General features: G+C 40.8%; 1 protein-coding gene and 1 long non-coding RNA gene across 6 annotated transcripts; one reads left to right on the plus strand and one right to left on the minus strand.

The window, feature by feature from the left end:
* Positions 1–25,428: 25,428 nt before the first annotated feature.
* EGFR (epidermal growth factor receptor) lies at positions 25,429–182,365 on the minus strand. Of its 4 annotated transcripts, none has more exons than XM_068202461.1 (28): positions 181,867–182,365; positions 74,514–74,665; positions 72,846–73,032; positions 72,055–72,189; positions 70,224–70,292; positions 67,885–68,003; positions 66,317–66,458; positions 65,478–65,594; positions 64,797–64,923; positions 64,629–64,702; positions 63,352–63,442; positions 62,413–62,612; positions 61,243–61,375; positions 59,790–59,889; positions 57,747–57,904; positions 52,306–52,341; positions 50,822–50,963; positions 48,956–49,078; positions 47,614–47,712; positions 43,024–43,209; positions 39,594–39,749; positions 38,715–38,790; positions 37,381–37,527; positions 34,891–34,988; positions 34,196–34,363; positions 34,055–34,102; positions 33,849–33,951; positions 25,429–32,848 (listed from the first exon to the last, which is right to left on the minus strand). In XM_068202461.1, exons 1-28 carry the CDS (start codon positions 181,970–181,972, stop codon positions 32,472–32,474), a joined length of 3,669 nt encoding a protein of 1,222 aa, XP_068058562.1. In that variant the 5' UTR covers positions 181,973–182,365; the 3' UTR covers positions 25,429–32,471. The 4 variants fall into 4 exon arrangements, with proteins under 4 accessions (XP_068058562.1, XP_068058553.1, XP_068058577.1 ...); XM_068202452.1 differs by having other exon boundaries at positions 33,849–33,954; positions 181,867–182,364; XM_068202476.1 differs by lacking the exon at positions 181,867–182,365 and adding an exon at positions 110,748–110,771 and having other exon boundaries at positions 33,849–33,954.
* On the plus strand, positions 121,129–138,250 carry LOC137481002 (uncharacterized). 2 transcript variants are annotated; one of them, XR_011003252.1, is made up of 2 exons: positions 121,129–121,367; positions 136,481–138,250. It is a non-coding gene; the product is annotated as an uncharacterized lncRNA (long non-coding RNA). The 2 variants fall into 2 exon arrangements; XR_011003254.1 differs by lacking the exon at positions 121,129–121,367 and adding an exon at positions 135,346–136,185.
* Positions 182,366–288,358: the final 105,993 nt, after the last annotated feature.

The raw sequence follows: 288,358 nt of genomic DNA on the forward strand, positions 1-288,358 counted from the left end.
CTGTTACATTTTCAGTCAGGACTAAAAAACAGAATCCATACATAAATCATTCGTGACGCTGTGCTTTCCTATGCATTTTGCTGGTTGATTCCCAGCAAGTGTTGTAAATTAACCTGACCAACAAGGTGTGAAAGAGCATTGTATACCACAGAGCCAACCTTCTGATGACTAGCACGCAGCTGCCCTTCCCACTACACTCTGTGGGAGCAACACCATGATGCAATGTTATGTGGCTTGTGGAACGAGTGTGAGCAACCATCAGGAATCTCCATAGCTCTACCTGTGACATGTTCAATGGTTCTTTCAGCATCCGCAATCATTCTTATTACAGTATAATAGTGCTCATTTATTTTCATGCACAAGGACTGCACGTATGTGCAAGCAACAGCTCCATCCATGCTTTACTCTGTGGAGACAGGATGAGGAGTATATGACTTCAGCACCCATGCTAAAGTGCTTTCTAAATTCTGGGAAACCATTGTAGCAGCTGGCATTAATCTAATTTTATTTCTGATTGTAGAGATCCAGCTGAAATTAACTGAGAGAAGCAAGAGCTTCAGGAATGAACCCTGATGTGATACATAATGGAGAACAGGGCTGTGCATTGCTTTATTTAAAAGCAGTGTGTGGAAAAACAAGATACAGCAATTTTTCAGCTAGTGTCAAGTAGGACAGCAGACCAGTGGAGATGGAGTAGTTTATACCTGCTGCAAATCACGGGTCATACTTTTATTGAACATGAATATAGTCTTTCATACTTTCATACAAAGTTTTTGCTTTTTCTCTGATCATATCTTCAGGCCGCACTCTGTCTATGGTGTATCCTTTGTGCTCTGCAGCAAACCTTTTACTCCTTGATCACTGCCATAGTCCTATAGTAGCCTATAAGAAAGGATTTCCTAATTCCCTCTTAACCTCCCTTTACCTGCACTTCCTAGTTCCTTTCTACCTCCACCACTGTATAAGAATATATTCTGCTTCTAAATTATTTAAAGCTGTTAAGGTCTAATAAGATATGGGGGGGTTGCTGCTTGTAAAAAACATGATATTATAAAATAAAATCTGCATGATTAGGTTTTGCATTTTAATTGCAAATGACTTGCAGGCTTTGGATCAAGTTCAGTTCTGTGTTCAGTAATGCAACGTAAGAGTCAACTAGTCTGTGTGACATTTTATTATGTTGTTATCAGTAGCGACAAATTTCTCTGGCTGCTGTAAATAACTGATAATTATTATTGTATAATTATAAATGATCTCTATTATTGTATAATTTTGCTGTTTAAGATCTCAGAGATTCCTGCGAATCTGAGAAGACACTTTGCTATTAAACCACAAAAAATGTTTCTCTAATATAGTTTTCTTCTTTTCTTGTCATTTGTTTTGTAGCAGAAAAAACAGTGTCATGAAGTCTGCTGCACTTCCATTCTGATGACTGCCTGCTCATAAATTATAAGCCTGAGCAGTAGTTCTTGTACTTCAGCTTGTTTTTAAAGAATAGATTTTGTTACAATCAAATGTTTATGTTCCTTATCTCCTTATTGCCAGTGGTTTTTGATTTGCATATCCTGAGCAATGCAACTATTGCTGAAATCATGCAAAGATGTCTGTAAATGTTCTTAGAGTCCTTACCATCTGTGATGGAAATGGAGTTTGCTGCTATTAAAATGTACCCTTTATAATCATTTGCCTAATGTTCAATTATAAAAGGAGTTATTTGCAAACCTGACAAGTTAGTAGAAAACAAATATAATCCTCCTGAAGCATGAGGAACAGAGGTGAAAGAAGTTAGAATGGCCTGTATCAATAAAAAGGAGCAAAAAAACAAGTGTTGGACAAGAGGATTCTTTTGCCTGAGGAAGCTGTTGCAAGCTGGACACCTTATTTCTTCTGATACTCTTTGAATGCCTCAATGTCAGGGGCTTAAAAAGCAGCCCTAGTCACTACCTTGAGGTTAGGACAGGTGAAAGACTCAGGCCTAGGATTCACCAGAAATTATGGACATGTTGCTGTGATGCACAGAGTGATCTCAGTCCTGTTTCTTCAGGGTTGATTTATGGAGGCTTGTGATCTTCAGAGTGTATTCACAAGTCCATAGGTTTGGGTTCCATCTTCAGTGGCTTTTGCTGAATCAGGACAGAGTGGGGAACAAGCACCTTCAGGCAAAGCAGCTTTACAACTTTTGCAGGATAAGAACGAACTACAGCAGTACAAGAAGGGAGAAGAAGAGAAACAATGGGAAACAAGGGAATGTGAGAAAAACTAGACAAAAAACCATCAAGGACTCTACTGCTCCTACCTAGTGAAAGATCTTACTGACTTTAAGTGAGGCACATAGCTTATCTCTGCCCTGACACTGAAAGTACAAATACAGCGAGTAGTGCTCAAGATAGTACAACCTTGATAATTATAGTAGTGAAATGGCAAGATAGTCTCTAGCACAGGATGTGCCATCCACTGCATGTCACTGTGGGTAGTCACCAGCCTTCAGAATCACCAATACAGCACCATCCTAGAGGACAAACAAGTTTCTCACCCATGTTTCAGCTGCAAGAGGTCAGGGCTATTCCTGACATGTTTGCTTGAGCAGGTTTTAAAAAATACTACCAAGAAGGGTTTCCTTCACAGGCAGCCATCTCTGCTGTTGTTCCCTTGATCAAATTATTTCCTGTGTCAAACTTGAAAGTCCTCTGCTGCAGTTTCAGACTATGTAGAGAAGTGTTTACACTGTTATTCACGCCTCTGTTGCCTTGCTAAGGAATCAAAACTAGCACAAGTACAGCTGCCCTCAGCACAGTGTTGGTATGTGGATCATAGTGCAAGGTGTGTGAAATGGGCTCCATGTCTGAACAACACTCTTCTCTTTCCCCCTGCTTCCTGCCCCCCTTCTCCTTTTTGGTATAGCAGATCCCTTTTTTATCCTTGTGGAAACAGCATGGGGAGCTGGTGTGTTTTTACTGAAGAGCAGTGGTGACCAAGGGAGTCATGGCCCCTTATTACCATTGCCTAATGCAATCTTGCTCACATATTGTACGATGGAGTCATGGGTACAAGGCTGTGCAGCACATCCATCCCAGCTCCTACCAGTCAGTGCAGGGCTTCATCTGCCCCTGCAAGGTGTACATTAGCACCATTAGCATTGCTCTTCCCATAATTTCTACATTTTGAGGCTAGGAGGAAGGAGAGACAGAAAGAGGAACAGATTCACTTTTTCCATTAGTCACTGAAATGGTCTGTGTTAACCAAAAGCCTGTGCCTGGATGATCTTATCTTTTGAATTCTTCTTGGCTGTCAAGTCCTGATTTGCATCTTTAAAAAAAAACAAACATGTTTTTTCAGAAAGCATGAGGAAAAATGTCAGATTTCCAAAAATGTAGGTGACTAGGATCTTACAAAAGAAACCAACTACTGCTTAACAATGGTAAAACCCCTTTAGCTATGTAAGTAACAAAGAGCAAAGAAAGAGGTGTGAGGTTTTGTTTTATTTAAGGGAAGGATAAGGTTAAAAACCACCAATGATAGTAAAGGTAATTTAAATCTAGTGAAAAGCAAAATTAGTATTTTTGCTCAGTATTTAGTAGCACAGAGATTACACAACGTGGCTATGAAACAGGGTAATGGCAATAAGTGGAGAACAAATTACCACATTCTGGGTTTGGGTGAAAATTAAACTTAGATCATTTATTATCAGTTTAACTGGGATTATAAAAGTTGGCAAATGAAACTGCAATTCCCCTAGTGATGTTTATCCATACAGTGAGCAAATTAGCAAGTACTGTGTTGTTGGAGAACAGCACATATAGGACCTGTCTAACCAACAGAGGAATCATGAAGCCATCCATTACCAACCATTAGTTGACCTTGGCAGGATGCAAAGATTTAGTACAGATGTTGAAGAAAAGATTAATAGGAAAGATGGAGATAAATGGAAGAAAATATTATGTGGGTTTGTAATATATCATTCACAGTGGAGAAACTCACTACTGTTCTTTGGCAAGAAAAGCAATTTGGTAGCTGTCACTCTTTGTACAGTTGCAGTAACATAACTGGTAATTTCCCATGTAGCCCAGTAGCAGGTTAATACAATTATCTTACAGTAAGTGAGGATCTAGAAGAAAGGGGAGCAACAATGTACTATTGTCAAAGGGAATGCATGGGGCTAGAGGAAAGGTGGTAGGGTTGGTAGTAAGGTAATAAAGGAGTGGATTTGGGAGTACTTTTAACAGACATTTGTATTAATAATATTTGTACAGCAAATAAGGAAAAAACCCAGTGAATTTTGCAGAGGATGATTAGAATACTGTAGTATAAGACCTCAGTGAAATGGCCAGTTGTGAATGAAGGGTTGGTAGCTTTAATAGGGGTAATGGTGTATTGACCAGAATCCAAGGTCACAGCAGCCTTCCTGCAGAGGAGCTGGTCAGTTGTACTCCAAAAAAAAAAATCCATTAAAATTGGAGCAGATGCCAAAAATGGGAATTGAGAGTCTGTTTAATGAGGAAAGTTGAAAGCGTTTTGGCTTGTTTAGCAGAATGAAGGCTGGAATGGTATATAGTTGCTGTTCATAAAAAAAGAGAGAGATATAAATATACAGATGTATTTACACTAGGGAGGTGAACAATGATTAAGGGACGTACTTACAATGGAAAAAAATATTATATGTTGCCCATTATGAAATTCAAGCTAAAAAACAAAACAAAAAAAGGAGTAATTAACTATCAGAAGAGGAAGATTTTGGAGCAACCTATCTGAGAGGCATTTTGGAAATACTTCAATAAACTTCTTGGTTTAAAAGTGCTATAATGTGGTAATTATGAGCCAGTAAACCAAGATTCTCATATTTCTGTGACTCGGGGAAATACAGTAGTCTCAAGGGACACAAAAGACCTCCTTATTAATCAACAGTGATAGCTTCTAGGAGCTAATGAATATGCAAACAAAGTTCTTTTTTTTTTTTTTTCATAAATTCCTGCTGAGGGAGGGATATTGGCAAGTGAGAAGGTTGTAATATTCACTAAGCTTCAGTGTGAGATTTCCCACAGCAGGCTTTTAAAGTCTAATTGTCATTAACAGTTCTGCACATGTTGTGTTTATGTGAGGATGGAGAGCAGGCACCTAAACCTGTTTCAAATCCTGCCAAGGGAATGACAAGCCAAATTACTGGTCTGACAGATAAGAGAAAGTTGGAAAAGGATGGATCTAGGCAGTCTTGCATTTTATGGCTTGAAGGGAGATTTTTGTCTGAAGTGAACTCCCCATTCAGTCAGTTTCCTCACGTGTGTTTATTTCCTCAGCTCTCTCCTGATGTTTAACTGTACAAATATTTCCATCATCTAGTACTGAGCTTCCAGGTCTAACAATAATGAGAAAACAGCTGAAATATGAAAGTAGTGCCCTCCTGGAAGCCATTTAAAATCTATCAGTCTGACATAAAAGAGTCTACTAATAGTGCTGTATTTAGATTTTTCCTAACCTGAACAGATAAGGAACTTATGTGGGATTTCTCCCCTTTTTTCCTCAGATATTCAGCTTTGAAGACCATTTTGGGTTACAGAATAGAGGAATGACTTGGTTGTTGTTTAGTCCCTCCATCACTGTCATGCTACATGCAGTTCACCATAAGGCTGAGTATCCCTCTGCAGTTATGAAAATAATAAGTTGCAGCATACAGAAGTTTGTGTGCTTGAACAATGAGAGAGGTGATTGCTAACACCACAGAAAATCTAAATTCTTCTGAGGTAACTGCACTGACTGGTTTGGAATTCCTTAAGTAGTTAAATAAATTAACATTACTTCTTCATATATGTGTTGCAACTCAGTTGTCATATCGCATCAGAATTAAACAAATAACCTTTGCACTATTCTGGAGTAATGTTGGCCATTATCAAGTAGTACAAATATTGTTGCATCCAGGCTCAAGCAGGTAATGCTTTTCACATCTTTTTTTTTTTTTTTACTATGAACTACAGCATCTTTCTGGCCCAGGGGCTCCTTAACACAGTGGGCCAACTTCTGTAAAAATTATAGATTCCAGGGACTAAGGGGGAGGAAATGATTGCATAGTTGACTACTTTAATAGTCATAGTTGACTATTTTAAGAAAAGGACTGCATGAAAGAAGCAAAATAGAGATAATGGGCTTCAGTAAAGCAGATGTTGGTAAAATTTGTGAGAGGATTCTTTTGGAGGGATAATTTAAGGACAAAGAAGTGCAGGAGAGGTAGCAATTACTGAAAGAAGCTGTGTTTATGACACAACAGCAAATCTTTGGGCTGCAAAGGAGAAAGGAACCAGCATAAGAAGGAATAGCTGGAGCAGAAGCTCTTTAAAGTCTTGAATGTTTAAAAGGGATTTATTTACAAATTAAGAACAAAGACATCTGGCTATAGCCGGGTAGAAAAAAAATAGACCCAAAGTGTATGGTTGAGCCCAGATGGATAAGCTACATAATGGCTTACTACTATTGAAGGTGATAACAAATTAATGTGAAAAGATTGTATGAGCACTAAAAGAGCAGAAAAAGGCAAGGTAAAATTCTGGCCCATTCCTTAATAGGCAAGGAATACAACTAATAGGCCATTATGAGAAAGCCAAGATATTTAATGACATCTTTGCTTCAGGCATGACATAAATTGTTAGCAAATGCCTAAGGCATTTAGGTTGTTTACAAGAGCACAGAGTAGGGAAAGAAGAGGTTAGAAAATATTTAATGTGTTACATATATTAAAGTTAGAGTGGCCTGATAAAACTGACCCTGGAATATCTAAGAAACGGAAGCAGTATCTGAACCAGTAACACCTATTGGTAACAAAAGAAGAGAAGGCTCTCTAGGAATTAGAAGAAAACCCACAGAACCCATTCTTCAAAAGACGAAAAGCAAGATTCAGGGAGAGAACAAGTCTATCTGTGTTATCCTGAAAGATACATGTGATCTGTACGTAGAGAACAATAAGCTAATAAAACAGTCAGAGTAGATTTGTCAAGAATGAATCGTGTCTAAGTAATGGGTTCCCTCTCTGATAGAAAAATTCTTCTCATGGATAAGGGAGAAGCCATAGATATGTCTTGACTGCTGAGGCTTTTGGTGTGGTCCCATCTAACATGTTCTAAAGGAAAGAAAAGAAACATATACTTACCCAGGGTCACAGTACAGTGAGCACACACTCTCATGCTTTGAGGTTAAACTGGGAAGGCTTTACATGCAGGGATCTGTAGTAATCATCTCAGCATTTTCATCAACAACATGAATCATGAAACACACAAGTGTCCAAACAACAGGAAGCCGGGAGGGATTATAAGTTCTTTGAGACACAGGATCAAAATTCAGAGCCATATTGAAAAACAGCATAAAAGGCCCAAAATCAGCAAGGGAAAATTCAGTATTTGAATACAAACACTTAACCTTGGGAAAGGGAAATTAAAATAAAAATTATAAAATAGGGAACTAAGGTGCATGGTTGCTCTTATGGAGATGTCTAATGGTGCCATGACAAATGATACTGCCTTAATATGATACTGTTACAAAACTAGGCAAATCTCATGCTGCGAGGCACTGATAGAAGTGTTGTGAATAACATATGCAAGGTAATAATCCTTTCCTGCTTGACCCTGGGATGCTGACATTGGCATGGAACACTTTCTCAAGTGTTGCCAAACTGGGAGGAGTCCAGAAGAGGGAAATGAAAAAGGTAGGAGGTAGAGAAATCATGGCCAGAAAACAAAAGCCAAAGTCATGATTTCTGAGAAAAGATTGAAGGAAATTGCTTTGTTTGGTATAGGAAAGAGAAGACTAGAAATAAGATGTAATAATAATCCTGTATTCAAGGCCTGTTAAAGAGAAGGATGGTAATTTGTCTTCAAAGAGACCCTTGCAAAACAGAACATGATGAACTCAATGAATTTGCATCACAGATATTTTATGGTGTGGTATTAGGAACTTATCTGTGGTGCAGCGCCTAAATGCGCTACACAGGAAAGTGTTTATGGAAGGATTTTATAATCAGGCTGGACAAATTATTAGACATGGTCTAGGTATAATAGCCCAATCCTTCAGAGAAGAAAAAGGACTGTTAGATCCCAGGATGTCCTTACCAGGCTTGCATTGCCATTATTCTACTAAATTAAGACCAGGAACACAGAAGGATTTGACTTCATTATCTTTGCAGAAAATTTTCAGTTCCATACTTCAAATATACAAGGCTATTTTAAGGCATCTTTTGTTTTATAAGGATGTTAGACAAACACAAATAAGAAAGGAATGCGATTTTTTTTTTTATTGTCATTAATTTTGGGCCAGTTAAGGAATAATGTATTGAACTCCTCTTTTGTGGTAGCACTCCTCTAAGGACAGGGATCTTGGGATCTCTGCATCTGAGTCCTGGGGCTGAATCTGGGCTACATGCCTCCTTTCATGTGGGGAAGGCAGGTGGACTACCTCAGCAAAAGAAGTGGGTATAGGATGCAAATGAAGCTGCCCCATGGTCTGGGGCAGAAAATTTTCCCTTTCCTACTCAGTGACCAGCATACTTTCCCCACTGCACCCTGAACCTTGATGCCTCGCAGCCAGAGATCCATTACAATGAGGTTTCCACTCTTCAGCAGAAAGCCTGGAATCTGCTATGGTATGCTGTTTAGAAAAGGCAGAGAGTAGGAGGGAAGGAAGAAGCTGTTCTGAGGGAAGTATGTTTTCTGAGAAAGCTTGTGAAGCAAAGGGAATTAAGTTTGAATGAGTTCTAGCTTTATTCCACATACATCTCCTGACCGTTAATCTGGAGTAATTATCCTTAAACACCAGTGACTGCATATGCCCTTCTTAGCCTTTTGAGCAGAGGCAGGGAAATACACACAGGTTAACATGCCCCTGGGGGGAGAAGCAGACAGTGGGCAGTAAGAGTTTGGGAGGGAGGTAACAGGCCTTAGCAGGTAGGACTTGTTAAATCTTTGTTCTTAAGCAGACTCCTGCTCTTACTGAGAAAGGAAAAAAAAATTCTTGATATTTCTGCACGTAGCTGAGGCAAGCAGAATGTCTGAAATATCTGATGTATGTCTAGTCTAGTTTACAGGGACTCAAGAATCCCATGTGTTGTATGCTTGTGGATGAAATAGAGCTAGACCCTAAGGCACAGTGACCTGTAAGTCTTAAATGTGTCCACTTGATTTTTGAAAAGAGATAGAAGCAGCCATAAGGTCACCATTTTTGCCTTATAAAGCCTGAGGCTTTGAAGAGTTATTCTAGGCAATAATTTATCTTGTACCTATGAGGAGTTAAACAGAAGGGTTTTTTGTTTAGAGGAAATAACAGCAAAACTTTGCTCCTGTCAAGAAAGAAGACATGGTATCTTAATTAGCTGAAGAACATAGTTAGCTCTTCTGCTAATGATGCCTCAGATGATCTCCCTGACCATCAACAATAAAATAGACAAAGGCTTAACATATATAGGATATATTATTTCTCTACAAAGGGGAGAATTTATGCATAGTGCTTAGTTTAATTTTGGATATTCTTCTTACTGTATTGCAAACAAATCCTCCCCCATGAATGAGTAAGACTAAAATTTAAGATAAAGCCTTTTAGTCTGTAATTTCAAGCACCTCAACAGATAAAATGTAATATGCAATGACATGATTTTTGTTTTCTATATCTGCAGTGCTCATTATTGTGTCTCCAGACAATGAAGTTGCCTGCTCTACAGACAGCTAAACTCACATTTTCTTGAAGATAGGTGGAGATTTGGCTAACACCCAGTAGTGCATTTTCTGTAGAACATGATCTTCTGCTTGTCTTCCTCATATCAGGAGTTACTGAAGAAACATCTACTCCAAGAATGTGCTGTGAAACAGTGCAAGCATCTCTATTTATCTCACAGTAAATTGAGCATGTTTTGTAACAGGAGTGCTACAAAGAAGGGAGGAAAGACTTCATACAATAGAACACTGATAATTTGCAAATACTGAAAAACTCAATAGGGTATGGGAACATGATTTCCCCTCCACCCCAGCTTAATCATCATCAGTGATTTACACTTGCTTATAACATGTAGAATCTTTTATCTGCGATTTCATTAAGCCATTCTCTCAATGAAAGGCAAAGCAAGTTAAAATTTGGTTTGGGTTTTCCTAAATGTACAGCATTTTTGTAGCTCAAATAACTAAGATTCAAAAAACAGTATTTTTATCTTGAAATCAACTCAAAAGATTCTTAATAAATGTCTGTATAAGATCAGCTGAAAAATAAAGAAACACTTTAAAAATGGCTACTTTCCTGATTTTAGTGACAGTAAAAGTATTGTGAAAAATAATTGGGAAGACTCAGTTTTAATGTATTTTGATGTAGTAAGAATTTCTTTCGCTACTTCTTTCTTTGCCTCTAAGTTTATCAATTCATCTCTAGCATTCAGATTTCTATGTTTAAAATAGACTGCTGAGTATCTGTCTTTGTAAGCAATACAAACCAAAGAGCATCACACAGCAATTTCTGCAGCTAGCAAAGAACTTTGAATTGTAGAGTGTTTCAAAAAGACACCTTGGCTTTTCTCTTTTTTATAAATTCTATTTGATTGCCTCCATCCTTATCAGTAGGTATTTTCAATTTTATTAGTGCTTCAACATACCAACAAAGTATCTTTACTTGAAAAGCATGTATGTGACTCCTCTTCTAAATAATAGCTGCATCAACGTTACATTAGTTAAGATGTTCATTTTACATATAGTATTGTGACAATATCAATTAATTCCACACTGGGTAGCAACATCAAGAAAGAGTTAAATGGGCACACAGAGATCCTTGTGATGCTTCCATCTTATCCAGGGTGAAACTGAGGGGTGTTGATGTAACAAGAAAAGCATCTTGTTTAGCTCTGGTCTGGCCTCTCGTTAGACAAATTGATTTTAAAAAAGGGTGTATGTTTGTGACAACTTCAGAATTTGCAGTATTAGGTAAAATGTGGTGCATTTATTTAGAAAGTTTATTCTTCAATAGATCTGCCTTCTAGTGGAAGAAATTGACCTTAGTTGTGTTTCCTCCCCCATCAAAGATAACACATCGCCTTTGAAGGAACCATTATTAACAATATCAAACAGCTACTGGTGATGACTGTGAAGAGCTCGCTAATTGCTAAAGCTGGTTACAATCTAGACCATCTCTAGATTTTACTTAGTGTTCAGTGGAAATTCATTCCTGTGCTATTTTGGCTCTACTAACAACATTAGTGATGTGATATTTTCTGCCTGCTGCCTCCTGGTTTGTCAGTGTTGTGGGTTTTTTTATTCTTGGTATCTGAGTTGAGTTTGCATTGCTTAAATGACCTCTCAGTTCTTTTTTCTCTCCCTTAAAAAATAAATACTTCCCTGTCTTCTAGCTGATCAAGGCTTAGAAACCCACTGCCTCGGGTGTTTTCAGTCTCTTTTGAGTTTAACCTTGTTTGTCAGGATTCTTGTCAAGTGCCTCAGGATGCAAAAGAATCACAGACACATCATCTGGGAAAAGATTTTGTGTTCAAGTCAAGACTGAATTGACTTACTGGCTATATAGGGTACTAGGGAATACACATTCACTACATCTGTCTTCAAGCCAGGACTTCAATTAAGCTCAAGAGAAGCAAAACCTAAGATTTACATTTTAACAGAATTGTCAGGTATGTTCTGTTTGCCAATTTTTAAATTTCTTTTTCATATGCTCAGTATTTAAGTGGATGTTTTGATGTTTTCTGATGCCTAATGTTTTCTAACAAAATGAATGGCAGTATCACATTCAAACTAATAAAACATAATAAAATGTCTGATCACAGCACAATTTATACTTCAGTCTTCTTTAGTTCTGACTATTTTCTAACTTCAAGATGAGCTTAAAGATGCTAAAGCTAATCTATCTAACCTGAAGATTGAGTTTGGATCTGCATCTTGCCAAATTGCAACTGTATCACTTCTATATTCTCTATAATAGTGTTGCATCAAAACCAATGCAATTTCACAGGCATCCTTTGTGACATGGAAGGAAAATGCCCTTTTTGGTGACATTACTATGAAGATAACGTGCTGGACAGACAACATAGGCTGACATTGTGCATTTTGCAAGATGCCAATACACTCATGTAGTAATTATCACTTTTCCTAAATTTCATGTGCTCATGTCCCTGCACTGCCATTTGCTGTAGTATTTGAAGTTTTCAGCTGTACTAACTTTCTTACAATGAATACTACAAAATCCTTGCTTTAAAAAATATGAAGGTCAGTGTTAGAACACAGAGTCATTGGAGTAGCTGGAGCCAAGGACAACTAGGGGCTATTAATATTTTCTTTGGTACTTGACAGAACAGAGGATGTGAGATTTTGGGATACTAAGTCTCCCACATACAAGAATCAAGGTTGAGGGGGGGCTATAGAGCCACAGGTTAGGAGAGGATCTGGAAATGGGGTTTTTTTGAGACTTAGAAATATATGAAATAGGGCTTTGCAACAAAATCAGTTAATTCCAGCACTGATGTACTTACTCGATCACAAAGCAGTGAGGCTCCTACGGTGTAGTTGCTTCTTCAGGGAGTGATGTCCGATCCCTGGCAGTGTTCAAGCTCGGGCTGGATGGGGCTCTGAGGAACCTGGTCTAGAGAAAATTGTCCCTGCCCATGGCAGGAGGTTTGAAACTAGATGATCTTTAAGATGCCTTCCAACCCAAACCATTCTATGAGTCTATGATTCTTCAAGGCACAGTTTGAAAAGCTGAGAAAATTTCCCTTTTATCCTTCTTTCCTTCTCTGAAGTATGTATTTGAAGACCAAGTGCAATCTGGCAATATAGTAAAAACGTATATAAAGCACCTTGAATTCCTCACAGCATTATCCAAATGAAAAGCATTCAATGATTGTCAGATGTTGCATGTTGACCCACACTGCTACTTCCTATATTAGATATCTATGAGATACAGGACTTGTATCATCTCAATCTTCAACTATTTGAGCATGAACATTATTAGGGCTTCACTTTTGTGAAACAACAAAATCTGAACAAAACCAGTTTTCTGATAGTCCAGTTCATCTCACTTACCCTGGATTCAGCCTATCAGAAAGCACCCTGAGATGCTCTAATGGACAGTGATATGTCACTTGACTTGGTTTGAGGGAGAAGCTTGTGCTCAGAGACCTCTCAGCAGCAATGTGTGATGGAAAGCCTATTTTAGATTTTGCACAGTGATGTTCATAGGGGCCATTGCCAAATCAGCACCCATCTTGAGGAAATGCTGTGAAGATTGAGATGGAGATTTCCCAGGAGCCCTTCATGTTCTGACAGCGTCTGGCCAGACTTCACAGCCCAATGAGTGCTGCATCCAGTCTGGTGCAGTGAGCGGTATCTGACGTGCACATATTGTGAGCGGTATCTGACTAGCACTGCAGAAGTATCTGCTCACTCAGAATCAGTTTCTCCTGTGATACCTAAAATTTTGCCCAGTTGCCATTGAAAGCAATGTGGCTAACTGAAATGTTCAGTTGCTAACTGCTTTTTTTTTCAGCACTGTTAAGAGCATGAGATTATTTTACTCATGCCTTCCATCCTTCTCTTTACCTCTGACAACAACATTCCTGTTCCAAACCACTGAGGTTTTTTGCTGAGAATTTCAACAAAAGTCTCAGTCAGGCACTGAGAAAAAGAATTTAGCCAGAAAAGAGAAAACCTGTAGTAGACTGAAGACCATGGGGAATTCTTGCTTCATTTGATCTAAAGCAGCCTCTGTGACTTCCATTCCAATTATTGTTCCTTTTTGACAAATCAAGGATAACCAATGCAGAATTAAACCACTTGGGAAAAAGAATAAATCACAGTCATCAGGCTGCAGAGTGCTTCATTAAGTAAGATAATCTATCAGCTTTACATGGAAAAAAAAATAGAAAAAAATGTTTTTGAACCAAAGCAGTTCTGAGGGGAGAGGGCAACATAAGTGTATAGTATTCAGTGACTGACAAGATGGAGGTACAAGCTTTGGTTATGAGATCTTCCTCCTCAGCAGGGTGCCTGATTCTTGTGGCTCTGTCAGACCTGGCCTCCCAGAGTACATATGACTCTAGTCAGGGCTTTATCATGATGCAAAAGAGCACAGGACTGAGGTCAGAGACCAAGAATGGATGAGAAACTGAAGAGTCAAGCAGGTGGTCCGAGGATGTGAAGGAAAGGTGGGAAGAGGGTAAAGGATCCCTTAAGATGAAAAAGATGATGGCCTAAACAACAGGTAGAATGAAGATATGAAGGATTAAAAAGAGAAAAAGAAAAAGCAAACCAACAGTGCAACCTTCTACTACTACTTTGATCAGGAAAAGCTCCTTGATCTTGGCCAAGAGTTCTTTGGTCTTTTAATACAAGTAGGTGGTGAGAGTGGAGTGAGAGAAGATGAAAAGCTGGGTGACGTTCTCAGAGAGGCATACCTTGCTTAAGAACTATGATAGTGGAGGCAGAAGTTGTTTTTTAGTGTTATATTAAGCTGTGTGAGATGTGATGGGGCAGGGGAGATGTCAAGTGGAACAAGAGGACGAGACATGTTGCTGGTATGAGTGGTACAGATTTAGCATGCCAATCCTAGTGAGCTGGGATGGGGAAGAGGGGTGTGTTCTTCTCACCAGGAGTGTTTCCTTGCACCATTTCAGTTATCGCTGAGCCAAATGATGCTGCAGGATGGGAAAAAGGAGTGAGTGGATTGATGCTTCCATTCCCACTCTAGATGTGGGCAAAATGGGTATGCTTTTTTTGATTATTTATTGGTCTTGATGCTGAAGGAAAGTTATATTCTGGTAGCTGAAGAGGCTGAAATCTTTCATATGAAGTACAATCAGACATTTTAAGCTTCTGTGGTACTGAGGTCTCCTAGGGCTAGTTCTGAAGATAAACAAGCAGGCCTCTCTTCATGATTAGACTCAATATGTTGGTGATGTCACAATTTTATTTCAATCTTGAAACCAAATCCATCTATCTACATCACATATTTGAAACAGTCATCAGAAGAAGATTTAACTTTCATCAAACACGAATTCTAAGTAGCTGTGTACCACTTTTGAAATTCATCCCAGTCCCCTACCAATTCCATTGGTATTCCACATCTATGAATATTTCTCTTTCCTTCCATCTCTGGTTTTAAATATAAACAGATGGAGAGCTTAGAAAAAACAAAAAGGAAATGTATGGTTTCTAGCTATTGGTAAATACCCAGATAAAGTGTCTCAATAGATTAAAGAAGTAAGCTCTTAAGAAGCTTATCTAGCCTCACCTCCTGCTATTTGACCTTTATTTTTTTTCAGAATTAGCACTGATTTGATTTTTTTCCTGAAATCATTTGCTTCCAGAGTGGTCTGTCTTTAAAATGTGTGGCTTTGCCCAATGTGTGTTTTGGTGTTGGCTGCTGATGGATAAATAGGTGGCAGTTCAGAGGACAGCAAGTGTTCAACCACCACTTCAAATACTGGAAGAAGGGGCAAAACAGGGAACAAATTATAATGTAGCTAATGTGAGATGCTAAAAGCTGATGAGGCAATAGGAAACACACAGATCTTGTGCTAGCATATGTCTGATAGCAAAATGCTTCATCATTTAAAAGAAAGAGTGAACACGAGGCTCTGAACTTTGCTGTACTTTGGTTTTTGTTGCACAGGGAAAAATACAAAAACTTTGGTATACTACCAAACTGTCTGAAAAGGTAACTGCAGAATTGAAACAGTGGGTCAAAATTTGCATGAACTCATTCAGGGCCTGAAAGTTTTAAAAAGAATTCATTTGGAGCAGGAACTCAAATATCCCAAGACGCCCAACCGGCATGTAACACCACTGCTAATTTCCAGAATAAACCTCTAAGCTGGGAAAGACAGATCCACTGGGGAAAATGATTGTCCTGGTAGTCCAGAAGCTTCTATAGTCCCACAGAGCTTGGCATAAGGAAGAAATGGTGTAGGCTTATAACAGGCAAGAAGATGCCCTCCCGCCATGCAGCGTGAACTCAAGTCCTCTTTGAACTTTCTGGTGCTGAAAGTTTCCCTGAAATATGAGAAAACCTTTTGTATGGCAGAAACAAATGTTAGCTACATGGCTCAAAGAAGTAAAAAATGTGAAGGTTACCTTGTGTGGAGCTGAGATAAAAGCTTCAATGAAAACATTTCAGAAAGTCAATATAACAAACACTGACATCTGTGTATGGAGGCCTGCTTAAAAGTTTTCACCTGTATCAACAGATGTACTCTTCTTCCCTCAGGAAAGTTTAAGAGAAAATTCCCATTAGTAGTAGCCCATTTGGTGCTTTAGTATATGTGTTTGCAACCATTTGTGCACCACAAAACAAAGAACTTCTTACCCCATTTGGACAACTCTGCCTTGTTTCCAACTGTGTTAGCAAATCATGCTTGATGAAAAGTTTCTGATATATCCAGTTACTCATTAGCAACTTTACAGATCTAGTTTTTCACTTGCATAATTTCCCTTAACTGACAAACTGCTGAAACTGGTGAAAGTTGCAGCTGGACCAGTAAATAGCAAATCTTGCTGGTCTTGTTTAATTTTCAGTGATGACAGCTTATCATTATTTTGTCACTCTGTCATGGTGGTCACTGCAGAAACCCAAAAACTGAAGAACTGGAGTATTCATAAAATATAAGAATGGCATGTGACAAAGCCTTTAAACATTTGCATTTGAAATTAACTATGCAATATGGTCTTCAGCAAAGTTGATTCTAAAGCAGTCACAACAGTATCAGCCTACAAAGTATATGAGAAAGTCATAGATTAATTCAGTGCAGGAAGAAACACATTCTTTGAAGACATTACTCAGTATTGAATGGGAAACTAAACTTTATGACCATTTTTCTAAAACAGCTAAAAAGGTTTATGAGAAAAGAGTAAAGCAAAGTTTCTGTGAATGAATCGGAACTGCATTTTGAAAACAGTGGGAGTCAGATGGTAATCCAACTGCTAGAAGACTGTCTAAATGTCTAAGTGTATGTGTGCATTGAAGATTTGGGTCAAAAGTGATCTGGTTATTCAAAATCTCATTGTAAAACACAGACAGCTACTTAGAAGTCTATTTCTCTGAGCCTTCATTGAGGGATAAACATTATGCCATACAGTATTTTTGACGTCATATAAGAGGCAATATGTACAGAACCGTGTAGGTTAAAATACAGATTAAAAATGCAGTTTAAAACACAGTTTTACCTTTTGGATAAAAATCATAAGCTAGTGAGTTGAACTCAGGTTTTATATCATGCACAAATGATTGATGCTCTTATTGGTGGCATGGCAGCAAACCCTGCTGTGGCAAGGCTTCTTGGGGCAGTCTCTGGCTTGGGCCTTCAAGGGAGCCCCCAAGGTGCCTCCTTAGAGTGTAAGGATGACCAGAAAAAACTAAAGTCAGAGTAGTAACCTCTGCAGGGCTGAAGGACATACCAGTGCGTGCCAACAAGAGAAATGGTCCCAAAAGCCAGTTTACACTCATCATGGCTTTGCTCATGCTAAGATTACATTCCTGTATTACCCCAGGAACGACTTCTCTGAGCTTCTGTGGGACTACTTAACAGAGCTGATCTTGTATGCAAGTCTTCAAAGACCAGCCTAGAGAAGTTCACTCCAGCAGAAAGGGTGATGTGCCATTGGTCATGCTTCAAAGACTTAACAGGGGCATAGATGATGCATAACTTTTTACACAGGTTGTACACACACATATGCATTTCAATAGCATGCTTAGTGCTATTTGAAGTATTTACAGAAGTGTTTTACATTCAGTGGTGAGCAAAAAAAAAAAAAAAAAACAAAAACAGTGGTTCAGCTGATACCTCAAAGGGATATTTAGAAGCTTTACTACCATTTCCCCTAAGGCCCTTCCCATGATAGCTGCAGTACTGAGACATAGTAGGTTAATTAGTGAAAGATTGTAAAGGACTTTGAAGATGAAAAGCTTGTTTTCTTTCTTTTTTTTTCCGCTTTTTTACTTTTTTTTTTGAGCTAAATATGCTGATTATAAAGGCAAGATTTTTATCAGCCTCTTTGTTTTGCATGCTGCACTGAAGTGGTTTGCCATGAATTCATTTTGCTGCCAGATTTTCAGTAATTAGTTTATCTGCTTTACCTGCTGCTGCCTTTTGCCATGCTGCCCTCTTCCCCCTGGACCAGCACTGCTGAGGATGCTGGCTGATATCCCTGCACACCACCAGGAACCCCACAGTAAGCCAAGTGAAAGAAACTCATTCTCTCTAACTCCATCAGTTACTCCTTGACTTCAACAAGCAACAGAAACATAACCTTGCAACCCAGAAAATGAATGGTACTTATTGAACAAGTTCTGTGGGGCCAGCTCTTCTCATCTACAAAGGCAACCCACAATGGCATTCTGCCTAGGAGAATACATCTTAACCACGCAAAATTGAAAAAATGACAGCCGCTCTCTGGCAAATTTGATAAGACCTTCTTTCCAGGAAATCCAGTAAAAAATACCAATATTTAAGGAGTCAAGTACTAAACAGTCTGCACTAGTGCATCTTATTCCTTTAAGCAAAAGTGCTCAGCAACAACAACAGGCTTTGAGTTTAATTCTCCGAGCTTCCTGTTGTTTCAATAAAAAAACTTCCCCTTCTCTTCATTGAACACATTAGGTTGCTCTTTATCTATTACCTATGCTTCCTCAGGAACTGAAGCCTGGAACAAGGCAAACAGCAGTTACTTTCATCACAACTTAATATACTTTCATATTCAGTAAAATTAGCTAATGCTATTCTACCAGCAATCTTGATGGGCCAAATTTATTAAGTTTTCATTAATCAAACCACTGCAGTGTTGGAAAATTTTATACTTGTACAAGTGGGTTTTTGAAACAGCTCATAGTGCTGAAAATATGTTTTGGTAAATTTTCATATTTGAATGTTTTTCTAGCTCAGACATGAGGATACCTTGAGAAGATGCAAACAGCAATCACTGGACTTCATCTTAGCCACTGCTATTTGCTTTGGTTGCACTGCATGTTGCTTTGTTTGCCTGCATTGCTTCTGCATAGGGTGAAATGCACCTTCCCTGTAAGAAAAAGCATCCAGAGAACTATGACAAAAAGCCACTGCTAGAGCAAACCAGTGGTGCTACTGAGTTTGTACTGGTTCAGAGTAATGTGCAGACTGAAAATTCTCTAAAATGAAAAAAAAAAGTAAACGTAAAATTTCATTTTACAAAATGAAAAAACAAGGCATTTCCTCAGCAAAGAGCTAAGAATCCTCTTTAGCCCAATCTGTATTAAAATATTTATTGTAGAGCAATATGATGTTGGAGGGAAAGCATCTATACTACATAAATATTTCTCCTTCTTTTTCTTGAAATTATATTATAAATTATAACTATTAGTTTATTGATCAGAAATTTCCCAGCACATATGGGTAAGCAGTCTCTCTACATTTATGTTTGCAATATAAAGAATGTCCCCATTAGATATTTCAAGGCAAAAATCATGGTCAATATAACAGAAGACAAGCAATAAATTCGTAAACTGATATAAAGCTCTGCTGGCTCAGTGGCTGTAAACCAGCAGGGTTCCAATCAGACCCTTTTGTGTTATACTCACTGGAGAGCTGAAGCAGCCCTAGCACCAGGAACTAACTCTTCTGCTTGGTGAACAGGAGGGACCTGCCAAAAATATTTCAAGAGTAGTTGCAACCAGGGTTTCCCCTCAAATTTCCATCAGTATTATTAAAATTAATCAGACCAAAGTACCATTGTTGGGGAAGATAAAATAGGAAAACCTTATAAATATGATTGCCTGGCAAAAGATTTGGAAAATACAGACATTGAGATGAGAACTAGATTTGAAATAACAAACTTTGACTACTGAATAACTAGAAAACAATAGTATAGCCAGGCTGAAAGCAATCCCCCTTTCTGATTAAACAATGCCCTTTACCTGCAGATAGGTCCAAAGGTCAAATGGAATGCTCTGTCTCACTCCCCAATGTATGGTTCATTCCACACCTGTAACCCTCCCCTGAAGTATCAGATATCTGTGACCCCATTGGCCCAAGTCCTGTTCCAGCCCACCTTGAAGCCCCCTGATAAGGTGTGACCAAGGGACTGGACACTCTCTTGGACCTTCCCCTGGGACCCTCACCTGGAACCCTCGCTCCCTCTCTCTCCTCCTCCCTCTCTCCCTGGGCCTGCCATGAGTTGCGCCTGGCAACTCCAAGCAGGGCCTTTCCCCCTTTTAATAAACCACATTTTCTAAGACCTGACTTCAGAGATCTCTCATCCATTAAAACCGTCCTGGAGACCTGCGTTCGTTATATACCATATAGCAAAATATCTTTCCCAGTGGCTAAAAAGTAGGTGTTCAATGAAAGCATGTAGAAGAGAAGGCATCCATGGTCTTGGGATAATTCAGTTTATGATGAACCTATTTATTAATTTCCTGATATAGCCTCTAGGTAATTTTTTGTTATTTCTTGGTGTGAGAAAGCATAAGTTTGAGTCATGATCATTAATTGAGTTTGAAATAGATTTTAATAGAAAAGCAGTCTTTCATCCAAGAAAGTTTTCTGAGCAAAAATTTTGAATTATAACTTCAATACATAGTAACCAAACATTGAGGACAAAATATAATCTCTGAGCCCATTAAAGAATCCTCGAGGCAATACCTTCTCTATGTAAGCGGGTGATAGGCTTCCAAAATAGGAAATTGCACCATGCAAGAGGATATATCCATGTTTGTTCTACCTGCTGTGCAAACGTTTTTGCATGGAAATGTGAGACCAGAAGACTGCACAGCCAGCATCTCTCTTCAGAAGGCACACTTGGGATCTTTTCTTCCACACAAAATCTAAGGGTCTGATTTCAGAGGGACCTCACTGTGCTAAGTACCGAGAAAACCTTGCTAAGAAAGACACAGAGCACAAAACAGCCTGCAGCCTGTATGTGGTTCAGCTACAGAGCTAATACTTATGCAATTGCACTGACCCTTTGATACAGAAACTGTATAAAAGGCTGCCATCGCCTCAGCTAAAGTCATAAGCATGAGCTCAAAAATTGGCTTCTGTAGGTACTTCCTCCAAACTGTCTCCTGCTACAGCCCACGCTTCTTCTTCTCAGTTCCAGGCAGGACCTACATTCACTGTTCTTTCTGCAGCACTGCCCCATGTGCGCCTTGCTACATTGTCGGCCACAAAGTAACACAAGTCCAAAAGACCATCCAAGAAGCAAATCGATCCAATCCTGTCCCAAACATCTCCAGAGGGCTCAAACATTTGCCACAAAACAAAATAACCACATGTATAAAGGGATCTAGTTAATGATTTAGGAAATAAAATGCTCTTTGTTTGCATGTGCCTTTGGTCACTCAACCACAACCAAATTCTGGTGCAGATTTATTTTAAAGAAAATACCTGTTTTCCCAAATCAGTCAACCAGTTTCTCACACACCTCTTCTTAGCTCAACCCTCCACCACGTTTTCTTCCCATCCTTGGAAAAATATGCATTTCTTCTACCCTGACAGCCCTTTATAGTCCTGCCAACACCTATTTCCTCTTAGGCCATCCCACACTAGGCCAGGCTGTGTTTCTTTCTCTCATTCTTTTTAAAGTTAAGAAAAAAAAAATTATTTTTATTACCTGTGTGTAACAAGCTTTCTTACCTCCCAGGGTCCTTGTAAGACTAAATATGAGTCACATACTGTGAAGCAGACAGGGTCACCTCCCTCCAAGGTCTCTTCAGGATTTCTTTGGCTAGTCTGAATGCCCCACCTACACCCTCTTGTCTCTTTCCTCTGGCTTCCCCCTTGTAAACCAGCCTAGTGAAAATCCTCTGATGGAGCTGGCCCAGCCTCCAGTATTTCAATGGGCTTATCTCTGGATAAATAATTATTTTAAGCTTTCCAGTGAGCATTGTCCCTCTGGGAGAAGTGACCTATTCATCTGCACCAGTTTCCATTGAAAGGAAACATTAGAAAACCTGTGCAATTAGCATGCTGACAAGGCTGCTTACAAAGATGAATTTGTAGCTAGTGTTACCTCTAATAACTATTGCCTAATCACATTTGGTTTAATTATATATAGATCACTGATTCTCCCAGGAATTGCCTGGTGCCTGCCTGCCTTTCTGTGTTGGTTTCAAGTGCCCATTGGAGGCAGCCTGACCATCAAGTCACTATGAAGGTGTCCCTTGCTGCTGCCTCCCCTGTGGTGGGGGAAGGCCCTGTAGGTATACAAAGTCTTCCTCATCAGGCATTGATATGAGACAGGGGAGAAAGCAGCCTGGCTTTTGGGAGGAGGGCAGCTGTGTGTATGCTCTTGAATTGTTACCTATTGCTTATAGACACATGCCTCAGGGGCATGCCCATTGCTCTCTGCTTCTAACGTTCCCAGGTTTTGGCACACGACTTTTTGCTACTTTCCACTATTGGTACAACTTATGTCTGATGGAAGCTGGGTTTGTTAGCTTAGCACTCAAAACCCAAGAATAATTGAAAGTCTCGCTTGTTTACTATTCTGTTCCAGCATTATTATTCACGGCAGCAAAACATAAAGTGGCCAGATTTTTCAGGCAGATCCCCACTGGATACTAAACCAACAAAACAAGTACTAGAAATAATCTTGCTTTAGCAAGCCCCAGGGGCCAATACACTAATTTTTAAAAATATATGGAGGCAGTGTTTGCATTAGGCAAAACCATGGCTTTTCTAAACATGGCATTCACTGAAATTAGCCTTTTTTGTTTCTGCATTGTGTCAAACTCATGCTGCAGCATTCCCATAAATTACAAAAGGGCTGGATGAAGAATTCTCCCTACCAGCAGTATAATGATCACAAACCAAACATGAACCTAGATCTCTTTGATCTGACACCGCCTATTTGCATTACTTTAAGATTCTTCACAGCCTCATCTGCACAATATCGCTTTTCTTGCAAGACACAAAGAAACCCAGTAACTGAGAATTGGGGAAATAGAATTATTTGCAGTAATATGCACAAGACCTTTTGTGGGCAGGAAGACGTCACACTTGTTATCATGCTGTCACTTTTGCCATGTCAGGAGTCAGCTCTGTAGTGCATACATTTATCTTGCAAGTCTGCTAAAACTAAGCTGCCAAAAAGACAGATTAATTTTCCATTGGATCAGTGCAGCAACCCTTTCTAGCAGCATCTCATATGGAGGTTGGATTAAATGTACCATGAACCTCTACTCCAAATGGACTGGAAAATAAATTACCTACGCAAGCTCATTTTTTGAGCTTGGTTTGCTGGGAGATCTATTTTAAAGCTATGTGTGCTCTGGACAGAGTTTATTCCTTCCTTCCAAGAGAGGGCACCATTAGCTTTCCTTCTGCTGCTCTTTGAGGCAGGGGTAATAGGAATAGTCCCATGAAGGCTTTGCAAGCTTGGGTTCCTTTTGGAAATCTCAAATAGCTGCAGATGTGTTCTACGAGTGCCCCATAGGATGTCTGGCCATAGGGGCAAAGGCTGTGCCTGAAGGATCCCACCATTGTGCTGTGCCAGAACTGCATTTCCATTACATTTATGCCTAGCCAGGTTTGGTTTAACCTAGCATGGTCTGGTCTCCATGGGCAGCAGTAGAGGTTACACATTGCTTTACTTCTTACCCACATCCAACAAATTCTCACAGAGATCGTCAGCTTTTGATGATTTAAGAGGCTCCAAGAACTAGATGGAAATCTATACAACCAGATGTGACCCTTACTAGCTGTACTTTGGCTTGCTAAATCATTGCCAGGACAAACACTGCTAAATAAAAGTTGTCTGTGAGACAAGGATATGCATCTCTTGTATCACTGCTCCTATCTGAGAGGGACAGTGTCCAGCAAAGTCTAGAGCAATCCATAAGTCTGTGTGCTTTCAAAAAAGAAAAGGATAAAAAGGTGCAAACACACAATACATACATACAGGATAAAGATGAACAACACTTACAATGCTATTTCTGAGCTATTTTGATTTCAGGGCTGCAACTCACTGAAGAAAGCAGTCTCTGAGGTTAACACACACATGAAATAACATTCCTTCTGCTCTCTTTAGAAAGAAAACAGGTTTTCAAGTAAAAGGATTTCTGCAACAGGAGCTCTGGTGTTGAACTTCACACAGATGGTGCTTATTAGAGAGATTTCAATTCCCAACAAACAATTTAAAGCACCACCTGATCTGCAATTCCAGCTCCTCTCTCAAAGAAACAGCAATAGTTTGCATTGTGGGACTGGGGCCTTACTTCCTCCATTTATATTTCCAGATGGGCTCTGAGCAGGCCACCTTATGGTGTGGGGAGCAAGATCAGCCACCCCACTGAGCACCCTGAGCAGGACACGTCCCTTTGTGCCTGCCATGCCAGTGGCACCCCTCCTGGCAGACCATCAGCCATGGGTCTGATGCAGGTGGTGCTGACAAAAGAACTGAGCCCATCTCGGACAGCAAACATAATGCCACTTTAGGAAGCAGGGTCACCTTCTCTGCTGTTTCCACCCCCCACCTTTGGCAATTGCATGGCCCCTCTTTCTTGCCAGACCAATGCCTGGTACAAACATCTCTTATCAAATGCTGCTGCAGAAGCATTGCCCCAGTCAGCAGCCTTAGGACAAGAATTAACAAGGCCATTTGTGATGAGTTACTGCTGAAATGTGACTGTCTCAAAGAGTGATGATGAAGCCCTTCCATGTTCAGCACTGTAGGAGGTATGTGGGTTTGTCCCAGGTGCCATGGTAGGTGGCTGTGAGCCTCCCCAGGGCACGTTATCTTTAAATGGCTCTCTCGTACATTTCTGATGTGCCCTGATGTAATTATTGGGCATTTATTCCCCAAAGGCTGGCTTTGTTGTTTTCCTGGGTTGAGGTCAGGAGTGCCAAAGGGTAAGGCTTGCTTAGGGCTGCTGTTAATAATGATGGAGCCTGTGGAAGAGACGTGTATTCCTCTCCTATCTTTTAATAGCAATTTTCTATATCTTATCTTAATCTGCCATATCCTGTGCAGGCAGATAGGGAGGTTAAACTGCAGCTGTGTTTCTTTGGCTGTCTTCTATTCTTGCACCCTCTGTCAATTTTCTGTTTATTTGAAGTTGACTGCACTGAACTCAGTGGAATTTCTGAATGCTCATCCTTCCCAAACACCCACACTTTTCTATACTTATTCTTCATTTTAAGTTCCTCTCCTTTGGTGCTTTGAAAGTGGGATTTAGCAAGTACGGGTCCTCACCCCTCTGGGGTAAATACAGAGGTATTGCTCTGCCTCTGTCAGATACAAACAGCAGTTTCCTGTCTGATAAGGACTTTTATATCTACAAGTTGCTTTCTGATCTTCAGAGGAGGTGCACAGATGTACTATGTATATTTCAATTTCCTTCTTGATACTAATTATTCTTCTTCAGAGCAATACTAACTTATCTAGAATCTTCTCAAGCCAGCTGAGTGCAAAGAGGGGGGAAGGAAATCATGCGCCAAAAGAGCAAATATTTATTTAATTACTTTTATTAAAATAAAAATATCATGCATTAATACGCATTAGACATTTCTGAGAACCAGTAATATGAAGATTAAGACTACATATTTTCTGCATAAAATAGGTTGAGCTGGTAAAACATGCAGCCTATGTACTGGAAGGGTCTGGATAGAAAGATGAAAATGAGAAAGGTGCTATTGTGGTTTTTTTTTTTTTTCTGTGTACAAAATTAATCTATAAAGACAAAAATTATTTCATTTAGTAACTGTGATACCAGGGACCTATCCAGGCTGAATGCATACTAACAGTTCCAGCTCCTCTCTTCTTTACTGTCTTGCCAAGTAAAGCTCATTGCTCTATTATGTTGAAGACCCTGCAAATCCTTTAATCTTTATCAGCCACATGTTCCACCAGTTGGATATTAAACTCGGGGTACACTGGGGCTTCATTTGGCTGCCTTTGCTAACACAATTTCTCTTCCTGCCTAGTACAGTACAACAGTTTAAGTCATCATTGTGACTCTGGTTGAGACTTCTTTACTTTGCCTTAGCTATGCACTTTGGAAATGGCCAACACTATGGCTTCATATGCCACATGGATCAGCTTTTGAGCGACTGCTTTTGTTCTGCTTCTGTTCTTGTCATGGAAGTGAAGTGGGAACCTGACACATAAAAGAGCAGCTTTTTTTAGGGCCCTGATAAGCAGCACCTGGGCTTTCATATTGCACTTCCATTGGTCACAAGGGTTGCCTGTATTATTGCTCACATTATGAAACTCCAGCACTGTGCATGCAGAGAGCCAAAGAGTCTTGAAGAGAGGAAAGAGTGCTATTACTAGCTTCACTAAGCTCTGGATAAATCCCCAAGGTGACAAATTTTACCAGAAAAAAAAAATCTAAGTCCATCAATAAAGAACCCTTACTGTGAGTTCTCCTCTGGCTACAAGCTACAAGCTAGCCACTGCTTTTTGTTCCCCCAAATTCAACAGTATATTACAATAAAAGTTCTCCAAAAATTAAAAACAATTAAAAAGAATAATATACAACTCATTTTTCATTGCTCATATACAAACAATCTTTGATCAACAGTATAAACCATTAAACCATATAAAAGTCAAGACTTTCTTATTTTACAAATAGTGCTTTCATAGTTGAGTAACTTTACAATGCTCTGAAGGTACCATCTGTATCTGTGGATATATTGCTTGACAGTCTATTGAAAACAAGTCATCATACCTTATATTCAGTTGATTGTATCAATACAAAGCAGCCTAAAATGGGCAATGGATCCATAGGATCTCTGATTATTGTGAGGGATTTTCAAAAAATCACTCAACATTAGCCTTGTTTTATACTCTCAGTGTAATCAATTTAAACATCCCATTAATTTCACGGAGAACACTATTAGGAATGTAGGATTAAAAAGAGAACGTAGGTATGTGAGCCAAGCCTCCTACCATTGTAGACAACTACTTTGATTATTCCCTTTAATAAAATATGAGGATAACATTGATGGTGGTTGCAAATGCACACTCTCCAGCTAGCTTATGGGAGGTAAGGAGAAGTCTCTGGATAAATTCCAGCCTGACTGGAAATGATGTACTGTATTGGCTGTGTAGGAACAACACCTTCTACCAGTCCAGTTGTTAGAGGCATTTTTGATTTCTGGTGTTCTTTCTTTTGATTTCTGGTTTTCACCTTATTAATCAGAAAAATCCATTACTTCAAAGTGAGAGATAGAAAGAGACCATAGGACCTGTGCTGCTGCACATACAGAGAGCCCCATCTGCACCATGTTAGAAGATGACAGCAAAGTTGATGAAGCTCCAGCCCCAAATCTTGGCTAAAGGTGTTCAGCATTCTGACTGCTGACTTCATCAGCGCAACAAGTGCTGTGTCTTTTGCCAGGTACGTCTTCAGTTACCAATTTTTTCCCTCGGGAAACCCTTTTTTGGATGCTGTCGAGGGCTTAGCTTGACCACTAACTGCAGTACAGCCAACTGTGGCTGCACTTTTCTCTCCCTGCATAAAAAGAAGGGCTTGCACCAACCCACAATTCTCAGTCCACACCGCCATGGTGATAGAGGTGGTGATCTGCCTAACACCAGACATTAAAGGCAGGCAGGAGACATGGCAGAAAGCAAAGCATATTATGGAAGCTCTGTGATTTCAACTCCCCTGCATAATTAAATACATAACCAAAAGTGTTACTGTTTTAAAGTCTGCCTGCCTACACGCTTCCTCACACAAAGAAGCTATTTTATCATGCCTCATCTTCACATCATCGTATTTTTTCCTGATACTGAGCCAAAATATCATGTATTTGCTTTTTTATTCCTTAGCTGTGTCTCTGTTTAGATAATGCATCAGGTGCAATACAGAATAGAGGTTGTAGGTTTGGCCCTGAATTAATACATGATCCTGATATTCAGTTTGCTTCTATGGACAGGCCTCACCCTCCTGCCAAGCTCTTTTTGCTCAGTGGAGGTCTCACCCTGCCCAAATGAAGGGTGGAGCACTGTAGCTCTTCTCTATAAAAAGAGGCTGTGGAAGTGGTGATCAATATCTTATTCCTTTAAAGCAAGAAAACAAGATGTTACATCTTTGGTCCCAATGCAGCCCATTTGACAAGCTACTTGAAGGTGTCAAGTTTTACTTTTGTATAAACTTTTTTTTTCTATTTTTTTTATTATTTAAAAAAGGCTTCTTGAAAGTTGTATGTCAGAACAAAGAGGGAACACTTATAAGAAAGCTAGAAAATGGGATCCCAATATAAAAAATTGAACCAGTGGTGATAAAACATTACAAAGCACTCTTGCTAAGTGTTGTACACAGAGTCTGCTATTTCATGAGTATACAGTTTCCACCAAGAAGGAGGACACAGATACATTTTCATACTTTGTCCTGATTCAAGTGTTTTCTCATAGAGAAACTTTGGGGGAAACAATGGCCAGAGTACCGTAACTGTTCATTTGACAAGCAGTGGTCATACTAACAGAAAATGTTGAACCCTGAATGTGAAAAATTAACACTTGTCTGGAAATGCAAAGTTTCACCTTGACACCCTGGAGCACCCATAGACAGACCAAGAACACCCCAGGCACCTTGTGATGGGATTTCTTCAAGCTGTTTGGGGTCCTGTGACATTGTTGTAACTCTAACTATGTCCCCCAGGGAAGAGATACCTCCCGTAGTACAAATGCCATGTACATTGATTTTCACACAAGCAATCTCTGCAACCCCCTTCACATCAAGCTGGGTTCAAGGACAGGAGCACCTGTACCTGCAGGAACAGTCAGTGGCCTTAGTGATGTCCCTGTGCAAACTCAGCAGCTGTCTCAGGTATGGACTGGTCAGCTGCAGCCCTTCCCTGGCATTAATCTCCCTATACAAGCCCCTTCCTTTCAAACAAACTGCAGGATCACATTTTCTAATGCTAGGGCAGACTTCAAGTCATGCCGAGGTTGGTGGGATGGGGCATCACCCTGAAGCATTCCAGAAAGTACCATCTCGTTTGTTCCAACCACTTTCTAAAAAAGCTTACTTCAGTGTTGACTGTCAGCTGAGAACAATAGCAAGCCCCTGGCGTCTGGATGAATTTACGCGACAAAATCAATAGCAACGTGAAGAAAATTTCCCAAGATCAACTCCCTTCGCATAGAAGAAAACCACCCAAGGCCCACAATGACATCAAGTGTGCTGACACTGCACACAGTCACTGGAAAACATCCAAGTAAGATAAAGACTCTTAACTTACATTTTCATACACTTAGAAGTTATTAAAAGTCCTAAACTATTATTGCAAAAGGAGTTCTCTAATAACTACTACTTTATTATAGACGCTAAGGACTAACATTTGAGTGTTTTGTCTTCCAAGAGAAATGCAGTAAAAAGTGAAATTTTACCTTTCTCAAGTTGTAAGACTGTCAGCTTTTAGAAGAGGCTTTGGAATGCTACATTTCCCTATTTAGCTGTGTCTTTAAAATCAGCCTTTTCTACCCACACCTCCAGCTGACCTTTCAAGTTATTTCTGGAAGTTGATTTATGCTGCTTAACCATGGCCACCTGTATGGGCACACACAATCTGCTAGGGTCTCCTTCCTGTTTAATGTTCAGTGAGCTGCAATGGGAAAACCAGGGCATTTCAGCTGTTTACTTGTGTTTTGGTTTTTTTTTTTTAATCCTGGTGGAAATGATTTGGTATATTGCTATTGTCTTTTACCTGTGAGCATCACATTGCATGGCACCTGTGCTTCCAGCCACAGCCATTTGCTGCACAGTCCCATCTGCTCCTAGTGCCACTGTATCTGCCCCTGCAGGCACTACCTAGTTTTTATTTTTTGCTAGCTTTTGAATAATTACTGAGCTGCCAACCTATAAATCATGGCTTACAGGATGCCATTTACCAGAAATACTTCACAATATATAGTTGATCCCACCAATCTGGAATACATTTGTATCAAGAGTTTGTGGTCCTACATCCTCTTTCCTACTTTTTTCATCAAAAACATCACATTCAAAGAGAAATGTTCTTTCAGTCTTAGATTGCTTAATTTTTAGATGAATCTCCTTGTGTCTAGCAATGAATTGCTACTGAATCCCTCCTGAATTGTTTTAAAAGGGCAAGTGTTAACCTCTATTCATGCTACATAATGCTGGTGATACACAATGCTATTTCTCCGTGGCTTTCTTATTTTAGTTAACAGATTAAACAGATTAAAACCAGTAAATTCCTTTGTGCAGTAGTGTTTGAAAGATTCTGTGGGAGAATATGCACTATGTGATTTTCTAGTGTTCTGCTTGGAGACATAACATCCTTCAGCAAATTGAAAAATTATCTGTGAATTCTGTTAAGATCTTTTTTTAGTTTTATGTACATTTCTGCCAGGGCGGTGGGTGGGGAAAAGCAGTGCTGCCTGTGTGCACATGTTGCACACTTGTGAGAGCAACACAACAAATCTGCTCCCAGGAATGCAAGGAGAAATCTGCTGCTAACTGGACGTGGGAACTGAATTTTGGTTAGTGTTTTAAATACAAGACACTGATAATCCAAGTCAAACATTGCATCTTTCACACTGCTGTTTCTGGGACTTGGTCATGGACATCTACCAAACAGAACAATCTGGATTCTGACCCAGCATGCCACTTCACCCTGTACTGGGACCCATGAGCTGTACACATGCAAACTGCTAATGCATGTTACTTAAAAAAGGGTTCACTTCACATGACTGAAGGTCTCCTTTCCTCAGTAACAGAAAAAACAGTGCTCTAAGGATTTGCTGCTTGATCTTGGACTTCAGATGCAATACCTAAACTGAAACACATAATGATGTATTGTAAACACAACAGCGGTATAAATTTGACTGTTTCTTGCTACTTAATATAGACTACAGATCCTCTCCAAGTCAGCTGCTTATGCTACCCTCAAGCGAGTTGCCAACATTCAACTAGCTAAGGGCCTTTGTCCCCAAATGAGAATTTGCTTTCTGATCTAGTGGTTTGATTAAAATAGCACTGCCAAGCTGCTGGTGGGATGCATTTAAAGGACTGACTAAATTCACACTTTAGTCACTTTATTCCTCCTACATTCATAAGAAATGTTAGTGATGGAATAATTTTATGGGTCACTGGAAAGAGTAGCTGCTTTTGCTGCTGTGACTGATTTATACCATCAAGCCAAAATCTTAGCCTTGCCTTGCCTGCCTATACCACACTAATAAACAGAAGATGATGCTGCATATTTCAAAGAAGCAGTAGGTAACCCTGTGCTTCAGAAGAGGGAGATAGTATTTTCCATCACTCTAGATTATTCTTTCTTTTCTTAATTTATTCTCACTGCTCCTCCTGCATTGCCAGAATAGTAACCCCATAGGGACATGTAACCAGCCCCAGCCTCTGCCCCAGTGTGGGACAACTGGTAGTATTTTGCCTTGAAGTGAGTGAAGTGTACTACTTAGATAGTAACCCTTTTTTTTGCCAAATGTATAAAGAAAAATTATTTCTGTTGTGAGTCCCTTTAAAATGGGAAATAAAGCTGCTCGGCCAGAGCTACCTGTGTTTCTTGCCTTAGTCAAGTTTAATTTAGTACAATTTTTCCAGTCTGTCTCGTGAGTGCTCCAATTTGTCACTATTTGCATTTCCTTGACATTTAATTGAAGTCTGTTAAACATTATCTGACACTTCATTTTTCAGTTACGGCAACATCTTTAACAGTTTTGTTGAAGAAAAAAGGCATTTTGACAATTGACAGCTGCATAAGGGATCAGAATAAAAAAAAAGTCTTGGGTTTGACCATCAGAAAACAGACTGGTGCGCACTTTATAATCACGTATAGGTGACTTGGAGGCGTGTTCCTCTTGTCAGTTTGTAGCAGTAGTGGTCAGCAGGTGATGCATTGTGCCATTTTGCTCCTTGTGCTAGTTTTCCCCAGACCAATCCACTCCATACTGCCCTGGGCAGAATCACCCATACGTCCCTCAGATGCACTTCTCACCTTTGGGCCAAAAGGCAGTATATGGGGCCAATTTGTAAAAATCTGGTGGTTTGGAATAGCAGTTTCAGTTCCAGGAGATTTGGAACATAATTCTTTTCCCTGCTGGTGATCTGAGCAACACTTAGCAGACGAGCAATACAAGCATCTGATCTTGTAAAAGATCCAAAACTTCTGTTAGAAACATTTATAAAAATACAGAATGTAGAAAGGAATTTGACTGTACAATGTGTACAGTTCTCTAGTTCATCCCAGAGTGGCTTTGTACCATGCTACCATTTGAAAATGAAAGGAATGCATCCATATTTCTTCAGTCCAGGAAGATCCTGCTCCATCCCAACATGCATCTGAGCGTAGGCTATGTGCCTCAGTTATTCCATGGAAATGGGCAAGGAAAGACCCAAACTACCACCAGACTGGCTTTGCAGTTTCAAAGCCCCATGCTGAAAAGCAGAGGTGCTTTTTGATGCATTGTGGTTGCCATTTCCTCTGAGCCAGAGTCCACTCTTGCAGCAGTCAACAGTTCACTTATCCAGCTTGCCTTGCTGCAAGAAGAAATTCTCTATGGTCATGCTGAGGCTTCAATGTATTCACTTTTTGGTGCTGCTACCCTCAAGTACTCTGGGTTTTCTGCTGCGGGAACTTTCAAGAGACCATTAGATTTAGTTTCCTTAGGTAAGAAGTCCTGCTGGTAGTCAGGATTGTCCAGGTTTATTTGGTGGTTGCCCGCCTGGATCCAGTAGGGAGAGCTCTCAAAGACTGTCTTGGTCAGAGGAGACTGGTTGGTGTTGAGATACTCAGGGTTGTCCACAGCTGTGCTGTGTGAATTCTGGTAGCTGGAGTCTGTGGAGAACTTTGAGTTTGCTGTGAGAGAGAAGTTGTTGTAGATTGGATTCTGGACTGCTGAGGCAGATGCTTTCTTGGGCACCAATTGGTTTACATACTCTAGAATAAAAAGAAAATTAAAATGAGAAGGAATGAAAAGGAAGATATAAAATTAATGCAGACATTTGTGTCACTTGACATTTAGTTTCAACCCAGCTGCCACTTGGTCTTTGCACATGGCATGTCTCTGAATTTCCCAGAGTGGAAAAGAGCCAAAGGCAGGGACTGCGACTCTGGGGCATCAAACATGCTGCCCTGAGGTTCACCTTCAAGAATTTTGTTTGCCAACCATCAGAAAGATGGCTTGGACCATGAGACAGTGAGATAGCTACTGCTGATTTTAGTGGCGCGTGGGTGGCTGTGTTCCAGAGAGTGTTCTGAAATGGCAGTTTAGGAGGTTAGCTGCCAGAAGCTGTTTCCCTGGAAAAAAATGTTTAGAGATGAGGAAAATGCCTAGAAAATACAGGACTGGCAGTAACAGTGACTCCACATTCCTCGCAGGGCCTTTCACCCTTTTTAGCTATGGCATATTTTTGGAATGATTGGTTGGGATTTTTTAAGGACACAAAGCATCACCACTGCATTATCCAGCCCCATCTCCCTTAGTGCTCACTGGCTCTCTCTCTTGGCCGCCTACACTGTAAGTCCATGTGAAACCGTGAACTGCCTTCTGTGGATTAAATTCTGAAAGCAATGAAACAGCCATAAATCTCTTTATATTGTTGAAATGGTAAAAAAAAATGAACCCAAATTTTTAGAGGCTATTTTCTCGAGTAGAAAGCTTTAAACATATAACCACACACACAAACTCCCTGCCTAGATAGCACACATAAGGAATCTGGCTCATGAGGGAACTGAAACAAGAAATGGTTAGAAGCAGACAGATAAAGGCTAGGAAAATGGTATGTGAACAATTTCCCCCTCCCATTTACTGAGCCAAAAGGGTAGAAAGCATTTGAATTGCTTCATTTCTACAGAAAAGGAAGGAAAATTACTATATTTGCAAGCAAAGGGCTTGTGAATGAGTGGACATGGGATGGAAAAACAAGAGAGGCCCTACCTGGGGCTGGTAGGAAGCTGTCATCTAAGCTGTCCTCCAAGAAAGCACCTGTTGGGTCCGAGCTATACCTCTGGACAAAGCTGTCTTCCCGAACAGGGTGCCCCTGCTAGGATGAAAGTAGAGAAAAACAATATTAAAGGGACTGATTTGTAGAAGCTGAGCCACATAGGAGGAGTTGCTCCTTTATTAAAGGTCATTCTACTTACCCCGTTCCTGTCAATGCAGGTTGTAGCAGAGTTGTTGCTGGTAGCACTCTTAAAAGACAGAGAAAGAAAATACAGACATTATGAGAAGCAGTTCACTCTTAAAATGTCATGCCATGTTTCTACAGTGGAAAATTTTCATACCAATGAACTCAAGAGAGGAGTGCGAGATGTTGAAGGGCTGTTGAAAAAGCCCTGGTGTGGAACGAGGTACTCATCTGCATCCACTATATCCTCCATGTCCTCCTCCTCCATCAGAGTACGATAGAACTTGGAGTCCGTAGGGCTGGGCAGGTGCATTCTATCATCTCCCTGTTGAAAAAGTCAGCATGAGACAAGACTTGCAGACTCGTTTCAAACCCTCATTCTTCCCTTCTCTCTGAGACAAAGTAATTTAACAAGAGGCACAAGATGCAAAATCTTGATTCATAGATTCACAGACTATTCTGAGTTGGAAGGGACCCACAAGGCAAGACTAATGTTTAAGTAAATGGCCCATTCAGAGATCTGTGTGTTTAACCAAATTTACTAGAGTTTAGGGGAACTTAGGCCTGTAATCTCAGTCCATGCTGCTGTAAAATAACTGCACTTTGAAGAGGATCAAACTCTGTTCTCCTCTCATGGACCATTTCTGGTCCTAGACTGAGACCTGTACAAAGAAAATAGTAACCAGTCTTGGCATTTTGTTTGTGGCTCTAGCTGAATGAGTTAAAACCTGGAAAGCAACAATGTATCTGGCCTTCAGTTATCCATATCAAATGTTCTCATATGCATTACTAGTTACTTTGGTCCTCAGATGAAATTCCCATCAGAGGTCTTCCCACCACTGTGGTTAGTACCTGTATAACAAGATAGCGTGAAGGGTCACGAGCCATTTTTGAGAATTCAGCTATCAGCTCACGAAACTTGGGACGACTGTCTGCATCGATCATCCAGCCTGCAGGAAAAGCAATGCACCAACAAAATTATCTTGGTGATCAAACACAGAGTTTAAAATAAAATATAACAGCAAAAATGCAGTGCCATGTGTAGAGCAAATAAAGGAGCTACCCCTAAGGCACCACCATAAAAAGTGAATTCACCAGCCACAGGTGTGAATTTCAGCATTTAAAATGCAGATCTTGGCAGTTTTGGGAAGATGGAAATAAAACTCCACGCTGGGAAAGCTTCAGGCTGAGTCTGTCTCCTGTCCTGCTGGCCTATCTCCACGTGGCCAGGCAGGTCCCACCTGAGGGATAATACCAATTAGTTTGCTTTGAAAAAAACTCTTGAAGGAGAGGAAGCAAACTAACACCAGTGGGTGCCTACAGAGGTACCAGGATTTGACTGTCTGACAGTCACTGGATTACTTCATGAAGTCCTGGGAAGCCTACAGCAGAAGCCTCCCTCTGTACCAGATGTTTTCTAAAATTCAAAACATCCTCACTGGAGACATATTGAAAGATTACTGCAACTAAGCTGTATTTAATTAGTAAACTGACTTCAACAAAAGTAAGTCCTTACAGCTTAGTTTGGATCAATGCTAGAAGAGATTTCAAATATAGATACTGGAGGTTTTACATGTGATATTAGTTAGAAAACCCACATTTTCTGTAATCAGCTAACAGATGAGCTATCTAGAGACTCATGTGTTTAAAATTAAAAATAATAAAGGTCGAGCTTGGTATATCTAGAGGAACTCAGAAGAAACAGCCTATCTATATGAATGGGAAAATGAAGTGGTAATATGCCTTCTGAAATCTGCATTAGACAAAGACATCCACGTTAGACAAATTCTCATAATTTCCAGTGACTTTTTACCATGCTAGAAATATCATTTCCCACTAATTCAAAAGAAATGTTTCATGCTATTAGACAAAATGGAGTGTTTGGGAGTTCGCTGTTCTTGCAGGAGTAGAATCTATTGTTTCTGACTTTATCTCTAAGTTGCCTATATTTAAATGCTAGTTTTTAAATTTAAAAATTAGTAATTATTTTGCAATAACTTTGAACATTTCAGATTATACTTTTTGACTATAAAAGAGGTGACTGGGGATCATGAATTCCTTCAGTTAAAATGGCACAGCTTCAATAGGGTCTGCACTGTAGCCTGCAAACATGAGGTGACCAGAGCAGCAAAAGATGTGCAACCGAATCCTGTGCCAGGAGGAAGGCTCAACCCCCAGATCCTCATGCTCTTGCAATTAAATTCAGTGTAAGGGCATGCAAAGGATGGGGACACTCCATTGGCTGTGTTTTACAAGCAACAGGTACCAGATTAGGTGCCTGGCAAAATGCTTCCTTTCTACATCTGGACTGACCCTAAGGAAAGAAAGGGGCTGAGGTGTCAGTAGGCTTCAGAATCTCTGAGGAGGAGTTTCTAGGACATTGCTTTGGGGTCTGGGCACCTCCCAGGCTAGGTGCACACTTCTGGATGCAGTTCCTGTTGCCCTGCTGAGCACAAGATCAGGCTCACCTTGTGTGATGCTTGTACCACCACAGCAATATGTGGGTGCTCTAGGATTCCCCAAAAGTGCTGCACTATGGAGTGTTCATGGTAGCGTGGCTCCTGTTTCAAGAACAGGTACATGTTGCTCCAGTGAGAAGGTCTTAAATGCCACCTAGTGGGCTGCTTATCACATCCTCACAGCAGTGAGCAGGGATGTGGCAGTCATAGCCTAGAGATGTGCAGGAAGCCAGGTAGTAATCTGACATTTAGTAGATGATATAGATGGAAAGGGGGTTTGAGGTTCAGAAGCCCTTTGGCGTGCCCTAAACCAGCCAAAAAGTGCTTCAGAAACCCTCTGCTCTTGAGCTACTATACTGTAACAGCTGCATGCCTAAAAGGGACCAGCCAAAAATGAAGAAGAAATTTGAAAAGGAACTCTGAATCCTCATATATATCTAACATCATGTTTATGTCTGCAATCCCGACAGTCCTTTAGTAATAATCCACCTGTGTGCTTGCAGTGGGAAGCACATTACTGAACTGAGGGGGAGCTCGGAGGAGAAGGCAGTGTTGATTTTATTTCCTAAAAATACAAAACCAGAGTATCAGGCAAAGTGGTTGGTGTCATGCTAATTTATAGTGCCTGACCATATAGGTTTAAAATAACTGACAATATCAGTCAGTGATGTGAATGGTGAAAAAAGCATTAGTTGGTTGAATGAGCGACTCATGAAGCCACCTCCTGTGCTCCTAGGTAAAGCTCAAGGTGTGGGAACACACTCTGGTGTCACCAGTCTTTTCACACAACCCTGTTTCTGTGCCATTACCAGGAACACAGCATAAAATGCAACTGAGTTACTTAAACTTAGATGAGCAGCCACAACCCCAGGTGTGAACTCACATTTGACCATGATCATGTACACATCGATGGTACAGATGGGGGGCTGCGGCAAACGCTCGCCCTTCTCCAGGACAGAGGAGATCTCACTGGCAGGTATCCCTTCATACGGCTTGGAGCCAAATGTCATCAGCTCCCAAACTGTCACACCTGCAAGGTGGGAAGAGAAGATCATGAAAGAGACTGCCTGGAGCTGGACTGCTTGGCCTGGGTGTGGAGAGTTGGCGAGCAGAGAGGGGTCCCCTGGAAGCACTGTTTTGCCAGAACCGCAACCACAGAAACCATTTTCTGCCATGATTTTATGGAGAGATTAATGTAACACTTTGAAATCATCCTGCTTCCAGTTAGATTTTGCTTTCTTCCTGTTTTTTTTTTTTTTTTTAAATCTCAGCTAATATGTTAGTGTTGAACATTCTACAAACTTCCTGCCCCACAGAAAGGAAATGCAGGTTACTGTCTCTCAACTCCAACACAGCAAGTGGTTTTAAAAATGGAAGTTCTCTTTTGTTTGAAAACAATCTCTCTGGAGACGAGCAAAAGCAGTTTTTGAAAGATGCGTAAACCAGCTGCCTAAGCGTCATTTGCTGACATACCATGGACTCTTGTGATGTAGCTATTGTAATTGTCCAGTAGCTTAGGATACAAAACATGATTTTGGATGCCAAGATACATGAATAGATTAAGAAGACCAGAGGCTGTACTGTTTCAAAAAGGACATAGGATCTGACCATCTGCATGACATATTTTCCAGGAACATAAGAACCCGGGGGGGGAAATTTTGCAATAGGTTGCTTTGAAAGGTTTTCTTTCTGCTCCTTTATTTCAAGCTGGATTTATGAACTATACCAAATACAAAATAAATTCTCCAAGGAGGTTATCACACTGCTTCCCTTCTAGCATTGCCCTCTCAGTACCAGGACAGCATAAGCATTTTTGGCCTCAGCAGAGTTACTGACTGACACCAACTGATAGTGTGGCCAGTGATTTTAAGTCCTCCTAGTTATCCGTCTCTATTGCAAGCTCCATTATATTTTATGTGAAGCTGCTGAAGAAAACTTTAACAGAACTTCAGCAAACACACCAGAGTCTCCTACCTGTGGCCCCTTTCAGGGGAGGGCTCATTACCCAAAGCACATTCTGTGAAACACCCTACACCTCACTCACATGCAGTTTCATGGGGATTTTACTTTGCTGAATAGGTGATTTGGGCACTGTGTTTATATAGTTGATCTCTTGTTCTTCTCACAATACAAAGTAAAAAGGCCAGTATAGAGTCACCAGCAAATTGTGAAATTTTCCAACCCATCTGCAATAATTGTAACTGCTTTTAAACTCACCATAACTCCAGACATCACTTTGATGAGTGTAAATCCGGTGTAAAATTGACTCCAACGCCATCCATTTAATAGGGACCTAGGAAAATTCACAAAGAATCCTTAAGAAGCTGACCCAAAATTTATCAGGGATATTTACCACGAGGTGGTGTGTAAATCAATAGTTTGGTTGCAGAAGGAAAAAAACCAAAAACAGCCAACAGAACTATCTGAATGGTAGAACAGGCAACTTTTGAGTTCCCCTTTATTATTTTCATATATTATGAAGAATCTGGAAACATGTGGAATACTAGGTGTATCAGAAATATCTCTTACTAAACAGTTTTACAATATTTTTAACAGTCAAATAACTACTTTTTAGTCTTCTATCAGAACAAGACACAAATCCAGTCTTAGGCTACACGACTGGTCTACACTCATATGGTTTCTATTTATAGCCTCTGCAATATTTGCAAGCAGCTTCTCTTTAATTTCTCAGCAGGACACATTCTCTCCATCAGCACGCAGTACAATACAAAAGCATGTTGAACCAAGTCTGACAGGTCTTTCTTCTGCTATAAATATACAACATTCCCTTTCTCTTTATAAACTGCACAGTCTTATTGGTGTTGGCTACACTGATTAATTTTCCCAGACATTCTGGGTGGGAATTTCAAAAGCATTTGCTGCTCTGCTACCTCTGCTCCCACTGCAGTCCCAGCAGCAGGCCTGATGCTGCTTTGGCTGATTTCAGAGGACTTCCACAGGCTTCAAAGACAGCACACTGAGATGGCAGCTGAGAGCTTGGAGAAACACTCTCTTTTTCCCTCCTTTTGTTTGAGGCTTGTGTGTGAGCACAAACACTGGCAAATGTGCACTAGTTCATTCCGCAGTGTGCTTTACCTTGCCTCCCTCAGCATGGTATTCCTTCTCGTCTGCACCAAGCAGCTTTGCCAGCCCGAAGTCCGTGATTTTCACGTGTTGAGGAGTCTTAACAAGGACGTTCCTGGCAGCAAGGTCACGGTGCACCAGGCGCCGTTCCTCCAGATAGTTCATTCCCTGCAATATAACACACTGTTGGTCAGGTCTTGTGCACTCGGAGCTCGGACAGAAAAGGCACCAAACCTAACCTGCTTTGTGGTAACTACAGACACCACCATAAACACGTGGTAAGTTATCCCACCTGCACTCTCCATTTACACGATGTTTACTGCAGGGTGAGGATGAGTGTGTTACTATTGTAATATTATTGACTGTTACTATTACCCTCCAGGTACCTTCTTGTGGGTCCAGGCACTGGTGGAGTGATGAAGGAAAAAGATGCAGTAGTGGGTAGAGTAGATAGTAGCAGGGGATCTGGTTCTTTTGGGACTCAGTTCAGGAACTACAAAATCAGGATGGAACTTACAAATAAAGGCATGAAACCTTCTTTTGGCTGCACTTGTGCAAACCCAATGAGTTCAGGAGAGTACAGTACAGAGTTTAACTATCCCCTGCCATTATGTACACACACCAACCCTACAGAGAGTATTTAGACAATTACTCAAAGTTGCTCAAACTGTGTTTTATTACAGGCAGCGTACTCTGCCTTCTCCCTGCTAACAATGAAGCAGTCCATTGCAAAGATAAAAATGGGGGGAAAACAAAAAAAAAAAAACTCATTCTAAGTCTGAACTCAGAGTTGCATCCATTTTCCAGTCCTCTTTGAAAAAGGCAAGCTCTTCCAATTTCACTGCCTCCCATGATTAGGCTGGATTTGCCATAGCATACGTGCTTTTTTGGTACGACTGCCTCTCAAGGAAGAATATAACTAATTGTGCTGGTTTGACTTCTCAAGCATAAATTTAACAGCTGTGTTTCTGACCACAGAGATTACTCCTGTTTCCCTTAACACCAGTCTCTTGGTATATGGAATCAAAAAGCCCACGATTTCCACGTTTCCTGCAATATCTTTTCCAAAACCCACTATTATTCCCAGTCCATGAATTTCTGCTGGTGGTAGCTTATGCACTTGTCTTTTTATGAAGAGAATTGATAAAAAATTACTTTTAACCTACAAAGCACCAAAATGATCATGTTGATGTGATAGCAGAGGACTGGAGGGAATAATTGCCTTCCATCCTCCACCCGCTTCCTAAGCCCACTTCTAAGCTGGACCACCATCGAATCCTCCTTCCAAGTCCCTCAGCAGAACTTCACCCATGCACTGCTAATGTTGCCAAAACAAACCACCCAAACAAACTGGCACAGTGCCACTACAGGCGTGCACTGAACCACACAAATAGATCTTTAGCAAGCAGAGCTCTTGGAACAAAAACTTCTGAGCTGCTGACAGAAAACAGATTATCTTTAAAAAAAAAATCATAATCTAGCCCCAGTAGGACAAAAAATGTCCTGCTAAAATTGACTTGCTGCAGAGGCTAATAAGACTCAGAGCTGCTGAAAGGCAGAACATCAGTGTCACACTAAGCTGTTTAAGGCACTGATGGCTGAAGACTCATGCACGTGCATAACCATACACTGAAAATGTTGAACTGCCAGTTTAGAAAGTTCAGCAGATCTTTAATTGTGTGCAGGCCTGGAGTTTAATCCATTTTTCATCACTAAGCATGAGACCATTGTGTTCAAAGAGTTCCTTCACGATGTTTCTGCACATGGAGCGTTTATGCTGTCTTAACATCTTGCCTGGAAGAAAGGACTCCATACCTCAGAATAAGATAATGTTTGTAAAAGATACAAAGAAAACCTATTTCAAAGCTGTGAAAACAGTAACAAAAATAAGCTTCCCAGGAAAATTGCCTCCTGCTGGTTAGTTATCAGACATGTATTTGTTTCAATTTTTTTCCACTCATAAGTAAATTTTTAAAGAGTCAGAGAATGTTCAAAAATCTGGCATAACTTTATCAGAGTAGGAACACCAGACACATTGGTGGGAAAAAGCTGTACATAAGATTTATGAGTGCTTTGAGGAAAACTTCAATGTGGAGCAGCACAAAAGAATATGTTGAAGGTCAGGCATCACTGGCGAGGGTAGAAGTTGCTATGGGCAGATGTTGAACTGCCATGAAAAAAATAAAACGAAAGCAAACAATTGTGAATGGCAACCTTTCAGGCAAGTAATGCCCCAACAACCCATTTGGGGATACATTTTGCCACCTTAAAAATTAACAAGGAGAAGAAGGAGGAGAAGGGAAATACAGCCTCCAGTTCATCCTCCAAAGAGACTGAAACAAGGACAGAGCAGTAATTGATTTTAAACAAGAAAGCAAAAGAGTCATAAAAAGTCACAAAAAAAAGCAACTCACATCCCAGGTGGACACATAAATTAGATTCACTTGTTGTGGAGCACAATGTAAAAAAAGTACACTGAGATGAAAAATGTGCTCTATAGACATTTGGTGGATACATTTCTGTGGTCCTCAGCATGTTTCCTGAAAGCAAACCACATCTGGGCAAGCCTGGCATGTACACAAGGCCGCAAGGGACCGATAAGTTTTTAAGTGTGTGGTTTTCCTGCAGACCAACATTCCTGAAATAAAAAGTATTAAAGCAACCATGCTGTGTGGACACTGCCATCTCATATGACGAATCTCCAACAAATTGCACTTGTTTTTCTGCCAGTTTTGCATTGCTCTTCCTAGCCTGCAAATGGCTAACCACCATCCAAACACAGCATATTGCTGCTAAGGGCTAGAGGCTGTATTGCAGTTCCTTTGCTGATCTTTGGCAAACAGTACCAGGTGTGATAATGAGTCTTTTATGGCCACTGCAGTTAGATTACAGATCCCAGCTCAGCACCTGTGAATTACAGAATACCCCTGGGGTGCTTGAATGCCTTTTGGTGAAAGCCAGCCTGAGCAAGGACAGAGCTGGTATTCAGTAGTCAGCAGTTCTGACCCCTGGCCTTGGAGATTTCAGCATGAAACTCTTCAAGGCACACAAGAAGATGTATTCAACGTCACTGTCCTGTGACATAGCCCGAAGAAATCCACTGATGGAAGCAGCATTTTGCTATGGAAATTGTCAAATTCTTCTATTGCCTTCCCTGCTGCCTGTGCTGCATCACATTTGCATTGCATTATCCTTTCAGTACCAGGTGCTTGGTTTGGACATAAATGTCTAGGTTTTTTAAACTGCCTAGAAGCATTCTGAAGAATAGCTAATGCTTGCTCATCAGCATGAAAATAGAAAATTGTTCAAGAAAAAGTAACCACTTACTGCCATGTATAAGATACCTAGGAGCCAGGTGGTGAAACAGAAAGATTCAGAGACAGGTCATTACATGCTGTCAGATTTCTGAGTTTTAGATGATCTGGTGTTCTGGTCTGCTTACCTTTGCAATCTGCACACACCAGTTGAGGAGGTACTGAGAGCCGATGTTGTCCTTGTGCTCTCGGATGTAATCCAAGAGGCAGCCGAACGGCATCAGCTGTGTGATGAGCTGAACAGTTGAAGTGAGGCAGATTCCCAACAAGCGACACACATGAGGATTGTCAACACTAGCCATCACATAAGCTTCCTGAGAAGAAAGGCAAAAAAAGAAATGTGAAACGCTCCCTTTGGCATGACATGAATATTTGGAGGCAGTTTAAAAGAAGTTGCTAAAATACTATATGCAAACACTGTGTCTCATATTACATACAAAATACATATATTTCCCACTCTGTGGATTGACTATTTTCCATTCAGTGGAATGTCCAGATTTTGAACACCAAATCAGCACTGAGAAGCCACAGAAGAGCCAGTCTTTCACTACTGTACACCAAGTAAATACTGGTGTACAAAATCCTGGGAGATTAAAACTTACAGACCAAGAAGGAATTAATAAATTGAACATCAACTGGAAGCTGATGGAATTCCATAATTTTGAGCACCTAATTGCAAGGGCAACACAATTTATGAATGTGTCATATGGCTTTTTTCCCCACAGACCTTTTAATGAAAGTGACTGGAAATCAGTATTTTTGAGAATTCTGCTGCCCTGTCAAGGTTGATACTAACCCAGAAAGTCAAAGTTGTCATCTAGAATGTGACTCACAGTCTCATTCTTTAAGAGACCATGTTCTTCTTGACCATGTTGTTCTTCATTCAATGTCAAACCAAATAGATTAATGATCAGTTCACTGCTTTAGAAGCCTGAATGCTTGTCGTTACGTAACAATGGTGAAAATACTGCCCTCAATTGGAAAAGCTGTTTTAGACTCATACAGCAATGTAAATTATACTAGGAAGGTACTTGGAATGTGGGAACCCAAGCATCACAGACCCTTTGGTCAACTGGAATTTTGAGGTTTAGTTTTATAAAAATGTGAAAAACTATTTTTTTCAAATATGAGTACACCCCGTGTAGCTTTAGGTATCTATCTACAAAACCCAAGATACCTCCTCTTCTTTTGTTCTTCTGTGGGAATGGAAAGACCCCCTCAGAGGCTGGTTCAAATACATGGCCATGGTGTAAAAAATCCTGATCTCATGGTTTTGTGTGCAAAAACTACTTATAGATTGAAATTTGAGATCTGTATTTATACTCAAATCCATGGTCAAGTACCAGCTCAAAGAATGGATTCCAGGAGAAAAAAATTAGAGCTGCAGTTGTTTGGTTTCTTTAATTAACTTTGCATCTGATTTTCAGTATGTCACTTTTAGATATTTTAAAAGTTATTTGATTGAAAAGCAACACAAGGGGAAATGAATGGAAATTTTTCCATTCAGTGAGCAGGTCAGCATCTTGATTCAGCATCTGGAGTAACACCTACTAACCACCTCTTGGCAATTCAGGCTAGCAGTCCCCCAAAGCCTAAAATCATAGTGAAGATACAAATAGCGCACGGGAAAGAGCAAATCTGCTCTTTGTAAAAGCTTAAGAAAATAAATAGCACTTTATTCATCATCTAGCAAACATTCCACAGGTGTCACATAGCTCCATAGCTGGTGAGAACTATTATACACAAAGTTATTAAGGCAATGACGTTCAAGAAATAAGCAACCTCAATTCTTAAGCAATACTTTCTGGCCTCTATGTTGTTGCTTAATGGGCCAGCCTAAGCAAAACATGATGTAATGCAGCCTTTTTTGAGGTACTAGTTCTGCATTTGGTATCCTTGTTTTGGAGCCCTCAGAATAAAAATGGCCTCCAGGCAGACAGGTTAAATAGGATCTCCACCAGAATTGGTAAGAGCTCATCAACCTACTGCATGATGTGGGCACACCATTGAAAAACAGCCCTTGTCCATGGATAGCACTGATTGTGTGGGCTAGCTCAAGGAAAAATAAAGCAGGATCACAATCTGCTATTCAATTTGTATATATTTGCGGCATCATTTCTTAGAGATTCTTGGAAATTTGTTATCCAATACTCAGACATAAGCAGAGACCGAAACAACTTCATTTCCCTATGCTTCCAAACTGACCCACTGTAATGATGAAGGATGCCTTGCTTCCTGCTGGGATTCAGATCCATACTGTATTCAGTTTGGCAGGGCAGGGTGGGGGGAAGACTGCAGAGTAGGAGCTGCTCTCACTGCCCATCTGCCACGCAGCCCATGCAGGGCTGACCCGGGGGCTGAGCACCGGGACGCTGCAGGAGCAGGGTGGACGTTTGGGCCACACAGCCTCTGGAGAGCATCCAAGTGTTGACACCGCCTCTTCCATTTGATACTGCAAGGGAAAACAGGCCACCACCTCCTCCTTGCAGAAAGCAGAACGGAGCTATTGTGTGCTTGTGGGTCCCTCTAAGTAGCCCAAGACATTAAAGTGGGTCTTTGTTTCAACTGTTTATCTTGGAAATCTCTTCGGGTGCGCTCTGACCTGCTCCAAGTATGCTTGGTATTTAACAACAACCTTCTGAATTAACCCTACCCTAATAAAGTCAGCCAGAGCTTGCCTGGATTATAAGAGCTAAAGCTGCTGTGCTTGTTCTATACCTAGTGTGATTCTGTAAGACAAATAATCTTTAATTAGACATCATTATCTTTGAGGTTCCAGTGACCTTGGAAAATTGGTTGTGTACCAAAAATCTGTTTTGAGAAGTGCTTTTGGAGTCATCCCTCTGGCTTCTTTCACTAGTTTTTTATTTTTTGAAATTTAGTTCTGAAATACAGAGTTCCACCAACCAAATTATCTAAAAATGAACAGGTTTGGAAAAACAAGAGGTTTTTGTTAAGTATCCTAATTCAAAGGAAAAGATAATGTGGATATTTGCTTCAGAAATTTCTTTTAGAAGAGAAAGCACTTTGATGCCACTGAAGAACACAGAGTCCCTGCATCTACTGCCCTGTCCCATGATCTTGATCTGCTGAAGGAAGGATGAAGTATTGTAGGCTTGTTGACTAACCCTTCCTCCAGGATACATGCCTTCAGGAATTTAATGCAGTTAAGTCCAAAGCATCCTTTGTGAATACTATGTTATGCTCCTCATCACTGTGAAGAGCAAACTGTGGGGCAGAGCTCACAGCAGGCAGCTGAGCAGCATCTCTGCCAGCTCCTCAATGCAGGGAATGCCAGTGAAGGGAAGGATCACAGGCAGGTGAGGGGCAGGAATGAAGGCCACATAAGTAGGGACCTGGGGAAGGGCTGAGACTTGTCTGGAGTCTAACTAAACTAAAACCAAAATGAATATTGCTTCCTGTATGGATTTGGAGATGGCCCACCAATTCTTCTGCACTGCTGCAATATGCCTATGAAATCATATGGTGCATAACACACAATCTGTTGAAGCAGAGCAATGTATTGGACTAACACTGTTTATTCAGGGTGACTTGAAAAATCCAGTGAGCTTTATTATCGTCAGTAGCACAAGTGGTGGTTTGTTCACAGACATTTATCCTGAGACTTCTCACTACAAGGATGGGCTTTTTGTTAAGATCCTCAGCCATCCAAGATGAACCTTCCTACCTGAGGTGTCATTTGCTGGCCAAAACTGGATTTAAAAAAAACCCAAAAACTTCTAAATTCAGTCCCTATCAAAATAAAAAAAAAAAAAAATCCAAAATTTTCCCCATGGCTGAAGGGAGAATCAAGCACTTGTGTGCTTGATTAACAATACCAGCAATTCCAGACAAACAGGACAATTTGGGACACACCAGGGGTAGGACAGAAAGACAAACAGAAATACTCTTCTTGTTGCTTAAGACTGAACCACAGCACGGGAAATCTGAAGTTACACTGAACTTCTGAGTACACTTCTCCTCACTCAGCAGTCTCCTTTCCTTGTACACAAATTTATATATCCTTGGTGCTGCATGTTCCATGACTTTGGATCTAGTTAACATTTTCATAAACTCCAGGTTGAGGAAATTTTGTATTTAGGACTGTGGCTCACTCATTGTAAACTCAAACATTTATGAACTCCTAAATCAGTGTCCCATAGCCTTTTCTCCTGTTTTCTGAAGCTACGAGCTATATCCAAACAATAATATAAAAATCCCAATTTTCTGTCATAAGGTGAGATAATTTCTTGCATTCTTTGGCAGAGAAATCAAACAGCTGGAATTTTTAAATTTTATTTGGAATTTATAGTTAATTTAATTCTATTTAATCAAGCAACTAGTTTATGACAATCTGCAGGATTCATAAATCATTAGGTCTGCTGTTATTTGGCTTAGCTGTACCACCATAATGACAATGAAAGCTACAGCTTAAGGCCTGAAATACCAGAATAAAAAAAATAATTAGTTGTAAATATTTTTTCCTAACTACTCCTTAGGTACTACCCCACGAGTATAAAATCTGTATTTCGATTGGGTCATGAGAGACACTAAAGCACTTCACACACTGGGCTGCAAAAAGCAGAACTTCTAAATGGACAATTGAGTTTAGGATGCAAAATATTTCTTCCCACACAAATTCCTGAAACCCCTCTAGTTGTTAGAGAAGAAAATCCACAGACCACTGGCAACTTGAGAAAATAAACATGAAAACTCACATCAAGTATTTCCTTGTTGGCTTTTGGGGATGTAGCCTCTCTCAACTCTTTAATAGCAACAGGAATTTTAACCTTCTCTCCTTCTGGGATCCAAAGTCCCTACCAAAAAGAAGTACAAAGAGTTATTCAGTCTCATACCTAATAGGTTAATTCTTACAGTTACATATATGTTTTACATCTTCTGAGTAGGCTTAAATATTCTGAGCAATGGAAAGACATGGCAGACAACAAAAATATGCAACAAATGTGTCTTGTGGGTATTACCAAATTCCTGTTAATGGGGTGGTACTTCTTTTTCAGTCACTTCTACCATACTCTCTTGAAAAAACATGTTCATTACTATTCCTGTGTAAATAGCCCAAGAGATAAAAAGTTGCATAAAGAGCAACTTTTCGTGGATGGAAATCTAACTAATTAGAGCATCACAGCAACTGCATATGCAAAACCTTGCCACTTCCAATCTATAAATCATGGGACAAAAATAATTAAGCATTTTCTCATTAAAACCAGATGGCACCTATACTGTACAAATAATCCGGTCATACAGATGCAGTGGTAGGGAAGTCTATGGCCCACTGGTGCAGTGCTCTATATCTAAAGTATCAGGAGGCCATTTAGGTGGCAGGTCAGCAGTGTGACACTGTGACACTGTGCACATATCCATGCTGCCGAAATCCCCAGCAGTGCAGGTGCACATCTTGTTGTGCCCCTGAAGTTCCTAATCATAGCTGGAAGCCTGATTCAGAATATAGAGCTTTATATAGAAATATAGGAATATACAGTTAATGGAAAAGCCTGAAACACATATCCTGAATGAAAGGAGGAGCACAGAAAAGTGGAACTTGATGAAGAAGCACAGAGGATAAACAAATACCAAGAGAAAAATAACTTGTGAACCTACACAACTGAAGGTGTGCAGACACTTTCACACATACGAATCAGTTCTAATGAAAGAATGATTGAAAATAATCAAAAGAAAATCCCAGATGATACAGAAAAATGTCTTTGCACTGAGCTAACCACAGTGCATTTCTTTTTCTTCTTAATATTTACAGTGGGGTGTATTTGACTGTGATAGTTTTTAAGTCAAGATCTTTGTTCTCCGGGTTCATCAGTATGACTTTGGCAACATTTTATGTAAACCTTCTCCTGTTAGCCAATTTCTAACAAAACTAATGACAATTGAGTAATCTCTCTGCCCTTCAATAGATAGATACATGCTATAAAATCTAGTTAAAAAGAAATCTACACAATGATCGAAGCTCTGAGTTCTTGCTTTGTTTGGGTGGCTTCTGCTGGAGGGAGCAGGAAGAAAAGGGGAATAGAAAAACTATGACCTTACCTTATAAACAGTGCCAAAAGCTCCAGAGCCTAAAACTTTGACCTTTTTAAATTCTGTTTCCTTTAAAATTCTCAGATGAGCCTGGTTTGGTGCCTCCCCACTGGGTGTCAGTGGTTCAACAAGCTGGTGCAGAGAGAAGATGATGTTAGATGGTTACACAGTTGGGAAGGTTGAGCACTTTGGGGAAGCAAATAAATCCTTCCTTTAAAATAATCAACATTTGGTTCCACGTGAAGTTTTCAGGAGGATAGCTCTGCTCTGACTTGCAGGAATAAATACCTGCTCCAATAAACACCTGCACCTGTATTTTTAGGTCCCTCATCCAGTAATCTCTTCAAAGTGGTGCTTTCTGCTCCAAAAATCAAGGACAGAGTGGCAACTGCCATTTTGAAGGAGAATGAAGGAATACCTCTTCTCAAATGGAGGCTATGACTTCAAAGCCTTGAAACACATGGCATGAAAAATCATGTAATTACCACAGATGCTAAAGGAGATTATTTTTGTTTTGAACTTGTGAATAAATTATTAAAATGTTTAAAATAATAGGCAAGAATCACCTGCAACCTTTCATGTCTGCTCTTGTTTAACTGGATAAAATTCTCATGGTACCAGTGGTTCCCTCAGATCATGTGGTGTACAAGCAGTAATTGAAACTCTGACAGTGATTCTTTCCTCAAAAAAAAAAGGATGTTGAATTGCCTATTGATTTTTTCCAAATTTTTTCTCAGCCTTATTGCAAACAGCAGTAGTGCCCTCCAAAGATATTTAATGCTTTTATGATGCGTAAATCAGCTTTTTGCTTAGTGTTTTTCCTTTTGCTTTTTCTTTGAATAAAACCGTGTTTAGCTAGATTCAATCTGATTTTAGAGGACCAGCAGCCTCTCTTTTGTGATGAAATATCCTCATTTTGAGGAGTCCAGAGGGCATAATATGAGCTGAGCACAAACTGAACTCTACAATCACAACTGCAGAATACGGCAGTATGTAAAATATAGTTTCATAGTGCAACAAATATCAAGCCAGCTTATCATTTTCTTTTCTTTTTTTTTTTAAGGATATTAGCAGCTGACTTTGCAAAGCTGGCAAGTACAGAAAGAAGCTGCAATTGGGATTTTAGCAGAATGTTAAAAACATTTGGCTAACTTACTAGAACCAGATTAGAAAGAGAAGGGGGCTAACCACATAGGAGCAGCTTCCACCCAGGATTAGGAATTGTACTGTATATGAGGTATCCAGAGGGTGATGCTGTAATGCACACAAAGCCATGCAAAAAACAAAAAGCAGTGCAGAAAACTTGTTCATGCCCAACAGGGTGAACCATTCACTTCAATGGCTTTGTGGGCTTTTTGTGCTAAAAACAAACCCAAGACAAGACATAAATACTTCCTCAATTCCTTTCCCTCCTCTCCTGTTTTTCCACAGGATCAGGCACGCACCTGATCAAGCGGGTAAAATTTTCAAAAGCACCCCAAGCTGCCAAGCCTCAAGGCTTGTCTGGAGGGACACACGTTTGAGGCTGAAGGTCTACACTGGAAGGCAGTAAGGATCAGCAAACACATTGCACCTCTACCTGAAGGTGTTGTTTTTCCTGCATAGACAATCTCAATGATTTTCCTTGGGATTGAGACATCCAAATCCCTTAAATACTTTGTAAATTACATGCAGAGGGATCAGATTTGAGATTGAGAAGGTGTTAGGTGCATGCCGCTCCTTTCCTGAGTAGTGTGACAACCGCCTCGTTTCTCATCCCAAGGGATTGCTGAGTTACAAGGATGCAGGATACAGATGCAGGGTGCTTTAATCCTCTGGCACAAGGAAGAGGACACCCACTGGCCCAGACGAAGCAGGGGTGCTGGCAGTGCTCACCTCCCTCTCCTGCAGCAGCCGGCGCAGGGTGCGCTTTCTGACGATGTGGCGTCTCCGCAGGTACAGGCCGATGCCCAGGCCCACCACCACCAGGCACAGGAGCCCTCCAACAACACCAGCTGCGATAGAGGGGATCTTGGAGCTGCAACACAGGAGGGGATGCAGAAAGAGAAGAAGGTTCTTAGGTGTTAGATTTTAAAGAAGCCCTACAGGGGTTGCAGGAAGCCTTATGTTTTGATCAAACACAGACTCTGGACGGCCACATAAGCCTATTTGACATTTCAGATTTCTTGGGCACCTGTATTTTTAAAGTCTCTCATCCAGTAATCTGTTCAAAGTGGCGCTTAATTTCCATCTGGGCATAAACTATAAGTCTTCATTCTTCCCTCAAACTCACAATTGGAACTGATCTTCATAGCTTAAGTGAGGGGATTTCTCCTCCTTCCAACAAACCTGCCAAGCACACGAGCATCAGATCTGTGATGTATATGTGTGCCAGCTGTGGGCAGCCCACGTGTGATCAGAGACATGAAGCATGTGGAGAGAAGGCCTCTCAGAAAGGCATACACAGTTGTGATACCAGCAATGCAGTTGAATGTGTACAGTGGGAATGTACATTGTGGAGGGGGGGCATGCTGTAAGGGTCACAGTGGACATCAGATCATCTGCCTTCCTTACAAGCACAAATGTCTGAAACCAGGTATTGGTACCATTCCCACTGTACACACAGATTGCTGCCTCTTTATTAGAACCTGGGTAATTGCAAATTTAAGTTGAGAAGAAAAACCTGTTTTCCAAGGTTGCTTTTTGGTCTGTACTTAGAGATTCTTCCCAGCATTTTTCTAAGTTGCCCCAGGGATTACTATTAAATGCAGCCACTTTTTAACAATACTTATAGACTGAATTTATCTTGCCATAGCATGACTTTGTGGCCAGAAACTAAATCCCTCTCTTCTCAGTCAGAGAAGACTGTTTGTTTGTTGCATGACCTCGAGCACATCATGAAGCCAAACAGTGTGATATAAGATCTAGTCTGAGTGTGACAAATGAGACTCCATCTGGGCACACAGTATTTGGAGATGTACAGATCACAGGGCTGGAAAAGACCATCTGCATCTCTGAGTCTCCTGTAACACAAGTAACTATATCAGTCCTAAACATATTTCTCTCTGCCCTTAATCCTTTCTTTTTCTATCCCCTCCTTTTATTCTTCAGTAACAGATCCCTGGTGTCACCTTGACAAAAATTATAGGCAGAACACGATTTTGAAGAATTGTGCCAGTAGCAATATTTCTCAGTTCTTTAAACCATTTTTATAGCTCTGAGCCTGCTCTAATCTGTCACTTCCCTGTAAACAGCTGAAGACTTTAGTCCCAGCCTTGCAGTGTCCAGTGTGGAAATGTAAACACTCACAAACACACACACACACACACACACACATTCTTTCCAGCTCTGCCATTAATTGTAGCAGATGAAATACTCACCCATTTGGACAGCCTTCAAGACCTGGCCCTTTGCACCTGTAAAAACAAATGAACGTTATGAACATAGTAGCTCTGGCCTACATATTTCTGTAATTCCAGCTAAGAAGAGTGCTACTGATTTGAAAGTTTGTGTTTCAGAGCAGTCCAAGTGTTAACATAGGAATTTATAATAGTCATACACTCCATTAAATATCAGTCAACAACCTTGCTCCAAAATCTTTTATCTAGAGAAATAGCTACACTGCATACTTAGTTTAAAGAATGTTCTAAAATAATTTTAGCATGTGGTAGAAGTGGGGGAGGACACAATACACAAAATTCATGAATTTCCTATCTCTGTGCAGAGCCCAGGGCTGACTGTGGAGGAGGACAGAAGTAGCCTCCTCCTCCTATACAGACAGAAATACATGTGGAAATGTGTCACTGCAGACCCTCCTGCATAATCCGTGTTTCCTGATAAGGTAAAGATTTCAATTTCCAGACTTTCTATTTCAATGGAAAACTCGGGTAGCAGATACATGGACTTCCGTCAAAAAATGGGACTTGACAGCACTCTCTCGGGTTAAAGTTTGTTGGCATGTGTCCATGGTATTTTTCCTTTAGAATCCAAAGTCTTATGTTACTGGTAATGTAAACAGGTACAATCATTATCCAGAGAGCCAGGAACTCTACTAGCAAGTCATTCGCCCTCCATTTGAGTTTAAAATGCTAAAATTTTGGCAGTGCAGTGCAAAAAAAAAAAAAAAAAAACCACAGATGAAAACACAGTGACTGCGTTCACTTGATGGTCTAATGAGTGTGAGAGGCACAGTGCATTCCCCATGTGCTGCTGGGCTGTAAGATGTATGCTCTTCATGGGAATTGTGGTCTTTGTGGTGTCTACTGAGGAAGGAGAGCATTACTGAGAGGGTGACATCACCTCTAGAAAACAGAGCACAGGAAAGGAGTAAAGTCCAGTTTGTGGTATCCGCTCCCTGCGCTGACTTAAAGAAAATGGATCATCCCAAAACAATTCCAAAGGAGGTCAAGTAGGGGGTAAGGAGTGAGCCCATGCCAGGAAAACTGCTCTGGAATCCCTCTCACTGACAGGAGGAACCAAAAAAATTTCAAAATGCCAGGTAGAGTTGCAGAGCTTCTCTTGTAAATTGGACTGGGCCTGGGGGAGGAAGAGGTGAAGCAACTACTCATTTTATTGGGTTTTAGTTTGTTTGTTTGTTTTCATTACTTGGATCTTGCCCTGTGTATTTGTCCTGTTTCTGGGCCAGCACAGTGCTCCAAGACCCAGCATCTGGAAGGTCTTGTAAGTTCACTGGGCTCCCATGCAAGAACGTGCATCCTGGTGTCCTGGACATGCTGGAAGTGCTGTGCATACCAATTCCCGGATTCCGAGTCCTCAGCCTTGTTAGCTTTCCTACCAGCATACAGCTTGTTTTGTTTGCTCAGTTGTGTAACTAAGCACAGAGAGGCTGTACGTGCAGAGCAGAGCCACCAGCTTCCTTATCATCATGGGAGGCAGATCTTGCCTTGGGCTTCTCTCTTCAGGTGCTCAGTGGAAAACTGATCTAGGACTCCAGACTTCATCCAGTCATGGTCTACCTCCTAGATATGAATTTCTAATGCAACAAAACATGTGCAGCTGCTCTTGATAAGAATGTGAAATTAGAAGATCTGACCTAATTTCAGAATACGACTACTGTCCTTCAAAGTATCTCTTCCTCAAAATTCTGGTTTGCCATGCCACTTTAAGATGGCAAGTTCTCTATGTGCTTCCTAACAGCAAACAAAGCTGGCTGAGGGGACTGTAGCTAGAGTCTGAGGAATGACTGACCAGTTCTTCTCTTACACATCAAAGTAGAGGCAGGAGAACTGTAGATTTTTATCAGTTCCCTTCCTTTTCCCACACAAATCCATCAATATCCAGTCTTGTAGGATAAAGTAAAAAGGTGTTTGGGAAGAAATAGAGAGATCAGCTTGTGCTTTTCAAATCCCACTTGGTTTGCTGATTGATTTCACAAGTCAGAGAAGAAACAAAGCCCATAAAAATTATCCCTCCAGGACTATATATACTAATGTGGAATTTTATGATGACACCCTACATAAGTAACCCAGATTTTATGGAATCTAAGCAATCATGTTTTCCATTCCTGAGTAATTTTTCTTCTTACAGAAACCAAAATGACAAATGTGACCTTATGTTATGGAGCAACTCAAGATCTTATGGATATATGAGATGAATATAACAGCAGTTGTAGTCTTTGATATATTTCTCTATTTATTGGAAAATTAGTTCTGTGTACAGCTCCTGAAAACTACTTCATCCTGAGCTACACATTTTACCTGTCTGTGTAAATATTACTTGTCCCAGTGCAGACACAGCTATTTATTTTCTAAATCCACCAAAATTTTAACAACTTTCTCCTCCACCTATAGTTCCTAATTTGATGTAATACAGCCAGGTTGTTATGATTGATGGCCTTTCAGAGGGGACTCACACTGTAACAGCTTAAGTTACTTCACAATCATAAAAGAAGTGGAAAATAATTTTTTAATATTTTTAAACTTTACAAAAAATTTACTGTGTCCTTTCTTTCTAAGTAAGCTTCCAAGAGTGACAAAGGCATAAAATTTGTGCTGTGCTTCTGCAGCCTTCCCTCTCAGATCCCCTGGCCACTTCCCAGTCTCCTCCAAAAATCCCTTAGCATTTAAAATGAAGACTGGTGAGACACTGAGTGTTGATAGCAACTGTGGATGGAGGCAGGATGTGCCAGCCAGTGGTATTGGCTACAGTGGTGGCTTCTTCTCCTCCTTGATTATCCACTCCAGTGGCTATGTCTGAGTTTATTTCCTGTACTCTGTAAGACTGGCAAGGGAAAATCAAATCCTTCAACACTGACCAGATTAATTAAGATGGTGAGTGTCTTTAATTGATGAACATATGGGGTAGTTCCAGGGCTTTTGAGATGTTGCTTTCTTTATCATAGCTTGTAATTCTCAGCTGTACCTAGAGGCAGGGCAAAAGGGAGCTTGTGTACAAAATCCCCAATAAAATACAGGGAAATCGGGAGAGAAAGGGGTCTTTTGGGCTAAGCAGGAGAAAACATCCTTCATTCTATTTCCTAATTAAGGCTGAAAAATGGACTCAGCAAAGAAAATGAGACTCAAAGGGATTCTTCATGGCATTGCAGAAGAAGCAATGTATGACCAGTATGCATACCTAAAGCAAAAAAATGAAATTTGTGACAAAACTCAGCTGGGAAAAGAAGTCTTTTACTTGAAGCTTCTTCAAATAAGGAAAACAGAGAGAGATCCTGGGAACCCTTGCTTGCATGACTACTGAAGTCAGCACACTAAATCATGCTGATAAGATTTTGTGGGCTCTAACTGTGAAATTGGACAGGGACAGAAATGAAGTTGTTGTCTCTTGTCATGCAGGAATCGCTGAGACTGTGGTTTCTAAGGATGCAAAAACTTTGTGAGACAGATGTTTTCCACCCACTGCTGAACATTCCCATTCCCACAGCAAAATGAGAGAAAGGCGTGAAGAGAAGTGGCATTGCTGATGGATTGCCTTCAAAGGGAGAATGCTGTGCCTGACTGCATGTTCCCATATTATAACCCTGACACTGGCTCCCTACTCATCCATGGCCACAGATGTCTCATCTGTATAGCAAATATTGCAACACCACCTCCTTCTAGCTCTCCTGAGCCCTTCAGGGATACAGCCTATTTCATCTGCCACATTTGGGCATCAATTTGAATTGGGCTATTGAGCATGTTCACAGTCTAACTGATGCAAACTCAGCCCAGCTCTTTCATGTGAAAGATGAAATTGAGTCTACTTTTTATGTTCTGCCTTAATAACACAGGGCCAAATACACTGAGGCATATGTTGGGTAAGCCTCATTTTAAAAAAGTCACCTTACTGTAACCTCATCTCCTGCCTGACTCTTGTGGTTCCCCCATCCACTGCTAAAGCAAGGCAGGAATTGACTTCTCCAATCATTTCTGCTTGAGGAACTTGCTTGTGCACTAAGAGTTGCACTGTGTGGCTTGTTTTACATCCCTGCCTGGCAAATTATGTTCTCCAAATCTGCAATGGAGTCTCGTGTTTGATCTCACTACTGAGGCAGTGAAAAAAAAAGCCTTGTTCAGATGTGGTTATTCATTACACTATTCCACTAATCAGCTGCATTTCCATGTGGCCATGGAGGATAGAAGGAGGATATTGGACTACTGTGGCCAGTTCATATCAGTAGGGACTACTGAAGTAATTAATAAAGAGCAACCTTATTATGATCCCTTTTCAACTGAGAAAATTTCTTCCTGGGCTTGCAGTGGGAAGCCCTGATAAGCCTTTTCTTTGACTATAGAAAAAAGCAGAGGGCATCACTGTAAATCCTGGCAAATCTAGCAGGCTGGTATAACTACTGTCTGAAATCCATTGCACTGAATTTCACTATGAGCACTAGAAAGTGCAGTTACTAGCTGATTCCACCCTTCATTTCCTTTTTCCCCGTGAAGGTGGGAAACTGGCAGTTGGATTAGCTAATAGACAATGTGATGATTGGTCTGAGTATGTTACAACTCCTCTCTTGCAACACCTATTACAGGCATATTATAGAAAGATTTTGGATCAGACAGACTTGCAGGGTAAAAAGCAGAGGCCTGTGAAGGAAAATACACCAAACATGGGCTGGTTTTTGCTCTGAAAGCATCACAGTCCAATAACCAGCTCTCAAACCCTAAAACCTTTTCCTGTGCATCCCATGTCTTTTGTAGGTTGGAAATCAGGAGAGGAGACCATTATTACTTGTGATGTAGGTTAAACAGATCAATTCACACCTTGTTACAGGTTGCAGTTTAAGCCTGTCCCCAAATGAGGAAAAAATGGCTCACATAGAATGGATGTACTGTGATGCCTGTTAAAAAAGCCACACTCACAAGGCTTTAAAGTCAGACCAAGTGCTAGTGTATGGAATGAAGGAAAAACAGAAAATCACTGTGTTACCCCACTGGGATTTCCCTCCTGAAAATTAAAAGGTGTACAGAAAAATGGGCCCTGGGAACCCAGCATCCACCAGATGTCACTGATGTTCCTCTCAAAACCAGAGGACACAGCAACAAGCCAGATGGGAAAAAAGGGTGCATCACTGGTGGGTGAGTCCTGTAAAATTCTTTCAAGTTATCAAACAAGCCTGTTTCAAATCCCTTAAACTATTTTTTTCTTTCCTTCTGCATAAAGGCAAAGTACCACTGACCTTTTCCTACCTACAAAGTTTGCCACACTCTGCTTACATTAACTATGCCCTCCTGACCTCTCTAGCTCCCTGCTAGTTCTTAGTGGTTTGACATGGGACCGTCAGGAGGAGAAAGAGCTCAAGACAAGCTGTTTCTCTGTTTCTTTTCTTCCCTGTCACCATTCAGTCCCAGGTTTTACTCACCCCCGGGTGCAGTTTGGATGACAGAGCTGGCAAACATTATTCCCATCAGCATATTTCCAGACGAGGGTGTCATTCTCACCCAGAACCCCGGCTGGGCAGGATTTCACACAGTGTGGGCCATCTATAAAATGGGCACACTTCATGCAATTGTCAGGGCCCTGCAGAGAGAAACAACTTGTTTATAATGCCCTTACATCAGACTATTCAGGAGGAAATTCAGAAGATAAATCTAAATGCCTTTTACTGCTGGAAGTTTTCAGCATTGTCTGCTTTTATTACCTTGCTACCTGATATTCTTGCAAGCAATTGCTCTTGCAGGATGGACCATACAAAAGACAATTCCTGCTGCTTGAAGCTAATATTTTCTTGCATTACAGTGTTGCTTCATTTTCTCCTTTGCCTTCTGTCTGGTTGGAAAACTTGTGCTTTGCATTTTAAATGGGAAAGAATTTAATGATACCTTGATAAGGGGTTATCTGAAAAGCAGACAGCTTGGTTGCTACCTGGTGCAATCTACTGTCACATAATTTAAAATAGTGGATATAGACGTCCTGATACCTCCCTGAAATACTGGAATCAAATTATTATTTTTCTCGTTTCTCAGCACAGGTTCTTTCCTCTATTAGGAAGAAGCATAGGATGATGAAGACAACCCAAGGAGTCCATGCATTTTTCTTCCCACTTCGACAAGCACTTAGTTTGTATTTAAAGGCATTGCCTTTGGCTATTTTTGGCAGAACTGTTTTTATTAAGACTGTAACAGCATCATGAATGACCTAAATATTTTAAAGCAGGGGAACCAGCAATTGTGGGTCAAATTTTACTGTGGAGAAAAAACAGACCAGATCCACAGTGCTGGTTGCAGTGGCACAAAAGTAAGACACGCTATAGGAAGATTATTTTAATCACTGAAATGTCTAAGGGCCACTATAATAGACTGATTACTAGATGCTAGGCAAATATGGAACAGGGGGTCACTGCCTGAAGGAGTTTATAATGTAAAAACATCCTTGAGGCCATGGTGCTAGGAGGGAGGATGGAAATGCTTCACATTACTGAGCAGTGACTCTTCAAACTGATGATGGGTGTCCTCATTCTTGACAGGACAGGGTTAATTTTTGCAGTAGCCAAGAGGGGCATGGCTAGGACATGGGGGTTATTCTATACCTCCTCATGTATACCTCCTTCCCCAAGGGGCAAGGGGAAGGAGTTTCTTCTGGGGAGAAGGGGTTCCTTCTTGTTGAGCAAACATGGTAGAGGGAACAGTGGAGTAATGCTGGTTCCGAGCAATTACGTGAGAATCCTTCACCTTTCTTGTACACTGTTACTAATGTTGTTGCTGTTACTGCTCCCTTTCTTATCTCATTGCTGTTTCCAGTAAATTGTTCTTATCTCAACCCATGATTTTCCCCTCTTATACCTCCAATTCTCCTCTCCAGCCTGCCACAGGAGAAGTGGGGGAGGGACTGATGGAATAGCTTGTCGCTTGGAGAGTCTCAGTGGGACTGCTAAATTGGGGAGTACCATTCCTAAACCACAACAATGAGTAAGGGTCAAAGACTCAGAGGCTGTGGGCGGTGGCAAAGGTGTTTCTAGAGCTGGGTTAAATAACACAGAGGTGGACCTGTGATGGAAGCAAGAGATTTGATCTCAAAAAAAAAAAAAAAAAAAAAAAAAAGACTTTTGCAATTAAGTTCTGAATTTGATCTAATGTGTTCATACCAACTTGGAAGTTGAGTGGTTATATGTTACTCAAATTTTTGCCATATTTGCCACCAAAGTAAGTATTTTTTAAAATACAACATTTAATATTTAAAAAAATATTAAAGACTCTACAATGTCTGTGACTGTGGATTACATGTCAGAAAATAAAACTAACACCCTGAGGTTTTCTATCCTGCTCCATTGCCCCATGATCTTGGCTTCTAACCACCCCCATTCTCTGCTTCACCTCAAATAGGGTTTAAATGACACCTGAACATGGGAAATACATATTGATACACGATCTGAGGCTCAGGTTTGCTAAGATGAATCTGCTCTTACAGGTCCAGTGCAGGTTGCATTGTACATGGTGGAGTTTTGCACCAGGCACTCAGGGTGGCAGGGGAGGCACTTGGAGTCCTTTTCAAACTCTCTTGGCTCCCTGGAAAACAACAACAACAACAACAACAAAAAGAAATCATTAAACCTCAGAAATAATAGCAAGTGATAAATTGTGGTCTTGTATCCTTTTCCAGACTTTTCCACAGTCGACTGAGATGATGATGGCACTGAGACAGGAGGAGGGACCCTCTTGGCTACACCAGTAGCACTTGCTCAGTACAAACATGAGGACATTAGAGTAAGGGAAATTTGGTTGACAGTGAAACACATGACACTCCAGATTGCACACTACAAATTAGTTTACTTTCCCTTTTAAGCTAATGTCACAGAATACTCACAACCATTTCTAGAGGCTTTTAAATGGTACTGATGCAAAGAGATCAGCAAAAACAGTTCAAGTGATTCCAAGGCTACAAATAATAATTAGGAAAGTTAAACAGCAAGGCACTGATAATTAAATTCATGTCCTTTCTACAACACACAATGAATCATTAAAATATGAAAGTTGGGAACAGATGGTTTTAATAGCAATAAAGCTGTTCCACTTCAAGTAATGGTGTTATTAATTAAACTAAATCTACCCATCATTTGACACAAAATAATGCCCTGATCTGCCCTTCAGGTTATAATAGCTGCTAGAGCTTTAAAAAAAAGACAGCTGATAAACTGCAAGCCACTAGAGAAACACAAACATCAGAGGCATTAGCACCCTGACAAGTACTTGCTTAATACTCAGGAGCTTTAAAAATCAGACTTTGTAATTTTGGTGCTAGACATGCCTTTTCCACCTCCATCACCTGTTGAATTGACACACAAGGCAGCAATATTTTTCCATGTCCTGAGTGAGGCTGAGGCAAGAATTTTGTCTGAAATTGCTGCTCTCAGTCATTTTCAAATGAAATTTCATTCTCCCTTGACTGCAACTTTTCAAACTGCAAGGGTGAGCTGCTCATCTGAGCAAATATAGGAGGAAGGAAGTCTACCAAGCAGTGAAGCCCTGACTCTGGGAATGACTGAGCTTCCAGAGACTCAAAATGGCTCTGGCTCTCACCCAGTGTACTTGACATAACAGTCACAGATTGGGCTTTAAGCTCCTTTCTTTCTTATGGGAAGGAAGCCCAAGGTCTCCTTGGGCCTCCAGATAGTCTCCTTGTGGGCTTAAGGGGATGTTTTCTTAGCAGTCACCATGTCAGAAACAAACTCCAAAGGCACGCTGAATGGGGAAGGAGAGGTACCTTAGCTAGGTACTGTGTTCACACCACATCTCTGCAAGCTGGGCTAATCCCATGCAACCAGAGATCCTGCTTTTTGCTTTCTTCTAGCTACAACTCATTTTAAAAACCAAAGCCCCCATACCATCATCAAAACCTAAAGCATCCCTGAGACACCTTACCCTTGCAGGATGTTGCACTGTTTCACACATTCCTTCTGACGATCAAAAAACCTGCAGGAGAAGCAGTGGAAGGGCCCTGGGCCCCAGCAGCCTATGTCTGAGCACAAGGGGTCACAAACATGCTTGGCAGCAGCTGAAAGAGAAAGAGGGACAAGAAAAGACATGAATGTCAAAGAGAGAGCTCAAACTCTCTTCTCACTCCATCTGACAAACTGGTTTCCCCAGCCTGTTTCAAAACAGATATTAATGGTTCTGGTAGAGTGGAAGAGGAATAATCATGCTTCTTTAAATCCCAAAGCCTGAAATTGAGTGACATCTGACCATTCAAAATAAGAATGATCTCCTCTGTAACAGCTTAAAATATGTATGATAAAGTTAAGTCAGGCTGAGGGAGCTGGGGATGTCCACCGTGGGGAAGAGACAGCTCTGGAGAAACATTATTGGGGCTTTTTTGTACTTGATGGACACTTATAACAACTTTTAAACAAGGCATGTAGTGACAGGACATGGGAAAATGCTTTTAAACTGAAAGAGTAGATAGATTTATGGATACAATGAAGACATAGTTACAATGGGTGGTGAGACACTGGCATGAGTTGCATAGGGAATTGGTGGATGCCTAATCCCTCAGAGTTCAGGGTCATATTGGATGGGGCCCTGATCAACCTGGTCTAGTGAAAGACATTGCTTCCCACAGCAGGGGAGGTTGGCCTACATGACCTTTAAAGGTCTCTTCTCACCCAAACCATTCTGTATTTCTATGACAAATTTCTAAAATACAACAAATTCATATTCTGCAAAAAGAAATAATTAGATTTTGGCCCAGGGACCACTGCAGTCAACAGCAGAATGGCTGAACAACAGCTTCAACCTTGTTAAAAAAGGCCAAGTTTAGGAGTTAGCTTTTGTGTCCTTCAAGTGCCATGGCTTCACTATGTTCATAGTTGTGAAGAAGCTCCTGATTTACTGGACACCACAAAGTCCTCATTTTGGTAGGAAAAAAATAATCCCACTCTTCCCTCACCACTTTCATTAAAGCAGTATCACTGATGAATTTTGTAGCCAGAGGAACGTGGAGAAAAAAGCCTTGCTTGAATCATGAAAATGCAAGCTTACTCTTGAATTTCAGCATGAGCTTTGATGGTGAGCAGGAACGCAGCACTCACTTACCACACTCATTTTTATCTCTATTCTGTAAAATCTTTGTTTTCTGGCTGTCAGTTGCAAACAGGCTGTGCCAGTCCATGGTGTCAGCATAGCAGAGGTTCTTGTTCCTCATAATGGCAACATCTCCATCACTTATTTCCTTGAGGGAGCGCAGCCCTAGGGACTGTATTTTCAAGTTAACAACAGCAAGGGAATACTGGCCACTAAAATGGAGAAGGAAAAATAGAAAAAAAAAACATGCAAGAAAGGTAATTAGCAAGCAGGATTTACTCAGCATGTTTTTATTTTAGTTGTCAAATGCATCCTGCTGTGAACTACATTTTCTTCAAGTAAGGTTCTGCTCAGCCTTCTAAACTTAATGCCATGTACATGCCATGCCTATTACGTAACAACTGCAATACTCACATCAGGTTTTTCAAGGGTTTTTTAAGCCAAAACTGTCAGGACACACGTGTTCTGACAAGTAAATGATGTGGAACAATGGTTGTAGGTAGAGCAGCTAATTATTCTGTGCTTGTCCACCTGGGGCAAGCTTAGGAGGGCACTTGGAAGCATTGCTGATGTCTGCACTGCTTGGCAGCCTCCATCCACGAATGCCCAGCTACCTCAAATCCCACAGTGCTTCTGACCACATTATGACTTACCCCAGACTGTAAAGAGCGCTTTCTGTCCTGCTTGTGCTTCCAGGATGGTGGGGGAAACCCTGGTCCTGAAAGCAGGCTCAGGGCAGCCCTACATACATGGCACAGAGATGAGGGTCTTTACTCCCAGGGCACATTATCTACGCTACAGAGATGGTGCTCTTCTCCTTGCAGGGCTTGCCCCATTTTGCATCAGTTTTGGGACACCTGAGTCTCACACTGCTTGCAACTTTGGTGTGCTCAGACAAGAGCAGCTCAAAACACGGTTTCTCAGAGTGGCTGTGGCACATGATTTACTTACTGTTGCTTTGTTCTGCCTCGTATAATCTCCAGATTTTCGAAAGCATAGAGATCAGTAGCATTCTCAGGCCAGGCTTGAATCAACAAAAATCCTGCAAAAGGAAAAGAAGATTAAAAAATAATCATCACGGAAATAAACTCACCGCTAGTACTGGCAGCAGAACCTTCTCCTATAGCAAATCCTGCACCAGGAGAAGGCACTTGTACTTTCCCTATGCTTATCTGAAGGATCTCAAGTCTAACATGACATTTTAGGGAGCAAGGAGATATTTTTAAACCCTGTTTTATAAACAGTTTACTTCTCAGCCCACTGTGAGGCCTTAGGAGTGCAACAGAGCATGTTGGTGAGCTGCACATCCTGCCACACCGAGTCACCAGCAACGATGGCTCTTGGCAGTAGATACCCTGGCTGAGAGGCTGCAGACTCTGGATCTGTGGGAGAAAGGCAGCATTCCATCCTGTTTTTCAGCCAATCTCAGGGAAGAGGAAAACTGAAAAGCAGGAAAAGAGCAGAATAGCTACTTGTAGTGGATTTTCTGAGGCAAGCAGAAGTCCCTACTGAGCTGAGGTGTTTGGGAGGAAGGGGAGAACTTGGAAAATTGCAGGCTGCTGTATGAAGCTCTGCAGTTAGTCATTGCTACCCTGAAGGGAACCACACAGGTGAGAGAGAAAGAAGAGGAGAACTGGAGTCGTGTCTGTAGACCCAGCCCCGATGTTACATTCATTTCATAATGGGCTGAACGCAATTACTTTTAATTGATACTTGGCACGAGACGGTGGCTGAGTGCTCCACTGGCTGCTATGTGCTCATGGAGACACATTCACCCCAAGGAAGAGCTCATCAGGCTGGAGAGGGTGTCTCCATAAGGATGATGCAAGCCACTGAGCACGCTTCTCTAAGGAGCTGCTGAAAGGTTTTCCACAAATAGAAACACACTTGGCTTTTTTTAGCTGGAGTGGCACGCCTTTGCATCACCACATGCTTCTTGGGTGGCTGAGGATCTCCACTGCTTTTACTCTTCTCTAGGGCTGACAGTTCAGCAGAAGGGATGTTCTGGCCAAACCACACACCTTGGATGGAAGACCAGTATGTGTTATGTGGGCGTAATGCTGGCAATGTGCTGCTGACCACCTTGGTTAAGAGTGACCCTTGTTAGCTCACAGACAAGAAATACTTTGCATTCACTTCTTTTCATGTGCTTAAAAATTTCTCTCCTCCCCATTTGTGTTTTTGGCAGTATAAGTCAAAAAACACCTCAGCTTAAATTCATTGCTAACCTGATATTTCTTTGACTGTTTTGAAGACATCCAATTTCTTGGGATCCAAAGGTAGGGTCTTCGTGAAGGCATCACTGAAACAAACAGAGAAATTGTGAAAAGAACAGCTTAGCCTGGATTTTCCCTAGTCTTTTTCTTTCAGTGCTTGACGGCCAACAGGTAACTCACCCTAGAAATGCAACTGGGAGAATGCTGACGTCCCCATTGATCTTGGTACAGTTTTTGAAGGAGTCGATATTTGTGGCATTTATGGAGAGGATCCCTTTAAGTTCACCTATTCCGATGCCATTGCACACTGTTAAAGGAGAGATATAAAAGTTAGGGGAGACAAAAGTGAAGCCCAGTCACATGCCAGGGTAGAAACATGGAGGTGCCACAAGTTCAGAAAGAATTCCTGTATGGTCAAACCTACCACTCTAAGATGAGTTTCATATATCTTTTGCCTATTTTTGCTTTTCAGAAAGTCCCACAGGAAAACTACTTCCTGCTTGCCCAGCTGTGCAGCTCTGGTCTGAGCATCTCTGCACACAGGCTCTGGCACATCCCCTTCTCTCTTTGTCCCATTTCCATTCCTCTTGATTAGACACTGGGAAGGACAAATGGAGGAGAAGGCTGACGTGCAAGATATACATGCACACAGTTTATCCACTGCACTTGTGGTGTATCCCGCCCGGAGAGCATGCTCCACAGTCATGCTTCCTGATCAAGCCACTTGTCAGATCTCCAAACTATTGCTGGATCTGATTTATATTGAATTTGCACTTAACCAAGATTAGAACTCCCTCCACTTTTCCTAGTAAGTTCTCTATCATCCCAAAGCCTCACTGTTTAATTCCATACTTTTTATACCTTTGCTGCATAGCCCATCACACTTTTTACACTTCCGAACACCATTTTCTTCCACTTCATAAGTATCAGCATTGCATGAGCGAACGCAGGAGCCATGGTCTGTCACCACGTAGTTGTCTGGGAAAGAAAAAGGAAACTGACTTAGGTGACTGAAAATACAAGAGGGATGACTGAAAGGTGACTGAAATACAAGAGGGATGCTTTGAGGTCCAGACAAGCACCTCAAGACTTGTAAGAAAAAAGGGCTTTGAGTTTTTGGTACACTCAGGAAAGTACAGGCATTAACTATGAACATCATAAAGATCATTTGAAGGTAGATAAACATACAATGCTATCACCATTTTACAGGGAGGGGAATGGTCACAGAAGGATAAAACAACATCCATGTCTTGGTGGATTAAAAAAATACAGAAATGGAACAGCAAGAAAGGAAAAGCAAGCATCTGTAGAGAAAACAATGATCACAGGCCTTGAGACAGTGTTAAAATCAATTACTTTTTAACTGTCCTAATTAAGAACCAGTTAAGATTTGATAATGCTTTGGTAATCCATAGCATTGATCCTATATAGCCATTGTTTAATGTTTTTTAGAAGATGCCTTTCTCTTCACCAAGAGAAAAATTTTCAGGAGTCAAAATGCAAAGATTAAAAACCAGGCAAGGTGATGGATGCAGACTGTTTCAAGAGGCTCATTTTGTCACCTGTTCTCAGTTCCCACAGAAACTGAAGAGAACAAGTGGTCTTTCACCTGACCACAACACAGAGGGATGACATAGGACCCTTCCCTCTTTTCTCCAACTCCTCACCTCCTCTGGGGCTGCAACCTGAAATGAACTTACGTGGACACTCCTTCACACAAGTGGCTCCGAAGCTGTATTTTCCATCAGGGTTCACATCCATCTGGTAAGTGGTGGGGTTATACAGGACCAATGGGGGACATGTATCCTTGCACGTAGCATCATCCCGAAACTTGCGGCATGCCTGGCATTGAACAACAGCACCCATTAAACTGCCTTTTCCTTAAAAAGTGACAGTGATTTTACATCAGGTCTTCAAAACACTCTGATGGCCTCATCTGCTTCCTGCTTAGCTCTAATGGAAACCCCAAGCAGCTACACGGATGGTCCCTCAGGCTTTGAAGTTGAAAGGTTGCTTCAGGAGGCTGGGCAATGGAGTTCAGTATTTTTTTAAAAAAGAAACCATAACTTTTCTTTTTCTGAACAAGAAACCTTGGCACTCTGGTGGAGAGCTGCTGAGATTCACGTGGGAACAGGAGCAAATCTGCATGCCTTAGACAGAAAAATTTTCCCTTACAAGCAGCAACCAGATCAAGACAAACTGTACTTTTCTTGGCCAGTTTTTAATAACCTAAATCAAATCAAGTTCTTTCCTGCCAATTACTGACTTTTCTGGCTAAATGTTAAACTCAAGCCATTATATTTGGCTGCAGGTAATGAACAATTTAGCAGGCATTTATGAAGGGCAAGTTGGTTCTTCCAATCTAAATCTGCATTAAATTAATAATGACTCTCTTTTCCCTTTCTTCTCCCCTGGCTTTCCAGATGAGAGAGAGTAACTGTCTTCTCTGTGAGCCAGTAAGGGGATCATAGCCATCTTAAAAGGAAACCAGGAATAGAGGTAACAACAATAAAATCCAGGCCGGAGAATTTCTATGGTGATTACTGAGATGTCACTTAATTTTGAATGAAGTGTAGTGAAAACATGGGGAAAAGTTAAAACCACAGCATACACCAAACCCCTGAAACTCTTGTGGAAAAGCAATGGGACCTTTATTCCCTACAGAATCTCCATCTGTTTCTTCTCTCTTCACTGCCCCAGGGCTCCCCAAATACAGTGCTTTTGTGTCAAGTCAAAAGCAGAAAGGGAAACAGATTTCATGCGTGAAGTTTGGTAAAATGAAAAAAAAAAATGAAGATCTATCACTTCTTTACTTCCCTTGCAAGTTCTTGCTTTAGTAAACCAAGATTACTACTGACTAGTGCTAAGGAGTACAAGGCAAAGCTGTGCTGGCCTGGATAACTGCTGCACCGTGGGGGCAGCTGTGGGCCTGTGGACCTGTTCATGTGGGGAAGTTGCCTATGGCAAACACTTAGATGCTCTGCAACAACGCTGAGCTCACTGGGCAGTCAAAGGCACTAACACTAGTTTGGAACACACTAGGAAGGTCCATGGGCAGAGTCAGTAAAGATCAGTAAAGGGTGCTGTGAAGTTCACGTCATCTTCCCTCCCAACAACCACCAATGCCGGGAAGCCCTGGAGCACCCTCCAGGTCAGCATCTCTCAGGAGGCCTTCTGGGGCTGAAGAAAGCTAGAGGACATGCAGCTGAAAGCCCTGCTCGCCATGTCAGGGACTGAAGCCATTATGGTGGTGGTGGAGCATCATTACCAGGCAGTCACTCTCCCGAGGCCCGGTGCACCCCGCAGCACACTGGTTGTGGCAGCAGTCGCTGGGCACCTTTCCTCTGCACCGACCAGAGCACTGCTGAGCACAGATGACTTTTGTTACTGGAAGATACAAGAAAAAATGAAAAACATCAGCTGTACTTGCTGCAGTGAGATCAAGAAATATGGACAAAAGGTCTGGTGCAGGTTCTGTGCTAGATTTTCCTCCTGGGATGTTCTGTCCTCATTTAAGGCCAAAGTTTGGGAGGGGTGAGAGCGAGTGTGGGTGGTGGTAAGAAGGGGTCATGTTCAGCCTGTAATTATCTGAGCTCTTATGAGGTGCTAAGAACTCTGATCCCAGCCAGGAAATATGTCCTGCTTAGAAAGAACAACCCTGTTGCACCAATGCCTAGACCAAGCAAAATTCTGTGACAGAGCCATTGCATCTTATAGCTGGGCAACAGGGTAGAATCTGTCTCCACTTTATTGAGAAAATTTACTACTATTGGTGCTAACTTTGGGAAAAACAATGTGACAGAATTGACAGGACTCTGTACTATAACTGGAAACTGTACATTGTAGGTGTGGTGCTGTAAAATGTCCCTTTAATGCACTAAAATATTTCAAAATTTGCAGAGACAGGGGAGACTCACTCAGCGAGCAGATTTCATATGCACATTGAATTATTTTTCTTTGATGTTCAAATCCTTGGCCAAATTTTATCTTCATTACATAACTCCCTTAGGGTTTGCACCAGTGCAACAACCTGAAGGGAAGAACTGGCACATGTCCAGCTTTTTGCAGGGAAGCAAAAACTGCCTGCAACATTTTGTTGAGAATTGGGAAAGCTTCTCCATTTGAATATCAAAGCAGAGAAAAGGATAATCAGAACAATTAAAAAAAAAACCCACAAATGAATGGCTACCATATTTTTGTATCAGAGACCCAAAATGGGATTGTTTGTTCTCTAAAAAAAAAAAAAAAATTACTGATCCATGAAGCCTGGCATAAGGTGCCAGAAGAACCTGATGGCTACTCTGCTTCATACAGCATCCTGAACATTTCAGCTGTGCACTGTGCTAGCTGTTATCAACTTCACACTTGGCACAAATGAATTACAATATTATCAGAAATTCCTGTAAGTCTGAAAACCATGGTTGTTAATGAACAGAAAATTATTTCAAAAATAGCCAGCTACAGGGTATATAACAGTGATTTTTTAAAAATCATATATTCTTTTTCCATTACACAGTTCTGTATCCAAACTGTATTATTTTATTTTTTCTTGTAGACCTGTAAGCAAGGTAATATATTTTCAAGGAAACAGATTATTTCCACAGTATGCATTAGCTTCTCTGATGGCAACTCCTCCATTCAACTAGAAACAGGGGTAATAAAAGGCACATTGTGCTACATGAACAGCATTTTGATACAATTTTTTTCATAAGAATTAGCAGGGGAATAAAGCACCTCGTCACTTTGATAACTGTTGACTAGAGTTTCCTGCTGGAAACATATATTACATCAAACATTTTTACTTCACATAGAGTATCCCACGTTCATTTCCAGAAGAGACGTATCCCCCAAACTTTCCCACATATGGAAATGTGGGATACATTTTCAGTTGGCCAGATTCTCAAATGCCTGGAGAGGCAAGCAAGAGCCCACAAAAGATTTTGTTTCATGCACTCGTCAGCCTTCTGATTCCAGCAAGGGTTTGTAAATGCTGGAAGCTTGCAGGGCTGAGACCGGAGGTTTTGCAAGATCCTGGGACAGCTGTGCAGCCTCAGCTGCAGGAACCAACCCAGGAAGGCTTTGGATGCACAGCCACTGTCCACCTGGAGAGCCAAACTGCAGAGCCAACTGACAAAAACTGAAGCTTACACTATATGAAGACAGCAAAGGCATATGCTCCTCTTTCCTCAAGCTCTATGCCATTCAAATTTGGCTTGATATTTGCAGACAAAAAACTTAGGTTCAGGTGACTATTTGCAATGGAAAACTGAATGTAGGATGTTGCTTCCATTTGCATTAAGTCTAGATCAGCAGTTTTTCCACTGAGCTTTTCACAAAACAAAACTCAGTGTTTTTCCCCACTTTTTAGAGGGGAAAAAAAAAAAAAAACCAGTGAGACAAATTGTCATGGTGTTCCTCCTCAACCTTTACTTTATGAAAAATATACTGTTTCAAAACCTCAGGCCCCTGTAAATAGATGTTTCTGCTGCTCTCTTAATATCAAGCAAGCATCCTACCTGCATAATTACTGTTAGTTTTTCAGTAGACAGAAATGTAGTATGTATGTTAGAGCACACAAGCTATTTCTTAATTAATCTGCAGGCTTACATGTCTGGCAGTTTTGTTCACCAGGGCCCCAGCAGTGGTCTTCTGTGCAGTTCTGATGGCACTTGGGACCTAAAACACAAGAGAGAGAATAATATTCTGTAAACGAAGAAAATAACAAGGTACTATGAACAACAGAAAACAATGGCTTGAGATTTCCTTCCTGATAAACCAGGGTAAGAAGCACCTATATAACAGTGCTCAAAAAATTTGAGAGCTGAATTCGTTATCCTTTGTTCACCTCTGCTTTCCTACGTGCAGTTCTCCACCTCCACACCTTTGAGCAAGGGAACACAATACCCAGCCAGTCTAGCTTACGAAAGAGGCATATTTTTCCCAGGAACAGGAATCTCAGCTACTGCCCGGCTGGCCCTTCTGCTGGGGTTTTCATGCTATGGCAAGTCACCACTGGCTTGAAGTCAGGCATGTGCCAGCTGCTCACTACAGGCCACATGTAAATCAGTGTTTCTGAACCAGGCAGTTCTAAAAAGAAAACAAATCCAACTGGATTCACAGGAAACTGCCAGCTACTCTGACCACAAAGTAATTTGACTTGTCTGCTTTGTGCCCTCCTCCCATCCTCTGCCAAAAATACTCCTTGTGCAGGACTATGCTGCAGATGGACAATTAATGGAGAGGTGGGCAGGATGGACAGACACTTTGCCTGACCTCGAGGATTCACTACTGGGTTTTTTCCCATTCTTCCCTCCTTGCTCTGTTCTTTCTTCTTCTTTCTCTTAATGACAAGCAAAGTCCCAGAGAAACAACTTATTTTAGAGTATGGGATCATTATTAAAGCCATAAAAGGCTGTCTTAGCAGATTAATGGGGAATTCACTACATTTTAAAGACATTTCCTACTAGAGTGTTTCTTCCCACTAATAGCATGTGATTCTCCTTCCCCCCGTCAGCCATCAAATAGCTGAACAAATGCCAATACTTGTCTAAGAGTGGATTGATTTGTGTAGGACCAAAGAACTTTTTTTTTTAAAGTTGAAAAGCTAAAGGTTAACATTTCTGTGGTCTTCAGAGCCAAACTCCTGTGCTGACATGTATAGCTTGCAACTCCTTGATTACGCCAGGGCTCCACAGAAAAATAAGTCAACACAGAAGTTGGCTATTAGCTCTCAGGCAATTATGCAACTGGAAGAAGATAAAGAAAATATCTTTTCCTGCCAATTTATAGTGCCAGAAATGAAATGCTCAGAAATGAAAATAAACCCTCCTTTCTGTGAAATGACTGGAGATTTTACGAGGGACTCATAAGGCTGAAGGATTAGCTTGAGCCTGCTCTAAGCATATGCTGTACAAACTTCTAAATATCCCCTCATATCCCTGTTGATCTGAAGTGTCATATTTATCTATCTGTTTATTATTACTTTTGCCAGGGTAATCTGTGCAGTCCAAAACAGGAGAAGTTTATGGCATTACTTATGCCTTAGCTCAAAAAAGGCTTCAAGTAACTCCATGAAGCTACCCATTTGGTTTTTCTAGACCAGAGCCTCACACTGTAAACAGAAGATTGCTGGAAAGCAAATGAATGCACGGTTTTCTGAGCTGTCTTTCTGAGCTGAACACATATGCAGGGTACGGTCTTAAATCAAGAGGAACATTCCCAAGAACTTTGCTGAGCTATGAGCTAAGGACCTAACCATCATGAAAAATTCTATCTTAGGCCAGTGGTGCAGAAATGAAAGTACTTCTCTTGGAACAGAGCTTGGTAGCCTTCATTAGAAATTGTTGGACTAGGAACACACTGCATGAAAGATGGGACGTTCATTTTACTCTCTAAAATGGAGAGGGACACATAGCACTTTTGCTAAGTTAATACTCACAAGAAGACAGGTTGCTTGCAAATTCAAGCACTGTGGGAGGCTTCTTGCTTGTGTCAATGATGTCATTCCAAAGAACAGTGTCCATGTTGCACAGTTTGGGGTTGTTGCTGATTTTAACACCTCCATTGAGAATTTCTGTTACAGAAAAAAAAAAAAAGCTAAGTGAAGCAAATGCCTAATATGCCCCAGAGACATCCTCAAAATGTCTCTGATCTAAAGAAAGAGAAATAAATTACATCTTTCTCCACCTCAGTCAGTTGATACTGACAGAAAGGAACCATCTGCAGGGCATCAGCACTCCTGATGGTGTAACTAACACCAAAAACAGACCAATTGGTTCTGGAGATCAGCTTTTCTCAGATGCCACCAAGATGGCACTATGTGTAGTGTTCTGCCTGGTGCCTCCTCTAGGGCCCACAGCACTCAGCAGAGTGGGCACTGCTGGTGTGCCCAGCCAGAGGCCACGTGAGACACACATATTACCAGTTCCCACAGGGATCTAATCGGAAAATATCAATATCTATGCACTGGAATCAAATAATACAAAATAACAAATGGATGTTTTTTTGCCAGTTTCGGGAGCAAAGATGAATCTTGATGAATTTTCTTTATCTTTTGCAGAAGACTGGCTAGCAGGAAAGCAATTAGAAAACTACACTCAGATCCTTGCTTTTAAAGCGAGTTTTGATGACCTATGACTTTGAGACGCAATCTCCAATAGATCTTGACACCAATAAGCTGACTGTTGAAGTTGGCTTTAGTGGTGCCTCCGCTTCTTAGCCGTGTCTCACCTGAAAGTCGCTTCATTGGTAGCTGTTGGAGTCCCTGAGTTTTATTCATGTGATAGTTGGATAAAACAGCCAGGGCGTAAGAGTTGTCATACAGCACATTGCCTCGGATGATCTGGAGGTTTTCGAGGGGAATGACATCCACCATGTTAAGGGCGATGAGCACGTAGCCTGCAACCTCCTGTATTGTCTGAGAAAACAACAGAAGAAACAAGGTGCTTAATCCATAGTACTCTTCAATAACTGCTTTCCTCCTCCCACTCCTCCAATCCACCATCTTTCAATTTCAAGGAATGACAGACCACTTAATCTCATTATAAATAAATAAATCTAAGAAGAGAAAGGGACTATGTGAAAAACCTTGGTGGTTAAGCATTTATAAACTCACCCTTTCAGCAGCTACCAGGTCATTCCAAAGGTCCAGCATACCCCTGTTCTGTCCCCAAGTAAGGGTAAGTGGGGCTGACTAGGGGTTGCAGGAGAAAAGGGCAAGCATGCATGCAACACATGCATGCACACAACTAAGTGTGTACAAACACTTGCCTAACCTTCAACAACTGGCAGCACACAGATGCCACCTGATTCAGGCTTTTACATGGTCTCTTCTGTTCCCCTTCCATGCCCATCAAAGGGGAAGACTAGGCAACCTTCTCCTTTTTAAACAATATATATTTTACAGGACAAAAAGATAAGTGAGGTAATGTTCCTGAATGTGGGTTTATTCCTGTCTTGCACTGTGAAATGTATGCATTTCTATCCCCTACAAAAATCACTGCAAGTGAAAATCCTTCAGGCTACTAAGGATATTTTCCTTTTCTATGAAGACTACCAGTAAATTTTCAAGAGACTTGTTACCTTCCTCGGAACCCTGAGCTCTGTGAGCAGGTTGTGTTTAGGAAAGAAGAATGGCAATACCATCATATTTGTAACCCATATGCCCAAACCATAGGTTTTTTGACATTGCTTGTTACTTGCTGGTGGAGAACCTGGAGGTCCCCATGTCAGCCATGGCTCCTCCCCATGCTGTGGCTGTGTTTTAACATCCATCCTCTGTTCACTCCCTCTTCAGCTTGCCTTAATTTGTCCATGAACTTGTGCACAAAACAAATGTTGAGATGGGAGTAGCTCATGTGTCAATCACAGGGGATTATCTTGAAGATCACTTCAAGAATCCATGTGGGAAGTTATTGCACAGGACTTGCCTGCCTGCTGAGGGTGTGAGCCCTTCAGGCTGGAGAGGCACTCACCACCATGGCAGAGAAAGGGATCACAGTTTGGAGGGCAGGGAAAAGGCCTCCACACATCACAATCTGCCACTCTCTTTGTGCTTTGCCTTGCCCTGTCAGCACCACAAAGCCTTTTGCCCTCTGAGAAGTGAGGTAATAGGTAAGGATGTTATTCTAATTATAAATGAGAAGAAACCCATCTGCATGGCAGCCAGCACAGGCTGGCAAGTGCTTGAAAAGCTATTTCTCACAGTACCTGATTTGTGTAGTAAGGTTGAGCGCATCCTGCAGCCTACAGGTATGCTTAGACTCTAGGCTGCGACTCCTCTGACCTTAACAAGCTATGTTTTTGGATCACCACAGAATTTTATCAGCAGCTGATCCTTTGCACTTAAAAAATGGATTTGTTGTAGCAGAGAAGGCCCCATTGGCCGTGAACACTAACCTTCAGGAAAGAGAGGTCACGATTGTGCTCCACATATGTAATCTCCAGGTTGCTGAGTACCACCTCACAATTGTTGTACATCCTCTGCAGGCTGGTGAAATGGTCTTCCACATGTCCCAGTTGGGTCAGCTTGTTATTTGTTCCTTGACAAACTGTGGAGGAAAGGGGAAAGCTCCATGAAGGAAAGGAAGAATAACTACAAGGCAAAGACTTGTTGCTCACTTATCTCTAAAACACTACAGTAAATTAAACATCAGCTTCATAAGAAACGAGAACGTGATGTGTCCAATGGCAATAGTGTAGAAAGTGTGCAGTGTTTCCCAGGGATAGAGATGTACCACAGTTTAGAGTTGGAATAACCCTCCATCGCTTTCTGTTATAGAAAAGCTTCAATACAAGGCTTTTGTACATAGGTAGCACTAAGTTTTCTACATCACAGGCATAACTCAGTTCCCGAAGAGAGGACATCGATACAATTCCACTGAACACTACTGAAACTGGCATGCTGCCAGGTATCACCAAGGATGATTTTCCCAAGGACCTATTTTACACTATTTTCAGGGGCATTGGGTCTCCTTGTAAGTTCAGAGGGAGGAAGAGGGTCATCCTGAAGGACCTCTTAAGCTACAAATTTGGGTTTTAAGGTCTAACTGAACCTCCAGGGCTTACACATCTCTTGCAACTCTGATATTTTGGGAGTATGACAGATTCATGAGATTTTCTTGCATATTCATCTTTGGCACTGAAATCCATTTCTGCCTGGTGGGGAAGGAAGAGGTGTCACACAGAGCACTACTGAGATTCCAAATATTTATAACAGCACGATGGAAAAATTAATCCCCTCTTGAAATTATATTACTCTGCTTTATTAAATCTAGAGGAACTGAAAAAAGTTACCACCATTGTATTTGATTGCAATGAATGAGCAAAATGCAAACTTGCTCTGAAGAAAAACACCAGATACAATCCTGAAAAATTCTGTACTCATACAGTCATTCCATGTGCTGTCCCAACAGGGGTCAAAAGAACACATCTCTCAGTTATGCTAATATAGAGCAAAGGAGAATTATATAGAAGACAATGTGGTAAAAAACTTCACAGCCCCTTCCTGGGGCTCCTTCAGCTCCACTTTGCTTTCCAGTGGGAGCAAAAGGAGGCTGTTATCTCATTGTTTGTACAATGCAAGTCCAGCCTGACTGCACAGCTTTCCATACTGAAAGAATTATATACTTTTAACTTGGAGAAATGAATACGTGAAATGATACTTTTGTAGAGCCATAATTCATAGAAGCACCAATCACAAACTGGGGTGCTGCAAAGCAAATAACAAAGACTCTTGACAAAGCTGGAAATATGTTTCAGTTCTAGTTACAAAAGACAACACCTGTTGAAGATTTACTGAACAACTGATGCTTTATTAGTAGGAAAAACAACGTAATGACAGTGATAAAAACACACCAATCATTAAAACTATTCACTGAACATGTGGTACTTCTCAGTACAATCATCAACATTAGGAGTTACAGTGATAACAGATTAATTACTCTGGATCATGTTAAAAGCAAGGCTGTTAATTCACATTCCTCAGTTATTTCTCTTTATACACCTAGATAAACATTATAGTGTTTGGAATCAGTGGCAACTGCTGGTAAATGGGAACACTGTGATAGGCTGTGGGTACATTATCTAAGCTGCTTGACCCTTTTTATATATTTTGAATTTCTGAATTTCTTAACATTTGCTTTAGAAATTCTAAGTGGGATTTTCTGTTTTAGTTTATGTTCCAGTTTCAAACTTAACTGTTGCATTGTGTTCATACTTCAAATCTGTATTTGCTGTCTGCTTCGAGTACAAGGGCCACAAATTATCAGAGTCACAGGTAGGTTTTTATTCTGTGGAGCAGTCACATTTTGAAAGCTAAAAATACTGTCATATGGCTAGTTTGCTCTGGAAAATGTGTTGCTGCTGGGGACAGGGATGAAGAGTCTTTGAACTGACTAGAAAAGTCAAGGAGTCATCCCAGAAGGCATCTTGAATTTTAAGCAATGTTATGCTACAACCAAGGAAAAACCAGTAATTACAGTTTCTCAGACTGTTCAAAACCTCAGCTTGGATGCTCAGTTTAGGCATCTCATATCAGATCTTTAGAACAGTGTGATTTTGGAAAGCACTCCAACACACTACAGGAGCAGGTGCAGTTTAGCCTGCTCGCAGAAATAAAAAAATATGTCATCCTGCTGTGGTCTTCAGGGTCCACAAATGTACCTGATGAACTTGTTGTATCTCTGAGGTTACCACCAAAGATCTGCCCCAATACTCAAGACAGGCCCAATGCAAAAGCTGCAGTGTTTAAGCTGCATCTGAACCAAAGGATGGCTGGAAGGAGGAGCTTTCTCTGATGGCATCCTCCTGGCCACCTGTGCCCTTGACCAACTCTATGTAGCTTGGTACTGGTCAGATCATACAACAAAACAGCCCAGGTTGCTGAAACAACCCTTAAGAAAAACTGCACTCATTTGAATGTGCTTCTCTTGGGAACAGACAAGTGTTGGAGCTCTGAACTTGGGTCAGCTGTCTTGAGAAAGACTTTTTCACTGCTTACTAGATCAAGGCTGAGGCAGCAGTCAGAGGGCATTGTTACTCTTGCACTTCTCCCTCTCTTTCTCCCATGGAACCTCTCAGGGAACCATGCCAAAGAGTTGATCCAAGCTACAAATAATATAGGACAATAAACAAATAATTGGACAGAGGGTATTTTTAGCTCAGGAAAGCATGTTGATTTGGTTCACCATAGTGCTCTATGCCTTGAAAACAGCTCAGAGGACAGCAAGAAGGCAGAAACAAATAGTCAAGAGAAAGAGCTTCCCTGCTTGTGAAGCTGCAGAGGGAAACCCAGACATAACAAGCTCTGAAAGGGCTTCAGCTTGGTCCCCCAGGACCTGCTTTTTTCCCCTGTACTGTGAGCAGAGAGCACTTTGGTGGTTCTCTACCAAAAATGTCTTAAGCTACATGCAAAACCACTGGTCCCCTTATCACATCCTCCATTCAGTAAAGAGTAGCTGTAGATGAGATGTTAGTTACGATCTGGAGAGCGGAATAAAGAGGGCTGTTTCTGTTAAGAAATCAACAGTATGTGGCTGTCAGAGTATCAGTCTGAACACCTCAGTGGAGCTTTCTCCCTCATGCACAAATGTTTGTTTGCGCTAAGAGATATAAGGGATCTAAGTACATCCACAAAGTGAACTTCATCATACCAGTATTTACCAAGTGAGAACTTGGGTCATAAGCAGTATATGCTTAACAAATAAAACCCAAATCAAACAAAACAAGGTAAATCCCTGCAGCAGTATTACTGAGATCAGGCAAAGGCGCAGAATAATTTTCCAACTAGAACATTTGAAAAGAAAATAAAATGACCTGCTTGTATTTGATGAATAACACCATTTCTGCAATTTCTTTGCTTATGGAAACTCTTCTAAAAAGATACATGCTATAATTATCTGTATATAATATCCCAGTGTGAATGCCACTCTGGCCAGAGGCTAAAGCACAGACAATGAGGTACTCCCTTTGCTCCGCAGAGTTGTAAGTGGGATGTGCATGCTTGAGTGGGTGGAATTTATTATGATTTAACCTCTATTGAACTCAACCTACTTGTCCTCTAAAGGACAGATTCTGATGCCACATGCAATACATTCATCATGTAATTTTGTTTCAATGTGTAGCAAAGCCAGCACTATCCAGGCTTAGGAGTCAGTGGTGGGCATGGATACTTTCATGGTACTGCTGGAAGTTATGGTAGCATGTACCATATAATATATGTTCTGTGTGGACACACACATTTTAGCTAAAAGGGAGAGTAAAACATTCAGGGTGAGAACATCCCTGACCAGTAGAAAAGCCAAGATCCAGAACTGAACTTCAGGGCATGAGCTGACCCCTGAAAGAGGAAAGCTTTGCTTTTATCTGTGATGTTAATATAATACAAACACAACCGGTCTGGAAAGTTTTGACACAGAGGGCATGTCCCAAGAGGCTGCTGTCTGTGGCAGTGCTGAGAGCAGGGCTGCATGCTGGGAGTGCAGATCCTACCCCAGACAGGGTGATCTCCTGGACCCTTAGTGCCCCAGCCACCACTCCTGTGACATGAGGGCAATCCCAAATCCTGCAGGGCAGCATCATGGGATTATCACCATGAAGCATTTAAATTCGATGTGATATAGATTTTAGCCCATATGCCACAATTCCTAAATGCCAAAGTGATGTTGATCTTGAATCAGTTGCAGCATTACCTCAACAGACAGCTTAACAAAAATTTAGATATTGCTGAAATGACCCATATGTCAGGTGCTGTATAATGCAGTAGCAATCAAAGGGCTCAGGAAAGAGGCACACTATACTGACAAATGCAAACTCATTGAATTTAGTGCTTATGAAAAGTGCAGGGTTGGCTGTCCTGGCTACTAAAACCTTCTGTGAGTCCACAGACATGCTTGCTCTTCCCCTTCTCTGCCTCAAACTTGGACTTACAGGAGTATTTCTTGGTGATGCAAACGGGTTCACCCTCTGCAACCCTTTGCTCCTTGGCCACTTTTTTCTTGTGCAGCTTGAAGTAGTAGCATGAAACCGAAGCATTTCCTAAATGGCATTTTCCCCAAGTGATGGTAGGGAGACAGACGGCGTCCATACAGCTGTAATGCTAAGCGACAATATTTTCCCAAATCCAAACAAACTCAGAGTAACAAAAAGGGTCCCTGCAGCAATTGCACAGATACAAGTAAAATCTGTTTTCATCTTTTCCCGAGAAAATCTCTGATTACTTAAGTCCCAAGCCTGTCATGCATATTTGCTCCAGACTTGAGAAAAACCTGAGAAAATACTTTGAAACCAAATTATCACCAATCCCCAAATCACCCTCTGTTTCTATCCATGCTTAGCCTGTGTTAGTCTCCCTTCATCTCTGATAGACACATCAGAATAGTAACTCACAAAGACAATTTCAGAGATATGCACATCCATTTCCATGCTTCATATGTCACTTATAACTATATATGCCCTAATATGATAAATTTATATACTTTTGCATGTTTTCTAGCCATTACTGACAATAACACAAAACTTGTAGAAAAGGGATATTTCTTTAATCTGACAGTGCATTTATAAATGTTCCTCTCTCCTCACTCCTTAGCAGTAAGTGATTGTTTTTATGTACTCAATGGAAGAGCAGTACCTTGTTGGGTGCTTGGTTGGGATACAAAGCTGACACTGAATGCCTGGAGAGATAATGCTGCTACTGGGTGTGCTACCATCAGTGCTGCCCACACCCAATACACCTTCATCGGAGTGTGGGGGAAAATACCTTCCAAGTGAACTGGAATAACTTTATAGGAAACATTGCTCAATTTGGGTCCATATGAGCAAGCACACCATCTCAGCCTTTGTCCATTGTATGTACTGGGTAACTCCTGCACAACACAGAGGGGATCCTGGCCATACTCTGCATCTCCATGATCTTTCCTGGGGGAAAAACTGTTTCCTCTTTATGAGGACCTTAATCTAATAGGCCTTCTGAAATTAAATGAAGATGCTTGTCATTTAAGCATAAATATGCATATCAGCTCTAAGGGCAGGTCCTCTACATCAGGTATTTTTTAAATCACCTTCAAAGCATACACTTACACCATACACTTCCATACACAAAGCATACACTTCCATACACAATGGATCCATATAACCTGCAGTAGAAACCAGCAAAGTGCAGCTTACTAGCTGTCAAATGATCAAAATAATGATATTTAAGCTTATAACAAAGTACTAGAACAGACAGGGCATTTGTGATCATGACTAACCTATTAGAAAGAGAAAGAACCATGCAATGCTTTCCCTAAAGAAAACAGGGTATGAAATATCAGAGGTTGGAATAAGAATGTGACATTATGTTTTTTGTAATCAATCACTCAAACAGAAATATTTCTTATATTCACAAGTTCCTCAGCTCTGTAGAGACAAGAGATGGGGAAACTACGCAGTATTTCTGGGCTGAGTATGTTTAACACACTGAGTAAGAATTTCAAGAGGGAGGAAAGTTCACGTGACACAAAAGGAAAACCAAATCTGCTGCAATGTGCCATGGGAAGTTATGAAAAGGAAAGCTAGGAAATAGGTAAGGAGTAGAAATAGTTCTCACATGCTGGCACACATATTCCCTTGAGAATAGTGTTTGCAAACCCACACAATGCCTAAAAAGTCCAGTTTCAGCTTAATGACAGTAACATTCGGGCACTGGAAATTCTTCTGCAGAAGATAATGATTTTGCACATATACAAATACTTTAATTTAAAACATTGTGAAAAACAACCTTGTGGCTTTACTAAGTTCTTGCTCAAACAGTGTGGTTTAGAATAATGCAGTTGCTGAGATTAATTCCAGCTTTTAGACACTTTGGGACCAAAACAATGACAGAGCTTTTAAAAATACTTAGATGGAAACTGTAATTGCAAAAATTACCAAAACTAACACCCTAGTGGAGAAAAAAAATATGCCTTGAGGGAAAGCTTTCCCAGATGGTTTCTTATTTCTATTTACTTGACAAAACAAATTTTTCCAGATAAATGTAATTTAAGGTTTCCTTTCCTGACTCCAATTAGGTGTGGAGACCCGCCCTTCAATGTCAAAAGTCACATCCTAAATTGCAAAGGATGGAGGCCTCATGACAGATAGTCTGATTGCCGGTGAGTGCATTTGCCTGAAAGAACAAATAAGCACATACAAATCAACTTGCTTCTGGATGACGACCTCACCAAAGTCACAGTATTTCTGACAACAAGGGATTCAACCTTATAAATTCCCCCTGGTGCTTTTTTTTCCTCCCCAATATAATTTACTAATATTTCTATTTTTCTTCTTTGTTGCCATTATTTAATACTGCATGTATATTTATTAATCCTCCAGAGATTAAGGCCAGACCAGGATGTGCTGAAATCAGTCTTTCCACTGGCTTCAACGTGAACTGGATGGGGGATTAAATTCTTCTCTTGCTGATGCTGGTATAAATTCGGAGCAAGTACATGGACGGGATGGACTAACCCCAATTTAAGCTTTACCCTCTGAATGTCTTAGGATAAAACTGTTGTTGATACAGATATTTTCTGTAAATACAAGCCAAATTTCAAAGAAACAGGAATTGTCACCTTGCAATTTTCTACAGTTTGGGGAAAAGGTGATTTCACAGTTAATTTACAGATTTACACAAAGGTGATTTACAGTTTGATTTCCAAAGGTGAATAATAGATGGGAATTTTGAAAGAGGGTATTTCCACTGAGGTACTGAAAGATAACCTGAGTTTAGCTCAATTTTCTTCACATGTTTTTGTCAGTGATCTCTAAAAAGACTTCAAATCACTGCTGAGAATTCCTGCAGACGACACAAGCATTGCTGGAGTTCTAAATAACAAAGAGGGACAGATGACCTGCACAGGCTGGTTTGTATAATTTAGGAAAATAAGCTCCTTGAACAACATTACATGAACTATAGCCAAAGGCAAGGTGTTACATCAAAGACTGCAGAACACATAGTAGGCAGAAAATGGGGTTCTGGGATGCAATTGCTCTGAAAAAGACTTGGGAATAATATGAGGTGACCAGAGAAAGAAACCAGGATCTACTGTGTCCATCAGTGGCAAAATGCTGAAGGAAGGGAGGCAGGCAATGGCATTAATTCCTGGTGGTGCCCCAGCATGCCCTGAGGGCTCTTCTTTCCCTGCACAGCAGGTGCCACCTGGAGCAGCTCCCACTCCCAGTGGTACCAGGATGCTCCCCTCAGGCTTCAGCCCTTCTCCAAGCTACATTTCAGCCCACATCCCTGACACATGGCCAGTGATTAGTGCACTAGGATTTTGCCTTGACTTTTGCAGGCTATTTATTGAGAATGATGGCTGGAAAGTCAAGCTCCCCAAGACGTCCTCCTCAGCAGTTGGGGTGCTGCTGTTGGGTTGCTCTTCCCACTCACACCCTCTGGAGAGGCTGCTACAAAGGTAACTAAGAGCTTGCATGGGGCTTTCTCTTTTGAGCTATTTCTTAAGATTAAAAGGCCAAGTCTATTGCAAGTCCAATAACCAATGAACTTAAATAATGAGTAGTTTATAAATGAATAGTTTATAAATATTAGACACAACACTTAACAAATTTTGTGCATAAAACCACAGAGGCACCTTCCTCCCCTTTTTAACCACATTTAGAGAAACTCAAGCCATACTGACTGTGCTCTGTGAAGTCAGCAAGGACTCTGAGATCCCCCATGAAGTTTTCCTGTGGGGGCCCACCAGAGCAGGGCAATGAACATGGCTCTACAAATATATCAATATCAGGATGGGCAAAGTGATGAGTTCATGCCCTAGCTTGCCATTTTTGGACTTGCGGTTCCCTACATACAACAGAGCAACTGAAGGTGGATGCTATAGTGTGCAAAATGGGGCTCTTCAAGACAAAATGCCAACTGCAGCCTAGACATTCAAGTGGTGTACAGCACAGGGAAACACCACTGAGTGCTATGGAAAGGAACGAGACTTTGAGAACCACTGAGGAGGAAATTAAGGAGGGGGTGAAAGGCAGAGTGGTGGTATATTGGTTATGCTGGATGGAAGTTCTGCCATCCTACTTATTCTGGGTCCCCCAAGAGAAAGCGTTGCCCATGCCTGTGTTTTAGAACAGTGATCTTCATGCTGTGTGAAATCCACATACAGACCAAAGCAAGTTTGTCTTGCACTGTACTGTGTGTACCCAAAGAAGACCATGCAAGGGGCCATAGACTCTGGTGTCAGTCCAAGCAGCTCTGTGCACTTCAGTGGCTTGTTTTTCCCAGGAATGGGTCTGACTATCAGGTAGCACAGGCCCCAGCTAAAAGTCCATGGCTGCAGTCCTCCCACCCTCCAGCTTCATAATACCAGCATATCTACTATGTTCATTGCAAAAAAAACTGTGTGCATCTACTGGGCAGAGCTCTGGAGTGTGAGAAGGACCGTCACACAGCTCCATTCATGGGAGGTTCAGGCCCTGGGAAATGCTCATAGAAATGGAATGGTTCTCCTGGCATCCATGGTGAAGTTTGTATTATTGTGTTGCTACAAGGGGTGTAAACAGTCTGCATAGAGCACAACAGAAAGCAGCCAACAGACCTCCAACAATGGGCATGGCTCACCAAGCCTTGAATCTGGTGGCACATGTCTGGTAGGGCTGTGGCACCTTAAGATCTAGACCAAGATATTTGGGAAAACAAGTAGATGACAATGGATAAATAAGTCTGTGTTCCATGGTCTAAAAACCCCTACATTCTTCACTGTTGTTTGTTCTGGCAACATCTCTGAAGCAGCAGGATTTAATAGCACAATAAAAAGAAACTGAAGATGTGTGGCCGTGAAAATATGAGATCAGTTGCTAGTTACATCAGGACTGAATTGTTTAAAATCATTTCAAAATCAGTTAACTTGAAAAATGAGAGTTAAAGGCATTAAACTGTGCTGTGAACATTTTAGCATGTGGGATTTCTTGAGACACTGCAATTGCGTATTTCAATTTGTGCCTTCCAATGAAAAAAGTCATATGTTTTTCTTTATTTATATTAAATCAAGTCATATGTTGAAGTAAGCTGTGGTTCTCATGCACATATTTCTGAATCCCCTGAGGTGTAAATTCTGTGTGAGCACTCACACACTGGCCTAAAATGGACAAGAGAAATGACTTACAGCTGATTCCAAGTAGAACACTAAATGCTTGCTATTACAAATACAACACATCCTTATTCTTTTCACCAATAAATATATGATTACACACACACACACACACACACACACACACACACACACACATGTATATGTATATGTATATGTATATGTATATGTATATGTATATGTACATGTACATGTATATGTATATGTATATGTATATATGTAGCTCTCCCAGATAAGCAGACAAACATCTCTAGAGATGCAACATATGTGGAGTACTGCTGAAAGACAGCAGTAATCACACAAGCTTCATTTGCTGCCTTGCCCACCTCCATGATAACCTCATCTAGTTCTGTGTGTGGTTCTGCCCACTGAGGACATGGGAAGTGCTGCCAGCACCCACTGTGAATGCTGCACCGAGCCTCTGGAACTGCACAGCTGCATCAGTCCCAACGTTTCCTCCCAGTCTGGTCTACAGTAAGTTCCAGCCTCCTATGGAGTCAAACTGGAAAGTTACGGAAAGATCTATGCCTCAAAGTGCCCTATGGGACATCTTGTCCCTTAAGAATGAGGTCACCTTCTTGAGCAGGACTAAAACAAGACAAAAACTGCAGACAGGACCAAGATTAACAGTATTTACTGCTTCAAACAATAAAAGGTACTGTTAAGTTACTACTGTAGCAAATGTCCTATCAACTGAATACAAAGAACAAATGAAAGCTTATAAAAAGCTTTAAAAGTTTGTTTTCAACAACTGTGTATTCATGGGAATAAATGCTAACACTTACTCTAGGGCTTCCAGATGAAATTTGGATATTTATGCATGTTGACAAGCAAGCAAGTTAATACACGCTGCTGAGTTTGAAGAGCCTCCAGTAATATTTAAGTTTAAAAGGCATAGCAGAAGAGCATATTAGATGTAAATGAGGATCATCTTCTGATCTTCATTTAAATCTTGACTAAAACTCAGTGGAAAGACTGCTATTGAAATGAATGGGATCTGAATCAAGCACTTATTTCACTTAATTTAACTGTGTTAAATTTAATAAATGAGGTAAATAGACTTTATACCACCCTTTATTCTGGAAGGAGGAGAACTACAATTACATTTTGAAAGCCCAGCTAAAAAGCCACAAAATATTTTAACAGCACCTGGGTAAGTTTTGAAGATGAAGAACAATTTATCTTCAAAAGTCTGGGAAAAAAACCATTGAATTTAGTCATTGTTACTATAAATGTTGCAAGTTATAGCAAGTGGACTGCTTTTAGAGCTGATCTTATTCAGCAATAGGGAATCTCAGTTACATTTAATGCCAGCGTTCAGTTCTGTGAAGACATGTAAACACGTCTGAACACTATAAAAGTTATTTGAAATGGATGATTAGAATATGTTTCATGCTGTTCAAACTCTGAAGAAGTTCTCTCTCCATCTCATGATTTGCATGGTTTCTTCCTCATGTCCTTTTACCCTTTTCAGCAAAGCAAAAGCTCCATGGCTTAGTATGGAGCCCAGAAAATCTGCAATCTGAACACCAGAAATATAATATAATATTGGATAAAGCTCTCTTAGACTTCTATGATCATAATGTCCATTCATGCAGTTCACAGGGAAAAAACTTCAGACTTGTTTGTTTGTGGGTTTTTAAAAAAAGTTTTGTCTTTGAAAATACTAATGAAGCAAATATTGAAAATGGGTAAGTGAAACTTTTTTCCTCTGAAAAGAAAAAAAACCTCATGTTTATCAAAAGGCTATGCCTTGTATTGACCTGTGTGTCTTTTTAGGTCAAATTATTACTTCACATAGAATTAGTGACTGTTTAATTGTGATCAGTTTCAAATCATAATAAAGATGACTGCAGCTGCTAAATTTGGTTCTGTAACTCCTTTGTCCCCAGTGGGACGGGATGGTCTTTCTGAAGGACCTTTTCCAAGCAACAAGGCAGGAAAAACAACGCACAGCTTTATCAAACACGTCACCCCCACTACGTACAAATATGAAAATCTAGAAGATTACATGCAGATAAGGATTAAAAGAAAATCCGCCCTTACATAAACGACACAAACCTGCTTTAGCACATTCCACCCCCTGCAGAAAAATTTGCCAGAAAGAAACTGCCCCATCAGTTCAGTGAACATGGGGAATAAACGTCTTCCTGTATACAAAAAGCTGGTAAATCAGCTACAACATAAGCTCCAGCACAGAATGTGAAAATGTTATCGGTAGCAGACGGTTGGACTGTGTTTATCTTTGCCAAAAGTGTCTTGAGGGCGGAAAAAATGCCAGAAACTTTTTACTAGTGTGGTGAAATGCATGAAGAGACATGAAATCCAGAGAAGACTGACTGCAGATTTGCTCCTGTTCCCATCTGCTCCTCTGTTCCTGCAATGTTTCTTTTGCAAAAGATTGCACTCAAGTTTTGATGAATGGAGGAATTTTTGTTATCCATTGAGTTTGTTGGGTTTTTTTCCCACTCTGACTAGAAATAATCAGCTTTTACCTTTTAATATATTACAATTTGGAAACTTGCTGCTGTACATGGGACTCCAGCTTTTTTTGTTTCCTAGAAGAAAACAAAGGGAAAGAGAGCTGGGAACATCCCAGTGCAAGCTCCAGCACCAGCATCACTGCTGTGGGGCATCTTGGCAGTGTTGCAGGAGGATTGGCCCTGCTCATCTGCCAAGCACATACACCATGTACGTTTGTTACTCCAGTGCTGCTAGGATGCCTTACACCTTCCAGAATACCTTCTTAGGCACCTGCCTAAGAAACCCACTTCCTTGACTTCAGCTTTTTGTGGGAAGAAGTTTCTTGAACAGCAAGATAATTTAAATCACATTCTAATATATTTCTGGTACATTGCTTAGAGATGCCACATTTTTCTCTAGCCCATAACTTTGGTGGAAATTCAACAAAAGGAATGGCTGGGAGAGTAACAACCTCAGAAGATATTAAAAGCAAGCAATGTTAAGATTTGAGATCCATCACTCCAAGAATTTGCATGCTTGAATCTTCCAAGGATTTTTATGGAGTACTAAAACTATGAGTGGAAAAAATTATGTGAGGCAGGCATTTATGTACCTCAACTGACAAAAAAACCCAAAAAACCCAATCACACTTAATTTTCCAGAAAATGACATTAACTTCAGAAAGATCTGGCCTTGGTCACCTCACACAGCCAACTCTCCCATTCCACTGCAAAGCTGCTCCCTGCCTTATGTAATATCTTCTGATAAACCTTACTAAAACCAGAGCCACCTTATCTGGGAAAAATGACACCTACCAAGTTTTTAAAGCCATAGGTCTGTTTGGCTGCCTTTGATGCATTTGCCAGTCTTCAATCACTATCTATCTATCACTTCATGGAGGAGCTGCAGCAGCTCTTGTGAGCCCAGTAAACTGCCTCCTGCAAGTGATGAAATGCTACCAGCCCCAGAGAACAGAGCAGCTTTGTGTGTTTGCAGCTTCATGTTTTAGCGGCTCTGTGTTGCCGTCGTCCTCACATCCCAAAATGTGGAAACAAATATTCATAATGAACAGATAAAATTATTTCTTCCATGGGCTAGGAAATGAACTTTGCAGTGTTGAATACGAGACTGTGTAGTACTACATTGGATTGTATGGCCAGTCTTGGAAAAATAAAGTAGAACAATCCTGTTCTCAATACTAGAACTAAAGGTCTGCATTACAAAACTTCAAAAGATTGAGACAGATTTTCCAAAGTAGGAATAGAAGCTTGGCACGTAAATCATACAGCATGCCAGTGGGAGGTGGCCGTCAGCACTAGCTATTGAAAATCCTCTCTTTAAGATGGATCAGCACTACTGAAACAAAGATGGAAGTTTTGCCACGAAGAAGTTAAGTTTTCAAGACCTACTATGCCTCCATGAAGGAACATTCTGAAGGAACAAGAGCCTCCATTTTGCCCCAAGTGCAACATCACTGTGTTGATATCAGTGTTGCATGAGGGCATTGACTTCACTTAGTTGCACCAGGTTGCAATACCTTGGAGCAGTATCATCATATTTAAGCAGAATGCAAAATAGCGTTAAAAATAATGGTAAAATTTAAAAAAAAGAAAAAAAAGATGGGCTCAGAAGAGACAGAAAACAGCTGCTGGTAGATGCATTACAGCTGCATTCAGTTTACAAGCTCCCCAAAGGTTCTGGTAGAGGAGTTAAGCAACCCTTTGGGAAAATTGAGCTTCTGATCTGGCTATGTTATACAGCTACAGGATGTCTCTGCTGTCACCAGGTTTGCTTTTACGAGACGGTGCCCGATAGAAGGGGTTTGTGTTTTTTAGCTCTTGCATCTCATAAATGAAATTACTGAGTTCTTTCAGAGCTTTGCCAAAATAAGTTTCCATTAAAAGTCACAAAACTGTCTGTGGAAAGTTTCTGCTATGCTTTACTGAACTTTCCCAAAAAATGGCAATGCAGTTTATACTTGTGGGAAAAAGCTCTGGCAGTGTGCATCTATTCCAGATAACGTGCTATAACACAACTTAGGAAAGAAAATGTAGGCCTCAGAGTAACTCAAATGTGGTCGTTTAGGGTGTTGCTTTTTCCTCTGCATGTTGGAGCCCATTGTTCCAAGGAGGAGTCTCACAGCCCTTGCAACTGCATCTCACAGGATGTGACTGATACTCTCTACCAGATGCTGGGACACGGCAAAATACTGGCCTTCTGAAACCTCCTGATTAAGGTTGCATTTTGTGAGGAATTAATCCTACCCAAAAATGTGGGGATGCTCATGAGCACCAAACATATTCTTACCTGTTCCTAATAACGTATGTCTTCAAGCATGCAAAACTGTCTGTCCTTCTTTTTCCATTTAAGAGCATTTATTTAAAAATTTGGCTTTCCATCAGGAAGGGAAAGTAAGTTTTACGCTTCTGGAATACAAAACTCATCAAATGGAAAATCTGTATTGGCCTAGGTCAGCGACCATGTAAAGATGAAGCTGCTGAAACCCTGATGGTGATACTGCTGCTTTTGAAAATTCTGTATCCCATTCTTTTTGGTTTCAAGCAATTATTTTAGATTCAAACTTGAACGTAAGTAATCAAAATCTATACTACAGAACTGGAAGGCTGTCTCTTGTTGGAAAGCATTTCACTGTATCCATTATGTGAAAACTTATGGAGAAGCAACAGGATTTCAGAAGCAATGACAAAATGTGCACATCTCACAGACAGGGCACTGGAAACTTATTTTTTGCCTGCTTTTAGTAGAGATGCTATTAGATCAGTGGTTATTACGGCAAAAGTGGATTATCTCATTCATTCTAAGGCATAATTTTATGTGCTTCCTCAACCAGAGATTTTCAATTTGTGCTCAACACCACCCTGGGAGACCCTGAATTTTTTTCACGCCCATGAAAGCTAAATAATGAAAAACAGGCTTACACTTGCTAGAGAAATCTGTACCCCACTTCCCTTAAAACTACTGTGGGTGCTTGCATACTGAGCAATGCTGGAAACAAGTGGTATGCATAAACTGTGAACTCCTTTAAAGCACCCCCTACCACTGCCTTACTCCCTGCACCCCTCAGCACTGTACAGTCACACACACATAAATATATGACAGATATATATATATGTGTGTGTGTGTGTGTGTGTGTGTGTGTGTGTGTATGTATTACCTGGCCTCTTGATGCCACCATAAGTCTACCTGAAGTACTTAAAGGTGAAACTGAACTGCGGGAGAGGGGTGGTAGAGTATTACACACCAATATTCAATCTCTCCCTGAACATGAACAGTGCCTACCACTGTCTCCCATAAAGTCTTGTGTACTTATGCACAGACCCTTTAACAAGAAAACACTTCCAATCATGCAAATGCTTATAAATCATGCAAATCTCTCTATGGAGGCACTGCCATTTCTTCCTCACTTATTTTCAAGGAATATATGTCATCAGCCTTAATTTAAGCAGAGCAAATAAGTTTTTTGATCAGATGAATAAATACCCCTCTAATTGTAAGACACAGTGAGCTAGAAGTGCTCTTGAGTGCCTCAGAAAACAGAGACTCGGTACATTTTATAGATATGTATGATACTAACACAGAGTTGACTGAGTGAAAACCAATCCTATCTCAATTTCCACAGGAGTTTATCATGACATAACCCAGATATTGTAACTATTTCCTTGCTATAATGTGAAAAATTTCTTTCCTTGGTCACCGATTAGCTGGAGAAAAAGGGTGGGTGGGGGAGTTTCGTGGGGATGTAGAGCATTATGTTCTGCAATGACAACTGCCCAAGTTAGTGCATTAATTATTTCTCAGCACTATCATGTAACAGTGTGTCCCTAAATAAAAGTAGTCAGCATATTTATCAGTGACTTAAAAATGTACTTTATCCTCTGTGGCACAATACCATGACTCAAAACAAAGTCTTGAATTCTTCAGCCAGAGATTTTTCATCTAGGGTCATGCTCCTGTCTTGATTAAGAAAATAGAAAAGGTTTTTGTTTGCTTTTTTGGTTTTTTTTTCCTTTTTTTTTTTTTTTTTTTTTTAGGAAAGCACAATTTTTTATTTAGTTCTGTTATGAGATAAGATATTTACTACTGAACACGTGCTACAAATATATGACAGAGCAATAAAGACGATTTAATAGCCTGGGAATCTCTTGCTCAAGAGGGCTAAGAGGTCAAAAGTTATAGCTCTGACATATAACATATGCTTTCTGAATGCCTTCTAATTGCAGGAAATGTTTTGATTTCGCAATCTTACAAATATTCCTGAAAACTCTGAGGTATTTCTCAAAGTGATTCACTCGTGGGATTTAAAAAATGGACGCTTCCTCTGACCACGTTACCTTAGCACCAAGTGCCTTCATGAATGAGTACTTTAGGAGGTTATGGACATCTCCTGAGGTATTTCCCCTCCTGGAAGTGGACTGTAATAATTACATTATATGCAGAGCACTGCTAACACGGGGAGAGATCAGCACTGGTATGCCAGCCACCAGACAAACAAGCACAGAGCCCAGCTGCGCTGCACACACACACAAACCCTACCAGTTGCCTGCCAGATGGGCTCAAACCCTACCTCTGCAAGGGCAGACAACTCATGTCACACCATTCCTAACAACTGGGTGCTGCTGAGTCACTCATGCCCAGGAAGGGGAAGCATCAGACACAGCGGCTTTCCAAGGACTCACTGGTGTGAGCTGTCGCTAGACCCTCTGCAGTCAGTGGGCACAGATAAGCAAGCCAACAGAATTATTCACCCCTGCTGCACAGGATACAATGTCCCTTTATTTGCACACAGCTTAAGATTTCAATAGAGACACAGCATAAATCAAATTTCTCTACAAACATCTGGGTTATTACAAGACCTAACTTGCTTATGATTTATTCATTTACAAACAGCTAGGAGAGTAATAGGAATGAATGACACCAGTGATAGCTATAAGCAGATTTCTTATCCATTAGAACCTATAGAACCATGTGATGTTTCTACAGATTCCCTGTTCAATGCTCATGTTCAATTCAATGTGTGCCATGCCATAGCCCACTGGAGACATGTGGAGCCCCAGGGAGGCAACAGGGCCCTTTGTGCCTCTTGGAGGTTGCTCCAGACCTTCATCCCTCTTATATTTATGAAATTTGCTTCTAAATGTTCAGCCTAAACTCAGGATTCACCATTCAGACTATTTGTATAAGTTGTGCTAGCATTGTTCTTTCCATTAAGGTAGCTTCTTCCCAGTCTGATACTAACTTTTGCTATGCATATACCATGTTACAGTTTATTTTGATTCATTCAACTCTCTTAGCCCTGTCTCATAAACCAGCATATGTCCCTGATTTTCCTTTTATTATATCTATCCAGTTAATATCCATATTCCATTAAACTGGGGACCAGAACTATACACAGTGTTCCTGCCAAGGACTTACCAGTGTATTGTTAATGATATTAATGCTTCATCACTGCTGGGACTTTGTGCACAGTTTATCCTTATCTTCTGGATATACACAAGGGCTCCCTCATTGTTCCAGATTTAAACAGAGCAAGTATGTACTTCTGCATTCTGCACAATTTTAACTTTTATTTCATTTCTTAGCATCCTGCAATTCTACTCAAATGCCATCCAAACCTTCTTCTTCCTTCTCACTCTCTCTCAGCTCTCCATTGTGAAACATCTCTGTGAGAAACACCTACACAAAGATCTTTAATAAAAGTAGTCAGAACATCCCAAGAACAATTCTTAAGGATACCCAGTAGATACCTGTCTCCAGAGCTTGTCTGATACAATCTGTTGTGTCCTCTTTAATCAGCTCTTTATCCAAGCTTAAACTCTGCTACTAAACTTCACCTCCTTCAAGTTATGTAGTAACTTAATTTCATTACTTGGGTTACTGAAGTTTAGGCTAGTAATTATCTCCACAAAATGAAACAAAAGCAAAACCCTAACCATCTCACCAAGAAAGACAACCTGGTAGAACTGATCTTTGCTAACACAACTAAAGCTTCAGACTATTTTCCATTTACTTTATTTACCTTAAGTTTTCTTTCCTTCAAAGCACTTTCTGAAGCTAAGCATGATCTGAAAGGCAGAATAGCCATGTGGCTTAATTTCTTGAAAACATGGGGGACTCATTTTATTGCACAGACATGTAGAATCACTATTTCTTGATGACAGATTATATTGCTTACTTTTAAAATAAAGTATTCATCACTCTTTTTAAACTATACATAATAGGAGCTTGACCTGCATGTGCTGTGACTGGAAAGTGATTGGAAAAGTGGAGATGATAAGTTTCTCTCAGTGAAGATTTAAGATTGTGAAATTCCATTAAGAATTACTTTCTTGCAGATCTCCCATGACCACATACCTCTTATATGTATATGTAAACATCCTGTCTGTCTTCAGTACCATATAATGCTTTCATGGTAGCAAAAGTCAACCTGATGTAACTTGGAGCTAACCTCTGATTCATTTTCTTCTTCATTAATGTAAGTTTCTAGCATTCTTACCCTTTGCAGAGAAATAAGGAAGGTTGGTCTTTTAAATCTAAGTTAATTTTTAAGGGAAATATAACTGAAAAAAACAAACCCAGACACAGACATATCTGTGTCGCTGAAGCTGTGTGAGCTGTACCTGATAAATTATCTGTCTGTGATGCCTCAGAAAACACTCTGCTACTTCCTGTACACCTTGTTTGTAAAGCTCTGTTTACTTACCTGTTACTTTTTGGCTAACTATTAACCACAATTAACCTGATGGACTTTTTTTCCAAACAGAACAAATATTTATCAGAAAAGCAAAACTTATTCAGTAAGCCAAATGTAAATGTTGTCTCAGGCAAGGTCAGAGAGGTCATGGGGAGCAGTAAGGTTCTATTTCCACATGCACTAGTTTGTTCATTATTGCTGATTGAAAATTAGAGGGAGATAAGTAGAAGACCAGAACTGTAACTTTCTGTTTATTATGGATTTTTTAAAAGGCATTATTTACAGAGTGGTTTGAGAACTAGTTCCAGATTGGAGGGACAAAAAAAAAAAGCTGTTTTTTAGGCTTGCTGACAAAAACATTTTGAAATTCACTGCAATGTTACTGACAAATGTTGGGGTTTTCTTTCCTACTGTCTGTTTCTGAGCAGCAAGCAACAAATTATTTCAGGAGAGCAATGGATATTGCATCCTACCAAGTACTCCTGCATCCTTTGCTGACCACTCGCTGGCATCTCCTCTTGCTCTAACATCTGGGCTGATGGCTTCTGTCCCCTTCACTGTGTCCCTGTGGGACAGACCCACAGGGTTTATACCTGTAACACAGTCTTATTGATTTGAGGCACCACTCTCACATGTGGTTAAGTTTTGTCTCCCCAAGTTTAAAAAAAATCACTAGAAGTTAAAGCAGGTAAACCCAAATTTTGTATTAATGGTGCCAAAATTAGCCCAGGCTATGGCTGAAATAAAAAATGCAAAAGAGACCATCAGATGATACCACAAGTGTTGGCAGATCAGTCTAACTCCCATCTTTCTTGGCTGGGGGAGGAAGTTTTTCAGCAGATACTGCAGACATCTAAGTCTGAGGGCTCGAACTGTAATAAAGCATTTCACTTTTCCCAGACGGTGTTCTCCTATTCAAGGATGTTTGCGAAACCATGCTGCCAAATCTGTGATTTCACAAACTTTTCCACTGTGATAACATAAACAGTGAGTAGTGATTTATCTGAGGGATCAAGTTGCACTAGAAGGGGAATGTCAAAAACTGTTCATTTGAAGGCATTCTCTCCCTGAGGAAGGATGAAAGCTCATATACATGTATAAAATGAACCACAAACCCCAGATCTGACAAGCTTCTTTTGGTGTACTTTCTGAAAATCCATATCAAATTCAATGAACTGAAAAATATTGCAAAAATAGAAAGTCTTTTTTTTAAACTGAATCAGCTCTGTCTTTCCTCTTAATAAAGCAAACTTGTGAGATTTATACAGCAGAGCATTAAGAATATTCTCCATAACTCACTGAGCTTTCGCTCTCCCTTTTAAATTGGTTGATGATGGCTTTCTCAGAGAAGATCTCATTTTGCTCTCAGTTACATCTACATCAAAACAGAAGTAATGACACTGACTGGGGCAAAATTATTCCAGATCTACATCCTTCTCACAGACAGCACCAAGAAAGAACAGTTTAAAGGAAATCTAGTTAATTAAATCCAAATTCATCACACTTTTTAAAGTTATGAGCAAGAAGAAAAACTAGACTTAGCATGTTTATCTTATTGCCAAGGAGCATGCACTATAAAACCCCCTTGAATTCAAAACTGAATGAGCACATATATTGTAGCAGGGAAGTTATGGCAGAAAGGAGAATAACTTTAAGAACTTTGGTAATTGCCTGATCTGGAGTTTTGATTAAATAGTCCTTCCAGTATGAAATTATCTTCTAAGAGGGCCACACTCTTGAATTCTCTCTCATATTTCCTTAATGGTTTTCACATTTTATTTTCTCTACTGCAGTCAAAACAACTTCTTTGGCAGTCCTATCTTCCTGCAGTACACAGCCTGTGTGACCACTCTTAACCCCTCAGAAGGCATCTGGGACTACATCCTCTCCTGGATGAAAGATTTCCCCATTGAAATTAAACATTTCTCCTTTTTGCAGAGCTCTTAGGGCCTTGGTTTAAGTGCTGGGAGAAAGGGAGGATATCACATAGGGCTGCTCATGCAATTATCAGGTTATGTATTCGCAGTACACAAGAGGGTCAGAGGATGGAGAGATGTGTGGCCAGTCACCTGTCTCAGCAGGCACATCTTGTCCTGGTGCCTCTCCCTCCACACTCCAGAAAAACCACACACGCAGGTTTACAGCACCCAGTGCTGTTTGGAAGAACCACATAATCTGGAAGTGCTTTTTAAGCTTTGTTTTCCCCTCAAAAGAGATGCTCAAGTGAGTTAAAAAATTGTGATAAAGCTGCCTATAATGTAACCTATCCCATAGTTTATCATGTACTTGAGTACTGCTTATAGTTGGGCTGAATCATGCAGGGCAACAAATGCACCAGAAAGGATAAACTCTGTCTTAATACACTATTCAGAAGGTCAAATGAGAATCAGCATCTCAAAAGCAAGAGGAAGAAATTATGATCTTGCATATATTGGTAATTTTTTTTTGGTGTGCACCATCACCACCACTCCCTCTCTAAATGAGGACATAGTACTGAAGAGCCAGAAGCCTGGAAAGACAAATATTCCCATTATCAATAGGAAGGCTGTACTCCTTGTGATCAGTCACTCTCAGTTGCTAATCAAGATTTTCTCTGTATATATCCTCAACCTTGGCTCCTTGTGGTTTTATTTTTTCACTTGGCACTTTTCCATTGAGAGTCAACTTTTTCTTTAAAGATCTAACCTCTGCAACCTGCCTTCTTCCAAACAAGCAGCCAGAATGCAGTGAACCAGAAGGCTGCTCTCCCCCAGCCTCTCTCAAAATAGTTAAGAGAAAAAGGCAAAGAGGAGAAAGGTCTTGTTTTAGGAAAGCAAAGCTCAGGAGTGAAGAAGGCATGAGCTTACTGTGCAGTGAGGAGTGCACCTGTGAGCTGTAGCTTGGGTGGGTTGGCACGGGCCAGGGGACGTTGCTCCCACACCCTTGTGCCCATCCCAGAGCCAACACTGCTTCCTTCCCCACTGCCTGACATCATCAGCCAGAAACTCCCAAAAGCGAAATCCTTTTGCCTTCTTATCCACATCATCCAAAACCATTTGCAAGCTGAAAATCAGGGCTATGACGCACTCAGAGTTCATTTACCCAGAGTAAACGAGATAACCAACAGCAGCTATTGTCTGTTAATATATGGAGCCTTGTGTCCTATCGCTTTATTAAAATGTCTACATGTATTTATCCACATTCAGGAGGTGTTTAATCTTCTCTGTGACCACTAATAAAAAATCCCTGCCAATATTTGATATTAAAGTACTGTAGTGAAGTCCCTTACTGAAGTCCCAATTTCCAGGAGCCACGAGTAAAAACTCCATTGTGAATCACAAAAAAAATTTAAAATACTAGGTTATCTGAGTTGGATGAAAAACTATTTAAATAAACTCCACCACAAACAACACCAGAAAATATATGCAAAAATCAAGACAGTCACATTTTAAGGATGTGTTTTACTTTTAGGGGTTGATGTTTCTGTTAATGGCAGCTAAAAGGAAAAAAATTACTGGGGTTGTCTGCGATGGCAAGGAGGTAAGAAGTAGCACCCCAGCCTCCCAACACAGACACCAAGTGAATTGCAGAGGGGAGACCTGACACTGTGGGGCTGCTCCCAGCTCAGCTCCTAGTGCTGGCTGGGCATTAGTAAGGGCATTTCCCAGTAAGGGTGGAATCACTGCTTTCTGAAGAATACCCCGGTCATACTGAGTGGGTACTGTTGAAAAAAAAAATGTAAGTACTTTTCCAATTACTAAAACACATAAGTCTTATCCTTGGTACACCCTTGGCTTTCTTATAATAACTCATATTTATCTGGGGCAACTGAAGACCCTTTGCAGCAAGCCAAGTGAACCCAGCTCACTCTGCACAACTGGATTTCTATTTCCAGCCTCAAAGAGCCACACATTGAGAGGTTTCTCATCTGCCACAGGGTGCTGAGAATGATCCTGCCCAATATCTGCTGGTACATGGTGTAGTCATGCTCCTGAAAGGCAGGGCAGGTCCATGACAAAAGGCCAGGTAAGCATCATGGAGCAAGACAAAACTTGCCCGAGCATGACAAGTGGCTGAAGCCAAGGTTACTGTGGGCTGCAAGAGCTTTTGCCCTGCCATCCCAAGCCACAGCTGAACAGAGAAGTTAGTATTCTGCTGCAATACAGCATGCCTCCCCACCTGAATTAAATCAGAAATAATTTTTAAAAAATTAAATTCACATGCTGACTTAACATACAGAGGATTTGGGAAGAGGGCGATGAAGAGACAGAGTAGGTGCAGTCAGCTGCTCACCACTAACTCAGGCCAGGGTTTGCACGGCCACTGAGTCAGCTTCTGGGCTGTGAACAGAAAAATCCAAACATCAACCAGCAAAACTTGACATGTGCGAGAAACATCCGGGCACTCACCTGGGGCACAGACTCTTCACTGGATCTGTCACCCACTCAAGTCTGCTTTTCACTTTTTAGCGGATGAGAGAAAAACAGGGTAGCAAAATCCCTGAGACACAGGATGGCGTCAGCTCTCCCACCCACAGGTACACTCCTCCTCCTCTGCCCTTGCTGGCTGCTACCCAGCAAGGCACTAAGAATTTGATAGGACAAACCTGTCCTCAATAAACATGTTGCATATCATTTAGGAATAGAATTATGCCCAGCAAGGGATAAGGTAATAACATATCAGGTATTACCCAAGATTTTATTGCTGCTGGTACCATTCATGTACCACTCACAGGCAAACGATGCGAGGCCAAATGGGAATTACTCACAGTATTTGGCATGACACAATGCTTTACTGTGAAGAAACAAAGGTCACTTTGGTCCACTTGATGCCGGCGACTGAGTAGTCTAAAGCCAGTGCAAGTTATTGCTTCTTCAGGCCTCTCTGAAATACATGCTAGAGCCATTTAGGTACCCCTGGGGACACCAACATCTCTGCCACCTCCATCTCTACCACCTTCTAGGGTGATGTCTGCTAGGATGTGGAGGCACCAAGCAGGGCAAGAAGAGAATAATGACAAATTAATCTAACAGAGTTCTTGCACAAAATCACCGCACATCTCTGTTCTTCTTGAGAAACAAACAAATTATAGCATTAGGGGATGATCCTCACAGCTGATCAAGGCTGCTAATTGTCAAAGAGGCTCCAATGTACACACATATCTGATATTACCCAGAGCAGAATATGAATTTTCCTGTAGACTATGATACAGTTTCCTTCTTAATTTCCATAGCTACAACAACAAAATTTGAAATGGTCTGTATAAAATAATTCCCTTAATACTTCCTCTGACTGACAGCATAAGGGGACTACCACAGGCCACATGCTTAGGATTACTATATGAAATTCTGCCTTCTTTTAACAGTATCCTCTGACTTGCAGAGATAAAGCCATGAAGGAGAACACAGTCCACAGCACACAGCAAGTAGCAGGAACAATAACTGCAGTTACCTGTGCCCTGAAGCAGATACATGCCCCTGATCTGCTGCCATGGGAAAATACCCTGTGGAAACTACTAGCGATTCAGCCCAGAACTTCACATCATGTTTGTGCCTGCAGCACTGGCAAGAATACCGGAGGGGTTTTCCCTATGGATGCTCAAGTGTTCCTGGTGACTAGATGGGTCTCTGGCCATAGCCTAAAACATGCAAGGCTGATCCATGTTTTATGGCTCAATTCCAGGACTGCCTTAAATAATTAGGCAACATTAGCCAAACTGCAGTCAGGAACATGAACAAGGGCAGTGTGAAGCTGGTTTCAAAGAATGGTTAATCCCCATGTGAATTTGAGAGTATTTATTTAAATAGCCACTCTTTTTTTTATCATCTGCCTAAATGACAAAGTTAATACCCCCAGGAAGACTGACTCATTTGGGAAAAATGAAGAGCTCCCAATTATTTCTCTTGTACCTGTCCCTTCTTGCTTTATTTGTAAAGAAGAGAACAACTATTAACCAATAGACAATGTGTTCATATTACCCCAGCTTCCTTTTTAAAGCTATCAGAGATCACATCCTATTCTTCCCCCCAAAGATACACAGCTGAGCCTGCCTCTGCACACAGAAGGGACTTTGCATGAGCAGTGGCAAAACTGATTTTTTTCCCCTTCTCAGCATTAGCATAACCCTGTCAGCTTCCCCATCCTTTCTTCCATTGAAATCTATTTTTTTGGATGAAAAATTATTGAACCCAAGATCTGAGAAGTCTAGTGGAATTTGAGAGAGGGAACAGGAGAGATACGACTGCTCCTAAAAATTTATAAATGTTTTGCAACCTTTCTTTTCTTTTTAGCAAATTATCAGAGCTCATTGTCGATACTAGCACATGAATACATTTGCAATGACACGTGTCATATTAATGAAAATACCTTTAAAAATGCAAATTATTCATGCCCCATTAACTGTGAAGGGCACACCTGTGCGCTGCTCTCTGCAGAAGGAATTGCCCCTGACCGGACAGAGCCTGGCCTTTCAGCTTAAATCCAACACAGCTGCCCACAGGGACATGTAACAGGAATTTGTTGGCACTCAAAACTCTGACAGTGACTTAGTGAGAGCATATTAATTCCTCAGGGAAGGTTTTGCAGGGGAGGGGATAGAAGATCTCTCTACCTTTCTTTTATTTTTTTTTCTTGTTACAAGCAGATGCTTCATTTTCAGTGTTTTGTGGTGAGAGCAGAAAGTCAGTATCTAGTTACTGCTCTGTATATTTACATAGCCTTTAAATATTTTTATTAGCTCCTAAGCAGTTCATTCTGTCTGCTAGTGACTTGCCTCAGGGCCTCACAGAACTGTCTGGTGGGAATAATGGTGAATAAAGGTGACTTAATTTTAAACTTTTTTACTAATAAAATCACCCATGTTAGGTCTTCTCAAATAAAAGCAGAATTTCACTAGGGAAGGTTTGAGTAGAAGGGGTGGTTATTCCCATTCTGCTCTCTGCCCTGTGTTTACCAGGAGTGGCAGAATTACACAGAAACTAAGCAGTTTACATGACCACCTGAAATAACAGGATTTGTACTGTTTTAACTCCATAGGAGTTGGTGACTCACCAGCAATGATACTACACTTCAAATAAAGACATTCAGCTCCATTTTTTTAGTTCAGCAATCGAGCCTAGCAGGAGAGGGAAAGAGGGGGTCCAAGCTGTCATTCCTCTAGTAATATTCCTTCAATAATTAGCTGCTTCTCAGAGTTTTCACCTTTTTATTCCATGCCAGAAAGCAACCCTTTCCATGAACAACATACCAAAAGAAAGTGCTACTATTTTAAAACGTCAGCGTTCGCAATATGAACTGCTCTGTGTAAACAATGAGATCTTCTCTTGCCTTGAGAGAACCAGATGTTTCAGAAAAAAAACAACCCAAAACCTTCCCAGCAGAGAAGAGATTCATCCACCAGATTGACTGATGTAGTTTTTTATTGCTGGTGGAACAGGTCTGCTTTTCACCTTTCTATTTCTTCTGCCTAATATGCACTTTTCAGGCAGAGAGGCATAAATCAGTTTTTCACAGTCATGTCTTAATAGAGAAATCTTTAAATGCAAGGCTATGTCTTCTACTATGCCTGTCCCCTCTTTCCTACAGAAATTGTCCTTGCTTTATTAAGATGCTGGATATGATTGATCGTAGTTTCTTGGTTTTTTTCTAATTCCTAGCCAAGGTTCATGGACACTGCTGGGCAGCACATTCAACAATACTGTCTTCTCAAGGGGAAAACAGAGAGAAGAGAACTAAGCCATGAACATGCTTCTGCGCCTCCTGACAAAGCCTGCTCACATCCCACCTCTGAGCATGTGTTAAAGTGAGCAAGGTTTTGGCTGTGGCTTGCTCAGAAGGGCTAACAGAGCAGGGATCAGCCCAACAGGACCTTAATTAGTATTTGCAGGGCTAATTTCCAGTGGCAACATGCTAGACTTAGAGATAACTGAGAGGTCGTCTTACAGTGTTTCAGTCACCTCATTAGAGTGAAATCGGTGTTCAGTGCGTTACTGAAAGATTGCATTTAATTAGGCAACAGAAAGATAACCAACACAACCCTGTACGATGTTCAAAGAAGTAAATATCTGCATTATTTTCTTCCTCTTATTATCATGAATCAAAGTTCAATTTCCTGCTAAGGTGATATAAACTTCTTTTCTTGAGGTAAAAAATCCTGTACTTTCCCCCTGGCTTCTTTTATTGTTGAAAGAAAACCTCAGAATTACACTAGTGAGAAATGAACTTGCCCTCTCTTTTGTCTTAATGAGAAAAATTGACAGTGGGTAATTGTGTTGTCTATCTTTGTAAAAGGCAGTATAGATGTAAAATGTTCATGGCTGAGCTCAAATTATCTAGAACATGATGAATGAGTATACAGGAATTGGGTTTCAATACTGAAGTCAAGCACGTGATTTTATTCTCTGCCTAGAAAAACACAGAGCTGAATACTGGCTACTGCTAAAGAAATTAAAATAATAATGAAATGAATTGACTATGGTTGGGTACCAGAAAACCATGGAGGCTTTGCACTGTAGGCTCTATGTCTTCTTGTAAATTGTCAAGAAAAGATATTTTAAATCCTGTTTTCTAACAGGTTCACTCAAGAACCCCTAAAGAATCCCATTTTCACATGTGTTTATACTTATATCTTTTCATCCTGGTGTCTTCAGAATAGCACAAATTAAAACCAGAGCCCCTATAAAAAGGTACCTAAAAAAAAAAAAAATACAAACATGGTCTGCATCAAAAGAACCTGGGCTACAGGATCTCAAATTTCTTTAAAATACAGATGCTGGAGCTACCATCCACACAGCTATCTACAAAAATCTGTTGAATTGCTCAATCAGAAAGGATAAGGTCTGGTTTAGTATATAAAAGAAAAATATCGTAAAATTAGAAAATTAGGAACGAGCTGAATTGCTCAAATCCCTTTGCCAGCTATGACACTCAAGTCTTTTCATAGAATCTGCTCTGCTACTCGGCAGGCTCAAACCAAAGCCTGAAATCCAACAGGCTGCAGTGTCTGCTAGACCAGGAAGAGAAGCCTTTTCCAGACTTGCCAGCTGAACACTCTCTCCCATGTTCTGCAGGTTTGACCTGTCTGAACCAGGGTCCTGGAAGATCTCTGCTTCTGGAAAGGGGCACAGCAGCCACCTGGCCACATCTGCCTAGTGCTCAACTGAGATGACCAAACCATAACTTCCTGCAAAATCTGCTTGGAATTCCAGATTTTGGGCAGAGCAGCAAAGTTGCTGAAATGTGTGTTCCCAGTCACAGTATTTCTAGGAGGGTTGCAATGATTACCTTCAAAACCAGAAACACACATTTTGCCATCACTTGTATTACTATACAAGAAAGTACATTTCTGGCACCATTACAAATGTGTATTATAAAAGAATTTCCCTTCCTATTGTTATGCAAAAATTGCTTGTAGGCAGTAGACTACACAGCCTATTAAAAAGCTTACAAAATGACCCTAGAATTGATGAACAGACAATTTAGTTTTCCAAAACATTTCGAAGTTGGTAAACATGACCTTTCATTTGCAAGAAAAAAGAAAAGTTGCCTCTACCACTCTCTTGCCTTTCAAATCACTCAGCAGTATGCCCAGAGGACCTTAAAATATTTTCCACATCTTGTATATTAAAAATTCAGCTGAAATCTTTCCTGCCTAAACTTAATGAAAATTACAGAGCGACAAAACTCCTTTCTATCTTTTTTGTCACCACTCAATATCAAATAACTTTTTGGAAGGCTGTGAAAGTGGTAATGCATAGACCAGGCTTTCTAATATGTTTGGTTTCCTAGACTGGGTAAGTCTTTTATGTTAATACTCTTCATATGAAACCCAGATGGATTTAATATAACTAAAAGAGACAATAAAAAGTGCATAGGATTAGGGATAGCAAAAAGGTAAGATGCTGTATTATGGGGAAAAAAACACTTAGTAGTTTGGGACCACAGAATTTAAAAAGAACCTAGAGCATGCTTCCAGCAGCTGCACATTTTTACTCTTAGAGGTTTAACAATCTCTAATATTATATATATATATATATATATATATATATACACACATATATATATATTATAATACAGGCTCTTGAAGATTCTATTAAAATTCTGCTGTTATCAACACAATTATCCTAAATAGCAATGTCTGTTCAGACATACACCTTTTTTACATCCCAGACAGACTGGTGACTATTTGGGAGTTGAAGATCGGCTTATATTTCAGTTGTAGGCAGTTACCCTCAGAAAACTGCTTTTCCAAAAAATTATGAACACCTTATTTCTTCAAAAACAATATAATCAAAAGAGAGATAAAAGGATTTAATAGCAAAATATTTTGAAAATGTTCATACACAAAATAATCTTCAAAGCTTGTTTCTGTCCTTTCTCAAAATTTGAATTATAGGTATGTCATCTGGAAAAGGCCTCCTTTTTTACAAAAGCCACCGTGAGAACTACAATTCTAATAATGACTATTGCAAATAAATACAATTAGTTTTTCTCCTATCAAAGAATAAAGTTATTTCTGGCCCTGGTAGTGTTATTTGCAGACTAGTATATGCTACATAGTAATTTTAGTTTGTCATGACATAGCACCCTGCAAAAAAAACCAGTAAATGTGAGGTCCTGTAAGGGTAGGGCTCTAGGGATAGTGGCGTGTCATTTTGACTCCTTTATTGGATGTTTGAATTATGATACTGAGCATAACCAGTTCCCTCATGCCAAATAACAAGGGCAGAATTAAGTCCTAAAAGTCTCATCAGAAACATATTTAAATATATACACAACAGCTTCATAGCTGCACTTAATCTTACATGCAGCCAAGATCCCAGTGACTCCAGGAGAGCAGAATCAGGTGCTTAATATTTGCTGAGCAACAAAGTTACGCAATATAACAAAAGCTAAGTATCTCTCCTGAGCTCCACATACTATTAATATCGGAAAATGCATTCATAGAGTCCAATTATTCCACTTATAAAGTAGTTGGTTGTAAGAAGGACATCTAGTATGTACCTCTGCCATGAGTTTCAGCTTCATATTGTGTTTCTAAGTTACCTTCTTCACAACAGCTTAGCACAAAACTCATTTATTTACATATATGTTCTGATAACAGTCATGTAAGAACAAATTACAAACAGAAAGTAAATTTAAAACAGCCATTTAAAAATTGAGGAAATCTGCACACACAGTTGATTCCCCCCCTAATTTTCTACTTGAATATGTCTATGACTGCAGCAAACCCTTTATACTCTTCCAAGATACTTCATACTTCACTCAGTAGTACTGATAAGCATTAGAGTAACAAAATGTTAACTATAAACAAAAGTGTCCTGTTCTTCTTCACCTCTTCACCAGAAGAGCCAAAAACCTTAATTCTATGACACAGGTGTTATCCTTTTTTTTTTTTTTTTCCAATGCAAAGAACTGGATCAAAGTTCAGAGACTGAGAATGCTGAAGAAAAACAGGCTGCAGATCAGTCAGCTGCTGTTAACCCAATTCATTTTCTCCCTCATACTGGTCTGGAGAAAATAACAAACAATTGGTTTGGGACCAACATTCCTTTCATGCATCAAATCAGCTCTTCTTTTATCTTGCTAGGAAGCAAAAAAAAAAAAAAAACCAAAAAAACCCACCAAAAACCAAAAACCTTAACACCCAGACAGACAAATTGTAACAAATGTTCGTACAAGATATCTCTGATATAACAGTATGCTGAAAACATCTGTACAACCAGATATAGTTCCTGTATGCAAAACCCAGCTGAGATTGCACAGTCTCATGACCATGATGTCATGATCCACAAAAGGAAATGTACATCTATACAAAGCCCTTGAAGTTATCAAAATTCAGTTTCAAACTAAAGGAGACATAAAAGAAAAATTTTCTGGCCAGATCCATCTCCATGATTTATTAGACAAGAAGGCTTCTTTGCTGCTTGGGACCTTCATCTTGGGAGAACTTCTGATTAACTGCACCGCAGATAGCGTATCACAGGGCTCTGCAAGTAAATCACCACCAGCACTGTAAGATGTGAGATGTCTGACACTTCCCAAAAAATGGAGAAGAACATCAGTACACACAGTCCTCAACCAGGTGGGATATAGTTGGGAAGATACTATATTCATGCATTAGGTGTCAATAACAGCAGTGATAATGTGCCTGTTGCTTTAAAAATGGGCTGAAATGTCTGCAGTGCTTTAAGCAAAAGGTGCAGTATCTTCAGGACTGGTAACATTACTGGAAAAATGAGACTTTGTACTTAAGTCAGTGTAGATCTCAGTGTGGAAGTCTCTTGACCAGTCCCTCCTTATTTTAACGTCATGCCATTAAACCTAACGCATGTACAGTGGCTTTTCATAAAGCCTGACCTTTAATAACAAGCCAGTGGTATTACACAACAAACACCAACAAAATACCCATTGCTATGGAAGGATAAAGAGAAAATCCCGTTCTCAAAGGAAAATCAGGATTCAGGACTGGAAGGCAGTGCCACATCCTCAGCCTACATCAAGGGTCACCAGCATGGCCCCAGTCAACTTAAGAGGGTTTATAAAATTGCCTTTTCAATAGAAAAGCCACAGATCACATTCTGTGGCCTTGGGATCCTCCAAGACATCTACAAATCTCCACAGCAGACAGGGTGTCCCTCTGAGGAGTATGTCCATGTTAGTGCCTCAGGTCAGGCAAAGGATGTACTGGTAGAGGAAGAAGTCTCTTCGGTTCATGGATACCCAGACAGCTTCCCCAGTGCTCCTTTGGGCTTTTTAAGTGCACTTTGAATGACTCATTCTGGCACTGACTCCACTGGGTGCGCACTGCCTCAGGCAGAAGCCCTAGTCTCATTGTATTTCCCGCCAACCAGCAGAAATTAGGCAAATACCAATACCTTGATAATTTTGCAGCTTGGTACCATGTTGGAACAAGGGGAGACCATGCCCTAAGACTTCCCTCCATAACAGTTCTGGGACAAGAAAGGCTCCAGGCTTTTCCCTGTTGCAACAGCCAGTAATGCAGCTGCTGAACACCCACTGCATCAGCAGCACAAGGACAATCCAAAGGCATCTGGTCAATTCAAGTGGCAGGGGCTGAGCCTGCGTGTGGTAGGAGAGGCCAAAGAAAAAGGCAACACAAACAAAACCTAACCCCACGCCCCCTGATTTCCTCCTTCTAAACAGTACCAGAAAAAGCCAGATGTGCGTGTTGCCGCTTTTGTCCGGAAAAACTCCTACATTGCAGATTTTCTCCTTCTTCCTTGTAACGCAAGTCCAAAAAAAAAGTGGTAAAGAGAAACATTACGAGCAGTTCCCTCAAGAGGGAAGGAGAGAGATGCCTAGATATCTAATACATACTGACTACAGAGACTGCTAGATTCCAGAAAATAAAAATATATATAGCAAGCAAACCAAAGAAGCATCACCTCTGATGGCTCAGTCTCCACTGATCAGCCTCCAGATGGGGAGGAATTAATTTTTCTTGCTGTTATTCTACCTCTATGAGAAAAGACAGATAGGGCTCTGACTACAAAAAAGTGAGATAATATAATTAGCTAAATATTTGTACAGGAAAATGATGGAAAGATGACGGTAGGATGCATATTGATTGCAAATGAATAACAAAGAGGCTGGCAAAAGGACTCCAAGGTAGCATCTCCTCACCACCCAGAGGGAAGAGGATCATTTAAGGGGAAGAATGAACACACATGCAATCTACCCTAAAATCTTACTCAACTCCTACTCTGTTTGTAGGATAAGCTACAAGCCAGTCTTGTACAAGGCATGCCAGAATCCTAATCCGAGGGTTTCAATGTGTGAAAGTGAAAGAAAGCACCTGCTGTGCTCTAACAGAGGAAGTGCCCAATGTGTTGTCATAACTTGGTTTAGCCATAGCTCTAACATATTGGAGACATAGTGCAATGGCAACATTGGAGGGCTCATTGAGAAAGACTTTTGATGATACTTGCCTTCTTGCCACCTCTCAGGAGCCAGCTGAGCCCTCTTCTTTCTCTCCATCTCTCTGGGGTTTTGAATCCACTGCAAAACTCCTCTTTGAGAGTGGGTGTATTCATTAACCTTTAGGGAAATGTCTCACCAGACTAATTAAGTCAGGTGACATTTTATAGGCAATGAGTGCTTTTCCAGGAATGTTTCTGTATTCAGCAGTAACATATTTGGATAAAATTTCAGTGTTGTTCCTAAGGCTTAGAGCTGGAAGGAGACATGAGGACATTTGTGTGATGAGAAATGGGAAATGTGGCCCCAGTCTTCCCCTCTGTGACATGTTTCCTCTGAAGGACCACAGATGAGAAGCGATGGCATACGTTAGGAAATACATATTGTTTTGCTTTTCTAACAGCCCTAGACTATTACTTGCTAAAAGTTTGAGGCCAAACCCTTTAAATCATTAAGTTTTCTTTCAGAATTTCAGCATAAAGAGACCAAACCAATAGTGCAAAGTATTTCCATTTCTCTCCTTCCCCGGGGCATTTTCCCTCTATACCACAGGCTTCCCTCCTGAAAACAGTCATCCCCAACTCCCCAGACAGCCTTTCTGCATCAGTCTCTTTTGAGAAGCTACTGATTTTAACCCCACAGCAACTCTTTGCCTTGACTAACCTGCACGTGGGCAAAAGCCTGCACAACTGATTCCCTTGACTATACACCCTCTCCAGATAGGAGCCATAGCTGGCAAAGAAACTCTGGTCTTAATTTTATTTAAATGCAATTTACTTTAAATGTAGGCATGTGTTGGCCGGCAGATTTAAAATCTCAAACATTTCAGTGAAAGGATGTAGCCATGCCTCTGTGCTGACTCTGAGGACATTCATCATTTTGTAGGGTAGTGCTGAAACATCAAGAGCACATGGATGTCTCCAAAACCATTCATAAGGAGGATGGAAACTGAGAGTAGACTGGATCTGAGCGGTGGAAGAGTTCAAGACCAGGTTGGATGGGGCCCTGAGCAACATTAGCTAATGGGTGGAGCTGCTTTCCATGGCAGGAGAGTTGGAACTAGATGATCTTTAAGGTCTCTTCCAACTCAAATAATTCTATGCCATCTGGATGGCCCTTGTCTGTGAGATGAGGTGAAATATGAACTCTGTTAACAGCATCTAGTAGTCCTGTAGAGTTTTATTAAAAACAAAACATCTCCCCACACAACCCATGCTAGAACTTAAGGTTTACACTTATCAAGAGGGTAATAAAGAGGGCAGACAAAAGGTGGGGCCACAAGAATGCTTGTTGACTCTCATGAGAAAACGAGATATCATTCTGGGTATCATGATTTTATTATCTGCTGCAGATACTCAAAAAACCTTCAAAAATATCACGGGAGCATTTCAATGACATATTTACAAATAGGTGCTTATCAATTGGAGTGGTCCAGAACCATTTTTTAATAGCAGGCTTATGTTTCCTTCTTCCAAATGCAGAGCTACTTAGAAGCTGAGCAATATACCACAAATAGAAATATTAACCAGAGTGGTCTGTACTAAAAAGCCACAGATTTATTTTTCCAATGTATGGACCATAAGTATTGTTAGAGAAGAGAAACACTAAACATACTATCTGACACACATCTTTAACTTACAAACCAAAGTTGTTAGCAGCCTTATTCCAACCATGGATCTATTCTACTGAGGACATTCCAGCTTTTAACGGTGTATGATATTGTTGCAACTCACAGCTGAAAAGCTTCCACTATAAACAATTTTTCTGCTTTTTTAGAGCCCTGTTTGGCTTTCTAATGGTCTACAAAGGTCTGACTGGAAGCTCAGCTGGTTGAAATCAAAGCAGCTTCAAGGCATGAGACTATTCAGATAGTTCTCTAGCAGATCATACTGTACTGGCCTCTTGGTGATAACAGGAAGGGGGTGGAAGAGATTGTGGCAGTAGCAAGGGAGCTGTTAAAGCTTGGTTGAAAGAGCATCAGCTACTTAAATAGAAAAGCTCCACTTATATTTCCCAAACTTCCTTTTATAAAGGGTCTATATACTAAGTAAAAATACGAAATATGCCACCTTTTCTGCTCACATGACTGCACAGAGAATAAGCCATACAAAACAGAGGGGGTACCTATTAGGATGAAGAATTTAAAAGTTAGGATGCTAATTATGTGCCCAGTCCTTGAAAAGTAGAGCAGTTTATAAACAATGAATCCTTTCTGACGAGTGCAAGTGCTGGGGTTGAAGTTTATTTGCAAATCTCTGATCCCTTCCCAGTGTTTCTGCAATTGCTAACTCTCTCCCCATGCGGTATGCACCCAACTCCTACATTCAGAGTTCTTGCTATGTTTAGGGTTTTTATTACAGATTCCTGCAGAAACCTGGTGAGCAATAAACCCACAGACGTCAGTAATGACCATGACAAGGGTATTCTTACTAAGGTTCTCTGAATCACCCAGTTATTTATCAGTTAACTAGAATAAATATTGACTTGTTCTTTGCACTGTCCTCTACAAATACAAACCCACCAGAGGGCTCAAAAGGCTAAAAAAAAAAAAAAAATCAAAGTTGCTAGATAAATATGAAAAAGAGCTGGTTATTTGCCCTGGGATTTTCCTGGTGTTTCAGATTTCCAGTTTATCAGATGTTGGCATTTAGAGAATAATCTTAAAGAAAGAAGACCTGATATTAATACAAAAACCTGAGGAGCTGAAGTTTTACTTGGTTTGTTGGCTTATAAAGAAACCATCCAGAAGAAAAACAAAACTAAGAGACCATTTTTTCATCTCTGGCTAAGTTTTCTTTCCAGAAACAGATAAACACACATACTCTGATTTGCATGGGTTTGAAAAAAATCAATGACAATTAATCCTGGAGCAATTTCCTACAACTTTATCTACAAATTTTCTGCTTCTCTTTCTCCTCTATGGCATAAATTCTTATCTAAGTGATTTCATTTTTGGCACCCAAATTGAGGCCTCTTTCTATTTTCCAACAGAATCAAAATATCAGCAGAAATACCAGTCACAGCCTGAGGGATGCAAAAGAGCACCTGAAAGCAGAAGCCCTCAGCATCTTCATCTGAGCACTTGGCTAATAAGACACTCAAAACCACAGGGCACTTGACAGTGTGATGCTTTTGTTTACTTGCTTTTGTCTCACCCATAAGAAGTAAAAAAGTAGTGAAGACAATAGAGAAATCAGTCTCCACTCTAAGTCACCCATGCAGATCAAACAGGAGTGCAGGCCTGGCTGCATGTGACCTCATATATAACTTCTTCTGTTACTTTAATAACAAAACATATAAATGATATGGGCTCTAAAAAAAGCACAGGTTCACATGACAATCTATCGATTCTCCCCTGGCTCCTTAATTAGCAAACAAAGGCTCTAGGGAGCCAAAACAGAAAAAATTTCCATTGACCTTGGTGCTGTTTCAGTTAAAATTTTGACTCCTCTCTCCCTGGGCACCAGCACAAAGCTGGCTCTTTTATTCCTCCACCACTGGGCAAGCTGAACACAACAACTCCTACCCAGCTGTGAGGTCATGGAAGGGTAGGCCAGAAATGGTGGAAAAGGAGATCATGACATACCAACAAGGAGGGCAACTGGGGTTACCGTGAAGAGGCACCATACCCAGGAGACACAGGAAAATTCAACAGAGAAAAATCTCCTTTAATTCTACTACTCACAGAGTACTTGGTGCCCAAAAGTTACACTGAGAAGGGAAAGATAAAGCCCAGGAAGTAACACTTTCACAAGTAACTGGCTATGGTTAAATGGTTTATATTATCCTGGATGATAGGGGACGCTTGTTGCCTGAAAGAGCCTATGATTTATGCATTGATGTTCTGCTGCTGGCTTACAGGTAAAAAACCCAAACCACACTAACAACAACTTCCTCTAAGAAATTTGTATAAGAAATAAATATAGTAGCAGAAATACCTGTTCAAGGCTGTTAAAAGGAAAAATCTTTCAATTTTTATGAAAAGAAAAACCTAAACACTATTTGAATGGCTGTCAGACTAACACTTTCTGTAAGTTCCCCCCTACAGCTATGATTTGTGAGCCTTACCTAAAAGGGTACCATTCTAGAAAGTGAAGGTACTCTTTCCCTGATGCTTTTCTTTCTGCATGAACATGGAAATGGAAATTCTGGAGGCAAATTAATTTAGCTCCCCAAATGAAAAGCATATATTTAATTCCAAGATACTGAACACACTAATTTTTTTAATAAAACATGGGCTTGAACAAAGTGTTTTTAATAAAGATCAGACACCAAAAGCTTCTTTTAATGTTTTCAAAACCAGTTTTAATCTCACACTTAATGAGATGCATTTCACTTTTCTAGAATTTCAGCCCTCTTACAGATAGACCTACTTAAAAGAAAAGAAACTCAACTGGCTTCAAAATCACTCCAGCTGCATGGCCCAGCTGGAGGGAGACAGAAGGCTTTGTTCCCTGTTGACTCCTTCAGGGGCTGGAAGGGCCCAGTGTTGTTCTTGACAGTTTGATACTTTAGGCCAGTGCCAGGGGGAGGAGAAGAGGCACATTCTCCCTGGGTTACCCTCAAATGTGCTTTGTGTGTGCTGAGATGTATGTGTGCCATTGGACACTCTCCTTCTGCTGCCTCTGCTGACAGGCTCCAGCAGACCCTGGGGCATTAGGCAGGAGCCCATCCATTCACTTGAGCAGCACTTCAGTACCATATCCCCAAGTAAGTAGGTGGAATTTTAATTAAAGAAAGAGAAAACATGTTAATCTCATTAATAACCGTGAAGGGGAAACCCCACTAAGATGAAAGCCTTGTTTCATAGGAGCATGAGAAGAATATCCCTATGACTGAAATGTGCAGTGCATTTTGCTGGTCTGTCCATCCATTCTTCTCCTCAGAACCTTTTGGTCGGCAGGGGGTTTATTTTGTGAGAGGGGATAACAACATGCTCTTAGTCACTACTCTTGCACTAGGTACCAGAAAAGCTAAGGTAAGAATGTGTTGAATAATAAATAACACATTAGGTCAGTAAAATCATCCAAAATGGAGCATTCTAGTGACGGTCTCTGCAGTGTTGCACATACAGTGGGACTTCAATGAAGAGGTATTTTTGTGAGATACGTGGCAAAGTGCATTGCAGTGTGTAATGTAATTGCAATGAGGCATGTGACAGTAGTTTAAAAAAAGAAATGCAACTATGGCAAATGATGACAATTGAGTGAATCTAAGAGCACCACTGGTATTATAAAATACTACTCTTCAGATAATTGCATAATCATAAGGGTTGCAGTTTGTGTTATGCTCGCTGTTTGCACATACAATCAAAGTAGACTCAGAACCAATAACAATACCTGATCTGAGGTCTTATTTAAAAATATAAGTCTGTCCTTTTGTTAAAGGAGTAAAGAAAAATTCCTTGACATCCAAATAATTTGGTGAAACTTGTAATTGGCTGATGGATGAGAAAGAGATGCAAGTTACAGAAAGAAAAGATAATTTGGCTGAACAAATTTTCAGGGACTATTTTAGCAATTTATGTTCTACTTTCCAGCAGTGAAAGCTCTTATTCATTTGACTTGGAAGTTTAAATAGTCCCCTGCCCATAAGTAGGTAAATGAAGTATATATGATAATGCTTGTAAGCTCTGGCCTTAGAACTCCCTTTGAAATTGAAGAAAGTAAAGACTGTTTATCACCTAAGAAACTTTTAAGTGTCCATTTGTATCCTTACTTCGCAGGTTTATCGCCTGTTGACTTAAATCAAGGACAATATTAGACTCAACAATTAAATTCCCATCAGTTTGTTTCAGCGCAGGAATGTTTTCTGCTCTGTATTTCACAAATCTTGGATTCTTAGACTGTGGCTTAGATGCAACTGCTGTAAAAAGAGATTCCAACGACCATGAAATGAAAATAAAACACTTGTCTGTCAAGTGGAATAACACCGAGTTCATTAGAAGGGGTTCTCTGCTGGTGAAAGTCATCCAAGTCAGCCTGTAAATAAAGTGGCTTTATTTGTATAAGGCAAACAATAGATAATCTAGATTTTCTATCTGGTGAGTTAAATCCACATAGCATATCCATGACAATTTTAGTTTTAGGGGATTTGTAAATGCTCTGAGCAGATAAACAAAATAAATAATTTTTCGATGCTCTTGTAACTATATTGGCTATGAAACAAATGCAAAGGACAACCACTCAAAGCACAGCAGCACATGTTTTATCTAACACACCTCGTCAATATTGTGCTGGATGTCTTTCTTTAGCAGTTTGATACAGCATACAGCACTGAACTAGTTGTGCCACAGGGTTTTTACCTGGCAATAGAACTTCTTGCATGCAGCTACTTAAACTGGAAACCTTTATTAATTTCAAAAATTTAATTATGTTCTCTAAACAATGAGCTGAGAATTCATGCTTGGGAGATGGCTGTCATTAATATAACCTGACTACAATGAAAAGAACATGTGAATTTTATATAATTTTGTCATTGCATCTGGTTTAGCAAAATTAATCCAAACCTTCCCAGAATTCAAAAGCCTGCCATTTCCAGAAGACATCTGAAACTTAACAATATTCTTGTGTAATACATGGGATGAGTTATGTCCTAAGTGGGTGTGTAGTTTGACACCATACCAATATATTTTTTCCATCAATGGCAGCTGCCATCTGCACAGAAAGAGAGGTCCCAGCGAATGAATGTTATCACCAGACATTAACTCCTGGGACTCAGCCTCAGCAATTACGTTTTTCTCTTGCAGTGTGGAAAGCTGTTCAGTGTGCTGCATTTCTGCAGAGCACTGTGGACAGCATGTTCTCTCCTTAACTTGAGAAACATAATAAATGACAGGGTTTGCATTTGATGACTAAAATATGCCTCTCGCCTTGTTCTCCTCGGGTACACATAGAAGGCACCTATTAAGAGTCCTAAGGCATGACTTGTGAACACAAGACTATTCACCACAGCAACTGGATGCACTTAAGAAAAGCCAAGACCAGCTCTAAGAGTAATATACTGGCAACTGTGATTGTAGTGGTTCTATTACTGGTGCTTCAGATGGTTTTGGAGCTATAAAGGAGAAGAAGAGGTTCAAGGACCCTGTTTTTCACATCCAGCAAATCCAAGCAGGCTTTTTTTGCATGCCCTCATATTCATCCTAGTCTCCAAAGCACTTAGAGACTAAGAGTTTAATTAACAGATGGCTTACACATATTTTTTTAGGACTATTAAAACTGTCTTAAGATGGATGAAGTCTCCTCTCAGCAACTCACTCAAGTTTTGGCCACAGCAATGCAGTGAGGGACAGGCAGGCCACCCTGGGAGTGATGCTGCCCAGCCCCTCTCCTCCTTCATGCCCACAGCTCAGAAGATCCCCACATGATGCAGCACAAGCATCTTCCTGACCCTAAGCACACTCCACACTCACCTGCAACACACACTCACCCTTTGTTTGTCTGTCTCCCACAAAGCCCCTTCAAAACATTCTAAGGAAATATCTAATCTAAATGTCTAATCTAATCTAATTCCTATTGAACTACAGCAGCAGTTAATAGCTTTATTTGGGTGTTCTAAGATTAAACAAACAAAACACAAGAAATAAATGCTATTTGTCTAGCAGAGTTTTGCAGACTTGTGTGGTTGACGCAGGAGGATGTGTACACCAAGTGCTGGTGCATGTGTGCACTCATGCAATTGCAAAGGCTTTACAGGCCAAAATGTCCAGCTGCTCACCCTGCACCCAATTTTGAAGAACACAAACTTGTGGTACAATACAAAGGTAAATCTGGGGTTCAAAGATCACATAATTATTTTCTCCTGCCCATTTGCCCTAACACGAATGACTTACAGTCTTTCCCTTCCTATTCTGTAATTATCAGCATAAAATTCCTGACAAAAACGAGATCCTGTGATTTGTGTCACGCACAACAGTTTTTCTAGTGGCTCACCTACAGGCTGTCAGGATTACCTACTCTATATCTGAATGCCAACCAGCCACAAGTTATCCCAAAGAGATGCTAAGGATTTGCATCCCCCCAGTCACTGTGCTTCATAATCTCCAGATCTGCTTTAGAATTCCCAGCATGGTTTTGTTAATAGCTTTCATGCTCTCCCATTAGCACATTAAAGACCTACTGCAACTGCACCCACAGAAGGGGATAATTAGGCTAAACTGGCAAACTTCTGAAACAGCTTTTCTATAAATAAATAAGGCCCTATAATATAAATAATAACCCATTGATATATGCTAAATAATAGATAAAGGAGAGGAGGAGTTTTTCCATTTCCCTTGAACGAACTATAATATCCAGCTCTCATGCCCCCAGTTTGCTGCTGGAATGGAACGGGAACATGGGGCTCCTCGCTGCAGCCCTGGGAGCAAGAGCAATGCAAACCCCATGGGGACGGCTGGACCATGAACTGAGGGCAGCTGATGGCAGTGCCTTGGGGGTCAGGAATGTGAGCTGCAGGTCCCACCTGGAATTAAGTGTGCGGAGTGCAGGTGGGGCAGTCACATCAAATGCCACTTCTGCTTGCAGCTATCAACTGCAGATGCACAAGTTCACAAAGGGCTTTGAGATCCTTAGGGAGATGAGTGCTTGGAGCGTAGAATATGCATTATCAACACAGCCTGGACCAAATACATACATTTACCTTTAGAGAGCATACGATTCATGATCCAAACCCAGTCAGGGCAAATGGAACAGCCCACGAGGTCCTGCCAGTACACACATGCCAGTCCAGCCAGCACCACTGGGATGAAGCTAAGCCTAGCACACATCAGTGGAAGCCAGTAAGAGTGTAAGTGCACAAGCTGGTAGCTGGCAGCACAGCTGGCTGTCCTTAGGACAGCCTTCAGCAGCCTTGCACCAGCACTGCCCCTAGCTGGGAGCATGTTCACCATGAGATCTCCACCAGCCTGCATGCTTGAACACAGCAGTCCCATTTTGGTGTCAGGACACAGTAAACCAGGAGAAAAACCCTTGGTGAAACTTTGCAGCTGATTATCTTGACTCCAACAATATTCAACATAAACTGTGGAGGAACAAACATATAAAGGATAAATCTGTGCATATTGGATTTTTTTTAGTACACAACTAGTTCTTTGGCTTGAGTTATGTCACAGGGTGATTACTGCTTGCATTAGAAATACTGCAAAACAAATGCTGCAATCCCGTGTTTTTTGGTTTTTTTTGAGAGCTCAGAAGTGCAATTTAAGCTTCCAAACACTTCAGTGGCTCTACAAAAGGAGAAAGAAAAGGATATTTTACTTGCTAAATAGTCCTTTCACAGGATAAACCAAATACAGCAATAAACTTCAGCACTTCAGAAGGGGAGTTGAAACTGCAGCTCTGCAAAGACGCACATTTAGTATAAAGAAGTGGACTGGATCTTTTCTTTCACGTATGTCACATAAAGGAACACTTCTTTCAAGTGCCAAATGATGTGGTAATTACAGGGGTAACTCACGCTATAACGCACTTACTTGACTTTACTGTAAATGTCACATGCTCATAGGTGTCCCACTGTACTATAATTTGCTCTATAATGTAGCATTACCTTAACAAAATAACACCCTCGGATTTTATTTTTAAAGTTAAAAAGACCTCACAATTCGCTTAGAAATTGCACTGAAATTCTCTGCATTTGATGTGATTGACCATACATGTGTTTTAGAAGCTCACTGCCTGAAAACAAGGAAATAACTTTGGTCTGAGAGCTGCCCACTGGCAGCTGATCATCATCTGCTGGCCAAGGCCCAAATTCTCCTTGTGTTACAATTTTGAAAATCTGATGATCATAAAAAGATCAAAATCAGATTAGGGATGTCAGATTCTAAGTCCCGCTCCTAATAAAGAAACATAGAGAATCATAGAGTATTGAGTCGGAAGGGGCCCACAAGGATCATCAAGTCCAACTCCTAAGTGAACGGCCTGGCCTGTTCAGGAGCTGAACCCCGACCCTGGCATTGTTAACACCATGCCTCAACCACCTGAGGTGTAGAACACCTTCTTAGTGTTCTACATGACACTGCACACTATATCCTTGGGAAAAGGAAGGGCTGCAGCTAACCAGCTTGGAATTACTTCTGATCTGGTCTTTGCTGTCTCAGATCCATGCATCTTCTGTCAGTTCAGTAAGCAGAGTCAGAAGAGAAGTTGCCAGAATAGCTGACTGTTTGCTTTTTCCTTTCACGGCAGTGTTACTGCATACATTACTCTATGGCACAGTTCACACCAGCTATTTTCCCAATGTACTATTCCTTCTGAGCATCAGAAACATTTGAATGACAACTTCTAAGCAAACACACCAACTGAAACACTCTTTGGGGTTTATCATCCACTGACTAATCTAAACTTATCACAGTATTTCCAGCATGCTTCAAAGCAGAGGAAAGGAAGGAAAAGATAAGGGGTTTTGCAATGATTAATAACGGAATGCTCTTATCTGATTCTCCTGCTCATGAAATATACAGAAGTACAATAAGCATTTAATATCTATAACTTCTGGGCAGCCCTAATAGTGAAGACTTCTTTTTCAATCAGTGTTGTTTCAACTGATCAGTGCTGCTTGATTAAAGCAGGCATGTAACGCTTTGGGGGTCTCATGATGGTGAGTCCCCAAAGCACTGATGGGAAGATAAACAGGATGTTTTATTGCCATAGGTTTTTTCCTTCCCCCGTTGTTATTGTTGACTAGGGAAAAAAAAAGTTTCCAGATGAAAATATGCGTGAGTGTAATGGAAATGACATGCGGGCAGCAGCTTCCCTCCCCCACTTGGCTGTCAAATTGAGCTCAGTCTAGAGCAGCCCAGCAAACTGCATGGGGGGGAGGAGGACTTGGGGGGGTGAGAGGGAGGGCTTAAGTGGGCAGGGGAAGCAGTGAAAGCCTAAATAAACTTTGACTATTAGATAACTGGGCTATTATTGCTCTGTAACACTTCCTGAATGGCCTAGAAAAAACACAGAGACAGTTCTTGTTCCTGCCTGAAGGAAACAAAACACGAGGATGAGTGCTCAGTATGTCAACTAAAAACTCTGGTTGTTTCCTTCCTTCCTTCTTTTTCTCTTTTCATTAGCTTTAATTTGGATTTATTTTTTTTCCCCTTGTTCTTCTTTAAAACTATGCTGTATACTTAGCTAAAGCCATGAAGACCCTCTTTCCATGCAAAAAAAACGCTATTTAAATTTCCATTGCAGGACCTAAGCCCCACATGTTTAATGCAATGCACAGACTGCAGCCACTGGGGCTGCAAGGCAAGGCATCCCATAGCCCTGCCAGCAGCACTCCGGCATCTGCAGCTCCCCGACAGCACCTCTGCAGAGACATCTCACTCCTTCACAACTTGGAAAAGTTTTTTTCTCACTTAAGTCACTTCAATCAAGGATATTTCCTATTGTTAACTTTATTACTTGCATGTACGAGTACTACTGGTGTGCTAAAGATGTTAGACTCATTAGGGAAGCACCTACACCAGTCATGTATAATTACAATTCCTCAGACTCAAACCAGATGCTCCAGACTGCCACAAAAACAGTAACGTGTGCTGTTTATATTCACTGATCTCTTTGAAGGTGAAAGCAGTGAGAAATAGATTGCTCAACACCACATTTAGAAGATGGTGTGACCCGAAATGACAGCTGATCTTCCTCTCCAGAACTGTTACAAACTTCTCCATTCCTCTCCACCTCCTCCTGGTCCATCAAGCACTCCCCCCATCTGCTCTGAGCTCCTGCTCCGGCTGCTTATCTTGCTGCACCCACAGAAATGTTGCCATAAAATGTGGAAACTAAGATCATGTCAGTGCACTGCCTCCCAGGCGATGACACACACCTCCCCTAAAATGCTCACCGACCTCTGTACCAAACAGCAGCTTTCTATCAGCATGCTTTGCTAATGCCCTCAGACAACGCCTGAATTTTCCACTTCTTTACACATTCTTTGTGTTCCTGCTCTTGTCTAAATCGCCCCACCTTTATAGCAGTTTTCACTTCTTCCCCAGCTCCCTACTGCTCTGTACTTTCTTCACAGGCATTTCCCATTCCTTCCCCACTTAACCACTTTAAAGCCTTTCTTTTTGCAACATTCAGTATTAAGCCCCCATAGGCAACTGCCTCTGTGGTGGAGGAAGGGTGGATCTGTGCAGGACTCCTCACCCCTGCTCCTCTTTTGAGCAGCACCAGGTTGGCCACCGGGATGACTGGTCTGCAACTGGAGATAATGGGACAGCCTGACTGGACAGATACCTCCAACCTCCGTGTGCTCAGAACTGAACAGGAACTATGTCACTGACACAGACACACACAATGAAAAAAAAAAAAAAAAAAAGGTCCAAACAAAAAGAAAAGAAAAGGCCAAACCCTTAAATACCCCATTTTTGGTCTAGTAGCCTCAATATGTTGCTTCTCACCCAAGCAGGGAATATATTTGAAAACCAGAAAGAAGCTCCAAACCTAGGAGACCACCTGAAGGCACTGGGAAGGACAAATAGAGGTGAAATGGGGAAGGGCAGTTTTCTGTGGAGTGTAAAATTGAGCTGGCGGCAAATAAGAGGTAAAAAAATGCTTAAATGGATTTCTGGTGCAAATAACTGCAATAGAATTTTTCCTAACTCCTTGTTGATATTCTCCCAAATTGTTCCTCGTAACAACCGTCCCTGGAAAATGGAAATACTGTGGGGGGGTGGGGGGGGGGAAGAAGTAAATTTGAGTGAAAGCAAATTCTGCATTTGTATTTTCGTAAGCCGCCAACATAAAGCATTTACCAGCTGTGAGCTCATCCAAAATGTTGATGGGTAGAAAAGTCATTTTGCAGGACTGGAAAAAGTGATGTTTTAAGTGACTTAAAACTCTAAGCTTTTTTCCTCTAGTTTCAGCATCTTAGGAATATTGAAGAGTCAATTCAGGAGCCCTTGTAATCATAAACAATTCTTTTTCTGATTAGTGGGCGTTTAATTTTTTTGTTCCAAGAAAGGTTGTCATGAAACAAACAACAGGGATCACGTATGAAAAGAGAGACATCTTTGAAGCCTGAACAAAGAGTAAGCCGTTCCAAAAACTCCTAAAATGAACAAGAGAGAAGGATGGCATAGGATATGACTCAAGGAATGACACACTCCTCCAAGCCCTGATGACTGACCTCAGTGGGGTGTTCCACTGGGGAAATAAACCTCTCCAGAGAAAACAAAGCTGTTACACACAAAATAGGTGAAGAAAGAAAGGAAGCCCTGACTTGATGTTAAGCAGCCCTGTCACTGCATCCTGTAGGTTTGAATCAAGCCTCAGTGTGGGCTGTGGCTTGGAAAGACCTTGTAGATACCGATGATGAAGCAGTTGGCTTTTACGTCACAGACGTATGGTAGGGGTAAAATAGAGGAGCCAGGAGCACTTGTGTGAGCTGCAGGACACCAGTTAGCATCTAGCACTTGGCTAGCAGGTGTTGTAGTGTTAAAATGTTGCAATAGTTTTCACATGGCTCCTCCTGTTCCACCTCAGTGGTACAGGTGGTACCAGGCCCTGCAATCACATTCGTGGGGCTCCCAGGAGCTGTGAGACCCATCCCTGTGATGGTGGATAGCCCTAAGCCAATACAGCGCATTGGCTTTAGTCTTTGTCCTGTGATGAGGTTTCCCCCTAAAGAGCTGGCAGGTAAAGTCCTCTCAGAAACAAGATTGTTCTACCAGCTCCTGTGTGTGTCTGACACTGGCAAAGCCTCACCTAGGGACTCAGCAGCATACTAAAAAGCAATAGCCTGTGCTGCTGTTGAAACCTTCAGGGAGGCTCACAGTTCTTCAGGGATGCTCTGAGAAAGAAACTGCCCTAAAAATTATGGGTCCGGACCAGTTAACACACTAGAAATCAGTTGTCAATGTCTTGGCTGAGAAATTGCAATTAAATATCAAATCTGTATAAGTGCTAACTTTTACTTTTTCCTGTGCCATTATCAAGTTCCTGTCTTCTCAGAAGAAGCACCTATTGAAAATTGTCCATAAAGGTGAGATCACTTGCCATGGCTGAGTGCAGTGCAAGGGCTGGCATCTGTTATCACATGGTAAATGATTATCAGAAAGGGTTACCTTGATCATGCAGTCCATTTATTCAAGCCTGGAAGGAACATTCCCACCATGACTGAAGTAGGGGTTTTGAATTGAAAATATCACCACAAAGAGAAGGCATAAGCACATTTGGGACAAATGGCCTCAAAAAGAGACATTCTTTGCAGCAAAACTCTTAGGTCCCTGATGCAAGCATTTCAATGCAAGACAAATAAAAGGAAACAGACACTTCCCATGTTCTACTTTTATTACACATCCCCAAGCAAGGGACACTCACTCGAGTCTTAAGAGAGCAGCTCACCAGTAAGGTGGGAAGGTTTTGAGCAGCTTTGCATTCATATGAATGAAATTTAAGTGTACAGAGTACTCTTGACAATATACTGTTAAAGTGAAGTAACTTTGAAAGGGAGAAAAGTACAAAAACAGGTTGTTTAACTGGCTAACACTAAAATTTTTCTGGTTCAATGCATTTACCTCTATTCTCATTTAAATGAAAATAATGTACTCCATTGAGTCCTATTAGTCTGGGTAACTAAGGAAATTGACCAAAAAATCAATGAATGAAAGAACTTAAGTTTCACTCTAGTTTCTTGTATAAAGCTATCTGATCAGCACACTTTCTTTCCTTGTCTTCAGCCCCCAGAAGCAGTGGCAAGGTATCCAATTTCATAGGGATCGTCACTGCTTTATCTGAATAATTGTATTAAATGAAGCTGAATCCCAATCCCAGTTTTTTACGAAGTGATACTATTACCAGAATGATGAAAATGGAAATCTAAGAAACGGGACAGAAATGTAAAATGTGAAATGAGTTTCTGAATATGAAACCAGAAGGGGAAGACATGCAGAAGGTCACTGTAGTCCTTTCATTCAGTCTGTACTAAGGTTTCCTGTGAGTGCAGAGTAATGGCTATAAATTGGGAACACAAGTCTGAAATGTTTCCGCTTCTTAGCATCAAGCTGAGATAGCTGCTAAGAAAAGCTTTAACAATTGTGCCTTGCACATCTACCTCTAGGAAAAATAATATTTTTAAAATTCAAACAAAGAAAACTCCAACAAAGCTATAAGTAAAGCAGATGCAGTCAGTTATCAACAAATAAAGTACACAAATATATCTGAAAGTTTCAATGAGAGGCATAAGTGCCCGGAATCCCCTGGGAAACAGTTCATACCATGTAAAGCTGATTAAACTACATTTTCCAGATTATTGAGGGCAAAAGATAAGGATGCCTGATGAAATAGCAAGGTAGGAACAATTTGCAGGACTGCCTTTCTTTTGATGTTTGCCCATGTCAAAAACCCCTCATAATTTGCATTACTGTCAGTACCAAGGGAAGCCTCAGCCTGTCTCTTCTCTACAACAAGAAGGCAGCTCTGGGGCACAGTGGGCTCCCAACACCCTCAAACATTTTGGGGAGATTTAATGGTACAAAACTCCTCTGTCTGTTCTTTCCAAAACAGAAGACTTCTTTCACAGACCATTTTGAACATCAGAGTTTTTCAGCTATAACAACACGAGACCAACAGCCTGGGCAAAGACACAGTTTACAAATCCACCAACTGCTCATTCATTCCGATGGCAATGTGGCACTTTGAATGCCTGCTGTCTTGAAGGCCTGATGTGTTGTTCATCAGACATCAGTTCTCTTGCTCTTCCACTGTTTTATCGCTACGAGCCAATGAAGACTCTGGTCTTGGTAGTTAAAGATTATGGGGTTTATTTATTTCCCCACTGCAAGTGCTTTCCCACTGAAGCCACTTGGTGTCAACCAGAATGTTGAACAACACACTTGAGTCTAAAACATGGAAAAGCCATAGCTTCATCCAGCATTTCCAATTCTGCAATGGAAGTATGTTGCATGATATAAAAAACAGGATTTTATTTTTCATTTAGCTTGCCAGACCATGGGTACCTCCAGCCATTTGAGGACCCTTGTCCTTTCTTCTTCTTTCTCCAAGACTGTGCCTATCTCTAGCCCAATTCAAAGCATTGCTCATTTCATGCCCAACACTTTAATCTCATCAAACACCACTTTCATCTTGTGCCAATGTTCTTACAGCTCTCACTGTTCTCACAGCTAAGAAACACATCTTTCTAAGCAACCCTAGGAGAAAAGTAGCTAAAATGCTGCAGTTAATGATCTAGATGAGGAAACATTACCTCTGTGCACCAGACTGGGCCCCATCATGCACCTCCTGCACAGTGCTGGTTAAATAATTCACTTTCCCTCTATCTTTGCAGAGCCAGGCACAGAAGAGCTGAATCAAAACTGGATTTGCTAATATTTGCAAAGCACTCATTGATCATAGCTAGGAAGTGTTATTACTATTTTATTACAGAGATGACCAGGTTTGCTGCAGAGACATAGCTCTTCTCCTCCACAGCTGAGCATTTGTGAAATAACCAGCTGACTTAGAAACCTCATCAACCTCCTGTGAGACCTGCTGTAGCACAGGGAGGGGACTCTGGGGCAGAAATCTCATTTCACCTTGTTAAACAGGCTCAGCTACAGAAAGTTAACAAATTGCTAGAGAACCATGCAAACCCCTGTCAGTGCATGACTGCAACAGAGCACACAGACTGTGAGCCATGTGAAAGACCGGTGAGATCATGAAGCAAAAAAACAAACTACAGACTAGTAAATTAAGAAGAGCTTGTGTGGGCAAGTCTGCCTCATTCCCTCCGGTTTTTGTAGTAGGAAAGGTGCCATTATGAAGTGGCTGGAGCGAGTTAAACACCTTTCAAGTGTGTTCTAACAATTAGTGGTATTATGAAAAAAAACCCCTTGGCATTTGTTTAAAAAGAAAAGTTGTCTTATTTAACTACAACTCCAGTGTTTAAAGTATTAATAGCTGCCTATGCCACTCGTTCCTACATGCTTGCATGCTTTTTATATTGCATTTGGTAAAGCTCAGTCCATCTGTTTTCCCACACTCCATCAACACATGCAAAAAAGTGAGCAGAGGCTACCTACAGTAGGGTTGTGTTTTGTTCAGAACTTACTGCTTGCATACCAGAAATTCAGTGCTAATTCAACATGCTTTGGGCACATTCAAGCTCCTAAAGGAGGGGGGTCGGGAAGGGGAGGGGAGAAAGGTTTTTCCTCATTACCATACACACAGTTCCAGACAAAAAAGTGCCCGGGAAGGATCTGCGCATTGTGGAAGCCTGGTTGCATACCAGTGCCTCTCAACTCCAGGACAAACCTGTTGCAACACGACAGTATTATGCAGCAGAAACTGGACAAGCAGCCGCTAATTCACTGCACTAACTTCAAAACCCATAAATTTTCTTTTCAAACCCATCCAACAGGACAAAGAGAAGTCTGTTTGAGATTCATCACAAGTTCCAGGCTGGTGGCTAATTTGTATGAAAATAGATATGGTGGTTCCTGTAAATAGCTCTCCTCAGATACTCTGTAGGTAAGTGGCCTGGGGATCATTTGAAAAGGGATCACCCCCTACCTAATATCAGCCTTCATCAAGCTTAGAAAGAGACAAATGCTTGGATGTGCAGCCTAAAAGAGATGGTGAGGTAAGGGGGTCTTCATAAAGAGATTCAAGGAGGAGAAGGAGCAGAGGCAGAAAATGAGGATATGCTAAGGCTGTTTGTGGCTTTTCAGGTGGATTCTTCACCAGTCATACATTCTGGTCCTCTGCTGCTGTTCCTCCATCCCTTCCTGTCCCTGCCACACTGTCTGTCTGTCTGCCACCCCCTCCATTGCGCCAGCACAACTGTTTTAGCAGCCGCATTCTGTGAACCGGATTAACAGGTCTGGCTCCAAAAGAAGCAAAAAAAACCAACCCAACCTAAACCATTTTAATTGCCAGGCTATTTTTAAATTCTCCAAGGTTGCACAGCATGGCAGGTACAAGTGAGGGGGTGGCATTTATCAGCCCAAGGTAAGGGCAAGGGGAGAATGAGGATGCTCTTAGTGGGTAACACCAGGAAAGGTTTTGTCAAATGAAATGTACATCAAAACTTTCTCCTCCATTATAGTTCCTAATGGCTGCTTTGCCTGTCATTTCTTTCAAGCTGGTCTGATTCTGGAGTCATACTAACCTGTGTGCCAGCAACCTTGAAATGGTGCTCATAACAAAAAATTCCTCCCATCAATGTAAAGGTCAAAAGCTGTCCTCGTATGAAAACTAGATTATAAGCATTTTTTCCCATTTAAAGCTTTTATGCTCGAACACACTAAATTCTAGTTTGTGCTTCAGGACTAAAGGTTATGATTTTAAAACATGCATCCCTACTTGATTCATATCTCCCCAACCATATATTCAATGTGACTATAAAGTCTTCTTGTAGCTTACGCCAATGTAAAACCTGGAATAAGAAAAAGCAGTTCCCATTCAGCTTTTACTCTTCATGAGAAAGTCCTCATGGTAGCCTTTATTCTTTGGCTAAAGATTTTGATATTTGGTTCAAAGAATGATATTCCAGTCCTACTCAACTGTAAAATGTGGTGAGGCTAAAATTTAAGCTTCTTAGTCTGCCTGCTATGTTTGAAGTACTACTGGTCTCCAAAACCTATGTCATGTTGGCTTAAGTATGGAGCCGCACTGCTCGGCCAGTGAGTTTTGTTTTACTCAGCCTCCCTCAGCTGGAGCTCTTCCTGTGGCATCAGAGGTGCTCACAGCTTCGTAAGTTTTGACTCTCCTGCCAAAACAATACCTGCACCTTATGGGATTTCCCAACCATGCAGTGTGGCTGAACTTAAGGGCCAGCAAAACTGTACTTCCACTGTGTTTATGCTAAGTGGTACAGAAACTCCATGTAAATTAAGTGAGTTTATTTGGTGTCACCATGATTTTTTTCCCCACCCGTTGCTAATTTATATATATATACAAAGGGAAAGGAGGGAGCTCTCCAAATACAGAAGACAGTTATGAGTTCTTCCTTCTGCTGCTGCTTGAAGTCAACTTGTAGGGATGGGGTAAAGTGAAAACATGTTACATTATGACTCTCAGTTACACAGAGGTTTTCTCCAAACAGCCTGGAAGTGAACAATGCTAGGACATCCATAAATGTAAATGGCAACAGAATATTGGGAGCAGAATTATTTTGTGGTGCAAAATTACCCAGTTCAAAGAAAATCCAGAAGGATGGGCTATTGATCCAGCTCTCAAAGCTGGAGTAACCAAAATATCTCTCTCCCCTGTGCTTTGTTCACTTTTGCTTATGAACAGTGCAGAATGTAATATCGATCTGGAACCTTCCAGCCTGCTTTTGACATCTATGTAGATGGCAGAGAACAGCCAGACTTTCATTCATTGCTTTCACAACGGCAGCCAGGTTGTAATTTGCTGGGAACAGGATGAGGCTATCGAAACAGCAGTGGGGAATTTTGTTCACTGCTATTTTTCTTCCTAAGCCCAGTGTTTGCTTGAAAATGTATTACTTTATCTAGGAGAGATTTTCATTCACAAGCAATTTGTCAAGCAACTTCAAACTTCTGGGACTGTATTGATTCCAGAACTGCAATTGCAGTTGTCAGCAACACAGGCTCCTGCAATCTGTTAAACACATTCCTCGAAGGTGGTTAGTATCCTCCCTTCTCTTTTCCTGTGGGAAAGGCAGCCACAATGGGCTGTCACTCACCATTCTCTGAAAGGCTTCTCTGGGATAGTTTATTATACTAAACCCCGCTGGTCTTTGCCCTTCCTCCCTGTGAGCCTGCCTTGCAGCGGAGCCAGCTGGGCCAGCTGATGCCTGGCTGTAGCCTGTTGACTGAGGGCTACCAAGTAATGGATCAAGCCAGCCATAAAGGCTGGAAATCCAGTGATCACCACCTCTGTCACCCACTCTGTTTTGCAGTACAGGGACAGCAAAGCCACAGAGGCACTCAGGCAGAAAGTAACCTCAACTTAATTTGGACAAAAGTAAAAATCTTCCCCTCAGTGTATCTAAACTTGGGGTAAGAAGAGGGTTTTTTTTATTCGTTTTTTCTTTTTTTCCTTTTTAATGCAGCTAACAGGACTAGAACAAATCAGAATCAAAATGCTTGATCCCCCACATATGGTCAAACAGCCAAAAGCCTGGTAGTTCAGTTACTGTTCCTTGCTGCTGCCTTGCTTAATTCTGGCTGTGGCAGTGCATCTCTGTAAGAAAAGGTGCTGAGTCATACACAGCATTGAACAGACGCATTCTTACGTCCCCTCTTCTTCCATGCATCTTTCCTTTGCAAATTAAACCCTTTTTCAGACACAAGAGCAAGGTGAAATGAGGTATAAGGAATCACTTGGGCTGCTCGGCCAGCCCTCCAGCTCACGGAGCCTGGCAGACGGCCACTGAGAAGCAATGGTGCTGGGCTGATTTGCACCAGCTAAGGCTTTGCCAATAACCCTTTTAAGGATTTGGAAAGAGTCCCGGTGAACTAACAGGCTGAGAGATTTTAATCCGAGTGAAGGGGAAGGGCGATTCTGCCCGACCTTCGCCTCCTCTGAAGGAGGGGGAAGGAAGGCGGGAACAGTGGAGCAGAAATTATCTGAAATAAAAACAGGTGTTGGCATACACAAGGTACTGCCTGGAAAATAGAAAGCTGCTGCAGCCTAAAGCAACATTCCTTCATACCAGAGAGATGAATAATATCAAATAATACATGCAAGAAAAACACTATTCTCATTGATTCCCTGTTTCCTTCCCCCTTGCACTTCTCAACTACGACCAAGATCAAAGACCAGGCTATTCCGATATGTAGCAGAGGCATTTGCTTGATTTATTTTAAATGAAAATACAACAAACTTGCCAAAAATAACACTCCAAGTATTTGCACCAGAACAATCCCACCAAGGGTGAAATGTGGACAAGTGGCACCAGGGCTAAACTCACAACAGTCAAAGCCCAAGAGGGATTACTTGGCTTTGTTGTAAGAAACTCCTCTCTAAGCACTTTCTCTTTCAACACAGCTGAAATTGTTGCTAGCAACAAAGCAAAGCAAAAACAGAAGAAAATTTGGATCTAACGTGGTTTCAGTGAGAGCAGGCATTAGCTGGCAGGCTGCATGGCCAAGCAAACCTTGCAGTGTTTCTGCCTAGCTCTGCCAGAAACACAATATAATTAGTCAGCCCTTCTGAAAACTCTGCAGTTTGCCTTAAATTAATTTTACTGTCATATCATCTAGCCATATTCAATGCTCTTTACAGGAACTACTATAGATAACACAGTTATCATGAAATTATCAAGGGCAAATGACATGTTTTAAGAGCAGCCACTTGAACTGCAGCTCTTTTAACTAAACTTACTCAGAGACAAGCTTTCTACATAGGCATCGTACACTTGACATCAAAGGCCCCTGGCTCTGTTTTTAAATGGGTGTATAAATGGATAAATGGTCCTGTATCTCCTTAGAAAGCAGAAGACATTGGATAAATGCTAAGTGCTGTTGAGAGAGCAGGACATACTAAAGGCATTATTGGAAAAAACAGTGTACAGACAAGTCTGATGTATATATGACTGCTATTATACAAATTACATTGTATTAGTCATCATGTTCCTCTAGATACTAGAATCCCTTTCTCTAATGAACTGCAACCATAAGCTATTCCAATTCTCTAAGTAGGTCACAGGATACTGGGACACGAAAATCCTTCCATCCATAGGCAGCAGCTATAACAAGTGCAAAATAAAAAACATTTGTATTTCATCTGACCAACATTGTTTTGCTCGTATGGTTGCCTTGATACTCTTTGCATGTGGAGAGGAAGAGGCAGCACAGCCTATAAGTCTATGTATATACTAGGAGCACAGAGAAAATATGCTTCTTGTATATACCAAGAAGCAGAGAGAAAATAATCACACTGAGCTCCCAGGGCAGCAAAACCACTTGGCTACTATTAGAAAACTTTCCCCAGTTTCCATTCCATACCTGACCACCTAGTTGGATTCTGCAAGGGGTCTGGGGCTTTCAGTTTGTGCTTATTTTGGGAGGTGGTTAATGGGATTTAATATCCCAAGAGTCACCCATGACATGACAGGATTTCTCACACTGGGTTTAGTACTATATTGGTTTTCCGTAGCAGTTACCAAAAATGCACTGGGCTATCCTCTAGCCCAGTCTGAAAGATCCCAACTTCCCCCACCCTAATCAGTTGAGATTCATTTTAAGAACTCTTCCTCCTCTTTAACTTTTGCAATTCATTAGACCTCCATAATTAAACCAATGGGAAATCTTCCAATTCCCCAGTGGGTTTTTGTTAGGGGGGAAAAAAAAGTTTTCTTGCATGTGCCTTTCAGCTTGCACTGAGAATCCCAGGCTTTTCGTGTGACCAGCTGCAGCAGGGTTACCCAGGGTCGGCTTGGGTAGGAAGCAAAGGTTTCCTCCAGTCAGATAGGGGGAACATAGCCATGGTTGGCAAAAGGGAAAAGAGAAAACAACTTCCCTTCAATTCAAAGTGCTTTTAAAAAGAAAAGCAACAAGAAACACTTCAGGAAGGGACTTTGCTAATGGAGAATGATGAAGAGAGGAAAGTCCAGAAAAATCTAGATGAAGTGCTAAATATTCAGCAAAAAATGTAAGCAGAATCCAAATAAACCACTGAACTTTTAATTTTATATCTGTGCACATAGCCAGGGTACTTTACCTTGCAAACCTGCTTACTATCTTTCTTCCAATCCTCAGTTTCAGCTGAAGCATCTTGGACTCACATGGTCCCTCCATCCTTCACTAAGCAACCCATATCCCTAAGAGCTTAGCATCCCAGGCTTCCTAGGTGCATGGTTACACACAACAGCACAAGCCCACACACATGGCCCTGTTGTTTTAATAGTACTGTATTTACTTTGGAGCAGGGCAGGAGGAACATCCCCCTGTCCCTCAAAACACAGGGGACAAGGGGCAAAACCTGTCTTGAGAGTTTACCTACCAGCAGCCACCTCACATGGGCTCAAGTAAATCCCAAGGCGGTATGGGTAGATGCCCAGGTCAGAATGCAGGTATGCTCTGCAGGCTTTGCTACATCCAAGGCTCCACCTCTCTGGGGACTTGAAAGTCAATAATAAACAAAACCATCCTCCTCCTCCAAAATCCTCCCAAAACCCTAAAAATGCAATATGACTTGCAAGGTTCTTGGACTTTGAATTTCCGTCCTGTTTATGAGAAAAGGCTATTCTAAGTCATAAAAGACAATCAAAACTGATCCATTTTAACATTACTAACCCCAAGAGCAGCTCTTTCTATTCTTCAAAGCCTGCCCCCCCATTGTAAACATGCTTATTCTCCTTGTCCAACATGTGCCACTCATTAAAATCTCTGGGAGACAAGTCTGCATGGACACCTAATGAAAATACCTGCACAATTATTTTCAGTTCTGGCAGTATTCATATCTCATCCTCATTGAATAAGGAAAAAAAAAAAAGGATAAACCAGCCTTGAGAATATTTGCTTAAAACTTAAAAAGAACACATGAACAAGCTGGGTTTTTTCAGTAGAAAAAAATCCATGTAGCACCTGGCAGATTACAACAGCTGCAGAAACTGAAATTCAGTTTATCTCCAGAAAAACTGCAACAAAGGCATGTAGTCGAAGCTACTCCAGCTAGCTACCCCATGAATGCCTGCCTTAAGCAATGAGGATGAGATATGAATACTGCCAGAACTGAAAATAATTGTGCAGGTATTGTGCACTGAGCAGTGCCAGCTGCATTCTGCAGAGGCCCAACAGCCAACAGGGATGAACTGGTGGTCTAAATATTTAACAAGACAGACAAAGAAAAGCGTGTTTCTTATTCTGCCCCCCCTGCCCCCCCATATATTAGTGTTATTGCTATATTAATGTTGATGCTGTTTTACATATTCTCACTCTTTTATTCCCAAAACATCAGTATATATACATATATGACATACACACACAGATGTTCAAATAATCTTCAAACCCAATATTGACAGGTCATAGATCTTGTTTACTATGTTTTTATCCTACAAGCTGAACATCTCACTGGGAAACCACATACCTATTAAAAAAAAACCAAAGAAACAACCCAAACAACTCTTATTATTTGGTTTGTGACAAGATTAAGGACTTGAAACGCAGACATTAGTTTCTTGCTTCAGACTACACCAATCCTGTAACAGCAGATCCCTGTTGTGAAATGGAAAAGAGTACAACTGTACATGCTGTTCATGAATAATCCAATGTGGATACAGAGTTATTCAGCTACAATGCAATTAAGAATGAAAAAGAGAGGGTAACTGTGGTAAACACCCAGGGATATTTTGAATGTAATTTGGATTAGCATGTAATACTCTTACAGCCTTTTGAAGAGAGGCTACACAGTGGCATACTGAGAACATAGGCATTTGAAAGCCTCAAGCATCTCATTTAATGATCTTTTCAGCTGGTGTAAGTTGCTTTCAACAGTGGGTTCATTTGCAGGGACTTTAACCCAGCACTGCTGCTTGAAGCTGAACTCTGCTGGGGGGAGCAGACTCCAGTGCTGCAGTACATTTTGCAGTACATCTCACACAGGCATACTACATGTAACACCAGAGAGTGTTTACCTTGAGGAGAACAGCAGAAAAAAACACATTTGGAGGGTTGCCAACAGGATGGGGGAAGTGTGTGCAATCCACCTAGACAGATTCTACTTGGAGAGCAGGTATCATCTATATGCTTTCTGTACACAGTTGTTGTAGGGGATATATAAATAGGGGGCAAATAATTAATCACTGTTTTCAGCCTGTGTTTTGGGAAGATGTATAGGAAGAAATCAGGCAGCCCTTGATGGTTTATTCTCTGCTCACAGAAGTATTTACCAATAACTACTAATGTCCTGGTACTGCCCAAGCTGTTTAAAAGGCAATGGTGCAAATACCTGCAGCCTGTTTGCAAAAGCAGAGCACCCATCTGCATCTCAGACAGTCGTGCTGCTCTTGCCTTGAAGAATGGCTCAGGGAAGGGAAAGGGCTGGTTCAGAGACCATATCACTGTTAGGGGCCCCAAAACATAACCAGAAGCTATTAAGCTCACAGATGGCATCTTCGAGGCTCTCACAAGCCTAAGCAAAGGTGAAAATCTGAAGTACTGTGAATTTTACCTTGTGAATTTCCACAGCCTGCTCATTTTTTGGTGAATGAGTCTACATGAAGATAGTAGGAAAACTTGGGCACACAGGGGAATGAAAAGTAAGGGATGTCTTTGATATTTTTTCCCTTTCAACCTGCTTCAGATGTCTCCTTCAGATTGCAAGTGTCAGAATGGTTTTATAAAAGCCAAAGTTTGCGGTAGGGCTCTCACTGCAAAGGCACTACTGTCCTTATGTAGTCTTTGAAGATTTTCTTCCAAGCTGTTCCCACCGTGTGTCTCCTCAGTTACCAAACCCAGTGGGAATCAGTTGCACATGTTGTCTCAAGTATTTCTACAACTGCACAGCTTTGTTTGTATGTGGTGGTAGTGGGGGAAATGACTTTATTCTAAATATATCCCAGTCTTACATCTGGGTGAAAAACTAGGGATGAGGTTATCCTTTTAAGTGCTGGTAACTGGGTCTAGTGTATTTGTTATTTCAGCACCTCTGAGAAAACCGAATTAGGGACTGTTGTACTAAGTGTTGTTTTTCTCATGCAAAGACAATCTCAGCTCTGGTAAGCTTATACAAATCCACCTTCTGCCAACAACTCAGCAAAGCATGGAGCACATATTCTGCTGACTTATGTCTGCAGCAGTCCCACTGAAATCAATGAGGTTGACCTACTTGTGAATGGAGCAGAATTTGATTCCTGTGTTTATTTGTAAATGTCTGTGGAAGAGGCTGACCAAGTCTGTGTGGAAAAAAGATAACTCAGAACATCAGAGGTAGCTTCTGCTTGGACTAAACTTCAGAGGGTTTGAGGACAGAACATGGGAACGGATGGATGAATCCTTATAAAAACAGCAACGGGACTTAGCAGCTTTGTTTTGTTAACCTGAAAACTGCTCAGGGAACTCCCATGCTGGGAGAATTCATGTGATCTCACCATTACTTACTTCCCACTTTACCATTTTTCATTAGTGCATCTCCCTTGGAAAAAAGGAAAGCAGTTGCAGATAAATGATATACCCAAATACTGCAGCAGTGGCAAATTAAAAGCAAAAATCAAAGGAAAAACTCAGTAAAAGGTTTTTAGCTACACCATGCAACCAGCAAGGCAGCACAGCCTGAGACATGCTTTATCAGCCAGGCAGAGCATTTGCAGCTGGCCTGAGCATCGAAGCCAGCACAGATCCAAGCGTGTGCCTTGTATTGTAACAGGAGAGCATTGGTATTGGCCAAGCAACTTCTGGCTGCCACACATTTAACAGGGACAGGAGAAGTGAAGGGACATAGCTCAGAGTCAAAGTAATTAAAGGTTTGGGCTGATGACTGGGATTAAGAGACCAACACCACTATTTATCTGTAAGCACCCAGGAACCCTGGGCGCAGCTGCAACCGTTGCTAAATTGCTATGCCAGGCTCAGCAAGGGCCTTCCTTGACAGCCTGCAAATACCACTCCACGGAGACAGGAAGGGAAAACACCTAGATGAAGCCCCAGCAGTCTGGAGAATACTTCTGTAACTTGCACCTCAGCTGCAAAAGGGGGTTTTTGGAGAAAACAAATTTAATACCCTAGAAAGTATAAGCACATTAGATTTGGAAAGATCAAGGACTTACATTTGAAAACAGCTGGGAATAAAGCATCTCTTCAGCATCCTGCAGAAAGAAAGCCAGCCTGCTGTCAGACTTGATAGAAGCTATGGTTCTCATTCACTGACTAGCCAGTGTGGTGGGCTGAGAGACAGATAACATCATGTCTGCACCCTCATTTCAGAGGCAAAAATCTGGGCAGGAAAAAAGTATACTACCAGTAAGTGAGCTAATACAGAATTATTTTAAAGCTCACTGGGAACAGAGGAGGAAAAGCCTCAGCATGGGCAAAATAAAACATCTTAAATATGAGCCTTCACACAGGGCTCTCCATCATTTCCAGGATGCTCTAAACCAAGCTGGCATGCTGCAGTATGAAGCCAGTTTTCACTGGCACACAGTAGCTCCTGGCTTGCAGTGATTTCCAAACTCGGCAAAAGCTAGGAGCCAGGAACCACTACCTCTCACAGACACTGTACCAGCATGCTTAATTTGGGAAAGGAAAATACAGTCTGGCACATTAGCCCTGAACAGCTGCCAAGCCCTGCTCTCATGTACGCGGCGCTGGAGTCGGCCAAAAATATGGGGAAAGAAGTCCGACACCAGGTTGGATTTCCTCAGTAACAATCCCCCTTCCCAGCCATCTCACTTTCAGTGTGCTCACCTCCTTCCGAGCATTACAGGGAATCAGAGTGTATATTCAGAGCCAATGGGATCACCAAACACAAGCAATCTGGGAGAAATTGGGAGTAATGCAAAAGTGAGTCTACAGAGGTGCTTGAACACCCTATAATGTTGAAATAACCAGTTCTGGAGACTGTGCCAGGGCTTGGTTCACCATCCTGCTCGATACCACCACCAAGCACAACAAAAAACTTGCCTTCAAGGCTGCTCCACAGTGCACAATCCTGTGCCTAATCCAACTATAATTAAATAAACTTAATTTCAAATGGGAAAATTTCAAACCTGTTAGAAGAAACCTGCAGCTATTATATGGATTAAGAAGCATTTTGGAATTATTAATACATGTGTTATTAACACATGCTAGGCCTAATCAGAAGAAAACCCGATGTGTTTGAATCATTTACCACAATAACTTGGATTTTTTCAGAAGTCTCAAAGTAAACATGTCTCCATAAAGGAGTTTTATCAAAATAAATGTATGATAACAAATATGGAGAGAGCTGTATTTGTTTACATTTTAAAGCCTAGGAAGCACCAATGTCTTACTTCATAACATTCTCTACAAGCAGGAAGACTAAACCCAACATTTTGGGTGGGCTTGTTTGGGTTTGTGAGGTTTCTTTTTAAAAAATCATTTTGTAATTTAATCACTTGTTTCTAGGATACTGGGCTTTGAAGAAAATGTCAATTGTCATCAATTGACACTGCTAAAAATGGAATAAAATATGTTCTTGTTTGCAAGTAGATACAGGATCTTCAAGTTGGCTTTGACCAGTACTAACCAGCAGTGTTTACTCTCAAAAAACATGCTCCAGAAAAAAGACTTAAGTACACAGGCAAATGTCTTTGCTTGCCATCTTTTGTTGCAAGTAATAAAACTTTGAAAGTTTCTGCATTTACTGAAGGAAGAGCATGAAGAAAGGACTCTGGTAACACACTGCAATTCACAACAACAATATGGTGTGGAGATCACAGAGCATAATTTAAAGCCATGCTAATACATCCATAGTCTCATGAATTGCCATTAGTAACAACTACAATTCCTACTCCCCATCCCCAGAAGAGTTCAAGGCCAAGCTGAATGGGACTTTATGCAAGCGGAAGGTGTTCCTGCCCACGGCAGGGCAGTTGGAGCTGGATTATCTCTACAATCCCTTCTAACCCCAAACATTCTATGACTCCATGAAGGACACAAGTAGCGATGGAGCACATTTGCTTCCATCACCCTCCAGTGTTCCCACTCAGCCATGCCAGGCCACGGAGCAGCTGATGGGTATCTCTGTCCACCACACTGACATTGGCCACCCCAGTGAGTCAATCAGCTCCACGCCTCTCACCTTCCTCCCAAACCTGAGTCACCCTGGAGTTTTCAACCCAAGGAATAAGCCCATCCTAGCTGCAATTTCAATGGGCAGTGGTGGAACCAGCAGCTGGAACCAGCTTAGAGAGTTTTCTCATAGGGGTGAGCGTGTGTGTGCTGTCTCCTCAACCCATTCATTCCCCAAACCAGGAAGCAGCAGACAAAGTAAGGTGTCCTCCTTAGTCAAGTATTAAATAAAGGGATTAAAATCATCCATTCTTTTGAAATGTTCCTACAAGTTATACTACTCAAGATATCATAAATCTCAGAAAAACTAACCAAAGCTCCCAAGATGCCACCTTAGATTAAAAAAAGTAAAGGCCTGTCTTGGATAGATAAACTACTGAGAAAGATCTCAGGAAAAAAAAAAGCAAAGCTTTTCCAATGAACCATATAGGTAAGGGAAGTGTTTTATTTTTGAAGCTGTATTGATTTTTGATGTTTTCTTGCCTCCTCTTAGATTCAATCAGCTAAAAATTAACTGGTCAGAAGTGAAGGATAAATATAAAAAGATGAAGCCACTTATTCATAGGAAGCAAATCTGCTTGGAAAGCAGCAGCAAATACTCTGCTTGATCCACTGCCCAAAAGAACTTTGTGTGAAAGAGTACAAAAACTTATGTAAATAAGTACGTTTTTGTAAGCTCTGTTCTTACAAAACCTTAATATTCTGGACTTACGTTGCTAACTTTGTGACTTGAGGGAGTTGAGCAGCTGGTCTGTCACACAAGAATGACCCAGCCTCTTGGACACAACATAGACTAAACAATGATAGCCCACTTTCAGAACCTGGCAGAAGTGTCCCAGCCTCACCCCATCCTTCTTTATCCACAGGCTCCCTTCCTTGATCTCTTTATTTAACATTCACCACCTGCTTACTGATCACTGCCTAAAAACTGCCTTATTTTCTGGAGCTCCAAGAATGCTGTTTCTCTCACAACCCAAACACCTTGGTTTTATCAGAGAAGAATGAAACCATCTTTTGCTCTTTCTCATAATTTGTTTGAAAAAACAATGCTTTCAAGAAGAAACAAAAGACATTCACACAACCAAATCAATGAATGAAGACAAATTCCACTTGAACTGACCATCCCTAAGTGGATAAGTATTTTCTCTTATAGTGCTAGCACTGCCCAGATGAAGGGGCTGAAGAGGTTTGTGAAATAATTGTGATATCCTCATGGTGCCCACCTTGCTCCTCCTCTGTCTTCTCTAAGGAGAAATAGTGAGTTTGTAATTAATTCCTTAACATTTTAAAGCAGTAATTCTGCTTCACGTATCTTTCCCGTTGGAATTTAGCTAGGGTCAGGTATTGATAGCATCTAATGAAAAGCTTTGAGAAGACTTCATTATCAGCAATCATTTTCAAACATTTGTTGGTAAAGAACGGAGATGCACACAAACACAGCAAGGAAAATAAGTAAGGAAAAACACAGCAAAGGAAAAAAAAATGTTAAAAGCCCCTGTTTTTCAGGAGTACCATCAGAAGTTAAAGTAACAGGAGGAGAACATTTCCTATCCTGTAGCTTTCCCATATTGATTCCTTCTCCCCTCCTTGCTGGACGGTATAGAGTGAATCCATGCTCCTGTTTATGTGCTTCCACTCCAGCCCCACTGAAGCTCAGATATTTTACAGGCAGCCACCAAACAGTCCAGTAAAACATGGCAGACCCAGCTACTGGGGTCAAACCAAGTTAGCCTGAACAATGTGTGACGGGCCAGAAGAAAAAGAATGGAGAGGGGAATACAGTTCCAACATTCACCCTAGGAAGTTGACTCTGAAATTGAACACAGCTCTTTCACTTGCTCTAGGAACTATGAGCCATGCTGGAATAAAGCACGCCTTATCCCTACTTTCCTTATAGGTATTTCCATGGGTTGTCCTAGAACAGGATCTTCAGGGCCGTACTTCATATCAGCCTAAGCATCACCTCTTCCTAAGGGGACCTTGGTCATGCCAGGGACCATTGGTAATCCACCCCAAGAATAAGCATAACAGGAGCTCACCTCTTGAATGTCTCACAGACAGTGGAGACACAGTTTTACACAGGCAGTATTTCATGCAACAAATCCTTGTTTCAGTGGCACTAATTCACTATCCCCAACAATGTCATGGAGAAGCATGCTTTCCCATTTCAGGGCATGCACATTCTCTAGCTGCAGGGGACATTAAGCTTCCATAAAGACTATTCTAAGAAGTCAGCTCATCTCTTTTTTTTTTTTTTTTTTTTTTATTCCTATACTCTACTATGAAATGGAACAAAACAAGACAATTTGTCATTAATCTGTCAATTCAGATAGACCCACTGAGCTAAGATAATGGCATGTATTGAGTGGTACAAGACTTAAGAATTATGCTGAGCTGAGAATGTCTTAAGCTGCCGTGAGAAATTTGTGGTGTCTCAGCATGGTATCACACTAAAATTTCCATTCAAGGGAGACCCCCTCAATCAGGATGTATTAGAAATGATCTAAAGTTTCTAGTGTTGCATGAAAAGCTCTCAAAGAACCAAATTTACACCAATGCTTCAGTTTTAGCTTTCTATATAATAGAGATTATATCAGTGGTTGGTCAGATATTCAATGCAATCACAGCATAAACAAGTAAAGACACATAAGCAAAAGTAAATTAAAAGATGCTCCAAAATTGAAACACAAATATTAGAGCATGTTGGAAAACAAGCAGCAAGTCAACATGGAATAAAATGTTCTGGTCATACATGGGAGACCATAGGAAAGTGATGAACAAACCTCATCCCTAAAGCAAAACCAAAAAAACTCTATTTTCCTTAAACAAGTGTTGGAGGACTTGTAAATAAAGGTTTTGTCTAAAAAACCCCAAAAGATGAAATACCTATATGCTTGTCTAAAAGAGAAGTAAAATCTCCAGCTGTAGCTAACGGCAGCCCATGATGGGCACCAAATTCCCCTTCTCCTCAGCCAGGACAGCTGCTCATGTGCAGCACACAGTCTCCAAAGTCCTCCAGCATCACCCACCCCCGCACATTGCTCCCTCTCGAATTTTTTGGCTCAAGGCTCACCTGCCCCATGTTACTTCTACGACATGTTTGATCTGTGTACCCAAGTTGCCATGGAATAGGACAAAACTTTGTAAATCTCCACTGTTCAAACAGATTCTCTCAAGATGTGTCATTTTAATCCATTTTCTCAGCCTCCCTTTACATACCATCTCTCTGCCCTCCTTCTCCTCCAGCCCTATCTCTCTTCCCCTTCAAGGATAGTATATGCAGTAAGAAGTGAGAATGCAGCAGCTGCTCACTTGTTAAAATATTTATATTTTTCATTTCTGCTTTACAGATTGAGCCAGTAATGCTCTCTGACCCAATATTTAAAAAGATGTGGAGCTGTATGTTTTATTTAATCTAAAATAACATGGAAAGAGTCCATGGCATTTGGGAGAGACAAACACAAGTGACAGGTTGGAAGATGGGACAAAAAGAATGTGCTGGCTATTTCTTTTTGTGATATAATCCCGCTTTCCAATCCTTTCTTGGGAATGTTTATTTTTGTGTTAACACCACAAATTATTTTAGCTGCACTATAAATATTTCTATTAATTTCCTAGTTTAGTTTAAATTTCATTAGTATCCTAAATACAGAAAAAAAAAGGGTAACTTTAAACAATCAACAATATGAAGAGAATTTTTTCTGGGATGCTGGAAAGGCTCCTATTTAGTACTGGGCCCACTCCCTCCAACAGCCAGGGAGTGGTTTCAGTAGCTTGCTCTTAAGCAGTTAAAGAAATTCCCCCAAAACACTATAAAACTGGAAAAAAATGTAACTAATGTGCATGCAAAGAGGTGCATTTTCTGCAGCAGCAAGTAAGACCTGCTTGGGTTTCAGCTGCACTAACATTACTTGAGCATAAAATGTCAGTCCATATGGAAATAATCAGTTAAAAGAACACTGAAGGCTTGGTCCGAATGTTCCTTCAGTATAGCAGAAAAATATATTACTTTTCAACTGTACAAATGACCTTAGCTCTTTTTTTGTCTTTTCTAGTAGAAAACTCCCACTGTTCATTAAAGCACCTCACATACAAAAGCAGCCTTAAAAGGAGAAGTGGCTCTTGACTACGAGCAAGATGGATATCTGCCCTGCCCCTACCCCTACAGTCTTCTCGGCTCATGAACTGGGAAAAAGAAATTATTACTGCAGGTCTACTCTTTCTTCTCTTCATCTCTTTAATTTTCCTCTTTGTTTATCTTTGCTTTTCACAGCATTAGGCTGAACTGAGGTTGGATAATATGTCATCAAGTGAGAGCTGATGTTAATACCTATCCACAGGTTTTAACTTATTTTCTTTCCTATTTGGCAGCTCTCTAAAAAATAGAGGGAAATGGGTCTTCAGGTGGACAGTTACTGTTTCAGACTTTCACTGCTCTGTGGCAGACCCACAGACGTGCCGTAATTTAGTAAAAAGCCCAGGCAACTGAGCATCCACCCATTTCCTCCCCCTGCATCTCCTGGCCCAAGCTCTGCTAGCAGAGGCTGATGGACCCAGACACTGAAACTCTTGGCTTACATTTCCTTCCTACCCTGAGCATGGCACCTAGGTTTTAATTCCTAGCAGGTTCAGTGTCCACAGCCTATTTATCGAGCCAGAATTATAGGTACCATACGAGGGAAGCAGACTATCACATGGGCATAAGGAACTCTGCTTTACCTTGTTAATTTTGCTCATTTCTGATGATCCATCTTCAGGCAAGACTTGTTTTTTCATCTTCTCCAATTCACAGATGAAGATTCCAAGTCTATCTTCATCATTCCTATTGCAGAGTCAGTTTTCTACCCTTGAAGTCCACGTTAGTGCAGATAAAATGCTGGACAGAGCAATGAATGAAGAGGGCTGATCTGAGATGATAGCTATGAGCATGGACTGGTGCTGGAGGAAAACAACAGCCTCCACCAATGCAGCACAGGCACATTTGCAACAGGGAGTGACAGCTGGAGGAAACCTCGTAAGGGCAGGAGGCAATGACACCAGCAGAAAGCAGAGGGGCAAACCGCTTTTTTTTTTTCCCCCCTTCTTGTTGGCATTGGTGATGTTTATTTTACCAGATCCAGATATTTCACAAAAGGGTGTAACAACCTCTGAAACTAACTCAGGTTTTTTTCTTCATTTATTCAAACAGTGCCAGTGCTGAATTTATTTTCCACAGAAAGACTCAAGACTGTCAAGAACTGGCCGGTTCTTACATCAAAGAACCAAAAATCACTTTGGTCCTTCACAGACAACTCCAATTACTTCTAAAGGCAGAGGCGAACCCCACCCAGGTTTTGCTATTTAGCCTTCACTCAAGAACTGACTTGCCAGGCAGAGTCTTCCAGCAGCTTCTTTTTCATTCCAGAGCCACAGCATACCTATCCTTGTTGCATTAAAAAAGAAGAGATGTCAAAGCCTGATGTTTGACAAGGGAAAATGCAGTCCCTTAAGACATTGCTGCTGGAGCCATGGTGGGTCATGCTGAACACTCCCACCTCCCTCTTTGGCTTGAACAACAGGACTAGAAGGCTGTGGCTCCCCCATCACCCATGATAAGAGTCCCATGGGAGGACATGAGGAGTTCAGGTCAGCCACAGGCACATGACAGCATTTCTGCTGGGTTACCTGGGCCAGGTGATGTGACATTTATTTTCACTCAGTGCGTTCATACCACCTCCTTCATGACAGCTGCAGAAGAGCCAGTATCTGCTGAGGCACCAAGCCAACTAGTACTGAATTACATAATTCAGCTTTTTTTTCTTTTTTTAAATTTTTTTTCTTTTCTTTTTTTTTTTTAATTTTAAATAAAAATCTTGAGACTGGATGGGCAAGGGACAATGAAGTGGGATTTATCTCTTTCTGAAGCCATTACAAGCCAAAAATAGTAAGCTGGGGGGAGAGGCGTCCACACAATATAGATCAAACTGCCCATCAGACTTGGTCACTGTTTAATACTGCAGCTCATCCTAGTCCTCCCAGCCATGCCTCACAAAAGCCTCCCACAAGAAACAACTTCCCCAGTGCCAGAAGACTTAAAAAGATCATGAAGCTCCTCCCTGAAGAGAGCCTGAGGCTGAAGGCTTGTATGCAGCTAAAAGGAAGGTGTCCTCACAAAAGTCCTCCTTGTCATTGCTAGGACATGCCACCTACCATTCCTCTTCTGGAGCTGGGTGTGTATTATTCAAAGTATTATTTTGCAGGTGCCATGACCCCTTCACCTTCCCTGTCCCTAATGCATTTTCAGTGTTTTCAGACCTCTGACTCCACTATTCCAGTGTGGTTCCTGGTCTAAAGAGCTCTAAAAGAAATAATCAGCATGAAAAATATCTTTCTAAGGAAGAGAAATACTCCTGTAGGCACTTGAAAGCCTCCTATTTCAGCTGGTACATTAAGATAATCCACATCTTCATTTTAACTCAAACTCTTAAACAATTCTATTTAACTAATAAAGCCATTCTTAATAATCTGCCTATTGCTGGGTTCCAAAGCATAACACAAAGGCATAACACAAACATCAAGCAGATTTTTTTTTTCTCAAACATTCTCAGGCATTTCTTTGAGGAATCTTTAAAAGAGCATATTTAGACTCAAGAAGTGGAAGTATAAGTTTTTAAAAAGTAGATTGCTGCAGATACACAGAACAGAGAAGAGTTTGCAAACTTGGTTTGAGAGAAACCCCTCCAAGTCCCAAACCCAGTGGTCTTCAAACTGTAAGTGCAGACTCACTGCTGGGGAATGCATGAAGCAGCAAGTGGACAAGAACTAGAGCTAAGCTTTTCACCTCCTACAACCATTATTTTAGGTAGCCGAATCTGTGATGAGCCTAAACTGCAGAGCTATGCAGAGCTAGATCCAGGTTTTTGGTCTAGGTCTGGCTTTATTGGAAAGTGAAAATGCACCTATATCCTTGTGCATGTAAATGTTTGGGGACACCTTCTGTTTTATGAAAGGATCTGCTGTTATTGCACCAGATGTCTCTCCCTTTACAAGAAACTATAAGACTTCTGTTTTCCTTGTATTTCTGAACTGTAGGCCTAAAGAGTTTCATCATTTTACCTTAGACCACCAAATTAAGTTCCTTTGGTGGCACTATATTTAAGAAATCTGGTGGCCTTCCTCACCTGCAAACCATCACTGCAAAGACATTTCGGAACACATAAAAACTACTTTTCTCATTTGGAATTTTAGGCGTTAAAAGTCAGAGATTATTTGAAAATATTTAAACCCCAATTAAATTTAGTAGTAAAATCTTCAAGCTATTGAGTGAGCTTTAGTATGAATTTCAGATGTTTTCAGGCACTATGAGGTTCTCCTTGAGCAGAAAATTCTAAAAGAAATATGGAGTTAATCCTAGACTGGTTGGTTAATCCCTGTTTTCCAACACAAGCATGTTCACTGGCAGATGTTTGCAGGAAGCCAACTATAGACCAAAGGTTAAAACCATTACAGGGAGAGAGCATTGCTATAGAAAAACCCATCAAGATAGTAACTAAAGGAAAGAGTTTTCCAACTCATTATTTCTCCCTGCTCATTTATATAGTTTATGTATCAGTTTTGTTTGGTTTTTTTTTTTTAACCCCTATTTAATTTATTTTCTGGCAATACAGCTGACAGTGCTGATTATGAGGTTCAGGTCCCCAGGGGGAGCAGTGTTGCAATGACAGCTGATGACCCAGCTTCAGCAACTGCTTAAAAATGGAAGTCAATCTCAGGAGTTTTTGTATAATAGCTCTCCTTCCTCCTGCAGATCCCCTCCCTCATCTTTTACAAGGACGGTCCAAAATGCCTTGCCTACCCATCTGCAAGGGGAAGTGGCATGGGCTATGCAGGCAGCCTCACCTATAGTCACTCAAAAGTTAGGAACTTTAACAGAGAGGACATGGCTGGGAGGAATAAAGCCCCAAGCCCACATACCAAGCACGCTTGACATCACAGGGGAGTAACAATGAGGGGAAAAGAATCAGAAATGAGCAAAAGGCAATATAAGGGCAGTGGTTATTTCCTGTTAATTTACTTAAGTTTTTTTTCTTAATGTGTAAATTGACCCCATCTGTTTTTTTCATTCAACCTCTGAAGGGAGAATATGGGCCACAGTTTAATAACAGTGTTCCCATGAGATGTGGCAATCCAGCATTATCTCAATACGTTGTTCCAAAACTGAGAAGAAGGGGTAACAACTCAAAAGACCATAAAAGTACCACATGACAAGCCATCACCATTTGCAGAGACCTGTAGGATAAGAGTAAATTGACAGCAGAAAGGAGAAAAAACCAAATATAATCCAAGATTAAACACTGATGAAAGAGTGTACATTGTGAAAACCAGTTCTAGCATAGCTCCAAGCAGCAAGAGAACTATCCCACTGCAGCTCATGAAATGAACTTTGATGGTAACCATGGAGCACCAGCAACATTGTGAGAAAGCCACAGATCAAGGATACTGTATTTTAGAAAAAGTCCCTCTAGATATTTTTTTTGAAATATCTTCAGATTAAACATTATGGAAAATGAAAAATGTAACAATCTTACAACAGCTCTGCAATATAATATTCTAAATGCTACCAGGTCTTCTCTAAAGAGTGACACTGAACCCACTTGAATCCCTGCCTGACTGAGGTAGCCATAGTCCTTCTTCCAACAAAGACAAGCACTTCTTCACAGGAAGCCATCATAAACTCTACTTTTACACCAGTCAGCTTTGGGTATAAGCTTTCAGAGTTAAAGACTGACAATGTCACGTCTTAACAGCTATGTGCATACCGACTGAAACCTTCTTTGTGAACAAAATTATCTTTCTGTGTTATTTGCATTTTAGTACTTTTAATACAGATTTTGAAGGTTGTGGCCTTCTTTTAGATGAAAGCCTTATTCAGAACTTATTTATAATAGCCTCTTCCTTAAAATAAAATAGTTGTCATTTTCATATTTCTCGTACACACCTTGGGACTAAGGAAACCAGCCTTGCACATTACCTTGGTCCTCTAATCTGGGGTTACAATCATAAAGCACAAAGTGATTTATTGCCCTAGGATACTCTATGAAAGGTGCCCAGCTCTCAAAATGGGCTCAAAAAAGGGAGCTTTCATCACCAGGCTCATAATAGGAACAATTGAAAGAAAAGGATGAATAAAATAGAAAACACATGCACAACACAGATGTTGTAGGAAAAGAATATGCTTGTTTCTAACACACTGGTGAAATTGGTCAAGACCATCACATCTGTTCTGAAGCACAGTTCTCACAAACACGGCCACAAGCAAAAGCAAGGATCAAGCAGAAAGTAGGAAAGGTATAAAGCCTTCACCCCTTTATCCATGCTGACCACAATCGAATATACCCTCATACTTTACGAGAGGCTGAGGTGCAAACACATACCCCCCTAGAGATCTGTGACCCTTCTTGTCTGAGCGTGAGACATGGGGATGTGCTCAAAACAACTCGGCACCAGCTCCTTGGAAAGCTGTTCCTATCTTACTGCATCCATCTGCTTTGGGACACAAGCACAAATCCCATTGCAGATTTTTTCCTGAGAAAACAAGAGACCTCATAAAAAACCAGAACAAGAATAAACCCCACAAATCAGATGCCTTTTCATGAGATTCCAAAACCCCACAGATATTAGAAAAAATTTAGTGAAAATAGATGGAAACTATATTTTTGGAAACACAAAATTCAAGCATGTGTAAATTGAGAACAGCCAAGCACTGTCCACCCTGCAGAAAAATGCCTCCAGAACATTCCCTCTCAGACCTGCAGTTAGAAACAAATCATTTTTCTATACAGGTGATCAAGTTCTAAGTAGAAATTCTTGCTTTTCAATTGTCATATCAAAGTCAATGGTGAGTTCTACAAAACAAAAAACCATAGTAGCTTGGTCCAGTGGGACTTGTATGTGACCACAAAATTTATAGAGATGAAATTATAATACTCTCAGGGTACTTTCTGGTAGCAATTATTGGATGCAGCTAGTTAAAAAATAAAGATAGAAAAATCAAGTCTGAGAAAGCTTTTGATATACTGTATTTGCCATGGAAATGCATGTAATGACATGGTACACTGAAACGGAAGAATGGGAAAAATCCGCAGTTGCCAAGGAGGAAGCAGCATGAACAAATAACTCATTTTCCTCTAAACTTCACTTATGAAAGAAGGTGCTTTAGAGATCCTCAGTGGTAAAAGCCACTACGTAACAACTCAATAAAAGAAAGGCTATGTTATATAGAGCAAATCTTTATTAAGATTAATTACAAAACACTGTGGAACAATAAACTTTCCTTTGTCATGCTCAGTTGCCATTTTCTTTTAAAACCTTATGACCTTCTCACTGTGCCCTTGAATTGTACATTAGTTATATACAATATATTGTGAACTAAAATGAACAATGATCACCCATGCCCAAACTTTATACATAGATTTAAAAAAACATTGGCAAATGGGCTATTAGAAGTGCATGCACTGTATTGATTCCCCCTTAAAGCAATTTACAGTTAGACAGCACTGTTCACTCAGTAGCTTTAGAACAAAAATTGCTTGTATTTATCTTGTTGGCAAGGAGAAAATGCATCAATGCATTTGAGCTGAGAGTTGTATCTTGTTAAAACAGTGCTAAAAGACTGTCCATTGTATCTAGCACAGACCTGCACATGTGTTAATGTGACAATACTTTAAAGGATTAAGATTATCTATCATAAGAAAGAAATATTTTGCCATCCAATTGCATTTCCAAGTGTTTCCCTATATTCTTCATTCCTCAGTGAGCCTTCAAGACAAGTAATTACAGAAAACACTTTCACTGCAAGACGTTTAGAGGTTTAATAGTGCATTTAATCAAGACAAAAATATCTTTATATATGATTTTTTAGCTGATGGTCCCAAGAGCAAAAAGGACATATTATCGGGAAAGACATCTACAGAGGCCAGGAGAGGACGGAACAGGTATCTTGATGGACAAAAAAGTGCACAAATCAAAAAAGGAAGCCAATGTCACTAGTTCCTTAAAGTACTGTGGTTCAGGACAAGTTCCCAAATATGACTTCTTCCCTCACAGGCTTCTTCATAGACATCGTTTTCCAGGTCCATTGTTGGAATTATTAGAAAAATTGAAGAGTATTGCATTTTGCTTAAGTCAGTGAGAAAACCACACAGTCCACACTGTACTGGTCAGTGTTTTATTACAGATACACAGAGGCTCTCATCAGCATATCTGATTGAGTCACATTTAATGGCTTCAAAATCTGCCCACTCTCACCTGACACGACTTTGGGTACAGACCTTCTCACTTTTACAAACCGCCCTTCTTTTAAAAACCCCAAGATTAGCTTAGTTGGTTAGAGCATGGTGCTACTAACACCAAGGTTGTGGATTTGATCCCTGTATCAGCCATTCACTGAAGAGTTGAACTCGATGATCCTTATGGCTGCTTCCAAACCAGACTATTTGTGATTCTGTGAAAAACATGATTCCCAGAAAGTCAAATAGCGATCAAATAAGTCATCATGGACAAAAGAGAGACTGAGGGAAAGGCTTAGTTTTGCTGCTTTGGGGTAAGATTAAGCATGACAATCACTACCGCTACTGACTGCAAGCATCATTTAACACAGCTAAGGACTGAACTACAAGTTATAAACAAGCAGGGATGTCACTGATGACAACATAATGTAGGATGACTTGAGACTATTCCTTCTGTATCACCAATCACTGCTCCACTGCTCCATGCCCAAGCAGCTATCGTTAAGTGTTGAGCTACATTTGTTCCACCACAACATGATGTCACAACACGATGACACCCTGATTGACCTGCATTCCTCTGCTGCTCTGGTTTGGAAACCTCTTATTTGTGAGTGAATGCCATCTTTCTTTCATACTTGTTACCCTCAGAAGAGTATTTCCAACTCAGGTAAAAATTTTTCTCATTCTGAAAAATTCTGAGGTGGATCCGTGAAACGGATTTACTGATTCAGGGATACTACCATGAAAAACCAACCTCATGTCTGTCTGTAAGGAAGGAGAGCTTTGAGATAGAGGATACCAATGCCTCACACATATTCCTGCAGTACTAAATTAATCCTTATTAACTTAACACTAATTATTTTGTTCTTGATGAGCTTAGCAGATATCATCAGTGTTGAAATGTCTACAGCAAGTTCAAGAGTTGGTGTCCTTGTAATTAACTGATCAGCCACAGCATGAACTGAAAGCTCTTGATAACCACAGACCACTGTCCTTTTTAGACAGTTTATGGGAATGCATTCTAGAGAAAAAAGGACTTATCTTCAAAGAGCCTAGGGAGACAAGGGAAACCACGGAAATCCTACAGCCCCTAAACTCTAGCAAAAACAGTTAGGCCTACTCCAAGGGGTGTTTATCTGACATTTGTCATTTTGAAGGACACAAGAAGGTATGTCAGGCAGGCCTCCTGTGCCAAAGCAGAGGAATCATTTGTGACCTCTGAGAAGAGTAATTTTTGTCACATGGAGTTCACGTACATACAGGAACACTTCCAGTGACCAAACATAACTGGTATGTACTGGAGATTGGAATCAGGACACAGAACAATAACAAAAGCCCTGCAGCTGTCTCGATGTCATGTGTTTGGATTGCACAAGTCATCGATAGCATTCTTCTACTGCCATCCTACAAAAAAGCCTTTTCAGTCACTGATAGCTGAATGTGATTGCCTCCCACCCCTTATCAAGGGGCATCATGCCTCCAGACACACATGAGCCTGAATGCTCCCTGCACCCCTTGTTCTGGCTTTTGGGTGCCCATAAGCACACACCTTAACTGGCAAAACACACCACTGCACTGCACACCTTGTCCAGCAGATCAGATTTTGCTACCATGTTCACCACACAAACACCTCATCAGTTACATATAAATGCCATGACTATAGAAGAGGCAAGTTGTTCGTGTGCCTTGATTGCTTAAAGGAAAAAAAAGGAAGCTTTTGGAACAGGCACAAAGCAGAGGCATACAAAAACTGCGTAACATTCATCTGAAAAACAAAACAAAGCTTCAACTTTCACTTTAGGCTTTTCACTGGCTTCTGGAGCCATATTAGTTACATTTTTATCAAATGCTCTAAGAAAAAAAGTTGCTAAAGAGATAAAGAGTATGTCACAGATGTCTTTTTTTCCTTAAAGTAAATAGTCATTAATATACTGGAGATGGCTGATTTACAAAGGCCTGTTCCCAAAAGTCACACCCATGCACTGACTTGCTTTCTTCAAAACAGTGTGAGATGAAGTTATTCAAAGCCTCTCCAGAAAAGCATTAAGAAACAGCTGTATTTTGCACTTTTAACTGCTCTTTAAGAATTTACAGGCAGGACAGTGTTAGTAAATAACCAGATAATATTTCCGTGACATACTCCATTTCTATCTTATTGAAAGGGAAGCTAATTTTATGACTAAAGCTCAGTTTTCAGTGAATACAGCTTTAGCACAGATGCTTTGGTGCTGCTAAAATCCACAGCAACTGCATCCTTAGCTATTATCACCATTAACTGAATGGATCTGTGGTTTGCCAAACCTGTATAGGCAAAATGCAGGGCCTCCTTCCAGATAAGTTCCTAGATGTCAAACAGAACACTCTCTCTGAATCAGCACTTCTGGTTCTTTGAGTCATTTACTGAATTCTGCAAACTAGACAGTGGCAATTTGCTCAGCTCCCCTGAACAACTAATGCTCACTCAAAAATAAGAAGAGACATATGAAGTGAACAAGCAGCACAAGAGCCCTCCTGGAGATATTTTTTTTAGTGTGTGGAAGGTGGAGATTTTCATCCAAGAGGCTTTAGCTTGAAGAAGCATCATGATTATCTTAAAAATGGTTTCTTGGAGCTCCAACCAGTGAAAGCTAAAAGGTTGGTTAATGAGCACAGAAACAACAGCAGTGTCTTCTGCCCATCTGAATGTGACTGCCACGAGGAAAACTGAAACTGGTTCCTGGGAATATCCATAACTTGAAGGAGCTGCTTTACAAAACCATTTATGGCAGCTATGACAAGCATCCAGGGGTCAGAAGACTGCACTAGACGGCACCAGCAAATCAGCAGGAATCACATTCAATCAGCTGAAGAACTGCAGATTAATAGCCTCTAGTCCACTCAGCAGTGTCCTGGTTTACTGTAAAAGATCTTAAAATGGACAAATTGTTTCAAAGGCTCCACAGGTCAGCAGAATAAGAAAAGCAAAATCCTATAAACCATACAGATAGCAGACTGGTGGTGGAACAACTTCACAGGAGAATTAACATGTTTGGACTCAGCTTCCTTTTTAAAATCCAAAATCTTGTTTAAAACATTAAGGATTGTTGTCCTGAACAGTGCTCTGAGATGGACAACTAACAAGCTCTTTTCTTGGAAATTGCTAGAGAGTGAAAGGAAATTCTCTGAAATTTGACATCAAGTTCTACCATTCCTCAAAATCTTTGCTTTGATCATCCATTTCCTGCTGTCAAGTCACCCTGTTGTATACTCATCTGATGTCCACTATACCACTTAAGAAAAGGAAACTGCCTGTGTTTGAATAAACTACTATGCTAAAACTGGGTTGGCAACTACTCAACAAGAAGAACAGACCAGGCCAATTTTCTTCAGTACTGGCTTCATGTCCAAGGATACATCTGTTTCTGTTCTCCTTCCAAGCCTACACCATTTCAATCCCTATTTTAACCTGTGCAGAATTCAAGTAAATCAAGCTCAGTGTCTCTCAGGACTGTAAAAACCTTCTGGTCATTTGAACAGTAGGTCCCTCCACCTTGTCCCTGCTCCTGTAGTATAGGCAGCAAAGGAAAGCGGGAAGTACTAAAAATGCCTTTAATGATATTTTTTATCACTCCATCAACCTGCCACTTAAATAAATTCTGAAATAAAGGTATGCAGTTCTATTTTAGGGTACTTGATAGATATTTCATCTACAGATTTCCCCTGCTTCCTCTCTGAACCCATATAAACACTGTGGTAAGGAGTTCAAGGGTTTTAAAAATACTAAGTAAAACTTGACACAGCTGTAAAACGGGACATAGGATACAAAGTACTGTTGCAATACATGGCATTTGTGTGGTATTTATGAAAAAGGAAACATAGGAAAGGTAAAGGCATTGGTGGATGCTTTGAAAAGGGAATGCATGGGCCCATATCTCACCCCTTTGGCAGGAAGAAACTCATCAGTGACACAGGGCCGTGAGTGGTTAAATGTCCTGCAAACATTTAGGCTCCAGTCAGTTGCAGTGAGATTCCTTGCATGCTTAAAGCAAAGGCAGTGTGTAAATGTTTTTAAAATGACCCTTTGCTAACTGTAAGAGCACCCGGTATTTGTTATTGCCTTGGACAACCCGGGAACTCTCAAAGAGATGCTATTCACATGCCTATTTACAGAATTATTCAGCAGAATCTGGATCCCACAGCAGAGCAGACAGTTTCAAAGGAAGAAGATCAAGGGAACAGACCTGTTAATGAAATGCTAGAATTCACATCTTTTGCTCTTCCACTTCAGAGCCTGTCACCCGATCCTCTTTCAGCCTCAAAAGCCTCTGACTATACATAGTTCTGTTTCAGAAACTCAGAACCCTGAAAATGTATAGTTTCCAAATACTGCCTTAAAAATATTCTGCAGTTTTTCTTCCTCTAGTCATAATAATGGAGCAAAGAAGAAAAGAAATTTAAAAGGGATTGTTTGGGGCTTTTCTAAGTACATTCCCTTGTTTAGGTTAGAAGATAACGACTTTTGCTTTGTTGCAGAGCAATTACAGAAATACTTCTATTTACCTAGAATCTTTTATCCTGAGACATCCAAGGGGTATTTATGAAACATAGGCCAGAATTTTTAGCTTAGGAATGTGTGTAACTGCAAACAAACACTTTCTGGGCTTGCTCAATTCAAACATTTGCACGTAATAGCATCCAGCTACGTGTTCCATTTCATCTCCTTTTAAACAAACAAACAAAAAAACATCCTATTTGCAAAACTGATTTGTAGAAATAAAATCCATGTGTATTTGGGAAAACAGTGAAAAAAATTACACTATGAAAAATCTCACTCTGGTAAAATTACAAATTCAAGTGTTGTCCTATTTCAGATTCCATAACAACTATATTTAATTATACCTGTGTATACCAATTTACCTTCACTTTCTCTGAAATAGTTTTATGCTGCAGTACAAGAGTATCTCCCAGGCAACTCACCTGGGGGAGTGGTGACAACTGCTGTTTAATCAGTACAGCAATTAACTTAAGTTCTGCTTAATGGCATGGACTGGAGTGATATTTAACTCCAGGGATGGAGCAAAGGCAAAAGATTAATTCACAATCTTCTTTCAGAAGAAGAAAGTCTGATGAAGGTTAAATAAAATAAATAAAATAGAAGCATTAAATAAAATAAGTATCAGTAAAGCTCATTTTCAGGATTTTTTTTTAAATAAGTATCGTCCTCTTGGCCAAATACAGCAAGACAACTCCCAGAGTGAACTTCCTAAGGGAGAGCTGAGGGTGGGAGGGAGAAGGAATCTTCCTCCCACTGTAAAACTGTTTTATATCCGATGGCTGAAAGAGGTTTCTGCAGCCACGCTGCTCCAGAGAGCTTGGGGCACAACCAGGAAAAACCTTCCAAATGCTTCCAGGTGTTCCAGGTGCACTGTGAATAACTAAAGTGAAAAGCCCAGCAAGCCTTCTACCCAATTCATGAGTGTCTGAGTCTCCTGGAGAGGTCAAGAACTGTCTGTGGGCTGGGGAATGCAGTTCTCCAACCCTTCTGGGAAGTATTGGGACTTCTTATCCAAGCTGTGAATCACAATATAACTGTTGCTGATGAGGTGGGGAAGGGCAATACCACTCTAAAAGCCTTATGGCCCTTGTTAAACCCTGCAAAAGAAAGGCAGAGAGCCAACCAGGCATTTTACATCCGGCAGTGGACACGGTTTGATTGAAATTCTGATTTGGGGTTTGATAGCTTTGCCAGGGATCCAAATCAGGCTTTTTGAGTGTGATGAGAATCCAAGCTGTACTGCCTCACTGGTACATTTTCTTGAATAATGCTTGAACAATTGCTGTCCTTACAGTTAGAAGTGAAATCAGACCCTTTTTCTTAATTAAACTACATTGTTATTAATATTATAATTTGCATGAAAAATACCTAGATAAAGGATGCTATTCATTCTAACAAAAGCTAGGGAGCTCTTAGTAGTCACAACATAGTATTGAAGTTGAATTCTCAAGAGAACTGTTTTTATCTATTCTGTGATATCGTGTTATCTGATCTTTTGAATATGAATCACTGCATCAAAGTAACCCTAAACCTCTGCTATTCAGAGGACAGGACGGAAGATACAATTCAATTAACTTTAAGTGGACATAATTCACTAATTTTTAGAAGCATATGAATAGCTCTCCATGTTATGTCTGTGCTGTATAAAAAGTTCATTAACTTTACCACCTCTCTTTTGTGTAAGTGATTTTTCAAGCCTTTCTTCTGAATGAAAAGTAAAGGTCAACCAATTTGAATCCTCTGAAAACAAATGCACTCAAGTCCAAAACAGATGTTAAAATGACTGCTGCATGCAAAAGGCATGCAAGCATAAGTATATTAAGGGGGGGGAAAAAGTTGGTGCATTAGTAATGGGCCTGTAGCATTCTCCTCTTTCCAGTTGAAAATACCTTGTGAAAACACTGTGCTGCCAAAAAAAAGGTCTGATTATATGATCTCAGCTGTCTTAGGGCCATGTTCAAAATAACAGGAGAAGCGTTCCCAAGGGCCACGGAAAAAATCCAAGTGTATGTAAGTTTTAATCAGTAGGGCTGCTTTAATGCAAGGCTTCACACACAGACACACACAGTGCTCTGCTACTACACCACCACCCACATATTGTGCTCTTCAGAAGTATGTGCTTACCATTAAACAGACAGCTTTCCGCTTTCCTAATCTGCTTTGACTTTTCAGAGTGGATCTGGCCACACATGAAGTCACTCTGACCCATCAGTTTACATTCAGCCCTTCACTTACACCTCTTCCATCAAGGACAATGCTTGCAGGATGCAACCATATGTAACATAAATACAGGGGTAGGACAGCCGAGGGGCTCCTTCTGGAGAGAGACTCTTCTCCATGGAGGCTGTGGACATTGCCCTTTACTCTGACCACTTTATCCTTCTGCCACCAGATCACCAAAGGGAAAGCTGGGTTCCACCTCTGCCTTTCCTACAGGAGATCCCAGGGCTGAAACCTTGCTGGTGAGGGCTGCTGCTGCTGCAGAAAACCATCTCAGCTTGAAGCTCTTCAGAGAGGGCAGGGTGTAGTTATACCAATCAAGAAGTTCAAGGTAGAGGAGGGGGAGCATGTTCCAGCTTTCAGTATAAACACAAGGAGCTCTACTCAGCCAAGCTGAAGTTTTTTTGTCTCCTTTGTAAAGCTCACAGAGGTGTTCCACATGGCAGAACAGAGCAACGGGGTTGTTTAGCACCCCAGGCAAAGAGCAAATGTTTATTAACTGGGAGAAAATATTCCTGCTCAGACATGGCCTGGCATGCACAGCTCTGATGAAAAGTCTCTTCAGCCGTCTACATTAATTGGACTAAGCTCTTCCTTAAGACTAGAAGAAGCATCTGCTCCATATTTTCATCATAGCTTTTACTCTCTTTTTCTTTTTTTTTTTTTTAATAATATACAAGTTTTTCCATTTTAGCTTTAATTAATCTATCATTTCTACCTGTAGTAATTTTCTCGGTATATCATTAATTCAAAATAAAAAGGGTCAGGTCAAAATTGTCCTCTTAATTTCATACATAAACTTCCATCCCTTCTTCCATCTCTTAACAGACTTGAAAATACACTAATTTATTTTAAATGCTTCAAGAAAACATGTGTGTTAAATAAATCTGAGATGAGTTTAACATTCCAAAACTTTAGAAATGTGCAGGTAAAGTAGAATGGATGTTAGGTGTCTATGTGCAAAAGGAGCAGAGATTTCAGGAGCAGAATCTGTTGCAGAAACATTTAATTTTAAAACTGAGTACAGAAACTGTTAAAAAATTCTCCTGAAGCAAACGGTCAAAGTTGCATTTTCCATTGGTATCAGAGCCACAGGACACACACACAGTTTCACTGTGAAAATAATCTAAATTTCTTTCCCAAGCAATATCCCTTATTTGTACTTCCTGTCTACAGATTGCAATGTCCCTCCCACATGGGCTAAGTGCAACCACTGAATTTGGATGAGTAATGACCAGCTGGGCTGAAATGTCTCCAGTAAAATGTTCCTCCACCACAAAGTATGAAACCTTTTTTGTTTTCTGGCTTTTAGTTAAGGCTAGAAAGCCTACAGATTCAAGAAAGCACCCTATGTCTAAGCCAAAGGTTTGATCTATGGAAAGTTCATGCTTGCTTGGTAATGCAAACAAAGCACACTATCACCTGGAAGGGACTAAATCACAGAAACAGGGTGACATGAATGAACAACACACACCAAAAAAAAAAAAAAAAAAAAAAAAAAAAAAACCACAAAAAAAACCCAGCTGAAATACAAAACATGATAAATTACCTGTACAAAAGAGGAATCAGCATTCCTCTCAGGTCCTAATTACATATAATGATCTTGCCAGGTAGCAAGTTACCCATCAGACCTGCCACCTCAGCACAAGAAGACAGATGCTTCCACCACAACATGCAGGTTTTCCTGAGAAAAGTAGGAAAGGCCAGTAACTACCCCAGGCAACATAAAGTCTCTGTCCTGACTTCATTTTTCCCCTTCGAAATAGATAGGTTACAGCAATTTTCTTCACAAGCAGTGTAAGAGGGAGTCTGTGACCCCAGGGCAGACATTCTGAACAACCTGAAGATAACTCCCGGATAGAGAAGCAGTGCTGCTGTGAGATATGTCTAACAGAACCCCTATCCCACACCAACTGCCCATGGGACAGCATTTTAAAATCCAAAGAACAAAAAGACCCTCCACTCCAAAACACCTTGCTCTCCCAAATAATGAGGGATGAGACAACACAAGCAGAACACACATCTTTCCTCCCCCAGCCAGGGTCTAAGCAATGCACCTCTGAGTGTCCTCCATGGAATGGATTCCATGGACTGCAGTGTTGGCCATGGGCATTTAACTGTATGCAGGCAAGCACCAATCTGAAATGTGGGAAGGGACCCAGAAATCTCTCCCCAAAGACAAATACAAGGAATTCAACCACGTTATCTATAAGAACTTGGAGACTTCCCAATAACAGGTTAGGACAGCCTTGACATATCTGATGCTTCAGCAAGAGCCCTGTAGGAATGACTCACACCAGCCTGTGCAGCTGGCAAGCACCCAGCTTCCACACAGAAGATCAGGAGAGTCCCAAGAACTCATTGGGACAGTCGGGAATGATTAACAACTTCAAAATCAGAGTAATTTTCCCGTTTACAAGAGTGGGAGAGAAGACCTATAATGTTCAAGCAGTCAATACACATTTGCAACTGTCCTGTAGTTCTCCAGTTGTAACCTTCTGCCTCTCTCCTGGAAGAAGTGAAGCACCTTAAATCCTATACTCATGGGATGCATGGAATCCTACATGCTTTCCAAACCGTTAGCAAACACAGTTCCATGCATCAGGGAGATTAGCAAATGACTTTTCTACCAAATGAAGGCTGCAAACATGAGTCATAAGATGACAGGACCAAGAAGTTTCTCCATGCTGCCACTCCCAGAAATTTATATAAAAGTGGGCTCTCTACAATATCCCCTGCCCAATCTCAGTTCAGCTCTAAATGTTCTACTATCTATAGAATATTTTCTGGTATTAAACTGCTATGGCGGGGGGGGGTTGGTTTGTATCACTGCATGTTTGTATCCCTGCAAGTTTGTAAGCTGATCAATCAAACTTCTCAAACTTGCACTAGGGAAACAATTGTTCTCTGTCATTATTTACTGATTTTAATTTTTTTTTTTTTTTACATTTCATTACAGCCAAGACGTAGATTTTGAACCCAGTCCCTAACCAAATTGACTTCACTTTTGGAAGGTGAAAAGTAAAGATACCTTTCAGTTGAAAAGCAGTAAGATCTACTTTCACAGAAGTGACTCCTCCCTCAGTTCTCCACTCTCTGTTTGCACAGCAGGATCAAATCAGGCTAACAGGTTGTACTAGGGTCGCTACCAACCTTATCTTCAGTTAGCAATCCCACATATCTTTAAGAGGCAGGAACAACTTTGGAGAGTATAATTGTGAACAGCCCATGAGCTTAAGTGAGTGAACTGTGGCATGGGCCTTTCAATTCATTGCACTTCCATCTGGGAGGTAGAGAAAAAAATCTCTTTTTCTCAACTCCATGGAGTTCTACGTGAATTTCAACAGAGATGCAACTGCACAGGAAGCATCTGCTTTCCCCTCAGTGAGTGATAGGGCTACAAATCAACATTTTATATGCTGCTCCTACTTATTTAAAATTTAGCAGTTATTTTTATGTTTCCAAGAAAAAATAATACAACTGGATTAAAAAAAAAAAGTAAAGGCTGTGATTTTTTTTTTCCTCACATAAATATGTACAAAGTCCTTGGATGTTCCCATAATTTTCTGGCCTTGTCTTTAAAGACATTAATATGCTTAAATACCTGGGAATTAGGTTTCAATTACCAGGATACCCCAGAGGTGTTTTTACATTTTCTTCTTCATTATGCAAAGAACATGAAGAAAGATCAAGTTTTTTATGAGCCCACCCACAAAGGCTTCAAATATGCTGACTCTCAATAACAAATTTGGAAAGGAGAACCTAGTCTTGGTGAACATATTTTAATGTTTAAAAAGATATATTAAAAAGAAAATCATGAAAGAGGTCCTTTCACTCTGACAGAACAATCACAGGACAGGAATGAAAATAAGGTGACTTCAGAGTTTCCCCAAAACATCATTCCATTTTATTTCATCACCTATAAGGGTGCAGGGCAGATTTAACTATTGCTGCTGCCCCCTTACAAAAAATTTGTCGAAAAAAGAGATTTGGCACCTTTGCTTTCATCCTGTTCTCCAGGCAGAAGCAACACCAGCCATCACTCACTACACCTCCCTGGTGTTGAAAAGACTGAGCTAGCTACCAGAATAATAATGCAAAAATCAACAGGTGTAGACCCATAAGAGGCAGTTAATGCAATTATTAATAAATACAGCCATTTAGTGAAACCATCCACTTTACTTTGTTTATGCTCTAGAAATTTTAGGCCTCCTTGGAAATTATCTTTCATCCTCTGGGAATGGAGTCTCATGGTTGGCTTCAAAGATGCTGGCACAAAGCGTAGACATTTTGTTTAATTGCCCTCTTTTGAAGCAGAATATTAAATCAGGTTAGACTGAGTAAGAAAGGGAGAAGCCATACTGGAGTTTGTGGGAATGAAAGACAGTAGTACAAACCATATCCACCCCTTCTTCTCAGTTCTAATGGTATTAAGGGAAGCATACTTTCCCATCCAGTCTCTGCAAAATGCTCCAGAAAGAAAGGAAAAAAAGAGAATGTTTTGGATGGAAAAAGCACTATACTTCCCTGAGTAAATTTTATTTCTTTTTTTTTTTTTTTAACATACAACAATATCCACAGATTATGTATCTAAAGCTGTCAGTCTCAGAAGTACTTGTCAGGAAATATCTGATACTGAGACTAAAGCTGCTTGATAAAAACCCCATTGGTCATGTTTTTAAAGAATCAGGGTTTCTACACAGCAGATGTGTAAAAATAAGAATAGACCTATATTTCCATGGATACATGTAAGTAAATACACACAGAAACGCAACACCAACCACACCTCTGTGGACACTAGTGGTTGGTTTGCCCCCAGGACTCAGGACTTTTCCAACATGTTACAAATTTGTATTTGCATTTGTCAAAAAGAAATTGCCAAAGTGAATAGCTTGAACTGTTTTCATTTGCTGATACAAATTGTTACTCAAACAAAAGAGAACAAAAACTCAGAACCCATGGGCATGCAGTGAACTGCTTTACTCTTGACATAGAAAACTTTATAGGGGGAAGGAAAATGGTCTCTTCTCCTTTTCCTGTAACAGCAAAATTTTCTGCTCTTTTTGAGTATATTCATTGCTTAATTAAAGCTTCAAAATTTAAATGAAACCACTGCATTAACTTTATCCAGTTAAGTAAGCAATCATAGATGCTACAAGCAATAAACTTCTGGAGTGCAAGGAGGTGGGCTGCTTAGTCATCTCTATTGAGTGCCTGAAACTCCTCTTTAAAAATATTAGTGCTGGATTGTTATTTTGTATTTGAAGTAATTATTTTCCTTTCTCTTCTAAAGTCTTCACGTCAAGGTGGTTATAGCAGGCTGGGGTCTGATGAGGCAAGGGGCAAACTGTCCTTTACTTTTGGCCCTGGGAAGTGCATGTCATTCCCATGCAGGAGATAAACTGTGGTCCTAAAACGGATGTGCAGTCTGGATTTAGACAGTTGATAATGAGTCATTACACGTAACACACAGCGAAACACAGAGGCCACGTGGATCCAAACTGCTGTGTGCATGTAAGACAAATGATTTCTTGGGCAAATACAGAAATGCACGCTCTTCCCTGCCACGGCAGTCAGGGAATTCTCCAGGCAGGCGTGGATCCATACTGTACTGGAAATTATGGCCTGCTATAAATGAAAAATGCTGATTTGGGGATTGTTCACTTTGTTATAATTTTCCAAGAGCAATATCCTGCAGGGAACAGCCAAGTTAATACAATGTTTCCACTCAAAAATTGGCAGTGCAAGCACAGCCGATGGGGTGTATTTAATGAGACTTTGCCTGCTGATAAAATGTTATTGCAGAACGTGCAGGCTAAGGAGAGCCTCATAGTTTCCATCCCGGATGAAATATTAGCCAAGCAAAACCCAGTACCTAGCAATACTTCTCTGGACTTAAAATACAATGCATAGTCTTACTCTGTTTTAGACATGTTCTATAATTGGTAAGATCTTTTAGCCATCAGAAGCGTACAGATTCCCTTTTGTCTGGTTTATTCTCAAAGGGAGAGGCTTGGGATCTGCCATGAATATGACTCATACCCGTTATTTTCACACTTGGGTCTGATGTGCTGCACAAAGGTTCATCTGCCCCATCTGAACCTGAGTGTAACTTACAGATCTAATCACCTCTAACATGAGTATTTGCTCATCTTTCCTGAACCTACTCCGTATTTTCTCCAAACTTCCTATTTTTGGCACAGGGAGTGAATAATTTCCAGTGAAATGTGAAACTACAGTAATGTGCAAAACAAAATCTGGGATTGAGCAACTGAACTGAAAAAAATCCAAAGTGTCAAAAAGCCCCCGCTGCTCTGTTGTGAGCATGGCACGAAGGTAACAGATGTGTGCAGCCCTGAAACCATCCTCTCTGCTCCTCTCCCTGCCCTATGCCTACAGCGCTCAGCACTCCTTTTGCATCCATCAGCTTACATAAAGCTCACAAGCTGCTTAAATCTGAAACTCATGGAAACATAACACGGGAAAACTCCATTTCATGCTACACCTCTGTGATCAGCATCATGCACAGATGAAATTTCAACTTCTTCATCCATCACCAGATGACAGATCAGTGCATGAACACCGAGGGCTCGAAGGAAGGAGCCAAGTACCACAAGAGCCCCTTGGGCTGGGCGCGGGAGGTTGCACAAACACACACCAACAAATGTTACGGGTCTCCCCCAGGGAATCTGGGGGAGTGCTGAACATGATGTGAACTGCATGGAGTAACAGTTTTGCCCTAATTTGTACATATAATTTTGCAGCACAACTGCTTTACATCCAGTATTGTGTGCAGAGGAAGAAAGAAACCCCTAAACACTGCCTTGAGATCACAGGCCAAGTGCTTGCTAGAGCTACTAACAAACGTGTGTGTGTGTGTGTGTCAGCATGTGCGTGTAACTCCACAGCTCTTTTCTCCACCCCCATACACAGCACAGGGAATATGCTAATGCTTAAATGGTGGGGAAGGTCAAAGATTTATTGTGGGAAAGCCAACAGTAATTTTGCTGCCCCTCTAGAATACCGCAAACGTCCAAATTGCACAGATTAAGTAGAAAAATAAAAGTTACACTTTAATTTCTGACTTTAAAGAAACTGTAGGTTTACTGGTCATAGAATCCACCACTAATGGTACAGACCCCCTGTATATTTCCATAAATTGAAGGCAGCAAGTTATTCCCTCATAAGCAGAGCTCTTTCTACATAACATGACAACAAACTTTCCAAAGGCAGAACTGGAATGTCAGAAACCTCTTTGCTTACAGGCCTGCCAAGAACCCAGAATCCTGCAAAGATTTCTCCAACTTTGCTTGTGCCACTTCACAAGAAGAGGCATGCAAACACTTTGGCAAGAGGCAGAAAGATCTCATGGAAACACTGTGGAAAGCACTGTGCTTGATCTGGAAGCAGGATTTTCTTTAACAGCATGAGGGATGCACTAAGAGAGGTTTGCTCTCTCCCCCAAGTGCCCATTTGCTTCTGGTCACACACACGCTTTGGGGAACACCATGTGCTGCAACTGTGAAGCGTCCCAAAGAGCAGACATAACCAAAGGCTTATCCAATCTCTGGGCTGCAAGGCGGCATTTTGAAAGATGTCATCTGACCCTCCAGGTTGGTCCCAGGCTCAGTCTTTGCTTTTGAGAATATATTTTTCCATGGAAGAAAGCTGCTAGTGGGAAAGACCCTCTGTGCTCAGGAGTGGCTGCATATTGCAACACCCCCGTTTGGCAGAGGAGGCTGCAGCGTCCCTGCAGCTGTCATGGGTAGCAGCCAGGAGCTCTCGCCGAAGGTGCTTCATCCTGTGTCCAAGTCTTTTATGAGTTCCAGACTTGCACAAGAGGACTGATGCCAAGTTCAGTATGTTCTTGGTTTTACCAGCTGCCTTTTTAAATTAAATTATTCCAATTCATAATGGGACGAGAAACTGAATATGAAATGAATAACAAGGTGCAAAAGCTTCACTTGATTTTGTTCAAGTTCCTTGATGTTTAGCTGGGGATGGTCACTCCACAGCCCAAGGCTTCAGTAAGTGCCAGTGGCTGATGTAGACTTTTCTCTGGTAGGAGAAGGAGGCTAAAAGCATTAAAGTGCCAATCCCATGTAAAAAGCATGGCACATCTAGCCTGTCCTATGTTAAACTAATGCTAAGTGACATATAAAGTGAGAATCTCTACTTCAAAAAGTTTCCAGCAATTTGTTTGATTACCAAACCTCAAAGCATTTATTTTTTCAATCAGTTGCATTTTAGACCTCTGTGAACTACTTTTTCATTCATCACAGATACTCAGAGATCAGGTACTTTGTGATCTTTGCTCTCTCCACCCTTAAGCACACTATGGAGAAACATGGGGCAACACTCAGTGTCAAGACCTCCGCAGCTTTACTTTTCAGACCTCACAACAAGTAGACCCCCCTCCCCGGTGACTAGGCTCACCAATGCCCAGGACTGAGGGATCATCTCTTGCATTGTAAAAATTTCTCATCCAACTGGCAACATCTTGCCATGATGATCCCTAAAGCAGATTAACAAGCATTCATCAAATTTGAGAAGAAATCCTGAGGACGCTACATGAACCAGCTGGGTTTGGATGTCACGTGCCCTGTCCAAACAGCTCGATCTTCACCAGTGAGGGTAATGGAGAGAACAAATCAGGCCAGTAACTGAAATGTTTTCTAAAAATCACTGAAAAGAAAATAAAAAAATTCAATTGCTGGCCTCACACAGTACCATCAATACATGACAGAAAACAAGCACTTGGTTTCAAAGGGGTCATTAAGCCTTAAACTAGCCACTTAACAGGAACGCCAGTAGCAATACTGGTCAAGTCAATGTTTGTGCATGATTACACTTCAAATTTAAATGCAAAGCTGTTGTACATAACAGGATCTGTGGAGACTTGTTTCTCTTTCTAATGGATTTTAATTGACAATAAAATGGAGCCCAGGACAAAGGTATAAAACAAGCTTGAAGAACAAACATGCATTTTCAAAACACCATGAAGTTATCAAGGGCATTTTGCATTGCCTGTCCAATGCACATAATTTAAAAGGAAATATTCCATTAAAAATAAATAAAAATTGTGGGGAAGGAACACCTTTTGAATCAGATCACAGAATGGACAGCCATCATATGCTGCTTTTCTCCACTCTTCCCAGCTGTAAGATGCTTTTCCTTCATATGAAGCTTTGTGCAAAGGCACAAACCAGGCCTGAGAATGCTCAGCCAACTGAAAACTTATGGTGAGGGCAGCAGGCGAGTGGTTGGGCAAAGGAATACACCTATCCCACCTCAGGAAAAAATAAAGTAAACACAACATGACCAAGATTGGCATCAGGTTCTTTGGCCAAGGAGAAGTGTCCAACCCTCTTTTTCGCAGCTCAGTCTGGCCAGTTTGCAAGTATCCTTGTGATACAGTAGTTATGTGCAGAAGTTGTGCAGCACCTTTTGCAGGCTTTCCAGATATTACAGGGCTAGTTTTGCCTTATAAAGGCCTTTTGTCTTCAGAAATCATGATAGATCTGCAAAACAGCTACTGTCCTGAGACTTTTGCAATGGACCAAACTCAATGGAAATAAGTTATGCATTCCTTAGGCCTCTATGGTATCAAATGCTATTAAAAAGAAAGTAAGAATAAAGATGTAAATATCCCACCTGTTATCCTGGCATGTTGCAGAAAGTAGTGTCACTTAAAAAACACCCAAAACCCAGCCTAAAAACAATAACAAAAAGCAAACAGCCAAACCAGAATTCACTATGCCATGTAGGTACCTCATAAATATCCTCTTTAAGTCTTTACCCACAGTTGAATTTGGATTGCAGCAAAAAACTTCATTTGTATTCAGCCAAAGGATTGCTGCTAATGCTGCAGAAAAACACAGTGCAGATTAATTCTCAATATTAATGAAAGCAGAATATCTTAAAGCTGTGACCTAATAAATATGCAGTCATGACCAATGACAGTTTGTAGACAATATACAGTTCAAAGCTTTAAAAGTTTCTTTTTTTATTTATTCCCTGTTTTGTTTTCTGTTGGTCTACAACTTAGAAACCCTGATAGACTTTGCAAGCAAATGCCATGGACAGACAAATTAAAGGGACCTTAAGGAAGCTGTTCCACAGCCCTCACCTAGAGAAGTTTTAACAGGGTGAATCACGCGTAACCCAAACACAACCTCCCAGCTTATCGAGGAGGCTCCAACCCCTGCCGATGCCAAGCTGGGGCCAAAGAGCAAAGGCGCAGAGCTGGGTCAGCACGCCAAGGCTGTGAGCGGTGCCAGGAGCCATGGGGCAGGCAGAGGCTTCCCCCTCAGCACGCACGGACAGCGGCTCCCACAGGGGCATCACCCACCCAGCGGCAGACCAGTGCAGTGTTTGGCACTCGAGGATGCCCACACACTCTTCAGAAAGTCAGAGACATCTAGTAATGGGCACGTTTCCCCAAACCAGTGGATTTTGTGGCAGTTTCCAAACATGCACAAACACTTCTTAAGACCCCAGCACTTACACGCTGCTGGGGCTTCACTCACTCTTTGCTTTGCACTTAAGAAAATGAAGTCTCTTTAGTACACACATCTTGTATTGCAGCACTTAATTCTTGATAACACACAATTACTTGGGGTTGGGGGTGGGGTGGGGCTTAGACCATATCAAATATATACAACAGTGCAGACAATTATAATACTCAGATCCTGATTTTATAATCCTCTTTTGACTATCTCATGGGAAATCCATTATTCTGATCCCTATACAGTCAAGTCAAGCCCACCCAAACAAAATCAAAACCACAGCTCTCCCCAAAATCCAGAGCTTGCTAAGGATTTGATACTTGAATTCAGGTAATTTTAGCTCCTCCTTGCTGTATCTTTTTTTTGGGCATATTTCTTTTGAGCATACTTCTTCTTTCTTGGGCACTTATTCTGAAACACTAAGCCAAAATCCCCAGCTTTATCTGTAGCAGATTATAATTTCCATGCAAAATTCCTACTGCAGTTACAGTGGCCCGAAATAAATACCCAAAACAACAAAAAGTAATTGGCAGACTATGACATAGGACTTATCTACAATGAATCATAAAGAACAAACTTTTTTTTTTTTTTAAACAAGTCCTTTACACCTGACAGCCCAGACTGAGAGCAAACCTGAAAGACTTGCATCCCTGCTTTTGAACATTGCTTTTCCTGACTGTATACCCAGGTCTGCTTTCAGACCTGAGCACAGTACCTCAGCATTTCAGCAGGGCTGCAGAAGATTTACCTAAGGGTAGAATGTGACTTTATGTTTTCATATCACAGTGCTGAAGACATTTATACTGCCCCCTTTTCATACCTGTGCATGTAAAAGTACTGTCAGCTTTAGATAACAGCTGCCCATGAAGATGCCTGCAGCACAGGCAATGTTTGCTATTCCGTCCTATAAATGAAAATATGCTAACAAACTTGCCTGACTTTCAGAAGTCTTTGGTGTTTAACTTAGTCCATAGCTGAAGCAAGCTCTCACTCTTTAGCATATCATGTTGTATACAATCAGGAAACACAGCAAGGAAGCGCTAAGCATTATAATAAATTTGGTGCAATTAAATATGGAGTCCATGAAATAACTTTCTAAACCTTGGGAAGCTTCCTCTCCCTGACATCAGCCACTCACTTTCACTTTGTGCACAGGCCGTGAGTTATGGACAAAACATCATTTTCAGGTATCAACCCTTCCTACCAGCACATCCTTTAGGCAAGGCCCTGAACTTCATGTACTGAAATAATGCCACTGCCTTTGATTTTACAATTCAAAACAGACTGTGCCCTCAACGTCTCTGTGAGCAGACGAACAAATAAATTTCCTACCTAGGTAAACTACTATGAATGGTGAACCCAGTTCCTCTGCCCCTGGGAGCTCCTTTCAGATAAACACTCATGAGACTTCTAAGCTTTTCTGCCTCTATGTCTCCAAAAGCATTTTTAATATGCATCTCAAGCAGCTTGTTAAAAACCTGCTAGTGCTGGAAAGCATTCCCAACATAACATCGAGTTTATCATCAGAAGTGAGTGATTGATTAGATATCAGGCAGACAGGCTGGATTTTTGAAGGTGGATGTATATTTCTGAAATAAATCACTACCTGCATTCGATTTTTGATGTAGTACATTTAAAGTACTACATACAAAAAACAAAATATATCATTAAAAATTCTGCTTTTGACCATAAAAGCAAAATATATCATTAAAAATTCTGCTTTTTGACTTCTTTTTGGTGTCTCAGGCAAATTATCATACATGTTACGTGTCTCAATACTTTCACTACACACCTATTCATTTCATACAGTACTGGGGACATGCAAGAAATATCTTTTATGCACTGGACTCCCCTGTCATATTTGTACCAGAACTAAATTGAGTTTCTGAAGAAACTTTTTAGTGACCCTCTCAATCAGTTTTTTTTATTGTTTGGGCAGCACCACAAGGGTGCTGTTTCCACTCCCAGGATACAGTCCCTATTCCTGCCTTTAACTCAGTGAACTTCCAAGTGCTTTTGGCATTTGTTCAAACAAAACATACTGAGGCTGTAGGATGGTTATCAAGAATAAACCTGCTCTACCATCCTAAAGTAAGAGTGACAGTAAAGATAGTTACCAAGAGAAAGAATTCATGAGAAAGATCTGAATGGGGATTACAGAGATCAGCCTAAGTGCTGTGGGTTATACTACAGTGAAGGTGTAAAAGATAGAGGTTCAGAAATCATCCAAAACTGATCTATCAATGTTTGTGCCTGCCTAATCCAGGCTAGGAGGGGAAAGCTGCCTTACATCCCAGCATGGCTTTCATGCAAAACTTGTGAATGTTCAGAGGCATTTTAATGACAGCCTATAGCTTCACCAGAGCTTGGGTTCAGCCCTGAACATCCAGCTATAGCAGGGTCTTCCTACACCTCAGTGTCTCAAAAGGAAAAGTCACATAGGTTTACACTACTAGATTCAGACTAGCTTAAAACCCTTCCTAGTCTTTCCTAGGTCTCTTGCTTCCCCTAAAACAATTGCATTTTTTGTACAGAAACTTTTACAATGTACCGCTCTAATGTTTAATAAACAACAAAACATATACACACCTCTAACACATATTCCTTGTTATATCAAATACAGGTAATACACAAATGTAATATGAAACCTTGTCCAAAATTCACAACAACCCACAAATCAAAACTTCTGATACTTCCAGTTACTCATGACTTCCCTTTCAATCATTTTCAGTGTCTCATTGTAGAGAAATGCCAGGTATCTGCCCTCACCAGTCACACCCTACGAAAGTGTCACTACTGGAACCTCTCAAAATCATCACTCCCTTTCACAATGCAATTTTTGTCACCTGTAAAACAAGACTCTTGAACCTGTACAAACGCTAGCCCGACACAGAGCTCAGCTGATTTCAAAGGGATTGTACACAAACTTGAAATAATGCATCTGTCAAAGAACTTGTTGAATTAGATCTATTGCTATTTATTTCCATTAAGAACTTTTCTCAACTTCTGAACAAATTCATGATCTCCTTCCACTGTAGCATTCACCAAGTGTTAAGTTCCTACTCTCACTTTAGCTACATGCACTTTAAAAATCTGTCTAATGTACTTCTACAAGCGCTACATAGATGGGAGCTGCTTCACTACCGGGTGGCATAGCAGTTGCTGTGGTAACACCATTTTTTCTTAAATGGTAAAGCAAGAGTGCCAGAGGCCTATATATACTAAGAATTGCATATTAACATATCATCTCAGGCCAATAGTAAATAGTTCTCAGGAACAGAGAGAGAGAGAGGTGTATGCTACATACACACGCTTCTTTGCAAGAGCTCCCACTTAAAAATTTTGGCTTCAGCACATCCAGTGTGTGAGTGAAATGCCACCCAACTCGATAAAGTTCATTCCAGCAAGTTTAGAGATACCTCATTTTTGCTAATCCATGGGACCACCGTTTTGGCTGGCAGAAATCAATGCCTGAAGCCACAGTGCTTTACACAGCCTACAGAATTCACCCATATTAATCATATCCAAAAATATATCTAGAAACAATCTTTTCAGAAAAGAAAATGGAAGGACAATTACCAGAGTATCTACTTACTAGACTTACTTGCCTTACCCAGGCGAAAGACTCATTGCAAGTTTTAACAGTGATACCATAAAATCTTGGGATGTGATTATCATCTTACCTTCTGTTTTGGGAGAATTACTTTTTGGCATAGTGTTCATATAACACAGTGTGGTATTCCGTATCAGTTTTTCCCTTTAAACTAGATGAGAAGAATTTTCTTAGGCAAATAAAGTAATAAAATAAACCTGAACCTGCAGTGGCAGGCAAAATATTCACAGACTTCAAAGGGATATAATGCCTACGGTTTGCTGGATTGAGCCTGAAGAGAAAATGCATGTCCCTGCTGCAGAGTTACTGTAACTGAGAAGCAAGAGTTCCAGCTTTTCTTCTCTCTCCAGCAGCTCTCCATAATTCGACCTTTTCCAAAAGCTTCCATGTATGTAGCTGCAATGCTTTTTTTCAAAGTTGCACGTTCTGAAGGTGGGGAACCAAATAATTTTTAGCCCCTCCTTGAATTACGCTTTACCACCCCCAGTCAAGTACATCAGGAAGGTGGAGATAGAGCAAGCAAGTTTATCAAAGGGCCATTCAAGATCATTAACTTAAGAATTATATTTTTGGGGGTAAAGCACTCCTGAAGCAGTATAGATGGAAACTGGAAAATATATTCCCCCAAGATACCTTCCCACCTCTACCATCATCCCCTAAAGAAAATAAAGCAAATAAATATGGGCAAGTAGTAACTCTAGGACAGACCTTACGTCTATTTAGTACGTTTCTGTTCCCCTCCTTCCCAGAGTATAAAAATGAAACTCCACCTATAGGCAGGTAAACCAGCTCTTTCTTTCTATGCCATGCTGCAGAGGTGGAAAGTCCATGCTCAACTCTTCATTAAGCTTTGTATTAGCAAATGCTTACGCATAGGATATGTTGAACATCACCAACAAAATATCAGAGCTGGGGCAATTCACTGCTTGACTAAACTAATGACATATTTTCCTGCTGTCCTCACTGCATTATCAGTGCAATATTAACAGTGATGTTGCTTAATGCACTGTTAAATACCGTGTGCTATTTATTTTCTTGCAAAAGAACTTCCTTCTCTTCCCACTTTGGATTAAAGCCCATTTTGCATCACACTACGGCCAATAATTTATCTAACCAATCATGTGGAAGGGATGAGGGGAATAAAAAGGAGATAGGAAGGTAGTAGCTGTGAAAGCAGTTTGAAAGCGACCATACATTGACACAGCTTGTAAGTTATAGCCAAAATTTAAGTGCTTCTTTTTTAAATAGAGTATTAATGCTTATGAAAGTAATTAAGCCTTTTTAATGTTCATGTTCTAATAACTGTAATGCCAAAAAATCCACTAAAAAAGCTAAAAACAGAGTAGAAATATAGTAAATTTTTTTTTAATTTTCATACAAAACCTGCACTGACATTGTCTATTTCTGCTGACCTAGTGAGCAACTGGCAGAGGTAATGAAAAAGTGCCTGTCCTCTACACACAGGAACCTTAGATGAAAACTCACCTCAGCCCAAGCCATGTAAGGGACTTCTGGGCAGCTACAGCAACAGTGGACCTAAGTCATTAATTTTTAGCTGACAGTGTTTTCTATTATTTATTATTAGAGTTATTACATCTTCAGAGTGAAAGCCTTATTTTATGAAATTACATAAACACAATTGATGGTAGGAATTTAGCAATGGATGGAATTATTGTTGACAATTTTACAAAAGCTTGTACCAGAGTTTATGGGCCGTTAAGCCCAACAGTGTGATCACCTGTACAATATTATCTCTCTCAGTAGTACAGAGCTGGCCCATATCAATCCATTTGCCAATCTTCTCTATTATAATCAGTCTGTTTACTTAGAAGTCATATGTTTGCTATTTCTGAAATTATCTGAGTCTTTGAAACTGTATTTTAGTCCACAGATAGGATCCAATAGGTCCCATACTAAACAGGATAAAATAGCCCTTCTTTAAAATTCCAACAATCAGTTCAGATTTTCTCTTCATAAGTTGAAATACAAAACACAGACATTAGCATACCTGTGTTAAATTACATGATACAGGCAATACAATAAAAAAGGTAATATTTCTCTCCAGAAAATCAAAGGATTCAGTTCTTGACCTGAGTTTGTCATTGACACCTTTCCATTCCCTATGCTGTCAGGAATTAATTTGGCTGGTAGTAACTAATGACCAGACAAAAAAAGAAATCAAGAAGGTGTTAATTAGCTATTTTTACTCTTAATTCACTGAATAGCATGTGCTCATTGATGCAAACCAGACTGCTGCTGTTCAAATCAAGATGACCCTCATTTAGAAAAAGGTCTGTTCTTCCTTTTTTGCACATGCTAAGTCTTTCATGTGTCAGTAAGAATTATCCACACATACTGATGGGAGCATCTTACACACTGCTGAACACAAACTTCCTTGGTGCTGGATTAGTTCATCTACCATAGACAACTGTGATAAACTGATGCTGCCTAGGGGATCTGCCTCATTAAGGAGGGAAAGAGAGAACAAGAACAGATTTGAAATAATAAAATCATTAACAAGAGCACCTTGAAGAGCTTATTAGGTAGGAAACAGACTGACAATACCATTGTTCAACGCTTAATTACTTTTTGAAGACCAGAGGGAAATAAGAGAGTATTTCAGTGGTCATTCTTTCAAATTCAAAACAAAAAGACAAATATCAATCTGATCCATTAACTGGGCATGTATCCTAAAACAGATGTTTTAAGAAATAATGAGATCCTACCAGATAACTGAAGGTGCTCAAGTTTCAACTTCACCTCTTACTGCAGACTTCCTCACTGCAAGAGGTCAAATCAGGAACTACAAATTACTTTTACACCAAATTAAAAATGCTGCAACTCAATTACTTATCCTTACAGGCAGGTGGAAGCTGAACACACAACATAAATCTGTCTTACATGCTTTCCCTTCCGGATCTGCTGTGAAATACTTGTCCCTGCTCCCACTCTCGAAGACTGCATTTCTGCCATTAATTTTGGGGTAGTGATAATGGCATCAGTATCTACCCAGATGTTACAAACAAGGCAATAAAGGCAAAGTGTGGAGCTGATACCACCTTGCCAGCACCTCACTCAGTCCACTGCACAGACACCAGCTCAGTTCTCATCTTGACCTTCCTCTGTTACACGAGTGAAACTTCCAGTAGAAGCCTGTGCTGTGTCCCCAACATATTTGGGTACACAAGGACCAGCTAGAAGGGTCTTTTTTCATTAGAAAGCCAAACACCAAATGATCCATCTGTACAGGCAATCCGTGCCCTGCTGGCCATTGTGTCTCACTAAGGACAGCCTCAGCATTCTGATATCAGTCACAATTCAAATATGGAACCTGAGGTGGAAAAAACTCTCCTGCTGGGCATAATTCATCTTCTGTTCACATTACCACAGGTCTCCATTAGGAAAGATCTGGATCAGTACCTGAGGGAGCTGTGACTGGTTTTCCGACAGCTTGGTTTTTAGGAGTGTTTTCAGAACCAGACTAAGGGAGAGAAGTCAAATCTCCTGAAATGCCAAGGGCCCCATGTCCTACCCGCTGCTCTGTGGTGCAAAACCCATGTTCATGCGGAAATCTAACAGCTTCAATTATGGTCTAGCTGTGACAAATCAGCTTCCAGAGTCAGGATTTTGCCAACTAACACTTCTGCTTCCAAAAAAAATGGTTTGTTTTGTTCTGGTTTAATCGGTTTTTCACTCGGGGTTTTCTGTTTGTTTTTAATGGGAAAGAAAAAAAAAAAAAGACATGTACTTGGTGCTGAACTAGTCTGAAGAGCAGTAAAATAACTTGAATCCTGTTCAAGAAGTGAGAATGTCAAAATTCCATTCATGAGAAATAGGCTGCAATAAAAATGGAGGAGAAAAACCACTCCACTCCTATAACTTAGATTTTCATTTTTAAAGGCCCTTGCTATTCAGCAGTTTCCAAAACATCAGGCCCACCAGTCACTCAGACTTGAGGATACCTCCTCCACATTTTTGTGGGGGAAAATTTCCTTGTCTTCATGTGCCCAGTAGATGATCTGTGAACCTTCAGATTTAACATATGAGAAACAAATTTGTCAAAAAATTAGTCATATCTGCTCATATCACAGCTGTCCTTTCTCAATGATTAAAGGAAACGAGGAAGGTTTTATATTTCTCCCAGCTTCTAAAGTTTGTGTAAAATTCACCATGTAACTTCCTTCACGTAACTTCCACTCTCAGAAGAAACAGTGATCACATATGTAAAATGGTATTTTTATTTGCCACTGAAGATCTGTTATTTTCATTATTTTAAAATCTCTTTTATCAATCTTGTATAAATCTTGTGTTTAATGTTCCTCACATGCTATATTAACCGAAAAAGTTGGAAAGAAACACAATAGCAAAATTTTATCCTGAATAGATCAGATGATCCCTTGGCCAGTAGGCCCCAAATCTTACCATATCCCAAGGCTCCATATCATATTGCCTTTGATAGTCCAGGGTGTATTTTCTTGAATTAATATTGTTTTGTACATGCCACAAAGAGGTTTGACAGAGTAGTAAAGTGACCATACATTTTTTAAATACTATTTTCAGAACCCCAAAACCACCTGGGATTTTTCAGTTCCATAATATAGCTACTTAATATTAAAACAAACTACAAAATAACATCAGGAAACAAAGTACAAGCAGACATTTTCTTCCTTGTCTTCTACACTGAATTGCAATACTCTCATCCAAAGTCCAAATCCAAGAGCAGAGGTTACAGGTGACCCATGAAGCACAGCCCTTTGGAAACACCAGGGACAGCACATAATCCATGAACACATCTGAGAAAAGCAGTTTTCTGCACCTCTGGTTATGCACATCCATGGGAGTTGATGGCCAAGTAAAACATGAAGGAAAGCTAAGACTGCAGCGACTGTAAATATTTGGGAAGCACCTGCTTGAGAATTGCCTGCTACAATTACAGGAAATGGAGGTGCCCTTGGCCAGGTGAGGTATTTTTCCTGTTAAGTATCTGTTTGTAGAAAATTCACAACAAAATATAAGTGTAGAAGATACAGCACAATGCTACCTGTGCAAAACATATGTGCACCTCATTTTAATGTGAGCGCTGGTTAAGTGGCTTGTGTTGAAATGCTACCTAGCGTTCCAAGTGTAAACCAGCTAAATCATATCTATTGAAAACCACATAATAAATAACATGAAATATGCAGCATGCCATCCTAATTGCAGAGGTTGTCTCACTTACTAGAAGTCATTTATTTATTCAAATGACTTGAGCTACGTGATTCAATCTGAATCATGGGAACTAGTTACTGATTTGTGCAAACAGCCTCTTACTTCTTTGCTAAAGGCATTGTTGAAATAACTGACCCAACTGCTAAAACAAGCTTCTTTCTTGAGCCCTGCCTACTTCTTTAGTTTTACTTCCTGAGTGAACTTCAGAAAACATCATTGTTCTACAAAACCACTGTAAATTTAATTTTAAAAAATAACAATTCCAATGCAATTAATTAAGTAATGCAATGGGAAAATTGGTATTTTCAAGATGAAAAAATTGTTTAGTAATAGGGAACTGCATATGCAGCCATAACTTCACTTTGCAGAACTGAAGTACACTGCTCTCAAGAAGAAACAACCACTGCCTCAAATGTGATTCAGACTTAACTTTCAGAATTGCACATATGTCTCAGAGTTTAATGGGGGAGAGGGAGTGAATACATATCCATGAATACATATACACAGACAGAAGAAGCCACAATATTTTTTTTGGTTGGTTTTACGTTTTTTTTTAAGTTAGGCCTTGCAAATGTGAAAACTGCCATCATAACTGTGCTGCAGCAACATAAAAAGCATAATTTAGGAAACAATACATCTGCTTACACCCAACCTTGATTTGCAGCCACTGTCTCACACTGCTGTTATTTCAGGAGGTGCCGGGGCTTCCCCGGGGCAGTGGAGCAAGAGGCCAGACATGCTGAGCCCTACCACAGGCAGGGAGTGAGCACGCCTCAGCCGCCAGGAGCCAAGCCAGATTCATGCCACCTCATGCCAGGCTCTGGCCAGCCTCCATCAAGGGGCATGTCCCTAGGGAAGGGCACACAGAAGGGCCTTCAGGAAAGGGAAGAAACTATGCTGCACATGAGACATTTTTTGAAAGCTTGTGAATAAGCCCCAAGTAGGATGTTGGTTACCTTCAACTCCAGTCAGTGTTTATCATTGGCTTGGGCATGGGGTGAGAGGCCAAAATACTAGCAGGCAACTTCATCAGTGACCAGATGTATTGCCTCAGGCATTCAAAGTCTCTGTGGCTTCGAGCCCTTGAATCATGATAGGTAAAACAATACTTTTCCCTATCTAGGAAAAGTGCTGTGTGAGCTCGCAGCGCCCCAGTGCCAAGACTGGCTGATTTCCAAGGCTTTCCTGGTTATTTTTCTATTTACTGCAGAATCTGGTGATGGGAAGGCAGGGATTATGCCACTATGTCCTGATTACCAAATATACAAACACCATTCCCACAAAGTGATAATTTTCTTCTTATAAAAGCCAGAGCTAAAATACTACTATCCTGTCATCAAGACAGCTGGTTTATATCCTCTTCTCCTTCCTTCCACCTCTTACCCTGAAAACATCCTGTCTGGCATGGTCCCTGCCGACTCATCCAACCCTACTGGTCCCTGCACCCAGGAAGGAGCCATCTACCTTGGCAAAGTGGCTCTGGCACAACTGCCTTTGCTGGCCCTGAATACTTGCAGTTTTTCAGTTTGGGATGGAGGGGGCTGGCAAATCTCCAAACTTTCCAAGGAGCTGGAGTATACACCTGGAGAAGCTACCCACCTTTCACACAGCACCTTTGCAAGGTAAAGCAACCAGGGAGAGGTAACCACTAGACAAGAAGGCTTTTAACCCACACAGAAGCGTTGCTGGCCCTTGGGGCATTGCTACTGCTCGGTAGTGTCACCCTGCCTGCCCAGAGACCCGGCTCGCCTCCAGCAAGGAGCCTGCAAGGCTCAGGCTCCTCCTCTGGAGCTCAGCAATGGATGGAGAAGGCACCAAACATGTGGAGGCCAGGGAGGTCATGGATACCAAGCTTCTTTTAATTTAAACCTATTTATTTATCCTTATTTCATTATTTTTACTATTTCATCATTTCAATTTATGAAAATAGAAAAAAGTGATCACAAGCATTTTTGGACTTCATTTATCTTGGTGCTCACAGAGATCAGAGCAGAACAATTCATGTGTACACAAATGACAATTTACCCCACTCCCAAAGTCTTAATTTTTTGAGCCAAGCTCAGCAAACATGCCTTGGCCAAAAAACTAAGTGGGAGGGAGGTATAAGAAAATCAAGTGGTATTCTGGTATTTTCAAAATAAACCTGCAAATTTTCATTTCAAACGACATTTCATTTTGCTTCTTATCCAACTTGAAAAGAAATCATCTCAAGTCAAATTGATCTTCCAGATTATATTAAAACAGGGCGTTTTTCTTGATGTTTTGTTGCTGTTTTTTTTCTCTTCACTTCACTAAAACCACCCCTGACATACTTGTTTCAGTATTACTGGAAATTATTCTTTTTTTCTAGGTTTTTTTTTCCTCTTCAACCACTGAAACAAACAAAAGCCACCCATGATTCAATGCACTCTACTAGTAGATCATGCATGTGAACACGTAGATATTTACTTTCATGTACGCAGATGTGCTGGGCAGAGGAAGGAACGCCGGCAGAAGGAGAATCCCTTCATCTGCCTTGCACGGAGCTGTCAACAGGCAAAACACACTTTGCATTGAAGCTTCCAAATGAAAGCTCACACATCCCTACGGGATACATAAATCCAGCGTGTCTCTCTCCTAACTATGCCTTCTGTTCGTTAAAAAATAATTTTAAAAAGGTGTGTTGTGGTAGCACTTGCACTTGTTAGCTCAATGACCAACCCATATGGCCACATCTTTTCCCTTTGGCCATCAGCAAGATTTCCTGCTTAAACACACAATCTCACAGGTAGATTTCTCATGTTTCTTCCTTTGAACAACTCTTAATAACATTAAGCATGGAGAGCACAATATCCACACCCACACATTCCCCCCATACGAGAAACTACAAAGTCGTGTCACAGTTCCTAATTAATAACCACCTTGCTTCAGCAGAAATAGACATTTATTTTGGTCCAACTTCTCTGTACAGAGGAGTAAATCTTTTTTTTCCACATTTCATTTAGGAATGACTTCTTCTGCACATACTAATGCCAAATGTTCTGTAACTATTTCTGAATGTAAAAAAATACACTATTATTCAATACTGTTAGGTCAGCAGAATTCAGCCATAAAAAAGGAAGCATTACAATTCCGTTTGCCATAGCTGGAAGTCAAGAAGTAACATAATCAGAATGGACTGAAACACCACTAGGTCTTATACTGTACCTACTAATAGTGTACCTGGAAGTTCCTGGAAGAAGGGGCACAGGAGAAGGTCAAATCCAGGATCAGCATGTGCTGTATTATGCTGAACAGGGACTGTCAAAGTCCACACAAAACATTAGGAGCGGATTTCCGCACTGTGTACCATTAATGCCTGGAAAAACATAATTCACCTGAACACTTTCTACCAACACCTACACAGTGCTGACAAACCCATAGTGCAGGTCCTCCATGTACTCATGCATTTCACAAGCTCTCTGAAGCCAAGAGGTATGAACAGCAGTGGTTCTCAGGAACAGAGCACTTCTGAAGAGTCACATCCAACACAGCTCTTGTACCACCCTCAGCACCAGAGGTATGTGGCATTGCAGAAGCTTTGTTTGAAGGGTGCATCCCAGCGGTAAGGACCCCTCATTATTATCCCAGTTCCTCTGCCATAGAGCTCAGCATCACACAGCTCCCAGCCATGGTCCCTATCACAGGTGCTAGGTGAAGCACTGCTCAGGACCTAGAGAGGCAAGTTCTGCAGTTAGAGCAACATGTGTTGCTCAAGCTAACCTCGAGGCAAGTGTAAGACAGGCAACTATCCCTGTTACCACAGAAACTGCTGCTCGAGTGTTCATCACAGGCTACATACCTCCTACAACTGCCACAAAGCAAATGCAGGAGTCAAAAAGTGAGAACGATCTTTCCACTGTGAAGAAAACAACTGCTCTGCTGCCTTTCCTAATAACTTTCTCCTTCTGATAAAAGCTAGAGATTCCCCAGCCAAGTTGAATGCGATTCTTGTGCCAGATGAGCCCTGTCTGAAAGAAGTTCATTTTCCACTAGTAAGTAGATGTCCAAGGAGAGCAGTACAGCAGAAAGGAGTTTTGAGAAGTTATAAACACAATTAGAATATGCATAATGCAATTCACACAATTCCAAATGGCAATTATTCTATCTAGCAAGCAATCTTTTTAGAGAATTTGACTAGTCTAGATTTATAAAGGTTTGTCAGCCAGGTCACCCCAGGAAGTATTCCTAATATAGAACAGCCAGAAGATGCTTTTGGGAGTACAGCCTGTTCTGGCTCCCTCAAATTAAAGTTCTACAAGTCAAATTTGTGTTACACAAACCCTTTTGCAATACAGATCCAAGTCTAACATGAGATTTAATACAAGTTCTCATACCCATAAATACTGGTGCTTATAACATGCTGACACCAAATTTGAGTATCAATTCTTTCTGGGATAATCCACTCACATACACAGTGTGACTGTGCTCTCTGATGCACACATACTACTGAAACCTGGACTGGAGCAAGAGTTTGTAGCAACATCAACAGTTTCTATGCAAAACCATTCCATGAAGGTACTGTCGTCCTCCCAAAAATGAAGTAAACCTTCCACTAGGCTTGTTTCCGAAGAGCTACTAAGCAAAGGCAGTTTGTGCTCAAGGAAGATAAGGACACTTTCTGAAGGAACTGGTTTGGCTAGTCAGCTATCTTGCTGCTAAAGCTAGCATATCCCAGTGATTTCAGTGATACACGGATACCTAAATGCAAAAGTCAGCCCTGAGGACCATAATGGCACTGTGCGACACTCCCAAAAAGTCTCTCTTTATAAATTAACAAATAAATTACAACGGACTACTCTGATTGTAAAGTCTCCAGGGCATTGATCTTGATCCTATTTATCTGCAAATATATTAATATACTCTTGATGCAAGAAATAACACATTTGTATTTAGTAACATTTAAGCATCTTGTTTGCTCACCATACACACACTTTGCTGAGAGGCCAATCTCCCTTGTAAAATTTGCACATAGTCACTATATTTTGCAGATTGCCTGAATCAAGGAGATGACTTGCTAGCATTTTACCTTCCCTTCGCTGCTCTTAATGATGGGGTTTGGGTTTTGTTCTTAATCATTCACACACTGAGGCACTGGAGTAAAAGCAGCTCTACACTCAATACTATTTATTTATTTCTATTATCTCACCAAATTGGGCTGTATCAGTATCCAAGTTTCCATTTCTCTAACTGTATTTACCATCAAGACTGCACAGATTTATTTCAGTTTACAAATCCAAAAATGTTTGGTCATTTACCAAGGAAATAGAAAATAACAAATGGTTGCATAGACGAGACCTCACATAATAAATACCTACACAAACATACTAGTAACTCCTGTCCACATAGAAAATTCCACTCGTGTCAGTGGTAATACAAACACAGGAATGAGAGAACAGTGTACCAGCTCTCCTGGGACTTTAACAGGAGTATGAGGCATCCTTCACCTGGTACCAGGTAGACAGAGAACACTGCTGATTCCTCAGCCACGCTGTGGATGTGTGGGCAGACCCCTGCTCCTGGGAGGCCCCCATAGCAGGCACAACTCACAGGCTCCTGCCAGATCTCTGCTCCACAGAGCAGCAGCCAGGTTGCACTGGAGTGCATCTGAAAAGGCACTGCATGCTTACATGTAACTGGATCTGCACAAGCCACAAAGACTCTAGGTGTCTACTTGTAGGCATCTGTCACAAGTAAGCATGGAATAATACACAGTGCAGAAACTACAAGACAATACTCAATATAAGTACACACACAGCCCACAAGTAAACACTGCACAGGATATTAGACAAAAGTGTTTTACTTCACATGGACATGAATACTTGGATACCCTTAAAGAACTTAGTCCTTTGTATAAGACTCCGGGTACAGAAAGCTACCACAGTCCACTCTGGCAGCTCCCAAGCTGCCTGGCATACCTGTGTGCACACTCCCGACACAGAGCAGCACACTCCCATCCCACAACGGCTGCAGCTACAGATCAAAACTAGAGATATAAAACCAATATATAGCAACAAAAAGCAATTTGCTGAACCGTAGCACCGTCACCGAGCACCGTCACACAAAGGACACAGGTCAAATGCAGCCAGCATAAGTGGCATGCCAGCTATCACAGGTATTTATCTCAGGTACCACAAAGCAGGCCTCCCGGGGTACATCAGTGGAAATCCGGATTAGTTCTGCTTGTTGTGGGTCAACATCAGAGCAGGTACATAGAAGCAGGTATTGATCCCTGTGATGAGAGTACTTCACTTTTGAGCAATGCTGTTTGGTTCTGGAATATGTTCAATTAGGCTTTTGTTTGTATCTTAATGACTACAGTGTTACAACAAAACCAGTTTTCTCTCATCCATCTTCAAGAAAATTAATTCTACAATTTTGGGAGAAGACACAATTGTATTTAAATTTCCATTCAAACACTATGTTGATTGGATTTTATAGGCTGATTCTGATGTTCTTCTAATAGCTGCCCAGGCACCTTTTCTTTTTTTGAGACCTTTCATTTTGGTAATAGAACAAATCAGGTTTAAGTTTTAAGAAGTGTCATTTCACATGCAATTTGAACTTGCAGAAGTGTTGCATATATTTATGACAGCAAGTTTCCTTTCAGCATTTCCCTGAATTCTGATGCTAGGTCTTATCATTTGACCAAGGAGGCAGTCCCAAACATACACTGATCCTCTACTACCTGCTGGACCTGTTGCTTCAAATCTATAACACCCAGTTCTTAGATGCTGCTTCATTTTGTGCCTCTGAGTAATTTTCTTGCTTATCTTCAACTGTAGGGAGAAACTAATGAAGTCAAATGAATTGATTAGGTTAACACTTTCAGAAGTGTTAACTTCTGCCTCCACCTCTGCCACTGAGCCTCCAGCTTTTATCAGAGGAACAGTTACTTGCTGACACAACATCCTGAGAATAACCTCTATTGGATTTCTCATGCAGCCATTGATTATTTAGTAATCCTCAAAAACCTGTGAACCTCCTAAGCTTATGAGACACAGAATTAAATATTATAAACAGGGTATTTCTCCTCACTCTTAACATATTATAGAAGGCATATGCACCTGAGACTGCATCTCAAAAGACAGGCAGAGCAGATGGCAGGCGGTTTACTTCTCACCAGCTTCAAAGAGTGAGGAAAAATAAATAAATAAAAAGAAAACCAGGAAAGAAAAACTGCCCATGTTACATCAACAACAGGTATGAACTTGATTTCTGGAACAAGAGAATCTTTCCGCTTTTTTAAAGGTTGTGCAACTAGTTCTTTTGGATGGGGTGTTCCTCACTTTTAGGGCGGCTTTACTGTCCACTGTCACGAAAGACTCTAAGTTGCTCTAAGCCATGCAATCAGCCCTTCTGGAAAGTAATAGTTCTCTTCTCCTGCTTTTTCTTTAAAAAGAATGAAAGGAAAAAGAAGAAAAACCAAACCACCCAAATCTGCATTTTTTCCTCTGGCTGGCAGATTTCCAAGATAAAGAGGACTGCTCTCCGGCTGGAACAGCAGCCGGGGCCTGCTCTCCAAACTCACAAAAGAGAACACCACACACAGAGAAAACGTGACGGGTCTGACCAGCCAGAAACGTCTTATCCTCTGAGACAGCTTCTCCAATAAAGAAGGAAAACCCAAGCACCCGCGGCAGCCCCACGCCCCGGCCCCACAGCCAGTCCCGCCGTGCTGTTCCCACGCACCGCCGGCACGGGCGGGCAGCGCCGGGGCTGGCAGCGCCGGCAGCCTCGGGACGGGACGGGACGGGACGGGACGGGACGGGACGGGACGGGACGGGACGGGACGGCGGCTCCTTCGCGCCGGGTCGCTCCTCTTTCTGATAACTGGGGAACTAGAACCCACACGAAGTTTCCCTTTTTTTTCAGTCACCCCCTCTCCAGGTGCATACTTTTTTCTATTATCACTATGACTATTTTTGAACAGGACAAGCGGAGGTGTCCGGGTCAGAGCGACAGCGGGTTACCGGAGCGGCGCTTATTCGGGAACCCCGCGGCTTTTCCCCGCCGCCCCGGTGCAAGGGAGCCGAGAGCGGCTGTGCTCGGCTGAGCCGGGAAGTGCTCTCCGGGGAGCGACTGGGAAACGTGGGAAGGGGGGAAGAAGAAAAAAGACACACTAAAGAGAAGCACAACCGATGAGATGTGCCAAGGCTTATTCCCTTTTATTTCCTCCACCCCCACAAAAGAAAATAAGCCAAGAATCAGGAAGTCAGGGCTGCGTGATTGCTGCTATAGGTTTGGTTTTCTCCCCGTTTCTCCCCTCTCTCTGTTTTTGGGGTGGTTTTTTTGTTTTGATTTGGTTGTTTTTTTTTGTTTGGGTTTTTTTTTTTTTTTTTTTTTTTTCCTTTTCTTTTCTTTTCTTTTTTCTTAGGGAAATAAGTAGTTGGGACTTTCCCTCCGCCTCTCCCCACGGGAGGCCGCGGCACGCAGCCGCCCGCAGCCCCGGCTCCCTGGTCCCCCGGTACGAAGCCGGCAAAGGGCGGCGGGACCCCCGTGCACCCCTACCTTTCTTTCCCTCCAGGGCAAGGCAGAGAGCGAGGCGCCCCAGCAGCAGCACCAGGACAGCGGCGCCGCGGGGCCCGGCGGCAGCGAGGGGGCTGCGGCCGCCCATGCTGCGGGACCGCCGCTCCCCCGGCGGAGTGGGTTTGGGGGTCGGACGGGACGGGACGGGACGGGCGCACGGATGATTCCGCGGAGCCGCTCCTGCTCCCCTCTGGTCTTCTCCCGCGGCAGCGATCAGCTCCTCTCCGGCGCTCTGCCCTGCGCGGCTCCGAGCAGCATGCTGGAGGGCGGCCGTCGAGGTCTGCGCGCACACGTGCGTGCCCCGCTGCGGGCTGGCTGCTGCCTTCCTCCTCCTCCTCCTCCCTCCCACCTCTGCTCCTCCTGCTGCAGGCGGCGGCCGGTGCACAAGGGCTTGCGGAGCGGCTGGAGCCGGCTGTGGGACGGGGTGCGCCCGGCTGCGCTCTCCACTCGGTCGCGGAGCGCAGGGGCTCCCTCTGGGGACGCCAAGGAGGAGGAGGATGGGGAGGGAGCAAGGAGGAGAGGGGAGGAGAAACCGGCAGCGCCGTCCCCGCCGAGGTGGAGAAGGGGCGGGCTCCCCACCTGTCCCGGAATATAGGATGAGAGGAGGTGGGAGCGGGGACAAGATATTTCAGTCGTTCCTCCTTGCTCGGGAGGCTGTGTATGTGTGGATTTTCTACTTCCTGGCAGTTTCCGCCCGGCAGCTGCCAAAGGCATGAGCGCGCATTTGCGGCACTGCTCGCAAAAAAGCGGCGTGGCGCTAACGCAGCTTCTGCCGTCTCGTGTGCTCCCGCCCGGGAGTGGTGGGGGGGCAGAGGGTTACAGCAGTGCGGGTGTCCCGGGCGAGGTCGCAGCAGAAGCGCTGTCCCGTCCCGTTCCTCAGGGAGAGCTGTCCCCTCGCAGCGCCAGGGAGACGAATGCGGGCAAGGGAGAGCTGAGGCGTTTTACTGGGGAGCAGCGAAGCCGCTCCGGAGGTTCGATCCGCTCCCCAGGGGCGCATCTCCGGGGCTCCGGCCTCGTTTCTGCCCCCCGAAGTCAGCGGAACCCACTTGGCCTCTGCGAATAGTCCTGCTCTCGTTCTGTTAATTTTACTCCCGATACTTGTAAGGCTAAGTGTGTGCATGGAATGAAACAGCGCAGTTTTAATGCGTATTTAGCGCAGGGATAACAGGGTCCCTGTCTGCCCGTACCGCTTCTGTTCCCCTGCCACCAGCACTGAGAAAGTGCTCCTTGCTCCGTGTAACAAGTTACTTAATAAACACAAAATAACACAAGTGTTCCTGAGGTGCTCCAAGCACATCCACAGACATTAAGCAAAAGAGTACCCGTGTGGTGCTCCTTTCTGTCAAGGGGAAAACCCAAGCTATTCAGGATTCATTAAAATATTCCGATGGTTTTTTAACAGGCTGTTTCTCTGGAAAGTGGGAGGAAGCACTGTCTTGTCACTCAGGTATGTAAATAGCACACAGACGTGCCACTTGTCTGGGCTGGAGTTTCTCCGAGTAGATCATGATTCAACACTCAAACCTGCTGAATGCTGGTGGTAATTTCTTCATAAAGCTCTTCTGAGGGCTTAGGTTACACAGTCAATAGGATGTGAAGACTTAAAACTGCTGTGATTAAGTGGGAACTCCAGAACTAAAAACCAATAATGACATGAGGTTTGGGAAATTCCGTGCTAAATGTCTGTGTCTGTCACAAGGTGCTGGAGCACAATAGATTGCAAAATAGTCACTGAGTGTACCTTGACTTGTTTCTGTTATGCATGTTTCTCTGAGAGATCCATCACCCTTCTCCTACCAGTCAAATTCCTCTGTAAAATCTTTATTTCCGATACTTTAACTAGCCGCTGTCCTAACTAGGCATAGAAAACTACCATCCCATTTAGACATCCTAGTACAAAGCCCGATGCCTGGCCACATGCCTTTAATCATTTACTAAGATGAGTTGCATTACAAGACTGCTTTCACATTCTGTAGCTGACATTCTGGTTCATTTATATTTTGTAAATAATGTGGAAGGTGTACTTTGAAATAAACTCACACATTAACAACATCGAGGAACTCTATTCATGTGATTGGTTTCATGGCTGTAACTGAGGACAGAACCTTAGCTTACAATACAATATTAGTACAAATTTGCTTCAAAGATTCTCATACAGTGCAACTTCACAAACACAATGTGTATATGGTTCATTTTCATTTATTTAGACAAATAGGAGGATCTTTAAAAGTGAGAGAGACCTAGGAAAAAGAGATCAACTTCTAGGGAGGGAAGATTTGCAAAGCATCCTCAGCACACACAAATGATTACAGCTTGCCTTATGATAAAGGAAATGCAATTAAGACAAGCAAGAAATTAACTTCATATCAGTTCTGTAGGTAAATAATAAATAAAAATGTGCCACTAGACATGCACACTGGGTATCAAGCTACCAATATAGAAGGTAATAGGGTTTTTAAAGTCTAGAAAAAGAAAGGATTCAAAGTGACAAATGAAAACCAAACTAAACATAGGAAAAAACCAAAACATTTTTGCATGTGAATTCAGTGAAGAAACTGGTCCAAATCCTGTCCTAACATGCTGAAGAACAAATACTTGCTTTGCAGAATTTTTGTGATTCTACCTCATATACTGAGCAGGAACATTTCATACTTGCTTCACCCCCTCACCATGTACTGCCCTTACATAAGCACACATAAATTCAAGTATTTGATTCTAACTAAACACCCTCTTCATTGCTGACATGGTGAGCAAGGAGAGACTAGGCAAATTCCCCTTTAAATTTTTTTTCCCATGCTTCAGATACCCACTACAGAAGACTTTCATCTGCTGCTGGCAGTGCAGTACTGCTGAAGGGGCTGCACAGCAAGCTGGCGTAAATTCTGTCCTCCCACCTTTGTGAGCACAAATGTGTTACTTTTGTGACATTGTGCTCTGCTTGACAAGGTCATGAGACATGTAAAGGAACTCTAAGACTGAAGTTTGAGAAGCTTACCACAGGCAGGAATTTCAGGCCTTTTTTACCAACTGAGCAATTTCTGAAATGGTTTAATTCAAACATGACATTTTCCATAAACAGCTGCTCACATACCCAGTGACTGCCTTTGGTATAATTCCTTTGAAGCAAATATGAATTTTACCAAGGGCATGCAATATTCATTTTGCAAAATTTTATTGCTGGCTGCATGTATGCATGGATCAAAGGTCATGGAACAAAGGCCAACCTTTTGATCACCAATTTTTAAATTGATATTTTATAATGAAAATACTAAATACAACATCTGTCTTCAGCTTTCTTTTGATTTGCTTGCTTTATAGTATGTGTATATATATACATATTATGTCTTCTATATATTAAGCATAAACATGCTGACCTGTGAAGTGAAGATCATGTAATCTGGTAGTTCTTCCACATGAACATACTTCTGGATTGCAAAATTTGACTTACCACCGCTTGCCTGCACCACTGATCTGGTTACTTTGCCACACATGGAGAGAAATAGCTGTAAGAGGATGAATAACTGATTTCCCTGTCAGTGGAAAAGGCAGGATTAATTCTCCTATCTCTTCCACATTCCCTCCAAACAAAACAGAGTTTCAAAATCCTATCAAGAGTAAAAAAATCTCTGCTTCTGGATCCTTTTCTTACATGAAAAAAAAAAAATGTTGCTTTTCATTATCCACCAAGAGTGGGTCAGCATTTGCCCCTCAAAAAAAATTTATCAGCAACCATTCCTCAATGGTGATGCTGTTTTTCTCTGTGAAGAAGTTGCGAAAGTGGTTTTAAAGGGCAGGCCTTTTACTGGGAGAGAAGAAATGGAGACAAATTAGTGGAGTTTTACAGTCCAGTTTGCTCAGATTTTGCATTGTGTTTGAGATTGCCGACATTGTATTTTGCATTGTAGTTTGTATTCCATGACTGCTCACTCAGGTTTTAAAGCAAGGTCTGAGATAAAAATTCATAAAGCTTTATGGCACTTTGCATGTTGAAAATATTGCACACACATTAAGTAATTTATCTTTGCAAATCTCCTGTAAAGCAGGTTAGTAGCTATCATTCCCATTTTATAGATGTAAAATAATTTGCCTTGGGCGGAGCTTTAGTGGTAGAGCTAGAGTTATCACTCAAGAGCTCTATTTAAACCTTGGATCATTCTCTTTCTAAAGAGTGTCCCTGATGAAAATGGATGGATTTGTACACAGATTATCTTTCTCTCTTCCCTTAACACTGTTTACAGAATCATAGAATATGCTGAGTTGGATGTAATGCATCAGGATCATTGATTCTAACTCCTGGCCTTGCACAGGACACCCCAAGAGTCACACCATGTGCCTGAGAATGTTGTCCAAACACTTCTTGAACTGTGTCAGGCCTGGGGCTGTGACCGCTTCCTTGGGGAGCCTGTCCTAGTGCCCAACCACCCTCTGGGGGAAGAACCCCAAACCTTCCCTGACACAACTCCAAGCCAGTCCCTCAGGTCCTGTCACTGGTCACCACTGGTCACCACAGAGAAGACATCAGTCTCTGCCCCTCCTCTTCTGTTCATGAGGAGATTTTAGCTGCAATGAGGTCTCCCCTCAGTCTCCTCAAGGTTGGACAGACCACGTGGCCTCAGCTGCTCCTCCATACAGCTTCCCCTCACGGCCTTTTACCATCTTTGTTGCCGTCCTTTGGATGCTCTCTAATAGCTTTGTATCTTTCTTACGCTGTGGCACCCAAAAGTGCCCCCAGCCCTCGAGGTGACGCAGCCTCAGTGCAGAGCAGAGCGGGACAATCCCCTCCCTTGCCCAGCTGGCCACGCTGTGTGCGATGGACCCAGGACAGGCTTGGCCCTCCTGGCTGCCAGGGCACTGCTGACTCACATTCCACTTGCCATCGACCAGGACCCTCATGTCCCTTTCCATGGCACTGCTTCCAGCATCTCATTCACCACCCTGTCCAGCAAAATTCTCTTAAATCAGGAACAGACTTTTAAAATTATTTAAACTCCATTAGGGATTCACAACACTAGCTTGTACATTAATGAATGTAGGCAACAAAAAAATCAGTTTAAAAATAAAACCTGTGCAGCTGTAGTGCTTTTTAGCACCCAAACATTAATTGCAGCCATTGCATGGGAGAAAGTGTGAACCATCTGTTTTCTGAATTATGGCTTCTCTTTGAAAAGACCCCCAATTTTTGTCCAGTATAAAGTAGGGGGAAAAATAGTTTTGTGCATTTTGATTAACATCTAAAGTAATTGCAAGAAGAAAAAAAAAAAGACATGGCTAATTCTGTCAGTATTGAAGATAAACCCAGCAATTGATAAGATAAACTGAACAAGGTTATCAGGGTTTCATAGGAAAAACTACACTGTATTGACAAAAGTATTCAGATCGACTCTCTGTATAGTTGTTCTTTCCCCTCTAGCAAAATCTCTGCTGAACTCCTGGGGAATGTGGCACCTCCATTGCCATCTAGGAGATAATTCCAAAGGGTAGAATGCATTTTCTGCTTAAAAGCATCTGGCATTTAGTTGTTTGTAACGTCACATGAAGACTACTGTGGTTTTTCATAAACTTTAACAAGTACCAAAACTAGGCATTTCTTACCTCAGTAAGTTTTGCAGTTCGTGAGGGGAACGACATAAGGATTGATATTATGATGGAATGAGGTATATTATATACAAAATCTTTGTTACTAAACAGCACAAGTTTCCTACATAAAAACAAGCTCCAGCCTTATTTCTGTACTTTGTTGAGGTGACTTATACCTGGATATTAGTATGGTACATATATTCATTCATTCAATCAGAAATCATACAACTCTGTATGATTGCAGCAAATACATTTTGAGCATGCTCTCAATTAATGGGATGTCAGTGGAAGCAGAACTAACACAGAATCACAGAATGGGTCACTGTTGACCACAGTGGATCACTTGGTCCAGCCTCTCTGCTCAAGCAGGGTCATCCTAGAGCAAATGACACAGTATTTTATCCAGATTGTTCTTGAATATTTCCAGTGAGGGAGACTCCACAACCTCTCTGAGCAATGTGTTGTGGGCAATCTGCTTGGTCATCTGCACAGTAAAGAAGTTCTTCCTCATATGCAGGTGGAGTCTCCTGTGCATCAGTTTCTGCCCATTGCCTCTTGTCCTATTGCTGGGCACCACTGAGAAGAGCCTGGATCCATCCTCTTGACACCCTCCCTTCAGATATGTACATGCAATTATAAGGTTGGACATGGTTCTCGTGGACATGGTTCATGGGCAGCTTGTTGTTCACCAGGACCCCCAGGGCCTTCTCCACAGAGCTCCTTTCCAGCAGGTCAAACCCCAGCCTGTGCTGGTGCATGGTGACACTATCAGAGCACTGTATAGTTATTCAGGATGGGTGAGTAGGAATGCTAGATGTCTGATTATGAACACTAATACTGCTAATTGCATTACTCTCACTGTCTGTTCTGAACTTTATGCCCTTGCTTACCTAATTCCTGACCCACTGCATAGCCTGCCACAGCCCATGTATGTCCACAGTGACAAAGAGATGGGGACAACAAGGCATAAGCCCATGCTTTGACTCAGGAAGAGTAAAAGTGCCAAGCTCAGGTGAGGTAGTTGGTTTGGGTTGGTTGCATTTATCTTGCACCTTCCCTTCCCTTCCCTTCCCTTCCCTTCCCTTCCCTTCCCTTCCCTTCCCTTCCCTTCCCTTCCCTTCCCTTCCCTTCCCTTCCCTTCCCTTCCCTTCCCTTCCCTTCCCTTCCCTTCCCTTCCCTTCCCTTCCCTTCCCTTCCCTTCCCTTCCCTTCCCTTCCCTTCCCTTCCCTTCCCTTCCCTTCCCTTCCCTTTTCCCTTCCCTTCCCTTCCCTTCCCTTCCTTTCTCCCACACCAAATTCAATACCACATGCAAATACTGCAAGTGGTTGCTGAAAATACTGTCTCCTTAGGTGTTTGTACTGCTGAGAAATCTAAGGCACAGAGGGAGTGAGGCAAGCTGGTAGCCCTGAGTAAATGCACAAGGAATGTGCATCAAGGGTGTGGCTAATGGGGGTTTCTTTAGATTCAGCCATCTCCTGCCGTTTGCATCCAAAACGGACAAAGATAGGAATGATAAGACATTGCAACACTCTGATTCTTCTGAAAAACTACAGCAACCAGTCCTTATATAGGCTAGCAAATATACAATAAGTCAGGTTTCCCTTATATCCACTCCTTGTTTTGCACTATGGAGGTGTCTCTAACCTTAGCTGACTTTTCTACATTAATTCCTATATGTTACTCAAATTAAAACAAAGATAGACAGAGGCTGACTAGACAAGTAACTGTACAGGGCCATTCTCCACTGCAAAATGAATTGTCACAGAGTAGATTGTATCCATCAAAATATTAAAGTGTCTCAGCCTACAGACTGATGTGGTTGCATCCTATGAGGAGCACTCCTTGACCTCTGCTGCCTCCCGAACTGTATGTGGAAGAGTACTAGCCATTCTAGCCTGGGACTGTTTGTACAAATGAATAATGCAGATGATCTAGCACAATGTGCAGGGAACACTCCCTGCACAATTGACCAACATGAGCATGGTCATAGCTATTTCCCAATATTTTGAAGTCATCAGTTCTGTTCCTTACTCATCTCAGTGCACACAGATTCAATAACCAAGGTATCTGAGTAGGTAAACTTTCCTTTTTAGTCAAAAAAAGTAGAGATGATCGTCAGTTCTTTTCTCCCAGCCCTGTTAGTAAATACCCTAATGTTTATAGACACTTCCTTGCTTCTTTCTTCTCTGTGATCCCAGAAATATGCCACTGAAATAATTACCTTGCATATTTTTCACAGGAAAACTAAGCCCAATAGCAAAGCTGTCACTGAAGAGAAGGGGTAAAACATTTTTCTATCATGCGCTTTGAGATTTTGTCCCCCAAGGGTTTTAACCACAGAGTAGATGATCATTTTTATTTAAAGCAAAACAAGTCATAATGCTTTATGAAAAATTCTATCATGTTTTATTCAGCACTGCATAGCTAAATAATAAAGACATGTTACAAAGTCTGGTCAATTCAATCTGATGAATGTAACCTAAATCCCAGAGATATTGCAACTGCACTGAAACAAATTTCATAGGATATGGACAGGTAACCAGCTGATCTTTTTATCATACCTTTAACTTTCAAAATCTTTCTCAGGTAAAAGTTTTCTGCAGCATGTTGGAGACTGTAAACAAATGTGACTGAGCAGAAGAGCATCTTCTGGAAATCAGAGATGTCACAAAGTGCTAGAATTTCCAGCAATGGCATCTTTCTTTTCTAATGAGGAGGAGCCAATGTAAATGACCCTGAGGAAGGCCATAAGGCAGTTTGGCCAAAATAGAAAGGTACAATATTGAAGACTGAGATTTGGATAAGTGACTTGGTGTTGGAGGATTGGATTTGAGAAGTAAAACAGCTGCAACATAAGCCCTGTCATTGTCACTGCATGTGTTTCTGGGCATTTCAGTTCAGACTGTCTCTTGTGATCCTGTGGACCGAATATCCACTACTCTTTGGGGTATGCTACATATGCCCCTGGAGCACATCTTTCAGCTTAGCTCTTTTTGGAAGAAACACACATTTTGCACCCAAAGCCCATAGCATGAGGAGGATCAGCCTCAGAAGCACACTCCCGATCCATACCAAAATGCTTTTACAAATGCTTGCCCACAATCTGCAGTTTCCAGAAAAAATGAGAAGCAATAAAATATTTTAGTTCCTACAGAAGTAAGAATTTTAATCTTTAGAAGGCAAGACCTAGAAGTTCAGTCTTTGAGGTTTCCAAACTGGGCTGACCCCAAACCCAGAACATAAACAGACCCAGTCTTTTATGGGTTACCTAGAAAACCACTTGATATGAAAATGGCAATGGGTTGAGAATGCCAAGCACTTCCCATTACCCAGTGATACTGCAAGGTAAACAACATACACAGGATCTGTAAGGAAAATAACAGGCTAAAAGCAGCCAGGCAGCTCTTCAGGGAGCCATTACAGTGGTACACATCAGCAGGCAGGCAGGGTGGGAGCCAGGGCCGGCCACTGCATCCACAGAAATAAGGTGCTGCAACTCAGGACAAAGTTAGTTAGTCCACAAACCAGATAATCAAGAGCTGATATCCTATTTTAGGTGCTGTCTAAACATGGCTACAAAAAGGGGTTGTGAGGGGCCACCTGAATGCTCTGAGCTTTTTCTTCTTTCCTATTTATAGCATGGTCCCCAACACACCTCAGGATATCTATTTGATCTCAGCTCTCTGGTATTTACTTCTTGAGCTCCCAACAGCTTTGATGGCAGTACTCCCTTTCTGTGCAGACAGATGAGCAATTCTTTGGGCATTTCAGTAAACCTTCCAGAGGTAATTAAGATACAGCTGTCTCTGTAGCTTCCTCTTCTCCAAACTCAAGAGTAAGTCCTTAAAATCCTCATGTGACTTGACAGCAAGAGGATGTGTACCTATAACCAATTCCGTGTGCACACTCCCACCTCCATCAGACCCCCAGCTACCAGTGTGTGATATCCTGCACTGCTGGCAAGAACACAATATCCTGGTGTAATAGAAAGCATACCATAAAAGTGCCCAGGGATATATGAGGATAAAGAAACCTGCCTCCAATTTTGTTTTCTGAAAGGGGTCAGATTGGATAGGTTACTTCACATTCTCCATCATCCCATCTTCATAAGCAGCTCCCCAAACTTACAAGCTCCTCATCATTTGATTTCATGCATTACTTCCTTTCCCAGCCACTTCTGCAGAACTAGAGACCCAATTCATTTAAAAAATGAGACCCAGTACAAGAGCATTAACGTTTCCAGACCTGCTTCCTTCCTGACCTCACTGCTTATTTGACTGTAAAACAACTGATGCTGCAGTTTTCAAAGAGGCGAGTGTGGACCACAATTTCTATTCCCAGTCTGTGGGAGTGGGAAAGTGACTTTGGCATAAATACATGCAATTTGATACTTTAAATATAATTTAAACCAGCTCCTTTTCCTTTAAGCCTAATTTCCTCTGAAGATAGAAATTTATCACCAATGACTCAAGCTTCCTCAAGGTTTTATCAATTTAAACCTCAATAATGTTCTTCCTTCATGGGTTCATGCTACATTGCCTAGCCCTTGCTTATTCAGCCAGTACTTGCTCATGCAAACCAATACTTTGGCTTTTCTGGCTTATTTGTGTGACTGCTTTTTTATTGTGTACTTTGCCCAATCTATTAATTTGAGATGAGGGTCTTGTGGGAATTAAAAAAGTCTGCAAATGGATTTGTTAAAAATTTTTAAATCTGTTTAAAATCTTGCCTGTTTTCTATATGGCTGCAGAATACAGAAATGCTTCTTCTACGTGGAACAGTCAACAAATGCCTGGAGCTCCCAGCAGTGGAATTACTGAAGACTGCTTTTCTACAAATGATTTTGCCTTCTCCCTTTGTTGCCTGTCATCTGCAGTACACTCCTGTGTCCTCCAACACCAGCTGGATTAGAGGCAGCTGGTATGGAGATGCATCCATGGTAATTGGCCATATGGGCTGATGGTGATACACAGCTTCAGCATCTCCTCTTTACCTACCACCTGATTTAACAAGGCTTGGGAGGTCCTTGCTCTTCCATGGTATTTGGTTAAAATTAGTTAACAGGAATGGGGATCAACAGATGGAATGACTGCATGAATCTTTCTTCCAAACTAAAAAATTGGGGGCTGACAAGAAGCTGTGATTGTGTGACTTGAAACGGCTGAAACGTGTCCTTGGTGTTTTTTCTAGCACCTCAGGAATAATGACAGGTTTAGAGAATGCAGCTCTGTGACCTTATTTGAATTGCAGTGTGTCTGAACAGCTCTCTCCAGGCTTTTTTGGGTAAGTTTAAAGAGACTATATCAAGACTTCAGTGTGGTCCAAGGTCACCAGAGTTGTTACGGCTCATGGCAGAGGCACATGTGCTCCATGATTCTGAAGTTTGTCATTCACAGATCTGCTCCTGACCTTTGTTTTTATATCTGCATCTCACCCTGAAGCTAACACGAAGTGCAACAGAAGCCAAGTCTACTTGATCAAGCCCACACAGAAGTCAGAGGTCTTCCTTGGAGAGTTGGCTGCTGGCTCACAAGGACTACCCTCAGGAAAGGAAAACAAGGAGGTTGTGTTTGTTTTGCACTTTCTCAAAAACCAGAAGACTGACCATAAGTGAACGAAAGTCTTATCTGAGTATGGAGAAGGAAGTAAGGGGAAATAAGAATTACAATGAAAAAGTCTCAAATCATCACAATTTCTCTGTGTGGTCTGAAAAATTAGATGATGAAGTAGGAGTCAGACCTTCAAAAGCTGGAAGTATGTGTAAGACCAACCTTCCCTATGTAAAATGGGGATAACAAGTAGAACAAATACCTAAAGAATTTTTAAGAATAACAACTTAATAACCGCATGGTGCTTTACATCCAGGGAGAGCTTCAGAAATGCTAAATATTCTTAAAATCTTGACATTCCACAATGATGTTGGTTTGATATCTGCAAAGGGGTACTTTCTGTTTCAGGGACCAGCTGCACTCTCACTCTTTAAGTGAAGGTTCTTCCCTGAAATAGAAAGATAACCAGGTTGATGAGATACAGCACTTGCATTGCTGCTCTGTTCAATCTTAATTACTGGTGTGGTGACAGGAGCAGTATGAATCAAACCAGTCCAGCCAGGAGATCTTACCACAGGCTGGTTAACCTCTACATTAATATGAACATCTGACACTTCATTTTCTAGAAGGGATTAAAACAAGGGTAAAACCTTGGGGGAGGCCACTTGCTTGTATGTATGGGTCAAGGTGGGAGGAACAGAGGCCATGAGCAGGAAGTTCCATGGCTTGAACTGGTTCAACCCTCCCTTTTGCCTGTGATGTGGAGCCCACTCAGACTTACTTGGAGCCCAGTGTGAAAGAGGGCAATGAACTCAGGTGGGGTTTGCTGCATAGTGGTTGCATATGTGCCTCTGGGCAGGTCCAAAGCACAAAAAAAAAGTCACTGCTCTTGGTAATCAGAGCGGAATGATGTATTTGCTTTCTTTCCATTTTAAAACAAAAATCCAGCCTGAGTGTTTTAAATAGCAGCATTTCTCTAGGAAAGGCATTTGTTTACTTTAGTGCCTGTAAAATTCGTCAGAACAAGAGTATGGGAAATAGAAAGCCTCGTGTTATTCACAGAACAAGTATAACAAGTTCTGCAAGTTCTCTTCCAATGTTTCACCAATTCACTCTGCTCAAAGTTGGCAGATTAGACTTCATCCTAAACACAGTACAGAAATTTTCTTTAGTTTACGAATTAGATACTGCAGTCTTTATACATCTGGGCCTAACACATTTAAGTACCTCCCACCCAAATAGCAATGGCATTGCTAACAGGCACCAGTTTTGCTGGAGACAGGGCCAGGATATTGAGAAACTTGCTCTGCTGACACTTGGCCCAGAAGAGCAGAAGTCACTGGCCATCTCCTGCAGGACTCATAACCCACACTCTGCAAGAACCTTATTTTACCAATGCTGTGCTTTTCCCCTCAGTGCCCAGCTTTGCTGCAAAGGACATTTCCATAGGATGTGGTGATGCATGTGAGCAACTTATAAAAGAGCTCAAGTTCATTGAGGGTTGTTAAATACTGGGACACAAACACAATTGTTGACTCAGGAAAGGCATAACATCACAGCAGCAATTGGGTTTGTTTGGGATGGAGAAAGAGAGGTGTCATGGAAACACCAGTTTTAGTTTGACACAGTACAGCCTATTTCCCCTTAATTAAGCAAGCAGAAATGGAAGTCCTTAGGCATCATTCTCCAGCTTTTAAGGCATTTACATATATGGAACACCTCTTCTCCTTCACCTGTGGAGTGAACAGCCTTTATCCACCACAACTGGAGCTATTTTTAAACAGCAGAGAAGGCTTTTCCAGTGTCAACTCATGAGCTGCTCTCTCCCTGAGCTCATGGAATAGGACACATATTCTGCCCAGCTACTAAAAATACTTGTGGAATGTTGGATGTATAGGGACTGACAAATCTCTCAGATATCCATAGAGGTGGGTGATAATTTGGGTTGAGTTCCCTTGATTTGGCTTTGATACCAGGCTGCTGCCCATGTGTTTCTGGCTGTTGACTTTATTCCCACATGACACAAACCTACCAAGGATCTGTGAGACCACATCAACTCAGAGGTACAGGATGGGAAGAGACCCTAATATTTGTCCCTAATGTTGCAAGGAAATGCTCTAAAGTTGACCATGTGTTAAGTAACACTTCATTTCACTAGGAGCTTCCCTGATCTCCAAAGCATTACTCATGGAGGAGGGACCTTTTTACCATGAGTAAAGGCTTTGGAATCCTGCCTCTAGTGTGGAACACTAGGTAACCACACTGAATATGTAAATCTCTGCTTTGTGCGATATGTGCATAACATTAGGAAAACACTACGGTAACAAAGAGCAAAATAAGGAAGGCTGTTCAACACCTCAATCTACATTCAAGCTGCTGATTTACAGAGCCAAGGGACAAACTCATGATCTTATGTTCCAACAAATTGCAGGAACATGATGCTGACAAGTTGTCTAAGGAATGTGGTCCTCGAAGAATTTATCAAACCTGTCCATAAGTCCATCCATGTACAGAGGCATTACAATTTTGGACAGCACTAAGAAGAGACCAGCCTCCATAGGCACATGTATGGCTTCCACAGATTCTAGAGAAGTCTCAGAAAAGATAAGGATACTCAAGACCATGAGAATTTGTGGCTTGACCTTCCTTAATCTCAAGCAGCAGATTTCTTAGAATAATTTACAATGACAGAGAAGGAAAGATTACAGCATTTGATTTTTTTCTTTGCTGTGGAAAAGCAGAGCATATGATAATACAGAAAGCAATTTTCCACTCTGCCTGAATGCCAGTACCACTATAAGAAGTCAAATGAATCAAATTATAGCCTCGTGAATCATGTATTTAACTGACTTTGCAGGGGAGGCAGAAAGGGAAGGAGAGGAATGGAGTTTGTTTCAAGCTTTTCCTCATGGCATAAATAAATAAAAAAGAGGGAAAAAACCTCTTTTAGTTTTTTTTTGCTGTAACAGAATGGTGTTCAATGACTACACAGCAACAACACAGGTGTCATTATCACAAAAATACACATAGGTTCTTTGTCTGCTTTAGTTTCATATATGACTTGCAATCCACAATCTACATTGAGATGTGAGAATGTGGTTAAGAGTTGGGAAATGAATAAAAAACCCAAATGTATTATTCTAACGAGCAAATGCTGCAGTCTACATCATATTATCTCACTAACTCCACTTGAAATTAAACAACATCCAGTCTGAATTATCTGCTCAGTTCCTGTCCTACACAAAGGTGTCAACAAGAGGGCACAAGCTGATTTTTATGATGTGAATCAGGTTTGGTGGAAACTATTACTTCTGAAATTTCAGCAGTGGGTTGGCCTGATAGATGGTATAAAATAAAGACTATCCCTGCCCTAGGGGGTTGCAGTCTAAAAAAAGACTAAAGGAAAGTATTTGCCTCTTGCAAAGTGATTTATTCAATTGGTCCTCTGAGTTTATAGTCTACTTTGAAGGTGGGCACATATGTTATGTAAATTCTAGTTTCTGTGAGAATCACAGAATAGGCCATACTGATGTATGCTGATTACAGAAATTGTATTTAGTTTAAAAATTAAAAAAAAAATCCTGTCTGTTCAGACATTTTGAAGTTGAAGTGATTTATTGGCTAAGAATAAATTTTATTTCCAGACTTCCTTGAATAATGTGGATAAATAAAACATCTTATGTACAAAATGTGTCACTTCCAAAAGTTATTCTTTCTACATTTTGTTTTAGGGGAAAATTATGGCGGAAAAACTGTTCTGAAGCAAAAATATTCTAAACCTGAAAGCTGCCAAGCAGCCTGCTGTTCAGTAAACTCTGCCACAATAGACAAACTAATAATTTCAAGAAAGAGTGATAATTGTGAACAAACCCACAGCAAAGCAAAGGGCTAGACTAATTGTTAGATCATGTAATCTGCAGGACTCTGATTTAGTGTTCGAGGTCATAATTGGGTCCCTGACCTCCTGCTTTGGTCACTGGAAATGAATGCAGCTGGACTTGGCTGGTCACTCTGTCAGACATTTGCTGAAGGATGCACTGAGTGCTCTTGTTAGCAGTTGGTTGCTGTTCAGGCTTAAGTCAGTGTAAATTGTGGCTGAGCTTAAGTCTTGCTGTCAGTAACACCAGAAGCAGTAAAGGCTCTTAGGTAAAGAAATAGGATTTCCTCTCCTTTGTCACAGGGCTTTCTGAAGCACAACAGCATGAATGCATGTTAGATAATCTACAATTCAGAATGCTTCCTACACGGAAGAGGCAAAAAAAGTAACATGGCTTAGTACAGTCTGCAGGCTTTGTGTCAGAAACCTGGTGCCCCAGTGCATGTATCTGCTCTGCACCCTTCAGCTAGGGGCATAACCTTTGACCCTGCATTTTGCTTTCCTTTAGATAAGGATATCTACCCTCTTTTTAAAAATGCTTTTAAATATACATGTAAGATAGGTTGGATCATTACAGAGCAAGCATACAAACAAATATACACACACCCAGACAAGCCATAGTGATACATAAAATGCAGACACTCCCCTGCAGAGAAATGTACGGATGACCTTAGGCTAATGACTGGAGTCTGGGTGGCACTGCTGGCATTCGCAGAGCACACACTCAAATAGCTGTGCAGGTCTGCACAGGCAGCCAGAGAGCCTTTTTGCATGAGGCTGGCTAGTGTGGATGTTCCCAGGCATGCTGAGCCATTTGGGGTAGCTGGCAGCTGCTGGGATGCTGCTGGGCAGGCAGCTCTGCTATATCTTCTCTAGCCTCAGAAGGCAGAGTTTATACTCACAAATAAGGAAAGGGGAGAACAGTTCCCATTTTCTAGAGAGTTGGGGGTTTTATTTACTTATTTATCAAAGCTGATATTTCATTTAAAGTCCATATGTACTTATCAGGAGCCTTGCTCGATCAAATGTGGTGCAGCTGGTGGTGAAGTCTCAGAAGTGTCTCTCATTCAACACTTCCCACAGTGGCAAAAGGCCTTGCCTCTCCTGCATAGTTTACAACTGCTGTGTTTGGAAGTGTGGAAAGGAAAAGCCTTTGGAGTAGCAAGAAAAGAAAAGGAAAATCAGTTGTGGAGAATTTCTAGTTCCTGAATTTTAAGTGCAATTTTGAAGCAATCAAAAGTAGTTCATTCTAGATGAGCCCACACTTTGTAATTTTTAAACTTCCAGAGCCCTCCCAGAGGATGTCAGGTTATTAATATATTTTACCAGAAATAAATTTCACAGATATATTTTCAGTACACAGCACTTCACCTTGCTCAACTGAGAAGTTAAGCCAAGCAACAACTCCTTCACTGTCTGTCAGCTTCAAGTCTTGCAGCAGCTCATGTGTGGTTCACAACTGAGTCTTGTTGCATGTATTGTTTGCTAGGTCACCTACAAACTTGTGAAGTGAAACAAGTTTTCTTTGTTCCTTAAAAGGAAAAGCTCTAGTGATGCTCCTGCTCTCTATAAATGGAGCCTTTCCTCCAAACTTTGTGCAGGGTTCCTGTCCAGTCTTTAGCAGGGTGTTTCAAGCTGTCCTTGCCAAGCCCGATATCACATGCTGAACAGCACCGGTCAGATTACTGCATCCACAGTGTTCTGGTTAGAATCATAAGCTGAAATTGACTCCATCCCAGGAGTAAGAGGCTTACCACACACTTCTCCCCTCAATCTAAGATCTTGCCCAGATACAAGTTCAGTCACATGTGAACAGCACTGTTAGTGAACCAAAAGAGTATGTGAAACTTTGGACCCATCTTACCTCATAAACAGGGTTCAAGTTCAGAAGTTATTCAGAAGCTGTTAATAGCAGCTCTGTACAATCAAACCAAAACCAAAAGCGCACGAATAGTGATCGATGCCTGAACTCAAGCACCTCAGCATGCTTTTGGCTGTTCCATAACCAAACAGATGAGTCTAAAGTCTCATTGTGTGTATTCAAGCAGGATGCTACTTTGCAAGCTCCCAGGTTGCATTTGACCCTGAATAAAATTGCTTTATCAGGCAATGCAATCCAAGGTGTACTTGTAGGAGACTTAAAGTGTTTCATATGCAGTCAAATAACTTTATCACCCTTGACTCGCTCTATTGCTTTGTCTTTCAACACATTAGACATTATGGGATCTTCCCACATTTCTGCCCCAGCAGCACCTCCTTCACTGCTACTACAAACCCTTCAGGCACTGCTTCTAGTTTGGTGACTACTAGTTCCCAAAAATAAAAGGTTATTTTAACCTGGCTTCTGAGATGAAACAATCTTGTTGGATACTAGACAGTCACCTCAGAGAGAGAGAGATAAATGTTTTTTAGTGAAAGAGATTTCCACTGAACTTCTCTTCAAACCAAAGAAAATAAAAATAAATAGATTTAAATAATGTATTAGATTAATACAGGATTTCTACATATTTCTTTAATAAAACAGATTTATAGGAAATTAGGTTTCTTTAGTTCATCTGTTCTTGGAACAACTCCCTTTCCTACTCTCAAGATAGTAATGAATTTTATAGATCTGCCAGAATTTCTCAACAAATGTTTGTAATAGTTAAGACACATTCCACTTCCAAAAGCTCTTTGAGACAAAGGCTGCTCTTCCTTTTTTGATGCTTGATACTCCGTATTTGGCCAGCATGACTCAGCACGGGAACATGATTTCTATTCCCCGAATGGATGACTCAGTCTGTACATACGAGAACGGTGCCTGAAGAGCGCACAGTGCATTGCATGCAGACAAAGATAAGGAAAAGAGAATCCCCTAAGAGTCTGCTTTAGACATATTAAACATGCTCTGTAGATATTATTGGCTTTTTCTATATAGGAATATAAATGGTCCTGATTTCAAGGGAAAAAATAATCAAATTCACCAACAGCTCTTATACTCACCTAGGCACAAAATAATTTCCAGTTCTTTTGGTTTTTGGGGTTTGTGTTTGGGTTTTTGTTTGTTTGTTCATTTTTATTTGTTCTGTTGGGGGTTTTTAGGGGTTTTGTTTGTTTGGGCTTTTTTTCGTTTTTTTGTTTTTTTTTTTTTTTTTTTTTTGTAAATGCATTTAATGAATGGATTAGCACTTGTGTCTAGAGAAATAAAACTCCCCTCAAATATTCCTGTGTACAAATGTGATAACTAGTCCAGTTCCCTGATGCACTCTTAGAAGAAATCAGATGGTGACCATAGTACAAAGAGCATAAGGAGACAGTGCACAAACACTATCTTGCAAGAAGTCAAGTAAAATGGACTTAGCAAACATGCTTGCCAAAAACAACAGCAAACATTCCCAAATGACATCAGACCCAGTGCTAAGACCACAAACTCCAAGAGATGGGATGACTGCAGCGACCCTCTGTGTACAGAGGCTTTCCCTACTAAACATCTTGACAGAGGACTTGCTCTTAAAATAGTTCACATGGGGCTTACTGCATTTATGGAACACTCAAGAAAGCTTAACCATTCCCCAGTTTCTCACTCCAGAAGCAATAGATGGTTATGGAAGCATAGCTTTAAGTCTGTAGAAATGCTTGACCGACATCTGCTGTATTTTAATATTTTGGTTTTATAGTTGCTGGAAAATGAAAAGACAGAAAAAAAGGATTAAAGTTGGTATTTTTTTCAGTCCAATGTGACTGTTATTGGGAATTCTTAATTTTATTCTGTTCACTGCCTAGATATAATAGCCAGAGACCAGGGAAAAAGCCATTTGAGGAAGAAAACAAACAGCCAGGCTGCCTTGAGTCAGAGCCCACGTCTCTCAAACTTGCAGTAGCCTGCAGCACACCTTGACCACAGCACTCAGACACTCCAGGCGAAGAGCCTGGTGGCTAAAGAATACGGCTAGCAAGCAAAACACTTGGGCAACTGAACACCAGTCACCCCACATTCCCACTGTGGGAAAATTATTGTAGCTCATGTTTACCAAAGTTTATGGGTGTTGTAAGGGTCTAGTTGTCTATATGGCACTGGCCTCTTGCCTTCCCAGAGCAAGATGTACCCATCTGTAGAGCCAGACACTATTGCTTACCTCAGAAGACTTTTGGGAACTTTAAAGGATGCTACTTCAGAATTTTACCTGAAAAGTGAATCATTATACTTCATTACCAGGCCTGAATTTTTAAATAACAAAATAGAAGTCTCAGTCACTTGATTACAAGGCGATTAAATACCAGCACAGACCAATAATTTGCTTCGAAGAACCCAAGGCATATGATTTAGGAATAAAGAATGCTTATGACTCTTGTAAAGGACTTGCCAATAGCCTCGCTCACCTCATGTAGGAAATTTAGTCCTTACCTGGCTTCTTGCTGAAAGGATTGTGGTGTGGCAGACACGTTTGTTGAGTGTTGGTGGTCTTGCTCTGGGCTGTACTGTTCCAGGACAAGAGAGATACTTGCCTATCGTGGCTTCTTCAGGAAGTTCATCTTGAGAAAGGACAGCAGGCAAATGAGGTGCTGAGGTGTTCTAGGGGTTGAACCACAGCCTGTGAGACCCAACAGAGTTTTTCTTCTCCATGTCAGGATTTGAGGCCCGCAGAAGCACTTGTCAGTTGTACAGCTATTAAAAAGTGATATATTCAAGTGATATAAACCACTAAAACTTCCACATTCAATCCAAAACTACAGTTCAACTGAGATGAGTGACTCTCAGAGGGTACAAATTGCATCTTGACTTAAGACAGTCTGTAGCATGTGAAGACAGAATCAATCCTAATCAATCTTTTTTTAGGTTGGTTATGCCAAATTTTCTTTAAGGACTTTTGATCTCTAAAGCATTATTTCCATATTTTTCCTGCAACCTTGAAGCTTTCCAGGGGTTTTCAGTATTCTGGGGTCATGAAGCTCTTCTCTGAGGGCATCACCTGATAAGGGAGTGATTTGTTTTCTATCCTGCTGTCTGGCATCCTTCTGTGAAACCTGACTGACTCTGACACATGCTGTTGAGGTTGTGCTGTTGCTAATCATTGGACTGGTCGTATTTTACACACTACATGTTTATAAATAAGAGTTTGGACAACAGTCATTCTAGTGTGAACCTGTGGTATTTTGTATCTTTCATAAATCTGCTGCCTTGAATTCCAATCCAGAATTCCAATCCACATATTTTAAGGAAAATGTCATGCTCATTGGTGCTGCATGAAAACTTTAAAAAGTGGTACTGAAGTGACTGGCAAATAAATAAATGAGAAAGAAGTAAAAAACCCCACAAAAGGTGGTGATCTATAGATGCAACACCAGAAGGCAAAGAGGCAAAATCATATTTATTAAGATGACCTGATTGCTAAAACCAATCACGCTATTCCTGAGTGATAGAGTTTTGAATGTTTGTGGGTTGCAATACCATACATGTATCTGAGCAGACACAGGGAGGAAGGGGAGGAGGGAAAGGTACTACAGTGCCTCATCCCTGGGACCTGGGCACTCTCTGTCACCTTCCACACAGAGGCTTTTTCACATCCTGTGCAGAGTTAATTAAGTTCTAGCATTACTAGCAGGAGCATTTCGTAGATGCCTCTATGCTATTTCTTTGTCTAGTTCTCTGTGAAGGCCAGGTTTGGAGTGCAGGCCATGCCAAGAAAGGTTCCCTGGGGAATATCACTGGATCATTGCTCATTTCAAGCAGTCCCAAGCATGGAGTCAGATTGCCATGCACAGTTGAAAGCAGCTTTTCTGCAAAAAAAATTGCAACCTGTGGCCATTTAGCACTTGGCAATTTCCTACCACAGTACAGTAAAACCTTTTCTATTAGCATTTATTTGCACCAAAAGTATTTCTTTTCTCTGTTAGGCATCTTTGTACTTGCAACATTAGGGAATGCCACCAGAATAAACACTGCTTTATAAGCCTATGGAATTTATGATATGGTTGGGAGCTGGGAAAAATGCTTTGTCTATGCCTTGCCAGCTCTGTGGTAGCATAAAGCAGAAGCCAGACATCAAAACATTGAGAGAATGCAAAACAGACTTGACAATATTTTGCACTTGCCAGAGACTTACTCAAATTTGGAGAGGAGGTAAATATATTCATAGCTGCTTTCAGAAGTGTCTACACTGAACTGAACTGTGCACAAGTACTTAGTGCTTTCAATACTTAAATTTAAAGGAAAGAAATAGCTCCATATATATAATTCAGAACTAAACACTGCCATCCTTGCTGTTACAAGTAATTATTTCACTACCTACCAAGTATTGTAGACGTCACGATTAATTTAAGTAGCTGATTCTTGCCATCTACAACCTAACCTCAGTAATTTACAGTTACATCAGACAGGATTTCACCTGACACCTAATTCCTACTACACTGAAGCATATTGAACACTGGGGAGGAATTCCATATGGAGAAGCAACTCACCCAAAAATAGCCTTATCATGAAGCAAAACTTGAGCATGGGGACCAGCATCTTACCCTAATCTACCATCCTCACAGCATCTCTATAGCAGTGGGGAATTCTGTAACCGTGTTGTGACAATTATGACCATGTAGAGGTCAGAGGAGCAGCCACAGCACCTTGTTCCATGTGAAACAAGGAGCAGAGACAAATGTAGCATATAATCATCTGCAAGGGGCTGTTTGGGACAAACCAAACAAAAACCCTTACCATACCTTGATGATTGTTTTGAATGGATTTATTTCCTTTTGAAAGAAGGCACTGCAGAACAGCTTTTTGTCCTCTACAGTAGGGACAGTACTCCACTAGGTAGGCTTAAAAATGGAATTCCACCATCAGCCTTGAAAATGTTGCGATATATTTCTGCAAGGAGAATAAAAATAATTCTATTTTTTTAAAAGAAATATACTTTGAATTATGCCCACTGGTCATTACAGCTCTGTGTATATAGTGTATTACAAGCACACTCACACTTCAAAATATCTTAGTGACCTGTGTATATATTCGAGGTGATTTTCTTTTGTCTCTTATTGTTCTGCTTATAATTTTCTCTCTCTGTCTATGTCTGTGTTTAAATGTTGTTGAACCACCAGGTGCCCAAACTTTAGTGACTCCCTTGCTATTTGAGGAAAATGCCATTTTTCATATAATCCTACTATACCTCATGCTACTTGCAGCTTGGTTTCCTAAGGTAATGAGGTTACTGTAATTGTGCAGTGTGTGTGTATGTTTATGTGGATGCATAACTTGACTCAGTCTCCTCCCAGCAACCTTTGATCCAGCTGGCCTGCCAGTCCAATGAAACAAACATATGGCAGCTTCAGATATTGTCAGTTCCACCAGCAAGGAAAATAGGTCAGCAGATAGTGAGAAGAAAACCCCCATCATCTCCCCCACTAAGAAGGCTACAGCATGGTTGCCCCAGATGGGTGCAAAGAATGAAACATCTTGAACTCTAGTCCTGGGAAAACAGTGGGATTTTACATCTAATTAGATAGCAGATAACAGACTACAAGACAAAACTATAGGAAACCAGACTCCACCACCTCCACAGCTCTCAGATGACTTGGGCACCACCTAGGTATGGGTTAAAGTTTAGGTTGACTCTTGAGACATGGCCACTGCCATGTTCCTCATTCAGAGGACCCCTAACTCGATTTTTGCATCACTGAAGTGTCTACTGAACATTAAAGAAAAAATCCCTGTACCCCTGAAGATGTGGAGCCCTTCTGTAGGCACAAGGGCCATCATGGTTTACAGATTAACCTCTGATGGTACATGTCATTTTCTTTCCTCTTTATTTAAGGTGCTCAGTAATTTGCTACCGATGCAATGACAGACAATTACACACATTCCAAGCTATGGCTGTGAATTCAGAGGTAGAGGCAGAGAGAGGAGAGTTCTTTGACCCAGTTTGCCTTAGCTGATGATAGCTATTAAAAACTTAGATCTCCAAATAGTTTACCTGGGGGGCTCAACTCTTTCTGCAGTCCAGGGAATTGACTACATTATCAAGGCTATATGGGCCCTGTGTACAGGTCAGTGAAACATCATTTTTCCAATTGTCTAGTCAGCTTGCAACAGCACACCTTCTTTTGTACTGTTGGGCTGCTCCACCCATGGTCAGAGGCCACATTTTCTGTTAGCAGCACAGCTGATCCATCAGCAGGCCGACAAAGCTGGGGGAAGAGCATGCAAGTCCTGCCAACTCATCAAGAAGCATTACTTCCTCTTACCCAACTAGCTGCAAATTGCTCTGTCTTTCTAAAATGACAATTAGAGTTGGATCAGCAAATGCAGCCTTCCATACTGTTCATTTTCCTCGTGGGAATGCCTTGCTCCTATAATAGCAATGCCTTCATAAAGCCAGTAGGAAGTATTCCGGGCTTTGTAAATCATAAGATATCTCAAATAGGAAGGGACCCATAGGGATCATTCAGCCCAATTCCCTGCTCCTCATAGGACTACCTAACACTAAAATATATGACAGCGTCCTCTAGACACTATTTGAACTCTGTCAGGCAGGCTTAGTGCCACAACCACTTCCCTGGGGACTCTGCTCCAGCTCCCAACCATCTTCTCAGTGAAGAAGCTTTTCCTAATGTTCAATCTGAACTTCCCCTGATGCAGCTTTCTTCCATCTCCTCACGTCCTCTTGCTGGTCACCAGAGGGACAAGATCAGCACCTCCCTTCCCGTTGTCCCCTTGAGAAAATCATAGGCTCCACTGAGGTCTCCACTCAGCCTTCTCTAAGCTGAACAAGACCAGTGACAGCTGCTCACTTAACCCTGGCAACACCTCCAATCTTGGTGAGCCATCATCTTCATCAGTGTTTGCTTTGACTTCCAGAGGCTTGTACCTATTGTACATAGGATGAGTGGAGACTAAATATTGCTTTATGATAAGCATAGCTTGTGGTTTATCTGAACAAGAGGCATAAAAATTAGATAACCAAACAGCACACAAAACAATGTCTTACCCAAATTTCACGAGTATTTCTGCCAAAGCCACTGACCACGTCAGAGATCGGCAAGAGAACAGTTGCTTCACAACAGAGGATAAGACAGAGCTCAGGCGTGATCCCAGCACAAGAAATGCCATCACCACCGAGGGTGCCACCCCACAGGGCAGGAATAATATGGTTAAGTAACCATCCCTTACAGGGCAAGATAAAGGATCAGGTCCAGAGGACTTTTCAGAGTCCAGTTACAAGGAGCAGGAGGCAGAGCTAGAGGTCCAACCAGGTGAACAGTCAGAGACATCACTGAGTACAAGCATCACTTTAGGTCACAGCATAGGTCAAACAAGAACAAAAGGCTCAGAACTGTGCCTGGATTATCTTCTGGGTCCACTGGCAGAGGGTGTGGGAGAGGCCCAGGTGAGTCTGATCTGGGCTGTTAGGGTCTAATAGTTCCCTAAGGGCACTGAGAAGAATTAAAAAATTCACTCATAGTCAGGTATCAGGAAAATAGCTTTAGCTGTTCACGCAATGTCTTCTCTGTTTTTGTCTATCTGTTCATCCAGGCCCTCAGAAGAAGCTTCCACAAAACCTTCTCTGATTCAAGACTAACAGGATGTGATGGAGTAATCACAGTGTGCACCTGCACCCAGGAAAAGCCACTACCAACACAACGGGTGGAGCCACAGGCAGTGACACCAGCTGGGAAAGAGTGATTCACAGGTGATGGATCACCACCCAGCACTGGGAACCATCTGCAGGACAAAGGCAAATTTGTGCCTGATAAATGAAATGCTTTTTGGTTTCTAGGTCAACAAAGCAGGTTTATTGCAAAGAGTACCTGCTAATTGATTAGCTCTTCAGCTTGAAGAGCCAGCCTGCAAACCCAGGTTTTCTTGCAGTAGAAAGCAGTGTGGAGATGTGAGACATGGGAGAACTGTGGGAAGAATGCATGGATATTTCAGTGTCAGAACCTGTCCAGAGCTCATGCCCACCTCACGGAGACAGATAATAATCCTAGGAACTGCAAAACACACAGAACCAGCTAATTCCATGACAGAATAGCACAACTGGGGTGGAGTAACCAGCAAATAAATGAACCAAATTTGATTGCAGTATTGCCTCCTAAACCATGAGTGCCCAAACACAACATACCCAGTAGTTGTGGTTATCTAATCTCCAAAAGCAACAGGAGGGCAAGAAAAGACTCATGGAAATGAGTTTACATTCTGTACTTTGATACCATATCAACACAGAGTGAGGAATGGCACCCACTGAATACCTCCCACACCCTGAAGCATCACTGCAATATGCTTCTTAGTGTTTGAACATTAAAGCTATCATAGGGTGAAGTGGTGCTGCTGTGAGGTTAAAAGCCAGAGCAGGAATTAACCTTTTGGCAATTTCATGTTCACTTGATGATGAAGGGGTTTTCTAACTCAGAACTTTGAATGACAAAACCATACATTTAAATGGACTTACTTACTTTTCGCCCAGAATTAGCCTCTGTGTTGGAGCTTTGTTGCCACTATAGGAAATGGTAAAAAAAATACTTGTGTGAATGTAAACACTGGAAAGACAGAGACAAAAACTTTCCCCTTCTATCTGTTAGGAAATCTCTAAAAGATGCCATGTAGAAAAACTGCAGCAGAAATTTACCTTATTTTCTTATTATGGTGTGACACAGTGTCAGGTCATGCTGGCTTTAGCTGTAATCTTATCAACAGTATCTCATCCTTTAGGAATCTCTGCTACAATTTCAGTTGGAGCACCTTTCTGGAAAAAGAGGTCTCTTGAGAAAGAAAAGCAGTTGTACAAGATGACCTAATAGTTGAATAATCTTTTCCCTTGAGGCAAAGCATGAAAAAACATGAAAGCTACCAAACAGGGTGATCAGAAATAACTGGAAATACGTGTCCTCAAGGCTGGTACATGATAAAACCAAGAATCACTCAAAATCTCACGACCAGTTATTTGTCCCTTCCAATGCTGGGGGTCTTTGGAGATTGACACTTTTCTCCCCCTTTATTATCTTTCACACACACACACATTTGCAAACATGTAGTGTCAGGATCTACACAGATATGTACTGCTGATGGAAAGTAAATGGCAGTATAGGAGCTCTAGAGAGTCAAGAACTTTCCTATTCTTATGTGAGAACATGTTAATGAAGTGACAGACTCTCCCTTCAGGTGTCTGCCATACATGTGTTGCACAAAGATGCACACATTACATTCTACTTTGTTGAACATGTATTTCCTCAAGTTTTCTCTAAAGAGCTAATTCAGCATAATGAGGGTGGACTGTAAAAACCATTACTTAGGACAATATTAATATGCATTTTGTTTAATGGGGCCTTGTTAGCTCACTGCCAAGTAATACGTAAGCAAATCATCATTCATTAGGGAAGCTTGAGTAACATTGTAAGGAACCAATTTGCTTTAAGAGTCTGAAGTTATTGCTGGGCACATGTCCAGTGTTTCTTCAGATTTGCAAAAGCTTAGAAAATTTTCTGCTGAAGTTACTTTTGTATTCTTCTGCTTTTCAGATGTGTATTTAAATACAGAAATTCACATGAAAATAATACCAGAAAAGTTACTTTCTTTATAAAAAGCAATCATAGGAGGTAGGTCAAATGCTGGTCCCATTTCCAAATGCACTGACTTCTGTGACCAGGATTTAGTGACCTGCCTAGGAGTAAAATTTGACTTTGTGTTCCCAGAAAGGGTTATGGTTGGGAAATCTGAAACCATGTAACCTTTGTGCATTCATTAGATGTGCAAGTAATAGAACTGCTGGTGTACAAAGTACTTTCAGACTATGCCCGTGAGACTGGCTGTCAGCCTTTCAGAAAACAACCTTTCCTCTTTCTTGAACTTTAATGAAGAAAAAATTACAAAATTCCTCAGAACAGGTTTACTAGAATATAGCATAGTGTTAGGGTAAGGGAAGTCAAATTCAGGCTTTTCTGAGGCAGATTAGCAGCAAGTGATCTTGATAGTTTGGGGTGTCAGATGGCTTGTGCCAGTTATCAGACACATTAGGGAGGGAGTCAGGGCATCCTGCAGCTAAACAATATTGCATCAGGGAAACTGCTGGCCTTAAAGGGAGCAGATGGTTAGGCAGACTGGAGATGTCTCTAGTGGGACACTTGTGCCAGGGGACCACTGCACCACACCCGAGTCAAAGAGACTACAAGGATAGCTCTGGAGTTCAGGACTTCAGGCTGGCTGCTAGAACATCAGGGAGGGAAGGTATATGGAGCATTTAGGGAAAAGAGAGGATTTGTGACTCTAGGGAAAAGAGCAAGAGAAGACAAAGGATAAATATCACCTCACTTGCCAGAATCAGCAATGAAGCGGACAGCTCTCCAGTTGGGAAGTAAACAACTGACAATGTGCATTTGTAGCCCAGAAAACCAACCTCGTCCTGGTCTGCAACAACAGAAGCATGACCAGCAGATAAAAGGAGGCGATTCTTCCCTTCTGCTCTGGTCTCTTGAGACCCCACCTGGATCAGGGTCATCAGCACAGGAAAGACATGGACCTGTTGGAATGAGTCCAGAGGAGGCCACAAAAATGTTCAAAGGCTGGAGCACCTCTTCTACAAATACTGGCCGAGACAGATGGGGCTGTGGAACCTGGAGAAGTGGAGGCTTCATGAAGACCTTATTTGTGACATTTCAATACTTAAAGGGGGCTTAGAAGAAAGATGGGGACAGATCTTTAGTAATAGTGCCTGTTATGATAAAATAAGATGTCATGTCTGTAGACTAAAAGACTGCATAGATTCAGACTAGATATAAGGAAAACCAAATTGTGATGAGTTTGGTGAAATACTTGTACAGCTTGACTGAGAAGCTGTAGATGTCCCATCTCTGGAAACATTCAAGATCAAGTTGGACTGGCCTTTGAATGCCTTGCAGGGTAAGAATTTGAAATTGACAGATCTTAATAAGTGTACAAAGCTGAATAACTCAAGACTCTTATAAAATAGGTGTTTAAGTAATCTTGAAGTAATTTTAAAATTTGCCTGACTTGTGGTAAGACCTGAAGAGAATGTGAGAGAGAAGTTCTACCCCTGCTTTGGCCCACCATGAGATGCTTTAAAGGAGGTTGCTCTTCCATGTGTAAAGAGAAAGCTCTCAAAATAAGCCTTTAACTTGTCTCAAAGGTGTTCTAAAAAAACTTTGAACCCCAGACCCAAGAGTAGCTTGAGCAAGGAGACCCTGCACACAAGCATAGCACATCCTCATGGAGGGTCAGAAAAAGAACAGACAATGCTGTGTCTCAAATGCTTTTACATCTGGCTGGCAGAAGGTCATCTCCAGTCTGAGGTGCAGACAGCGATACTACCCTTGCTTGTGAAATGTCTGAGACAGGTTTAGACAAGGTCTGAAGTAAAAGCTATGGATACATTTCCTAAGAAACAAGTGAAAGAAGTGCCAGGAGCAAACCTGAGCAGCAGATCCTTAGCATGGCTCTGTTTTGTTCTACTGCAATCAGCTGTCCCCAGGGTATGGGATATCCCCCACAAGCTGATATGTATTAGAATGCACTAATTTTGATTCCTTTCACTCTGCACTGTGCTCCCAAACTATCCCAGCTCAACTTGTACCCTTAACTATTTTATCACATCCCCATACCATTTATCAGGGCATGAAAGAAATGCCCTCAGATGGACTACATGCTCCAGAGGAGCACAATGCAGTTCTCACATTAGTTCATTCACTCTGAACACAAAAAATGACAGCTTGCAGTCAGGAGGGCATTGAATGCTCTGCTGACTGAAAGTGTGGATGTCTCCCTACATCTGCACCTGTGGGCTTGCCCTTAGGCAGAGGTACAAGAGTTTCCCTTTGGAAAGAAGACACACAAAGTTCCAGGGAGGTGGTAAAACTCTCCATCAGTTCTGACTCTCTCTCCTCTCAGAGGGCAGGTGTACTTCCTGCACACCTTCAGAGATTCCTCTCCTACGAAAAGACATCAAAGTTGGCAATTCAGCCCCATGTTTTCTAAGAATAATTTAAATTATTTCCCAATTTTCCCTTCTTTTCTACATTCCTTATGCCCTATGTCAAGTGCAACACCTTCAAATGGCAACAAGTCATAAGAGACACTGTCAATCTTCCTGTTCTAAGTGGGGAGAATGATGACCAGAGTGGGACCAAGACCAGTTCTTTCTTAATTTATTTGTCACTGAGTGCAGCACTTGGAAAACATATGTTGTGATGCCTGGTGCATTGCTGTGAGAGGTATATCAACTCCCAGTCACGTGGCAATGGCTGTGCTCAAAGACTGCAGAGTATGTGTTCTGAATTACATTATTATGCACATACTCACACATGTAAATATGTTGCATTGTTTTTGTGATCATAATCAAGATATCTATGCAAAGTAGGTGTTAATCTCACATTCAGGCACTGGGGCAGAACTTCCATTGCAAAAACAGATCAGTCAGGTGTGGCATTGGGTTGCCATGTTCCCAAAAGGCTGTAGCTCAAACAGTTGGCACGTCAGAAATATCCTTTTCCTATGTTTGCTTTCCCCTTTTGTGCACTGCTGCCTGTATGTATGTTTACGTGCACAGAGCATGTCCTCTGTAAGCAAAGACTGAGAAAGGGAACAGATCCATGACATGGGTATATACATGTAAGTGCAGAGGAAATCTTCTCTTCTTTTTTTTTTTTAGAAAAGCAAATATAAATATCATTAGGGCCACTTGTTTCCTTTGGACTCTAACCAGTAAAGTACATTTATAAAGTAGCAAAAGTACTGAAGGAATTTCTGCTTGGTGGCATGGATAGTAATGCATTTTAGATATTTCTCTTACTTGTGCAAGAAACTCTAATGATGTGCTCCTAAATAAATAAAATTGAAAAATGGTAAAGAATGTTTTATGGATATTTTTTAAATTTCTGTAAATTTTAAATGAAGATCGCTTTTTTACTTGTTGAGGTTTTTTTCTCCCCAGATATACAGGCTTTTGAAATATTTTACTAAAATCTGTACATAGTTTCTTGTAGCAGAAAAAATGACTTAAAAAAAAAACCTCTTTTAAATACATCTGCTTGCAAACCTTTAAGAGATGAAAAGTCAGTAATTTTTAAAAATTATTAGACTTGAGTGAAAAACATTCCCTTGAGACTTTCTTTTTCTTTTTTTATTTAATGGAATGACAGAGACCATGGTAACACACATGAACTTAATTATATGTTTAACCTTTTGCAAAAGAAAAGCCTTAAAATTCTGCCTGTGAAAGCATGACAATCCCATACAGCTCATTTTTCTATACATGCATATATACTCACCAGGAGCTTTGGCTCTTTCCTCTCACAAGAAATTAGCTATTTGAGCCTTTTGATGAAATAATCTGTGGAAGATCAGTGTTCCAGAAACCCAAAGCTTTAATAGCTATTTAATTGTATCTTTTGGGTAAGTGACAAAATGATGGATGGAGTTACCACAAATTACATTCTCTTCAAGTGAAAACACCATCTTTTGGGTACAGTAAGCAGCACTAATTTGGCCAAGTAATAGTTAAGCGACTTTATAATAAAGAAGCTGATATAAGCAAAGTCCCAAAAAGTACCAAGCTTTCATTTGCCTTTTGGGAGGACAGTGCAGAGACCAAATGCTTGAGGAACTAAGCTTTAAAATCTACTCAGGTCAGAGATATTGTATTGGATATTTCTGGTGCAAATCAAAGGGAATTGTAAAGAGCTCAATTAATTCTTCTGTCCCAGCATGATGCCTGTTCTCACATAAACAGAATCTGGTGGAGTGGTGTTTGTTACACTAGGGCAGTAACTTTTTAATGGCCAGTTCACACCACTTCTCTGGATGTGCAGGAAAGACCATGTAACACGGATTATTTTGTATGAAATTATAGTTAAATTCTTGCAGAAGGTATGTGCTACCCAGACAACCTGTCCTCTCATCTTTGAGGTTGTGGCTCCATGCTTGGTACCACCACAGCCCTGCTAAGCTCTTGAGGCAGGACTGCCCAATGCTGTATTTCAGGAAGGCTCATTCTGCCTTAAAAAGATGCAAATTAGTTAATCAGCATTGTAAGTTGGACAGCTACTTATAAACTTTTTTGCATACTCTTTGACCGTCTTGCACTGTCCATGTGATGCAGACAGATCTATGATAAAAAAATAAGATCTCATCAAAGACATCGCTGTTGAGTGAATTAAAGCTGGAGCGTCAGAAGGATTCTGGAGTGGGAGGAAGGCTGCAAGAACTGTGTTCTCAGCTGCTGTCATGTCACTGAGCCCAAGAAGGAAGCCTACTTCTCTTATAGCCCTTTGTATAGGCAAACTAGCTTCCAGATGAAAACCCTAAGGATTTATTTTAACAGGTTCTCCATTATTATAGATTCTACAAAGTGACAGTCTGTAATGGAATCCCTGAAAGAAACTCCAAAGGGAGAAAATTTCCAGCATATTTTTGCTTGTATTCACAGACACGGGCAGAGACCAAGAAGCCCATATGGTCTAGCTTTGACACCTCTCATCCATCTAACCAGTTAGTCCCTCTAGTATTTAATATACAAATCAGAATAACCACAGGCTGGGCAGACATGAACCTTCCTGCCCAGGAATGTTTGTGCTGCAGAGGAATAAATCCTGGCAGTGGGCAAGAAAAACTAGTACTCAAACAGAAGTTGGAGATGTGGGGTTGCACTTGTCATTTTAGGAGTTTGGTGTTTTCAAGAAAGTCTGAGAAGAAAGAGTGGTCAAACACCTTTCAGATGCACAACTCTACTGCCAGCCCTGGTTTGCACCACTGTAACCAAGAACAGCCTTCTAATTAAACATCTTGAGGAGTGTAACAGAAGGCACCTCTCATTCTCACTGAAAGTTAAAGAAGACCAGCAGAAGGGTCTGTCTGTTTCCAAATGAGATGGGCTTTCTTTGTTACTTGTCATGACACGTGGGACTAAATAAGAGAATTACTAATTTTTGCAATTATGATACTATAATTTTACCTGACATTTCTTAGAGGCCTCAAGCTCTCAACTTACTTTCTGGTGAAGAGGAGTTACAGTCACTCCACATATTTTGATGTAGTTCATCAAGATAGAAACTGCTTTTCTTTTCTTGTGTTCCCAACCTAAGATTATAATCAAACACAGGTGGTAATAAGTTCTAATTAATTGGTTTGAGGTGCCTTCATTTAGTAGTTTGCATGGTATATCCAAATAATGGGGTACCTGAATTTTTCCCAGAACTGAGCAATTAGAATGAAGCCAGAGTTAAAACTGTACAAGAAAATGCTACCTAGACTATAATTTTTGACTAGGTAAACTCCAGAGGCCTGTTCCAATTTAAACCATCCTGTGGTAATGATTTGTTCCATGAGGTTAATTTTGTACTTCCACGCACATTCAAAATACAAGTGAAGAATCTGTATTTTAGCTTTACTTGTGTTCTTTATTCCTTACCCCAAAAGCTCTGTCAAAGCTAGCAAGACTATTGATGGAGTACAATCCTACTCAAGGTGAGTAAAAGTACCAGAGAGCCTGAGATCTGCTGTTAAAATGCAGTTATGCATATTTGTGCTCCGTTCTACACAAACACTCTGTGTTTGGAGGTTGGCAGGATAAAAGCAGGTGTCTTACCTTCCAGTTACTCTGTGACTAAACACATTCTTTCCCCAAAGAATCCAGTCCAGTTTGCCATGAGTTTGTTATGACTATGAGTCATGACATCAGCAGAGACACATCTTTTTGGTTTGATCTAAAGTATGTGGAAATTGATGTAAAAATATACTCACTTTCAAAGGTATTTTGTTTTTTGCTCCTATGTAATATAAATAATATTCTGTTTTATTCATTAGGACATGCATTGTTTTTTGGCTGTACAAGAAGAACACAATACTTTGGTATTCATTTAATAAAACATATCTGGGTTGGGGGAGATACCGATGGAAGGACACAAGGAAATACTACATGGAAAAAGTAGTCAAACATTCAGAATTTCTCAAGAGAGAAATTGGAACTTCTTTTTGCATATCAAGATATATGATCATATTGTTTTCGCCCTTGTGCTACTGAAGAATTCCCTTCAAAATACCACTTACCTCAGAAGGGAGACATGCTTCTTAGGAAAAAGTCAGGACCATCATGAACAGGAAATTAGGTGAGAATGAGCAGGACCAGTTGTTCAGACTTGCAGAGCAAAAACCCCAAACAAACCCCAAATCAGACACACAATTAAATATGTGAGAACTGGCTCAGGCCTTTACTGGATTGTTTGGATTAACATACCCCCAAGAAAGAAAAAGACACCATTTGTGTTTACAGTCCAAGTGCTCAACCTTCCTTAGCTCTGCACTGCTTTTACAGAAAGGACGTCTCCAGAGCTGGTGCAGAAGTGGCAAAGAGTCTGGAGAATGCTGAGGGAGATCTACTGAGATGAGAAGGCCTGAAAAAGAGGAATGAGAGTTTGTGAAACACACACACTATGTGAAACTTGTTCAGCTGTTACAGCCTTTCCCCCCAAATTTCTTCTTCCAAGCAGTAGAGCACTCAGGTCAACTTCTGAGTCAATCATCACCAAAACAGTACAAAAGAGCAAGAGGGAAATTGCCCATTTCAGCAACCACTTTAAAAAGGGATGGGTCTTTAATCCTTCTACTTCAGAGGCATCTCTCCCTTTTGTGTAGTTCTGCTGTAACTACATACACTTATCAAATCTGTTGCTCACCACAGTCAAAAGAAAATTTTCCTGTTACGCCAAAACCCCAATCTGTGCCACCTGAGAAGGCCCTCAACAGGTAGCAGCTGTCCAGCACTTGGCCATTCAGGCCTTGAAAAAAATCAATAGATAAATGAACATCTGGACCTGCCCTTGGTTCAACTTTACCCCAGGACTCCCCTTATCTCTCTGGGGTAGATAAGACTGGCCAGGTGCTGCTGAGCATTAACTAATTCTTGTTCTACAGGTCCTAGAAAGCAAGTGAAATTGTAGGTGATATCTCTCTATGTGCTCTCTTCAACTGAAGAGCAGCAAAGGACTCTACTTAAAAGTTAAGGCTGTCTGAGGAAATGTGATTGTAATTCATTATCAAATCTATAATTCTTCAGGGGCTAGCCATGAATATCTCAACATGCAGTATCAAAGACTGAAGCATTATTACTATGACTCTTCTAATTCTGCAGTCAGAAATATATTTTTTTCCAGTAACTATAAGGTGTGCTATGTTTTCTTCCCAACTTCATGTACAGGAATCCTACACATTCAGACCTTCCTTCAAAATTCAAAATTCAAAGATACTTTGAAATTCAGAGATACTAAATAAATTGTATGTAAAACTCTCCCAGAATAAATGATGTCCCTACCATTTCTTCACAGCTCCCAGTTGTGTTGCTGGGAGTCCAGCTCTACAACAGCAGAGCCTCTCCAACTACCAGCTACAAGTGGCAGTACGTCATTTATTCCCAGAAGACCTCTTCTCCATTTGTGCCTTTTCCATGGCTGAGCATATCTTTTTTTCCTACCTCTCCTCCAGTAACAGTTAAGGTTTTTAACCTCCTGATCAGAATTTCAGAGAGTTTCTTCACAGCATATTTTCATCAGAGTGGTTTTTTTGTGCCAAAGAGTAGTTCTTCCACCTATTCCACTCAAATTTATCTTTTTCTGGACTATTGTACCTTTCCTGAGATCAGAACCCAGATGGAAATAATCACCAAGCTGTGTCAGCTCAGCACAAAAGATGACTTTGCTCAGATACAAAGTGGATTTGGGAAGAAACTTCTCTGTGTGCATGTTTACAATGCTTTCTGACATTGCCTACAGAGTCATAGATTGTGATCTTGTTTACCATCAGCATTCTGCAGAAACAAGCTCCTTAGGCAGTGATGGTATTTTGCCTACATTGAGGGTAAGAGTAGGATTAAATATATTCCCGGACCACTGTCAATTGAATTTTTTTTTTCCAGAAAAGCAACTAATGATCTTGGATGTCCCATCTGAGACATCTGACTTCCAGAAGAGAATGTCAGGAATTTTTGAAGAATCAAAACCCCATACCCAGCATATATTTTGAACTGGGCACCCAAAGCAAATGGACTCTTGGAAGGAGTCTCCTGTTCTCTGAACACTCCCAAATGACTCTGAATACTCTGATGAGGAAGTGAGGTGTCCACCAGAAAGAACATTGCAAACTTCCCAGAAATGCCAAGCACCAGAAAGGAGCATTAAGAAAAGCCTATTTGGCATCCAATGGTAAATAAAAAAAAATTAAAATAATTAAAAACCCCCAAACAAACAAAAACCTCCACCAAAATAAAACAAATAACAAATTAAAACATTACTAGCTCTTAAAATAGTAAAAAATTGTGACTCCCATTGTTCAGCAGCATGTCCCTGGCAGAACTGGGGTTAAGAGTGACCCAGACAGAGCTGGACAACACCAGCTCTCAGCAATCAGCCACTTCAGTATTTGCTGCCAAATATCTCCTCTGGGATCATTATGCCTATACATATGCTATTCTTCCTAGAATGCCTTCAGGAAGGACTGGGATAGTGCACTAGAGAGGGGAGGAAGAGGAGGCATTGCATTGACTCTGGGACTGGGACACAATACCTGGGCTCCACCAACTGGTTACGGGCTCTGTGAAGTTTGACCTTTAATTTTGGCTCTCACTGACTCAGACTGCACACTCACAGTTCGGCACTGGGTGAAAGCAGGCTCTGGACTGCATGAAAGCTAAAACCAGAGCAGGGGAATTCTTGCCCTTGGCATGAACAGCTATCACAGCAGCTGGCTGAAAATGTTATAATACATGGGAATCTGACAGGTGGCTCAGGGCTGCATGGCTTTTGTGGAAACATTCTGAATTGCCCCAGAAAGCAGGAGTCAAGAAAAAAATGCAATTTGTATGTGCTGCTAAGTGATAAATAGAAGATTTAAATAAAGCAAAAAATACCATTCATGTTTAATATTAAATATAAAGCCCACAGATTACTGTGAAATCTTCCTGTGTCCTGAGAGCAAATCATGCTAACTCTCAGGGAAGGGATACCATGTACATACCACAAGTTCTGTGGATGGCATAGCAGTTCAACAGGCGATCATGCTGCTGCAAATACTCTGGAGCCCTCTTAACAAGCGCTGTGTGCTGTGCAGGAATCAAGGAAGGAACTTCTGCACAGGCAGGGTTACCCCATGCCTTTCCAATGGGTACAACAGTGTTTGAAACCTCACTTGACTTCTCAGGTAAATCTACTTCTCCAGAACCAATTTGGTACTTGCTGATGTTGATATAATTGTAGATAATATGACGAGCAGGATTAAAATTCCCTGAGCTGAAGATAAGGCTCAAGTACATAATGGAAAGGATTCACTGTTTTTTTTTTTTTCCCATCCTGCTACATACTTCTTCCAGAGAATTGTGAATGCTTTTGAAAGAGAAGAGGAAAAATAATGATGAAAGATTTTGAATATCTGTACAAGTCATTAAGTTCTGAAGAATTCTCTCCAGAACAATTTCTCAGATATTTTGGGACATTTTCTGGCTGTGAGGATGTGATGTTCATAATTTAATACAACAATACTCATGAAATCAGCGTGATGTCATAAAGTTTTGTGCTGGTATAAGCCCCAAGAAAAGCCAACATTTTACAGAACATTCTTTCAAACAGAACTTTAAAAATACATTAATTTAATACTGTGAGTTTGCCTGGGATCAGCAACGGCAATAAAAAAGTAGATAGAACAACAAATTTAAAACTATGTCCTGGAGAAATGTATTCACCAAAGAGATGCATCCTTAGGTTTTTAATAATTTTTTTTAATGTAAGTCATCTTGTTAGATTAGAATTAATACCAAACCAAATTCAGTAGTAGTTCTGTGACCAATCAGTGTACATTTCCTATATATCAGCATATATGCACTTTTATCCATGCATTTCTGTAGCTGGTCAGTAACTTCAGGGGTAGCTTTTCCATTGCCTAGATGATGCCTGCAAGGCTTGACTCCCAGACTACTGTAAGTGCTTCTGTATGGACATTTATTGGCATGTGAGTGTTAATGTTAAACACCTTTAGTGAGATTTACAGCTCTCTTTTATTATCCCATTTCTTGTTTCTGAAAAATGTGAAGGAGAAGGAAGGAAGGAAGACCAGATTCCCACCCCAAAAGGGGTGGGAGCAAGGCCAGTTCCCAGGGTAAAGGTACATGCCCATCCTCCTTGGCCATCATACCTGCAAGGTGGAGGACACTCAGTCCTGCCACAAGCTCTGTTTTTAAGTGGTATTTGGATGCCTCATGCTTAGAGTGCGTGCCTCTCATGAACACCTAAGGGGCTCTCACACATCATTTAACACTTCGCACACGTATGTGAAAATCAGACATTATGTTCTAGTTTCATGTACAGGCTCTGTGGTTCTTTTTTTTTCATTTTCCCCTCCATTTTATTTTTCTATAAACATTCCTGTAAAACCAATGCTTTTAATATCACCATGTGTTTAGTCACGAAAATTGCCAACTTTTGTTGCTCATGATGCAACTGTTTGCCAATTATTTCCTTTAATGTTTTAATCCTATGTGGTTCCATAAAAGAGTTCTATGCAAGTTTGATTTTTTCAGACATTTGATCAGTCCAGCTTGCCTGCTAAAAATGATGCTTGACTCATATCCTGGCAACAGTGTTTATTTGACGTGTACTAGTGAAGCACTCTAGAAAACTGTACTCAGTCTATTCCAAATTTAGCCTCCTACATCTGTGTGTGTTTTGGTGTTTGGGTGCGTCTGAGTTATCGGCTGTGTCTAGTGGGTGACACAAGCTGATCAGTGCACCTTTGTTGTTTAATTGGAAGTTCAGTGTTGAAGAAGCCTTAAGAGAGAAAATATCTGTGTTCCTTGCAGGCTTTTTTTAGATCTGTTTATCTTGGGTAGCTTTGTGCTATAAGAAAATCCAAGTCACTTTAGACTGCATCTATCTTCAGCCAAGCTCCAATTACTTTTGTATTTCTGTCCAAATAAAACTACTTACTGTAAGTCCAAACCTATGAAAAATGTGCAGCGGTGAAGTTACATCCATTCCTATGCTCAAAAATGTAAAACAAAGGGGCCAAAGTGTTTTTTCAGAGGGAAGCATACCTGAAGACTTGACAAGGGGAGAGGCTGGCCACATGCTGGGTTTCACGTGGAAATGAAGGACAGTAAAGAGGGGAATGTCTCATTAAAAGTAGCTGTGCTAAGTTGGCTGAGTTGGTCTTCCTGTGCATGATGGGTGTCAAACAGTGTGAGAACCTTGCCAAGGAGTATCCTCCAGGATCACAACAGCTGTGGTGGGAGTGGAGACATCAGGCCAAGATTCCTGCCAAGCCCCAGGCTAGGACTTCATGCTGCTTACTGAAAACTTCTTGTAGTTTGAGTTCAGTGACATATTTCTCACTCCTACTCCAAGAGGTGGAAAGATCTGGGGGCTGGCTAGCTTGTCCTTCAAAAATGGGTTTTAAATCCTCTTATTCCTGTTTACATGAAGTGAGCAAACACGTAACTGCTCAAATAACTAAGCACTAAATTCACTTCATTGGCACCTCCTCAGCAACTGCGCCACTCAACACAGACCTTCAGAGCCTGTGGTGCTGCATGCCAGAGCTAATTGGGTTTGCTCATCAGTGGAGGCAGCAGGGGCACAGGCGCTGGCAGTGGGAGAGGGCAGGTGCTTTCATCACCAGCCTTCCACCATTGCACCTGCCTCAGACACCTCAGAGCACTCCTGGGTGCTGCATGAGCTGCAGTCACACCATGGCTATGGGGTGCAGACATCTGAAGAAGGCTGAGCACATCTCCTTTCTTACCACCTCTATGGTAAATTAGTATATTAGCTATATTTTCACTGAGCACAGGCACCCCTGCCCGTGCTATGAGGACCAGGCAGCACCCTGTCCCAAGTAGCCTGGTGGGATAATACTGCTCCTTTGGGAGACCTGACCGTTCCTGTTTGTAAAGCTGTGGAGGATGATGGGGCTGCTAAAATTCCCTTCTGCTGATTCATTCCTACCTGAGACTATTTACCTTCAGGGCTCAACATCAATCTGGCTCTGGAATGTATCAGATTGTGCCAAAAAAGAAATGATGGGAAAAGGCAGGGTAACAGCAGGAGATTTTAAACCAAGCTACCTGCTGCCAGACCTGCCTCTGCACATGCTCTCCATTTCACATCACACAAGCAGGGTGACATACAAAAGCCTTAATGCATTCAGAATATTTCTTTTCAGGATGAAAGTGTATTTCCAGCCAGCACAGCAAGCTTGGGTTAGCTTGCCAAGATTTGTTGCATTTTTCTTCAATTACAGCAGCAGCCAATAGGTTTAAATTTGAGACCCAATGAACAGAATTCCTGCCTCTCCTCCCTCTTCCCTGATTATATGACTCTTTAAGAAACAGCTTCCTAGTGTCTTTGGGACAGTTGGGAGAGCCTTTAAGCACACGCTTATCTTCAGCTAATGCATTGCACTCAGCTGGGTGGTACATGTTTGCCAAGTTTAGTGTGTGCTGAAGTGCTTTCTGGGGTGGAGGCTGGAATACACTTGGTTCACAACTCTAAAAGCATGTGATTGCAATGAATTTGTCGTGCATCAGAGAGGATTTTTTGGACGGTCTCCTGTTTAAACAACAATCCACTGGTGTTTATAAGGCTTCTAGAACAATGTTGCTATTAAAAAATGCAAGTATTTCAATTTTGCACAGATGTAACATTATGTGTTATATATAGTTTGCAAAGTGTGGGAGACTTTTGGTTGAAAAGTGCTCTGCACGTACATAATATCACCACCATAATTATAAATGCATTGAAGGCAGAGAAGCCTAAGCTGATCTGTTATGGGCACCTGTCCCTGTATAATTTTCTAACACTGCCTGCCTGGCTGAACTGATGAGATCGCCACTAAATTGGGGTAGCCTGTCTTTTTATTCAGATTGAAATGGATTTTCTTGCCTTGAATTCCTGGCAGAGAGAAAACAATAAAAAAATAATGGCTCACAGATAATAAGGCTGTGTGATGAGCTAGGCATAACGGATACACAGCTGTCAACACTTTTCCTGCACACGTTTACATCATTTCATTATGAGATGAGCAAGCCCAGGATGAGAGGCAAAAACAGGACCAGGGTGTTTGCCATTTAACCCCCCCCCCCACCAAAACCAACTTGGGATCCTCCTAAATAAAGCTGGTTCTCATAATTTACAACAGCCAGAGAGCTGTCTCCCTGGCAGAAGGGTAGGCAAATAGTTTGCCTTCCTTCAGATAAGCAAAACTGATTATGTTCCACTGAAATTATATCTAATAAAGGCTTTTGTATATTTTGGCCCTCAGCATGGCACCACTTCTCCTGCTCTCATCTCTGGAGAGCTCTTAAAGTCCATGTGACGCATTTTGTAGAGATTTCAAGAAAAATACTGGCATTCTGGACAGCTTTTCTTTTTCAAGCCTACACGGGAAGCTGTAACTCAATACATACGCTTGCCTTGGTTGTCAACAGAGTCACACTGGCCCAGGACAAAAACCTGCTTGAGCCCAATGACTCCATTATACTATTGAGGCCAAGGCACACCAACTTCACAGCAAGCAGCAGACAGGAGAGGGATGTTGTTATCACACCAGGCTGACTCTGATTCACCAGACTGGATGAAATAGTGACACTTTCCAGTGGGATGTGCCTGCAATGTCTTGGTTCTCTGGTTCCAGAGCCAGCTGCTTCAGCTGCTCTGCTATCCTGTCCATGTCATGTCCTTTTTGCTTACCTGATTCAGTCTGATAAACTTATTTTTGGAGTATGAAAATATATCTAAAAGATATGTTTGATTTGTCCCTTCCTTGCTGTGTCTGAGTACATACTGCAAAACTGGAAACAGTGGAGTTAGCAGCAGCTGCCTGCAGCTCATCTGTTGGCAAGGCTGAAGCTGAAATCACATTCTCAAAGTGCCAGAAAGATAGACCTTCTGAAAGGAAATGTCGGGTGAAAGAGCAGGAAAGCAAGTTTGCTTCCAAACAATAAACATGCAGATCGGAAATAATTGAGGCACTAGAACAAGGAGAAGAGAAAACAAAACAAACCATAACAACAGATCCTCAGATGAACAGGTTTTCCTTGTTGTAGGGAAGAGGGACAAGGCAGAAAAGGAAGAAACCATAACCATCTGGCTTTAGGTAGCTCAGAACTGACCAGAATTACATTTTTCACTTTGTGATAAATCCTGAGGAGCTGCTATGTTCAGTGTCACAATGATAAGCTGGCATCCTGGTGGTTCTGGCAAAACAGACAAAGTCTTTCAGGACCTGTCTGCCTGCTGGCTGACCTACTGATGAGCCAGGAAACTACTTGCTGTGGCTGGTTTCCTTTACAACACCAAAAAATTGACCTGTTTCAACAGAACATATCAGTTCTACCAACTCACTTTCTTTCCAGCAGACTCCTGTCTATGGGGAGATTCCAAACTGCTCCATGATGCCAGACAATTACAGCTATAAATATTTTTATTATGGAACACCACAGTATCATTCTGTAGAAAGACATAAAGACAAAGAACAGAATAAAAACTAATTTCCTTTCCTACTAGACAGCATTTAAACTGTGTGAGAATGATATCTCTAGGCTCCTAAGCAGATGGCCTGTGCGTCACCTGAGGTCCAAGGACAGAGGGACAAAGGATTCTGGAAAGAAGGGGAGCACACACACAAAATCTAGAGCCAAGCAGGGTAAAGAGACTTTTTTTCATAGCTTCATGGGATGCAGTGTACAGATGTACATACGTGACACTGTTTTCTACAGGACAAGAAGGATTGCTAAAGCACTGAATTTAGGCACCCAGCCTAGCTGGTTTAGTTACCTGGCTTGCCTCCTTGAATTTCCTTAATAGAGAAGCTCTCCCAGAGGCAATTCAGAATAGAAGCCTGACACAGGCTTACTGAATTGCTCCTGGAACTGAGTCTCTCTCCCCCTGTTTTTCCATTGACTCCAGGGAGAACCTGGAGAGCCCAGCTGGCTAGCATAACCAGCCAAATTGGGTGGCTAAATTTGGGTGGTCTGAACACCTCCACTTCTGCATGAGGCCTGGATTAGGATTGGACCTTCGTCCTTAACACCTGCATTGCTAGAAAAATACATTTTGCGTTTCAACCTTATGTTGCTATGCTTTAGATGAACTGTATATTTATGTTAGACATTGCTTTTCACTTATACATAGGATGTGAAAGTGAAAATCTAGTGGTGAGTTGTATTGAAGAATGGGAGGACTGGGGGAAGTTGATAAACAACCTAGAAGCTGTCAGAAGTTTGCATTCACTTTGGGCCATTGCCTCTATTGAAGACAGCATCTTCCTGCTGAGTGACAGTAGTGAATGATGAATATCAGTGAATATTAGCCCTGAGTGGCTGTATGAGCAACGTGGTATTGTTCACTCCTTGTTCACCAGCTTTAGAATGAAATCTGAGTGTGTCTGCTCTCTGTCTGGTTTTTGCAGCCTTCCAAATATGAACATGCCTCCCCAGCTTCAGCCTGCATTATTGCATTCCAGCATACTCGCTTTGCATGACATACCAGTTACCTTCAAACAAACTTTGGGCTAAGTTTCACAGACCAATTCAAAGGGTGTCATTTAAAGAAGCTGAGCTCTCACCACACATTTAGTCAAATGTTTCTTTCAGGCCAGTGAAATAATATGCAGGCAGCCACCTCCTGCATTTCCAAAGCTGGCCTTAAACAGTGCAGGCTCAGACCAGATTAGGAAGCTGAATTGTAAATTATTCCTTAAAAAAATAAGCCAAGTCACTTTCTGTGGTCCTAGGAGCCCAGTCCTTACCCCAGTCTGATGAGCTACCTCTCCTGTGACAGAGTTTACAGTTTGAAAGTGGCGATATCTGCAAACATTTGGCACACAGGAGGAAAAGCACTGATAGACCTGGGCCTGTCAGTCCAAGCAGAAGCTTGGGAGAATGAAGTGGTCCTGCTCTGGAATACTGTTCCTTCCTCAGGTGATGCACAATCACCCAAAGGGTCACATTTTATGGCCTAGACCTCTAGTCCCTTTCTGAACAGACAAGAGAGAAATAGATATTTATTATCAGAGCAGTCCAAGCATGAACCTAATAGGCCAGAGGGTAAATCTTGTTGACAAAGATGGAGCTATCATTACTAATACATTTTTCAGAGCAGAACCATGGAGATTCTGTGTCATACATCCAACTTTTCCATTTGATGGGGAAGAGGAGTGGTATGGTGGGAAGAAAGACTGAAATGTTTTCCGGTCTTGACATTACTGCTACAGCATACTGCTTCTTATAGTTCCTTCCAGCTGAAAAGGCATTAAAGAACCCATATATGTTTAGACTCATGCAGAGAAACATCAGAGAAGAAAAAAAAAATCCCATGCTCCTGCTGCCTGATTTTCACTATGCAGAGCACAGACTTGGAATTGTGCTATTATATGTTATATATATTATATATTCCTCAAATAGGGGTATGTCTGAAAACATCTGGCCTGGTCACATTTTGCTTGGCAAGGATGAAAGTTAATATATAAGCTCTAATAACCAAGATCTACTGATAGGCAAAAAATGCTGAGATTTTGTTTTGTATACTTTGGGAGAAGTAATTACATTTCGTTATATAATCAGTTATACAACACAAATTCTCCTCAAAGTAAATGGTAGCTCCATCCATGAAGACTTTTGATGTGTGTTCCAAAATTTGTAATAAATCAAAACATAAATAGACTTTTTTGGTGGCATAGGTTGGATGGCTTACAAGGAAATAAAAGATCCCTTGAAAAAAACACAGCTTTTAATCAAACACTTTGTTTTCACTGAATTTTTACCAAATCCAAGACTTTGGGCCATACCTGGGTCTAGGGAGAGTTTGCTTGAGGCCAGCAGTCTTCAGGTCCTGGAATCCTTGGCCCCACAGCACCTCACACGTGCATCTGGTCTGCAGCCACATCCCCATCCTGCTGCCAGAACTGCTAGCACTGGAGTGCGTCTAACACCTGAGTGCTCCTGGCTCCAAGGCTCACTCATCCAACAGCTCTGCCTTAGGAAAGGGGGATGTCTGGAAGCTGCTTGCAGCCACCCTGAGAGAGGAATGTTTTTGAATATTGTGAAGCCAGCACAGCTTCCAGCTTGATTGCAGAAAATTAAATAAAAAGTTGGATTCTCATCAGAATATAGACAAATTGAATTAAAATTAGAAATTATCCTGCAAACCTCTGCATGGTGTGTGGCACTCTCAGTATTAAATGTCTTGATTTCCTCCAGAATTGGAAGCAGTTTTGTCAGCACACCAGGACGAACTATCAGCTGGTTCTTATTCAAGTCAGAGGGGACTGTGCCTGATCAAATCAGTCAAGGGAAGCAGAAAATAAGCAAAAAGTTCATTTTTTGGGCCCATTTGTGCTGTGTAGAAGTAACTTTCTCCTGTCACAACTGAGAAGCTTTGACATATTTACTGTGGTCAGCATTCACATTTCAGCGCTGCAATGCACAAATGAGCAATGTAAGAAAGAGATATCAAATCCAAAATCTTCTGGTTCAATCCAAAATCTTGTGTCTTCCTTAAAAGAAAATTCTAAATAATGAACAAAAAAACTGGAAGTATTTAAAAGAGTGTGTGAAGAAGGAAAAAATGTGGGGACCTTTCTAAATTCTAGCACAAGCAGCTTGGCCCATCTTGTGTTACATGTCTGCAGGGGCTGGCCAGCAATAATCTTGATATTTGGTCCTCAAGGCCAACAGTCAGGCAACAGCCAGAAACATTAGGCTGAGGGATTGGTGGGGAAATTTAGGCCACCTGACTTGACCCCCCCAGACTCATGCACAAGATTTTAATTAATTTTGTTGTGGTTATCCTGACATTCTATTTCCTTTATTGCTATGGCCTGAAGTCAGTAATACACTTGAAAGTACATGTATATCGTTACCATAACTTTGAACTTTTGAGAAGCCCCATTATCCTCAATGAACATATGTGAGTACTTTCCTAGAGACTGGGCATGATTTTACTCACTAGTTCAACAGGGATAGTCAAAAGAAGAGCCTCATTTTTTTTTTTTTTTTTAATTAAGTAGAGTATTACAATAAAGATTCTGTAAATTATGTCCCCCATTAAACCAATAGAGGCCTTCATTTTGATGCAGTCATTATTTCTATTTCATGGCTCCAAATTGAAGCAACAAAGGTTTAAAATCAGTGTTTTACACAGTTCCACATGGTGACCTAGTGCAGCTGCAGCTGTAACACAGAGATGTATTTAAGGTATTGCCTTGTTTTGGTTATTTAGATATGTCACTGGACAAGTTCAGAAGGCCTTTTATCAGGAGATTTTCTGCCAGGCTGTGGTCCATGGAAGTCTGTTAGGATTCAGTAGAACAGAAAATATTGGTTGTAGCAATCATATAAATTTCCCCCGGTGCCTTTAATGTTTTTCTCAAAGGCAGTGTTCATGGGTTATCCCCTACAGTCTGTCCATTAAAAAAAAACCAACAAAACAAACTAGGAAAACCCCATTAACAACTTCAAGTTTGGATCCTTATAGATTAATGCAGCCAACTCAAACAGTGTGAAAATGTCTAATTCAGTAGACATGTTTGTAAACAGGACATTCTCCTTTCCTACTAAAGTAATAACAAATGCATTTTCTTGCTGAATGACCTCTGCAAAATGGGCTACATCTATTTATGTGAAGTTAATTAGGTCATAACATTTACTTTTCCTGTTCACAGATTAACAACTTCTTGTAAATCAAAATTGAAACTTTGCTTCATTTCAGTATGCAATTTTTAAAATACTTCTGGTGACTATCATAATTCAATTTTTTTTAGATTTTGAGATATTATTTTTATTACAATATTTGCAATGGGAAATTAATAAATTAAATAGAATTGTAGCTTTTCAGGCATCACACTTTTCTACAAGGCAGGTCTCAACTTTTTTAATGCTGAAACACCATTTGAATTTTTACTGAACCTCTGTTAGAGATTTTTCTAAGGATTAAACCCACCAATTTATAAGTATGCATCCTGTGGTTAAGGTCATACTATCGGTTTTCATCTGTATGTAAATATATTCATTCCGTGAATCTTAAGTCTACAGTAGAAAGACACTTAGGAACATGTTTCCTTATAAAAATTGGAAGCCTATTCAAGAAAATGCCTTCAAAATCACCAGTTAAATGTATTCACAGATATGTACATATTTATATATATATATATATAAATATATATGCCCATACATGTGTATGTATATGTATATGTATATGTATGTAGCACTAAATCACATTTGAGAAAGTACCAATTTTTATGGGGCTGCTCTTAGTGCCAAGAAAATAATTAATGGACAGTTGCAATAATTCTGTAAATTATACTTACAATAATAACATATGGGCTCGAAAAGGGGCCAGAGTAGCATTTTTGGCACAGTGTGAAGCTATTAATTTCTATTTATGTCTCCGCAACAAAGTAATTAAACACATGCATAAATCCCCAATAACCTGAGTTGAACTTCAAAATATTTCAAAGAGCTTTGCATAATGGGCCTAGGACATAAAAGGTCAGAAAGGACACAATTCTACTTCCCAGCAAATATTGATATTTTGGCTCTTTTGCATTATGAAATGGGGCGATAGGATGAAAATATTTTGCAAAAGGAACACTCCATAATTAATTTTTATAGCAAAGATTAGCAATTTCAGAGAGATTTGACAGGTAAACTATTACAAAATAGTAATACATAAATTAAAATAAATCCCTGCAAGATCAATAGAAATGGAAGAAAATGGAGAAAAATATGTTGGTGCCCTCCAAATAAATAAAAATGAATTCTCCATCTAAATATTTTTTCTTCTCAACACTATAAAACCAAGATAATCCCCAGAAACACTTCCTGTTTCAAAAAAACTCAGATTCCAATTAATTCTGTTTTTTAGCTGTTTGTACACCAACCAACCTGTCCTACTTGTAGGTGTAGGCATGAAAAACAAATCTTGATGTCTATTCTGCCTTCAGCATTCCATTCAGTTTCTACAATGCTGCAGAAATTGATCTTTGTGTTTCTTTATACAGTAACTAGAGACTGGGCTGCATGTTCCATACTTCCAGGTTATGAAGCAGCAGCTGGATATCTTCATAATGGAATTTGGGTAAAAACATGCCTAGAAATAATGCACATCATTTTGGGAGTAAATGAATACTGGAAATACATCAACTCTTTGCAGAGAAAAGCAATGAAAAGATGCACAGTTTAAGCTGGGGAATTGAATGTTCTCAAAATTAGATGTATAAAAAAGTATGGCCCACACATAAAAAAAATATTAATTTAAAACCAACAAGGCTTGCTCACAGCAAGATACACATGCTCCTGCTATAATTTATGCTGCAGTAGTTCCTAGAATCCCCTATCATGCCACGCACTGCACAAACATTTATTTATTTATTTTAGGGCATTAGATTTACCTGGTTTTGAGTGAACAGGTAAAGCACTGATTACTGAGGACACCACATACACCCAGGCACCCAACCACAGAAAGTAATTTCAGCTTTTGTTTTAAATAAATACCTGCATTTTCATATAGAGAAAGGAATTTGTTTCACAATGAGCTGTCACAGCATGTTTGCCTGCTAATGAACCAAAAGCTCTTTGAATTCTCTCTCCCATTCTTCCCACACTGCAATTTTGCCAGCCCCGACTATCCCTTTTAGTACTTTTTTTTTTTCTTTCTTTCTTTTTTTTTTTTTTCCTCTTGAACAAAACATTCTTGCTTAGGCCTGCAGTTACTTTGTAATTCCCATTTCACATACTACAGGGGAAGGCCCTGTTTCCGTTCACAGACGAAAGAAGCAGATCATTGTCACTGCTGTGTGCAGACAGGTGGTCTCTGGTTGATGGTATTTCAGTGGAAAATATATTTGGAAAAATATATTTATATAGACAGGGAGCTCAAGACAAGGTTTCTCATGGCATCCAGGGTCATGCCGTAGGATACTGTGCCACATACAAACCAACCTAGTCCCACAGTGGCTGTACACTCCAGTGCATTAAATCCCCAAAGGCTTCCAAGGATCAGGCTCTCCTCCAGCGTGTGAGTGTCTGGCCTGTGTCAAAGCACGCCCTGCTCTCCACAGGAGCCAACTCCTGCTTCTAGCACTGTAAAACCAGACTCAGCCTCTTCTTTCCTGGATCATATTGAGCAGTGCTCCAGCGGGACTTAACACAAGAAAGTTTGTTTTCTTTGGGCTCCTGGATCAAGGCAAGCCCTTTGGCAGTTATGGCATTTAACCTTTCTGTTCCCCCAGATGCTCACTGGGGAGAAGCACATATTGAAGGAGTGATGTTATGCAAGCACAAGGTTTTTTTAACCTTGGAAATTTCTCATGGGGCCCATTATATCATATGAGGAAGAACAACTGAGTCATTTTAAAGTATAGGAATTTAGCATAAAAATAGCCAAGAAATCCTTAGCTTGAGCATCTGTCCCAAACTCACCCCTCCTCCCTTTCCTTCTGCCTTCCCATCATGCGTGGGCTTTCCCCTGAGCTCATTCAGTGTTTTCCTTGCCTGCATTGTACTACTGCATGTATCCCACCTAAACCTTATTTCATGGCATGAAAGGGACTCCAAAGGCACTCCCTTCTTCCCCCAGCTTAGCAGAGGAGAGCCTGCCTGGGCAGCCCACCAGAGTGCTGGGGGTGTGGGGTTAAAGAGGGTCTCTGGCAACACGGGCTGGGGCATGGACGTGAGAGAACAGCCTGGTGAAGGGAGGGACAGGAGGTGTGGAGGCTGTCTGCTGTCCAGAGATGTGGTGATGTGTGCACACAGAGGCATCAGTGTCACCATGGGACATCTTCACGGGGTGACCCCAGTCATCCTCAGCACTTCACTGTTGGAAAGTCTCTTTCAAGCTCCTATTTTCTTCCAAATCCTCCTTCCCTGAGCATCAGACTTCACCAACCACACACTTTTTTTTGAGCTACACACAAATAATAATGTTGAAATAAAATGTTCAACAGCACCGTGGCACCTTTTGCAAGACAAGTACTGAGAGTGGATAAAGGAAGGATATGGGATGGCTCACCAAACCTCCCCCTCTTCCTGCTATTTACAGGAATCAGCTGGGCTGTCCTTAAGGGACTGGCATGCACGTCCCAGGTGCCTAAATTTGTTGGCACCAACAAAATTCCCCTGGAGAGAGGACAGAGTCCCAGCCCTGCCATGCCTATCAGGGCTCAGCCAGGAAGGTGAAGGACCTGCTGCCTGAAGTCCATATCCTCAAGCTGGCATGGTGGTGCTTCCTGCAGCGTCCCATCTTCCTCTGGCCTAGGGCCACCAGCATCACCTTCCAAAGCAGCCCTCCTTGGGCTAGCACACAAAACCAAACATGTATAAGCTGAGGCTGTAGCAAGCATGGGCTTTGCTCCTGTAACAAATTCTTCCTCTCAGCAAAGTCACCCTCTGCTTTGTCAGCTGCACTTTAAAATTAGAAGTACTTAATAAAAAAATAATATAGGGAATATAGCAAGTAAGAATTGCCTAAGTACTGCACATCATATTCCCTGTGAGTCTGGACTGCTGTTCCACCATGCTGACTGAGGGATCAGAATAAAACCTGTCTTCATGTTACAGAGATGGGTAAGTAGGTGCTTTTGGCTGGGAGGCAGAGGATGTGGGGCTGTGACCTGGTGCTCCTGCTGCCCCTCTGCCAGCTCTCCCCGGGGTCCACTTTCTGCCTCCTCCTCCAAGTCCTGCAGGTGCACCTGACACATAGGGATGCCCAGCGTGGCCGAGGCTTTGAAACTCCTCCTCTGCACAGGTAAGAAATAAAGGAGAATATTTCCTTTACTCCTTGCCATGAGCCAGCTAGAACTAAGGCAATTTACAAGAGATGAGTATTAACATGTAAGAAAGAAAATAAGGCAAAGCAGATAGATATCTGATAAAAGTTCTCAGCTGGAGGTCTTTTAGACCCTTATTGCCATGTTTACTGTACTACATAGCTGTTTTACACTTCCAGGGACATCAAGCAGTTAATACTAACAGAAAATTGTGTACTATCCCCACAGCAGAGTTAAACCAAGAAATAAAACAAGAATCTTCCTTGCTTTGAATTGTGGCTGAATTTAACTGAAGGATGTCAAAGTCAGATTAAATTTAAAAAACCCCAAAACAACCAAAAATTCCTTATTTACAACTGCATATGCACAGTTGGGCTCACCAGGATTGAAAGGATTGAAAGTGGTTTTCTTGCACCTTGATGAAAGGGAATCAACAGGCCCAAAGACCATTTTAAAGCTGTCTTGAAAGACAAACTTAAAAGAAATAGTTTATAACCAGAGGGGAAGGTGGTAGGAGGGGATAGCATTTTCTTCTCCTGTTTATTAAAAACACACCTTGGGCATGATTCTAATCTGATTTAAGCATCACGTGAGGTGTATTTATTACATGGGAAAATTGCCTCAGTGTGTTCACTGACACAGTTTGGACCCAGCCTGTAGAAGCTCCTCTGCATGCAGAAGACTCTCCAGTACTCCGAGATGAAGTGCGGGGGAGGGAAGAAGAGTCAAGAAATAAAATGGGAATACCTGGGGAAAATATCTGAAAAATAGCAGAAGGTTGAGTGAGCAAGGATATCCTGCTCCTGAAAGCTGCAGGGAAGTGGCAACCAAGAAGAGTGGGACCACTGGCAAAGGGAAAGGAGACTGTTAAGAAAAACCAGTGGAGTCTGAATGGTCTTGGAACCATACTATAAAACTAATCAAATTATAGTCGGCAAAATAATGTGTGAAACAGCCAGCTGTTCCTGAAAATGCTGGACTCCTGCTGCTGCGAGATTTTAAGGTTTATAGCCTGAAGGCACAGAAACCCCAGAATAAGGAACAAGTAGTAAGACTCTGGTCTTCCAGATGGACCAAAGATCATCTGTGGAGCACCAACTTCACAATACAGGCAACTAGAAAACAACTTAGGGGTGCAGACAGTGAATGAAAGTGTCTGGCAATGACAACAATGGGGACTGATGAGTTGAAGCCTCTGACCAAGAGTGCAGTGAGCAGAGAAGAGCAGCTTTACACCACAGAGTTAACAGGCATTCATTTGGTGAGGGCTCCCTCCATGCAGCCCAATCTTGTCTCCACCTCAATGAAACTGTTGGACTTGACATCAACATCTCCATGTGCGTGGGATAAGGGAGGCAGTGAGAGAGAAACAGCCAGGGTCTCATTATATAATCATGAATCTCTGCTCCAAAAGTACGACTTATTATTCAAAAACAGCCAGTTTTCTGGGCAATAGCCCAGGGCAGTACTTTGCCAGAGGTCTGTAGAAACCAAACCCATCCTTTTCACTTTGCTGCCAAAGGAATTGCAATAGTCTCCCGATGATATCACAGTCACTCCTTTCACCTAGAAACACAGTTGGAGAAATCATCACAGTGGTCTCCAGGGTTAAACTCCAACCTCTCAGAGTAGATCAGCTAGTTACCAAAAGACTTCAGCAGGCCCTGGATAGCGCTACAACGTGACCAGTAAGTCTGGACTTACTGTTTCGAAACTGAAGTGTACTCCAGATCCTTAAAAACAGACACTTCCTTTGGAAAACTCTCCCTACAAACCTCTGGCTGCACAGAAAAGCACATTTAGCCCAGTCTCATCCTTACTCTCAGCTGGAAGAAGCCTTCTGAACTTTCAGAGTCCTGTCATATTGAAGCTAGAGGTGGAGAGGCTGAGGTTCTGCTTCTGTGAAGCTAGAGAAGGAATGGGATGATGCATGTGTGGGGAAAAAATATCATAAAAGTGTCTTTAATTATTAATATTCAGCAGAGCTTGTGAGGGCCCAGTGGGAGTTAGGACCCCAGAGTGTTGAGCCACTCAAGGCTTTTGTCCCTGCAAGGAGATGGGTCACTACATAGAAATCCCTGTGGCAACAGAAACCAAACATGCTCTCAAAGCAACAGCATCCTCTCAGTCAATCACTGAACAGCTCGGTTACCTTGGGCAAGGCACATTGTTATGTGTCTCCTGAAGTCCTGTCTCACACATCGGCAGCTGAAGGCCTTGCCAGAAGTGTCCAGCCTGGAAAAAGCCTGCCAGGAGCAGTATCTTATGCTGCAACATTTGGATTTTACTCCAGTCCCACACCCTCTGCCCAAGTCTAGAGCCCTGCAGCACAGCTGGTGCTGAGGAGCACACCTGGTGCAGGCAGCCCGGTTTGCAAGCTGCAGTGTGAGATGCAGATTGAGCTCCGGGTGGGAGCCCAGACAGACAAGACCCAGACCGTGAGCTGCCAACCCTTCACATAACAAAGAGCGCAAAGAGCGGTGGCAGCCCGTGAATGGACACTGAGGGACTCGGGAGGAAGAGCGAGACTTGTGAGCGGGTAGATTGTGAAAGGAGAAAAGCCCGGGGTTCCTTTGCTGGGAATCCTCCTCGGAGGCACCAGCTCGGGCTGTTCATGTGTTACTGTGCCCTGAATAAATGGCTTTATGGAACGAGACATCTGACACTGCCATGGGAAACCCAGGGTCAAACTGGTCAGCTCGATTAAGTGACAGCATTAAGATCAGGCTAGGAGTGATGAGACCCCTTTCAACATGGCATCATTCTGAAGCTGGCCAAATTATTCTGGAACTTGGTTGGCTGTTGCAGGCTGTGTTGGATTTATTAATAGTGGGCTTTCTACACCATTATTGTCCATTTTTCAGGATCAAAACTACATAATATCAATACACTACAATATATACCTCATCCCAGATCACAGAAAGTAATTTCAGTAGGTGAAACTATAATGGTAGCAGCATTTTATGTCAGTCACTGATGTAAAAAAATCTGCTCCTGTCTACTATCTCCTCAAAGAGACTCTCTGTTTTTCCTAAATTAGGTGTGGAATGCCACATTAGGATATGGGCTTCCTACTTCAGGGATAGAAATCTGCAGTCAAGCCTGCAGATGACCAAAACACCATCTAAACTTCAGCAAGCACAGGCATATGCTGAAGATATGGGTCGCAATATCTGGTTCCAAGTTCTAGTCCTGTACATAACTTCTAAAGGTGAATTCAGGGCAATTACCTATGCAAAAGCATCATTCTCACTTCAGAAGCCACATCCACAGAGGAAATCATGGCAAAGTCAGTTAGGAAGGGGCCTCAAGAATGTTTCTGCTTTACCCCCTGTGCTGAGGAGAATCATAGGTTCCTAGTTGGTGTGGTGGTTGGCTCTGTGACTGAGACAAATGCGAATTAGCGTGGGAGAAACCACATATTGGCTTTTTATGATACCAGGTTACTTCTTAGAAAGCTGCATGGTCCAGGATGGTAGACTGCAGTTGCAGCAATGGGATTTGTTATTAATTAGATCTTTGGCTGCAGCTTAAAGGCTGCATTATATCTCTCAGGTCAGACTTTCCTACTGCCAATGCCATCAAAGAATTTATAATTGACTCCATAATTCACTTAAATTTTTCTGGCACTACACTGAGCACTACCTGATGATCCTTCCTACATAAGTTCCTTACAGTGTACAGGGTAATAATGAATTATTTAACCCTTGCATATATGTATTTTATTTCCCATGCATAAAACATCAATTGAAATACAGATTATTATTTTTTTATCCATAGAAAGCAACTATCTCATATTTCACGTGGACTTCCTTGTGACTGTAAAGACATCCTGGAAGAAAACAAGCAATTCAGGGAAACTTGCAGCTCAGCTTTCCTTCTCTCTTGCCATAAAAAAATTAATGATTTATTAAGAAATTGGTTCTGGCTCAGCTAATCTGACTGGCAAAGCCAGAACAGTGCCTTCCTGTCTACTATCCCATCCCTAACTAGGTACTCCAAATAGTTGTGTTTCATGGGAAAAGACCTACAGTTTCTGCAGCTACTGTAGAAAACTCACTCTTTAGCTGCCTACTGCTCCACCAGGCATTGTGGTTGGCATACACTGTGGTATAAATTTCATGGATTAATGTCTGAGCATTTAATGGCAGAACTACATGAAAAAGTAAAGAAATGTAATAAAAATAATTAAAGAGAAGGAATAATAATTAAAAATAAATTAATATATGGTAGTTCAAATGCACATTACTACATGAGCTAAATGAGTTTTCTTCAGATTCTTGTTCTCAGACATGAATGAGTATTCCCCACTTGATCAGGAGCAAGTACACCTAACATGGCAGCAGGGTTTTATTTTGTTTCAAAAACAGCAACGTTTTGTGACTATAGAAACAGAAATTACAGCTCCACTATGGAAGTACTCATTCTCAAGGCTGTCATTGTCTCTCCACAACATTGCAGGAAAGTGCTCGTGAAATGGGAAGTGAAGTTGTAAACACTATGTCAGACGTGGCTTTGACAAAACATTAATTCACTTCAGCTGATTTGGTTCACTATCTTAGCCTCAGCTACCATGTCAGCTTCCAGAATGACAACATGGATCATGAAGAGTTGTCAGTCACTCTTAATAGTCTAACAAGGAATATATAAGAGAGAACTATGAGTTTTTCCCACTGCCCATGGGATAAATGCTTGATTGGTTTCCTGAGCTGGAGAATGTAAGAAGTGTGCTTTGAGGTGATCCTGCTCCACAGTATCTCCCTATAACATTTCTGGTTTATAAGGAAGAAATCAAAGCAAAGGTGACTTGTCTGACATTACATGGTGCTAAAAACAAAATCTGTGTGTCACAAATCCTGGTACAACTGCAACCTTTCCATTTCATACCAACCTATTTCACCTCCAGCTCAGCAATTCCAGGAGCAAGATTCTATGGTTGTTTTTTTATGAGCTACTTGGTCCTTACATTTACTTTAGATGAGGAAAAAATGCCATGGTCTAGCACTGAAAAAACTCAATCTTCCCCACCACCTGCTACTCTCCTACATCCTTATATTAGCACAGCATACAGTGGGTTAACAATTATCAACTAAATTCTCAGCCTTTTAACATTTTTTAGCCCTTGATGAGTGAAATTTCACTTTATAGACAACAACTTGCTTTGTTGTTTACCTGTCAGTCATGTCCTCAGAAGCACCTCATGGTCTGTGAGGGCTCTGGCAAATATAGACTGAAACCACTTCTCTCTGGAGAGTTGCTTGTCAAGGAATTTTATGCCTTGGTCTTTTACACTGCAACAGAAATCCTACAGTAAACATAAGGCAAACTTTGTATTCAAGTGGACCTGCTTATTTCCAGAGTTTATTACTTCCTATCTTGTCACATCTTCACCACCTTTGATTTACATAATACTTGTCATCCATAAGGGCTTTAGACGCTTGCTCCAAAATGCTTGTGTCTGCTGCAGGCATTCCTGCTTTCCCAGGACAAAAACCAGAGCCACCCTCTCTCTTCAAACTACACAACACAGAGGAAGGGAGTACTGCTCTCCACTGGTTAAAAGCCATGCTTCAAAATGGCAAATACCACAGGCAGATTATATCTGTTACAGGCTCACATGAACTACAAAGTAGTAACCAGTAAGCAAGATTTCTATGCTGATATCTTAAATGTCTTAAAGAAATGCCTTTCTCTCCTTAACACAGGCTGCTGCAGAAGGATGTCTCTGCAGTATTTTACTCAAAGAGGCAGCAAATCTCTGCTTTCACCCATGGCTAAAAAACAACAGACACATTTGGGAGGAGCTGAGCTCCTGGGCATCATCAATCTCAGCCCTGCACCAACACATTGAGCAACCCCAAGAAAAAAGCACCAAACAAACCAACAAAAAATGACCCTTCTCATGCTGCTGTCTGCACTTCATCTGCAAGGTGAAGAAAATACTAACTTCTTATCAATGTAAAATGTTTGTCAATCCACAAGGAGACCTGCAGCTCTACAGATGTTACCACAGACTGCTGAACAGCCATTTGCTACTGTCAATAAAGCATAAGTCCTCTGGGAGAAAAGCCAAAAATAATTGTAACAACCAGAAAATATATTTCAATATAAATATACGATGCATTACAACACCACCACCATTATTATTATTATTATTATTATTATTATTATTAACAAAAGCAAACTATAGTTATTTGATGTTTGGATTTTGATCAAGAAATTATGCAAACTTTGAGGCAAAACATTTTTTGCTCAAGAAAAGAGGAAAAAAATTGCCAATTCTCCCCCTCTAAAGACATGCTAATTTTGGAAAAGAACAGATAAAACTGACAATCTACTGAATGCTGAGCAAGAGTCTCATCCCTTTGACATTTCATCTTCTTGAATAGTGGTATTTTCTCTTGTGATAAACTACCATAGTCTCTCCAGCTTTGAGATTCCAGGCATCAGGTCTAGATGAGCAGTTGCCAATGAACCAGACACCCCTGGCACGTGGTGACGTCCAGTGCAGGTATGGACCTGCCCCTAACGGAGCAATGTGTGCCTCTGTTAGCAAGGCTTCTCTTAGGAGGTACATGTTCCTAATGGCAGCTCCAGCTGGTGGCCCTGTCACCTCAGCAGGGCCTTGAGGGATCCTCCCAGGGGCAGATAAGGAGAGACAGGTTTTTTCTTCCTCTTAGAAGTCACCTGCAACACACGGCATGGAAGATGATAAAAGGAAACAAGTCTTGAAAACGTAAGTCTGAAGTGCAGCCTTGCTCGAGATAAGTACTTGGATGTCTGGGTCTATTCAAACTGTGCAGCTCTCTTGGGTTTGTGGCAAATGGGCTGTGAAGTTTCCAAGACAATTGACTGGTATGAAGTTATCACTACTACAGGGAGTGTAGGAAGCAACTCAAAGCTGTTTCTCCTGACTCCCTATGTGCACAGAAGTCCAGGACACAGCTACTATTTGGTACACTGACTGCCATTAAAAAATGTCTATCCTTTTTTTTCTGCTCCTTTCACTTTTTTCACCCTCCCCAGTTTGGTGCCTTATGATGACATTTGAACTCCTGTGCAGGGAAAGTGAATGTGCCCCTGCAATCTGGTAGTGCTCTACATACACTTTGCACAACATAAATTATTTAGTAGTGTTTCAGACAGCAGCAATTGGGTCAACACCATCCACCCTCTCACAAAAAAAGTGCTTTTTGCTCTTGTCTTGTTTGCTTAATCTGAAAGGTCACTGCAAGTGGAAACATATGTTTATTCTTTTATACGGAAAATATAATACTACTTATTTCCTTCCCAAGAAGCCAGAATTGCTGGAATAACCATTTCTTTCACAGCATTACTGCACTTCTGCTTCTTGTCCTGTCTGAAATCTAGAATTCCAAAAGGGCATAGAATAATAGAAAAACTATGATGAACATTTCTGTAAAGTAAAAAAGGAAAGTATTGATTTGAGTTGTCTCTAAAAGTATAAATTATTATGCATTTCAAATCAGTTCATCCACTTTGCCTGACTTCGTGTTCCCAGGGGCTGTCAGCCAGAGCAATCGCCAAGGCTTCCCAATGAGTTATTTTGAAAGGATGCATTTTCTTTTTTTATCATCAGCTTTGTCTTATCTGCAAAGTGATAAAGAAATAAATCTATATTAATGATGTGTACCCATACAATGAATCCATCCCTGACTTTTAATTTAAGCTTTCAGAGTTTTGTTGCAGAGCTACAAGCAGTTCTATAAATTGTGTAATTCTGTAGTTCTTCCCTGTGCATCCCCTTAGTAACTTTGCCAGAACTGAATCTAAGCTCAGCTGCTAAGGCAGAAATTGCACAGGTCTGTGGAACAAAATTTCCTGGTGTGTGCCAAGAAAATACTTTAATTCATTAACAAGGTAAAAAATCAGGGAAAATGGACCTTATTTATGTAGTAAATGGCCTTTATTTATGTAGTTCTGCAAAGTACTCTTGAATTTCTGAAATATTTTCTGCATAGTTTGAACTTTAACTTATTTTAGCTCTGAGTCTCCTGTAGGGAATTTCTGGTTATTCTGAGAATTTCTAATGGGTAAGAACCATGGCATTTCCCTGATTTCCACATTAGTCAGTGACCAGGAGTCTCACTCTTTAAACACTCTTTGCTTCCTTGAAAATAGAAGTAATATTTGATGCATGTGATACCTGGAGACCAAGGGTGAAACTCTGTGCTTGAGAGTCTTCGTGGAACTTTGCTCTCAGTGTTATCCATGTGATCAACAACATTCCTGCTCAGGAGTGATAGCTGAAAGGAATGAAAGGCACGAGGAAAAGTCTTTATAAAGAATAAAACAAATAGGCTAAGTTTTGCTCTTTCACATGACTTCTAGCATGCCAAGAAAAAAAAAACCAACTAACCTTCTCCGGTTCTTCAGACATACTCATTTTAGTGTAATGATGATAAATGAAAAATATTTTATTTTGCTTTTCAAATTTTCTTTTTTTTTTTTCAATTAAAAGCTAAAAAAGATAAATTCTTCCAGACAAAGGAATAATTCCTCACTCAAATACAAGAGAAATCTTGCAGTAGTACTTCAGGTATGCCTGCTGTATTTTTACAGAACAGATTCCTCTTTCTTTTTCTTGTACAGCATTTTACTCCATAAGTTATGCCCTGAAAATGAGCATGAAATGAAGAGCTGGATGCTAGCTGGGTGAATGGCAAAACTAGAAACAAGAAGCTCAGGCACCTACAGTGCATTGTAAGCATGTTTTTTTTAACCTCTGGCAGGAGCTTGCAGAGCAAGCACTTAAATTCAATCTGAAGAGGAGTAGCAATGTACTTAGCCACCAAATAAAAACCACTAGATAGATCGGTAACTTGTAAAGATGTCCATGGGACCAAGACTTTCTTTTTCCCTATATATATATATATATATATATATACACACACACGCACACATATATATATATATTTATACATATTTTTTTTTAGCTAGGGATGTCATTATACTAGAGAGAGAAGGTTTTTTTCCCTCCTCTGGAATTATATGTTAAAAAAAAAAAGAAAATCTGTCTTTATTTATTATTTTTACATTTCTCTTAATGAAGAGGTCATCTACAATTTCTTATCTTATATTTTTCATCCAAAGAAAATCACTTACAAGCCACAAAGAAATGACCTTGGAGGTCCATAAATCAATGTGACAGGTGATTCAATCAGCCACATGCCTTCTCTGATTTAAGCAGCTGCTGACTCTCCTGGAGCATGCCGAGTGCAGGTCCCAGCGGCCCTGCCAGTGATGAAGAAAGTAGTAGGTTTGCACTTTTAAAACCACTGAAGCCTGGCTGAGGAAATCACTGACACAAGTGAAATAAGAGGGACTGAATATTTAATTTGCATGATCTGCTGGCACCGCGCACACCTCCACACTGCGCTTTCTTATCCTACGTGCGCCGTCAGTGTTGCTGCAGAAACTGGAACTGCCATGGGGATTTTCTTTCTACAAAGTGATACTTCAAGTTCATGACTGCAATTTTTGTGTACTTCCCGGGCAAGAACTTCATGAACTTTTAGAGAACTGCAACAAGGGTAGGGGGAATACTGTTCAAACTCAAATGGGAGATGCAGACCTGGACAGGCTGCTGAGTGCCAGCAGAAGACTTTCACCTGGTTGGCCAAATTCTCCTTAAATTCAGAATGGGTCATTATATAGGAATGACTTACTGCTAAATTTTTATGGCATTGCTTTGGATTTTTTCAGATAGATAAAATAAGAAGGCTCAACAGTGTTGCTAGGGTCTAAGCAAAGATACAGTTTATCCCTGCAACAAAAAATGTATACTTCATCTACTCTGAGAGCCCATATTTTTCTTCTCATTTAAAATTTATTTGCACATTTCTGTCTCAAAATACCCTGTAAATTCAACAGTTAACAGTACTTTTCCAGGAATGAAATCTGTCTTCTCAATTTTACTCCTTCAGGACACCAAAGGAAGCAGAAAGAAAGATTCAGGAAGATGCTGTATGTGTGCTGAAAAGCCTCATCTTTGAAAGCTAGTCGCCAGTATGCTCCTAACTTTGTAAAATCTACTTTGAATGAGCATTTAGCAAGCTTTTGGAACCAGCAGGTTTCATGCAGTTACTTAGAATAAAGTCTCTGAGTCTCAGTACCATTTTTTTTAGTAGAGGATATTATACAGATTAATTCACTGAAAGAAAATGAAAACATGAAAGAAAACCCAAAAACGGTCAACTTATTTTTATAAAACTTGCAAAATTCACCTCTTTCTTGGGGGAAAATCAATGAAAATATTCTGAAATGTATGTAGAAGAATTCCTCTAGATCCTGGAACATAAGATCTCTCAGACTGCTTCTGAAAAAGATCCATCTAGCCCAGTGTCTTGATTTTAAAGTACAGAGAGTGGAAGCTCAAGCTAAAAGATATATGAAAACCAACAGATAAAGCAAAACTATCCCTTAGCTTACCACCTCCTGTCTCACTGCGTCAGCATGTGGCCACCATCCTGACTGAGTGGCAACTGCCTTGCCAGGGCTCTGAATTGTATCAAATTCAAGCAAGAGGATGGGCCACATGTGCATTTCACCTAGAAAGAACAGCTGATTTTTCATGGCATGTTTCCTTTTTGTCCTCTCCTCCGCACACAGTTTTGATCAAAGCTTAATTTGGGAAAGTTTTGTGGCTAATGTTATGGAGAAAATCAGTCTGATTTACTGCAATGGTCCATTTTGTCCTTGAAATGGAAAAAAAATGGTGCACAAAAAGTTTTGAAGGATGTACTCCCTCACTCTCAGGAGGGAAAATGAGAAAGGCAAGGAAATGTCTCTAATCCCTTTCTCTTATTAATTACTTTCCTTCTACTCACTGTGTTTTCCATCATCATTATTTTTTCATGGATCTGCTTTCTCCAATATCTTATTGTCATCTTTCCTCCCTCGAATGAGCCCATTAAGCATGTTCAACTTCAAAAGCTAATAGGCAGAGGTGCAAAAAACCACTGACACAGACATGATCATTAATAATGAGCAATGGTGAGCATGGTCTTATGCTTTTTCTCTTTAATTGCAGTGCATCAACTGTATTAATGTATGTTGCCTAAACTCTATCCCACAAAATAATGCAGGCTTAGGGGAACAGCAGCCTAGTCCTGATTGTTTCAGGCAGGCATCTTGTCGCCTTCAAATTACAATTTTCTACTGAGTCCTCAGCCAGCAGTGAGGAACATGCAGGTAAGAAAAGTGAAATACCAAAACAAAGATCAGACCTTCCTGTGGCATAAAAGACTCTACAGTGAAGTACACAGACTGTGCAAGAAATCCATGAAACTAATCTATCCTCAGGCAGGTTGAATTACTACACTATTTCATTCTATTTTTACTTAGAAGAGATGACCAAAAGGCATGGAAAATATTTAGGAACAGAATACAGACCATGCCTCTCAGATGGAAAGTTAACTTCTTTGAAGACAAGGTGAATTTAAAGCTTGGAGAATAGAGACTGCTGGTTGGATTAGGGAAAAAAAAGAGAGAAGAAAGATTTATGGTGCATTCACACTTAAGTCGATCTGAAACATAGGTAATAATTCTTCATTTAGTAGTTGAAGAACGGATTAAAGGCTACTTCCTTAGTTGAAACAAATTAGTTTAGTTTTATGAATATGAATAGAGGTTTGCATAAGGCAAGGATCAGGCTTTATATTTTTCTAAGTGTATGGTAAATTTGCTTATTTTCATTCTAATGCTAACAATGAAATAATCTGGGGGAGAACCATGAAAGAATTAAGGAAAAAACATAACATGGAGCTTGTGCCAAGGCTCCAGCTGGTCTGAAATAACAAGTTCTGAAAGTTCTCACTGAAGCTACAGTGAAACATCTCTGTCTATCATTTCATCTGCTTCAAGGATTTTCAAAGAAATATATCACTACATTCAAAAAACTCAGTCCTTTGCCCTGTATTTCTTCACTTCTTGGAATATTTTTGACAAATCTCCCTCATTAACTAAGTCTGAGAAAATGAGCAGATGAAAAAGAAACATCTTTCTAAGGAGTTAACTAAGCAAATTATTCTTAGAATAACAGAGATGACAAAGAATAGGGTTTTTTTAACAAAATCCATAAAATATTATTTACAAAAAAACTTATAGTAACTTTATTAGTATAATGAACTGTCCATGTATGCTATTTTCTCCCTCTCTCCCTCTTTTTTTCTCTTTTTTTTTTTTTTTTTTTTTTTTTTTTTTTTTTTTTTAACTAGTAAAATCCCCAGTAAGGGAGTGGGCTCCAGGGTACTGAGATGTCACATCGTGGGACTCCAGCCCACCCTACATAGCTGCTTCTCCTCTCCTGGTCTCTGTAGCTAATCTTCTGCTCCTCTGCTCTGCCTGTTCTCCAGGAATTGTGGTGTGAAGGCTAAGGACAAGCATTTCAGAGAGGTAACACTTTGCAAGTACTTTCTCATTTCAAAGATGTGACATTTTACAAAGATTTTCCTTTCTCTTAGGCTCCAATTTTTGCACTCCAAAGGTGCAAATTATTGCCCTGCATTAAGATGACCCCACAAATGCTTAGAAGGAGTTGCTCGACTGTCATTTTTACACTTCATAAAATCGCTCTGCTTTAGGATAGGCTTATATTTATTACAGAAATGCTGCAAATATGATAACAAACACAAATTAGACACTTAAGGCAAATCCACTATTTATATTCATGCCCACTCCTCTCAACAAGAATCACTGGACTCTTTCCCTACTCTACACATCAGAAGACCAAACTTTGGGCTACATTTTTTGTCTAAAATGTGTCTTTCATCAAGATAAAGGCAGCAGACAGAAGTGCAAGATGTGAGCAACATTGTCCCTTCATTTGCAACTGTAAAAGTCTTGCTCTGATTATAGTAAGTCAGATAGATATTTTTCCTAAGTAAAAAACAAATTAACTCTTCCATCATGTGAAAGAAAATATCCTTATCTCATTGTCAAAAGCAAATACTTCCAGACACTTGATCCTGACTCTTATAGCAAGGTGTGTATGGAAAACAGGAATGGTTTTCTATCTAAAATTTCTAAGGCACCTTGAGGATTATGTTTTCCATTCTTGGTCTTTGCTCAAAAGTACAAACACAGCTCTGTCAGCTCATAAACAGTGTAATAAAAATGAAAAAGAGACAATGGTCTTGCAAATCAATCCAACTATGCTGGAAGAAGAAACAAGAATTTTTAACTTGACTTGGATTAAATCAATCCAACTATGCTGGAAGAAGAAACAAGAATTTTTAACTTGACTTGGATTTAATCCTCATTAACATCTTATTTGATTTGGATGCAGTAAGTGGCAGGAGCATGGGAACAAGGAGAGTGCTGGGGAGATTCTGATCACTCTTCTCATTGGAAAGGGGAAAGTTCACTTTTGAAGATGGATATTTTGAGCATCAGTAGACAGCAGATAACCAAGCCTGCTTTTCAGAGTTGGATGAGAAATGTTAACAGTAATTCCATTCTTTTGCATGACATGCCAGAATCTTTAGATTTCTCTGAAATTTTAAAAGCGTTATGCTAATCCATTTTAAGGAGGCTTATATTTCTCTATTTAAAAACTCATGTGGGATCCTTTTTTCCTTTTCTTTCATTCATTTAACAAATTATGAAATGGGGGGAAATAATGGCAGTAAAGGCCATCTCTAGAAGCTCAAATGACCAGGAAATGCAGTGTTTTTTCAATCATGTTGAGGATTTTGGAACTGAGCATAAATCTATTTATTTCAATACAATCACTGTCAAACATGCCACACTTCTAATATTCAGAGTATTATTTTGGAACTCTTTAGGTTCTCAGTTCAATTTTATCAGCCTAGTATCAGTTCGAGAAAACTTGGCCTGTAGCAGTATTATCTTTTTAATCCTCCAAACATCTCTGAGAGATGGATGGTCATGTTCAAGGTCTTCTGGCTTTAGGGAGAAGCAGAGTAGGGACAGAACATAAAACAATCTGCTCATGGGCAGGTGGCAATTTAGAGCAGACCACAGCCCTTGTCTCATGGATTTGGTGTCAGCTAAGGGAGTTCCTGGTCTTGCTCCATAATGTCACACTTCTAAACTCAAGCATGCATGGGCTAGGATCAGGAACTACATCAATGAACCATACTGCAAAAGATTTAAAGGAGTTTATTCCAGCCCCTCTCCGAGCTGCAAGTGGTGTTGAAAACCAAATGTGTGCATGTAAGGTGAGGAAGGATAATGTGGGAAGAACTAGCTGGGATCAGTTAGGACAGAAGGGAACAGTTTAGACCATCATAACTTCTAAACAAAAGGTCTGAGCTGGCAGAGCCAGAAGAAGAGCATGTATCTTCCTGACATTTATTTCCAGAGGCATGTGTGATACATGTCATATCTTGTTTCTCCCAGTTTACCACCCGAGTTTCCTACTCAGTTCTTAAGATAACTCTCCAACATTAAATTTTCTCTTCTAGTTTTCTGCACAATATTTTCCTCGTTTTCACCAATAGCATCCAAAGGAGGTCTAAAAAAGGTGACACAAAGATCAAGAAAGGTTGGAGGAGAAAAAATGCCTCTTCATGTGACAATTTACATGTGGATAATAGTATGCAGTGTTCATCAGCTGGAATTTGAACCAGGTCTCTGGAGTTTTTGAACCAACCTAGTAAACTGGGGCCAGGTCCTGACCAAGTCTGGGCTGAATTTCAAATGATGTCACTCCCTCTCCATAGCCTTCACACAAAGTTTACACATTATTTCAGTATGGTTTGGATAGATACCATGAAGGTGTGAGCAGATGGATTTTATTTTGCTTTTAAGTTAGAAAATATCTTAATGCATGTAAGTTATGAATGGTCCAAAGTGAATGCCAGCCAACGAGCCTCAAACTCAGGTTTTATGCAAGAAATGGTGCAACACTTATTACTGTTGGGTATTGGGTATTTGGGTGGCTGGTTTTTCTATGATACAAAACACAAATAGTGCTTAGAATAGTCTTCCATGCTAATACAGTGACAATCACTGAAAGATCCCTGTTTCCTAATCGCTATAAGGGTTACCATGAGTCTTTTGTACCTGAGTAAATGTGAGGGGACAGCACATGAGATGCACACACTGAAGCCCCATGTGTAGACTGAACATTCTTGTGCAGCTTGGGCAAGGACATGGCTAGATGATATAGCAGGCAGAGAGGTATAATAATGTTTTCTCTTTTCTGAGAGTTTCAAAAGCAGAAACCGAAATAATCCATCAAATGCATTCCAAGAGGGGACACAGCAGAGCTATCTTTGGATGGGACATGTCTCCCCCAACGACAATTTCACATAGACTAACTACTGATTATTAATTAAGGATTATGATCCTTAGACAGGGACAATTGTTCATCTGTTGAACTTCACTCAGGGTTTTAGTCCCATGACTGAATGCAAAGAGAATGGTGGCTATTTCCATATTGTATTGAATCCATTTCACCGTTTATCTGAAAAAGCTCCTAAACCCTAACACACTGTTAGACAGTCATCTGGCTTTGGATGTCTAACAAATTAGAAGTTCTACTTCAGAGTGACATCACTGCACCTTTTTTTCTGTTTTTCTCGATTTCATCTGGCCCAATAAAGGTTCAAAATTCTTGTAGGGATTCAAGCAAATGCAGGGGCTGAGAGAAATGAGGGGAGGGTGCAACAGCGCCAGGATGTAGTGCCTGGCATTGTTGAGGCTGAAACATTTGGACACTGCAGAGATGGAGCCGCTGACCTGAGCGAGACAAGCTGCAAATCCTACGCATGCAAAAAAAGATTCATAGCATGCTCTTCATTCCCCTCTTAACCAAATGACTCTGTTTCCCAGGACTGCCCAGTCAGAGATGCCAGCTTGCTCTTTCTGCAAGAGCAGCCATTGTTTTTGGGACTCCTTCAGAGCCTATGTGCTTTGGCAAATTCCCCAGTTTTCTCAGAGACTTTTGTGGGCTCAACAAGGAAGGCAGAGAAGGTACTCCAAACCTCAAGATGGCCTTCAAGAAACAGCTGAGAAACTGGAGCAGGGACCAAAATCAAACACACTTGGAGATTTGAAGAAGAGAGTAATTCCTTCGACAGCTGGCAAGGAGAAAGCAGAGGGGACTGCAGCACTGAGAGGAAGATGACCTGCAAATTTCCAATTCAAAAAATCCTTCAGAATGCACTTAAGCCCTTTGAACTGCACTCCGTTGATGGTCATAAACACATTGCACCTCAGTTTTCTATCACATTCCCACAAGGTTAAAAAAATTATTTCTATAGAAAGCTATTTATTTAATCCTTTTGATCTCTTCAAGTATATTTTCTGTGTTTGTTATTCAGTTCTCATCTTTAGATCTGTGAGATTAAATTTGTATTGCAGAAGAGCCTGGAGTGTTTCTTTTCAGTTTTATTTTATTGAGGAGGGAAAACCTCCCAAGTTTAAATTACTGAAATAAATATCGAATGACCCAAGCAACAGTTCATCAAGTTCACACCACCACAAGTCAGAGCAAGCTATGGATTTAGAAAGCATGAACCATGAGAACAATTGCAACATAGATCCAGTGAAAACCCCAGTCCCTAAAGAATTGCACTGCTCTTTTAGGCAGTCTACATCGATCTTCCCTGCTTTGATCATTTTCCCACAATGACATTTATTTCAGATTTTGTGACCTCTTCCTTAATTCTTTGCTGCCTCACTCCTTAAATGCCTGGTTCTTCTTGTGCTCTATGCAAAGTGAGTCTGGGGTGGTTGTAATTAATTGAAACAGCTCTACTGCCCATGGGACATTCACTTTGTATAGGAGTGCACAACTCTCTCTGTAGTTCTAGGAGGCAAAAAAATAATGGGTCTTGCTGGGTGGTTTTCTACTCTACCCCTCCCCTGCCCTGTTTCAAAATCAATTTGTAATATGGTTCATGGCCCAGCCTCACAAATAGCTTTACTGCTGCAACTCAGGGAGCAGCATGCGAAAACTGTGGCCTTAGCAGTTAAAGGAATCTGCTGAGTTACACAAAATTTCTTTTTAAACTGCGAGGAATAAAAGGATAACTATCCTGACTTTAGCATGACTATATTCTCTAGGTTCAATTTCAAATGATGTCACTCCCTCTCCATAGCCTTCACACAAAGTTTACACATTATTTCAGTATGGTTTGGATAGATACCATGAAGGTGTGATCAGTGTATATATTATATTGGCAAGAACTAAAAAATCCCCCATCCAAAAAAGGAATTCCTTGCCATGGGAGAAGAGAAATTTCTCTGTACAAAAGGTAAATTTTTATGAGGCTACATGCAACTCTCATTTCAATATCTTAGTATCAGTCTGTGAGAAAGTTCAGGATAACCCATTGAAAGTGTGAGGGGAAAGATGCTTGGTGACGTTTATTCCCAACCATTCTGTGTTAGCAGTGAACAAGTCCCCCTTGTCAAAGCAGGGAGATAAAAGGTTATGGATTTTACCCAATATTTTGTAGGTAATCAGTTACCAGCACAGCTGACAGGAGGTAACTCATTTGCCCATGAAATACACCTCAGCTGACACACACCAGTGCCTAATGTCACACCTTACTCATGCTCAAGTCCCACCAAGACCTTGTACCTATTACCCTGACATTCCTGTCTCTCATGGTTCACACCAACTAAGCATGGCTGGAGGGGAAAGAGTACATGGTGATTGTGGGGGTGATGTTCCCAGGCCCTTGTAAAGCAATAATTCAAGAGTCTGATAATCTGCCATGTGAGAGAACCAGGTTCAGCTCCTTCTCCATCAAAAGAGTTGTGAGACTGCATCTCCCCTTATACAAGGAAATGTTTTAGCCCAGACCAGAAAGTTGTGGGCATGTCCCTCAGTCCTCTTTGCTGAGGAGGACAGACAGATGAAGTAATTATTGCAATTATAAACAAAAAGTACCAAATACTTCTAAATCCATAACTGCTGCAGTTCTTAAATACAAATATACAACTCTTGGCCTCACAATGAAATGATCCAGCATAAGGATACCTGCTGTAACTGGAAGAGTGGCCTCCCCCACATATACCTGTTCAGCAATCACAATTCTTTTTCCTGAAGGGCTTGGATATTTGCTTTGAAGCTCAGCATGGAGCTAAGGGGAGCAGTTATCACTAACCACTGCATGGTCATGTATTCTTTTCTCATTTTCTTTAAATCCCTTTTATAAAATATTTCATCCTCTTGTAAGCTGCTGCTCTAGTAAGCTACAGCAATGTTTTTGTGGATGCATGCTGTGCTTTGAATACAGAGTAAGCAGTGAGGTTGTTGTATCAGTGTTTGCCTTGCGTGAAGCAGCTCTTACTGCGTTTTCAGAGTTTGCTTCTTCTGTTTTCAAAAGCTTAATAACTATGGTAACAAGTGTTTGTTTTGTTTTGTTTTTATATAAAAAAGATGGCAGCATTAAGCAAGAAAGCAGTATGTAGTGTCCTAAATAGGAACCTCTGAACTATACAAAGTTTAGTCTAGCTACTCAGTTTAACTTGCTTTCCATCATAGGCTCTGTGAGGGGCACTATTCATCAACAGGATTTTCAGTGAGGACTCTGAATGTATATTGACATTATCCCTGGCAGCTTGAGTGGAAGAAGAGGCCTTTTAAAAACTGCACTAACACATTAAGTTACTCAATAAACACATATGTGTTTTGAAAATTGTAGAGCTGTATGATTTAACTTCAAAACTAGCCATCCTTCAAGAACTTGAAGGAGCCTGTTTTTTTTTCCTCCTCAAAAGTACAAGGAGGTTGGGCAGTAATTATTAACATCACAGCACCTCAAAGCACATTAAAATACCTCTATTCTTCTTCAAATCCATTCTAGAACAAACCTCTTTCTCATCAACTGTATGGATAGGTGAAGAATAGCTCAGAACAAAGGGAGAGGAAGAACACCTTTCAGCAGGATTTAAACCTCACACTAAACACCTGAAAGCCCCACCAGTGCTAAAAGCCCCTCTGAGAGCAAAGGAAGACAGGCAGCGGAGCAGAGGACACTGCAAATGCCCAAAATAGGCAGCTCCACTATAGTGGAAGGCTGAGTACAGACAGTTTCACAGACAGCCTGGAAGTTCTGAAACAATGCCTGCAGAGATGTGCAGTGTGAGAAGGACAAGTATATTTGCCTCCATGAAAAATACAGAATGTTTCCTGGCCCAGATGCCCCTTAGAAAGAGGTGCAGGGTTCCTTGGCTGCCCAGGTGAAAGAGAGAGAAATAGCAGGACATGAAAATTAGGAGCTATCCTGGAAAACCGTAAAGACCATATTTTAAATCACCAGAGTATGAACCCATCGTGTGCAAAAGAATAAATTAATTTGGGTGACAACCCCTCTGCTGCACTCCCCTCTCCTCACAGACTTTCATGAATATTCACATGCAGAGCAGAGCGCTGGGGCAGGAATGGTAGAAGAGATGTAAATTTCACAAACTTGGAAGTATTTGCAAATGGTGCAAGTACAGGGAGAAATTGGGGTGTGTGGAGGGTATTGCTTGATCCTCAAACACCACTGACTTACTATCTGCAATTTATGCCCAGTGAAGACTTCTCTGGCAACCAGCAATGCTACAGCAAGATGACATGCAGAAGAAAATTCTTTCTTTTAGATAAAGTTTTTGAAAAGTGATTGAGACAGAAACTGTAGTTCATAGACAAATTGCTCAGTCTTTTTTTGGTGAGAATGTGACATGGAGAGGTTTAGCTGAATTAGGGCTGTGGGGTTTGCCCTTCAGTGCTGCTCTGAAAAATTCTTATCAAGAACTGAGCCTTACCATTTGTATTGGCCCAGCTTCTCCTGCTTTTCAGAAAGCAGTAATTGCACACAGCTTGCTTTACTTTGCTTCAGCACTCCCCCTGGGAACCAATACTTCTCATTTCAGTGAACAGAGCTGAAGCTGAGAAAACGAAGCCTATTGTTACTTGAGCTTAAGAAGCAAAAGATGTTTGGAAATTTTATAAATTTGGCTTAGGAGACAAGAGTCTTTCCTACCCTCACCATCCACTGGGACTAGCTGAGCTACAGGCTTATGTTTTGATAATATGGAAAAATGTTCTCCCACAACAGCACCACCCTTCTCCAAACACCTTTGTCCATTGATCAGACCTCTTTGGCAGCTCCCTTAGTACAATTACAGTCCATCTCAAGCACCGCATATATCATGTATCCTGATTTCCCCTAGGTCTTCAATTCCAGTTGAGCATAAATGAGCTGTACCTACATCTTAGATGGTAAATAAGGCTTCTAACAAGCAGAGCAGAGAGGATCTGAAATTGTCGTGTTACTGGAGGAGTGAATACAAAAGGTTTATTTATTTTTAAAACGTTGATATAGCATTCCCTAGATTTAGAGTGAATAGTTCTCTACATAACCATGAGGATACTGCTCATGGCATCCCTTCTAGGCCCATAATGTGCCAATGAATTTACATGAAGCTAGTAAGCCACTGGGCTAATGTTCTGTGCTCTGAGCTAACTAGCACTCACTGCAGCTGCATCTCCATTTCCCAACAACTAGCTTTGCATATACTAGACAACTGGAATACACAGATCTTCTTAATCCAGTGGAAAGATGCGCATCTCAGAGACTACAGAATTCCACAAGATATGCTGGCAAGCCTATCTTCTGTTTGCCAGAGATGTGTCATATAACTTCTGCTGCAAACCTTTTTTGCATAAGCTAGGCTACCTTGAAGCTGCAGGACATCCCCCTCTTCCTTTCCTGTTAAAAAGACATCAGCTGAGCCTTCTCTCTTTGCAGTCCCTGCCACCCGCACCTCTCATTCAGCTGGTTATGATCCTGTGAGATTTATGGCAGGTGAAAGGCAGTGTGAGCCAACCATCTTCAGAAACCAGGCCTTGCTATACTCCATCCAAGTGCAGGTCTGGGGGTGGACTGACGCCTCCTAAGTCCAGTCCCTCTTTTCCATAACCCTTTTCTACTTGGGAAAATTCAGTAAGAAGTTTCCCCAAGAAACAGCACAATGGGACCAAAGGTGTTCTGTATTACTGTCCTCGATCCTGTGAAAGAAATCCCCTAATCAAACACTGATTTAAGGTACAGGACACCGCAGGACTGGTTTTAAAGTATTCCAAATATTTGGTACTTACCTGCCAGGCTTGGTGTGAACCTTGCAGACAAATAAATGATATTAGCAAAACCTAAAGGTGTCTTGAGTGCATAGAGTCTTAAAACTCGTGTTTCTCACATTACTGTAGGTCACTTATCACTCTGTTATGTTATGTAGGTTACTTATCACTCTGTTGTGGTGTGGTTTTTGCTTTAAGTTTGTGTTTGTCCACTATTCTCCTCCCTAATCTCCTCCCCTCCCAAGTTGCCAATCTCCCCAAGCCCTTCTCTAACTTCCTCCCTCCCAAGTTGTCAATCCTCCCAATCCCCACCCCTTTTTCCAGAGTGTTCCTTGTCTGTCTTGTAGTATTCGATACCCCATTTGTTTCTTTGTATTATCCCCCTCCCCTGCTCTCCCTGATAGGTTTATAGAATGTTAGTCCTGCCCTAGATTCCTCCCCTGCTATGCCCTCATTGGTTGGTTGCCCTATACCACTCCCCCTATAAAAACCTCTGCAGACACCCTAAGTTTTGTCTTGGGGTCCCAGGTCTTGGACCTAATAAATCCACCAAGTTCTACCCCAAGTCCCGTGTCGTCGTTATCTGTTCCTGCGCCGGACCTAGCAATAATTGGGAGTAGAAGAGCTCATGGGGAGGAAGGTTGTGCCCCTGCTGTCGCTGCCCAGCACGCCACGACAGCACACTGCGACAACTCACGTTATCCTCCCTCACAGAATACCCAGCACCTGGGATTCACCTCTTTAGTGACTGACCCACCAAAGTTTTCAGATGCTGTATTCTACCTCATAAATACTCAATAAGTTTGACACACAAAAGTGTTTAGGAACTTACTGTATCACAGCTGAACCAAAGGGATCCACACCTTTATCAGCTCAAGAAATGGCAAGGAAATAAGGGACCATACCAGCATTAGCAAAGTGTTGAAAATAGGTATTTCTACTTCTGCTGCAGAAAGGCACCATTTTGCAAGGTTTTTACAATTGTAAGGGATTGAATTTTTCAAAAAGCTGCTCAGGAAACACATACTGCCAAGAAAGTCCTAACTTAGGGATTTTGCAAAACATTTATCTGCACATGGTGAAATTTGGATTTCTGACAGCTCATACATCAGGCAATTCTAAGCCTAGAGGTCCATCTTGTAAGAATTGTTTTGTTTCCTTTTTTGGCCTTATTATTTGGCTTCTTATTCTAGATCTGTGATTTTAAACAAGTCTTTCTTTCAAAACAAGACATATTTCCTGCTGGAATTTAAACAACAGTCCTACAGTGCTACATTAATTTTCCCCTTAGACAAATGTCAAAATATATAGCAACTCAAAACAAAATAGTGCCTACTGTCTTCAGTTCAGGCTTACAAGCAATAAACTCCAAGAAGCTTATGTAAAAGAACTTGTAATTGTGTATTTTATATGAAATAGCAGAAATACTTTGGCACTGGAGTGCTAGCATAGAGTGTAAAAATATACTTCATTTGTACTTTATAGAGATCAGGCAAATGGGCAAATGGATGAAAGCAAAAGGTTTATTTTCTATAGAGAATTCTGAATTGCTGAAATAATTCTCTTTTAGACATTTTAAACTTAAATGTCTTTGAAACATATATTTGGGGGGTTTTGTCAAAAATTAAAATGCTTAGACTTTTGAAATGTTTAGGTCCTTCCCAAAGAAATAAGACATAAATCTTCAGCAAAACAATTATTTACTAAAATTTTGCTTTAATTTCTTTTCTATGTTTCTTCACTTATTTTGTGAGAATGGCACCCATGAGAAAAGTCAAGCTTCAGTGTGTGGTGATTTGTGTTATAATTCCATGTTTCCTATAGCTTCAAGAGGGTATAAGATATAGGGTTAAAATTATGTTACTGAGCAAGCACATTCCCCCTGAAACCATTGAGATATAGGTTGAAATCTAAGAAAACATCTTTTGGTATATAAATCAGAGCTGTGTACGTGAGGAAGTAAAAGTTCTAAGCTTGCCCACTGACTTCTGTGAGTGGCTAAACATTTTTTTAAAGTCTGGCTTCTCTTTTGTGATCCTGAATTTTGACAAAGAGTTTTAAATATCCAGACTTTGATTTCTGTTGCCATAATAGTTTGTATATTTTATATACATTGTGAAAGTTTTGTATAGCTTTGCATACACATATAGACAATTATATTTTCAATGTCACCACAGAATATTGTAGAAATTGAAGTGATATTTACCTTTTTCAGACAGTGTAACCTCCAAGTATCATCACTGAAGATGAAGTTCTTCACAGTGAATTTCAGTGTAGCTAGAAACACAGCTTGGTCCATTCTCTCTTCAGGGAGTTGCAAAATTGCCCTATTCTACATCTTCCCTGTAACACACTTGTAATTACTTTCTGGCCCTGATTTGGTCCTTTGAAACTAAGCAGATGGTCCTGCCACCTCACTGTCCCCTTCTCCATGAAAGGCTGCTGTTGGCAAGTGAATCCTTTGTAGATGCAACCCAGGGGAGGCACTCACAGTGACAGCTGTGGGACCAGCTAACCCTTGACTAATGGGGCACTTGTGATGGCTGTGGTTTCTGAAGACATTGACAGTCTTGGAACCACACTGCCAGCCCTAGAGGGAGGTCTGGTATTTCACACACACTATCTAGTACATAATTTTTACATTTGGGGGTTATGCATGGATGAGCTAGGCTCTCCATTTTGAACTAGGTTCAACCATTTTGAACTTTCCTAGTGCTTGGCAGTGCAGGTGCATTTTCTCTCTATTCCTTAAAAAGAACCCAAACCAAAACACTAGGCTTGGGAGGCCAAAAGCAACAAAGCCACAGTTTTGACAAATGACTATTAAACTGATGATCTGAGATACTCTAATTCTGGGACAACAAAGTTTGTGATCATCCCTTTTCTTGCTTCCAGGTCTCTGATGACCAAGAGCCAGGTCCTTCTGTCTGGCCACCTGTCACGAGGTGCTGCAGACTGAGTGGTGGCCTCAGAGGAACTTGTTCACTGTCACTGGTTTTGCAGATTTGCCACATGGAGCTGGCTAGAGTTTGGGAGTCAGTAGTTCGCAAAAGAGCGGCTGGCAGTCAGTAGTAGCAAAATGCACTTCTCAGCAGCAGACTCAGCACATAGGACAGATGGCAGCTCTATCAGATTAGAAAATATTGTTTTAAGATAGGCAATACCTCAGAGAAGGACCCATTTTTTAGGGTTTGTGTAAGGGCATTTTGATATATGTGATGGAAAGAAAACCTGGAGGTCTCTCATCTATAAGCAACCTTTTCCACTTGTTGCTGAGCCTCATTTCCTGACCTCAAGGACCTAACATTTGACACCTACTAAACCATTTTTAGTCTTGTACCAGAAACTGAGACAATGGCCTTGTTCTAATGGGAAGCATGACCTCTGAAATCCTGCCCATGTGTAAACACCCATCCTGACCTAGTTTGGACAATTGACACAGCACAGCTGTGCACAGCAGCCAAATGAAACGTCATACACTTAAAACATTGTTTCTATATAGAGTCAAGCAGTAATTGAAGACAAGCCTGTCTCATCTCTCACCTGCCAGCCACTTGGCTTGGGGTGCTAGTCAAGTGAGCTCTCCTAATTAATCAGATGCCAAATCACCAAAAACTGAATATATTTTGCAAGTTATTCTTCAATGTGTTATATCTGTTATTTATCAAATGCTGTTCTGTTGGCTTACTCTATCTTCATCCTTTTCTGCTGCCCACCCATAACTCTTGGCACTTCAAAATTAGCATCTCTTGCACTTCTTTTAAATAATGAGTAAGTTTTCAGAATAAGTGTTCATTTAATACTCTTTCCAGTGATATTCTTTCAGCTTCTATCCTTCCACTCAGACTAGTTCCTCAAACTAATATGCTACCAACTACTATTTAACATTCAAGGGAGCTGGGATAAGGAATGCAAGGGTTTTCTCAGACTTACCGGAAAATAGGAGAGGCCCTTTTTTGCTCATATGATGCATTTTTTCTGCAATTTTTATTTTATTTAGGGGTCCTTCTATAAAAGCCTTGAAATTTGCAATTGTCCAGACTGTACTAAAATCTTCTAGGGTTAGAAGATAGGGATGAGAGATGCATGCTGAGTGATTTGTGTTTGTGGTCTTTGAGCCACATATACATATAGTTTCCCTATACCCAAACTAAAGAAGAGCTTTCTTTAAGGTTAGGTTTGAGCAGAACTTTCAGAATTCAAATTTCAACTCTGAACTTGTTCAGACAGTACTAATGGCTTGGCATCTCTTCCCAAGCTTGTCACATGCTCTACTTTTCTTGAAGGAGAGTTGATTGACGTAATTACGTGCTTAAAACTAAGAACGCAGAGCAGAGGTCCCTAAACGGACATCTTCTCACTGCTCACAAAAAAGATGGATTACCTGACATACACACAAACTGCACCGCTAACATTTATCCTGCCAGTTTTGCTCCATCCTGAAGAGGACATGCAGATGCTCTTGAAACCAAAGTACACCTACTCTGTGTCACTCCAGATCTCATTCTTAGCAGGAAGCAGAACAAACAAATTAAAAAAGCACAGTACTGCCATCTGCTTGATTTTATTTGGAAAAATATGACCTAAGATTGATGAAAAGGCAGAAAATTCCTCAACCTATTGTTAAAAAAAAAATAAAGTAATATATGGATGTTTGGTGGAAGGGACAGCAGATCCATGTACATGGGGATCATGAAAGGATTTGGGAGAGCAGATGAGAGAAGAAAAGCACTGAATGGGTGAGATGATCAAGTAAGCAGTGCAAATTATGAATGCTGAGGTGCTTTCTGAATGTTCACATCCTGAGTAATGAGACGACTGAGGCCCCTGGATGGACAAGAGCCATGGCTCAGTAGGTCAGAGCACAGCAGGAACCAGATGCCCAGGGCCTGGAAAACTGCTCAGTTTGATTTACCCAAAAAGGAGATGTGTCACTTGGACTTGCAGTAGAAGATAAGAAGACATCAGCAGCAATTCATTTGTGAATAGTTTAGATGAATAAACTGGCTTAAGGGGAGGGAAAGTGGAAATGGTAGCTGATGGGGAAAGACAGACACATCTCCCTTGTTTTTGGTTTCTGTAACTCTGGAATAAAATGGCTAAAATAATGGAATAAAAGGGCCTTTGGGATACAACCCAGGACTGTGATTCCTCTTGGTTGGTCAGTTACAAGTGACACACACATGGAGTACTTCAAGGTACAACAATAATCTACATTAATGTCAAAGGGTAAGGGATGGAGAGGGAGAAGTAGGTAAAGCAATACAATTTCTAACCATAGTAGTGTCTTAGGCAGATAAACTCATTTCCCATTTGGCTGTGAATGTTTTCCCACGGCAAGAAGTTTGCTGAGAGCTATTACTTTGCTGTCTTTGAGAGGAAGCATCCTGGAGCTCCTTCACAGGCTCCTAGGGCTCTTTGTTCATATGTGGCCAGGTGAGGCAGCAGAGCTCTCCTGGCACAGAAACATGGTCCAGCCACATCTTTTCTTATCATAGCTAAACTGTGCTTCCTTATAAGCACAGCTCGCTTCTGACTAATACAATGGGTACAAGCCACCCAATCAATGCACCCAGAAAGTTGTCACTGGCTACTGCTGGCTGCAGGGAAAGGGCAGTCATGGGCTTCAGCATGCCAGAGGTGTGTTAACAGTTTTATTATCTATGGGTTTTCAGAGAATTGATTCTGAAACTTGTAACTTTTTCACCACTCTGAAGGTGAGAGGTGTGCTGAACAGTCAGTTTCAGAAGGCAGTGAAACACCATGGGATCTTTTTCACTACTAATGAAGTTGGATGCTAAGGAGCAAAGCTCTGAGGTGGCAAGATTGAGTTGCAATGGCAGCTGTACTCCTTGAGCCCTCGGGGGAGGTACTGTCTCTGCCAGCTCCTCCTTGGCTCCCACCACTCCAGAGACCTCACTTTATTAGCAGGAAATCACATCTGCTTTGCCAGTTTCCAGAGTTTATTATTTTTCTCTGCTGCACCAGTTGTACCCTCCATGACACCAACACGCAAGTGAAAGTTATCTTCTATTTCTCTTGTAATTTATTTATTGCGTATCCATTCAATGAAGCACTGCACCTGGGAGGGCTGCCTGAAACCCACAGCGATGTCTCGCTCACATGCACAGGCTGCAGGTTGGCTTGCACTGGAGTCTGCTTGTGGTAATTCCTTCCATCATTTTGTTTACAGCTCTCTTTCTGCATTTTGCATAACAGGTTGCGTTAGCAACTACTGCTTGGGATTCGCAACGTGTGTTTGATTTAAGAAGACAGATACCAGTGCAAAAGAAGCCAGAAGTGGCAGCAGATAGTGTTGGCACTACTTATACATAAAAAGAGTGAGAACCACTGCTGCTGCTTCTGCTGCACAGAAGAAAATTCACATAGGTAAATCTGAAGTACTAATCAAAGAATAAGGACAGACTGGACTTCCCTCTGGACTGATGAGGAACTACTGGACAAAACGGAAGTTTTTCACCCCCTATATCTCTCTCTGTTTCTTAAGAATGCTTAGAACTTGGCCACATTCAAGTGCTACATGAAGCCTTAGACCAGCTTATAATTTTCCCACATGGCTCTTTATTAGGGGGCTTGTACTGAAATACTTGTGATTTCTGGCTTCTCATTTATACCCACTTCAAAGCTTCTTAATAACAAAATTCTTCTCTCTCAAGAGTTGATTTTTGCTGCATTTGAAAAGAATGAAAAATAATTATGTAGCAAGTAATGAAGGATTAGTCCTTAGACTCTTGGCCCCTGAAGAAGTACATGGTATTCATTCTGTCATTGAGACTAAAGTATTTTATATTGTTTTGAGTTTGGTATAAGCAGCTCTCAGAAATCCTAGTGGGAAGAAATAATAAGGGAGGCAGTCAGAATGAGATGCTGTTGATTAAATCAGCATTAACAGAGGCATTTGTGAAGCTGAAGAGCAAACCTGTACACTACCAGCTTGGTCCCACTGAGCCCCAAACTCATAGGAGATAAAAATGTCTGCAGATGTGGAGAGGCTTCTCTATAGCCTGGACCTCTTCTCAGTTCCTGCTACAGGCATTCTTCAGAGCCACTGTCACCAGATGTGGGTCCCAAATGCTGTCACTACACAGAAAGACACAACTCCCAAGTGAGTAACATGAAGAGGGGAATTACAATTTATTTCCTACACATCTACACAATTCTGGTCACAAAGGCAACCATGATCAGAAGAGAGAGGCTATAATTAATGCTCATTATGAAAACAGACAGACTGAATAGCTGATGCTTTAGAAAAATTGGGCCCACCAAAGAATTACAAATTCCAGAGTGGAAAGCTGAGAAATCTCTTGGGTGACCCTTTTTCCCCCACCCCAAATAAAAGTCAGAATTTAAAACCTAAAGCCATGATTTGCTTACAATTACTGTGAAGACCTTTTTGGTATTTTCAGGGAACTCTGTCTTACAATTCTGTCCTTTACAGTGAGAAATTGAACAAATCCCAGGATTATGAAAACAGAAGGAATTTGCTGAGTTATATCATATCCAAATGATAATGGAATAATTTCAATTCAAGGGAGTCAATTTTTCCATTTTAGTGTTCTCTTTAGGACACCCCACCCTTTTCTGCAGACTTGCTAAAATCTCATTCCTTCCATCTGAGCTGCTCCAAGAAAAAAATGGAACTATTTTCCTCAGCAAAAGCTGACTCAGGAGAAAACATCCTTTTGAACATAGCACACAGCATGCTATCTTATCAGAAGCTGGATGAAAATATCTTGGAGGCATTTTCCTTGTTCAGTGCAGTTACAGGGAGCTTTAAAACTGTTCAATCACTGACAGGCTGTTTCTTTTCAGAAGGATTTTACTATCTGCCTTCCATTTGATCCCACATTACTTAGTATGTGGATGTTTCTGCACGTCCAACCAACATATCTAGACATAGATGGCTCTGTCTCTAGGAACTGTGGTGGTGGTAAGATGAAAAACGTCTAGTGAATTTTATTCCACTGTTGCAACTGTTTGTGCAACTCAATGTAGAAAGCAGGGTCCATTCTGAAAGTACTATTAAAACTGCTATTAGCTCTGGCATCTTCTTTAAAAACACATCTGGCTATTAAGCCTCAGATCTCTTCTTGTCAGGCAAGCTGAGGTGGCCACTACAAAGATTTATACATATATTTGGAGGAAGCCATTGCCAGGTCAATCTGTATAACCAGATCTTTGGAAACAGATTTTGGTTGTGGGGCCTTTCCCTCTCCTTCTCACTTCTGCAAGCCCTGTAGAAGGAATATTGGAGAATGCCTGGCAATGAACACTTGAGCAGCCTGAGGCACAGTGCCTCCATTCCCATCTTCTTCTCCAAGATGGGCATCAAAACATGGAGCCTGACTGTGCACAGAGTTGTATCATTTTTCTACATACTTCTGTAGGAGGCTTTACTGCTTTTCCAAGGACAAAGCTGAAGGTGGCAAGAGAGTGAGCTCATCAGCTATCTTGGACATCTAAAACAAATGTCTAAGTGTCTAAACAAATTAGCCCATGTGATATCTGTCACTGTAGAAATTGTTGTCTGAATAAATAACCGGCTTCTCAGATGTACAAAGCAGTGCACACCTGCTTTGAGCATCAGCTGGAGCCTTGAGAAACAGGGACATCAGAAAATTAGGGCATTTATGGCAGCAGAGAGCAGTGAAAAATATTTGCAAATAGCAGCCAGGACTGTAATGCTTGCTCAGTATGGGCAATGTTGAGGTTTGTTCATCTTCCTATAAACATTAACAGTGCTAAAAAATATCTAGGAGGACTTTTGCTTAGTTTGTTTTCAGAAAGAAGAAGGAAGAGAGAAGAAGGAGGAGTGGAGACTATGAATACTTGTTGGTGCTTGTTTTCAGCATACTAACTGAAACAATTTCAGTAAAATTCCTCATTATCTCAACAAGTGAGACTAGAGATACTGTCAGCTCATAGAATTTGTCAGGACCCACCCTAAAAATGGCAAGTGATTGGATAAGCCTCTTATTAAAGCTGCCTTGAATGTATATTCTCCTGTTTGTGAATGTTTGTAAGCTAAAAATACATGCCATTCTGAAATGGACATTCTCTTTTGCAAATTCTGTGACTGGTAAAGAGAGAGAAATGTTTCTATGCAAGAGATTTGTACCCAGATATGGAAATGTGTCTGCTTTGGATTGCCACCCTTTCCCCTACTGTGGTGTGCAATCCCTGCATGAGACATTTCTTGAGACATGACAATTCTTACTTGACATTCTTCTTACCCACATAAGCACACAAACACTTTATAATGCTACAACCAAGCATCAACCTATGTAAAAAAAGCAGGAACACGGGTTAGTTGCAATATTGGCAGGTTTGCTCCTGAATTTCCATTTCTCTGAACCCCTACAAAACAGATTAATAATGCCTTCACCTTGCCAAGCAGTCTCTATGTCCCACATCCATTCCTGCCTGCACCCCCCTCCTCTGCTGTAGTTTGGCTGGCATCTTTGTTCCCTGGACCAAACCGGTCACACACATTCATTTTGGGAGTGACAGTCATCTGTTCTCCTCCTCCCAGTTACTGAAATCTCCTCCTGGTTCTAAAACCATGACAAATTCAGGCTGCCCTACATGGTCTGTGATTTTGTGATTTACATATTATATGGCTGCTCTTCGCACATGAATGATTTTCATTTTACATTCAGCAAAATTCCTAGATTAAACCTTGCCCTTTTTGTCCACGGAGGGGGAAACAGATATGAGTACTTAGCAACTGAGTGGAGTGGGAGAAGAGGTTGAGGGAGGGGGAAAAAGGAAAGGCTTTATCGTTCTTCTCTCATGCTGAGGTGTCTGCCTGATGTAAGGAAGCATCCAGCCAAGAGAAAAATTAGGAGAGAGTGTTAATGAATTTTATTCTATTGTTGCAAATTTTGTGTCCAATTTAACTAATGCATAAAGCAAGACCCTCTACAGAAAGTACTCTTAAAACTTCCATTAGGTCTAGCATCTTCACAAGAAATGTGTCTGCCTTCAAAGTCTCAGGCCCTCTCCTTTCAGGGAAGCCACTACAAGGAATAATAATACACATTTTTGGAAGGAGGTATTTTCTTGGTCATAGGTTGATGATCCTGGTTATCTGGTCTTGTTATTCCACTGAGAACAAGATATATCCAGAATGAACATTGAAAAACAGTATTTTTTTTTTCAGTAAAATAGGTGACTGTCTTACAGTCATCAGCACAACCTAAAGGCATTAAGGGATGTTTAACAGCCTGGTAGCTTTCCTTAGTCAATGGGAGCTGGAGTGGGGCATCTCTTTAGGATTTGCCTAGATGATGATGTGCACATTTTGACAAGTCCTGCTCTGCCAGCTCACCTCCAGCCACCTCTAGCTAACCTGCTCACAGGCCTTTCCAAGCCTGAAGTGCCATATAAACAACGAGATGAGCACTTGCCTTGTTTCTGCTGGTGTTTCAAAGAGGAATGAAACATCATGTCACGAATTAGCCACAAGCCAGAATTCTTTGTTTTTTCAGCTATTTACTTTTTTTAATAAAAAGTGGTGATTTGTTTCAGGAAAGCATCTGGGAAAGCATTTGGAGACCTTGTCTCCAAATAAACTGCTTTTAGACTAAACTTTGGATGACAAGCTTCTGAATGAAGTGAGGTCTTCTAGCAATGTATAAAAGAACTGCCAGCAAATATCAAAATATATTGTTCAGCTATAATTAGAGCAGCAGACTTAAACAATAAAGTTAGAAGTATTTGGGCTATACCTGACAATTTAGAGGGACATTCGATCAGAAAAAACTGTTTCAGTATGAGGATGAGTGAGGGAGTACTGATAAACCCATGCTACATTCAAACTAACAGTATCTACACAGCCTTGCTAAACAGAATATTGAACCCCAAATGGAAAGGAGCTTGTAGTCACTAGGGCCTGTGTTAATGCTAATGAAGTTAAATCAGACAGACAGACACTACACGTATGAACAGCAGTATCTAAAACTCCAAGCTTCAGTTGGACAACAGCCACTAGCCAATCTGACCTGGCGAGCTATTCCTAAAATGCCATTAACCAGTATCAGGATACCAATGCCTTTGTGATGTTAGAGGGAGATCAATTCAGCCTTTGGTTATCAACAGAGTGCCATTATGCCAAATTCATAGACCAAACAAAATCTATAATGCATGACAGGCACATAGTTACTTGTGTCACTGTGGAGGTTCATTTAAGTCTTGTGTGAGGGAAGGCTCTGCATCTTTTCAAATCAAGACATTACTCATGACTGTTTTCCTTCCAAGTACTTCATCTGTATGAACCACCTCTGATAAGTGTTTACGCTTGCTCATTCATGTGCTGTATTCCCCACAAAGGCTTTTACCAACTGATTTTAAGAAGAAATGCTTTTCAGGGCTGCACAGCACAGCCTTTTGTGGCTGCCTTATCCTATGGGCTCGGTTCCCCCTTGGCATTTGCCTGGCTGCAGGCAGATGGTGGTGGGGGTCTCTGGCAGCCAGTGAGCAGATGACAGGCTCTGGGTGTGCTGTCTGCTCCAGCATGCTGCAAGGCAGCCAAACTGAGCTCCTCGGGGTCAGTCCTCCTGTGGCATTCTGAGGATTGCTCTAAAACTGGTAAGGAGTTAATCAGACTGAGCTGGCTGTGATGTGTTTGCAGCCTTAGAAAGCTGATTAATATTTTCTTCAGGAGTAAGATCCCAATGTAGTCACTCCCAGCAACCTATTGAATTATTTTTTAAAGGCTTCAGCATCAGGTAGCTGCAGCATACAGTCTTATATTAACAGAATTTTATTTTTATTATTTACAGAAGCAGTGAAGAAGCAGTGAAATTAAAAGATACCATAGGCACATAACATTGTAGGAGGTACCAAACCATGAAGTGTATTTTGTGCTGGTTTATATTCCAAACTGTGTCAAATCACAAGATATTTAGATATGTAAGAGCAGGAATGACCCCATTCTGGAGAGGCATGGGAGTTGGTTGCAGCAAAGGGATTTTAAATCTGTTTCCCAGAAGTTTGGGGACTGTGAAGATTAAATGTTGCTTTGGAATCTTCTTTCTGTTGTCTGAGGCGTTCAGTCCAGTGCCTTGACCCGACACCACATGCTGCTTGTTCCCTGTGGCAAACCTTTCACACTTGGCAGCTTGGAGAAAAAACAGAATACATTTGCTGGAACTTTACACATACATTAATTCTTGGCCAGAGTTAAAGGAAAATCAGAACAATAATTTCATGGATAAAATGTTAAACCATTGAAAAGGGGGGCTTCTAATAAAATTGATGATTTAATCCATATCAGCAAATTGCTCATAGCTGGACCATAGAATTGTCATGGCAAATAGTCCAGTGTGAAGATTTTAGTCTCTGGGTCAAAAGCACTGGTGTTTCCCATCACTCTCAGAAGCACAATGCATAGCTCAGATTCTGTGGTAATAGAAGGACAAATCACTTTCAGGTGAGGGCATAAAGCACCTCAGCCTGTCCTCCAAGGGAAAAGTGAGACAGAACTCACTCAAAAATAGCTTCTAGTGAGGAATGCAGTCTAAGATACCCTGCTGTGAAAGTGGTTTGTTTGCACAATAGTCTTATGAAAAATGGCCTACTATATAGCTGTTGGGATTTCATTGTTGGTCTTCTACAGCCAGTGGGGATTTAACCTTTAGTTCCTCAGATGCTCCCTAGTGCAGCAATCTTTGTCCTCAGTAACCTTACCAGCCATCACACTTCTCATACAACAAACATTTGGAAATTCCAGCCTGATTTCTCAAGAACTCTTTAAAAGTGACTGAAGCAATATCCCCAAGTCAGAGAGAATCACAAATGCTTTCCTGCTTGCAGAAAGGCACTTTAAAACTTGGTCACACAATAGTTCATGTAACTTGGCTACTGGTGGGAGCAATGGGAAGGGATAGTCAGCCTAAGTAGTGGTTTATTGTGGAAAGGAGGATTGTAATCCATCCCAGAACATGGGATGGATTGTAATCCATCCCATTGTAATCCATCCCAGAAAATTTGTTCTACCTGAGTGGGGTCCTATGCATGAACAGACTCCCACTGTTAGCTCTGGAGTGAAAAGCACTTTAACCTCAGGCAGACAAGGGAAAAATGCTAGACTGGACCTCTCTGCCTGTTGGTCTGTGGGGTGAGATACTACACTGTGTTAGCTAAGTAATGTTCTCAACTGGGGTTCATCAAGCAGAGATGAATTCGCACTGTAAATCTGAGTTCATCCCAGACAAGATGACTTAACTCTTTTAGAGCTTGCTGACATTTCTGCTTTTTATCTACCAGAGAGCATCATCCTTTCAGATTCCAGGCAGAAGTTTCCCAGAATCTCAGCAATATTTCCTCCTTTCCACACTAATAAACTCGAACAAAAAGTATCTTCCCACATGTCTTGGTGCAAGAACCAAGTGTTAAGTTGCTCAGCCTTCCAGCTTTGCTCTTACACAGCTGAACATGTGCTGTTATTGCAGATCCAAACACCACTTCAACACCTACATTCTTCCCAGATACAAAGGCCATTCATAGTGGGGCTCAGAACAAGCTTGTGGAAGTTTGCCAATGCTCAGGTAAAATTTAAATTAATTGAATAATGTTTCTTTGGGGTGCTTTGAAAGGTTTTGATTAGAACTGCTTAAGCTAAAAGGATCTTTCCTTTAACTCTTGTGCATTGCTACTTCCTCAGGAGAGATTTTAAACAAATATTCCCAATATAGATGGCTATGTTTGTATTGGAGTGTTATGCATCTTCTACGTGGCTAAGAAGTGCAGATGTAGCTGGCATTATTTTCATTCTCCAAGCTGTTAAATTCATCAGCTTCTAGATAAAAAAAATGATTGGTTGCTTTGAGGCCCCTGTGTAAAAATAATTAGATGTCATAACCATTAGAAAGAAGTCAAGGTCACATCCAAGTCTGAATTTATGATGCAAATTATACTTGAAACTTCATGGTGTTGGGATCCTTATGATGGGTTCATTCCTGCTTGGCAGAGGGCTGGCTGCAAAGGTCATTTGTGCCAGGAGTTGTCAGAGCTCCCAAGTGGCCTTGCTGGCCAGCTTGGAGGAACTAAATTGAACCTTGGATAAGCTGGGGAGATGAGGGAGGATGGCTGTTGTCGCAGAGCTGCTAAGCAACAAACCTCAAAACTATCAAATCCAGACAGCCAAAGTGGCAGAATCTGTTCAAAATGGCATTGATTTAGGAAGGGAGATAAAAGTACAAAAACATTTCCTTCTAACTATCATACATGTAAGGCCTGCTTCTGGAAAAGAGTTCTCTTCACCCATTCAGCCCTTTTTTTGAAATGCAAAAAGAGGTGTTTTCTCACTGTCCAGTAATACTTTGCCCAGTCCAGAATTCAGTGTTGCTTTGTTACAATTCAGGAAATTCTGTTATACAATACTTAGGAGATGGGTGTCTGTCTGACCTTTAGGAAGCAGAATTAACAGAAGTCATATCAGTCAGAGGTATTTAAAAGCAAAATTAGCAGCATGGAATCCTGTGGAGTGACCTGACAGGGCAGCATGTGTTTGCTTTACAGCTTGACCTTCCAGTGCTAGAAGTTTAAACAAATTCAGAGGTTTTCACTGGCCTTGGTACTCAGCTTCTCTTATCCTATGTCACTTCTCACAAGCTGTGAAAATAATTATATATGCAGTGGAAAATTGCAATTTTTCTTCCCTGTGACTTTTTCCCATAATGTATATCTACTATTTGCCTAAAAACCAACAGGAAGCAAAAGTTATTTAAAGTCAGATTGTATTTTTCTTCTGTTCAGTGCAAATTAATTATCAATCAGAAAAAACAAGAGCATATTAAGTGAGTTACTCCTGAACTTGTTTTTACCATAATCACACATGGTACTGTAGGGAATTGCCAAAACTAGGCAGGTAAATAAATGCACAGAGCTTTCAGAAGACAGTGCAAAGCAAAGGCATAAAGAAAAAAGTGATTAGGGACACAGTACTAGCTCTCCTGGGAAACTTACTAATGAAGGTGATAGGACTAAAAAAAAGATGACAAAGAATCTAATGCTTACTTTTCACTCTCCCTCTCCCCGAGACTTCTCCAGGGAAGGTTTTTGAAAGTTTGAACACACTCAAACCTAAGGGGACAGAATTAGGAATCTGATCTGGCATCCTGTTTCAGGGACTCTCTATGATCTATGGATCTGACATGACTGCTCTCGCACATTACAACTTACAGAAATATTATTGCAGCTGTGGAGAAATCCCAGTGTCTGTATTTCTGGATGATTACAGATGGACATCATGCCCTGGATATAACCTTTTGGTATGGCATGTAGTAAACTGTAAATCTACCACGACAATCAGGAACAGAACTTCAAATCAAGAAGTGTTGGTTTTAATTGCTCAACACTCAATGATACTGATAGGAATGTGGCAGTCAAAGCAGAATATAAAGCTCTGAATACATGCCAGTCCTCAAGTCCTCACTACATCAAAATCATCCCATTATACTGAATTCAGCATTGGCATGGATGACCAAAACTATTTAGGCACACACACTCAACTCCAATTTAATCTGAGTGATGACTTCAGTCCAACCCATAGGATTTCCATTAAAATGTATTCAAAAGATAGCTCTTATCTCTTCCTCTGTTTAGCAACAAAGCTAGACATGACAGTTAAAAAATGCATTTGTCTCACTAAAATATTCTCAGATACAATTATAACCTAGTTTGCTAGGCTACGCAATTAGCTGGAGGAAAATGGTCTTTAATTCTCACCATTATCTTTGGACCTTCTCTGGGCACCACATTTATCACAAACACTATTCTGAATGAGGCAGAGACATGGTTAGGGTACTTCTGGTGAATAATTAGCAACAATACCAAGAACTAGTACCAGCAGGGATTTTTTTTCCCCCACTGTTAGCTCACAGATCGATTTTCTTTTTCTGCTTTGACTTTCTTACTTTAATAAATATTAACAATTCTGAGCTACTGGGAAAGTTGATTGGGAAAAAAAAATTGGTATCCCCTAATGATGGCTTTGTTAGAATTGATAACCTCTCAGAGTGCAACTAGGCAAGCTTTAGACAAGTAATGAATAACTGGGGAAGCTGAGAAGACCTTTTTCTTCCCCACAAAGTATTCACACACCCACAAACACATAGAGCAAAATGTTCATTGCTTACCTCTGCTGCCTTTCTCATAAATGTAATTAAATATTTCTCTCATTTGTCCCTGAGAAAGATTACATTCTCAGGCAGAAACAGCAAAAAAGAAAAGCATGGTTGTACTCTTATATCTTCTAAATGTCTGTTATGTGAGCGGCTTAAAAGGCAATATATAGAAAGATTTTGTTTGTTTTTTTTCCCCACTGTACTTCTGGCACTATCACTCTGGTGCGTCATTTCCACTCATCTAAAACAGAGACACAATGTGCTGCACACATTGTGTGTCTGAAACGAAGGGCTCTGCTGGGCAACCAGGATGCAGAGTACCCAGCACATCTATCCCATGCTCCCAGGAGAGGAGAAGTGATACAAATGAGCTTTTTGATCCAGAGATCTAATTTCATCACTTGTTATTAACTGTACAGAGCTGCTCCCTATTGTGTAATTCATCAATTACAATAATAGTTCATTGAATTACAATAATTGTTCCTGATCCTACTGTCCACATCCCCCCTCTTTCATTTTGCAGCTAGAGAGTCTGCCTATCAGCAATTTCAGGGGTTCATTATTATTCAAAGTGAAGTTTAACACCTAAGATAGAAAGCTGTTTTTCTTTTTCAGTTAAATCCAGCTGACATTTACTTAGTCGTTTCTCAGATCTACAAGTAAAACAAGAGAAGTAGCTTTGTTATTTCAGACTGCTTTTATATTTTTTCTAGGCCAGCTTGAATTAGAAAACAAACAGGAAGCCCATATACTGGGCTTTGCAAATGAAAAGCCCTTTGAACAGCTAAAATGGTAGACTAAATTCAGGGGTTATATGTCAAGTGGTTCAAGATTTTCATCAGTGATAGATACAAGAGTCTGAAGCTAAAATCCCAGATCTGCTTAAATTAAAACCAAAGACACATGATCATTTCAGCCCAAGATCATGTCAAGAGGAAGGAGGAGCTCATCTGCAAGTTAAGTTGAAAGGAGTCTAAATTAAACATCCGTGCGTGATAGTTGTGTGATATTTATGTGATATTTGTGTAATGTTGTGAAAGATGTCCCCAGAAGGCGACAAAGAACCTCAGAGCTAGGGCTTCAGTGAGATCAAAGGTCTATGGAATTTGGTAGATAATAATACTTATATAAAATATTAAAGTCATTTCTAGAGAACAATGAAAATTTCACCCCGTTATTATAATCTACAGATGGATTTAAAATTAATGGAATTAATTCAAGAGTTTTCTATTACATGCTGTAATTTTTCCACAACACTGTTGCTATTATCTAAGACTTGGCTGGATGACTCACAAATACTGGAAGTGACTCATGATTTCCACTGAGATCACCATTAGGACAGGTAAACCCTGAAGAAAGGTGCTTCTGGCAGGTATGCAGAGACAGTGATTCATGCATGAAGGCAGGAGACAGATGTTTTCCCAGCTGAATGCTCCTGGTAATTTTGGCCACGTTAGAACAAGGCAATTGCAGTGATCGCAGTGCAGAGACCAGCCAGGCAAGGCTCCAATCTGTTTGAGGAGGCAAGAGTTCCTCATTTTTGCTGTTCTGCCATAGCATTCAATATCACTTTGACCGTTTTGATATCTTTACAGAATCACTGGCCACTAATGATCTTGCTATACATATCAAAAGTTTTACTAGAGAAAAATGGTTGGCATTACCTCCAACTATGAGGACATAGTAGATGCAACAGAGAAAAGAGACTCGTGCTCACCTAGGCATCATACTGGAAACTCAACAAGCTTAGCACACAGAAAGATGCCCTCCTTTCCTCTTCTTCCAGTAATTAATGCAGAAGGAGGAAAATCAGTACATGGATCATGATGAATTCCCGTGAGTTAAAATGTAGGCTCTATGGAAAGTGGTACAGCATAGAGGATCTATAACTTGAGAGGCCTTTTGTCCTGACCAGAAAAAAAAACTACCATCTATGTATGCAAGATAGCAGAAAAAACCCTTGACATCAGTTGCTGGAACATGTAGTAGAAGATAGGTACTTTCCTGTGGTGTAAATGGGTACTTCCACCACCTGTCTTGGATTCCCAAATGGTAGTAGCTCGAGTGATACACAAGATATAGATTTTGCCATATAGTTTTATTTTTCTGCTGGCAGTAAAATACAGGTAAAATATGTTAAAAACACAGTGATAATACTATCACATTGTGATTGAGAAACTGAGAAAGAGCAAAGCACATAGAAGACATATTTTCTGCATGAAGTAACTGTTCTTTCTGCTTAAAAAAAGTCTTTGGGGTTCAATGAGGAATTTCAATAGGAATCCCAAATGTTTGATTTCCCTTGAGTGTGTTCATTAAGCATGTACAGGCAGACTTTCAAACATACTCACTTCTCAACAATTCCTATTAAGAATAATGAGATTTGCTGTATGGTAAACAAATTAAAGATGTAGCAGGAACAGGATATGGAAGCAAAGCCTTCACAAACACAGCATTGCCAAGGATCTGCCACTGAGCCCAGCAGTGGTTCTTCTTGGCCTGTTCTCTTATGTCGGTGCTACTGGAAACCGTTGTCAGATGAGGCAAACATTGTCAGCTGGTTTCTCACTGCAGTCATGCAGCACCTAACCCTGAGAAACTATGGAAAACTATGTCATTATTTGGCTTCATCGTATTTACATTGATCTGACATGTACACAGAGGAATGGGAAATGGGCCCTGAAACTTCACATGCCGTGTGGGAAAGGAAAGTCACTTGTTGAACACCAACAGCATGTTTGATGAGTGCCAAGAATCACAATATATTAATAATATTTTCTCTGTGGCATTAAGAAGCTTGGAATTAGATCCAAAAAGCAAAGAAGTTGCTTGGAAAAAATGTTGTGCACTTTCACTGCTGTCGTATGTCACTCTGCCAGCATGACTGATCCTACAGAAGATGAGCCAAAATAAAGAGTGGGTGATTTCCTTTACAATGAGGACAATAAAATATATTTGCTATTAGACACAAACCATAAAGATGAAAAGAAATGTGGAATGGAAAAATAAAAGAAGATTATTAAATATTTGTATTTTTTGCAAATACTCAAAAATATAATGAAATAATTTATCTATGATTGAAATTATCTCCATAAATGGTGGGTAAGGTAATCTGCTGACAGCTACTGTTTTCCCCAACTTGACAGAGCTAAATTGATAGATGCCCCATTTAAGTCAAAACAATGCCCACCAAATGTTTTGTGTAATCTTAATTGAACTTGGTACAAGTTGGAAAGGGAAGAGCAGAAGAAAAAGAAGAACGTTAACTACACTTTAATTGAATTGACACAACTATGCTCTTAGAAACCCCACTCTGTGGTCCTGGATTTAACAATCCTGCTTGTTCTACCTCAGTTTAGAAGAATACCTTCATTTATGCCACCCAGTACACAGGCACAGTTGCTGTTGAAGCCCTTTAATGGGCAACCTCTTAGAATGTTACTCAGTGTGTGCTCCAAAGAGCCAAGTTCAAACAGGGTAATAAACCCTGCAAATGGGGAAAGGAGGAAAAGAGCAAACAATACTTTAAGTGATTAAAGGGAACAACCAAAAATATTTCAGATCAAATAAAAACTTAAATAAATAACAGAGGCCAATAGTGTCAATGAATGGCAGTTATAAGTTGATCTCTGTGATCCTAGTGAGTGTATCTTTGGGAAGGTGGGAATATAAGTATCCCTTCACACCAGCAGGTGGCTGTGAAGATAATAATATTGCAATCTGCAAGGCATTAAGGTACAAGGATGATGGAGGCCATATTAACTTACAAAGATAAAAGTGCGGTAACCTAGAAAATAACCCAAACCAACAAAAAACATATCTGTGGTTGCAGCTGGTATGGGGCCTCCTCTGTAGTTACAACTTTTATGCTAATGAGTCCCATACTGCCACCAGCTAATGTTTGCAAACATCCACTCTATCCCTTACATTATGGTTACAGGTGATTTTGAGAGAGCAAGTTGCAGCAGCAGTACCAGCTAGTTCTTAGCTAGGCTTTACAGCCAACATAAAGCATGTTAAAGCAGAGCTGCTTCAGCAGACCATGAAATGTGTAGTAGAAATCCTTTTGTGTTCCAGGTACTGGTACCTTCCTGCTAGTTTAAACTCCTGAGTTCCACCCCACAGTGCAAAACTGGAACCAGTTTAATAAAAGCACTGACTCAGTCTCATTGACTGAGCTACTGAATGTGCAATATAGTGCTGTAACTACCAACATACTGATGCACAAACTTTCTGTAAGGTTTTCCTGTAGTCCTGTAGGCTTATAAAGACTGGTATATATGGCTTTTAAAGACTGGTATATATGCCACATATATGTAAATATGGATAAGTACACAGGAGAATCCATTTATAGAATTTGAATTTAACCTCCAATTATCTGGGAGAGGTTCTTTGGTTTTGCCATTTTACTTCTTTTACTGCTTTTTTTGTGAGGGACACTATAAGGTTATGTACTAATTTCAGCCTTTCTCTATTAATTAATATGCTTTATCTTAGTCCTCATCCCTGCTGCATATAAAAACAAAGGACAAACATGTTAATAGCATCAAGAGATACTGAACGGATATTTAAGGTGATTAACAGGTACGTACACCTGGTCCCTCACATCAACCCATATCAGCATGTTCCATGAGGGTCCATTATAAAACAGGCCATAAAACAAGGTTTCCAGGCCAGAAACCAAATTACTAAACATTTAGGTCTGATAACCAGCTGTAACTCATACTAAGTCAAAATTTACTGCAGCAAGATGAAGTAGGGGAAAAGGAAAAACAAAGCAATTCAGAAGAAACACTAATTATCTCTTGCAGTTCAAGCAGGGGAGATGCATAAGCAGGGAATTATTTATGTTACATTCAAGGACAGTTTGGATTACAATTAATAAAAGGACATAAGTTACTATGTAAGGAAATCAAGTAAAGAAAAGATCCATAATAAAGTTGCAATTATATTCTGGTTTGACTTGGGTGTGGAATCAGGGAGAAATTGCTCACGGGAAGTTTTGGCATCTGTCACAAAAATGTATTTAAAACAAAGATGAGTTTCAGCTGCAAAGGATGAACCTGGATTTCCCCAAAGCTCACAGATGTTTGACTCCAAGGTTTGGTTTAAGTGCATCTATATGTAAAGAGTTGAATGAACCCATTAAGATTCACTCTAGCTGTTATTTTAAACTGGTTTTGAAAGTAAAATAAAAAAGGGAATTTGAGCATCTACAGTTTAAGACAAACGGTTGATCTCTACATCAAATTGAGCTACATCCAACCAGGTCTGAATAATTTTAAAAAATTGCACCCCTACCTTCCAAAAGTCACTTTTAATCAAATAACATGGTATGCAGTCACTGATTATTTTAATTTGCACACTAAGATTTCCACAGTTGCTTTGCAGTGTGACAGTTCCTTTGGCATTTGATTTGCCTTCCACACAATACTTTTTTTTCTCTATCCATTCTTCAGAGTGTGTTTAGTCTGCTATCTGATTCTTCTTATTTGTACCTTTCTTTGATGCAAAACAGGAGCAAAAAACAACTACCACAAACATATTTGATGTTCTGAGGAACAGAGGGTTGCACCTAGGAACAGCTGGGAAGGAGTGAGGAGAAGATGCAGCAGGGAATAGCAAGAACAGTATTTCTTTTCAACCAAGCCATTGCCAGAGGGACTCACAAGCCCAGGAGTGTGCAGCAGCTGATAAGGGTCAAAGCTTAAAGGTCAGAATCTCAAGCCCACCTCAGTGCTATGGAGGTGATTGGGATTGCTTGCTGCTGCCCTCAGCAAAAACAGTGTGTGCTGTGTTCAGAGACAAGAAATCCAGACTATCAATCACAAATATTTTGAATAAAGCAACTGTTGCTTGTTCAACCCTATGGAATTAAATCTAGGTAGCCATATAAACAGCTTATGTTTTTTCCTTCAGGTAATGGAGCACAGATCCATTTATACTCTGATCTGTTTTGAGTCACAAAGGCCTAGAGCCAAGGATTTCTCTTCCATTAGCCTTACCGTAGATGCAGGTCACAGCTCTGCTCCAAACATGACACTCCCATTACTCAAGACATGCCTCCCCCATCCTCCCATGGAAGGAGTAAAAGCCTTTGCTTTAGCTGCCGTCAGTCAATAAACAGCTGCTGTTTGCCATTCCTTTCTCATCTTACCTTTTTTTTCTTTCATTTTGACACAGTTCCGACCTTAGATATCCTCAAGGCCTTCATATGTGGCAAAGTGTGTGACCTAATCCTCCTCCTGCTGTCTACAGGCTGTGAAAGTCCCATGATGGCATTTCACTTCTTCTCCTGGTGCCATGTTCCTATGAATCACCCCACTGAACATCTGTGGTCTGTCTGCTGGTGGCCATTTACCCTGTAGATTTCTAAACCCAGAAAATATCACCTAAACATCTCACTGCTTGAGAGATTTTAAGAAAACAGCATGCCCTCTATGGCTACGACTACTGTAGATAAAAAAGATCCTAGGATCATTGGATAAATAAGTGTGGCAGCCTATCACTCAGTTTTCTGTGGATCAATCCTGTCTCAGCATCAGGATACTTGACATCTCTTACTAGGAAGTGGCAAAGAGTATTCAGGGAGCACACCAAAGCCAACACGCCAGCTCTGGCAGATACAGCTTTTCTCCTGCAGCCGGGCTCTGGTAAGCCCTTTGCATATTACCCCTTACCTTAAGCTGTGGGACAGCAAGGGTAGGCCTCCATCCCAGGACTGACATCCCAAGACCAAGAAGTCCTGGATGCTGACACAGCCCTGCTCAAAGGGTGAAAGATATACTGGCACTCATTGCCCAAGAGGATGGGCTGAACCTGTCAGATCATACTTCTCTGACACCACCACTCTCAGAGGAGTAGCCTTGGCTTGACACAAGTAAATAAACCTTGAAGAACTAGGGAATGTCCAGATGTGAAGCTTTCCTATTTATTCCAGGCTCCATTTGGCTTATAATCTCACCAAAATGTTTGTGGCGGCTTTTTTCTGCACAGCACTTCTCTGCTGCAGAACTATTTGCTGTTTTTTCATCCCAGTCCTCATGGTCTGCATGAGTAACTTCCATTAGCAAGAGACACTATCTTGCTTTGTCACCTGACGGATTTTTTTTTTCAGTTTCTTTGTTCAATATTAGACAGAGGTATTTAGGAGCAGTACTCAGTTAGTAAAATTGTGTCAAATGTCTTGGCTTGTAAGATAAGCATATATTCTATTTGCCATCTGTTGGAGGTGGGCAGCTTTCTTATCTCTTCCAAGAACAATGCCTCCCTCCGGGGAGATATCTTCTGTTAATGGGCCATTGAATGACTCACTGCATGTCTGATGGGCTTACATCATCCCATTGTGAGATGCTCCACCCAGAGGGAGGAGCCAAGCACCCCTACCTGAATAAAATCAGCATTTCTTTGGGACATGATCTCAGCCTCTTCGCTGGATTCCCAAAGGAGCAGCTTCTTCTCCACTGGATTCCCAGAGGAAGACCAGGCCCATCTACTTTATCACCAGACCTTCAGAGAGAACTACACCCTTCTACAGGACCACCACTTCAGCAGCATTTCATCTGCCACTCTAGGAGGAGCAGCCACCACTTAACTGGACTATCACCAACAACCTGACTCCTCAGGGTGTCAGGTTTCTGACTCTATAAGCAGTTTTGTATGTACTAATTACATTTTTTTTTTTGTTATTTAGCTTTTTTTCCTAGTAAAGAACTGTTATTCCCATTCCCATATCTTTGCCTGAGAGCCTTTTTATTTTGACATTGTGGTAAGTCGGAGGGAGGGGGGTTTACCTTTTTCCATTTCACGGGAGACTCTAGCCTTCCTTCACAGACTCCTGTCTTTTCAAACCAAGACAGAAAGCTCAATTTCTTCATGACAGTCTTTATAAGTCACCTCTTGGTAATACTGAGTGTGGCATACTGCATCAAACACTCTGAATGCAGATGGGTAGATCATCTCCAGAGAAAGAAAAGATGGCTAATTACTTGTAACTTGAATTCTTTGAGGTATTCTATCTACATGTTTCTTCTTTTTCTGCCTCTCTCACCTCACTCTTGACTATTTCTGCTCTACTCACACTTTCAGAAGAGCTGAAGGAAAGGACATTCTCTCCAAGCCCACATGTAAGAGGGGGACAGAAACTCAGTCCATGAGTCCATGATTGCTAAGGAAAAAAAACAGCTTAAATGCTGTGTCCTCTTGACTCACAACCATGAACACACAAAACAGACAGCATCTTAAGCAACTTTGATTACAGGAAAATGGCACCACTTGGGCTTGAGAACATGTGATTTACAACACACAGAATTGCTTAGATATCCTCAAATTTATTAAAAATTTTGATTCCTATCCTACAAGAAGGAGAAAAAATGCAAAGTTTTCTCAATTTTTACCACAATCTTTCTAACTTTGTCCAGTGTGGCTGTAAATGTCAAAGATGTTGCATATTTGGTAAGATAGCTAAGATATTCCTGGCTTATATAGCTATGTAAGCACAGATTTTGAAGAAAGTATATTACATTTGGAGTCACTTCAAGTCTAATTTTTCAATGGAAAATTATTTCTGGGTGAAGGAACTAAAATAGAAAAGAGGGCACAAAGCTGTCAGCAAATTTTACATATTTACATTACAAATATATTTTTAAGTGCTCCTGTTGAAACCTTGTGTTTTGGAAACATCAGTAAATCTTTACAATTTGAGTGAAAATAGAATCCCATTTTGATGACTGGATAAGTAATGGAATTACAGGAAAACAATCCTCTATGTCTCCTTTAGCTTAACTAACCATTTGCAAGACTGTCATTTGCCAGACTTTCAACTTCCAGCTTCTCCTATTGGCATGAATTACACACTGGGAAATATAATTAGGAAAATACTCCTGTGGAATAATTTTGGGTACAGCAACCTACTGAAAAATACCTCAAGTTTCTAAAAAAGTAAGAACAAATTGACATTTTTGAACAAGAACAACATGGTGAGACAGGCCCATGTCTTAGGTATTGCCCTCCTTACTTTTTTTTATTTTATCTTAGGTACATACCTTTTCTTAGGTATTATAGTACCATGATTTCCCCCTTTCCAACTGCTCTTGGCAAGAAAATATAGTTAATCCAGGCCTACAGCAAATCTTGAGAAGCTCAGACATTTTCCCAGAGGAATGACACTCTAATCTAGTTGTTCTGCAGGTAAAGACCCAACCACCCTACCTAGCTGCCATTCCTAGTGCTGTGACCTCCAGTTCCATCCTGGAAACCTACATAGATGGTTTTGCTGCCTGACTACAGGTTTAGTCATCATCTTATTTATACTCTTGATGAGTAAATTAATTTTGTTTGTATCAGTGCCATCTCCCTTGCCAAGAGCACTCACAATGCACATCTATTGGAAAATAAGGGTACACATTTCCATGGAAAGAAAAAAATAGCTTGCTGTTGACACCTCCTTATAATTTTGGTTACTTCATGGTAAATGCCACACCCAATAATATGTGCAGTAGATTTTGCCAGTTGCTGATCTTCAAGTTCTTGTAGGATATATTGTCCACTCGGAAGGTAACCCCAACTAAAGATATGCAAATAAATGGAATCTTCATTTTAATGTCTACTTTCACTCCCTTGCCCTTTGTTAAAAAGTAAAACAAAGAAAATTAATTCCTCCATTAGCATGTGGGTTAGAAGGAAATATTTTGTTGGTTTTTCTGGGTAAAACTTTTCCTGTGAAAATTTGAAAGAAATGGTTCAATATCTTAATTTTGAATAAACTGAAAACACATTTTGACTTTTGAGATTCTCATCTTCTCTTTTTTTTTTGCTATTAAGTCCTATTTAATGAATAGTGAGAATCCTATTTGAATCAAACATACATTGATTCATTGGGGATCACTTGCCCATGTGTAAAATTGCTCAGTGCAGCCTTTTGTGCAATAGCAGCCTCCCAGTGGACCACACTGACTGATTCTCCCCAGTTCACCTAGATAACACAGCAGAAGCTCACCACTGACTCAGGAACCTTTTAGTCTCTTTGTTCTGGAAGATTGTTTTATTTCCTTGTTGATCATGTGGTTTGTTTGGATGCATTCAGCAGTGTGGTGGCATTTTCTTCCTCTCAATTTTCTAGACCAGACATAACCAAATAAATCACTGCTGAGAAGAGTTTGATATTCTCTGTAACATTCAGACAAGACTTGCTAGAAAGGTTAAATTCTGTTTTCTCCCCTTTCAATATGTATATCCTCCTCTTGTTAACTACAGCTTTTAATTCTTTTCACCCTCATGGGCTTCCACACAAAGAGGGACATACACTTTGGAGCATCTAACCAAGAGGGGCCAACTTTCTAATCTGAAGTCAACTCATTGCTGGTAATATCAAAGACACACAGTGAAATGAATCCACCAGCACTGAATGCTAATTACACCAAAAAAGCCAGTTTTTGTTAACCACAAAAGCAGTTGTCACCTAGGTAGTGTAGACACTTTACCAAATTTCCTTCTTATGAAGAAATATACAAGAAATCTTCTGCATGCTTTCCCTGGCAGAATAGGTATCAAACATGAGTTATGAGATTAAATAGAGACTTGCACCGTCATATGCTTTCCTTTGCTGCACAGCCAAATTAAATTTTGTGTTGTTGACCCTTGCAGCCAAAATAAATGTACAGCTGGGACGAGGTTGGCTGATGACTCCTGTTTGCTTAGCTTTGCTGGGGTTAAGGATGCTTGGAGTACTGCAGAGGCGTTGCCTGCAAGTCTCCAGGGCAAATGCCTTTTGCAGAGGCATACTTGAGTGACAAAGTACACTGAGCATCAAAGTAAACAATGCAAAATAACTATAAAACAGACACCTGGAAGATGGAGAACAGATCTGGACCTGAAAAGAGACGCCCTTTTCTCCTGTATCCTTCCAGTGAATATGTTGTTCTCTCCATCCAGTGGTATAAAGCTGGGCCTAGTAAAGCTGAAACTATGGATAATACCATGATTGTTAAAGTTCCTGATGAACTTTTGTTTTCCTTATAGATCTCTTTTTACATTTTACTTGACAAAACCTCATGCCCACCCACAGTCTTCTCATTTCAAGGTTACAACAGAGCTAACGTCCCCACAGCACTGGATCTTAAATTCTTGGGAATATATGCCTCACTTTGGTCCACGCAGCTTTCATGAATCATATTGCATCCCTTTCATGTGCCTGTTCACTAAAGGCAGATGGGCATGAGCCCCAAACCAAACTCAGTTTTCAGGTAAGGCATTTAAATTCACGAGAACCAGCTTGCTTAATTGTTCTTCCTCATGCATATTCCAGCCAGTTCTGGGGAACATCAGAAAGCTGGAGCCACCTGTGGTTTAGGTGGCCAAATCATAAAGACTCTCTAGTACCTTTCAGCTTGAAGAGAGTGCCTAAAAGAAAATCAGACAAAGATCAAGCATCTGCATCCCTCTGTGGTCTAGATTAATTCCTCACTTCCACTCTAGCCCAGAGCTAACCTGTCCACTTAGGTTATAACACTCTGCCAGTCTGACACTGCAATCACAGATACAGAAAGCTTCCTCCTTCTCCCTGGCAATTTTACAATAGCTATTTCCCTTCAGCTGTTGGTATGGTGAGCATATGAAGAATACTTGACACAACAGGTTCTTTAGGGTGGATGATGAGAAACACAAGTGATGCTATGGGGATGCCCTGAGACTCACTGCCTCAGCTTCTTTGAAAAGACAGCACTTTCCTTAGATTGCAATTACAAGGTACTCAAAACAGATAATGGGCAACAGCCTTGCACGCAGCAGTAACTTATTTAGAGAGCACTCTTCCTTTCCTTGGAGCTAATGCCGCAGAGAAGCTGTTCCATCCTTCTTTTGGACTGGTTTATTGTAATGCCCTTTTCTATTTTGATCAAGTTTATTGCCACAAGAGGTAAGTTATTGTCTGAGTTTTTACCTCCTTTATATGTTGCTGAGGAGAGACTGAAATGTGTCACTATTCCACCTGTACCTACTGATGATGGAAGTCAAAATTCTTAGATCAAACAAGCCTAGCAGAGAAACAGAGCTCTCAAATATCTGTTTTTGTTAGAAAGCGTGGGGTACTGTAGGACAGATTTGGCTTCAAACAGATCAGTAACAATGGAATCCAGTCCAGTGGCTGTCTTCTGTTGCTCCTCCTATGATGCCTACCCTTTCCAAAATGCACAGCTATCTGCCCTGCTCTGATAGTGAGGAGCTCCCTGAGCACCACTAGCTTGGCCTCACTACCATCAGTGACAACAGCACGGCCAAACTTTCTCCTAGTTCCAAGCACAAGATATGAGCAACCAACACAGGAGCCAAAGGATGTTTATCCCCATAAAAGAAGCAACAAAGCAAAGATTTTCATAAGGTCTATGTACCATTGATGAATAGTCACACTAGGTTATGGGCTGAAGCCAGTGAACACACATGCAGGAGCAAGAGCTCACAGAGAAGCACATGCATTTCCCTGGTTAATTGTATTCCTATTATTACTCCAACTATTACTGAGTTATTAGACTCACTAAGTTTAATAGTCATCTGCAAAGAAAGACAAGCTATTAAGGTAAGGTGATCACTATTAAGTACCTTACAGCAATCCTTTGAAGGTTGTCACTGAGGAAGTAGAGCCCGGCTAAAGGTCCTGCTGAACTGGTTTCAAGGAGCAGGGCAAAAATCCAGGAAAGCATAAAAACAAAGGACTCTTGGTCAAGTGCAGAAATTGTGTAAATGTTTTGTATTATGCCAACATAAATGCAAGTCCTTGCCCCTCTTTCTCTTGACCAGAAATGCTACAGCAAGAAGACAAAAATTCTGACAGATGACGGGGAAAGGAATGCCCTGATTTAAAATACAATGACTTTGTATCAGATGATGGAGAGCAAGTTTGATACAGGCATTTTTCAGCACAAGATTCCAGCTTAAAGGACCTGCACTCAATTTGTTGGTCCTCTCTTCAGTCCCTGTGATCTTGGACTAGTCAGACACTATGTTTCCCCTTTGGAAAAAGCAGCAGGCAGTGCTTTCCTGCCTCCCTGCATTTGTGAGGATGCGCTCAGGCACAATGCTACAGGCTGTCAGTGTGTGGGGAAGAGACACCTGTAAGGAAATGGACCTGGGTGTTCAACAGCACCACCAAGCTGTGGTTCCAATGCTCCCTTGCCATCTTCCATTCTCCAAGGCGCTTTTTAAAGTGGAGATACAAGTACCCCCTCTCTTGTAGATCAAATGTACTGATTACTTCAGGAGTTTTCATCCAGCAGATCCTCAGAACATAAAACTGTTATCTGTCACTCACTAAAAATCAATAAATGAAATTTTAAGACCCATTTTTTAGCTATCTAGATAAGCCAAGTAGTTTAATGGCAATCTCAATACAACTTATGGTAAATGAGTGCATTTTAACAACCAATGTCACTTTACATTTTCTGTTGCAATTTGGTACATTAGTGAGACAATAAATTCTGGAAATAGAACAGGTTAATCACAAAAGGTACTGTGACATATGAGACTTAAATGAATACCAGTAGCTGTACCTCACTCCTAGGTTACATGTGCGCTTGCTGAGTTCAATAACAAAAGTGTCACCAAGTGTAATGACAGGTGTAATGACATTCACTGGTTAGTTGTGAGCCAGTACTTTGAGGGCCACAGCTACAGACAGCCCATCTTTCTGTGGAGTCCTTGTTCTTCATCCTGAAATGGCACAGCAGCATTAGTTAGACAGTCTTACTACGCTGCCAGAGGTTACTGGTGGAGACCAAGGGCACTGCACTCATCAACCTACAAAAGCAACTTGCCGGGTAGAATCAATGGAATATGTTTGTCTAAGCAAGATTTTCTATGCTAACTAAAATGGATACATGCCACTCAGATCTGAAATTAAAAAGCAACACAGAAATCCAGTCTATAATTCTATTGCTTTGTTACTTCTGAGAATGTATTCCCAGTCTTTGACATGCACAAATATCATGTAACACTCTCAAGAGGAAGATCCTGTCTCTTCAGAAATTGGTTGAAGTACTTAAGAAAAGGAATAACTTCACCAAAAACCCCCATTTTCTGTAGTTGTCTATGCATTAGCCTGTAGTAAAGAAGCAGGCATTGGATATTTGGAGCAATTCATCTGGCAGGACAGAATTAACTTATGCTGTGTATGTGGTCTCATTTCAGTCACCTTCAGATGCACGTGATGGATAAACCCCTCAGAAAGGTTTATATGCAGTGAGGAGGCCATGAGGAGTGCAGATGTTAGGTGTGCCGATCAAACAGAAAGCCCATTATAGTAATTGAGGAAGTCCTGAAAACAAGCATTTGCCAGACATCATTTTTTTCCTAAAAATTCTGGTTCAGCCATAGTTGGTCACTGGCTGGCTCCCTTGTCTGTGTATTATCCAGGCCTTCAAATTAAAGGTTGTGGTTTATGGCAACACAATTGGGTGGGAAATTAGTTCACTAAAGGGGTGAGTCTTATCTTTGGAGTCTTAGAAACACACAAATTTTAATCCTGGGGATGTTAGGACTGCAGGATATGGGCACAGACAGAATGCTGTCAAGTACCTCAGCACAGCAGCAATGGCCAGCTCTCAAAAAAGAAACAGCTAGGCCATTTACCCCAGCCAGGGGTTGGTTTATTGAGGGTACAAAAGCTCTCTACTTCCAAGCATGGCTCTTCTCTGCTCTCCTCCTTCAGAGCGTGCTTGCACACACATTCAGCTTCTACATCCCAGCCACACAGTGAGGCTGGGAGGTGGCAGGGAGCCAGATCTCCCTTCTTTCCTCCTGCACCTTCATCCCAGAGATGCCAGTGCAGAAATTCCTAAACTTCTGCAGGGCAGCTCAGGCTGCTCACAGACCTCAAACACTGCTTTCATATACAAAGCTGCTTGTTAGGAACTGGTTAGCCAGCCTGAATTCTGAAGCAGCTTTATGCTGCTGTGTTTCCTCCAGAGCATTCACCTTTGGGGTAAGAATGCTATTTGTGTGTTTTGGCTTTCAATTCACACGTTTGACAAGAGATAGTGTATGAAAGCAGGATTCTCTTGCGATAATATCACCTTTTCTCCCCTTCCACAGGGCAGCTAAGCTCACAATAAGAGCTAATGCTCATCCTGCATTGATGTGTTAGAAAAAGAAAATATGAATTTAATTTTTTTCTTTTTAAAAACTTAGTTTTCACATTTCTTGTCTGCACATGCCAAAGGAAGACAAGAATAATTTTCTTCCAGCTGACACCACACAGGACTTTTTATCTGTTGACACATATAAAGACCCAAGCAGTTCAACCATAGCTAATTTCCAGAACTGCTGGTGCAGAACCAGCCAGTCAGTGCAACTAAAGCTGGGCTGTAGAAGCCTGTAAATTATACACATTTAGAGTTTTTTACATCTTCCAAAAAGCAGTGGGTTGTTTAAGTAACTTTATCTAATCCCTTGGCTGTTACCTCACACAAAACATTAAACAAATCCTTTATTAAAGAAGAAAAATCTCTTTTTTCTCTAAATGGCCTTTTTTTTTTTTTTTTTGGAAAGGTGCTTCAGTTCACTGTTTTTGACCTTCTATATCTACTTCACAAATCCTAGAGTTTTAATTTTCATAGTGTGACCTTTCTTATTGTCAGTTGCTTCCATGTTAACACTGACTGCACAACCCAAAGGCCTCTTAGGAAAAGTAGATATCTAATTTAACTTTGACATACAGAGAAGAAATGCTCTGGCTTACATTGTATGGATCTCTCTGTTGTACCCTCAAAAGATGCTATGCATCAATTCTCTTACCTCTACTCCATCTTTCTGCACCAAAATCCACAGGTAGAAACCATTTGTCATTGGCTATGTCTGTCACATTGTTTCTCACGTCAAAGCAGGTCTTGCATGAAATCAACTTGATGTGTCCTGTCATTAAATAATCTGATATTTATCCCATGCAAGAGAGGACATAAAATGGGAAAGGCTGTTACTGATCATTAGGCTTCATGGCCATGATTTCCTGCCTGGGCTAGAACAATTGGGTTTTATTAATTTTTTTATTTATCTGTCTTTTTATTTATTGATGCAAAATGCATTCCTATTATCCTATATAATCTGTGACTACACAAAGGTATTACATTGATATTATAATACAAAGTGAACAAACTATTTGATGAGTAAAAATTGCATGTGAACAGATGCAAGAAGGCACAAATCAAGGGTCATACTTTAGATCCTTCTTAACAATTCTAAGCAAAGTTATTTTCACACCCCTTTGATGTTCAAACACTATCTGTAGTATATACTGTGCAGCTCTACAGCCTGGAGGGTAATTTGGATTTATACAATCTTCTAAAATCTTCCAATGTGTGTCACCCCTAAATTTGAGCTACGTAAACAGTCAAATGTTGTTACTTTTTAAGCCAGGTTTGTTCTCCTAATGCCTGTCTCCTGTCTGTAGCAAGAAACAAATAAATGGTGTCCCTTATATAGGCACAGAGGGCTTGTTTTGTGTTCTAAGAGCAGTAGCTGGGAAAAGACAGTATGTTACCAAAGCAAATACAGATATTTCAAAATAATGCATACAGAATAAGTACAATTATTTACAATATTGTGAGGACTTTGGAATTCATCATGTGAAAAGAAGAATGAAGGTGCTTTCTGGTTAGGGGTAGTATTTGCACCATGTGAACTTCTGACCTTTGTAGGTACAACAGAATTTTTAGTGCAACTAACTAAAGCAAGACTCCACAAAGTTAACACGGCTAGAAATTCTTCCTAAAATGTTGCCTTAGCCCACTGAAAACTGAAAGCAAGGAGACAAGAAAGAAATAATTTTCCAGCAAATTAGAGTGCAAGTAATATGAAATATTGATCTGAAATCATAAGCCCATGAGAATCTTATTTTAAAAAGCTGCCTGAACTGGACAACACAGCCTTCCACATAAAGCAGTACAATTTTCTCTATGATACCTGGTCTCATCAGCTCCAGTCTGGTTTATTATTAATTACTTCTTAGAGATGCAGCTGTAGCTAGGAAAACTAAATGTGGTGGTGTCTGGTAGAGATTTTTCCTTCATATTAATCCCTTTTATGTCTGAATTAAAGCCAGAGGCTATGGAAGTTAATTCTATGCTGGCCAGGCTAGAACTATAATAACCTGTGAAAACTGCAACCTTGACAAAGAGAATTAATCACTGCTTGCATGTATGAGCTTGTGAAACCAAGCAAAAGGTTTACATCAGTAGGAAATGCATTTTTCTTTTGCTGATTGAAGGACGTGAATCTATGTGCTCATTCAACATCTTGGCACCATGAAACAAGGATTAAGAAAAATAAACCTTTTTACCACTTTTAGAGAAGAAATTGGATTTGCCAAGACATTTAAAAATATAAAGTTGAAAAATTTATTTGTGTGGGATTAAATGAGACAGCTGAGAAAGTGAAGGCTGGCAGCAGGGCTGGCAGTGTAGTTACCCCCAACATGCAGCTATGTTCCTGCCTCAATCAGTGCCATTAAATTTAACACGGAGACAGTACAGAGTCAGAGAAGATTGTTGGTGGTCCAGGAAGCTCACAGTATGTCCTGGGAGCTGGTTACTAAAAACTTCTGAAGTTAAGTCAGGATTGTAATCTCTCTGGCATGCAGGTTCCTCCATACAATCCCTGATCCAGAGCACGAAGCCTGACTTGGAAAGCATCCATCTGAGCAACAGACTAGTCACTCAATGTTAGTTGTAAGATCATAGTGGCTAGAGTACCTAACAGGGGATCCTGATTCAGATCCTTCTGCTACAGATTCAAAATACTCTCCCACTTCCTAGGAATGTGCTTTCATCCACATACTCATGGAACCATCCCTGTTTAGGTTGTAGGATGAAATCAGGTTGTTGTACAGCTGGCAGGAGCTGCAGGACAGAGGAGGCTGAGCAAAAAGGGAGACTCATGATAACCTGGCAGTGGCAGGACTTGAAGTCCTAGAGGGTTCATTCTGAGCTGTTGCTCCTCATACAGGTATATGTGCTTAGCTTGCTTAATCTTAGATTAAGCCAAACACTGAAGGAGCACAGTTCCAGGCGGCAAGCACCATCCTGCTTTGCAGCTACGGTCTTTGCTTTTTCCCCTCTCTTTCCAGCTCCCTGTTAACATCCCTCGCTGTACATTAACCAAACACAACCTGGAGGTCAGGTCCCTCCTTCAGGATGCGTGGGATGTGCAGGAGTAAATCCCTTTGCCCTGAGAAAAGAAGTGATGCAGATAGCTCCATTCTTAGGTAAATGCTCAAACTATTAGACAATTATACAAATCAAAGGAAATAGAGCTCCTGCCTCGTTTTTTAGGCAAGAAGCCATTTGCTGAGCTTTGTTCCCAATTACTTTCTGCCTCTAATGACATTAAGTCTGTTCAGAGATTTCAGCCTTATTAGCCCAGACCCCTCTCTGTCTCATTTCTGAACTACTATAGTGCTACATAAGGTGCTAAGCAGGTAGACCCTAAGTTCTTTGGAGAGAGGCTTGCCTGTTGCTCTGTATTTGGGTTGCATGCAGATAGAGACATTTAAATCCCCTTGAGGATCCTCCAGTGAAGAATTCTCCAGTGAAGGAAAAAATCAAGTGGAGAAATTTTCAGTCTTTAATCAATTATTAATCTGTAAGAGTATCTACTCCTAAGAGTACCAGTCTCGTACTATGCCCAGGTTCTTATCTTTAATAATTCACTTTGGACTGAAGAACCCTAAATTATTGAGACCCACTTTTAATTCTCTGTATATCTGTTGGGAGTTGCTTATCTTTGCTATGGCTAAAAATTATTTTATCTTGTTTTACTTTAGTTATGCACTAAATTTAACAGTTTATATAACCTTGATCATTGCCCCTACATTTCCATTCAAATTCTGCTAAACATTCCCCATACTCAAAAAACAAGCAATGGCATGCACTTTTTTTTTTTTTTTTTCAATTAGGGAAACAAAGATACAGTCTTGACAAGAAACTATATTTTTATGACACCACTTTCTAGTTGTTACTGTGTTAAAACTATGTTGGTTAACCATGTAACTAGACAGCATTTGCAGGTATTAGAAGAACAGACACAGAAAGTGTGATCAAATTACAGGTCAGGAAACTGCCACAATATATGCCATGATGAATGAGTTGAGACTTACTAATTTTAAAGAAAGATGCCTTGATTGAGCAACTCTTAAGTGATAAAACTCTTCAGAACATTTTCATGAAACCTCCCTCTGCCTCTGGATTTTAGTGACAGCAGTGTTTCCCTGCTTTGTCTCACTGCATTGGGCTGCACAGGGATTTTTATACAAGTCATGACAACCTGTGTCATTCTGCAACACAACAATCATTGCAGTCACGTCTCAGTGCCATTGCAGCACAAAAAAGAGGACTGGAAATCATCTCAGGTTAAACTGGCAGATTTCTGTGGACTAAGATTCAAGTTACATAGAACAACACAGACCTCAGCAGCTTTGAGTCATAGGCACTTCCA

This window comes from Anomalospiza imberbis, chromosome 1, assembly GCF_031753505.1.
Source record: "Anomalospiza imberbis isolate Cuckoo-Finch-1a 21T00152 chromosome 1, ASM3175350v1, whole genome shotgun sequence".
NCBI lineage: Eukaryota > Metazoa > Chordata > Aves > Passeriformes > Viduidae > Anomalospiza > Anomalospiza imberbis.

Bases quoted from the DNA above. Each gene is read 5' to 3' on its own strand.
- EGFR (XM_068202452.1), bottom strand. From the start codon at position 181,972: ATGGGCGGCCGCAGCCCCCTCGCTGCCGCCGGGCCCCGCGGCGCCGCT. The intron at 68,004-70,223 runs GTAAGCCTGCAG...TGTATCTTCCAG, and splicing joins TGAACAAAACTGCCAGACAT to TAACAAAAGTCATCTGTGCT. The intron at 65,595-66,316 runs GTAAGTTCATTT...TTTCTTTCCCAG, and splicing joins TTGTGTGAAGGAGTGTCCAC to ACAACTACGTGGTGACAGAC.